The sequence below is a fragment of the Dama dama genome, chromosome 8, assembly GCF_033118175.1.
Source record: "Dama dama isolate Ldn47 chromosome 8, ASM3311817v1, whole genome shotgun sequence".
Taxonomy (NCBI): domain Eukaryota; kingdom Metazoa; phylum Chordata; class Mammalia; order Artiodactyla; family Cervidae; genus Dama; species Dama dama.
In genome coordinates this window covers 44590670-44832138 of record NC_083688.1, presented here as the reverse complement: position 1 = coordinate 44832138, position 241469 = coordinate 44590670, and the positions used below count along the sequence as shown (strand labels likewise).

The 241469-nt window shown below is 37.9% G+C and overlaps 7 protein-coding genes, 1 long non-coding RNA gene, 2 other non-coding genes and 1 pseudogene across 24 annotated transcripts; 5 read left to right on the top strand and 6 right to left on the bottom strand.

Annotated features, from left to right (window-relative positions):
• Positions 1-27279: 27279 nt before the first annotated feature.
• BZW1 (basic leucine zipper and W2 domains 1) lies at positions 27280-40454 on the top strand. Of its 2 annotated transcripts, XM_061149036.1 has the most exons (12): positions 27280-27433; positions 28610-28683; positions 30716-30892; positions 32508-32602; positions 33405-33470; positions 34060-34195; positions 34778-34887; positions 35034-35204; positions 35582-35728; positions 36274-36412; positions 38079-38201; positions 38794-40454. In XM_061149036.1, the coding sequence occupies exons 2-12, from the start codon at positions 28620-28622 to the stop codon at positions 38823-38825; spliced, it is 1260 nt and encodes a 419-aa protein (XP_061005019.1). In that variant the 5' UTR covers positions 27280-27433; positions 28610-28619; the 3' UTR covers positions 38826-40454. The 2 variants fall into 2 exon arrangements, with proteins under 2 accessions (XP_061005019.1, XP_061005020.1); XM_061149037.1 differs by lacking the exons at positions 27280-27433; positions 28610-28683; positions 32508-32602 and having other exon boundaries at positions 30815-30898.
• A 5369-nt stretch (positions 40455-45823) lies between these two features.
• LOC133061055 (small nucleolar RNA SNORD22) lies at positions 45824-45943 on the bottom strand. The gene has a single exon (XR_009693893.1). It is a non-coding gene; the product is annotated as a small nucleolar RNA SNORD22 (small nucleolar RNA).
• A 16625-nt stretch (positions 45944-62568) lies between these two features.
• CLK1 (CDC like kinase 1) lies at positions 62569-69896 on the bottom strand. Of its 2 annotated transcripts, XM_061149034.1 has the most exons (13): positions 69745-69896; positions 68641-68804; positions 68133-68361; positions 67041-67131; positions 66577-66643; positions 65367-65483; positions 65111-65277; positions 64561-64655; positions 64340-64469; positions 63711-63793; positions 63235-63314; positions 63041-63131; positions 62569-62931 (listed from the first exon to the last, which is right to left on the bottom strand). In XM_061149034.1, the coding sequence occupies exons 2-13, from the start codon at positions 68802-68804 to the stop codon at positions 62788-62790; spliced, it is 1458 nt and encodes a 485-aa protein (XP_061005017.1). In that variant the 5' UTR covers positions 69745-69896; the 3' UTR covers positions 62569-62787. The 2 variants fall into 2 exon arrangements, with proteins under 2 accessions (XP_061005017.1, XP_061005018.1); XM_061149035.1 differs by lacking the exons at positions 67041-67131; positions 68641-68804; positions 69745-69896 and having other exon boundaries at positions 68133-68271.
• An 8355-nt stretch (positions 69897-78251) lies between these two features.
• PPIL3 (peptidylprolyl isomerase like 3) lies at positions 78252-88558 on the bottom strand. Of its 4 annotated transcripts, none has more exons than XM_061149033.1 (8): positions 88425-88529; positions 87837-87935; positions 87401-87476; positions 86139-86213; positions 84538-84631; positions 84113-84180; positions 81492-81610; positions 78252-78615 (listed from the first exon to the last, which is right to left on the bottom strand). In XM_061149033.1, exons 3-8 carry the CDS (start codon positions 87401-87403, stop codon positions 78489-78491), a joined length of 486 nt encoding a protein of 161 aa, XP_061005016.1. In that variant the 5' UTR covers positions 87404-87476; positions 87837-87935; positions 88425-88529; the 3' UTR covers positions 78252-78488. The 4 variants fall into 4 exon arrangements, with proteins under 4 accessions (XP_061005016.1, XP_061005015.1, XP_061005014.1 ...); XM_061149032.1 differs by lacking the exon at positions 88425-88529 and adding an exon at positions 88196-88417; XM_061149031.1 differs by lacking the exon at positions 87837-87935 and having other exon boundaries at positions 88425-88558.
• Positions 88479-104704, top strand: NIF3L1 (NGG1 interacting factor 3 like 1). The gene is made up of 7 exons (XM_061149029.1): positions 88479-88617; positions 91447-91899; positions 92751-92913; positions 95355-95481; positions 97630-97768; positions 99586-99669; positions 104255-104704. Exons 2-7 carry the CDS (start codon positions 91464-91466, stop codon positions 104437-104439), a joined length of 1134 nt encoding a protein of 377 aa, XP_061005012.1. The 5' UTR covers positions 88479-88617; positions 91447-91463; the 3' UTR covers positions 104440-104704.
• Positions 104705-110220: 5516 nt separating this feature from the next.
• Positions 110221-147122, bottom strand: ORC2 (origin recognition complex subunit 2). Of its 2 annotated transcripts, XM_061149026.1 has the most exons (18): positions 146856-147122; positions 141048-141096; positions 140002-140105; positions 139223-139366; positions 137658-137747; positions 133539-133631; positions 132717-132748; positions 130449-130509; positions 127640-127833; positions 126542-126640; positions 124335-124444; positions 121874-122006; positions 120951-121047; positions 118744-118890; positions 117959-118130; positions 115508-115569; positions 114518-114636; positions 110223-112582 (listed from the first exon to the last, which is right to left on the bottom strand). In XM_061149026.1, exons 3-18 carry the CDS (start codon positions 140096-140098, stop codon positions 112496-112498), a joined length of 1737 nt encoding a protein of 578 aa, XP_061005009.1. In that variant the 5' UTR covers positions 140099-140105; positions 141048-141096; positions 146856-147122; the 3' UTR covers positions 110223-112495. The 2 variants fall into 2 exon arrangements, with proteins under 2 accessions (XP_061005010.1, XP_061005009.1); XM_061149027.1 differs by lacking the exon at positions 140002-140105 and having other exon boundaries at positions 110221-112582.
• A 155-nt stretch (positions 147123-147277) lies between these two features.
• LOC133060978 (uncharacterized) lies at positions 147278-185442 on the top strand. 3 transcript variants are annotated; one of them, XR_009693881.1, is made up of 5 exons: positions 147278-147448; positions 150771-150897; positions 153264-153404; positions 167197-167334; positions 184804-185442. It is a non-coding gene; the product is annotated as an uncharacterized LOC133060978 (long non-coding RNA). The 3 variants fall into 3 exon arrangements; XR_009693880.1 differs by lacking the exon at positions 184804-185442 and having other exon boundaries at positions 167197-167646; XR_009693879.1 differs by lacking the exons at positions 167197-167334; positions 184804-185442 and having other exon boundaries at positions 153264-154491.
• Positions 159582-216625, bottom strand: HYCC2 (hyccin PI4KA lipid kinase complex subunit 2). 3 transcript variants are annotated; one of them, XM_061149019.1, is made up of 14 exons: positions 216534-216625; positions 215692-215724; positions 202233-202332; positions 194225-194300; positions 193217-193318; positions 186176-186355; positions 182782-182862; positions 181283-181398; positions 177437-177532; positions 174407-174523; positions 169512-169599; positions 166870-167029; positions 165972-166139; positions 159582-161910 (listed from the first exon to the last, which is right to left on the bottom strand). In XM_061149019.1, exons 4-14 carry the CDS (start codon positions 194273-194275, stop codon positions 161309-161311), a joined length of 1761 nt encoding a protein of 586 aa, XP_061005002.1. In that variant the 5' UTR covers positions 194276-194300; positions 202233-202332; positions 215692-215724; positions 216534-216625; the 3' UTR covers positions 159582-161308. The 3 variants fall into 3 exon arrangements, with proteins under 3 accessions (XP_061005002.1, XP_061005001.1, XP_061005000.1); XM_061149018.1 differs by lacking the exon at positions 165972-166139 and adding an exon at positions 207160-207228 and having other exon boundaries at positions 216534-216588; XM_061149017.1 differs by lacking the exon at positions 165972-166139.
• LOC133061130 (U6 spliceosomal RNA) lies at positions 183204-183305 on the top strand. Its single transcript, XR_009693958.1, has one exon. It is a non-coding gene; the product is annotated as a U6 spliceosomal RNA (small nuclear RNA).
• Positions 216626-216726: 101 nt separating the features above from the next.
• Positions 216727-227206, top strand: NDUFB3 (NADH:ubiquinone oxidoreductase subunit B3). 5 transcript variants are annotated; one of them, XM_061149022.1, is made up of 4 exons: positions 216914-216988; positions 223046-223129; positions 223706-223847; positions 226912-227206. In XM_061149022.1, exons 3-4 carry the CDS (start codon positions 223708-223710, stop codon positions 227066-227068), a joined length of 297 nt encoding a protein of 98 aa, XP_061005005.1. In that variant the 5' UTR covers positions 216914-216988; positions 223046-223129; positions 223706-223707; the 3' UTR covers positions 227069-227206. The 5 variants fall into 5 exon arrangements, with proteins under 5 accessions (XP_061005004.1, XP_061005005.1, XP_061005007.1 ...); XM_061149021.1 differs by lacking the exons at positions 216914-216988; positions 223046-223129 and adding an exon at positions 216727-216897; XM_061149024.1 differs by lacking the exon at positions 223046-223129.
• Positions 227207-228396: 1190 nt separating this feature from the next.
• LOC133060518 (heterogeneous nuclear ribonucleoprotein A1-like) lies at positions 228397-229511 on the bottom strand (annotated as a pseudogene).
• Positions 229512-241469: the final 11958 nt, after the last annotated feature.

The following is a 241469-nucleotide window of genomic DNA, read 5'->3' as shown; positions in this document are numbered from 1 at the left end:
TCATCTAATGCAAACAGATGACTCCTTGGAAAAGTCCTTGATGCTGGGAAAGATTGAGGGCAGAAGGAGAGGAGGGTGACAGAGGATGAGATGACTGGATGGCATCACCGATGCAGTGGACATGATCTTGAGCAAACTTCCGGAGATGGGAGGGACAGGGAAGCCTGGTGTTCTGCACTCCACTGGGTTGCAAAGATTCAGACACGACTGGGTGACTGAACTACAACAACAACAATGTGGAGCAAAAGGATCCTGAATTGTAATCACCTTTATGCTGTAGTTAAAACATGCAGAATCCATCAAATTCCACTAGCCTGCATTTTAGGGGCCTTCAGAGAAGGAGAAACCAGCATATGAATTAGGCCTCATTTGACCAAAAAGTCAGGGGTGGAAAATGACGCTCTGTCAACCAGAAGTCATACCATCAGGCTCACCAGTCATCTGCAGTGACTCCTGGAGTGAATGAAGGAGGTGAGGCTGAACTGAGAGCGCTGGGTGACTGGGGAAAGAAGGCCAAGATTGGGCATGTAGTCTATTCTGAGGGTCATTGAAGGCCATGAGCACGTCTGATTGAAGGGACTGGGATGTGGCTGTCCACGGGCCTGTCCAGGGGTGGGAGGCTCCACCGGGCCACAGGAGCCCAAGGGAGGAAATGGGACAGGAGCAGAAGGGTCATGGGCAGGGCATAAATGATACAAGACTCTTGCACACTGGAGCAGGAGAGCTGGGAACTTAGTGGGAGTAGCCAGGGTGAAATAAGTTAAAAGTAATAAAGAAAAAATGTTTTGGCTCTTGAAAATAGAATCCTTAACTGTGTGATCTAATATGAATGTGAGAAATGCGTGTGTTTTTATCATTTGTGTCATTTTAAATGATGATAAACATAATTTTTTAAAATTTGGCCTATTAGGGCTAAGGATTTTTCATTTGTCATGGCTGAGAACTATAAAGCACTAAGAACAGAGGGATCTGAATAAAAGTTATTCATGTAGTTGACGCACTAAAATCTGGATGGTGTGGATATAAGTACTTTTTTTAAAAGACATATTTGAAGCCACATCCTAAAAACCAGTTCCTTGAGCTCTATAAGCCTTAGTAAAGTAAGTAAAGTTGCTCAGTCGTGTCCGACTCTTTGCGACCCATGGACTGTAGCCTACCAGGCTCCTCAGTCCATGGAATTTTCCAGGCAAGAGTACTGGAGTGGGTTGCCATTTCCTTCTCCAGGGGATCTTCCCAACCCAGGGGTTGAACCCGGGTCTCCCACATTCCAGGCAGATGCTTTACCATCTGAGCCACCAGGGAAGCCCCCTATAAGGCTTGGTAAGGGATAAAACTTAAAACTAGAATTTTTGGATAAGTAATACATGCACACAGTTAAAAAAATATATACAAAGGTGTGCAGAGCAAAGACTTATTCTAGTATCACCATCCCATCTAGACAGTTTTTACACAAGTTCAGAGTGTTAACCACTTTTGTTAGCTACTTTTTACGTTTTTGTCTCCATCAGAAATAGCTGGTCCCACAATGCCCAGTCACTCATGCCCATTATACCAGCTGGACCCACTGAGCGAGATGCTGTTCCCTTTCTCTGTCTAGGCAATTCCACCCCCTTTTCCATGTAAGAACCCTGGTGCCCATAACAGTGAGAAACTGCAATCCTTGACACTCATCTGGACTCTCTGAACCCTCCTAGTTCTTCCCCCGGGATCTTGGGTACACGGGAGGCATTTGTATATTTGCCTTCAGAGCCTGGGTTCTCTGGGTGGGTTTTCTCTCAAGTAAATGAAAAAATAGTCTGCTTCCAGCTGTATCCCTGGAACTGTGAAAAACACTTGATCAGTCTCACATAACTGGGTAGACAAGTAGCAAAAAGTATGCCTTCTGATTTTCAAGATACCAAAAAGTTTAAAAAAAAAAAAAAAGGCAGCAATAGTTGGAGACAGAAAAAAAAGGCGTCTTCTGTCTCCCTACTCACGTTGAATGAGTCAATATTAAGAAACCATGGATTGCAAAATGAGAGTGCTCTTTCCCTGGCAGAGTCACTGTAGCAGGACAGATGCCTCCACCCTCTCTTAACTCCACACTGGCTGACGTCACTGCTGATCTTGCTCCAAAGCATTTGGCACAGAGCTGCCAGGACAATCTTTCTCAAGATCTGTAACCATCCACCCTCCCTTGCTAAATGAGTAGCATGCAACTGGAAGGTTTCTTCTTCCAAAAAGGACTATCCAATGCCAATGACTACATTGGCAGAGTAGTCATCTGTCGTTTTTATCTGCTGGGGGTCTTTTCCTTTGGAAAGTCACCTGTCCTCCACCATGAGGGCTGCTGGGAAAGGCACAGGATAAGCTGGGTCGAGAGTCTCTCTGATGAAAGTCAGAATCTGGAGTGAGGTACAGAAGGGTAAAAGGATCTCATGGCCCTGGGCCATGTAGAGCACACGAGCTCCGCCACTGAGATCCTCAGATGTGCCCCTATTCCTGCATATCTGAAGGCTGGCTTCTTCAGCCCAGCATTCAACTCTGTGAGCTAGAGAGTACCCTTTCCAATTGCGTTACTTCCTTTAAAAAAAGAAAAAAGAAAAAAATGGCAGGGGGCAGGGGTGGAGTTCCCTGGCCGTCCAGTGGTTAGGATTCAGTGCTTTCACTACTATAGCCAGGGTTCAATCCCTGGTCAGGGAACTAAGATCCCGTAAAGCACACGGCAGGGCCAAAAAAAAAAAAAAAAATGTATTCTTTCCTAGGGCTGTTGTAACAAATAACCATAAACTGAATGTCTTAAATACTTATTTCCTCACAGTTCTGGAAGCTAGAATTTTGAAATCAAGGTGTTGGCAAAGCCATAGGTTCTAGGGATGAACCCCTCCTTGCCTCTTCTGGAGGCTCCTGGCATGCCTTGGCTTGTAGCTGCATCACTCTGATCTCTGCCTCCATCATCACACAGTCTTCTTCCCCGTTGGAGAAGGCAATGGGAACCCACTCCAGTATGCTTTCCTGGAAAGTCCCATGGGTGGAGGAGCCTGGTAGGCTGAAGTCCATGGGGTCTCGAAGAGTCGGACACGACTGAGCGACTTCACTTTCACTTTTCACTTTCATGCATTGGGGAAGGAAATGGCAACCCGCTCCAGTGTTCTTGCCTGGAGAATCCCAGGGACGGGGGAGCCTGGTGGGCTGCCATCTATGGGGTCGCACAGGGTCGGACACGACTGAAGCGACTTAGCAGCAGCAGCAGCAGCTGCTTCCCTCTGTGTCTGTGTCCACCTCTCTCTGTTCTCTTATTAAAACAGCAATCACTGATGTGGGACCACCCTAACCCAATATGACCTCATCTTAACTAATTACATTTGCAAAGACACTATTTCCAAGCAAAGTCACATTCTGAGGTTCCAGGTAGACATGAATTTGAGGTGACACTATTCAGCTCGCTCTGCCATGATCTGAGGCTAACAGATACAGTCTGGGATAGAACTGCACTTCCCTCCTTCACTCCCTATTGTACCTGGTTCTTCTTTCTCTCCCACTCTCTGTTTGTCTACATATACATCCTCCCCTTCTGGACAACAGACACACTTAGGTGGCAGGGACTGTATTCTACTCATCCTTCACCACAGGGTCTATCTTAAACTTATGCTTTACATGTTTGACTAAGGAAAAGCAAACAAATGTGCTCTATTCAAACAGAAAATATTTGTGAAACCTATACTGTGTGACTCAGATACTCATCTAAGGAAGGTAACAAGAAAAAAACTATAGTTCTTTGACAAAGAAGTCAGGTTACATTGTTATTGAATTTTAATCTCTTGAATGAATTATTTATATTACTTGTACATGTTAAGAAAAATGTCCCAAAACTTGGAAATAAGGGGAAAAAAAATACCGTGGGATGTTTTGAAGTCATACTCCAACACTAACAAACCCATTAATGAGTAACCTGATGCTCCAGGGATGCTCTGCCTTTATGGTTGCTATAAGCCACATGTGGCTATTTAGAGCTTGCCTACGTGCGTGCTAAGTCACTTCAGTTGTATCCAACTCTTTGCGACTCCATGGACTATAGCCCACCAGGTTCCTCTGTCCATGGGATTTTCTAGGCAAGAATACTGGAGTGGGTAGCCATTCTCTACTCCAGGGTATCTTCCCCACCCAGGAATGGAACCCACGTCTCTTATGTCTCCGGCATTGACAGGCGGGCTCTTTACCACTAGTGCCACCCGGGAAGCATTTAGCATTTAACTTTAATTGATTAAATTTAAAAATCAGTTCTCTAGCTGCCTTGGCCACCTATCAAGTACTCAATAGCCATGTGTGGCTGGTGGGTATAATACTGAACAGCACAGAAGAGACCATATTCATCATCCCAGAAAGTTACACTGGACAGAACTACTCTAAGGAAATGGAACTTTATGTATCTACTATGTATTAGGGTTTACACTCTGACCAAAGTTAGGTCTTGAGGTAGGCCGTCCCTAGAAACTGGAAGAGGTAATGAAATGGATTCACCCCCAGAGCTTCCAGAAGGAACGACTTCCAGAAGGAACACAGCCCTGCTAACACTTAGATGTTTAGCCCACTGTGACCCATGACCCCCCAACTGTAAGATAGTTAATCTGTGTTATTTTAAGCCACCATGTTTGTGGTGATCTGTTACAGCATCAAGAGGAAACTAACACAAGTGTTAACTAGTAGGACACTGACAAAGTGTTTTCAAAACTGATTTCTGTATCGCTGAAAAGATAATGCCAGTGGTCTCAGGAGGCGTTCTGCCCTGCAGGACATGCAACAGTTTCATTTTGGGAGTTGTTTGTTTTTCAGTCCAACTGTATACCTTTTATTCTGGCATTCTTTTTTTCCCATATCAGTTTCTCATGTCTTCCTTCCCAGATGTGTTATCTTCTTGGCTCCCTCATTGACTATATCTTTGACCTTGCTCACAACACATTGTGTGACCTGAGTCATGGTTTAACATTTTTAAAGTTAGACGCTGACATATAGCTAGCAGGGAAAAACAGACAGACACAGGACTCCGAAATTGTTCTATGTGTCAGGAGAGCCTACACAATTTATATAGTAACGGATCTGATGAACACAGCTCACTTACAATTTAAATGAATAAATTTCATATCCTACAACAAATATAATTTATTGACTAACTGTAACCAGTAGATGACTACATTCCAGGGAGAAGATACAAGGAACTCTGTGTTAACTTTGAACAAGCCCAATGTGATTAACATTAAATGTATAACAAAGGAAGAGCTTCTTCCACTTTAAACAAATATTACAAGAGCAGAGACTGTAATGTAAGTAAGATCTTTTTCCACCTGTTCAGTCTCTTGGTTCCTTGTGCTCAAGAAAGTGCTGTGCTGTGATCAGTCTCTTGAATTGTCTCTGACTCTTTGCTGCTCCATGAACCATAGCCCGCCAGGCTCCTTTGGCCATGAGATTTTCCTGGTAAGAATACTAGAGTGGGTTGCCATGCCCTCCTCCGGAATCTTCCTGACCCAGGGATCAAACCCTCATCTCCTGCATTTCCTGCATTACAAGCAGATTCTTTACTGCTGAGCCACCAGGGAAGCCTGGCTCAAGAAAGTGCTTGGAGTATAAATGTTCTCCAAGGCTTATCCAAATTAGTATATAGAAAATGCAATGTACTTGCTTTTTTCCTCCCCAGGCCTTTCAAACACCATTGTGACAATTATTTATTTAATTTATTTATTTATATTTTTACCCAAAGACAAGATGATCAAAGTTTGTTGTTGTTTAGTCGCTCAGTTGTGTCCAACTCTTTTTGACCCCATGGACTACAGCACACCAGGCTTCCCTGTCCTTCACTGTATCCGAGTTTGCCGAAATTCATGTCCATTGATTTGATGATGCCATCCAACCATCTCATCCTCTGTCGCCCCCTTCTCCTCCTGCCTTCAATCTTTCCCAGCATCAGGGTCTTTTCCAAGAGCTTATTATTTCAATATCCTATCCTCAAGGTGCTCACAATGCATAAACATTGATGAGATAAGATGTGTATACAAGCAAAACAACAACATCAAAATGCATAAACATTGGGGAGATAAGATGTGCATACAAGCAAAACAACAACATCAAAACCCTGTCCTCTCCCCTGTCCTGAGGCTGGCTCTTTTCTCCACTCCATCAAGCACCTGGAGAAAGCAGGTGTAGACATATCAGAACCATGTGAGGAGCTTTATTTATTTGGGTCTTAGCTGCACACGTGAGTTTAGTTGTAGCATCTTGGTTCTAGATCCCTGACCAGGAATTGAACCCAGGCCCTCTGCATTGGGAGAGGGGAGTCTTAGCCACTGGACCACCAGGGGAGTCCTGTAAAGAGCTTTTTCAAAATTCCCATATCTGGCTGCCCACAGCTACCCTATCCTGAAACAACACCCCAAAGGGGTATTGTCAGAATCTAGGTACTTTAAAAATTTACAGGACGAAGAAGAGGAGCAAGTATACAAAACACATTGTAAAAAGGATATATCAACTTAATTAAAATAGAACCCAATGCGGGGGTCTCACCTTCCAGCCTACCACGCCTTTTTCTTCCAGAGAGGTCTTTCTAAAATGCTCGTGGCTTACTTTCTTTAATAATCTCTGGTGATCTCCACTGCTAACCAGATTATCACAAACTTACCTAAAGTAATTAGGGAAATGACAAATATAGCACTCGACAGACTCTTTTAATAAGTATTGGTAGCCTCCAAAGTTGAGATAGGTTGAGCATGGCAGGTTCACTTTGAGTGGGGACAACACTCTGATGGCAGAATCATCTACCTTCCAGTCTGGCAAGTGACAGCATCCTCTAAGAAGGGTCCCAGAACCAGTAGTGCTCCCAGCACTGCCTGCTGAATCCCTCCACCTTCTTCAGATAAGGGTCATATGGCCAATGTTAGCTTTCTAGGCCACCACGTTGTCTTATTTCTAACATTCCCCTATGCCAATTAACAAAACCTTAAGATAGAGTTTTAAAAAATTATTTGAAACATTTAGGGAACTAATCTTTTCTTTTTTTTTCCGATTGCACCAGGTCTTAGTTGTGGCACATGAGATCTTCGATCTTCATTGTGACATGTAGCATTTTTAGTTGCAGCGTGTGGGATCTAGTTATCTGACCAGGGACCAAACCCAGGCTCCCTGCATTGGGAACTCAGAGTCTTAGCCACTGGACCCCAGAGAACGCCCAGGGAACTCATCTTGCAGTGCAAATTCATGATTTGGATTCTTCAAAGACAAATTTACTACACAAGTTGACTATATAAAATTTTGTATATATACCAAAAAAAATTATAGGTAAAAGTTAATTATATTTAAATATATCACATGGTTTATACTAAATCTCTAAAGCATATTAAAGCAAATTACTATACAGAAAATGGAACACAGATTAAGACCAAACTCCTTAGCACAGCCTCCTTCTCAATCCCCACCTCATCTCTGCCACCCCTCCCCCAACACCCACCCAGACACACACACACACACACACACACACACACTGTATACCAGACACACCATGCTGCTTCCTACTCTTAGAATCTGGCAGCTATGGTCACTTTTCAGGATTTTCCATGTGTTCTTGGCTCTATTTCTCCATCTATCCAACTTCTCTTCCTTCAAATACCTCCAATTCAGGATCCTTTGTGAATCCCTTCCTTCCCAACAGTGGATTTGGTCTCTCCCACCTCCGTATTCTGACAGCATCCAGTGCAAACACCTCCACACCTGCACATTCACAATGGTATTGTGCTTGTCCTCCCTATGTCCCTCATTGGACAACACACACCCTAACTGCCATGATTTACTGTCCTCAAATCCCCATTACACATCTCCACACATATGGCTGGTATTTATTGGATATTTATTGAATAAGGAAAATAAAAACGGAGGTCCTAGAGCATTTTGTTGTTACCTCTTACCTGCCTTCAAAAAGCAGAGACCTTCCTATGTGTGCTCAGCAAATACATTTCTCAAAGACAAATCTGTTACTTGTTTTTGCTTTCTTTCTAGAACAACTGATTCTCAAAATGTCATTAAATACCAAAGTTCCTTTTCTCTTCATTTTTACATGATTTTTTGGAAATTGAAGTATACTTGATTTACAATATTACATTAGTTTCAGATATACAACAGTGATTCCATATTTTTATAGGCTATACTCTATTTAAAGTTATCATAAAATAATGGCCAAATTTCCCTGCATTATACAATGCATCCTTATTGCTTGTTTATTTTATACATATTTAATTTGTATCTTCTAATCCCTGACCTGTTTTGCCCCTCCCCTGCCTTCACTCTCCCAACTGATAACCTCTAGTTTGTTCTCTGTACCCATGAGTCTGTTTTTATTATGTTAATTCATTTTATTTTTTAGATTCCACATATGAGTGATAACATACTCAGCCTTATTTCACCAAACATAATACCCTCTGTTTTCGTCTCCCTTATTTCACAAGCATAATACGCTCTAGATTCATCCATGTTGTAACAAATGGCAGATCTCTTTTTTATATGCTAACATTCCATTGTGTGTATGTGTAGACATACATATTTATTTCTCATTTCTTTTAAACAATAATTATTTATTTACTTTAGGCCATGCTGGGTCATTGTCACTGCTCGGCTACTCTCTAGCTGCGGTGCCCGGGCTTCTCGTTGCTGTGGCTTCCCTTGTCGCAGAGCATGAGCTCTCTCTTGGGCGCATGGGCTTCAGTGGCTGCGACTCGTGGGCTCAGCAGTTGCGGCTCCCGGGCTCGGGCTCGAGAGCACCGGCTCAGTAGTCTGAGTGCACAGGCTTAGTTACTCTGAGGCATGCGGAATCTTCCCAGATCAGGGGTCAAACCGATGTCTCCTGCCTTGGCAGATGGATTCTTTACCACTGAGCCAACCAGGGAAGCCCTCTCATATCTTCTTTATCCATCCATCTACTGATGGATGCTTAAGTTCCTTCTGTATCTTGGTGATTGTAAATACTGCTGCTGTGAACATTGAGACACGTGTGTCTTTTCAATTAGAAAATATCAGAGTTCTTACTGTTATTTAACCTTTTTACTTGGCTTGTAAAACTTCTTCATGACATTTCTGTACTTTAAAATGTGAGATGAAAAAATAAATAAAATGTGAGATGAATTCAAAGAAATACGTGTAGAGAACTGATGGAGAATTTCACTTTCACACTTCCTATAACAAGTTACCAAGTGCTAAGAATCTCTGCTGTGGGTGAGCCTTATTAAGTACTGTTCTCTGAGGCTACAGCCTTCTGCACTGGTCAGGTTCTGAAAAGGATACGTTTTAAAATAAAAAAATATTTTTGCCCCAGAAAGACCTGGGAAATCCTCTAAGACAGTTTTATACTGCATTTTAAGGTAGAAACTGAAATGCATCTTAAGAAAAAGTGTCTACTTTTTCTCACCAGATAAAATGATACTAAATTTATTTAATAGTAGTCCATGGCCTTCTTTTGGAAGAATTAATAATCATTGGTAGCTTATTTTGAAAATAAAGCGGTCCTTCTTGTGAACTGGATTTTTGTTTTGAAAATACATGTTTATAATTTAGGTAGTTTGCTACTTAAAGCACTAAGTCTCTAATAGCTGAAAAGTAAATGTAAATGAAAATGGTGAAATTAACATAGATATATATATAGTGGTGATTTTGTATACTAGTTTAAAAGTCCAGATGCTAAAAATTTAACTTGGAGGAAAAGCCAAGTTCTTGGACTAATTAAGGATTGCTTACTGACTTCAGAGAAATGGGAACATCTTTGTTGGGATGTGGAATTACTTTTAAGGATAAATGTTTATTAGGAAAATTGATGTATTCAGTTAATTATATTTTCAAAAATACAATATAAGCTGTATCTTTTGTTCAATTTGACATTATCCTGTACTTTGTTTTTCAGCTTTTTAAAAAAATTGAGGTATTGACTAATTTTCTCAAGTGTGGAATAAATAAGAAATGAAGCCTAACAACTTAGCAACAATAAATTGCCAGCAGGAAATAAGTTGGTAATCAAAAAAAAAAAAAAAATTTAAATAAATAAAAAAAAAAAAAGAAAGAAAATAAAGCGGTCCTTCTTACAGAGTTTCTGTGGAAAGTATAAAATGCATGTGAAGATATTCTGTAAACATTAACACCGTCTGTAAACGTAAGGTCTACTATGCCCAGTGTATTACTATCAACAGTCACAGAACAAGCCAGTAGCAGGAGTAGCAGTGACTACTCCTAGTAGGAGGAGGAGTATACTGCTGCAGTTCTTTTAGTTTAGTTGCTTTTTTATTTTTGGTAAATAACTTTACAACATGCAGAGAACTCTAAAAAGTGAAATTTGGTTTATAAAAAGACATCAAAGAAAGAGGGCCACGTAAATATGCCAAGCAACAGTTTAACATACATTTGAGATAATTTTCTAACACAGAAACATTTAAATCTGCGTCATCAGTAAGATTTCTTCTTCTTTTGAACAAGAAAGAGTTCCTTTGCATTTTAATATACCAAAGGATATGACTTAATGAGCAATAAAGAGTCATCCTTAAATAATTCTATAGCTAACAATTATACGCTGTCACAGTTAACCTTCTTCAGTTTTGTTTTTTAATGAATGCTTTGAAAGTTGCATAACTTAGAATGCAGATATTGTGGTCATCCAAAATATTACTTACCTAGCAAGTTACCTCAAACTACTTTCTGAATAAACACGTTACAAGAACAGAGAGCTTTCCCCTTCACCAGCATCATTCTTATGTGGAGAGATTGAATGCCAGGTTTCTTGGATCCCTAAGCCTCAAAAATCTAAATAATAGAGTGTGTTCGCTGATACTGAACAAATCCATTTTTGTTGGAGAAATAACTGTCAGTCTGTCTGTTTTAGGTCAATGTTTCTGTAGCCCACATGGGGGCCAGAGAAGATCCTCAACAGTTCTGGGGCTGGTGAGCCAACAGGTGCATTACCCACAATTATGCCCAGTGAGCTCACTGCTTTTCTTGCTGACCCTTTAGTTTGAAGGTATGACTTTTTCTTGGACTCAGGCTTCCAGCCTCTTTGCAATAGAAACTCTCCAGGACTTAACTCAGAATTAGTTTTAAGGTTTTGTCCTTCTTGGTTAAGGTCTTGTTCTGTATGTGAGTACTCATTTGGCACGTTATTCTGATTCTGAAGTCAAACTCTTTCAACTGAAGCTGGATGTGAAGTCTTCAGCCCATTACCTCTGCAACAGGAGCTGTTTCACTGAAACTGTCAATTAAGCCATCGGCATCAAAGAATTAATGCTTTCGAACTGTGGTGTTGGAGAAGACTCTTGAGAGTCTGTTAGATAGCAAGGAGATCAAACCAGTCAGTCCTAAAGGAAATCAACCCTGAATACTCATTGGAAGGATTGATGCTGAAGCTGAAGCTCCAATACTTGGCCACCTGATGTGAAGAGCCGACTCATTGGAAAAGACCCTGATGCTGGGAAAGATTGAAGGCAAAAGGAGAAGGAATGGCAGAGGATGAGATGATTAGATAGCATCACTGAATCAATGGACGTGAATTTGAGTGAACTCTTGGAGATACTGGAGGACAGAGGAGTCTGGTGTGCTGCAGTCCAGGGGTTTGCAGAGAGTTGTACAAGACTTAGTGACTGAACAACTATTCCATTGGAATAGGGGCTCTTCCATGGGAACGGGTTAAGAAGTCTTCAGTCTGGCCCCTCAGGAACCAACCTGTTTCCTTAGAACTGGCTAATATTAGGCCTGAAGGGTGTTTGAGCCATAAGTTGTTTGAGATATTTGAACTATTTAAGCTGTTTGAAATTAGTTGTTTGAGCTATAAGCTGTTGCAAATTACTCTTTTAGAAATGGAAAGATATCATATGCTCTTGGATTAAAAGAATTAATATAGTTGAATTAATATAGTTTAAATGGCCGTACTACCCAAAGCAATCCACAGATTTAATGTGATCCCTATCAAACTACCCATGACATTTCTCACAGAACTAGAAGAAATAATCCTAAAATTTCTATGGAACCATGAAAGACCCAAAAGCAATCCTGAGGAAAAAGAACAAAGCAGGAGGCATAACCCTCCCAGACTTCAGAGAACACTACAAAGCTACAGTAATCAACATAGCATGGTACCAGCATAACAATAGACATAAGGGTCAATGGACCAGAACAGTGAGGCCAGAAATAAACCCACATACCTATAATCAATTAATCTTTGACAAAGCAGGCAAGAAGATACAATGGAGAAAAGACAGTCTCTTTAGCAAGTAATATTGGGAAAGTTGGACAGCCACATGTAAATCAATGAAGTTAGAACACATCCTCACACAAAAAATAAACTCAAAGTGTCTTAAAGACATAACACCGTAAAACTCCTAGAAGAGGATGTAGACAAAACATTCTATGATATAATTCGTACCGATGTTTTCTGAGGTCAGTCTCCCAAGGCAATAGAAATAAAAACAAAAATAAACAAATGAGGAGTTTTCTGGTGGCCTAATGGTAGGATTCTGGATTCACGTCCATGGCCCAAGTTCAATCCCTGATATCAAGGAATTGAGATCCCACAAACCACTCAGTGAGGCCAAAAAAAAAAAAGGAAACAAAAAACAAATAGGACCTAACCCAACTTACAAACTTTTGCACAGTTACTGTATAGCACAGGGAACTATATACAGTACGCTGTGATAAATTAAAGTGGAAAAGAATATGAAAAAGCAAGCATGTGTGTGCATAACCAACTCACTTTGCTGTACAGTGGAAATTAACATATTGTAATCAACCATATTTTAATAAATACATATATAATAAAAAAATTTTTTAATTATTATTTTACTATGGAGAAAAACTTCTGAGAAATGGTACCCCAGTTATAAGTATTTTGAGGACACCCCACCCTAGAGAGGAACTCTGGCTGATTTCATGTTTAAAAACCATTGTCCTTCCTCATGCACATTTCTGACCGACCTGACCAAAGGCAATTTAAAATAATGGGGATTCCTTTGCAGTCCAGTGGTTAGTACTCTTATTGCATGACTAGATTAGATCTCTGGTCAGAAAATTGAGATCCTGCAAGGTGAGCAGTGAAGCCAAAAAATAAAAACTAGAATATCAATGGCCATTATGGGAAAGTTTTGAAATCCAAACTTAATTTTCTTTTTTGTTTTGTTTCATTTTTAATATTCATTTATTTGACTGAGCCAGGTCTTAGTTGCTGCACTCTGTATCCTTTAGTTGTGGCATGAAGGATCTTTAGTTGCAGCCTGTGGGTTCTAGGCGTGAAGGATCTTTAGTTGCAGCCTGTGGGTTCTAGGCGTGAAGGATCTTTAGTTGCAGCCTGTGGGTTCTAGTTCCTTGACCAGGGATTGAACCCTGGTCCCCGCATTGAGACCATAGAGTCTTACCCACTGGACCACCAGGGAAGTCTTAAAACCAAATAACATTACAATAGCTCTAAAATTTCCAGAACTGAGTGGAGTACTTATTTGTATTGTTATTTTGAGGTTTCTGAACCTAAAATTGCCTCTCTACAAAATAAAATTTCAACGTTAACTGAGAGGAATAAACAAATAATGAAGAAAAAAATGGCTCTAAAATCCTCAGGCTCTTCTTCGTCGTCGTCTTGGTCTCAGGCTCCACCTCCAGGGCCATCTCCCCCTTCCTGCTGCCCTTAGTTCCTCCAAACCAATGCTTTCTCTGAACTTCTCTTTTTCTCTGAAATTCTCTCCACTCTCTTTTCCTCTGAACTTATCAGAATTTATCCTTTTAAAATTAAGCCAGATGAGAATTCAGAGGCTACACCCTTAACTACTTACATACCCGGGACTAACGGTGAACCATGAGCCATAGTCAATGATTTTCCCAAAGTAACCAAAGACTCTCACAGATTTGCTGAGGATTTTACTATAGTTATTCACACTTACCAACCTGATTTCTCTGACTTGTATCAGCTGGTTCACATGCTTGTCAATGAAGGCCAGGCCACTAGTAGATGAAAACTGAAAGGTTTCTAGGATTACAAACAGGAAACCAGCCCACTACCTTGTCACATTATCAGGCATGGGCAATTGCTAAGGTACTTCACTGAGCAATTGCTAGCACATTTCCAAAGCCTGTTGATCGGAACAGAATTCAGACTTGCATATAAAAATCTGAAGAAACTGTTCATGACTGTTGTAATTGACTTCAGATTACTTTTAAAGAAAATTTTGTTTTTTCTTCAGATGTTGATTCCACCCAGGTGGCTTTTAACTCTATTAACGGGCTGAACCAGCACCTTTCAAAAGGCCAGCATGAAACGCAAAATTATGTCCACATTAACTAGATGTAATCAATCTAGCAAACTAACTCTCTTGATCTCTAGATGAGTCACCTCAAGGGAAGACTGCCAAAAGTCTTAATCTTCAACTCCAGCAACTGAAGGTCCCTAAACAAAACCGAAACCCTCCTAGTTTCTACTACTATTGCAAAGAGCTAGGCCACTGGAGAAGATAATTACAGTCAAGCACTTCTGGTGCCTTCAGCCCTCTAACTGGCCTTTCCAACATTCTTCCAATTCTCAGTGTTGGGCCTCCAAGGAACTACAGGGGCTCTTCTCAATTCTCCCTCAGAATTGGCCTGGAGAAACATTTCTCCAGGTTGGGAGTGAATCTCTTCCAGTCCTAACCGACATTGGAGTCACACTCTCAGTGCTCAACCCCACTACAATAAAGCAGCCCCTGCTTTGAGTTCTAACAGTGAGATCTCTTGAGTCACAAGAGAGTCTTATTTCTGAACTGATTTCCTTTCATTTAGGCCCTTTGAAACATACACATCCTTTTCTCCATAGTTCCTCCTCCTGTGTCCATTTTTTAGGCTGAAACTTAGAGAAGTATCATGGGCAGAATTTCTTGCTCCCAAAAGGGGGAAATAATTCTAGAATTTGAGTCATCAAAGCAGCCAACCAGATGAATTAAATGATTCTATGACATCTCCATCTCTCATGGCACTAGAAGTGATTCTGGAAACACTGATCATTTGTCCCTATTGAATTAGGAGCTACCATCCTCCTTATGGACAATATCTCCAGCTGAAATTGGCAAAATTCACTGCACACCTCCCATCAAGATTCAAATAGATTCATCAAAACCTCCTCACAGAATTAATTAATACTCTATAAGTAAAGAAGCCCTTCAATGTGCAGAGCCCATAAGAGAAAATTATAAGACTCAAGGCCTTCCTTTGTGCAAGTCTCTGTAATACTCCCATTTGTTTATTGTCTAGTCACTAAGCTGTGTCAGATTCTTTGCAATTCCATGGACTGTAGCTCACCAGGCTCCTCTGTCCATGGGATTTCCCAGGCAAGAATACTGGAGTGGGTTGCCATTTCCCTCTCCAGGAGATCTTCCTGACCCAGGATAGATCCCGTGTCTCCTGCATTGGCAGGTTGGTTCCTTACCACTGAGCTACCTAACACTCCCATTTACTGGTGAGAAAACCTAAGGGCTGAGGGTAGAAGTCTGTCCAGGACGTGCAAGCAACAAGCGACACCATTATCCCGTTACACCTGTTGCTCTTAACCTTTTGTTGTTGTCCGACTCTTTGCAATCCAATGGCCTGCAGCACACTGGGCTTCCCTGTCCTTCACCATCTCCCAGAGCTTGCTCAAACTCATGTCCATTCAGTCAGTGAAGCCATCCAACCATCTCATCCCATCATCCCCTTCTCCTCCTACCTTCAGTCTTTCCCAGCAGCAGGGTCTTTTCCAACGAGTCAGCTCTTCCATCAGGTGGCCAAAGTATTGGAACTTCAGGTTCAGCATCAGTCCTTCCAATGAATTTTCAGGACTGCTTTCCTTTAGGATTTACCAGTTTGATCTTGCAGTCCAAGAGACTCTCAAAAGCCTTCTCCAACACCACAGTTCACAAGCATCAATTCTTTGGCGCTCAGCCTTCTTCATAGTCCAACTCTTACATCCAAACATGACTACTGGAAAAACCATACGTTTGACTAGATGGACCTTTGTTGGCAAAATAATGTCTCTGTTTTTAATATGCTGTCTAGGTTGGTCATAGCTTTTCTTTCAAGGAGCAAGTGTCTTTTAATTTCATGACTGTAGTCACCATCTGCAGTGATTTTGGAGCCCAAGAAAATAAACTCTGTCACTGTTTCCACTATTTCCCAATCTACTTGCCATGAAGTGATGGGACCAGTTACCATGATCTTAGTTTTTTGAAAGTTCAGTTTTAAGCCAGCTTTTTCACTCTCCTCTTTCACTTTCATCAAGAGGCTCTTTAGTTCCTCTTGGCTTCCTGCCATAAGGGTGGTGCTATCTGCATATCTGACGTTATTGATATTTCTCCTGGCAATCTTGATCCCAGTTTGTGCTTCATCCAGCCTGGCATTTCGCATGATGTAGTCTGTATATAAGTTAAATAAGGAGGGTGACAATACACAGCCTTGACGTACTCCTTTTCCAATTTGGAACCAGTTCCATGTCCGGTTCTAACCATTGCTTCTTGATCTGTATACAGGTTTCTCAGGAGGAAGGTCAGGTGATCTGGTATTCCCATCTCGTGAATAATTTTCCACAGTTTGCTGTGATCCACACAAAGGCTTTAGCGTAGTCAATGAAGCAGAAATAGATGTTTTTCTGGAACTCTCTTGCTTTTTTGATGAGCCAACAGATGTTGACAATTTGATCTCTGGTTCCTCTGCCTTTTCTAAATTCAGCTTGAACATTTGGAAGTTCTCAGTTCACATACTGTTGAACCCTACCTTGAAGGATTTTGAGCATTATCTTGCCAGCGTGTGAAATGAGTGCAATCGTGCAGTAGTTTGAACATTCTTTGGTATTGCCTTTATTTGAGATCGGAATGAAAACTGACTTTTTCCAGTCCTGTGGCCACTGCTGAGTTTTCCAAACTTGCTGGCATATTGAGTGCAGCACTTTCACAGCATCATCTTTCAGGATTTGAAATAGCTCGACTGGAATTCCATCACTTCCATTAGATTTGTTTGTCATGATGCTTCCTAAGGCCCACTTAACTTCACCCACCAGGATGTCTGGTTCTAGGTGAATGATCACATCATCGTGATTATCCAAGTCATTAAGATCTTTTCTGTAAAGTTCTGTGTATTCTTGCCACCTCTCCTTAATATCTTCTGCTTCTGTTTGATCCATACCATTTCTGTCCTTTACTGTGCCCATCTTTGTATGAAATGTTCCTTTGTTATCTAATTTTCTTGAAGAGATCTCTAGACTTTCCCATTCTATTGTTTTCCTCTATTTCTTTGCATTGGTCACTGAGGAAGGCTTTATCTCCTTGCTATTCTTTGGAACTCTGCATTCAGATGGGTTAACCCTTACACATTACTAATACCCATTCCTACCAACTATAACTGATTTCTATAGTGAATTCTTGCAAATTCTTTATCAATGCTGATTGACTAAGCTAGTCACTACCCCTTTGTCTTCACCTGGGAAGAAAACCAAGTAGCCTGACACTAATGCCTCAGAGCTTTAACTGAGAGTCCTTATTTCTCAGAAATCCTGAAGGCCATTCTGGATGATATAATTTCCCTAGAGCTTCCTCTTTGTTGTGATATGTTAATGATTTGCTTGTTTGCCCTCCTTCTCAAGCCTCCTCACAGGAAGGCAGAATCCACTTGCTAAAGCTTTCAGCCTCAAAGGGACATAAGGTCACCAAGGAAAAACTGCAGTTTGCCCAAACCCAGGTTTGATATTTAAGGCATCAGATAACGGAATAAGGACTACACCTATACAGGTAGACTTCATGAAGTCCTAAGTTTCCCAGACTCCCAAACAAGCACCAATTGTGAGGTTTTTCCTCAGGTTAGCTGGTTACTGCTGAAACTGGATTCTAAATTTCTCTCTTACGGCCAAACTTCTGTATGTTTCACTAAAGCACATCAATCCTGATCTAATTTTATGGCAAGAATCGAACAACATAGCTTTTAAGTCTTCAAAGAAGAGTTCAGTTAACCCACCTGCCCTTTTGGCATCCCAATGATCAGATTTGCCTTTTCCCTTTTGTGTATAAAAAGGAAGGGAATGTCCTTGGGGTACTCACCCCAAAACACAGGGTTAACTCATAAGATATTCTAACCAGAAATTGAACCCTGTGCTATGGGAGTATCCCCCCTTGCCTTAGAGCCATTACAGCCTTTTGGCTAAGGTCACTGAGAAAATAATTGTGGGATCCTCTTTATCCACTTTCATACCCCATACGGTAGAAGTGCTCCTCAGTTCTCAAACATTCAACATTTTTCAGTCAACTGATTCACCTCCTTTGAAATCCATTTGTTAATTGCTCCTCACACGTCTTTTACTTTCTGCTAACTTTAACCCTGTTGTTCTTCTCTCCTCCACCACTGGCAAAGTCCTTCACCCTCACCATAACTTATTTCTGACAGGTCATCTCCACACTCCCCATGATGATCTGCAGGAAATACCTTTAGGTAGCATTGACATCTCATGGTTCAATGACAGTTCTTACTTAAAGGGCAACAATGGCCAGTTTTCTGTAAATGTTTTATGTATTTTTGAGAAGATTCTGGATTTCTGGTTCATTGACTATGAGAATACATATGTCCATTAAATTTAGATTGTTAATAGTGCTTTTCATATCTTCTCTATTTTTCTTAATTTTCTATATTTGGTTTATTAAACAGTATACAGTGAAAAAAGAAAGGTGACAGCAGCAAATGTGCTGGGTATGCAACTGTAGCTCCTTTTGATGTTGTTGAGGCAGCATCTTTATCCATGACCACTTTAGCCCAACAGGTTGAATTAAACACTCTTACACGGACTTGCACTTTAGCCAATGGCAAAAATGCCAATACTTACACTGATAGAACACATACTTTCAAAGCACTTTTATGATTTAGGAAAGTTGGGAAGCAACTTCTGTATTTCCAGCAAAAATGAAATTTAAAATGACCCCTAGTTTCAGGAATTATCGAATTCAATATTTTTACCTGCCACTTTACCTACTATTCAGCTTCTGAAGCATTCTAAACTTGACTTTCTGGAAGCTAAGGGAAATCATCTTGCTGACATTTCTACAAGGAATGGTGTTCTTAAAGGAACCAACAGCAACCAAACCTCTAACTTGGTTCAAAGGGCTATTTCCCCAAATGATAACAGAAAAAGTGACTAGAGAAGCCCAATGACTGGCCTCAAAAAAAAAGGAAAAACAAGATTTAAAATTCAACAAGCATTGGTTTAATAAGGAGAAAAACCTCTAGTTTTGACCAAGTAACAAAGTAATCCTACCGAAGACTCTAAAAATTTCCATGGCTAACAATCGTACATGCACTAAACCATTAGTCTGCTGACAAAATGCTGGTGTTTATCAGTCAGTATTGGTGGGGAAACACTAGCAAGGCCACAAAAAATGCCTATCTCACTTCTTTCACTTGTCCGAAAAAGAACACAGGGATTCTTGTCCATATTGTTCCTAGACATTTTAAATTGCTTAATGGGCCACTTAAGTTCTGGCTAATGGATTTCATATAATTTCCTTCATCTCATGGATATAAATATGTTTTTGTCATGGTCCATATGTTTTCAAGCTGAACTGGAGCATTCTCTTGAGATGGGCTATCGCCTCTTCTATGGCTAAAGTAGTTCTGAAAAAAGTACTCCAACATGGAGAACTTGTGTTAAACTTCACAATGATTGAGAAACCCATTTTGCTGGTCAAGTACTTCTTTTTTCTTTTTCCCCTTTGCTGTTCTGTGTGGCATGTGGGCTCTTAGTTCCCCAAGCAGGGGTGGAACCTGTGCCCCATGTAGTAGAAGCACAGTCTTAACCACTAGACCACCAGGGAAGTCCCACTGGTCAGGTACTTTGACAAGTCTGCACTATTTCACAACACTTTTACTGTACACTTTTACTGTATTAACCACCCTCCGTCCCCTTGTTTAGTCATATACACTAACAGCCCTATTAAGACTCAATTGACAAAATTTGTAGAGACCCTACAAATCCCTTGACCAAACGCACTGCAGTTGATCCTTCTAAATCTCACATCCATACCTTCTGGAACTAATAATCTTAGAGTCACCAGACACCCAATGCCTTTGGCTCTTGCCTCTTTCGATCCACAACTTATAAAAGGAGAGATACTCCAACATCACAAAGGCCTAACTGCTTCTACCAAAAATAACCATGCTTTTGTAGAACAATCTTTTCACAGCACTCTCTGGAGACAAAGACCTTAAGCATCACACCTTAAAACCTGGAGATTTTTCTTTTGAAAAAGACACCTCCAGAAGATCTTACCGCAGAAGGCCTTTTCAAGTACTATTGACCAACCTCTGTGCTACGAAATTCTAGGGAACAGACTCTTAGATTCAAATCTAACACAGTAAAGAAACAACTAAACTCTTGACTGAAACTGCTTATCATCTGGTGATCTGAAAGCAAAGATTTTTCAGAACTGAAGCAGATAACCCCTAATGAGAGAGTTTTCCCAAGATATACAGATCAGGCTTGTTGGAATTTTGTTGCCAAACCTTGGATGATGACATAACACTTCAAATAATCTCCAATATCTATATCTTGATAACATATGGACACTAGGTTAACATGTGCTTGAGCATTCTCCCTCAAATATGACCTCAATAGGTCTCCAATCTGTGTACTTTCCCCCAGTATGAGATACTACACCCAGGAAAGACCCTTCTTGGTACTGACAGTCAAAAAAACCATTGAAACTGGAAAACTTGACTTTTTTTTTTTGAGTGGCATATTTTCATTTCACTATTAATTTGACACATCTGAACCAAAGCATTCACAATACTTGATAAACTGAAGAGAATCATGTACCATATTGTCTTAGACAAAACGACAGAACAAACAGAACAATTAAAACTACAGAAGGCCTCGGGTGGTCCAGTGGCTAAGACTCCACATCCCAAAGCAGAGGGCCTGGATTCGATCCCTGCCCAGGGAACTAGATCCCATATGCCACAACTAAAGATTCCATAGGCTGCAACTAAGACCCAGTGCAGCCAAATAAATTAATTAATTAAAAAAAAACTACATAAGGCCTTAAAATATATCCATGTGCATGCGGGCGTGCTAAGTCGCTTCAGTCATGTCTGGCTCTTTGTGACCCTGTGGACTGTAGCCCGCCAGGCTCCTCTGTCCATGAGTTTCTCCAAGCAAGAATACTGGAATGGATTGACATGCCCTCCTCCAAAATACATCCACAGTGTGTATTATTTCAATATTCATTCATTTACAAATTAGACTACATACCATTAATTTTCTTTTTCTTTCATTGTTCTACTAAAGCAGGATTCCTCCAAGGAAAGGCAACTTGGTTTTGGGGTGAGCTTTATTATTTTACTATAATGGTTAATATAAAAGTTATGAATTAAACATTTTCTTATCTCCTGCATGCAGTAGTAAATCCATGAAATTCTTAGATACTAATTCAAAACAACAGGTCCTATTCTTAAAAATAGTTAAAGTGAAAAGGGATCAGAGTCTGTCTGTGGTCTTAAAGAACATCTAACGGACTTTCAGGGAAAACCTGACTCAATCCACCATGCTTTCAGAGAAAGATCTTGATGAAAAGGGGGAAGTGTAAAAAATTAGTGACAGAAACCCCAATTAAACAGAGTTGGGAAATCAGCAGGAGGAGCATTCATGGACTGGGACAATAGCAGGGTCCAAGAATAAGAACTCTTTTTCCTGACAACTCAGCCAGGAAAAAGTCATGGGCTTCCTCATGAAGAAAATCTGAACAGACCTATAATAAGTAAAGGAATTAAAATATTAATCTAAAATATTCCAATAAATGAAAGCCCTAGCCTGTTTTTATAGCTTCACCGATGAATTCTATCAAATATTTTGAAAAGACATTCAAAGTAGGGAAGACATTCTGGCCTATCAATAATAAAAGTTCCAAAATACTTTTATCATAAGATTCTGTCTTGAATGTTACTAATATTTTACCAAAACATTTATTATTAACAGGAGTTTGCAAATTTAGCCAGTTTAGAATTCTTAACTGAGCACTTAAAGTCTTAAAACTTAAACAGTTTTATATAGCTCTAACAAAACAAAAGCCAACTTGAAGTAGCCCTGAGCCTTGTCTTATGAGACATTTCCTCAAAGATCTGATTTATCCCTCCTCTACTTAAGGTCATCAGTTACATTAGTACAGCATTTATCAAGTAGGAGCAGAATATATTGCTAGGAATTTCAATCAGTTCAAGGATACCAATAACAACAATACAAACAGATCTGGAATCCCAATTATCAAGGGTTAAAAGAGTCTTGTAAGAGGGATTCCCAGATGACAAAGTAGTAAAGAATCTGCTTGCCAATGCAGAAGATGTGAGTCTGATGTGAGTTCAATCCCTCGGTCAGGAAGATCCCCTGCAGGAGGAAATGGCAACCCACTCCAGTATTCTTGCCAGGAAAATCCCATGGGTAGAGAAGCCTGGTGGGCTACAGTCTGTGGGGTCACAGTCAGATGCAAAAGAGCACACCCACAACTATTATGTAAGGCTTTGGTACTCACAGAGCTTTCTTTAAAACATAATTCCAGTGTTTTTGTTTGTTTGTTTGTTTTACAAATAAACAAAAGGCCACACACACACAAAAAAACATGCTTAGAAGAATGACCAACACATACTCGCTGTAGTAAAGGAGCTATTATTTTATTAGTGAAATGCTGTATCTTTAACACAACTTCAGAATGAGAAATGTGATTTTGGGAGAAAAGTAATCAGTAGTACCAAGGGTTTATTTTGGTATTCTTGTAAAGATACCAGATACGGTGGATTGGTGGCTTGGGGAAAAAGGATGGGGCTAGCCTTAAAAGACTGACTCTTGCCACTTCCCTCTGCTCCCCACATTCTCTCATCTCCAACCAGCTCGTCACAATAGCCTCTGTCAGTTCCTCCAGTGAGTCAAATTTTTTTCCTACCTCAGGATCTTTCCACTGCTGTTCCCTCAACCTCAAAGGGCACAGAGCCTGGACTCAACAAATATTTGTTCAATAGTTAAATTTGGAACTCTTTTAAATGAAGATAAAAGTTAAATCCCTGATAATGTATGATGCTGCCACATAAGAAAATCTGAGGAGAGATGATAAAAGTTGTGACCACAAAAAAAGATGAATGAGCAAATACAAAGGAGTATGCAGAGGTAACCAGGAGAGCTGGAGTGAAATTTTTATTTTTGCTTTTTAATTTTTAACAATATTCTATTGGTTTCTGCCATACAACAATACAAGTCAGTCATAATTGCAGTAAAGTTTTAAGAAGATAGGTAACATCTTAAATTCTCAAGATTGAAAGAATCACTGTATTTGGCAATAATTTAGAGAAAGAACCCTGAAAAAGTAATTTTCCATGAAGTTGGAAGGAGCATGGGGCAAAGGTCAGATTGTTTCAGAAAAATAAGTCAGCTAAAACAGATTAATTTACCAAAATTTACTCTGCTTGATAAGGGAAATAAGTAGGATCCAAGAAAGGTGATTTTAGGGACAAACTGTTTTCTTGCATGATCAAGAACAACTCCAAGAAAAAGAAATGCAAAAAGGCAAAATGGTTGTCTGAGGAGGCCTTACAAATAGCTGAGAAAAGAAGAGAAGATAAAGGCAAAGGAGAAAAAGAAAGATATACCCATCAGAATGTGGAGTTCCAAAGAATAGCAAGGAGAGATAAGAAAACCTTCCTAAGTGATCAGTGCAAAGATATAGAGGCAAACAACAGAATGGGAAAGACTAGAGATCTCTTCAAGAAAATCAGAGACACCAAGGGAACAGTTCATGCAAAGATGGGCTCAATAAAGGACAGAAATGGTGTGGCCCTAACAGAGGTGGCAAGAATACACAAAAGAACTACACAAAAAAGATCTTCATGACCCGGATAACCACAATGGTGTGATCACCCATCTACAGCCAGACATCCTGGAGTGCAAAGTCAAGTGGGCCTCAGGAAGCATCACTACAAAATTAGTGGATGGAATTCCAGTTGAGCTATTTCAAGTCCTAAAAGATGATGCTGTGAAAGTGCTGCATTCAATATGCCAGCAATTTGGAAAACACAGCAGTGGCCACAGGACTGGAAAAGGTCAGTTTTCATTCCAACCAGAGAAAGGCAATGCCAAAGAATGTTCAAACTACTACACAATTGCACTCATCTCACACGCTAGTAAAGTGATGCTCAAAATTCTTCAAGGTAGGCTTCAACAGTACATGAACCAAGAACTTCCAGATGTTCAAGCTGGATTTAGAAAAGGCAGAGGAACCAGAGATCAAACTGTCAACATTCATTGGATCATCGAAAAAGCAAGAGAGTTCCAGAAAAATATCTATTTCTGCTTCACTGACTACACCAAAGCCTTTGTCAGTGTGGATCACAACAAACCTGAAAATTCTTCACAAGATGGGAATACCAGACCACATGATCTGCCTCCTGAGAAATCTGTATGCACGCCAAGAAGCAATAGTTAGAACCGGACATGGAACAAAAGACTGGTTCCAAATTGGGAAAGGAGTACATCAAGGCTGTATATTGTCACCCTGCTTATTTAACTTATATGCAGAGTACATCATGTGAAATGCCAGACTGGATGAAGCACAAGCTGGAATCAAGACTGCCCGGAGAAATTTCAATAACCTCAGATATGAAGATGACACAACCCTTATGGCAGAACTCAAAGAGGAACTAAAGAGCCTCTTGATTAAAGTGAAAGGACAGTGAAAAACCTGGCTTAAAACTGAACATTCAAAAAACTAAGATCATCACTTCATGGCAAATAGATGGGAAACAATGGAAACAGTGATAGACTATTATCTTGGGCTCCAAAATCACTGCAGATGGAGACTGCAGCCATAAAATTAAAAGACACTTGGTCCTTGAAAGAAAAGCTATGACCAACCTAGAGAGCAGATTAAAAAGCAGAGACATTACTTTGTCAACGAAGGTCCGGCTGGTCAAAACTATGGTTTTCCCAGTAGTCATGTTCAGATGTGAGAGTTGGACCATAAACAAAGCTCACCCAGTCAGGATGGCTGCTATCCAAAAGTCTACAAGCAATAAATGCTGGAGAGGGTGTGGAGAAAAGGGAACCCTCTTACACTGTTGGTGGGAATGCAAACTAGTACAGCCACTATGGAGAACAGTGTGGAGATTTCTTAAAAAACTGGAATTAGGACTGCCATATGACCCAGCAATCCCACTTCTGGGCATACACACCGAGGAAACCAGATCTGAAAGAAACACATGCACCCCAATGTTCATCACAGCACTGTTTATAATAGCCAGGACATGGAAGCAACCTAGATGCCCATCAGCAGACAAATGGATAAGAAAGCTATGGTACATATACACTATGGAATATTACTCAGCCATTAAAAAGAATTCATTTGAATCAGTTCTAATGAGGTGGATGAAACTGGAGCCCATTATACAGAGTGAAGTAAGCCAGAAAGACAAAGACCAATACAGCATACTAACGCATATATATGGAATTTAGAAACATGGTAACGATAACCCTATATGCAAAACGGAAAGAGACAGAGATGTACAGAACAGACTTTTGGACTCTGTGGAAGACGGCGAGGGTGGGATGTTTTGAGAGAACAGCACTGAAACATGTATACTATCAAGGGTGAAACAGATCACCAGTCCAGGTTGGATGCATGAGACAAGTGCTCAGGGCTGGTGCACTGGGAAGACCCAAAGGAATGGGGTGGGGAGGGAGGTGGGAGAGGGGATCGGGATGGGGAACACATGTAAATCCATGGCTGATTCATGTCAATGTATGGCAAAAACCACTACAATATTGTAAAGTAATTAGCCTCCAACTAATAAAAATAAATGGGAAACAAACAAACAAACAAAAAAATAAAGCTCAGCGGTGAGGATCTGATGCTTTTGAACTGTGGTGTTGGAAAAGACTCTTGAGAGTCCCTTGGACTGCAAGGAGATCCAACCAGTGCATCCTAAAGGAAATCAGTCCTGCATATTCATTGACTGATACTGAAGCTGAAGCTCCAATACTTTGGCCAACTGATGCAAAGAACTGACTCAGTGGAAAAGGCTCTGATACTGGGAAAGATTGAACACAGGAGAAGGGGATGACAGAGGATGAGATGGTTGGATGGCATCACCGACTGGATGGACAGTAGTTTGAGCAAGCTCCTGGAGCTGGTGATGGACTGGAGCTGGGAGGCCTGGCAATGCTGCAGTCCATGGGGTCGCAGAGCCGGACAGGACTGAGCAACTGAACTGAACTGGTAGGAGACTAAGGAAGCAGACGAAGAGGCAAACAACTAATGTACAAACGGAGTAAAAATAAAAGCTACATCCTGAGGACATTGTGCGTCTCTATTTGTCCAGGTTTGTAACAGCCATGGTGCTTTTCGCACACATTATCTTACTGTTCCCCAGCTCTCTGATGACACATCCTCTAGTTCGATAGTGCGTGCGGAAAGCACTGTGGATGTTAGAAACCTGGACACAGTTCAAAAGCCATCAACTCTTCGGCACTGAGCTTTCTTTATGGTCCCTTGACTGGCATCATCAAGCATCAAAAGGAACTTGTTAGAAATGCACATTCTTGGATTCCACACCGATGGGATTTCAGATGAGTCTCAGCAGCGTGTTTTAACAAATCCTCCAGCGCATCTGATGATCTCCAAGTCCCCACAATCGTCATACTCAGGACGGAACTACGGAGACCACTGCAAGGATGGCGGCCGCCGTCAGAGGACCAAACTTCCTTCTGACCCCTACCTGGATTGTCCTCGCTCCTAGTAGGGGTAGTACACGACCCCACCCAGCCACCACCGCGGAGCAACGTTGCCCCGCTTCGGACTTAGCCCGTGCAGAGTCTTTCCAACTTCAGCCGGAGTACAGGCCAGAAAAGGACTCCTTACTAAACTCCGCTTCCACCCACGAATGTCCTGGGCGTCCCCAGCCTTCCGGCTTCAACTTCCGGCGCAGGGGGGAGGGTGTGGGAGGGGGAGTGGGTGCACGGGTCGGTGCGGAAGGGACTCGGAACGGACGTATCCAACTTCCTCGGCACCGGCGGGGGTGGTGGGGGATATTCGTTCTCCCAACCCTCTCCAGGTGCTAACTAAGAGGCCGGAGGAGACGGCGGTGGAAGAAAGATAGCCTAGTGTAGTCTAAGTGTCCGGGAAATCGGCAACCCAATAAAAGAATAATCTTTGAAAATCACGTTCGCTTTCTTTCCCACCCCAGGCCGCTGAGCCGCGATCCAGGAGGGGTGGAGAAGGGTGGGTAGGACACCGGAGGAAGAAATCTCGCGATATGAGACCGGCCGGGGCGGGGGTGGCACCTCTTCCCTCCTCCTCCTCGCGTTAGTTCCGGTAGCAGAGGAGACACCGCCGCAGTTGCTGCCACCTCCGGGGTTTCTGGCTCTTTTCTCATCGCCTTAAATTCGGTGAGTCCCGGGGCTTGCTCATCTTGGGCCGAGATTGCGGCCCCTAGTCGCTGGGTAGAGGGTGAGGGAGGCGGTGGGTCCTGTGCGGCCCGATCTGGATGGGCCCGGGCGGAGGCCGCCGCATGAAGCCGGCCCAGATCTCGGGCTCGGATTCGGGGGTCTGAGTGGCTGCTTCAGCGGGGAGATCGAGAGGCGGCTGCCCGGGCCAGAACGCGGGGCACAAATGTGCCCCGCGGCTCCACGGACGGAGGCAGTGGGCGAGGCAGGCCCTCGTCCAGCCCTGCCCGGCCTGGGTAACAAAGCCGCCGCGGCCTCTGTTGGGTGATGTACGCGTGGGGGGTTCCGGCGGGCGGGGCGGAGGGGCCGCCACCACCACTGCGGCCGCCTCCACCGCCGCTGCTTTCGCTGGAGGGCGGGCGGATGTACGGGGCGGCGGGGCCCCCGGCGCGAAGCGCCTCGGCGCCTTTGGTCCGCTCGTTGCGGCGGCCGCCACCGCCGACCACGGGGTCAGTGGAGAAGGGGCTGCGGGCGAGGAGCAGCCCTTGGGCGGGGGTGGGTTATTCGTCGCTGGGCTGGAGGCCCGGGAAGGGTTGAATGGGGAGACACGTGCCCGGGCAGGAGGCTTGCCTTGTAAGGCAAGGAGGAGGCTAGGCCCTCTCTCAGCCCCTTTTTGCCGGCTGGAGTGGTGCAAGCGACCGCTACGGTCCGGTCACGACTTGAGGGTAGGGTGGTTCTGCCCTCGGATGAAGGGATTAGCCTTCTGATAGCGTCTTTAAATTGACATACATGTTTTGGATACCTCCTGATTACGGTGGTCGTTTCTGTTAGCCCTCTGTGGTGCTCAGAGTAGTGGAAGATGCAGGCGAATTTAAGCAGGAACGAGGAGACCGTGCTTATGATGGGTGATTTGCCACTAGTCGCAGTGGCGCTGTGAAGTCATTTAAAAGTGGCCTTCACATTTCATCTTTAAAGAGTATTTTGTAGGGAGAAATGCAGGTTTTGAACTTACATTTAATCAAGCAAAGGTAATTCTTTGTGCCCGTCCCAGGTCTATTGCTAGGCTGAAAGTGTATGTTCTACGTAGTTTATCCGTGACTAGGCCAAGGTTTGATGCTTTGTTTTTAAAATGGATGTTTATGGCACTGATATTTTTAAGGCATTATTTTCCCCCTTTAGGGTGTCTTTTATGAATAATCAAAAGCAGCAAAAGCCAACGCTATCAGGCCAGCGTTTTAAAACCAGAAAAAGAGGTAAATATTTATATTCTAATAATATCTTCTTTTCAGACCTCCAGAATAACTTATATTTTGGTTCCTCTGGCAGGCTATTGCTTATTATTAAAACTTAAAGGGAAAGTACCAGAAAGGAGCTTGAATTTGTAGTTGACTGCCATTTCAGATATACCCTTACTGTTTCTACTGCCTTTAAGATTTGTGATATCAACATAGATACATCTAAGCAGGCTAGTGAATGGTCTTTATTGTGAACATACAGTGACTCTAAACAGAAAAAAAAAGTATGGACTTCAGGGCTTCATTTTCACTTGCCAAATTTCATTTAAGCAAGATTTTGCTTGCGAGAAAAGGTTAATTTATAAAAGGAGAACTCCTAATGTGATTACTAGTTTCATCCAAGCTATGTGAACATTTGTGAGAGAAAAATCAGACTTTAACCCATGGAAGTTAATTATGGAACAGAGTTCACATTGCACTGTGTTTTGAAACTATTTCCTCACGGACTTAGTTTAAAAAAAACAACAACACAAGAATTGCATTAACTACTTGTGTTTTATTAGATACTTTGGTGAGTATTAAATACTGTAGCAAGACACTGCACTCATGATACAAAGTTAAGTGAGATGTGGTCTCAGATGTATTTTGTATTAGCTTTAGTGTTTTACCCCTAAACTTTGCAATGTTATTGCTCAAAAGTACATATTGATGTTATCTTACAGGAAACTTTTAGGAAATAAAGAACTGGATCGGCTACTGGTTATAAATTATGTTTTTCAACCCTGAGTGGCAGACTCTTTGAGATGTACATTAGAGAATCTTTTTATAATCTCTCATTGTAGCCTGCCCCCTTACAGCAGGGAACAAGGAGTGTTTTGATTCTAGTCTTTGAAGATTCATTACAATTTAAGCCAGTAAATTTTCTCAAGAGGAATAGTTGGGAACCAGAACAATTCTATAATGGAAAAATCTATATATATTATCTGGTATAATACATTATCAAGTAGTTTTAATATTGTTGTTAGTATCAGGAAGATATGTCACTTCCCCAGATTGAGATTACTCATGGTCTCTTCGTTCTTGTTAATTGGATCCTGATTTGCCTGGGACTGAATAGAGTTCCCAGGACATAGACCTTTCGGTGTTGCAAACAAGAAGAGTCCTAGGCAAACAAAAGGGTTGGTCATCCTAGTGCTATGTAGAAATTAAGACATCATCTAACCTAGATAGGGAAATCAAACCCTGCCCTGGAGTGTATGACAGCCGCACAGTAAAGGCTAGGTATATACCCGAGGCACTGTTTAGAGTGCTTTTTATTTTAGTTATGTCATTTAATATTCAGAACAACTTCATGAGATGGATCCTACTCTTAATCATCATTTACCTCAGGAACATTCAGACATGAAGAATGCACTAAGTTGCTCAACTTCAGATAGTTAAGTGCAGATCTCGGTTTAAATCAGGCAGTTTAAATCCAGAGCCCCTACTCATAACTGCTCCATGTCCTGTATTGGATACTCAAAAAATGTACTTTCTAAAAATTACCTTAATAAGTATTAGAGTGATTTTTCTTTTTTTTTTTTTTTTTCCTTTTTAAGTAGAAAGTGTTACGGTCGTTTAAAGGAAATCAAGAGGTGTCCCGTACTTGGACAAAATTTCACTCAGGAATAAAGTTTACCTGAGGTACAGAAGATATCCTGAATTTCACACTTTTCCAGGTGGAAATTGTCTCCTAGCAGTAGAAACACCCCAGTTCATTTAGGTCACTTAGGAGACCTGCATGAAAAAATAAGAGAGAAGCCATACACTTCTTGTGATAGGCAGTCCTGCCTTGCACTCACAGAGGTGCAACTTGGAAAGGATGTGTTTAGTCTCCTGTCTGTTTGCTTGTGTTACAGGTCTTAGGCAATTAAGTAGCATTTGTTTTTCCCAGGTACTGAAATAAGTGAAATTGTAATGAAGGTGGTTAACTTACTCAGTAGTTACAGCTTCATAAGGCAGTGGTTTCACGCCCTTTTAAAACGTAAATGTTTTGGGGTTTTCCCTCCAGATGAAAAAGAGAGGTTTGACCCTACTCAGTTTCAAGACTGCATTATTCAAGGCTTAACTGAAACTGGTACTGATTTGGAAGCAGTAGCAAAGTTTCTTGATGCTTCTGGAGCAAAACTTGATTACCGACGATATGCAGAAACACTCTTTGACATTCTGGTGGCTGGCGGAATGCTGGGTAAGTGTCTGAGTCTTGTGGGAAGTGTGTTTTATGGGGATTATGTAAAACCCAGCATCTGAACTGTTTGACAGACCTATCAAATCAGGATAGCTTTGTTTCTGTTTGTTTTCTTTTTTCCCCCTTAGGATTTTCACTTTTTGCCTTCTCAAATTATAGTAAATTTGCAGCTCACATTGCTCTGTATAACTTTATATTTGAAATCCATGACAGAACCATAACATTTGGGGAAGACTTTTCAGTCTGATACATAAGTCCCAAAACATCTCTCACTGGTAATTTTTCCAACTTGTGTTTGCACACTCTCAGTTAATGAAGAAATCCATATCTCTTTTTCTGTCTTACCAAATACTTTATATAGACAACCCTCCATATCCAAGGTTCCACATCCATGGATTCAACCCAACTGTGGATCAAAAATTTTCCAGGGAGGGGAGGAGTAGAAACTTCCAAAAAGCAAAACTTGGATTTGCCGTATACAGCAACTATTTTTTAGCATTTATGTTGTATTTGATATTACATACAGTCTAGAGACCATTAAAATATACAGAAGGATAAATGCAGGTTGTATACAGATACTATGCCCCTGGTAACCCCAGTTCAATTCCTGGGTGGGGGAGATCCCTGGAGAAGGGATAGCTACCCACTCCGGTATTCATGGGCTTCCCTGGTGGCTCGGGTAGTAAGAATCTGCCTGCAATGCGGGAGACCTGGGTTTGATCCCTGAGTTGGGAAGGTCCCCTGGAGGAGGGCATGGCAACCCACTTCAGTATTCTGGCCTGGAGAGTCCCCAGGGACAGACAAGCCTGGCAGGTTATAGTCAGTTGGTTCACAGAGTCGGACACAACTGAGTGACTAAGCACACACGTTCTCTTTTATATAAGGGACTTGAGTATTGACAGATTTTCCACCAGAGCCCTGGAGCCAATTCAGGACAGTGCTATACCTGAGTCCATGGGGTGGCAGAGTTGGACACAACTTAGCAATTGAACAAGTAACTGAATACTAATTCTGCATTCTTCTGTGTATTAGCCACTAGCTAATTATCAATCACTTAGAATGTGCCTAGTACAAATTGAGAGGTTAAAAAACACTTTGGATTTTGAAGACAGTGTTAAATAGAATAAGACATCTCAATAATACTTTGAATACTAAAATGTTAATATTTTTGATGTGTTGAATTAAAGTATATCAAAATTAATTTCACTTCTTATTTTTAATGTGGCTGCTAGGAGATTTAGAATTAATTATGTGGCTCACATTATATTTCTACTCGTAGCCCTGCTAATTTACTCCTGCCTTCACTCTCAGCAGCTTAACAGAATGTGCTACTTAGTTACATATCCTCAATTGATGCTGGTAATTTCATTTCCATGGCTCCCTAAAGTATTCCACAATGTTTCCACAGTAACATTGTATTGAACCTCACACCAGGCTGCTGGATTGAGAACTCTTATTTGTGTACATGCAGAATGGAGGCTCAGAGAGTCTTCCATAGCTTGCATGTAGTCAAACAGTTGCTCAGTGGTGGAACTGTGAAATCAGAAAGAAAGATTGAAAGAATTATTAATTTTAAATGAATGTCATTGCAATTTTTTTGTAAAATATACTTTAGCCCCAGGTGGTACACTGGCAGATGACATGATGCGTACAGATGTCTGTGTGTTTGCAGCACAAGAAGACCTAGAGACCATGCAAGCATTTGCTCAGGTAAATTAAACTTTACACAATTCACTTAGCTGTTGTCCATCCAGCTCATGTTTAAGAAATAATCTGCCTTTGTGTTTTTTTTTTTTTTTTTTTTTTTGAATAGTCTGCTTTTAAGAGGTTGGTGGTAGAAGGTTGAAGGAATTTGAGCTGAAAGTTTAGAGGTGTTCTTGGTGTACAGTATGATTTGGAAACTTAAAAATGCATTGAAGAAAACAAAAATAGAAAAAAAATTGAATTACTTTTCCTTTGTTTGTCTAGAATTAATCCATTTTTTAAGGAAAAAAGTCAAGCTGAAAAAGGAAAATCAGTTCCCTGTCATGATTTTCATCATTAAATTATTCTACATATAGCTTTTTAAAGGTGAATGAGTTATAGGCAGATTAGCTTCTTTATCAGTCAGAATCTCATTTGAAAGTTCATACAAGTAAAAAAAAAAAAAGTTCATACAAGTGCATCTAACCTAGGGGTTGTTGTCTTTGTCATTCAGAAAGTAGAACTATATTTTATGATCTTTTGTTAATATCCTACAGGTAGGTAAATGACTTGTATTTGAGCAGTAATTAATTTGTACTTTGATACTTTGGCAATAAAAGTCTATCGGGGCTGGTGATTAAAGTGTTAACATTATTGGTATATTGTAGGATTTCGGAACAGACAGGATTTCTTAAGCTGATTAAATATAATGATTCCTTTGCTGTTCTAGAGATACTGTGGAGAGGTCTTAGTTTCCCTGATTTAGATCTTTTGGGTATCTGACATTTTTACACATGAAGTTATTCAGTTCCTTTATTAATTCTTATAGGTTTTTAACAAGTTAATCAGGCGCTACAAATACCTGGAGAAAGGTTTTGAAGATGAAGTTAAAAAGGTATGAGCAGCAATATCCTTTGTGGAAAACAAAAGGTTAGGGCCAAAGAAGGGAATGTTAAATCCTAATTCTGCCATGGATTTGAGATAATTTTAGATATTTAAGTGGGCTGTCTTTGAAATGAAGTTCCGAGCATATCATGTAGTTTAATTTGCTGTACACTGTTTCTTAGTTCTATGTTCAAGTGGCAAAGGAGTAAAAATCCAAGTGGAGTTTGTTCAAAAGTCAGAGTAACAGATCAGAGCTAAATACCTTGACAAAGAGAAATTTACCATGCTTGCTCTTAGAGTCAGATAGTGTACATATCAGTGCACGGAAAAGTTGGTAAAGTTAATATTAACTCATTCAATACTCTCAAAAGCCCTGTGAAGCAAGTTTTATTTTACACATTTACATGTGGACAAGAGGAGACTGTGCCAGAGGTTAAGTGTCTTGCCTAAGATTATTTAGCTAGTGAGTATTATAACTGAGATACAAACTTGAGTGGTTAGACCTCAGAGCCCATAGTTTTAACCAATATAATATGCTTTACTGCTTCTCTTTATATAATACAGTTGCTCTTTTAACCCTTGACTATTTGCTTTTATAGCTGCTGCTGTTCTTAAAGGGTTTTTCAGAGTCGGAAAGGAACAAGCTGGCTATGTTGACTGGTGTTCTTCTGGCTAATGGAACACTTAATGCATCCATTCTTAATAGCCTTTACAATGAGAATTTGGTTAAAGAAGGTAATCAACCTTTCATAAATGGGTAAAGATGAACTGATATAAAAGTTAGGATATAGTTTGTGTAGATTTGACCTGTGTGATACTGATAGAACTAGTGTCCTTGAATATAATTGGTTCATTTCAATTCAGTCATTTAATGTATAACTTTAGCATTTAGACACACACCAAATATCCAGGGTCTAGACAAAATGTGATTGATTGTAAAGTAAAAATAGAAATGCTGTGGAAACCCAGAGAGATCAATTCCAATTGAGAAACTTGGGAACATTTTAACTGCTTTGATTACTGAGTATTTAACATGCCTTAATGTAATTCTCAGAACAACCCTGTCAAGTGTAAGAATTGTCACTTTCATTTTACACATCAGAAAAATCTAACTTAACTAACAGTACACAACTAACACATGGTAGAATAGAGAAATTGGAATGGGTTGGTAAACAGTGGAAGAGGGAAGTTTAGGGGTAGGTTTGGGGATAAAGTGAATAATCCTCTGTGCTGGACCTTCAGAGGGAGGAAATGGGGAGATAAAGTCATTGAAATCCAAGAAGGTACTTCTGTTAAATAAGCTCTGTTTTTCTACAGGGGTTTCAGCAGCTTTTGCTGTAAAGCTCTTTAAATCATGGATAAATGAAAAAGATATCAATGCAGTAGCTGCAAGTCTTCGGAAAGTGAGCATGGATAACAGACTGATGGTTTGTGACTTTTCATTCTTCCTTTCTTGACAACACTTAAGGAAAATGTGACAGACAGCTTTCCCATTTTTAATCTGTGAGAAGAGGGAAAGTGTTTTTCTTGAATGATTTGAAGACCATTTAACAAGATTAAATTCTCATTTCAGGAACTTTTTCCTGCCAATAAACAAAGCGTTGAACACTTCACAAAGTATTTTACTGAGGCAGGCTTGAAAGAGCTTTCAGAATATGTTCGGAATCAGCAAACCATAGGAGCTCGTAAGGAACTCCAGAAAGAACTTCAAGAACAGATGTCCCGTGGTGATCCATTTAAGGATGTAAGTATTTCACCAGAGTGAGTTTTAATAATAGCTGAGAATGTTATGCTGGGGCTTTGCCTCAGTCTTTTTCATATTTGGTGCCTTACATGTGCCCTGAAATCCTAATAGTTGGGGATTTTGTAAGGTGCAGGCCAATAGACAGACCTTTCTGTTTTCATCGTGGGCTTTTCTTAGGTAGTTTGCCTGTGTGTAACATAAGGTTTAGAAGTAGAAGTCTTTACCTTCTAGTTTTAAAAGTTGTGTAGTTGTATGTGGTCTCCTGGTCATTGCTAGTTGCATGGAAAAGTCTTTATGCTTTTTGAGATATGTATAGTATCAAACTTAGTTCTGCACTAAATATCAAACTTCTGTACGATAATTGGATTCTTTTGCAGATAATTTTGTATGTCAAGGAAGAAATGAAAAAAAACAACATCCCAGAACCCGTTGTCATTGGAATAGTATGGTCCAGCGTAATGAGCACCGTGGAATGGAACAAAAAAGAGGAGCTTGTAGCAGAGCAAGCCATCAAGCACTTGAAGGTATTAGAATTGTGCCTGATAAAACCTTTTGTAAGTGGGGATAAGTGCACTGTCCGTGTACTTTTCCAAAAGGATTTCTCATATCCTATGGTTTCTGGGGTAAGCCACCAGTAAGTAGACAAATAACATTAAATATTGATGATAACCTTTTAAAAAGTCTTAACTTGGGCTTTCTATTACCTACAGGATAAAAACAAACTCATGTTAAAAGTAGCTTAAACCTGTAATTTGGTGTTTGCTTTTGAAAGAATATTGAAAAATAGGAGGATTCTTTCTTTTCCCTTTAAAATATTAAGATTGTAGTCACAGTTATCTGGAATCCTTGGTTTAATATTGCCTCTTTGATTTAAATGCTTAAGAGATTTTTCTGCCTTTTTTTTTTATTTGTTTTAAAAAAAAGACTTCCGCTAAATAGAATATGTAGTGATTGTAACAGATGAGTTGTGTTCTGTCTTAGAAGTTTGTACTGAATGTACAAATTCACTACATTCAGTATAAATTCATTGTACTGAATGACTAAATCTTTTCTCCTTTCCCTTTAAAAGCAATACAGCCCTCTACTTGCTGCCTTTACAACTCAAGGTCAGTCTGAGCTGACTCTGTTACTGAAGATTCAGGAGTACTGCTATGACAACATTCATTTCATGAAAGCCTTCCAGAAAATAGTGGTGCTTTTTTATAAAGGTAATTTAAATTTTGAATTTTGTTAATACATTTATTGCAAAACCTACAAAACTCAAAATAATTGAGTAGTTCTCTGAACATCAGCACCCTAAAGTATTTCACTCCAATCACAGGGCCAAGTTGTCTCTGATATAATTGGGTATGTTTTTAGTGCGTTATCATTGAAACATCTCTGAAGCTTTCTTGATGAGCCTCAGACTTCACCTGCTGTATTCTAACAGTCCTCTTCCCCAGACAGATGATTTTCTTGGTTCCTGTATTTTAAACCTAGAGGCCTACCTGCATCCCCAGATTTTTTTTAAGCACCCTGTGCTTTGGTGATTATCAACTTGTGGTTAGATTTCTTTAAAGTATCTATACCTCCACTTACTTCCTCCAGATTATTTAGAAGTAAGTCTTTAAAGTCCTCATTTAATTCTGGAAAAGTTGATAAATAACTTTTAATTTTATCAGTAAAACACTGGACTTTTTTTTTTTTTTCATTTATTTTTATTAGTTGGAGGCTAACTACCTCACAACATTGCAGTGGGTTTTGTCATACATTGACATGAATCAGCCATGAAGTTACATGTATTCCCCATCCCGATCCCCCTGCCCACCTCCCTCTCCACCCGATTCCTCTGGGTCTTCCCAGTGCACCAGGCCCGAGCACTTGTCTCATGCATCCCACCTGGGCTGGTGATCTGTTTCACCATAGATAGTATACATGCTCTCTCTCGAAACATCCCACCCTCGCCTTCTCCCACAGAGTTCAAAAGTCTGTTCTGTACATCTGTGTCTCTTTTTCTGTTTTGCATATAGGGTTATCGTTACCATCTTTCTCAATTCCATATATATGCGTTAGTATACTGTATTGGTCTTTATCTTTCTGGCTTACTTCACTCTGTATAATGGGCTCCAGTTTCATCCATCTCATTAGAACTGATTCAAATGAATTCTTTTTAATGGCTGAGTAATATTCCATGGTGTATATGTACCACAGCTTCCTTATCCATTCATCTACTGATGGGCACCAAGGTTGCTTCCATGTCCTGGCTATTATAAACAGTGCTGCGATGAACATTGGGGTGCACGTGTCTCTTTCAGATCTGGTTTCCTCAGAAAACACTGGACTTTTAAGTAACATCACAGTACCACATGTAAAATAATTTTTTAATTATCTATCAAATATCCCTAATCATTTATCACAAGATTTCTCAACCTTGACCCTACTGTTTTGGGCCAGAAAACTGTTTTGTAGATGACTGTCCCGTGCATTATAGTGTTTAACAGCATCCCTGGCATCAGCCAACAGGTACCAGCAGCACATCTCCCCAGTGTGACAACCAGCAATGTGTGTAAACATTGTCTGATGTCCCCAGGGGATCAGGTTGTCTTCTGTTGAGAGAAGCACTCTACAAGTTGATAAAAAGTTTCTTAGTATATGGTTCTCATTTCATCTTTTCTACTTTTCTTTAAAATATTAATTTGTTGAAGAAACTAGTTGAGTGTTGAATACAGATTTATTTTGTAAGCAACAAAAATAATTGGTTTTACTCCACATTTCAGTAAAAATAAAAACGCTATGAAGGCATATGCACCTCAGGGAGTGTCCTTAACTCTGCCTTAGTTACGGGAGTACTGTATGAGAACTCCACAGATGTAAAGGTTGCTCTCTTCTTTACAGCTGAAGTTCTGAGTGAAGAACCCATTCTAAAGTGGTATAAAGATGCACACGTTGCCAAGGGGAAGAGTGTCTTCCTTGAGCAAATGAAAAAGTTTGTAGAGTGGCTCAAAAATGCTGAGGAAGGTAAGTCTTTTCATTTGTGAAGCCTGAGAACTTACTTTAATGTGGACAAGAATATGTCCATACATGTCGTCTTTCATTCAGATACCATTTTCTAAAGTACAGATTTTTGTTCATTCATGACACACCTCCAAAAACTCATTTACTTTAAGGCAGGGGAGAAAAACTAAACTTCAGGTATTTTGATGCCTTGGCCATAATACTAACATTCTTAGGAAAATTGAAAATTCTGAGAATGTGTGTATTAGTCATTCACTCATGTCCGACTCTGGAACCTCATGGGCTGTAGCCTCCCAGACTCCTGTCCATGGAGTTCTCCAGACAAGGATACTGGAGTGGGTTGCTGTGCCCTCCAGGGGAATCTCCTCAACCCTGGGACTGAAACCAGGTCTCCTGCAGTGCAGATTTCTTTACCATCTGAGCCACCAGGGAAGTTCAAATACTTAAGAATTTTAAGATTTACAGATGCATACTTTTTGATATCCTCCTCATATGAGTAGATCATTATTAATAAAAATTTTTAAGTAAAGTTATAAATGGAACTTTTACTTTTTGATATCATGTAATGCTTGATTGCACTTTTCCCCTTTTCTAGAATCTGAGTCTGAAGCTGAAGAAGGTGACTGAATTTTGAAACTACACCATCAGTAAAGCAAACAGGAGTTGTAGATAAAATGTCATGTCTCATGTGTCCTGGTTCTTACATCTTCCTACCTCCCTATATCAAGCATGATATAAGGGCTTTCATGGCAAATTTTATTTTAACTGTTTCTATGGTTACTGGAAATGTTGAATTTAGTTTCTAAAACCATGTTTTAAGTAGCTACAGGAGCTATAGATTTGAATCTGATGTTGCATTAGTCTTTTCAGTTATCTTCTACCTCCTGTATTTTCTACTGTAATAATGTAATTTAAGGCCTTCCACAATGAACAGTTCACTTTATTCCCTGGGTTTTCTATATAAACAGTTTTCAAGATATGATTTGGTTAAAAATAATTTGTTATAAAAATTCTGTTTGCAAATTAAACTGTAAAAGTATCCAGTGTCTCAGAAGGCAATGATTTGTGTGATAATTTGATATGCCCAAAGCCCTGCTCATCAATGAAAACTCTCATATACAGTAATTGAATTCATTGACATGAATCTTGAGTATTTGGACCATTGCTTCCATGTTAACATTTTCTTGGCATTTTTAGCCCCAGATGTACTTGAGCTCAATTGTCTGCTCTCTGATTTTTATTCCCTAAAATGAAGCCATGGGGAACAAACTTGAAAGTGGGGTATTTGGGAAATTATATGTGACAACGGTAGTGGGAAGAAAAAAATGGAGCTTTTTCCCATTGAGAAACTTCTGCATTCAGTTTGTTTCTTTCCACAAAACCATTTTCAAATATACCTTGGAAAAAGCCTTGTCACTTAAAGTGTTTTACACTTATCCTGCACTTAGATTCGTGAGAAAGGACTAAAAATAGTGCGAGTAAAGCAAATGACTGTACTAAACCCAGAAAATTGTTGAAAGAAAAATGATCAGCATGTTCTAATTGGGACTGCAAATATAACTCAATATTGCCTGTTGGCTTCGCATATTTGTTGTAAAGAGTAAAGTGCAGTGATAATGATGTATTCCTACTTGGTCATAGTGGACCAGCTTCATTCTCTTCACAGGTTCATTTATGACTTAATTATCTGGCTATTAACTTAACCTAGTTGCCAGTTTTTTAAATTGCCATGAGCCAAATATCTCTTCTATACAGTTGATCCATTTATTTTAATGGCTGCCTTTTTAATTTCCATCTTTTCTTGCTGCTACCTGTCTTTATATGTAGTCATTAGAAAACAAAGTGTGGTCACGCTTTTTGCTGCAAAGATTTCATGTTGGAAGTGAACACTTCGAAAGTTTTTTGACTGGTGAAAGAAACGAGCTTGGAATAATGCCACGAGAGACTTGAGTGGGAATTGCCTTTTTCAAAGGTGCCATTCTTATGAGCCAAGAATTTGTGTTTAGAAGTTTATCTTGAGGGAATAACATGTAATATAGTTTGAAATAAAGGTATAACCTTATGAAGAAGAGCATTATAATTGATACCATTGTGAAGGGGGTGAAATTGTTAAATGAATGACTTTTGATAAAGCTTTCATGCACAGGCAAAATGTATTCACTAGGTTTCTACATAGTGATCTGCTTTTACTTTGTAATTTGTAGTCCTCAAAAGACTTTTTTTAAAAAATAAAGTCTATCCTTACACTTAGGTTTATATAGGTCAGTCTTCTTTTTTTTTTTTAATTTTTTTTTGTAAATTCCATGCTGATGCCTAGTGGTAACTATGTTATGTGTCAGATATATCTACTGTGTAAGCATTAAATAATCGCTCTTTTCATCCTTATGACTCCCAGCTTCACAGAATTCTGATGTAGCAGAAATTACATTAACATTTCTACAACCAAACCTTGCATGTTACTGCAGTACAGAGTGTACCTTGTTTTATTATATACTGTGTATAGTGAAAGTGTGTGTAGTTTTCCAGAAAACTACATTATGATCCTTGTCTGATCAGTTCTTTCCTTCATAATGACAAAGTAGTGTTTACTTACTACAGTATTAACAGTAAGTGGATGTCACCTATGACAGTATAGTGTAAAGAAAGGGAATGCTTTCTAAAAAGACTTAGCAGATTTTCATTCTGAATTTTAAGTGGCAATTTTGAGTCTCAGCTGCCAGTGCCAACCTCAGATATGTAAATATAGATGTTAAGATTGTACTTGTAATCATGAGCCGATACATGTTCATTGATTTTTCCTAACTTGGTGTCAGTTTCTAAAGATAAGTCTCCTCTTAGATACCATAATTAAATGTGTGCTTAGAGCTGATTAAATTTCTTAATTATTCTGGGAGTATTGTCCTAGAGACATTTATTATATTCTTAGGAAAATTCCAAATGCCACAGGATATTTTAACACAGCATGGTGATGGTGGGGAGAAGAAATGCTTGTGACTGAGATTTATTTCCAATTCAATGTTTTTAAGGCTTTTTTCTCATCAACCCTATCCCTAAAGCCTTTTAAACTTTTTTAACAGTGCACCAATGAATTTTTTTTTTGGCCACACTACATGGCTTCCAGGATCTTAGTTCCCCAACCAGGATTTGAACCTGTGCCCTCAGCATTGAAAACATGGAGTCCTAACCACTGGGCCACCAGGGAATTGCCCCAATGAATTTTAGTATCACAGATATGCTGTATATGTATTGTATCTGGTTTTTACATGAAAAGAGTAAGGGGGTTTGGGGGTCCTATTTGGGGGTGACACCAACCCCCATTTGAGAAATCATACCCTAATATATTTTTTAAGGGGAGGGCCACCTAATGGTAGACATTTGCATTGGCAGACATATCTTTATGTGTGTCCAAATCCTGGAGCCGTGTTATTTTCTGCCAGAGTCATAGAAAATAGCAGACCTTTGTTGTCTGCCAGTCACCATCATTGAACAGCTGTGCTTTACACCCTTCCTGCCACAGGCATGAGACAAATCATTTCCCCGTGGCTTTGGACATCTTGATAGATTCTTGCTTGATTTAGAAATGTATTCATAATTAGAATCATTCAGGTTCCTTCTTATCTATAAAAATCAGTTAAAATCCTAGGTGAATGATTTAATTAAAGTAGGTTATAACACTTTGATAAATGGCATTGAAATTTTACCAGTGAGTCTACAGTCATACCCAAGTAAGCTGCTTGCAGGAACTGATAGCACTATTATTGGCTGGTTGAAAATGTAACATGCCAAAGTTTTAGTGTACTTTATTAATTAATACCTAGACTACTGAATTACCTTTGTAAAAATTTCCTCCAATGCTATTTACAGGTGCCACGTAAAACAGGCTAGTGCATTTCTGTGACAATTCTAGTAAACTGCCTTGCTGTGATTTTTCATGTAAAATATTAGTGCTCTAGTATTGATAAAGAGTATGTCTATTCACCAGCCTACTGAGGCCTAATGGTTTCACATATAATTATTAAGAAATATGTTTTTAAGATGGCTTTATATAAGCGGGATCTAGAAAATAAGTACTTTTGACTTCAAAATAATGAGTTTATAATTGGCCTCTGTCTAAAAAACTTGAATTGTAGTGGATTTGTACTTAAACACAATCTTGCATAATTGTATGAAATTTGGTTTGGATCAGAAAGATTTCCAAACTCCTTTCCCTCTCTACTTTTTTTTCCTTCTATTTAACTATGGCTATTAGCCACCATACCAAATCCAGTCGTTTTAATTTTCCAATGCACTTATAATCCTTTTATCTTTATTCCAAGATTATAATTTCACCTCTTAATGAATTGAAAAAAGGGTGAGAATATTTTACAAATTCACTCAATTGCTGTCAAGTTATTTACTCAGTTAACCTTAAAGTAAAGGCTTCAACTGTTTGTGCCTGCTCTAGTACCCTAGAGGAGACAATGGCAACAAACCTGTTCAGTCCTTTGCTTTGTAGACTTTATCGAGAGGGACCAATATCTCATTAAACTGTGATACAATTAGAATGTTTATAGTTGTATTGGTGTAGGTCTGCGAACTATGCATTCAATATGTATAATGAATTTGGGGTGCTACAGAGTTATCAAATATAATTGAGTTGTTTCATTTCAGGGAATTTCCAGTCAGTGTAATAACCATTTTAAAATATCTTAGGATGAAAATAGTTTAAACCATTTTTTTTTAAAGCCAAACTCCTGAAGGCTGTGCTTCAAGTTGACTTAGAGGTAAACATTGGGGAAATACAGACTGAAGAATACTCTTTTCAGAAAGGTGTTCTACATTCTCTGCATCTTAAGAATAAAATATTATCTCTGTAAGTACACTTTATTTCCATTCTAGTTAGGACTAATGGATCCTGGCATGGCAAATAGCTGAAGAATGGAGAAAACGGGATAGCTGATAATCCAGATAGTTTTTGACAGTCTGAACAACCTCAAGTACAGCCGTTCAAGCCAGTAATTACATTGCTGCATTATTTCTGTGTTTAACTGTGAAATTTGCTTCTTGCCTGTACCCCTGAAATTGAATAAAATTTCATGAACTCCTTACTAATGTAAAAAGAAGAGCAATGACTTGCACTGGTTGTTGTCAGTAACCTTTGAGTGCTGGAGTTGGTTAAAACTCGGTCCTTTTCCTGGTCCTTTCTGTTTTGCCTTCGTGTTTAAAATACCATCAAAAGACCTGTGCCCTCAGAAGACAATTGTTTCCAGATAATGTTTGCTTTCGTTTGACTCACATGTACTTCAAACTCCCATCCAAACCTGTGCACGTTCAAAAATTGCCATCTACCCTCTCCAGAAAGCTTCAGGTCCCTTCTCTTCTCACATCTAACAGATCAAATCCTACCCATTCCAATTACAGAATCACTTCTTTCCAATGCCATCACCTGAATTGAAGCCATCAGCATCTCTTATGGAGAAGGCAATGGCACCCCACTCTAGTACTTTTGCCTGGAACATTCCATGGACGGAGGAGCCTGGTGGGCTGCAGTCTATGGGGTTGCTAAGAGTCGGACACGACTGAGCAACTTCACTTTCACTTTCACTTTTCACTTTCATGCACTGGAGAAGGAAACGGCAACCCACTCCAGTGTTCTTGCCTGGAGAATCCCGGGGATGGCAGAGCCTGGTCTATGGGGTCACACAGAATCGGACATGACTGAAGCGACTTAGCAGCAGCATCTCTTAACACCTAGTGAAAGTGAAAGAAGCTGCTCAGTCATGTCCGACTCTGTGCGACCCCATGGACAATAGTCTGCACCAGGCTCCTCCGTCCATGGGATTTTCTGGGCAAGAGTACTGGAGTGGGCTGCCACTCCAAGGAATCTTCCCGACCAAGGGATCGAACCCACGTCTCCTGCATTGTACACAGACGCTTTTCCGTCTGAGCCACCAGGGAAGTCCAACACCTAGGGTAGTGTTTAAATGCAAGTGTAGTTTTAAGACTTTTGCCTTTGCCTGGAGGGTGCTGTATAATCCTTTAACTCAATCTGCCTTCCCCTCATTCACCACTATATACTCTGTATTCGATAGTATTTGTCTGTTAGTAAGCATTAAATTTTAGTTGAATATGTGAAGGAAGAAGTCTGGTGTTTCCTGAATTAGAATACTGAAGTTGAGTATATAAAAAAATGAACTTCTGGGGATGTTTACATGTAGAATTAACTCTGTTACATGAATTTGACAAGATTAATCCAAGATTTCTCTTCAGTGCTTAGGGTTGCTGTGACTGTTGTGGCCAGAATTAGAGTCAGTCTGTCAGCAGAGAAGCTTTGCTGAGTTTAAGGCTATGGAGGTGAGCAGGACTGGCTGCCAAAATTCAGGCCTGTGGAACGGAGCAGGTAATCAAGAGTGAGGTGAGTGCAAAACAAAGACATTAGAGGTACCAGCAAGTCGGAGAGTTCACTTTCAAGGGCTTTCTATAATCTACCACTCATGCCACAAGAAACAAAAGAGGTTTGTAAGCCCTCAGCATCAAAACTGCACGCCTTCCCGAAACACAATCTTGGATGAAGATGTCACGCTGATCTATGAGCTGTGTGATTGGGTAAATAATCCAACCTCTAAGCCGCCTTTTCTGCATCTGTAAAAGAAGGAACTGTGATAATGATGCCGATTTCATGGAGTGGTTGAGAAGTTTACAATGAAATGATCTGTTTAAATAGAGATGCTTGATGCAGTACTTGTCACATAATCACTTGATTCAGCAGCTATTTTGTTTGGCAAGGAAGGATATGTTCATGGGAAACTGAGAGCTCTGAATTCAGGTCTCTTGATAGATTTGCATTGGTAGAAGGTAATGGAAGTTTCAACAACCATCATCACGCTGCCTGCTTTAGCAACACTATTGTGTGTGCCCATGCTCCACAACAGAAGAAGCCGCTGCAACGAGAAACCTGTGCGCTGCAAACTAGAGCGTAGCCCCCACTTGCCGCAAGTGGGGAAAGCCTGCGTACAGCAATAAAGACTCAGAACAGCCAGAAATAAATTTTTTTTTTTTAATATTTTTAAAAAGTCACAAAGAGTTAATGGTAGATGAAAAATACTCAATTGTTGGAAGAAGGGAAGCAGATGACCGACTGACTTGGTTTCAGCACTCTCTGTTCTAACCCCGTGTGGCACAGTAGAGAGCCAACAAGGAGAAACAGATCAACACTGCAGGGCCCAAGAAAGTCTCAGAAGTTTGGACTGCTCGTTTTAAGGATGCGGGTAAGGAATAAAGCTGAAAATAGATGAATTTATTGGGCTCTGTAAGAGCACCTCTATCCTTTCTCAATTTATGCCACCACTGACTGCCCTTACAGAAGTCAGCAGAAAATGGGTATACCATCTGTATAAATGGGGAGAAATGATGGGGGCTATGGACTAGTTGATGGCATACAGGATAAGAGCGCCATGTTAAACTCCCCCCTCCAAAAGCGTGGGCAGATCCCTAGCACAATACCCTTGTGTAGCAGAGCCACAGTAGTCCCCAAATAGTGATTCTTCCGATTTGTTCTTTTTTTTTTTTAAAAAAAAAAAATCTGCTTTTCAGATAAATAAACCAGTCATTTATTCCCCTCTTTTTCTTGTTTAGAAATTCTCATGATCCCTCAGACAGTTCCCTCTGGAACGAGCTTTCCTCTTCTCCCCCAGCCAGCCCCAGTGGGTTCACCTTTACAGGCTCTGGGCCGATTTGTTCTTAAGACTCCTCAACCTTTAGTAGGACACTTGTCTGCTCACAGAACATCTGTCAGCCTCCCTTGTAAGTAAGAGTGACCATATGATTCAGCTACAGACGATGCCTTTAGAGGAAGTGGCCATGTCTTTTCCCTTCCCTTTTTTTCTTCCTGCTACCTGGGAAATGGGCATGATGACTGGAGTTCAAACAGGATTCTTGGACAATAAAGATGAACTATTTGTGGAGAATTGCAGAGCAACAAAATAGGAAAATCCTGAGTTCATAACAGCATTATATCCCTGAACAACCTACATCTGAACTACTTTCAGATAATCTTATCTAGATCATTTTTATTTCAGGTATCCTATTCCATGCAGATGAATGTAATCCTGAATGGTTCTTTAGAAATATAAAGTGAAACAGCAAACAAAATAGCCATAATAGACTCAAGGAGAAAATCCAAATAAATCCATCATCATGGGGGGAAAAATTCAGGAGGTAATGTGCCAAGTATGAAGCTGTTGTCTCTTAGCTTCAACATACCCTTTCATCCTACATGATTTTAGGGCTGGAACTCTGCACACTGCATTTCTTGTATGCCATCTGGTTCTCAGTTGTGTCCTATTCTTTGCGACCCCATGGACTGTAGCCTGCCAGGCTCCTTTGTCCATGGGATTCTCCAGACAAGGACAATGGAGTGGGTTGCCATTTCCTTCTCCAGGGTATCTTCCCAGCGCAGGGATCGAACCCAGGTCTCCTGCATTGCAGGCGGATGCTTTACTGCCTTGAACTACTAGTTAGGCTCTGCCGATAGAGGGTCTTCGAGGGAAACTGGAGTGATAAAGCAGGAGGCTGACTTGCTGCTGCCTGTTCCTGTCAGTGTCAGCTCAGCAATGGCCCTTCACCCCCGCAAAGGCACTGGGCTCCATTCTGCAGTTTTCCACACTGACTACAGTCACTCTCAGAAATACCAGGACCAGCCAACTGGCATTTTTCTCTCAAAAATCTGCCTCAGCTCCACGGGGTTCATTCTCTGAGTTGAAGGCTGTAGCCAAGCATGCGCCCCTCCCCAAACTGAATCCTTGCACTTTGGGTTCTCTTCTAAACCTTTAAAGCCTTTTTCCCTTCAGCCACAGACAGGATTGCTGCTTCTTGCAGTTACTACCTCTGCCTTGTCAATTCCCTCATTCTTACTTTAAAATACTTTATATATATAAAATATATATATTATATTTTTATAATATATAAAAATTAAACAATTTTTATTGTTTAATAATTAAATTATTAAATCTAATTGTTAAAACAATTAGATTTTTTTTCTGGTCTCCTGGCTGGAAAGAATTGGCACCAGGAGTGGTCCTTGAAAACAAACTGTGAAAGAGAGAGGGTATTCGGGATCTGGTTTGTACTTGAATACACTCTGGAGCTTTTTTGGCAGAAACAGAATTCTAGGAATCTATGGCGTGAAATAGCATCACAGTTAATGAAATTATTGATGAAGCACTTCAAAAGTGAAGTGTTTGAGAGACCCAGTGCCTGCTGCACTGACCAGTATTGGCCATTACTGCATAATGACTACTACAAGGACGTGGCTTGGAATGCTGGCATCTGAATGCATGAGTCACCGCAGAGGCCAGAAAGCAATGAGATGACATATTCAAGGTGCTTTAAAAAAAAAAAAAAGAATGTCATTCAAGAATTCTGTAGGCAGCAAATCTATCCTTCAAAAATGAAGGGAAAATTGAGAAATTCACAGAAAAATAAAAACAGAAAATCTGTTGTAGAAGACCTGCCCTACAAGAAGTACTGAAGAGTCCTTCAGGCTGAAACGAAAGGGACACTAGACAGTAACTCAAACCCACATAAATAAAGAGTATCGGTAAATGTCGCTACATAGGTAAGTGTAAAAGTATAAATGTATTTTTTGTAATTCTTTTTTCTCCATCTGATTATAATACAAGTACATAATAATAAAACTGTTGAACTTATGATGTCGAATGATGTAGTCTGTGATGATCACAGCACAAGTAGGAGTAGAGACAGCACAGGTATATGGGAGATTTACCACACCATTGAGCTGGATTCCAAAACGTAGTCCCCCGAGAGGGAGCTGCCGAGAGCAGGTGTTCAACGAAAGCAAGAAGGAAGCCTCACGGGCTTTCATGACCTGGCATGACTGCTGCTATGTCTATTATTTGAAGCAGTTACCAGTTCCAAAGAATATGTGAAGTGGGAGAGATTGTTGTAGATATTTTTGGAAAAATTCTGCCACACCTATCTTACAGCGAGACTTTCACTATAAGAAAAAAAGCAAGAGGTACAACCTCATTTCTAAAGTTTAAAAATGAGTACATAAGAAATTCCCTGGAGGTCCCATGCCTCAGACTCTGCAGGAAGCCCAGGTGCAATCCCTGGTCAGGGATGTAGATCCCACATGCCACAACTAAGAGTCAGCATGCCACAGTGAAGATTGGAGTTCCCACAACGATGACTCGGTACAGCCAAATAGATAATAAATAAAATTTTTGTTTCAATGTGTACATAGGTACAGATGCAAATGCATCTCTGGGATGGGGATGAGGATGAGGAAGATGAGTGAAATGGGACTTTAATCTATTTTAATCTATATTATTTTATATTTTATATTGTTTGAATCTTCTATTAATGAGGAGTGTTCATGTATTATTTCAGTACTAAATTATAAAAGTTGAAAATAGCAGTTTCTAACAAATAATACAATCTATGGATGCCTTCAGTTTACCAAAGAAAAGACAAAGGCAACATGTATATATATATGACTTATCAGTCATACACTGATATACTGATAATGACATACTACTACCAATTAAGAATCGGATGTTAGAACACAGGGGTTTCAGAGGAATCTGAGCCCTGTGAGGGGAGATTTTCTAGAACCTACAGTTCAAAGTTCTTTGTGAAAGCAGACCAGTAAGAGTTATTCCACGTCTGGCTTACCAGCAATAGAGTAAATCTCACAGGATGCAGAAAAATGAAGCATTTATGGCGGGCAATATATCAATAGATTTACAAATGCTTCAGTGATACCTGAGAAGTGAAAATCCCAACTTTTGCTGTCTTGGATGAAGTATTTTGTTTGCTGCTTGGTTTCTGCTTCCGGCAATGGCAGGATAACATATTCCAAACAAACTCTCTTACTAAGAGCAACTAGAAAACCTGAATAAAATGTAAAATGCATAAGTTGGAAACACTGAGGAGTTACCACCAGTGATGTCTTGGGGACTAACATTCCTGAGAAGGGAAAAGGGAGGTCCAAAGAGGGAACACCTCAAAATATTAAGGCATTTACCAACGGTGGCTGAGAGGCTGAGGAGAGTTCTAGGTGGTTGCATGCGGGGGGTGGGGAGGGAGGCAGGGCGGGCAGAGGGTGTTGAAGGCCTGCCACGGAGGACCACAGAAGCATGCCTCCTCTGTGGCAGGAGGACCCCAGATGCTTCACTTAGGACCCTGCAGCATATACCACCAGTGGCCTGCCCACTTCCCTCGGACCTCCCGCCGTCATACTGAATGGAGGTGACCTTCCAGCTGTGGGCATCTCATTTGCATTGCTTTGTCTGTGAGCTGCTCTGTGTTTGGCAGGCTGAAAGGCTGAGTCTCCCTACCCCAGGAGTCCTCAACATTGCCCCTTGGGGAGAATACTCTGAGGCCCATTTTCTACATTGGCTCCCAGACGTCCACAGAGGAGTTATGTTCTAGGTATATCCACAACGGGAACTTCTTGATGATGCATCCTGTTTCGACTGCCTTCCCTTCCTTGTTGCACTTCACTCTCTTACTGGTGTTTTTTGGCGTCACCTCCCAAAGAACCTACTTGCATTTGAAATCATGTTTCAGAGTTTCTGCTTCTGGGGAAATCCCAAACTAAAGCAGCAGGGACAAGAGATGATCCTACAAGATGAGACACTCAAGACAGGATTCCTGATTAGATCATTCACGGACCAGATGGTAACAAGGAAGGCTGCAATGGTGAAGAGTCAGAGATATTATCCTTCCTGGATAATCTAGTGAGCCTGCCACACCACCACAGTTCTACACACACACACACACACACACACGGTGAGACCTCTGGACACACACACACACACACACACACACACACACGGTGAGACCTCTGGATACACACACACACACACACACGGTGAGACCTCTGGACTGGAGAACAGAACATTTACTCACAGAGCGTCTGTGCTGGCTCCCCACACTGCAGCTCCCTGCAGGTTGATGGGAAGAGAGCCAGATGTATCTGCCAGTGTGAACCCTGGAACCGTGACACTCAGAGCGGATACATGATGAAAGCACAGCTGTGCCCACTCTCCCTTTGATTGGGTAAAAGAAAGAAGGTTCTGAGGTTTTATTGCCCTTAAGTGACTGAGTGAAAGCCACTCAGTCATTTCCAATTCTTTGAGACCCTATAGACGATAGCCCACCAGGCTCCTCTGTCCATGGAATTCTCCAGGCAAGAATATTGGAGTGGGTTGCCATTTCCTTCTCCAGGGGATCTTCCTGACACAGGGATTGAACCCAGGTCTCCTACATTGCAGGCAGGCTCTTTATCATTTGAGCCAGCAGGGAAGTTGTTTTTGTTTTTTTTATTGCTCTTAGAACAGAAGCAAATGGCTCCAGGGAAGGTGAGTCTCTAAAACCCCATAGAGCAATTCATTGTCTCTAATTTCCAAGATATGTTTGTCATTCAGTCTTTTTAAAAATAATTTATTCATTTATTTTTTGCTGTGCCGGGTCTTCATTACTTTGCACGAGCATTCTCTAGTTGCAGTGAGCAAGGGCTTCTCTAGTCGCGGTGAGGAGGCTTCTCATTGTGGTGGCTTCTCTTGTGGTGTGGCACAGGCTCTAGGGTACGCAGTTTGCAGCAGTTGCACCTTGCGGGTTCTAGAGCTCAAGCTCAATAGTTGCAGTGCACAGGCTCAGTTGCTATATGGCATGTGGGATCTTCCTGGACCAGGGATGGAACCCATGTCTCCTACATTGGTGGGCAGATTCTATACCAACAAGCCACCAGGGAAGCCCTCATTCAGCCATTCTTTAACCCAGAGAGACAGTCGGGAAGCCCAGACTGTGCAGAAACTTGAACGTTCCCATGGAGCACTGTCTTCCAAAATAATCTATGGACAGGATCCATTACAAGCAGGTTCAGAGGGCACAGGTACGTCCCATCATATACCTACATTGCAACAGCTCTTCTCCCTTGGTTTTGGTGTTTTAGAGGGAGGGGTAAGTAGGTATTGCAGGCTGGTCATGGATGGGTTAGCTCACTAGTTGGTGTAGCTGAAAATGGACTCTTTTGTATTATAATCCCACTCAGAGGTGGCTCTGAAAGAGTAGTGAGGGAAAAAATTCCTCCAGTGGACAGAGCTCTTTGCACAGCCTAAAATATGTAATACCTGGTCATTAAATATTTTAGGGACAAAAGTGGCCTGATGTAGGATATATGAACTTTTGTAAGGATACATATGAACTCTTGAGCACCAGGGCAAATAAATCAGTGGGTAAGTCAGGGGCTGAATGCTGCCTGATTATTTGGAACTTTTTATGTTGGTTGACCATCAGCCAAATAAAGGTGTTAGTATATCACAGGGAAACGGGCCAGATTATGATGAAAGATAGGCTTGCCACTACAGAACAAGGCAGAATATGTCTGGAACTTTAAGGACTCACTCTTGGTAGGTGTATGACTTGATGATTACAAGTCCATAACTGCAGCAAACATGGCCTTACAAAGGCAAGGTAAGCAGGGACTCATTTGCCTCAGAAGGGATGAAGGAATGGGCCTCCCATCAGAAGCAAGCCTCAACTAGCATAGTGTGAATCTAGAATGTGTGGTAAAGCAGAGGGTGATAAATATTAATACTGGCCTCAGCACCGACTGGTAGGCTTTATAGCTTATTCTACTCAACCTCCTGTTACAGTCAGGGTTTTTGTTTGTTTGTTTTGTTTTGACTTGTGACCAGCCACCACCTGGAGGAATCGGTGTCAGGACAGGGTAAAAACAGACATCGCTGTTGTCCCCCCACCACACATCCTATCAGGCCATATCAGGTCCCCCTTCTCCTATCAACACCTCCATTTCTTTGCCTGAGGGCTTTGCCTGAGCCAGCACCCACTCCGTCTAAATGCAGAGTCCAGAAGTACCAAGAATTAAGCCCACCCACTGACCTCCATGTTTAGTCAGAGCAGCCTAAATCACAGTTGGTGTATACGTATTTCTATCTCTGGTAACTTAGGTAGAATAACTTTAAGACATGTTCTATCTATACTGGTTCCCAAAGTTCCTCAGTGGTATCAAACTTCAACTATCCAGTGACAAGTAGTTTTCTTGACAACTACTATCAAGAAAATAGCTTGATAATATACATTATATTAGCTGTTTTTTGTTCCCTGTCTCCACTTCCCATTCCACAATTGATAATTGATGGCATCATCTCTCAAATAAACTTTCTGTTATTTCTGTGGTCAAATTTTTGTCTTAGGCAAAAATTTTGTCAGGGGGAACCCAAACTAACAGAGATTCCCTGAGTACAAATCCTTAGAAGTAAGAGGAGACTGGGGACTTCCCTGGTGGTCCAGTAGTTAAGTTCCCTGCCTGTCAATGCAGGGTACACAGGTTCGAGCCCTGTTCCAGGAAGATCCCACATGCTGAGGGGCAACTAAGCCCATTCACCACCATTACTGAAGCCCACTCTAGAGCCCATTCTCTGCAACAAGAAGTCACTGCAATGAGAAGCCCATGCATCACAACTAGAGTAGCCCCTGCTCACTACAACTAGAGAAAGCCCTTGCATAGCAACAAAGACCCAACTCAGCCAACAATTTAAAAAAAAGTAATAATTAATTTTAGGTTTCCCTGGTGGCTCAGTGGTAAAGAACCTGCTTGCCAGAGAACAAGACGGCAGAGGAGTAGGTGGATGTGGAGTACATCTCTCTCCAGGGATACATGAGGAATACACCTTCAGACACAGAAGTGCATGTAGGAGTACCTGACCAGTGGAAAAGAATATATAGAACCATGCAAAGCTCGAGATCAAGCCCTGAGCCTTTGGAGTGGGAGCACTGACTCCAAGACCCTAGACTACCAGAGAACTAACCCTAGGGAGTATCAAATAGTGAGCACTCACACAAAGGAAACCACTGGAATACAAGACCCTGGCATCACGCAACCACCCTGTGCAGGACGCCTCGTCTAAACAACAAACACAACGAAAGTACACACCCAGTCGTCAGCAGACAGGATTACCACCTCACTCAGCCTTGGCCATCAGAGGGAAAACAAACAAACAGAAACTCAGCACTAAGCTCACCCTACAAGAAGCTCACACAAACCACTGGACCGACCTTAGGAGTGCAGAAACCAAAAGGAAGAATTCAACTTTCCTTGAAGCCTGGGGGAAGGAGACTTTAAATACAATAAGTTAAAAAAATGATGAAAAGGCAGAGAAATACTACACAGATGAAGGAACAAAACACAGAAGTCCAAATAAATGAAGAGGAAACAGGCAAACTACCAGAAAAACAATTCAGAATAATGAGAGTAAAGATGATCAAAAACCTTGAAAACAAAATGGAGAAAACACAAGAATCAATTAACAAAGACCTAGAAGAAATAAAGAATAAACACAGAGAGACAAACAATTACTGAAATTAAAAATACTCTAGAAGGAATCCATAGAATATCTGAAGCAGAAGAATGAATCAATGAGCTGGAAGATAAAATGGTAAAAATAATTTCTGAAGAGCAGAATGAAATAAAAAGAATTAAAAGAACTGAGGATAGTCTCAAAGACCTCTGGGACAATATCAAATGTACCAACATTCGAATCATAGGGGTCCCAGGAGAAGAAGAGAAAAAGAAAGTGTATGAGAAAATTTTTGAAGAGATTATAGTTGAAAATTTCCCCAATATGGAAAAGGAAATAATCAATCAAGTCCAAGAGGCACAAAAAGTCCCAAACAGGATAAACCCAAGGAGAAACACGCCAAGACACATTCTAATCAAACTAACAAAGACTAAACACAAAGAAAGAATATTAAAAGCAGCAAGGGAGAAGCAACAAGTAACATACCAGGGAAACCCCATATGCTTAACAGCTGATCTTTCAGCAGAAACTCTGCAGGCCAGAAGGGAATGGCAGGATATATTTAAAGTGCTGAAAGGGAAAAATCTACAACCAAGATTACTGTACCCAGCAAGGATCTCATTCAAAATTGATGGAGAAATAAAAAGCTTTTCAGACAAACAAAAGTTAACAGAATTCAGTACCACAAAACCAATTTTACAACAAATGTTAAAGGCACTTATATAGTCAAGAAATACAAGACAAGGAAAAAGATCTACAAAATCAACCCCAAACAATTAATAAAATGGCAATAGGAACATATACATCAATAATTACTTTAAATGTAAATGGATTAAATGCTCCAACCAAAAGACACAGACTGGCTGAATGGATACAAAAACAAGACCCATATATATGCTGTCTACAAGAAACCCACTTCAGACCTAAAGACACATACAGACTGAAAGTGAGAGGATGGAAAAATATATTCCATGCAAATGGAAAGCAAAAGAAAGCTGGAGAAGCAATCCTCATGAAGAACTCTACATAATGATCAAGGGATCAACCCGAGAGGAAGACATAACAATTGTATCTATGCACCCAACACAGAAGCACCTCAACACATAAAACAATCATTTACAGACATAAAGGGAGAAATTGATGTAACACAATAATAGCAGACTTTTAACACCCCACTCACACCAATGGACAGATCATCAAAACAAAATTAATAAGGAAACACAAGTCTTAAATGATACATTAGATGAGATGGATCTCATTGATATCTTCAGGACATTCCATCCAAATGCAGAAGAATACACGTTCTTCTCGAGTGCACAAGGAACATTCTCCAGGACAGATCACATTTTGGGTCACAAATCAAACCTCAGTAAATTTAAACTGCATCAAGCATCTTCACCAACCACAGTGCTATAAGACTAGATATCGTTTTCAAGGAAAAAACTGTAAGAAACACAAAACACATGGAGATTAAGCAGCACATTTCTAAATAACCAACAGGTTACTGAAGAAATCAAAAGGGAAATAAAAAAATTTTCTAGAAACAAATGACAATGAAAACACAATTCAAAACCTATCGGATACAGCAAAAGCAGTTCTAAGAGGGAAGTTTATAGCACTACAATCCTACCTCAAAGAAACAAGGAAGGAAAACATCAAATAGACAACCTAACTTTACATCTAAAACAACTTTGGAAAAAGAAGAACAAAAAACCCCAAAATTAGTAGAAGGAAAGAAATCATAAAGATTTGAGCATAAATAAATGAAAAAGAAATGAAAGAAACAATAGTAAAGTAAAACTAAAAGCTGGTTCTCTGAGAAGATAAACAAAACTGATACGCTTTTAGCCAGACTCATCAAGAAAAATAAAACAGAAGAGTCAAATCAACAAAATTAGAAATGAAAAAGGAGAGGTTATTACAGACAATGCAGAAATACAAAGGATTATAAGACTATTATGAACAACTATATGGCAATAAAATAGATAACCTAGAAGAAATGGACAGCTTCTTAGATAAGTTAATCTTCCAAGACTGAACCAGGAAGAAACAGAAATTATGAACAACCCAATTACAAGCACTGAAATTGAAGCTGTGATCAAAAATCTTGCAAAAAACAAAAGCCCAGGACCAGATGGCTTCACAGGAGAATTCTATCAAACATTTAGAGAAGAGCTAATGCCTATCCTTCTAAAACTTTCAAAAATTTGCAGAGGAAGGAACACGCCCAAACTCATTTTACAAGGCCACCATCACCCTAATACCAAAATCAGAAAAAAACAACACAAAAAAAGAAAACCACAGGCCACTATCACTGATGAACACAGATGCAAAAATCCTCAACAAAATCTTAACAAACAGAATTCAGCAACACATCCAAAAACTCAAACACCATGATCAAATTGGGTTCATTCCAGGGATGAGAGGATTTTTCAATATACACAAATCAATCAATGTGATACACCATATTAACAAATTGAAAGATAAAAACCATATGATAATCTCAATAGATGCAGAAAAAGCCTTTGACAAAATTCAGCACCCATTTATGATTAAAACTCTTCAAAAAATGGGCACAGAAGGAGCCTACCTCAACACAGTAAAGGCCATATACAATAAGCCTACAGCAACATTATTCTCAATGGTGAAAAATTGAAAGCATTCCCCCTAAGATCAGGAACAAGACAAGGGTGTCCACTTTCACCACTATTATTCAACATAGTTCTGGAAATCCTAGCTACAGCAATCAGAGAAGAAGAAGAAATAAAAGGAATCCAGACTGGAAAAGAAGAAAAGCTCTTACTGTAGATGACATGATACTGTACATAAGAAAACCCTAAAGACAGTATCAGAAAATTACTAGAGCTAATCAGTGAATTTAGAACTTCAAAGTTGCAGGATACAAAATACACAGAAATCACCCGCATTTCTATGTATTAACAATGAAAAATCAGAAAGAGAAATTAAGGAATCAATCCCTTTCACCATTGCAGCAAAAATAATTAAATATCTAGGAATAAACCTACCTAAGGAGACAAAAGAACTGTACAGAGAAAATTATAAGGCATTAATGAAAGAAATCAAAGATGACAAATAAATGGAGAGATACTCCATGTTCCTGGGTAGGAAGAGTCACTATTATAAAAATGACTATACTATCAAACACAATCTACAGATTCAATGCAATCCCAATCAAATTACCAATGACATTCTTCACAGAGCTAGAACAAAAAATTTCACAATTCATATGGAAACACGAAAGACCCCGAATAGCCAAAGCAGTCTTGAGAAAGAATAATGGAGCTGGAGGAATCAACCTGCCTGACTTCAGATTATGCTACAAAGCCAGAGTCATTAAGACAGTATGGTACTGGCACAAAAACAGAAATACAGACCAATGGAACAAGATAGAAAGCCCAGAAATAATACCATGCACCTATGGGACCTTATTTTTGACAAAGGAGGCAAGAATATACAATGGGACAAAGACAGCCTCTTCAATAAATGGTGCTGGGGAAACTAGACAGCTGCATGTAAAAGAAAGAAATTAGAACAATTCCTAATACTATACACAAAGATAAACTCAAAATGGATTAAAGACCTAAATGTAAGACCAGAAACTGTAAAACTCTTATAGAGGAAAACACAGGCAGAACACTCGATGACATAAATCAAAGCGATATCCTCTATGACCCACCTCCTAGAGTAATGGAAATAAAAACAAAAGTAAACAAGTGGGACCTGATTAAATTTAAAAGCTTTTGCACAGCAAATCAAGGTGAAAAGACAACCCTCAGAATGGGAGAAAATAATAGCAAATGAGACTGACAAAGGATTAATTTTCAAAACATACAAGCAGCTCATACAACTCAATACCAGAGAAACAAACAACCCAATCAGAAAGTGGGGAAAAGACCTAAACAGACATTTCTCCAAAGAAGACATACAGATGGCTAACAAACACATAAAAAGATGCTCAACATCACTCATTATTAGAGAAATGCAAACCAAAACTACAATGAAGTATCACCTCACACCGGTCAGAATGGCCATCATTCCCACCCGTACCATGCACTTTGAGAAGCACTGGAGATTACTGGAAAGTATGAAAGCGCAGTATGTTGCTGGGAATGGTTTTCGAAAGGTGTCCTGTGTGTTAAGCTCCAATCTCCGTCATGTGAGAGTATTTGAAATGGACATAGATGATGAATGGGAGCTTGATGAGTCTTCGGATGAAGAGGAGGAGGCTGGTAACAAGCCTGTAAAAGTCAAGGAAGAGGTGTTGTCTGAGTCGGAAGCAGAGACCCAGCAAGCTGGAGCTGCCGCTTCAGCTCCAGAAATGGTCGTTAAAGTCGAAAAACTAGACCCCGAGCTAGACTCATGATCTGGCTTGCCATTGTTTTATATGTTCTCATGTCAGGAAGGACACAGATGACGATCAAAAATGTTTTGGACACTTAATTTTCTTTACAAAATAAACAGTAAGTTTTGAGTTTTAAAAAAAAAAAAAGTCTACAAACAATAAGAGCTGGAGAGGATGTGGAGAAAAGGCAACACTCTTGCACTGTTGGTGGGAATGTAAATTGATACAGTCACTATGGAAGACGGTGTGGAGATTACTTTAAAAACTAGGAATAAAAACCACCATATGACCTGGCAATTCCACTTGTAGGCATATACCCTGAGGAAACGAAAACTGAAAAAGACACAAACGTGTATCCCAATGTTCACTGCTGCAGTATTTACAATAGCTAGAACATGGATGCAACCTAGATGTCCATCGACAGATGAATGGATAAAGAAATTGTGGTACATACACACAATAGAAGGTTACTCAGCCATAAAAAGGAATGTATTTGAGTCACTTTTAATGGGGGGGGATGAACCTAGAACCTTATACAGAGTGAAGTCAGTCAGAAAGAGAAAGATAAGTATTGTATTCTAACGCATATACACAGAATCTAGAAAAATGGTACTGAAGAATTTACTTACAGGGCAGCAATGGAGAAACAGACATAGAGAACAGACCTATGGACATGGGGAGAGGGGAGGAGAGGGTGAGATGTATGGAAAGAGTAACACAGAAACTTATATTACCATATGTAAAATAGATAGCCGATGGGAATTTGCTTTATGTCTCAGGAAACTCAAACAGGGGCTCTGTACCAACCTAGAGAGGTGGGATGGGCAGGGAGATGGGAGGGATGTTCTAAAGGGTGGGGATCTATGTATACCTATGGCTGATTCATGTTGAGGTTTGACAGAAAACAAAATTTTGTAAAGCAACTATCCTTCAATAAAAAATAATTTTTAAAAATCTGCTTGTCAACGTATTAGACAGGGGTCCGATCCGTGATCTGGGAAGTTCCCACAGGCTGTGGAGCAACTAAGTCCTTATGCCACAATTATGGAGCCTCTGCTCTAGAGCCCAGGAGCTGCCAACTACTGAAGCACACACCCTAGAGTCTGTGCTCCACAGGAAAAGCCACCGCAATGAGAAGCCCAAGCACCACAAAGAGAATAACCCCCACTCGCCGAAACTAGAGAAAGCCCATGTGCGGCAACAAAGTCCCCAAACAGCCAAAAATAATAGTTTAAAAAATAACAACTTTTAAAAAAGATATTGAAAAAAGAAGACAGTAGACTGGACATAGATTTGCCCTGAGAAAGACTGAAGCCTAGTTTCAAATCAGCTCAGTACCAGATTGGATCAAGACGATCTGTCTTTCCTCTATGGGGATACCTAGGAGATATTGCTGGTTTGAGTCTAAACAACTGCAATAAAGAGAGTATCATAATAAAGCAACACACACTAATCTTTTGGTTTCCCAACAGTGCATATACAAACGATAAATTACACCATAGTGTAGTCTATTTTTTTTCATACTGTAGTCTATTAAAGTGTTCATTATTATGTCTATATAAAGCAACATACATTTCTTAATTTTATAACTTTATTGCTAAAAATAAGGCTGTATATTGTCACCCTGCTTATTTAACTTATATGCAGAGTACATCATGAGAAACTCTGGGCTGGAAGAAGCACAAGCTGGAATCAAGATTTCCGGGAGAAATATCAATAACCTCAGATATGCAGATGACACCACCCTCATGGCAGAAAGTGAAGAACTAAAGAGCCTCTTGATGAAAGTGAAAGGGGAGAGTGAAAAAGTTGGCTTAAAGCTCAACATTCAGAAAACTGATTATGGCATCTGGTCCCATCACTTCATGGCAAATAGATGTGGAAACTGGCTGAATTTATTTTGGGGGGCTCCAAAATCACTGCAGATGGTGACTGCAGCCATGAAATTAAAAGATGCTTACTCCTTGGAAGGAAAGTTATGACCAACCTAGATAGCATATTAAAAAGCAGAGACATTACTTTGCCAACAAAGGTCCATCTAGTCAAAGCCATGGTTTTTCCAATGGTCATGTATGGATGTGAGAGTTGGGAGTATAAAGAAGGCTGAGTGCCGAAGAATTGATGCTTTTGAACTGTGGTGTTGGAGAAGACTGAGAGTCCCTTAGACTGCAAGGAGATCCAACCAGTCCATCCTCAAGATCAGTCCTGAGTGTTCATTGGAAGGACTGATGTTGAAGCTGGAACTGCAACTTTGGCCACCTGATACAAAGAACTGACTTATTTGAAAAGACTCTGACGCTAAGATTGAAGGCAGAAGGGGATGACATAGATGGTTGGATGGCATCACCAACTCAATGGACATGAGTTTGAGTAAACTCCAGGAGTCGGTGATGAACAGGAAGGCCTGGCGTGCTGTGGTTCACGGGGTCGCAAAGAGTCGGACAGAACCCAACGGCAACGTAACTGATGGTTAAAAAATGCTAACCAGTCAGTGAGTCCTAATCTTTTTGCTGGTCTTCCCTCAATGCTGAGGAACCAGGATTCCTGATCTTCCCTCAGTGCTAACTGATCAGGGTGTTGTTTGCTGAAGGTTGAGGTGGCTGTGCCAATTTCTTAAACCAAAGTTTACCACATCAATTCACCCTTCCTTTCATGAAGGATTTCTCTGTATCATGCAGTGCAGTTTGATAGTATCTTACCCACAGTATTACCAGAACTTCTTTCAAAATTGGAATTGATCCTCTTAAACTCTACTACTGCAACAACTAAATTTATGTAATTCATATGCTATTATAATTTATTAATTATATTAATAGTATAGTATCTCCACCAAGAGTAGGTTCCATCTCAAGAAACCAGTCTCTTTGCTCACTGAAAAGTAATACCTCCTCATTCATTCAAGTTGTATATGAGGTTGCAGAGACTCAACCACATCTTCAGGCTCCACTTCTAATTCCCTATTTTCACCACATCTGCAGTTATTTCCTCCACTGAAGTCTTGAGTCCCTCCAAGTCTTCCAGAATTAGAATACATGTCTAACTCTTGTTAATATTGATTTTGACCTCTTCCTATGAATCACAAATGTTAACAGTATCCAGAATTGTGAATCCTTTTCATTTTTTTTCCTTTCAATTGACTGTCCAGGATCCATTAGAGGAATCACTATCTATGACAGCTGTAGCTTATTACTTATATAATAAAAAGAATTGTCAAGTTGAAATCACTCCTTGATCCATGGGCTGCAAAATGGATGCTGTTAGCAGGCATAAAAACATTAAATTTCCTTGTCCATCTCCCCTCAGAGCTCTTAGGAATGTTGTCATTTCTGCTATTGTCCTAAGTCGCTTCAGTTGTCTTGGACCTTCGTGACCCTACAGACTACCAGGCTCCTCTGTCCATGGAATTCTCTAGGCAAGAATACTGGGGTGGGTTGCCATGCCCTCCTCCAGGGGATCTTCCCAGCCCAGGGATCAAACTTCTACTGCATTGGCAGGCGGATTCTTTACCACTAGCGCCACCTGGGAAGCACTGTCAATAAACAGTAGTATTTTGAAAGAAATCTTTTCTGAGCAGTCAGGTCTTAACAGTGGGCTTAAAATTTTCAGTAAACATTGTCAATAGATACACTGTCATCCAGGCTGTTGTTCCTTCCATTTACAGAGCACTAGCAGAGTAGACTTTAGCCTACTTAAGGACCTGAGGATTTCTGAAAAGTGAAAGAGTTAAGTACCCCCAAAACGACCACATAGAATGGCAGCTTTTACTATTTATACGGTACCACCCAGTGTAGGTACACTGCTACACAAACTCAAAAGATGGGAACTTGAAAACTCTCGCAGACTTAGCAGTATTACTATGTAATTTTTACCCCAGTTCTTTCTGAAACATATGTATTTAGTCTGTGTCTTTGTCCAGTTCATAGTTGTCTTTACCATAAATATCTTTTATAAAAACCCATTTGAAAAGATTATGTATGTGAGTCCAACTATTCCAAATTCTAGACAGAACAGTAAAAACAGCAGTGGTTGGGAGTTAAACCAGTAAAAATAGTGGTTGGGGGAGGTTAAGGAGGAATAGAGCAGATTTTTTAGAGCAATGAAAACACTTTGTATCCTATAATGCTTAACACATGAGGGATGTGGAAAATGGGGGGGCAGGGGAGAGGCTAACTATGGGTGAAGCAAGTGGTATACTCTGCACTTTCTTCTCTATTTTGCTATGAATCTGCAACTATAAAGCCAACCAGGTTCAATCCTAAATGGACCAAAGAGTTTAAAGCCATGGACAAAAACATGAGTTTACAGTCTATTTGATGATTCAGATTTGGCCACAAAGGATTTCTGGAAGTTTGTTATTAATCTTAAAGGGGTTCAGCACCTTAAGCCATTTGCAGAATCCCACTGGGAGAGATGAGAAAGCAGCAGTATTAACTTTGGGAGTGAAGGGAAAACAGAATTTGTTTGGCTAATCTCTAGTTCTTGGTATTCTATAACTTGGTTTCCTTACGTTTGGTTCAGAGAAGGAAGGTGTAAGTTCCAATGCAAAGTTCCAATTTAGGCAATTCCTAAAATGCAAACAAAGCCCAAAATTTCTAGACTTAATGAAAACTCCACAAAGAGATATACATCCATTCTTACAGTAACAGAATATGATGATAAAAATGAACTCTACAGTTTCATATAAATTTCATAAATAAGAAAGTTTATTCTGAATAATAATTTCATACAGTAATTACTGAAAAGGACATTCATTACTATTTACTTAAATCATCCAAACAAAATAAACATGGCAATACAAAATTGCAAGAAATTTACAAAAGCTGTACAAAATAACAATATTTAAAAATGGGACTGATACAGTCCATATGGTCTCTTATAATGGAACTATACAATTGCAGATTTACATAGCTTTTTTAAGGGGGTAAAAGAAAGGATGCTTTAAGGCTTCTTTAAGAGTGATCCTTTTAGCTGGTTCATACTCCAACATTTTCTGAATAAGGTCAAAGAGAAGCTCATGTTCAGCATCTTGAGAAAGCATAAATTCCTGAAAGAAGAAATACAGTCAACAGTCTTTTCTACTACCATTTAAGTTTATTTACCTACCATGAAAGAAACTCAAGGTTTTGATCATTTAAGCAAAGACCCAGGCTTACCTTCAGAGGTTTACAACGCCTTGAAACGTATCTGCCAGCAGAACTATGTTCATCCCAGTCTAATCGATCATGATGGAAATATTTACGTTTCCTAAGAATAAATTGATATCCATTCACGTTTATAATGTTGACAATGAAAACTTAAAAAACATCTAGTAAAGGTGACCAACTGATGACATTTTTCTTAAACATACCTGGTTTTCTGTATCATGTGTTTTGGTAAAGGCCCAAGAATCCTTTCCATCATTGCCAAATGTTCCTTACTATCATGCGTCTAAAATAATAAAGAAAAGTTATTAACTACCTCTACTTGCACATTGTGTTTTGCTCTTATTTAACAGAGCTGCTCAGTTTTTAGTCAATGGGTAGTTACAGTCACCAAAGAATGTGATCTCTAAATCAGGTACACTTATAGCAAGTTATAACTTACAAAAAAAAAAAAAAGGCCTACAGAGTAAATTCACCACAAATTTCTTAAAGATAATTACTTGTAATATACTTAGAAAAGTTTTAAATAAAATAAATTATGAAAGAAATAGTGTCAGAATTACACCTGAAAAGGTAAAAGCATTACCTAAAACGCATGTATACTTTGTGTTAAAAGTGTCCATTCATAAAAACAAACAATTTACTTTTGGCAAAGCTACTGAAACAGATCATTGTCACTTACTGGAAATACTGTAAACCCAAGGTAATATTCAATAAGAATACATCCTATACTCCAGACATCACATGGCTGGGACCATCCTAAAGCTGCAAAGCAAAGCAAACTGTTAATGAAAAAATTCTCAATATTTCTTATTGTCTTTGATATTTGAGCTGGAAAGATCCTAAAGGGATCACTTAATCCAAGCTTAAACATAACACAATAGCATAGTATGTTAAGAATCCTGGCTCTGGAAACATCTGGTTTCAAGCCCCAAATCAAGCTTACTTTTTTGGGACAACAGACTTAGGGAAAAAAATTTTAGTCCAAGTCGTCATTTATTAGCTTGTAAAATGGGAGCAAGCTACACCATGCAAACACCAACATAAAGTATATGGGAAGTAACAAGCACTAAATTATTATGTTTTAAAATACCATCATGTATTATAAATGTGAAAACTGAAATCTAGCAAGATTAAGCAATCTCTCAAAGTCTTAAAAGAGTTGACCATTTGGAGTAAGTTTAAAATCCTTAATGTGTTTTATTATACTAACCCCTAAAATAGAAAAAGATAGTCCCACAAATACTTAGAACAGTAAATTTTAAAGTTGGCTTCAAAACAGGTCTCAAAGCATAGTTAAGAAATTCTTACCTAATATAACTTCAGGTGCCCTATAATGTCTTGTAGATACCAATGTACTATGATGTTCATCATCATATGTTGCACTCCCAAAGTCTACAACTTTAATATCTGGATTTATTAAAGTACGTTCATCACGTTTCTGAAAATCATAAATGATGGTTAAGAAGGCATATTAAAAGAGGCATAAAATATTAATTTGAAAGTGTGAAGATAAAACACTAAAGACTTACCATTTTGGGATTATATGCCTCTGTGTAGTCAGACTGTACAAATAAGATGTTTTCAGGCTTTAAGTCTGTGTGAGTCAACTTATTACTGTGCAAAACTGAAAACAAAACAGAAAAAAGTTCCCGTATTATAAAAACTGTGCAACTGTACAAAGCTCTACAACAAAAATTCTGATTTTCATATGTCCAAAGAAGTGGTCAACATTCAACAGTCTGTTAGAAAACCATCAGGGACTAAAACCCACTACACCTTTCTAAAGTGAGTTCACTGAAAAGCAACTGTTTAAAAAGTGAAGTAGTATACTGTTGTCAGGATGGTGAGATTTGCCATTCCTTTATTTTTAAGGCAGTGGTTTGAGACTATTGTTACATGCTGGACAATATGCTTATTTATCAAATGATATGCAGTAAACTGACCAACAGCTTGTTATCAACTGTATCTTTCCCCTACCTACTCTTAGGGCAGGCTACCAAGTAGTGTATGTTAGATTTTTTCAAATATCCAAATTGGTCATTAAAATCAGTCTCACTCTGGAATATGTTAAGTGCTTACAGTTCACAGACTTGCATATCTGGTATGCCATCCTCCTGATATGATCCAGTCGAAAGGGCAGAAAACCATTTTCCTTAATAAAGTCGTAAGTACTAAGTCCCAATAGTTCAAACACAATGCAGACATGACCATGATGCTCAAACCACTCCAACATCTGGACACAGCGGCTATGAACATACAAAAAAACAACTGAGTACAGCCTCTCACAATTCAAATCTACCTGAGGCCATTTCCTAAGTTCTATTTTGATACTTACAATGTACTGCTAGGGTCTGTTGTATTTAAGTGTTCCAGAACTTGTATTTCTGAGCGAGCTGCTTCACAATATCTATCCACATTTTTAACTATTTTTACTGCTACATGTCTACCTCCCCTGTTAAGAAAATGAAGTCCACATTAAAAAAAAAAAATAGATATATCCATTTTTTTAAATCACTCTTCAAACTGTCCTTCTATTTTGAAGCTGTATTTGTTTTTCCAATTTATGGTCTGGCATTCAGTTGTCTCATTACATGTAATTATACACATATAGTTATGTCTAATTATATGTCCAACTTCAACTCAGTGTAACCAACTAGAATGACCTCTGGAAATATGGTAGGGTCGATACAAGTTGCATGACAGATTTTTTTCATCAGCCCATTTAACTCACTTGCCTTTTTTTTTTGGTCCTTTAACTATGCACCAACAGCTCTAATTTAACAATACTGTGACATTATCACCTCAATTTACATTCCAATTAAGACATAAAACAAACATACATGGAGTAGTTTTCTTCCTATAGTACCAGTCACTGGCTAATCTTCATTTGAACCAGGTTGCCAAAAAAGTTGGGAAATTGTGGCAGTAAAGTAAAAGAGTGCTAGTTCTTAGAACCTTACCAACCAATAGTAGGAAGCCTCCTCTAATAATTCATTTAGAAAGGCTTTGTCACCCCTAAGGAGAAAGAAATTCAAACAAGAGGCAAAAGAAATTTCCTATCCTATCTTATTTCAATCAGTTGTTTGAAGAACATGGATAAACTTATGACACCAATCTAGCAAGTTTTTAGCCCTAGCTTTTGTTACTAGTATCAGTTGTGTCACTTTCTAAAAATATAGGTTCCTGAAGACTGGTTCAATGTCTGCGGTAAGGAAGTCTCCAGACTCCTAACATGAAACCAAGGCTAAAAACTCATCTAGAAAAAAAAAAACACAGAACTGTACCCAGTGGGATAACCAAAAAATACCTTCTGACACAATAAAATCTGTTCTCAGCTTGTAGAAGCAGCTTACATGCACTATAAACAGCTACTGCCTCAACAAAAAGGGCTAGTAACTTTACTGTTTCCTGTATCTAAGATAAAAACCTAAGCTAAAAGGGTATAATGACAATAACTGATTCATGGTCAGATCATATTCTTAAAACCAAATGTATTTTCTGTACTGTTCACCTTCCCAAGTCCAATTTCAGACCAAGAAACTTACGCTTTATGATCAATACACTCCACAACTTTTCCAAAAGCTCCTTCACCTAAAGTATCAACAATTTCATCTAAAAGAGAGAAATAAAACTCAGTTACACCAAGAAGTTAAAAGAGTTTACTTACAATAAAGGCTATAATGCAGATTATTCTAGTTGATGCTACAAATTTCCTTATCACTAGACAGTTTATTGGTCAACACTGCCAAAAAACATATATAACTATTTTTAGGTCTAATTTCATTCTTAAACTACTTTCATTAACTTTGATTTACTGTTTTGGAAGTTCTATATAACATTAAATTTCTAGAGAAAGCAAAAACACAATCCCCGCCCACCAAAAGAAATGGAAAAAACAAAACAAACAAAAACAGAGAGAGAAAAAAAGATTTCCAAATCCCTGAAATCTTAATCTATAAATAGATTATGTTATCTGAAAAGTTAATAAGTGTTGAAAAATATTCTATACATCTTGCACTTAGTACGTCTCCACTCTGACAGATCAGGTGACCCTCCTCATCATCCTCTACACTCCTGGTTCTTTTCCTTCGGTGACTCTTCTGGAAACGTCAAGTGCGCGGCACCAAGATCATCCAGCCAATCAATATACCCGAGTGAATTCAGGGCAGAATACGAAATTCATTCAGCGGGGAGATATTCAGGCATTCAGATACACGCCAGGCCACAAACGGTTGGCAGGAGCAATTTCAAATTCAGTCCCCAGAAATTCACAGGGCACATAGTTTATGTTAACAGGAGAAAAACATGGCAAGGAACAGATTTTCAGATAAGATACTCAAAGTGGCAAGGTAACAAAACATAATACAATTGTTTCTCTTAAAAAAAAAAAAATGCTTAGTTGTAGCATTCACTGAATCATATAAGTTTCTAGTGTCCTAGTTTAATGTTGCAAAATTGTAGAATGTAATTATTTACTTGTCAAAAGTAGACTGTGGCCAAATTATAATTTCCTAGCTAATCTAAGAAAACAAATATTGAAACAGTAAATAAAATAAAAATTCTAATGCTGGGGAGGAAAAAAAATTGGCATACAAGAGTAACACTACAGTATTTAAAATGTCATCTGAGCTTGAGCTCCAAATTAACACATAACCAACCTATAATGAACTGTTCAAGGCTGTTTTTTAGTGATAAAAGGATTAGCCAGAACAAAGGCAAAGCATAATCCTTAATCATACAAATATAAAAATCCTACTTGTAGGTAAGACTTTCATTTATCAAAGCAAATCAAATTTCTCAAAGTACCAAAAAAATATTTTCAGAATATTTTGTAATCCCTGCTATAAACTAACAGACATTATCTCCACTATTTCACTGGAATGACAATCAGTTGCCAATGATTAATAAAATCTGTTACCATATAAAATTAAACATGTACTGTATTTCAGGAATTTCCTATCCAATGCACAAAGAATCCTGCAAGTTAAAACTAAGATGACTTCATCTTAAATAGAACTTTCTCAAATGATCAAACACAAATTCAAGTTTTCCTGTTCCACATGGGAAATAAAAGTCCCCAAAAATTTGAAAGAGCTCATACCCCATGTGAACGATGATATGAAGTGCTGTCGTGAATTCTGTGTTTGCTTTTATAACTACTTCTCCCACTTCTACAAGAGGACTTGCTACTATGGTTCTGATATCTGCTTTCATAATCTCTATGTCGATGTCCAGGTTCACATCCTTGACTGTAGTCATTTCTGTATTCATCAATGTAGCGTCGACTATGATAATCTTTCTCATTTAAGGATCTGCTTTCCAGGTAATAGCTAGAAAAAGAATTTTTTTCAATGCTTTTATGTTGGTATCAAATATCCTCAAATTTTCAGTAAATCTCTTAAAGTAGTACTCATTAAAAAAATTTTTTTCCCACCAAAAAACAGACTTCCAATTTTACAACCATAGCTGAAAACAGCAATGCATCAGTTAAGTCAGTTCTAGTTTTAATAATGAAAATGTATTCCCCACCAGTTTTACTGAAATCAAACTGACATGTTAATATTGTAATGGAAGTATTTTCCTACTGAGATGCTAAGAACCCTCCTTACCTATCAGATGTTTTAGAGTAATTGTATCTGCAGCGCTTGTTCTCCCGTGCACTGCTATGCGATCTCTTCTTTCTTTTATGACTGCCGCTGCTGCTCCTCCATTTTCCATAATCCCAATCTTTTTCATCCCAATCAGGACAGTAACTTCTTTTTGAGTGTCTCATCTACATAAAAGACAAGTTTTCCCGGTTAAGTTGTATCCCACATGTCAACATTTTAATAAAACTCGTCCTCTAAAATTCATTCCAGTTGTGACGTTTTAACTGTTCTTTTAAATCAAAGCTCAAAAGTCATCATTACCCAACTACGAGGGAAATCCTTTCCTGCCAAAACTACAAATTCTTAACTTGAAAAAGACATTATACAGAAACGACTTTTCATCAACTACCGTTCATACCAGTACTAACACCCGGGCTCCATCTCGACTCTATACAAACACAAGCGTCGAAGTCAAGACGCTCCAATTGTTCAGAGAAAGGGCGGCAGAAACATCCACGCCTAAAAGGCCCAATCACCCGACTTCTCACACGCCCCTTCAACTATACCATATTATTACTGTTTCCTTGAGTTCCTATACCTAACTTTTGCTTTCACCACTGAGGGCAAATTCACTCGCCATTTTTCTTTCGAGTCGCCTTACATCGAGTCAATGTGTTCTTTTCTTTGTTAAGAGCATAGTTCCTCAGAAGAGCGTGACTTAGGCACATTCCAGAACCCAAGTCATCGCCAACCTCCCCCACCTCGCCGCCATCTTAAGAGCTCGTCCGAGGCCTGCCGTCGCAGACAACATGGCGGCCGCGGACGCCAGGGCTCGGCCCTCCCCGCTTCCTCCGGGGAAGACAAACGTTCGAGAACCTCTGTCCGCCTAGCTAACTCCTCGTCGCGGATCACACAGAAATTCGCAGCAACGGCCTTGACAAAGCTTGGAATACGAACGGACCATCTTTCTACAGCTAGGGGAGGGGAGCGGGAGGCGGAGAAGAAAAGATCACCGCGCCAGAGACTGCGGGCGGCCAACAAGCCTGTGGGGGAGCTTCACGAAAGGGCGTTCTCGAGGCACAAAAGGGGGTCCCGACATCTAGCCCGCCTCTCCCTGCGTCTTACCGTCCTGGCCAGAGAGTCCAAGCCTAAGGAGGCAATGCTTGCAACACGACCACGGAGAAAACCCAGCTGGCTGCGACAAGCTCCTACGGCAGTATGGAGCTAACAACCGCAGCGTCTAAACGCCTGGAAAACAAGATGACTAGGCAAGCGCGTCTCCGCCTCCGGAGGGGGCGGGGCGGGGCGTGCACGCGCGTAGGGCTGAGCTGGTGAGCCTTATGCGCAGGCGCTGGGTGGGAGCTCAGAGACAATAGGTGGACCGAGGCAAGGCTCTGTCAGCGGCCATTTTGGCCTCGGTCACCGTTCTCAGAAAACATTGTGTTGGGTAGAAAAGACTCGTTCATCCTCACTAAAAATTGTGTTCGTGAACACTAGAAATGAAGAAAAGTGGGGGAAGCGGGTACAAAGTAGCGTGTGTCCTGATTGCAACCGCTTAAACTGAAAGATTACACCATCTGCATCAAGTAGCCCCAAATTAGGAATTGTCTGGATTTGGGCTTTTGTTCTGAGACATTTTAAAACTAGTTAAATCTTACGTGACTGAGACCCACACTCACTGAGGTTAGATTGTAAAGATTTTTACCGAGGTTTTAAACATCGAAATGTGAGAGCCAGAGCCTGGAGACAGGAAGTAGGACTCCACAGGAAAGCAACATTTCCGCGTTAAGTGAAGCCTTTAAGGTGTAAAGGTCAAGTAAACTGAAAAGGGAGAATTATCACGCATGAAGATGGAACATACTTGTGTTCTTTGCACAGGAGAGCAACGTAGATAACCTGCCCATTACAGATGGACTACTGTAGTGTAAAGTGATGAGGAGGAATACACATAGGAATTCCCCAAATTCCTATGGTGGTTTGCATTTCTTAAGCCTCGTTTCTGAAAATGCTTTAAAATCTTTAATACCTAGATTTTTATGGGATCAGGATCACTAAATTTAAGGTTAGTGTTTCACTTGTAAGGGAGAAATTTCTCACAGTAACTTATGAAATATGCTATTAAGTATGTGTTTCTCAGCACATTTAAATGTTAACCAAAACATCGGGAATCCCAGTCTTTGGAGTATAATAGTTAATCACATTGTGTTAACACTGAGCATAGGTTCTCACTTAATCTTAACAGCAATCTAAATGTGGGTATTAACCATATTCTGCTAACACAGGTCAAAGTTGCAGCAAATGACTATACAGAGAGCAAGTTCAGTTCAGTTCAGTCGCTCAGTCGTGTTAGGCTCTTTGTGACCCCATGAACCACAGCACGCCAGGCCTCCCTGTCCATCACCAACTCCTGGAGTCTACCCAAACTCATGTCCATTGAGTCGGTGATGCCATCCAACCATCTCATCCTCTGTCGTCCCCTTCTCCTCCTGACGTCATTCTTTCCCAACATCAGGGCCTTTTCAAATGAGTCAGCTATTCATATCAGGTGGCCAAAAGATTGGAGTTTCAGCTTAACATCCGTCCTTCCAATGAACACCCAGGACTGATTTCCTTTAGGATGGACTGGTTGGAGCCCCTTGCAGTCCAAGGGACTCTCAAGAGTCTTCTCCAACACCACAGTTCAAAAGCATCAATTCTTCGGCACTCAGCTTTCTTTATAGTCCAACTCTCACATCCATACATGACCACTGGAAAAACCATAGCCTTGACTAGACGAACCTTTGTTGGCAAAGTAGTGTCTCTGCTTTTTAATATTCTGTCTAGGTTGGTCATAACTTTCCTTCCAAGGAGTAAGCGTCTTTTAATTTCATGGCTGCAGTCACCATCTGCAGTGATTTTGGAGCCCAGAAAAATAAAGTCAGCCACTGTTTCTCCATCTATTTCCCATGAAGTGATGGGACCAGATGCCATGATCTTAGTTTTCTGAATGTTGAGCTTTAAGCCAACTTTTTCACTCTCCTCTTTCACTTTCATCAAGAGGCTCTTTAGTTCGTCCTCATTTTCTGCCATAAGGGTGGTGTCATCTGCATATCTGAGGTTATTGATCTTTCTCCCAGCAATCTTGATTCCAGCTTGTGCAAGTTGATATGTTTAATTTCTTTCGGAGAATTCCTCATTGTAAAATTGCTGGGTAAAAGGTGAAGAAATCTTGTATTTGTTTTCCAAAGTGATTTTAAATTTAACAAAGCCCATATCTAACCAATTAGTGATTTGGGATAGTGTTAATGCATATTATGGGCTGTTTGAAGGGCTGTGTCTCCACCTCCACACATATTCATAGTTTTAAGTCCTAGCTCCCACTATTTCAGAATATGACTGTAGTGTCTACTGGAAAAAATGCACAGTGTGAGAGTTGTGTTGTTCGGGTGCTATTTTGTGTCTGACTCTTTGTGACCCCCCATGAGCTGCAGCACACCAGGCTTCTCTGTCCATCACTGTCTCCCTGAGTTTGCTCAAACTCATGTCCATTGAATCAGTGATGTCATACAACCATCTCATTCTCTGTCACCCTCTTCTCCTCCTGCCTTCAATCTTTCCCAGCATCAGGGTCTTTTCCAATGAGTCATCTCTCCACATCTGGTGGCCAAAGTATTGGAGCTTCAGCATCAGGTGACCAGTGGCTCCTGGGTGGGTGACTGGCTCCACGGCTGACAGTGTCTCTGAGCAGCGGATCAGCCCCAGGGCAGTCAAAGGCAGCAGTGAGCCGGAGGTGCTGGACATCATCCAACATCACCTCCAGCCTTCCCCAGATCCCCTTCCCAGCCACTCTAGTAGGGCCTTTGTCTTGACTCCTGGCTGCACGTTGACCGACACCCAACAGCCAGTTAAGGTTTAAATAAGTTCAACAGACACCAACAGTGGGACAGCCAGGGCACCAGGCGTGTCATCTAGCTGTATTGAGTGGCAGAAGGGCGTGTCTGCTAATTAGGACCGGACAAAATATGTTCCACTGGAGAATGGAATGGCAAACCACTTCAGTATTCTTGCCTTGAGAGTCTCATGAACGGTATGAAAAGGCAAAAAGAGAGTTGTGAGTTAAGTGTTTTTTTGAGGCAAAATACCCAGAGACAGCCTCGCTAGTAGCTCTTAGGAACTGCTCCCAAGAGGTAGGGAGAGAAGTCAGTATTACATATGGTTTTACTGAAAGGAGTTAGTGCCAGAAAGCACATATCTTGGCAGAAAGTTGCTGCTGATGACAGAGGGGCAGATGTTTCCATTAATGATTTTAGTGCTTTTCTAGATATGAGAAGATGCAAGAAATTGAGCTCGAAAAATATTTTCCTGAAAATACCTATTTGAAGGTGTGTTCTGCCAGCTTCTCCCAAAGCAAACTCCTTTCAAGGTGTGTCAAAAGTCAGCGACTGCAGTGGCTAGTGACTTCATTCTTATACTGTAGAACCAGATGGAAAGCAGCATTTTTCAGTTGGCAGTAAATAGTGTCTTTACAGAGATAATTAGGATTAAATGAGGTCATTAGGGAGAGGCCTAATTCAATTTAGCTGGTGTCTTTCTAAAAAGAGACTAGGAAACACACCCAGAGGAATGATGAGGTTAAGACAGGAGATGGTCATCTACAAGCCAAGGAGAATGGCCTCAAGAGTAAACAACCCTGCCCACACCTTGACCTCCCAACTTTTAGTCTCTAGAACTGTACGAAAATTTTCTGTTGTTTAAGCCACCCAGTCTCTGATACAGTACTTTGTTTTGGCTGCTCTTAGTGCATAACATTAAAAAATGTTATTTTGGTGGATACTGAACTTGTAACTTTGGTTTCTAATTAGTGAGGTTCAACATTTTCTCTTTTCTCTTGTGACTTGCCCATTCATATCTATTCCTTTTTTGAATGTACAACTCTCTTTTGTCCTATTTGCATTCAGTTAAACCCATTTCATCTTTGCCTTTATCAAGTTTGTAAACTGAGAAATTCCTTTCCTCTTCAGAGGAATTCTTTGAAATGTTTTAGGTTTCTCATGTATATTCTTTAAATAGGCAACTCTTTTACCTATCTGGAATTTTGGTATATCATGTGAATTCTTTTGCTTTTCTCCGTGTCATTTACCAGTTACCCTAACACAAATTATAGAATAACCCTTCTCTTTTTTAAAAAAATGATTTTGGATCTTGCTTTTTAAAAAATTTTTAATGTTTATTTATTTTTGGCTGTGTTGGGTCTTTGTTTCTGTGTGTGGGCTTTCTTGAGTTGCAGTATGTGGGCTTCTCATTGCAGTGGCTTCTCTTGTTGCAGAGCATGGGCTCTAGGGTGCATGGATTTAGTGCTCTGAGGTGTGTGGGATCATCCCAGTTCAGGGATTGAACCTGTGTCTCCTGCATTAACAGGCAGATTCTTTACCACCGAGCCACCAGTGAAGCTCCTGGATACTGCTTTAAATAAACTATGTATACACTGTTAAGTTTCCCAACCAGGGATTGAACCTTGCTCCCTGCATTGGAAGCATGGAGTCTTAACCACTGAACCACCAGGGAAGTCCTACACTATTATTCTAGCCTCATTCCTCACATCATAACACTTTTAATATTTGCTGCTTTATAAAAATTGGGGGTTAATTCCTTTTCATTATATTTTTAAAATTTTCTTTTATCATTTTTCTTGTAAATTTACTTTAAAATTATTATATGGAGTTCCCATCACTTACCTGAACCACAGTTGGTACAAATTGAATTGAAAAAATGCATGTTTTCTTTTCAACCCATTGGTGAAATAGTAACTAATCTATCCATTTTACTAAATTGATTAAAAGTTGAGTTCTATGTATTAAAATTTATCTATTTACATGCCTGTTAGCTTCACAGACTGAGCTCCCATAGAGTAGGCAATGTCATATGCACCTTTGTCTCCAAACCTGGAAGAAGCTTAATAAATTACTAGTTTTAGTAATTAAACATATCTTCAGAAATACCCAACATAGAGAGTATAAATGTGTTACTAAATGGATCTGGAAATTTCCAAGTTCAACCAAGATATAAATTTTAACTACTCAATTTGCCATTAACCAAAACAAAAGGTCTGCAAGCCTTCTACTCAAAAGAGAACTCCAAACCAAAATCTAACAGGACTGAGGAATTCTAATGAATTCAGGTCCATTTCTACAGCAGGGAAGGTTTCAGGCATAGTTTGTTTATGCTGTCCTTGGACTCATCCTCCTCCCTCTGCTGTGAAACCATGATTATCTGGCAACTGCTGATAGTCTAGGTCAAGGGCTGGCAAACTGTTCCTGAAAGGGCCAGATAGTAAATATTCTAGGCTTGCAGGATATTTGGTCTCTGTCACAGCCAATCAACTCTGCTGCTGTAGAACAGACTCCCTGCATAAACACAGGAATGGCAGAGTTCTAAGAAAATGTTACTTGCAAAAACAGGTACCCAGCCTAAGGGCTGCAGTTTCCCAACCTCTAGTCTAGATGGGGAATCATATTAATTTCTTTTTAAAGAGAATTTGGGTTGATCAGCAACATTCTAGTCTTGTTAGTAGTTTATGGGCTTTCCTGGTGGCTCAGACAGTAAAGGGCCTGCCTGCAATGTAGAAGACCCAGGTTCGATCCCTGGGTTGGAAAGATCCCTTGCAGAAGGGAAAGGTTACCCACTCCAGTATTCTTGCCTAGACAGTTCCATGGACAGAGGAACCTGGTAGGCTATAATCCATGGGGTCGCTAAGAATTGGACACGACTGAGCAACTAACACTTTGACTTTCAATATATGGAACAGATATCAGTCACCCAACTGCTAATGTGATCAGTGAACCAGTCAATTCAGTGTGAGTGGACAGAAATCAATGTTCTGAGTTTTGATTCTCACTACCTACAAGAGGCCCATGGGTGCAGTCAATATACTTCCTTATCTGTGAGATCCTTATGGATACAGCTGAGCAGACCTAAGAATGAGTTCAAAGAACCCAAAAGTCTCCATATTGGCAACACTAAAAAAAACAATGGCACAGTTTGGAATAAAAATTGAGGCAATGTCAGTCAGTACAAAAACATCCTGACAATCAGTAAAATACTCTTAAGGGTGGTGACAAAATTCAATGATATGTTTGGAGAAGAAATATATCAAGGGTGAATGGATTTAGAGACTGTCATAGAGTAAAGTCAAGTCAGAAAGAGGAAAACAAATATTGTATATTAACACATATATGTGGGACAGTGAGTAAAAGCAGAGACCTGATTTTCCTAGTACATGCTTGTTTGAGGGATTATGTCCTTAAGCAGGGGGACAAAAAAAAAAAAGTCTTATCTGATCTACCAAAGACTTATTTTTCTGTATTCCATCAAGTATCTTATAAACAAAGATGTTCACATTAGGTTTACTCTGACAGATGAACTCTATGTGACATAACAGGGTAAAGAAAAAAAAATTGATAAAATAATATTTTAAAATCAGATTGTGATTGATAACTTATACTCTAGGATAACTAGACTGACTAAAATCAAATCACTGTCTAAACACCTTACGAAATTCTATCACAGAGTCAGAAGAATTCAAAGACTATTTCATCATTACATATAAACAAAAACAAATAAAGCTGCAGAAAAATGCCCAAAGACATTTTCTCATTGGATGAACAATGTGAGGTCTTATTGGTCATAGGTTAACTATTTGGTGTATTTTATATTTTGAAATTGCCAGAACATTCCCATGGGAAACAACATAGCTCTTATTTTTGTGGTTAAAAGAGAAAAAAAGATATCAAGTATAAGAAGTGGCAAACCAAATTCTGACCCAAAAAAGGCCTTAATACTAATTCTAGAAACTAATGATTAAATTAAAAAGGTGAAACAAAACCTGAGGGCACTGATATAACTGGCCACTCAATTTATTGGAAGGTATGGGAGACATCAATAGTAACAAGAGTGTAACTGCAAGCTAACTCCCAAACTGCACTCTAAGAATCAAGACATTAATTAGATCAGCTATCTGCAGAAATGATACAAAGAAATGTCTGTATAACTTTTAGGAATACCCAAAATCTAATCCAGGTGATCTAGACACTGAATAGGACATAGATCTTGATCAAATCAATGGTATAGTCTGATAAATGACCTGATTAAGTGAGAAGCCTGATATGGTTAAGAAGGCAGCCTCCATTTACTGGCTACAGAACACTTCTCCACACCAGCTTTAAACACACTGTGTCATTTAATCCTCACAAGAGTCATGGAAGATTATTTATGAGAAAATTAAAGCTTGGAGATGTTAACTTGCCTAGTTAATAGTAGGAGGCAGAGCTGTGATTCAGACTCAGACCAGGACTCTACAACTAATTGTATTTTCCAAATGGGTCATCTGTAAAACTCTTATCCTGCATTTATGTATTCCTGCATTTTTAAAAAAGATATGCTTTAAAAAGATATTCCATGGGCAAATCAGTTAGGGAATTTTGAGTGTTCACTGTACTCCAGGACTTCTCTGGGCCTTTACTATAAATTTAAACACCAGGGGAAATACCTAATGGATTGACTGGCCTCTCTAGGCTATCTCTTTATCTTTCCTCTAACTGTACAAAGTAAATAGTTAATTAATAGAAATATTTCTAGGATGTGGAATATGTTAAGGCTGTATATCGTCACCCTGTTTATTTAACTTAAATGCAGAGTACATCATGTGAAATGCTGGATTGGATGAAACACAAGCTGGAATCAAGATTGCTGAGAGAAATATCAATAACCTCAGATATGCAGATGACACCACCCTTATAGCAGAAAGTGAGGAAGAACTAAAGAGTCTCTTGATGTAAGTGAAAGAGGAGTGAAAAAGTTGGTTTAAAACTCAACATTCACAAAGCTAAGATCATGGCATCTGGTCCCATCACTTCATGGCAAATAGATGGGGAAACAATGACAGATTTTATTTTGGGGGGCTCCAAAATCATTGCAGATGGTGACTACAGCCATGGAATTAAAAAACACTTGCTTCTTGGAAGAAAAGTTATGACCAATCTAGACAGCTTATTAAAAAGCAGAGACATTACTTTGCCAACAAAGGTCTGTCTAGTCAAAGCTATGGTTTTTCCAGTAGTCATGTATGGATGTGAGAGTTGTACTATACAGAAAGCTGAGTGCCAAAGAACTGATGCTTTTGAACTGTGGTGTTGGAGAAGATGCTTAAGAGTCCCTTGGACAGCAAGGAGATCCAACCAGTCTACCCTAAAGGAAATCAGTCCTGAATATTCTTTGGAAGGACTGATGCTGAAGCTGAAACTCTAATACTTTGGCCACGTGATTCAAAGACCTGACTTATTTGAAAAGACCCTCGTGCTGGGAAAGATTGAAGGCGGGAGGAGAAGGGGACAACAGAGGATGAGATGGTTGGATGGCATCACCAACTCAATGGACATGAGTTTGAGTAAACTCCGGGAGTTGGTGATGGACAGGGAGGCCTGGCATGCTGCAGTCCATGGGGCTGCAAAGAGTCAGACATGACTGAGCAACTGAATTGAACTGAACAGGATGTGGACTAGATACGGTAGGAGTATGTAATTAGGTAATTACGTAGGAGTAAGTAAAAATGCCTGCATTTGACACTCAGCATTTAAAAATGAATGTTTACATGAAAATACAAAGTTAAACACAGGTTTTTTTTTTTTTTAATTGAAGAAATGCATTAGATAATAGTCATAGAATATGCTCTAAAAATAGGACTAAACACTGTTTGTCCCTTCTTGGTACCAGCACCTCACAGAAGATCTTAGTTGTAAACAAAGCTGCAATCTTTGACATAATTAAAACTGAGTGAACCATAATAGGTGTGTTCCCTGAAGAGTCTGCCAAGTATCTGTCCAGGTCTATTATAGTTACTGAGCAAATGGGTTGGCATGAATAGTTATGTCCTTAATGTGTACATCATTAAGAGGTCGATATGTCTTCTCATTTACAGGTAACTTCTCCAGTTCATCTAGAGTCTCCAGACCATCTATCACCCTGAAAGAGAAACAATATAATGTTTGACAATTTCCTACAATTGAAACATAATATCCAAATACCTACAACAATTACAGTCACTCTAAGAGAAAACGACCAAGTTGTACAGTTTTTTGAGTTCCCCTGTTGAGTATACAATAAGATATTGCTTTGATTTTCTGCCATAAGTAGGGCCCAAAATTCAGAAACAAAAATTCATGTTTATGCCTTTAGACAAAAGTAGCAATGGGCAGGAATATTCCCATCAAAGTATCTAAACGATGTATTCTACCTCATTCACATGGATTAGCTACAAATGGGGCCAATACAAGCAGTCAGAAGGTTTTCTTTGCTACAGGAAAAGCCTCAAGAAAGTATGTAAGGATGACAGTTATTATGAGAACTGTCCTACACTGAAGGTTCTGGCATGGGTAGCTTCTTTGTACTTTAGTGTTTAAACGTGGTGTTTTTTTTTTTTGCTTCTAAACAACAAGAAGAAATACTGAAGAGAAGATGGACAGCTAAGCCCACTTCCGGCAAGCCTACTTCATGTTTCTATCAGAGAAAAAAAAATACAGCTGTTTTTCTAATATGTTCTAGAAACTTAGTCTACTAAGACAAAGTGGCTTTTTAGATTATACCTCTTAGTGTAATTTGAATCAATTCCTAAGACTTAAGAGTAGGTACTTTTAAAATAACAGATTCCCATTTTATTTTACATTTCCATTAAAATGTTATTATAGCCACAGCCTTTTGATTTTACGCCCAAAGGTAGGCAGTGAAGGTCTTTAAATTGTAAATTTCAAAGGGTTTCCCACCTTCTGGGTCAGTAAGAGAAAAAAGAAGGTGCAGGAAAAAGACCCCAGGCAAAAAAGGGCATGTAGAGTTGAGGTAAGGTAAGTATTTGGGAATGGGTACCTTAGAGAACCAGCAAAAGCTATGAACCATTTTCTCAGAAAAATGTGTGTGCATATACAGAAAAGAGTTTCAAGGAGTTACTAGACTGAAGGTTAAGAATGCTACAAGAAGAATGCTATTAAGAAGGCTAATGCTACAGGGGTTTTTAACCAATTCAGTAAGATGAGTCCTACTAATTACTAATCAATAATTCTGAATGGTGGGTTGGGGACAAAATAAAAGAAAGGGAGTGTATCCATATACACACAAAAACTACTAAAGGCTATAATATTCCTTTTCATCAAGTATTAATCTAAAAACTAGAAATGCATATGGAATGAAAAAGAAAAGTTGTAGACTCTTGTATTTTTAATTAAACAAGCTTCACATCCAAACTATTAAATAAAACAAACTCTAGAACTGTGCCTTAGTTTACTGGACACAGTAAATAATTTGTTGACAAACTGACTTCATGTTGATTTATAAAAGCAATTCCCAGGGATAGTGCATCTAATGGATTTTCTTGCAGAGACTGCTAAAAGTCTCCTCAGGATTCCATTCCCCTTTCTTCTTATTTATAGAGGCCTGATTTTATTGAGATGGCAATATATCTAGCTGAAAAACATTTCCTACCCTCTCTTGTGCTGGAGGAAGCACAAGCTGGAATCAAGATTGCCGGGAGAAAGATCAATAAACTCAGATACGCAGATGACATCACCCTTATGGCAGAAAGTAAGGAAGAACTAAAGAGCCTCTTGATGAAAGTGAAAGAGGAGAGTGAAAAAGTTGGCTTAAAGCTCAACATTCAGAAAACTAAGATCATGGCATCTGGTCCCATCATTTCATGGGAAATAGATGGAGAAACAGTGGCTGACTTTATTTTTCTGGGCTCCAAAATCACTGCAGATGGTGACTGCAGCCATGAAATTAAAAGACGCTTACTCCTTGGAAGGAAAGTTATAACCAACCTAGACAGAATATTAAAAAGCAGAGACATTACTTTGCCAACAAAGGTCCGTCTAGTCAAGGCTATGGTTTTTCCAATGGTCATGTATGGATGTGAGAGTTGGACTATAAAGAAAGCTGAGTGCCGAAGAATTGATGCTTTTGAACTGTGGTGTTGGAGAAGACTCTTGAGAGTCCCTTGGACTCCAAGGGGCTCCAACCAGTCCATCCTAAAGGAGATCAGTCCTGGGTGTTCATCAGAAAGACTGATGTTGAAGCTGAAACTCCAATACTTTGGGCACCTGATAAGAAGAGCTGACTCATTTGAAAAGCCCCTGATGCTGAGAAAGATTGAGGGTGGGAGGAGAAGGGGACGACAGAGGATGAGATGGTTGGATGGCATCACCTACTCGATGCACATGGGTGTGGGTGGACTCCGGGAGTTGGTGATAGGCAGGGAGGCCTGGTGTGCTGTGGTTCATGGGGTCACAAAGAGCCTAACACGACTGAGTAACTGAACTGAACTGAACTTGTAAGTTAAGGCCTGGGTCTTCCAGGAAAGTTCTTTAAAAAGGGACTGATTCAGCTGGCAAGCACCTTTTGCCTTTCCTCCTTCTTTCTGCTTGGAACACAAATGTTCTGACTGGAGCATTGCTGCCCAAATTATAACCATGAGGTGAATTTCAGAATGAAAGCTAATGATGGCTGAGAAAAAAGAAAGGCACCTGGGACAACAGTGACATACTAGAACCACCATCCCAGTTCATCCTGTTTAAGCAACTGTTTTTCAGATGTGTTGATACAAAATGCTATTCTGAATGAAAACAATACATACTGTTAACTTGCATAAGATCCTGAAAAAAGTGCTGGTGTTTCTTTACAAAATAACTGAGGATGAGAGAGGTTGTAAATTATCCAAGGCCACATGGCTATTAAGTGGTGGATGTAAATTTCAGGTACATTTAGCTCTCATACTGCTCTTTGAATACTCGTTACGCCATGATCACAGCCACTCATGCATCCGTTGCAGTGAAATTTCAAACCAGAATACTCACTTGCCAAATACTGTGTATTTCATATCCAGATGTGGCTGCTTCCCATAGGTGATGAAAAACTGAGATCCATTAGTATTTGGGCCATTATTAGCCATAGATACAACACCTCTAACATTGTGCTAAAAAGGAGAGACCAAAGTATTAACTGTTTTTACATAAGCATTCCAAATATAGGACTGAAACAAGACATGCACTCCTCACCTTCCCAATATTTAAAAGATCAAGAAAACATGTAATCAGTTCCATCAGGGCTAGTCCAAATGTTCAGTTTCTGTATTATCTGTATCTCTCGAAACTTGTATGTAAATTATTTATATACCAAATCATATTCCTCAATTTCCTCTTTGGAGCAGTAGAGCCACAAACACTTTCAGCAACACCAATGTATAATAAAAATAATCCTTACATTTATATTAAGGGACAGTGTGCTGGCATGAAACCATCAGGCAGACAACAAAACCAAAATCCCCATAATCTCTTCACATATACACTGGACTCTGGCTAGTTTCTTTATCTGTAAAACAAGGGAGGTTGGACTAGTTCAGGGTTTTTTTCATAATTCAACTTCTCACAAGGGTTAGCAGATAATAAATGGATAATCGGGCAGAATGTAAACATTAGGGAATGATGGCATCTGGCAAAAGGAATAGTGTATCTCTTGCCTCATGACATTTACAATTTTTTTAAACCAAAGGCCATAGACAATGAATCTGTGGGTCTTCCACCTATGGGCAGTCAGTTCATAAACCCAGGACTGGATGATATAAGGAAGGCCTTGTCTATTATTCATTACCCTGTTATAACAGGGGATGTGTACTGGAGTTAAAAGAACTTCACCAATAAGATTGAAGACAGAACTGTCTTACAGGGAGATGCCTGAATATAAAATACACTGAAAGTAACTCCAATGATGACTCTGTCTGATGCTATCCATCAGCAGACAGTAGTGAGACAAACCACAGAGATGCAACGACATGGATATTAAAGCTTTACTGTCTCCCTAAAAGGTGACTACCAACGAAATGTATTTGATGCATCATAAGAATATATGTACCACTTACAGTATAATAAAATAAGCAACCATGAACCTGTTTCCAAGCTTTAAGAATTAAAATTTACCAAATTGTTGCATATGCCTATGTGCTCCTCTCAGCTATTACTTCAGCCTCTTGAAGTGGTAACTAGTATTCTAATATCTTTATAAATGCCTGAACAATATATTGTTTCCTTTTGCTGGTTTCTGAGTTCTTTAAAATAGTTCATACCATTTTTAGTCTTCTAGAAAATAATTTCTGCACTTAACATGTTTCTAAGATTCATACATGTATTATACATATTTCTTCCACTGTGTAATATCATTGTTTTTTGATTATTGTTATTATAAGTAGTACTCTAGGAACACACTTGTACATGTTGCCTAGTGCACATGTCCATGAATTTCTCTAGGGTAAACGTGTGGGGATGGAATTTCTGGGTTAGAGTATGTGACTATTCATGCATCCGCATTTCTGGTACGTTAGAAAATAGTTCTTAACCTTGTTTGTGTAGGAATCACCAGGGAACCTTAAAATGTATTCACAGTCCTAATCAGTTCTACTGTTTTTCTCTAGATTTTGGGAGGTAAGGCCCGATTCTTTTTTTTTTAATTTAAAACTGCTACAGGTCAATCTGTCACCAGCAAAGTTTGAAAATCACTGGTATAGGATGACAGATCAGTACCATCATTAATCAATGCCTAAAAAACTGTTTCATTTCCAATTCAGGAAAAGGATGACTTTTTAAATAATTTATCACCTCCTAATCCCAACTTTGTAACAATATTTATTTATTATAGAAAAGCAAAAAGATAAATTATTCCCAGTCACTGTCCAGAGATAAACACTGAAGTGAGTATTTTTAGAAGTTTTGCTTAGTACATTTTACTGTAACCACAAAACAATATACTAAATTACATATTCAGATTGAAAGACCACACAATAAATTGTTAACTGATGTCATTTCTGGAGAATGGAACTTTTTTTTAAATTAATATGTACTAGTTTTTTAACTTTTAGAAAAAAGAAAATTCTTTAGAAAGTTTGAAAAAATACAAAGGAAATATAAGTATCTAATTCTTCTATGCTGAAGATTTATTTATATGCACTTCTCTGAGACCTAGCTAAGATCTACCATAGACATTAAGTGAAGTGAATACAGAAACATTCAAATATCTAGGAGAAGAAGATAAAAAGCTGGCAATTGATAATAGGCAATATTGCAACCAGGAGGTCTGACAGTCTCTCCTCCCCACTCTCAAAGAAGACCAATGATTCATGTCATTCAACATGAATTTTATAGTGAGACATGAAGCCCCACAGGTATATTACTGATTAAACATTTCAGATTGGACCCAAAGATGAGCTCACTTAATGTCAAGATTCATGTGATGGTGAGATTCCATTATATATTAGGCTAGAACTGACATTTATATTTCTTCTCTGACATCACTTATCAAACGTGAAAAACTACAAAAAAAAAGTATATTTACTAATTATTTTAACCTGTATTATTACAACATATGTATGGGTTTCCAAGTGTAAACACAGCATGAAAAAATATATTCTGAAGTATTTTGGATATACCTTAAGATATTCACTATATTCGTCTTCAAACTTCTTGCCCCAGATACTGTTACCTCCCCTTCCAGTACCTATATTACAAGAGAAACAAATGAAGTATCTAATTAAAGGTGAAAGGGTTCATTTGCTAAATGTAAGGGCTAGTTTATACAGTGTAACCCTTTAAATACAAATAAAATCTGATATGTCCTTCCTTTCTTCCCCAAAATGAACTTTAAAGAACATAAAGTATCTCTACAAAACCTCCAAACCCTCCTTATCAATATTGCTCATATTTTAGGGCTTTGGTGCTAGTAGCTACTGCTTAAAAATTTCTTGCTAAGGCAAGTTATAAAAAAACCCCACATGCTTTTATTTTTCTATTCTTTAGCTAGTCTCTTCTTTACACTATATATTCAATTCCCTACGTATTAACTGGAATCACTTACCTGTTGGATCTCCCGTTTGAACCATGAAACCCTTGATATTTCTATGAAATATACAGCCATTGTAGTAATTACTGGCACAAAGAGCCAAGAAATTCTGGAGAGTAAAAATAATGATTGAGAAATGTAGCAGAAACATATTTTAGATAACAAATGAATTGTATTTACTGGAAATACTGCAACAACCTATTTAAACAATGTCCTTTAGGCATTACTTTGGATAAAGTCACTGACTAAAACTCTCCAATAGCTCCCTTCTGTTTCTGAAAGAAAATACAAAATCCTCAGCAGACCCTAGTAAGCCCTGCATGACCTAGCCTACTTCTGCATCTCATAATGATAATCACTCCTTCCCTGCTACTTAACTCTGTTAACCCCATCAGTCTTCTGAAAGTTTATTAAAAAAACTCAGGTTTTCACACCTTGAGGCCCTGTACCTATTTCTATACCTGGGACGTCCTTTTTTATAAGTCCTGCCATGGAGATGCCTTCATTACCTTTCACACTGAGTTCTTTTTTTTTTTTTTTTATTAGTTGGAGGCTAATTACTTCACATCACACTGAGTTCTTAAAGTGTGGTACCACTTTCTTGGCTAGCCTTGCCCTCACCTTCTTTTAAATAAATCCTTTCCCATTATTCTCCATCGCAACACTTTATTTCCGTCAAGACATTATTTCCCTCTAGAATTACATTTTTTTCTAGAATGAATCTCCCCTCTGCCTATCAGGTAAATATTAGCTTCACATGAGCAAGGAATGTCTCTTGTTCATCACTGAAGTTCCAGATGCTGGCAAGATAGCTTCTCATAAGCAAAATTGATGAATGAATGAATATATATAGCTGACTCTCTTTTTTTTCCCCTTGTATTTCTTTTTGGCCATGCCACGCGGCTTATGGGATATTAGTTTCCCAACCAGAGACTGAACCTAGGCCACAGGAGTGAAAGCACCAAGTCCTAACCACTGGGCCGCCAATGCACTCCCTGGTTCCTTCTATCCTTGTTATTTAAACAAGTGAAATGATGAACGGAACAGTTCCCCTATATTTCTTGAGAAAAATGAGCCAAGAGAAAAAGATACCAGCCACACTATGGTAAGAGAAAAATTGTCTATCCTTTCTTTAACTCACTTTTAACACCAGAAAAAGAAGTGTAGGACTTCCCTGGTGGTCCAGTGGTTAAGAATCTGCCTGTCAATGCTGGGGACACAGGTTCAATCCTTGGTCTGGGAAGATTCTACATGCCAAGGGGCAACTAAGCCTGTGTGCCACAACCACTGAGCCTGTCTGCACAACAAGAGAAACCACCACAAAGAGAAGCTGGTGCACTGCAGCCAGAGAGCAGCCCTCGTCCCTGCAGCTAGAGAAGCCCTGCATGCAGCCTCGAAGGTCCAGCACAGCTAAAAACTAAATAATTTATTTAAAAGAAAACGAAGTATAAATTAGATCAGAAATTATGATTGATGGTTTTTCTTGACAGTGGTTTTATAGAAAAGTTTTCTATTTTTGGGGGGGGGGGTAATGCCATTTAAGTTAGGTGACTCAATTTGAAAATGGTTACCCTATTGCGTTAACTCATCTTTTATGCATACACTATGGTACTCACTTCACATGTTTTGGGTGTCCTTTCACAGAAGACTTCTATTTTAATATCACCTACATCTGTATGCAATGTCACCGACTAAAAAGGAGAGAGAATGTGAGAAAAATGAGATTTCTTCAGGTGATTTTGTGCACTGTATCATTTCCCTAACTAGATATTAAAGATGACTATCTGAATAAAGACAGAAAGAAACACCATTTCAGAGATGATCTATCCACACAGTAGTTCTTCAGAGATAAGTTGCATTTCTTCAAAATTATTTCAGCAGTAGAAAAAAAAAAAAAAAATTCCAGAGGAGAAATGTAAATGTTTAGGTAAAATGGTATCTATGCTAAAAAATTTGGGAGCAAATACTATGATGGAAATAATTATCTTATTTGAACTTTTCATCAATAAAAACGATTTTTATGTTAGTGTGACTGACTTAAATAAGCAATTCACTAAGTCATTAATATTTATTGAAAACAGTATGAAAGACTTTTACAAACATATTTTTTTTTACCATTTCCCTCATGTAAGTTAATTGTGAGAATTGAAAAACAATTTCTTTCTCCACTAAAAATAACAGACATAAAAAGCATCTGTGTTTTCAGATCCTAAATGTGCAGAGGTAACCAGAGTACTCTTTCTTTCTTGCCTTTTTGCTTAATCTATTCATTGGTAGTCAAAATACTCCTTTTGTTACCCCATTCCAGAGAGGCTAGAAAGCTCCTGAGACTTCTTTTTAAATTTCTCTTCTTTTTACAATAGTACCTATCAGTCAGAGTATGACTAAGTTGAAGAAAGAGGGCAGGAATATGTGTGTGTGTGTGTGTGTGTGTGTGTGTGTGTGTGTGTGTGTGTGTGTGTGTGTGTGTGTGTGTGTTGGTGGGGCAGAAATGTGTGTTTTGGTGGGGTGTGTGTGTGTTGGTGGGGCACACTGCTTTCTATCTCTGGCTCCAGTTGTCCATCTTAGATCAAGAGCAAAACGATCCAATGAAAATGATCACACCTGCCTATGCTCTTCTGCAACAACCCCTTTCCATCTCTCTCTCTCGTATCAATCTTTTTCCATACAAAGGTAAATTCTGTGTTGTTTAAGTGAAAAACATAATTTAATTTTGCCTTTGCTGGTTTTGTTTAGAATCATTTTACACTGTATAGTTCTTCAGCTTATTATTTCTGTTTTGTCATTTAAATTTCCATGCAGTTTTAATTCCCTTGATTGAGTTTCTAAAAAAATTACTTATTATGAAAGACATTCATAAGAATTCCATAAAATTTACCATTTTCTTTCTTGATGGTTTCAGGAAACACTGTTACTTTCTCAGAGTTTATTGAGAGAAGTTCAAAAACGAGCCTCTATTTACAAAAGAAAAGAGAATTAAGTTCATTTCCCTCTCTTAACTCACACAAGTTCAGCTTTACGGCATATTTAAAAGAAAAAGTGTCAACGAGTACCCATTCTACCCAAGTAATAAAAATTCGGTTATGGAAGCGATTAGGTGAAACTAATCGACTCCAGACCCTCAAACTCCTCTTTCCCTGCTCACTTCTCAAGGGCCCAGTACATTCCCGCCTTGGGGTCCAGGCACTGGGTGCTCCCCTCGCCTGGAACATATACACACAGACATCTGTACGGCTAGTTTCCTCACCTCCAAATCTCTGCTCAAATGTCTGGGTAAACCTGCCTTAACGATTTCTTTTTCTCACAGCACTTACCACTAGTGCACTACACGGGCTTCCCTGGTGGCTCAAATGGTAAAGCATCTGCCTGCAACGCAGGAGACCTGAGTTCGATCCCTGGGTTGGGAAGATCCCCTGGAGAAAGAAATGGCAACCCACTCCAGTATTCTTGCCTGGAAAAATCCCATGGCCAGAGGACCCTGAAAGGTTATAATCCATGGGGTCGCAAAGTGTTGGACACGACTAAGCGACTTCACTTTGTCTTACTTTACTAGTCGTCACCCTCCCCGCACAGAACAAATACTCACTGTGAGCAGTCCAAGAACTAAAACACACAGCGCTCTTCAAGTACTTGAGTTAAGCTAATGAAACAACTGACGTTACCCCTTACTTACTTAACCACTTCGATTAGCACAGTTGTTGCTAAAACAGCAAAGATGCAATCGTAGGTGCCCCCACCGGTCTGTAGATTCGAAATGCCACCGGAAGTCGAGCAAGAGACCGATTAGAGAGAACGCCCCTTGCCTGTTCGCGTCCTCCCTTCCCCCATCCCTATCTGTAACCCAAACGAGAAGAACTAGGGAGAGAATGTATGATTTGTTCCCCACCAGGAACACTTCTGACCTTGAAAGGGGGCTGTTTCAATAACTACACTAGGACAAGAAGCGTTAATTCCGGACAATCTCTAGAATTGCCTTGGGCTCAGATGTAAAATGGAAAGGACCTCTTCCGCCCGGCTCCGGCGTCCCGCCCACTTTCACAACAGCAGGAAGTTCCGCGCAGGACCGGAAGTAGCGCTCGCGGAGTCCCGAGACTGGTGAGTCTATGGAGAATTGGATTCCGGCATGGGTAGCTGAGTCTTCGGTGGAGGGCTGTGGCAGCACCTGATAGCCACAGGGCAGAGATAGGCGCAGAAAACCGGGTTGCGTCGAGATAGGATAGGGCTCTAGAGGGGCCGGGGCCCTTATTCTCAGGTTCATGGCCTTGCCACCTGCTCTCTTCAATGTCCTGGAAAACGTCTGAAGTGGGACGGAAAAAGGGGGGGCGCAGTTTGCAGGTTGTGAAGTGGCCCTGCTAATGATACTTAGACAGCGCTGACTCTGGGCCAGGCACTTTTCCCCAGCTTTACGATTAAATCTTGGAACAACACTGTGAGCTGGAGACTATTATTTCCATCCTTCAGAGGTAGAAACCGCAAACAGCTGTCGCTCTGGGAGTCAGTCTGATTTTAGAGTCTGTGGTCTTCTACCGTGCTGGGCCGCCTCGCATTCTTGTTAATTGTGGCTTCAAGCTACGCAGCTTCGTTGTGGATGGGGAGTATTTTGTTACTTTTAAGTCCTACGAATTTAACAGTACATAAATCAACACCGGCGTGGTAGACCACTAGAGCTTCACTTTAGCCCTTGCCAGATTTAGAAGAATCTGTAGAGCGGAGTGATTAGTATCAGGACCTGGAATCTGGAGATTGGAAGGGGTGTGTGCTGCGGTGCCTAGTGCCTCAGTCGTGTCCGACTCTTTGTGACCCCGTGGCCTGTAGCCCACCCGTCTCCTCTGTCCGTTGGGATTCTCCAGGCAAGAATACTAAAGTGGGTTGCCATGACCTCCTCCAGGGGATGTACGCAACCAGGGGTCGAACCCAGGCCTCCTGCATTCTCCGGCATTGCAGGCGGATTCTTTACCAGCTGAGCTACCGGGGAAGCCCGCAAGTGGTATAAGGACGCTTAGAAGATCTTCCAAGACCCCATTTCAGGGGTTTGTGGAGGTTCCACATCACTCCAAACCATATTTTGAATAAGTGCATTAAATATTAAATATTTTTTGTGTACAAAGAAAAGTTTAAAAAGTTGTTTCCGAGGTTAACGAGTTACAAGTATTTAAATTAAAATTTACAGTTGACTGCTTTCTTTCTAATTTGCATACCATGAAATGCTTTTCTTCAAAGAATTTTCATAGATAACTCAGTTTAAGAATTGAGCTGACAGCGTTGTTTTTTGTATAGGATACAGACGTCTAGAAGGCTTTGACAGACTCTACGGACAGAGTACCCTGCCCCTCCACCCCTCCCGCCTCCTGATTCTGGCCTTTGGCACCAAGGTGTTTGTTCCGGGGCAGCATCTCCTGCCCCTTTGCTGCCTTGACCTTGCCGATTCATAGTGACCCGCCTCTGCATCCTGTGGTTCTGGCAACTGATAAACCACTTAATTTTTTATATATGGTATCATTATTTTTTCTTGATAAAGCACCTTTTTGTTGGCCATGCTCCACAGCTTGAGAGATTTCAGTTCTCCAACCAGAGATCGAACCCGAGCTGTAGCAATAGCAAAAGCCGGAATCCTAACCACCAGGCCACCAGGGAACTCTCTGATAAAGCACTTTTTAATGTCCGTATATACCACCCTAACTCCAAATTCTGCTATGATAGGGGAAGGGAAACTGTGTCTGTGTATAGTAAGCATTTAGTGCTGGCCCATATTGGAGATACTGAGATGCAGAAAAGATAGTTCCTGCTCTCTGGTAGCTTTAGGGGAGACAAACACGAATATAACATCAATTAAGAGAATGTCTGGAGCAACAGGGGAGACACTGAAAGAGAAAGTTTGTCCAGAAAAGCTTTATTTAGGAAGTCGAAGTGGTCTTGGGAGGAAGTGTAATATCTAGAGAAGTGGAGAAGGAAGGTTGAAGTAAGGGTGAGGAGAATAAGAACAGAGGGTGTGTGGGGGACAGGGAGGAGGGGGTGAATGTAACTGTGTGTTATGTACAGGGCTTGTGCTCTGGAGAAGGAAATGGTGCCCACTCAAGTATTCTTGCCTGGAGAATTCCATGGGAAGAAGAGTGTGGTGGGATACAGCCCAAAGGGTTGCAAAGAGTCAGACACGACTGAGCAACACATACACACACGCACATGCACACACATACACACACACACTCCAGGCTTGTGCAAGGTGACTTAAACATATTAATCCATTTACTCTTCCAGATGACCTATGAAGTAAGTTATAGTATTTCCGTTTTGTAGATGAGAAAACAATTTCAGAGCGCTTAAGTGACTCACCTGTGATACCATGTGCTGGTAAATGATAGAGCCAATCTTTGAACTTAGGTATGGCTTCCCTGGTGGCTCAGCAGTAAAGAATTTGCCTGCATCACAGGAGATGCAGGAGACGTGGGTTTGATCCCTGGGTCAGGAAGAAGCCCTGGAGGAGGGCATGGTAACCCACTCTAGTATTCCGGCCTGGAGAATCCCATGGACAGAGGAGCCTAGCCGGCTACAGTCCAGTGGGTTGCAAAGAGTTGGACATGGCTGAAGCAACTGAGTGGGCTTCCGTGATAGCTCAGTTGGTAAAGAATCTGCCTGCAATGCAGGAGACTCTGGTTCGATTCCTAGGGTGGGAAGATCTGCTGGAGAACGGATAGGCTACCCACTGCAGTATTCTTGGGCTTCCCTTGTGGCTCAGCTGGTAAAGAATCTGCCTGCAGTGCGGGAGGCCTGGGTTTGAAGCAACGGAGGACGCATGCCATCATGTCTGTCTGTCTTTTTTAGTGTGAGACTACAGCTCTTTAGCTCATGTACTTTGCTGTCTAAAAGGGTTTGAGTCTGTAAAGTGTACATGTGCTCCATAGTCTGTGTTTGACTTCACATCCTCAGTTTTACCTGGCTTCTGCATGTTGTCATCTCGTGTACGCCTGGTCGCCACGACAGCCCGCCTGGTCCCTGCCCTGATCTACAGTTCTTCCCGCTCCTTCATGGATCTGAAGGCTCTCCTTTCCTCCTTGAATGACTTTGCATCCCTCTCATTTGCTGAGAGTTGGGACAACGTTGGCTTGCTGGTGGAACCGAGCCCACCTCACACTGTAAACACGCTCTTCCTGACCAATGACTTGACGGAGGAAGTGATGGAGGAGGCGCTGCAGAAGAAGGCGGATCTCATCCTCTCCTACCATCCGCCTGTTTTCCGACCCATGAAGCGCATCACCTGGAAAACGTGGAAGGAGCGCCTGGTAATCCGGGCACTGGAGAACAGAGTTGGGATCTACTCTCCTCACACCGCCTATGACGCTGCTCCTCAGGGGGTCAACAGCTGGCTGGCTAAAGGGCTTGGTGAGAAGCCTCTTGTTCCTTCATATCTAGCTTTTTCCCTGTCAGTGCTTTGAAATTTTATAGAGTGTCTTTTCAATCGTGTTTTAACCTCTTTAGGGATGGGGACCATTATTCTGTTTTTATATATTTTAAAATAATCTTGCTGAAACCTGACAATTAAATTATATTTGAAAATGAAATTTTATTCTTATTGAATAAAGACCACATTGGAAATCTTCATTTTTGGCTGAGCTTTGTGATTCCTTACTCAAGTGGCACAGTGGCTAGCACTCAGGCGCTCCAGAAATGCCTGTTGAATTGAATTGAAAGCTCAGGCCTCTCCAGAATATACTTCATATATCAGTCAGATAGTTTCAATGGGTTAGTGCTTATGCCCAGCACAATGAGGGAATTCAGTGTACGTGTTTTTAGCTTTATTTTTGGTAAGCCTTTTTAGTTTCCTTGTGCTGGGCTGAAGCTTCTGTGATGATACAATCTGGATTAGTGTGGTCAAGTGGATTATGAGCTTTGTGTCTTGAATCATAGTTTATACAAGTAAATTTAGTAAGCAGTCACAATTCTATATGCCATAAGAAATTCTTGAGTCAGTCTTGTCCAACTTTCTGTGATATTTAACAGTCTTCTGGAAAATAGTTCTGAAAAGAAATATGATTCTGTATGATATTACGAAATCCTTAGGTTATGGGGACTGTTGGGTGCATGTGTAAGGACCATGTTGTGTGTGTTTATTATAGAAGCATCTAAGAATGAATCTTTTAAAGAATACTCATTTCTTACAGTAGTAGTTTTTCTTTTTAATTTTTTAAAAAACCCACAAAATCTCTTTTAACTCCTGACAATTTTTTTTCTAGGTGTTTGCACCTCCAGGCCCATCCATCCTTCCAAAGCTCCTGAATACCCCACAGAGGGAACTCACAGAGTAGAATTCAGTGTTACCCACACCCAAGACCTGGACAAAGTCGTTTCTGCACTGAAAGAAATTGCAGGTGTATCTGTCACTTCTTTTTCTGCTAGGTACAATATATTTTTCTCTTCTTGTGTATATGTTAGGAATCTTTCTTACAAATTCTATAACCCTGCTATTTAAGTTTACAACAAATTATTTTCCTTGGGTGAAATCATTTTCCTCCGGTAGGTTTACTAAAGAGTGTTCTTCTCATTTGCATATGGGTCCCTGAGAAGGAAAACTATGGGATCTTTTCAATACAATAAAAATGATAACACTTACTGACTATTTTCTGTTCAGGAAGGACTATACCACACATCTTACAGTATTTCTAATCCTCCTGACAGTGTTGAAAGCTATTTTTACTTTAGGGTATGTAGATAAACCCTAGTGATATACTGATAGTATAGGTTTACTTTTATCAGTTCCCAGCACGTGATGATTCCCAAACACTTGAAAGGAAAAAATACATTAAAATGCCTCTCAGAGAGGCCAATCATTTATTTAATTAGGTCTGAGATACCAAAAAGTGTTACCTCATTGGAGATTTTTGGGGGGACTAATTTACCTTAATGCCTATTAATTGCCATTTCCTTCTCCAGGGGATCTGCCCTACCCAGGGATCAAACCTGGGTCTCCTGCACTGCGGGTAGATATTTTACCATCTGGGCCACCAGGGAAGCCACTAAAGCATTGTACAAGACACGTTATACAGAGCTAGGACTTAATTATAAAAAAAAAAACAAAGATAAATATAGTGACCTTTTAATAAAATGGAAATCTGTTAGCAGTAATCATGCCTTGGGTAAATCTCACTGGCTGTGATACTGCCACTGTGCAAAGCTAGAATGGAAATCCATAGAGGCTACACCAAAAATGACTCTTTGATGAGTGGTTTTTATGTGTAGATACATTATACTAAAGCCATAGTAAATGTCCTATAGTAGTATTGGGGGATTTCAAGAACCTTAAGAAAAATTATTTATAAGATTTTGCATAGATTCCAGTCATAGATATCTTTTACCATTCTGAAATACTGTGTGAATACTGAAATTAAAATTATACAAATAGAGCATGAAAACTTCAAACAATACCAAAGTCCTCCTTGTCCCTTCTACTCAGTCCCAAGGTCTTCAACTCAAGTTGTCTTTTCTTTTGTTTTCAGAGAAGTGGGTATCTTTCCAAACATGTATAGGGACATGAAGGAATGTATAGTTTTGTTTTAGTCATTTTTTTTTTAATTAAATGGTATGCTGTATTTGCCTTTTCAACTTGTCATAGTAATCTTTCCATGTAGATTTCTTATTATGAATGTACTGTAATTTCTTGAAGCATTTTGCTTCCTAACTGGTGGACCTTTTAAAGAACTGATACACATTTAGTTTGGTTCCAGTTTTTCCATATTACAGGTAGTATCTGAGACTTAACAATTAGACTGGGACCAGGCATTGTTTTTGCTTTTTCTTTTCAAATCTCTGCAGATGGTTCCAGTGTTGAAACTACGCTTCCACATTATCTTGTAAGGAATCTTTGAGTTCTCAAATTCTGTGATTATATTTAGAGTTTATGGTTAAACACAAAACTTTCTTGATGCTAGTTTTTTTGGAGAGGCTCTCGGATATTCCTTTTTAAAATTTTTTTTGGCCATGCCTCGTGGCTTTTAGGATCTTAGTTGGCTGACCAAGGAGTGAACCCAGGCCCTGGCAATAAAAGCACCTACTCCTAACCACTGGATCAGCAGGGAATTCCCAAGCGTGTTGCTTTTTAAAGGGTGATTCAGGGACCCTCTGAGTCATAAGCATAATGGGTGCTTTTGAAAAATGCGTCATGTTGTTGTGTGGCAGAAACCAATGCAATATTATAGCAGAATTATCCTTCAATTAAAAATAAACAAAGAAAAGTGCAGATTTTTTGCTTTATCCTAAATCTGTGTAATTAGAATGGGATTTGCCTGAGAATCTGTCTGGGAGATCCTTGTATTCAATGATGTTTGAAAATTAACTTTTCTAGGACTTTAAAAACATTGTTTGCCCCAGCCCCATTCATAGATGTTCTGTTTCACTGAGTCTATAGAAGAGTCCAGCAGCTGTTATTTTAAGAAGCCAGCAGGAGATTTCTGATTGCATGACCAGGACTAAGAACAGTTCTAGAACAGGGGTTTCAAAGTGAGGTCCCTGGACCAGCACATCAATGTCACCTGGAACTTGTTAGATAAATTCTCAGCCCCCACTCAGATCTACTAAATCAGAAACTCTGAGGGTACGGCCCAGCAGTCTGTTTTAATAAGGCCATGAGATAATTTTGATGCTTGCTGAAGTTTGAGAAACACTATTCTAGAAAATGGTTTGGAATTAAATCCTAAATTCCATATAAATCGAATCTCCTATTATAGGAGGTTGTAAACTATGGATTATTTTAAATACATAAATTTATATATATATGTATATATTTATAAATTTATATTTATTTTGTTTATATTTATCCTAAACCAAGTGACTTTTTTTTCCAGGACTGATGATGAAGAACAAACACGGCTCAGTCTGAATTGTACTCAGCAAGCTTTGATGCAGGTGGTGGCTTTTCTTTCCCAGAATAGGCAGTTTTATCAGAAGACTGAAATTCTGTCACTAGAGAAGGTAATAAAAGATATCTTACGTTACAGTGCAGTTTTGTTTGACAAATTCATATGTAAAGTGTTAGTTCAACAAGTTATTAACTGTTGCCTAGAGTAGAAGCCCACAGTGGCGAGGAAAGCATGTTATGCTCTGGAAAGTTTATTGAAAAAGGGAGACGTTTCAGGAATACAAAAATGTAGATATCTTAGTCCATTCAGGCTGCCATAACATGTTTGGACTTCTCTAACAGAATACTGTAGACTGGATGGCTTATAAACAACAGACATTTATTTCTCACAGTTATGGAGGAAGCGAAGTCCAAAATCGTGGCACTGGCAGATTCTGAGTGTTGCCTGATGGGAGCTTACTACATGGTTCAAAGGTGGTGCTTCTGTCTGTGTCTTCACACAGTGAAGGGGACCTGGGATCTCTCTAGAGCCTCTTTTCTAAAGCACTGATGCCATTTGTGAGGGTTCCAACCTCATGACCCAAAAGTACCTCCCAAAGGCTGCACCTCCTAATCTATAGGTTAGGATTTCATCCTATGAATTTGAGGGGGACGGAAACATTCAGACCATGATGGTACTTCTTCACGATTAGAGACTCAGTTACAGATTCAGTCTCTTATTTTGTACCCTCTGCCTGGACCATTTTATTCATTCCTTTAACTTGACTTGTAATGATCCCCATGTCTTTACTTCCTGTCTCAGGATGCTTTCTTAAGGTAAAAGATAAAAATTTTTTAAAAATCTGCATTTCCAGCCACTTTCTGAACATTTTCCACTTACAGATCTCACAAGTATTTAAAATCCAATATATACAAATACTGACCTTATCCACATACCATGCTTTTAAATACAAGGTTTTTTTTTCTGTTTTACCGGTGACCCTAAGAGCTGTTTTATTTGCAGGTTGCACAATTCTCCCTTGCTCCCATACATCCAAGCCCTGCTGATTCTGTCCCTAAATCTATAAGGTGTTTCTCCTCTCTGCTTTGCCGCCACAGTAGTCGGAAATGCTCATGTTCCCTCCCTTGGGGTATAAGACACAGTGAACTCCTGAGCGGGCACCTCCAGGAGATAGTCCAGGCTTCTCGGCTTAGACTGTGTAGCCTTTCCTGACCAGCAAGGATCCCTGTCCCAGCTCCTCCCTCCCCGTCCCTCGCTCTGCACACCGGTTGTACTGTCTGCTTTTAGATCTGCCCGTGTGCTCCCTCACACCTTGGCACCTTTGTACATGTTCTCTCTGTTTAGAATGCCTCAATAAATAAGTAAATAAAAAGGAAAAAAGAAAAGTAGAATGCCTTACCACATCTCACCCTATCATCTTGCACTTGACATCACTCCTTTCCTAACGCCTCTCTGGTTTGTCTTCAAGACCCAAGTCCTTGTAGAAGCTTATTTTACTCCCCTTACTTCAAGTACCCACCTTCCTCCCATCTCAACTCATCTATTTTGTCACTCTTTTGTGATCCCATTAAAAAATAGTGCCTATCTTGGACTTCCCTGGTGGTCCACTGGTTAAGACTCCATGCTTACAATGCAAGGGGCAGAGGTTTGATCCCTGGACAGGGAACTAAGATCCCACATGCCACTCAGCCAAAAAAAATAGGAAAAGAGAAAACTACCTTCTCAGGAGACTGAGCTCCTAGAAGTCAGAAGATATTTTTGTCAGGTTGGCATTCCTAAATTTTAGCTTGGAGCTACTTTTCTTATTTAAATTTTTATCTATCCATTAATTTTTGGCTGTGCTGGGTCTTCATTGCTGCGTGGGCTTTTTCCTAGTTGCTGTGATTGGGGGCTGCTCTCTAGCTGCTCTGCATGGGCATCTCCTTGTGGTGGCTTCTCTCTTGCAGAGCACGGGCTCTAGGGTCCAAGGGCTTCAGTAGTTTCAACTCCCGGGTTCCAGAGCACAGGTTTAATAGTTGTGGTATATGGGCTTAGCTGCCTTGCAGCATGTGGGATCTTTCCAGATCAGGGATCGAACCTGTGTCTCCTGCATTAGCAGGCAGATTCTTTATCACCGAGCCACCAGAAAAGCCCTGGAGCTAGTTTTATAGCAAGCTCGTAGTACCCTTGTTTTATGGATCTCTGTGTTTGCTCTTTGCTCTATGCAATTGTTTTCTAGGACTGATGATGTCCAGTTTTCCTAATTTCTGTTTCTCTACAGCCTCTACTTCTCCATACTGGGATGGGACGGTTATGCACACTGGATGAGTCTGTCTCCTTGGCAACCATGATTGAGCGAATCAAAAGCCACCTAAAACTATCTCATGTCCGCCTTGCTCTTGGAATAGGGAAGACCTTAGGTAAGTATGTCTTTTATATTTGTCCAGCATACCTACTGATAATGTTGGGCAAAAATTGAAACTTTTGGCTCTATCAATATGATAGAAATGTGTTAGCAGCTCACTGAAGATGACTGATTTACTTTATCGGTCAGAGTGGACAAGGTTATGCTGTGGTATACATCTCCTCGGTCTAAACAAGATGTATTTCTCATTCACACTCCAGGTCCATCTCAGATCAGCAGGGGAGTCTGCTTATTGTAGACAGGTCTTGAAGAAGGAGGGTCTTAAACTGCAGTTAAACATTGTAGTCTAGAAATGATACATATTCTCTTCAACTCATTGTTCAGAGTCAGTCAGCCCAGGGAGAGCATGGAGTGCAGTCCCCCCACGTTCCAGGAAGAAAGCTAGAAGCCGTGATTGCTCCAGTTACAAGGCAGATCTTAAGTTTTACAATACTGGTGATAACTTATAGTGAGGTACTGCTATGCCCGGTGATGTAATTGACTGCGGTTGCTGAGTTTTGTAGCCACTGCCTTCTCTCTTGGCTTTCTCCTGTAATTGGGGAACAAAAGGAACGAGCAGAACATTTACTGGGCCCCTGCAGTGAGCCTGGGACTATTCAGAGTGCCCTCAGTGTGTGTGTTTCCACTGTGAAGGCAACAGGTGGAGTGCAGTTGTCACGAGTGTGGAGTCTGATGCTGTGGGTTCATGTAACAGTCGTGTCTGCTGCATGACTTTGATGAGAGTGGTGATACAGTTCATGTGGCTGGCACACATTAAGTGCAGTAAATGCTAGCTATTGTTAGATGTCTGGAAAGTATTATTATTCCTGTTGTATAGGTGAAAAAAATTGAGGTTTGCAGAGGTAACTGACTTAACCAAAATCCACAGTTGGATCAAACAACTCATGAGTGCTCATTTCCAAAGAAGGTGGGTGGCAGAGGTGGAGTAAGACTTCTGACCGGCCCCATTGCCCCTTTTTTGAAATACTACTAATGCAGTGTCCGTTCTAGAAACCTCAGTGCTCAACACTTGTTGGATTTTGGCTTGAAAGTTTCTGTATTTCACTCTCCAGAGGATGTCTTTTAGGAAAATACCATATTAAAAAAAAAATGTCAGTTAACAATGTTGTGCTAGTTTCAGGATTACAGCACAGTGATTCAGTTATACACACACCTATTCTTTTCCCGTTTAGGTTGTTACGTAATATTGAGCAGAGTCGCCTATGTGAAACAGTAGGTCCTGGTTGGTTATCCATTTTAAATACAACAGTATGTACATGTCATTCCCTAACTATCCCTTCTCCGTACTTCCCCACTGGTAACTATAAGTTCGTTTTGTATATATCAACTATCCTCCAATATAAAATCAAAAGTTAAAAAGATGTGTGTCAAATCCGTTGCATAGCATCCTCTCACTAGCCTGTTTAGTTCCTTAGCTTCCTTACCTGGGAACAGAGACAAATGTGCCTGCCTCTCACTGTCACCTGGAGACCAGGTGAGGTCGCTTAACTGGGCCGCTCCGGTGAAGCCTCAAACCTGGTGCTCATGGCGGTGGATGCTGTTCGGAGGCGCCTCGTGGGGGCTTGTGCCACAGCGAGTGTCCACAGGAGCAATAATCCTGCCTTAGGCTAGCTCTGTAATACCACGGAATAGTCTGTCTGCCTATACGAAGACATGTTCTATTATTTTTTAAAATCTTTTTCACAAAATTCACATACCGGTGATAAGACTGGGTAAGATAAGATATTACATATCAGATGCCTGGTACAGATTGTAATATGAATATGAAGGGGAATTGTAAAGTGTTGGTCTCTTGCTTTCTTTATCGTGAAGAGTCCCCAGTCAAAGTCGTGGCTCTGTGCGCTGGTTCTGGGAGCAGCGTCCTGCAGGGGACAGATGCCGACCTTTATCTCACAGGTAGGACAGCCGTTGGACCTTTCTTGTACCCTTTTCTTTCTTTTATTTTTCAGTTTTCTTTTCTTTCTTTTTTTTTTTTTTATTAGTTGGAGGCTAATTACTTCACAACATTTCAGTGGGTTTTGTCATACATTGATATGAATCAGCCATGGATTTACACGTATTCCCAATCCCGATCCCCCCGCCCACCTCCCTCTCCACCCGATTCCTCTGGGTCTTCCCAGTGCACCAGGCCCGAGCACTTGTCTCATGCATCCCACCTGGGCTGGTGATCTGTTTCACCATAGATGACATACATGCTGTTCTTTCGAAACATCCCACCCTCTCCTTCTCCCACAGAGTTCAAAAGTCTGTTCTGTACTTCTGTGTCTCTTTTTCTGTTTTGCATATAGGGTTATCGTTACCATCTTTCTAAATTCCATATATATGTGTTAGTATGCTGTAATGTTCTTTATCTTTCTGGCTTACTTCACTCTGTATAATGGGCTCCAGTTTCATCCATCTCATTAGAGCCGATTCAAATGAATTCTTTTTAACGGCCGAGTAATCTTCCATGGTGTATATGTACCACAGCTTCCTTATCCACTCATCTGCTGATGGGCATCTAGGTTGCTTCCATGTCTTGGCTATCTTGTACCCTTTTCTTATGTATCCCTTCCCTACCTTGGTTTGTTTTTTACAAGGTAAAAATTAGCAGATTTTAGGACAGCATCTAACATACAGATGGATCTAATAAATGTTTTTGAACCTGAACTAAATAAGAACTATGTCAAAATTGGGGACATACCACATACTTTGTGGAAGGAAAAAAAATCATCTAATAGATTATCTAAAAAGTGATGTTCAGCATTTATTTAACCTATTTTGTTCCTAAACATGATTTCTCTCAGATTTCACATAAGTTACTGGGACACTTTTTACCTGTTGCCTTAGGTAGAAACTTGTTCCTCTTACTTGGCCCTGAAGGCAATGATCACTTTCTCTCAGTTCTAGCTCCAAAATCTTTCTATTTTTCCCTTTATCTCCATCCAGGCATCCCCTACCTAAAGTACTTCATTAAGCCTCTAAGCTTAATCTTCCACACACTCCCCCAGAACTAACTTTGAGAAGTACAGATGTGATGGTGTATAACATTATCGTGGCTGAAAACCCTTCAGCGATTTCCTCCAAGTGCCCTGCTGAAGCCGGAACGTCCCTCCCTCTTTGGTGCAGTCTTGGCTCATGCTGTTTTCCCTGGCTGGGATGTCTTTTCTCTGCTCCTTTCTTATACTTCTGGTGATAAGCTCAAAGATAACCTCCCCTGAGAAGCATTTTCTTGACAGTGTCCAGCTCCTACCCCTGCTGATCATACCTTCCTCTCCCAATTCCTGTCACTTTGTTCTTAATCTACAATATGCGTTTCTTTTGGACAGAAATTGTTTGGCTCCCAGGCTCTATACTCTGGCCGTGTTGGTAATACCTAATTGGTAACATGGCCCATTGTTCCTCCAAGGGAGCTGGAGGCACTTTGAACACTGCTGCTCCCAGCTACGTTACTGCCTCTGGGCTGCTTGAGGGTTAGGAGACAGGGGCTTGAGATTACTTTACCCACTTCTAAAACCAGGCTCAAGGGTTGTAAGCCCCGGGTTCCTTTGGCCACCTCTGGGACTTGCCATTACTAGACCTCTCCTGCCACCATACACCCATGTCTTATTATCCAGCATACTCCCTTACGAAGGCTGCTGCACTTGAAATAATGTCATATCTCTGAGAATAGGTGCAGCATCTTAGCAAGCCTGATGTATTGCTTTGAACCAATTAAAAGTGTATGTGACCATTGTCTGTTTTCTTTTCTTTCCTTCTAAAGAAGCAAGGTTTTATTTGGGAGGGGGTTATTTATTTATTTAATTTTTATTGGAGTATAGTTGCTTTATAATGTTGTATTAGTTTCTAACGTACAGCAAAATGAATCAGTTATATGTATACATATATTCACTCTTTTTTAGATTTCCTTCTTGTCTAGGTCACCTAAATTGTAAGATTTTTATAAGTCCTCAAATTTATACCAAATTGAAATAAACTTTCAGTGTACAGACAGTTTAACATGATGTTTCTATTTTAAAATGTAACATTTTACTTTGAAGGAATTTTAGACCTATAAAAAAGTTGCAGTGATAATAGTATAATCAACTCTTATACACCCTTCACCTAGATTACTAACGGCTATTTTTTGCCACATTTGTACATTCTGTCTTTCTATAATATCATATATGTGTGTGTATATTTGTGTATGCATAAGTATTAGGTTGGTGCAAAAGTAATTGTGGTTGACTTTTACACCAACCTCAATTATTTTTGCACCAACTGCAGTTACTTTTGAACCTCAATTACTTTTTCATCAGCCTGAGTTACTATTACTTTTGCACCAACAATTACTTTTGAATCTCAATTACTTTTGTACCAACCACAATTACTTTTGCACCAACCTAATATGTATTTATGTTTTCTCCTAAACCATTTATAAATTAATTACAGATATGATGACCTTTTACCCTCAAATACCTCAGCATTTTATCTCCTAGGAGCGAGGACATTCTTTTATATGACCATGTTATAATGAACAAATTCAGGAATTTAATATCATTAATTGATCAAAATTTATAGTATTTCTTTTTCAGATTGATGCTCAATTCTTGATCACACACTGCATCTGTTCTAGTTCTCAACTTTGTCTCTAGAGCACCGGCATTTTTGAAGAGCATAGGCCATTTGCCTTTTTGTATGTCTTTCAGTTTGGAGTGTATGATTGTTTTCTCATAAATAATGACTTTTTAAAATTAGTTTTCGTATCACAAAGCAGTGTGTACATGAGATGAATTCACACAGTTCCAAAATGTTAAAATGTCCTTCTTACATGGTTAGTTGGGGAAACAGAAAACGTCTTATCTAGCTTACTTTCGATGTCTGTAATCTGTGAGGCGTCACTTTGAATATCACTTTAGGGATGGGAAACCCCAGCCAAAAACACCATTTTCATCACCCTTCCTTTGAGCTTTACATATTAGATCATAAAGGGTAGTATCCTAGGAAGACCAGCAGATGGCAAGCTTGCTCCTTGGAAATATAAATTGTATACTAGTCCAAACAGCCAGATTGTCTTTCCTAAAGCATGACTTCTAACTGGGCCACTTAGTGTCTTTTCCTCCTTTCACTTTTTCTCTACTATTACTTAAATTAAGATATTTTAAAAGGTGCTTGAGTAGAAACTAGTCCTTACAATGAGGGCTTCCCTGGTGGCTCAAATGTTAAAGTATCTGCCTGCAATGCAGGAGACCTGGGTTCGATCCCTGAGTTGGGAACATCTCCTGGAGAAGGGAATGGCTACCCACTTCAGTGTTCTTGCCTGGACAATTCCATGGACAGAGGAGCCTAGCAAGCTACAGTCCGTGCGGTCGCAAGGGTCAGACACGACTGAGTGACTAACACTTCATAATGAAATGATACGTATTTGGCTAGGGGAGAGTGTGGGGAATTGAAATGGAGGTGTTTTTTTTTCCTAAGACCTTTTTTTTTTAATACCTTTATGTCTTAAGTATATTTCAAAATTGTGCTTTTTATGAAAAAGCCAGATATTCTTGCTCTTACATCAGATTCACAAAGTGTGTTTTAAAAATTCAACGCATTTGAGTTTTCCCAAAATCTTTCCACAAAAGATGAGATCCTCTTCTACCAGTAACTTCAGAATTTCTAGGCGTTTTGCCTGCTGCTGCTGCAAAGTCGCTTCAGTTGTGTCTGACTCTGTGTGACCCCATAGACGGCAGCCGACCAGGCTCCTCCGTCCATGGGATTTTCCAGGCAAGAGTACTGGAGTGGGTTGCCAGTGCCTTCTCCGCATTTTGCCTGAGTCAAAGGAAAATACCTTGTTTTTAATTTAGAAATAACCTTAAGCTCATTTCATTCTTATGAATTAGACTACAGTTGATGCTGAGAATTTTGGTATTCGCAAAGTATAAGTGGCTTTCCTAGTGGTTCAGATGGTAAAGAATCTGCCTGGAATGTGGGAGATCTGGGTTCGATTCCTGGGTCGGGAAGACCCCGTGGAGAAGGAAATGGCAACCCACTCCAGTATTCTTGCCTGGAGAATGGACAGAGGAGCCTGGTGGGCTAGAGTCCATGGGGATACAAAGGGTCAGCCATGACTGAGCTACTAACACTTCACTTTATTTCACAAAGTATAAAGAAGTCTTTGGGAGGTAAGCAGTGGTCATTTATTTTATTTTATTGTGGAAACCTTTTGAATGGGTGTTCCTATAGGTCAGTTCTGGCGGTATCAGATATTGTAGGATGTGTGAATTTGGATACTTGCCTTGCATATGCCAAGGAGAAAGAATCTGGAATTCTCAGTGGGATGGTCTCTCTTTGTAAATTGAAGGACATATAAGAAACATGCATATAACTTTCTAGATTCATGTATAAAGTTCTGCTGTATTACATTTGCTTCATATAGGATGAAAACTTGGTATTTCTGCTGTTATGGTTCAGCACAGAACTATAGTCCACAGACTGTGTCTGATATTTAAATATCTGCTCTTTCCTTTGTTGGCAGGTGAGATGTCCCACCATGATGTTCTGGATGCTGCTTCCCAAGGAATAAGTGTCATCCTCTGTGAACATAGCAACACTGAACGAGGCTTTCTTTCTGATCTTCGAGATATGCTGGGTGCTCACTTGGAGAGTAAGATTGATATTATCCTGTCAGAAACAGACAGAGACCCTCTTCATGTGATATAAGGCCTGCAGGAACAGCCAGATAACACAATATAGAAAGCAGGTGGCTCCCAGTGTGAATCCATTACATGAATCAGTGGGGTTGGTATCCTTCCAAAAGAGTAGTAGAAGGTACATTAGCATTTCTGGTTTCTTAATCTGCTTCTCCAGATGTTCTGTAGCTCAGACGGTAAAAACTATAATGTAATTACCATTGAAGAATAAATATTATAAAGGACAAATTAAAGAATATACTGTGTAATATAAACTTATTATAAACTCTAGGAAATATGGAGTAAGCCTGTTTATTTAACATTCTTGGGAAATAGCTCAAGTAATCATCTCTTTAACTCAGTTATAGATGGGATGTGTCATTCTAGATCTCTCTGTCCTTAGTTATTTTAAAAATATACTTTTTCAGAAAAGTATGTCTATATATGTATACTTTAAAAACTTGATATTAGCTCACCTATATCTAAATCGTAACCTTTGGAGGGTGGTAAGGTCTGTCTTGATGTTCCTGTTCCTAGATCACTGATCTCCCACCTCAATTTCAGAATCAGGATGAGATTTTGTTTTTTGGCCTTGAGCCAACTGCTTAACCTTTGTCTCAGTTTCCTCATCCCACGTGGCATGGGGGATCTTAGTTCCTCGACCAGGGGTCACACTAGTGCGTCCTGCAGTGCACGTGTGAAGTCTTAACCACTGGACCTCCAGGGATGTCCCTCAGGGTGAGTGCTCTTTGTTGTAAATATACATGATCATTATTCGTGTTCAGTTCAGTTCAGTCGCTTAGTCCTATCCAACTCTTTGCGACCCCATGGACGCACGCCAGGCTTCTCTGTCCATCACCAACTCCTGGAGTTTACTCAAACTCATGTGCATTGAGTCAGTGATGCCATCCAACCATCTCATCCTCTGTGGTCCCCTTTTCCTCCCACCTTCAATCTTTCCCAGCATCAGGGTCTTTTCCAATGAGTCAGATCTTCGAATCAGGTGGCCCAAGTATTGGAATTTCAGCTTCAGCATCAGTCCTTCAGTGCATATTCAGGATTATTCATGTAAGTATTGCTTTTTAGGTAACTCACCATTTCATTAAAGATTTTTAACTTTAAAAATAATGCTGGTGATTACCTGTACAGTATTAATTTTGTGCCAGGCACTCTACTATGTGCTCTATAAACACTTTCAATTCCTTATATGCAAGTATATAGGTATTGTTACTCATTTTAACAGATGAGGAATCCGAGACAGAGGTTGTGTAGCTTGCTCAAGGCCATGTAGCTTGGAAGTGATGGAGTTAGGACATAAACTCAGACAGTCTGGCTTCAGAACCTATGTGCTTATTAATTGCAGTGGATCTTAATCAAATACATTGATGGCAGGACTGATATAAGAGGTATGGAAGAAATCCTGAAGGGAAAAAAAAAAATCCATCTTAACTGTGATCTTCTCTGGGTGGTATGATGAGAGGCTTTTCTTTTTAATGCTTTTATATTTATTTCCAATTTCTACACTGAGCATGTTACTGTGGTAATGACGAAAGCAATCTTTTAAAATACTATTGTCTAAAAATGAGAAAGCATAGAATTTAATATTTGTAGGATCCTTTTCCTACCCATCTTCTATCTCCTGCAGGATTTGGGATCCTAACTTAAAAATTATTCTTAATTTTTAAGAATACAGTGGTTCACCTGTAATACTGGTTCACTGCAGAAATAGCCAACAGGAGTGAGCCTTATGAAATGCCCCCGTGTATAGTTGGGGGAGCCACGAGGAAAGGTGAGAGGAGAACAGCTAAGCATCAGAAGCCAAGAACTAGAAAGCGTCTATGAGATGGTCAAGTCTGTCGAAGCAGCGAGAATGAGACAGCAGCTTTGAGACTGTCTTAATGGTATTTGCTTCATTCATTCACTCACTGGTTGCTTTCTGTGTGCTGGACCCATAGAGGTGTGGAGAGGCTATGACAGAATTTGGTTGAGGATGACAGTAAACTCTTAACTGTGAAAAAGGCAGGCATGGTATTTATAGGCAAGGTCTTCTGGGGGACAGCTGAAACACACGCCCTGAGTAGACAAACAGCAGCGCCCGCTGGCCAAGCCCGAGTAATCGGCTCAGTACTGTCAGCCTGGAGAGGAGGAAGGAAAGTATGTCCAAGGTGGTGATGAAGGAGTAGCCTGAGGCCAGTAGCTCTCGAACCCTGCTTTTTTTGTCACAGCGCACTTAAGGTGTGGTGTGATTTGACCTGTGACTCATGAAGGCAGACGGAATCTCGGAGTGGACAGTTGTGGATTAATCCCTTTGGGTAGAGTGTTAGGAGGGGTTAATGAATCAAAGAATTTGTTTATGATGGACACACTTATTGCCAAATAAAGAACGATATTATTACTGTAATACATTTTCAGCCTGCTTGCACTTCTGAATAACTGAAAAAAATACCCCCAGACACCTCCTATGTAGTTTATTTTTTTCTTCCTTCCTATGCAGTTTAAGAAAAAAATAATCACTCAAGATTCCTTACTTTCAGCTGTCAGATTTTCCAAACTGTTCAAGTAAACACGCTGAAGTATTCAGGTGAACCAAATACCTCAGAAGACTTGAGGCCCAAGTGATACATGCCAAAATAATGAAAACTTGGTAATAAGCTTTGTTATGCTTAAAGTTCTATTTTTTGTAGCATTAGTTATTTCAAATTGACTTTATTCAACACATTAAGGATACTGTAATTTTTAATGCTATTAAAACCTCAGCTAGGTATTTCATATCACATCTTGATTTTCTCTCAGCTGCCTACAACAGAGCTTTCTGCATGATAAGTTCTCAAAAAACATGAATTAACATGGCTTAACAACAATTTGAAAAATTAAAGTGTGGGAGAACCTCCCAAGGGAGAAATCAAATAATTACAAAAAGCCTGAGAAAGTTATGTACATGACTATCCCTTGGTTTACAGAAGACACCCATCTGTGATGAGGCAGACTCTCGTGACTTCATGTCATCTCTGAGAGCTACTCAGCTCAGTTCAGTCGCTCAGCCGTGTCCGACTCTTTGCGCGACCTCATGAACCACAGCATGCCAGGCCTCCCTGTCCATCACCAACTCCTGGAGTCCACCCAAACCCATGTCCATTGAGTCGGTGATGCCATCCAACCATCTCATCCTCTGTCATCCCCTTCTCCTCCTGCCCTCAATCTTTCCCAGCATCAGGGTCTTTTCAAATGAGTCAGCTCTTCGCATCAGGTGGCCAAAGTATTGGAGTTTCAGCTTCAACATCAGTCCTTCCAAAGAACACCCAGGACTGATTTCTTTTAGGATGGACTGGTTGGATCTCCTTGCAGTCCAAGGGACTCTCAAGAGTCTTCTCCAACACCACAGTTCAAAAGCAATTCTTCTGCGCTCAGCTTTCTTTATAGTCCACCTCTCACATCCATACATGACCACTGGAAAAACCATGGCTTGACTAGACAGACCTTTGTTGGCAAAGTAATGTCTCTGCTTTTTAATATGCTGTCTAGGTTGGTCATAACTTTCCTTCCAAGGAGTAAGCGTCTTTTAATTTCATGGCTGTAATCACCATCTGCAGTGATTTTGAGTCCAGAAAAATAAAGTCAGCCACTGTTTCAACATCTATTTGCCATGAAGTGATGGGACCAGATGCCATGATCTTAGTTTTCTGAATGTTGAGCTTTAAGCCAACTTTTTCACTCTCCTCTTTCACTTTCATCAAGAGGGTCTTTAGTTCTTCCTCACTTTCTGCCATAAGGGTGGTGTCATCTGAATATCTGAGGTTATTGATATTTCTCCCAGCAATCTTGATTCCAGCTTGTGCTTCCTCCAGCCCAGCATTTCTCATGATGTACTCTGCATATAAGTTAAGTAAGCAGGGTGACAATATACAGGCTTGACATACTCCTTTTCCTATTTGGAACCAGTCTGTTGTTCCATGTCCAGTTTTAACTGTTGCATCCTGACCTGCATACAGGTTTCTGAAGAGGCAGGTCAGGTGGTCTGGTATTCCCATGTCTCTCAGAATTTTCCAGTTTATTGTGATCCACACAGTCAAATGCTTTGGCATAGTCAATAAAGCAGAAATAGATGTTTTTCTGGAACTCTCTTGCTTTTTCGATGATCCAGCAGATGTTGGCAATGTGATCTCTGTTCCTCTGCCTTTTCTAAAACCAGCTTGAACATCTGGAAGTTCATGGTTCACATATTACTGAAGCCTGGCTTGGAGAATTTTAAGCATTACTTTGCTAGCGTGTGAGATGAGTGCAATTGTCTGGTAGTTTGAGCGTTCTTTGGCATTGCCTTTCTTTGGGATTAGAATGAAAACTGACCTTTTCCAGTCCTGTGGCCACTGCTGAGTTTTCCAAATTTGCTGGCATATTGAGTGCAGCAGTTTCACAGCATCATCTTACAGGGTTTGAAATAGCTCAATTGGAATTCCATCACCTCCACCAGCTTTGTTTGTAGTGATGCTTTCTAAGGCCCACTTGATTTCACATGCCAGGATGTCTGGCTCTAGGCAAGTGATCACACCATCGTGATCATCTGGGTTGTGAAGATCTTTTTTGTATAGGTCTTCTGTGTATTCTTGCCGCCTCTTCTTAATATCTTCTGCTTCTGTTAGGTCCCTACCATTTCCGTCCTTTATTGAGCCCATCTTTGCATAAAATGTTCCCTTGGTATCTCTAATGTTCTTGAAGAGATCTCTAGTCTTTCCCATTCTATTGTTTTCCTCTTTTTCTTTGCATTGATTGCTGAGGAAGGCTTTCTTATCTCTCCTGGCTATTCTTTGGAACTCTGCATTCAAATGGGTGTATCTTTCCTTTTCTCCTTTGCTTTTTGCTTCCCTTGTTTTCACAGCTATTTGTAAGGCATCCTCAGACAACCATTTTGCTTTTTTGCATTTCTTTTTCTTGGGGATGGTCTTGATTTCTGTCTCCTGTACAATGTCACGAACCTCCGTCCATAGTTCATCAGGCAACTCTATCAGATCTAGTCCCTTACATCTATTTCTCACTTCCACTGTATAGTCCTAAGGGATTTGACTTATGTCATACCTGAATGGTCTAGTGGTTTTCTCCACTTTCTTCAATTTCAGTCTGAATTTGGCAATAAGGAGTTCATGATCTGAGCCACAGTCAGCTCCTGGTCTTGTTTTTGCTGACTCTATAGAGCTTCTCCATCTTTGGCTGCAAAGAATATAATCAGTCTGATTTTGGTGTTGACCATCTAGTGATGTCCATGTGTAGAGTCTTCTCTTGTGTTGTTGGAAGAGGGTGTTTGCTGTGACCAGTGCGTTCTCTTGGCAGAACTCTGTTAGCCTTTGCCCTGCTTCATTCTGTACTCCAAGGTCAAATTTGCCTGTTACTCCACAGCTACTCAGGACTAAGCCAAAAACCTGGCATGTAGAAAAATACATTCTGAACATGCTACTGGCTCCAGGTTTCAATTGACTGGAGCTGAAGTACAGTTGAGCCTTGAAGGATCGTTGGGGTGCTGACCTTCTGCACAGTAAGAAATCCAGCTATAACCCACAGTTGGCTCTGTGTATGCTGTTTCCCTTTTTACATCCGTGGGTTCAACGGACCATGGATCATATAGTACTGTACTATTTAGTACTGGAAAAAATCTGCACATAACTGGACCCACACAATTCAAACCTGTGTTGTTCAGGATCAACTGTAGATGTTTAAAGTTTCATCAGTGATTTTTTTTAAGTTAAGCAAAATCTATAAACCACCCCTCAAATTGCCTGATCTTTTATAAGAATGAAATATTCATGTATTAAAATGACAAATATGATATACTAAGAAAGTTGTTTATATTAATGGAATATAACAGGAACTCATTTAGAACTCTCTGCATAAGGAATTCAGTATTATGCCAAGTTTGCATAGTGCAAATATCTGTCCTGCATCCCCTGTACCTTTTTAGCCCAGTTTTAGCCATTTTATTAAGAGAAGCCAGAAGAATCTTTCAAGGTTTCAGGTCTGTTTAATATTGCCAGAAGCAAGTAACAGCAGAAGTTTGGAGCCTTAGCAGTCAAACTGATAGAGCTTAAGCTACACTGATTTTGGAACAAGTTAGTGAAGAGCATATAATTCTGCCAAGATCACTATCAGAGCTGTAAGATGCACTCATAAAATTTTTGAAGCACTTCAAATTATTTTTAGTAAAAAAAATAGCACTTTATGGGACTTCCCTGGCAGTCTAGTGGTTGAGACTCTGTGCTGTTAATGTAAGGGGTGCAGGTTCTATCTCTGGTTGGGGAACTAAGACCCTACATGCTGTATTGCATTGCCAAAAGTTGGGGGGGAAAAAAAAGGTCCCAGAGAATCTGGGAGTTGTAAGTAAAACAACAGTACTATAAATGAAAAAAAAAAGTTCTATCCAAATTTCTTTATTAATAGTAGACTATTCACACATATTGCTTGCACAGTATAGACACAAAAAATATAAAAATAAACCAGTAGATAAATTTAAGGGCAAATGCAAAGTTTCACAGTAGGTCATTAAAGACTTTGTATACTTTTTTTATATATTGTAAGTTATTATAAACTAAATATATTAAGCAAAAAAAAAAAAAAGGTGCAAACCAGCAAGTATCATATGCCACCATTTGTGTTTTCAAAAGGAGAAATATAGACAAATACCCTTAGATGTGCATAGAATACCTCTGGAAGAATGCTTAAAATGCTGTCAATGGCTGCCTAAGGGACTGGATCGGGGAATGGTAAGGAAACTCACTTTTCACTGAATATCCTTTGGTACAATTAAAAAATTTTTGAATCCTATTCATGTACAAATTTGTTTAAATATTGATTAGTAATTATGGTTAAGACTAACCCCCCTTATACATGGATTTAATATAAAATTACTTCATTATATGACACAAAGAAATGATTTTTAAAATGCTGGGCATTTTGGGAAATATTTTCCTAAAAGGGGTTTACAGGATAAGAAATGAGTGAGAAATGCTGATGCAGTATATTACAGTGACAGAGAATTGAACTTCCAAGTATGAAACATTTCAGGGAGTATGTAAAGACTATCTGCTGACTCCAGTGGTCAAGGTTAGCCTTTTTTTCTTTCCTAAGAAAAAAGGGTTGTGTATTTAGGAGGCTTAAAATTGTCACTTTAAGAAAAAACTGAAATATCTTACAGTGAGTTTTAGGTGGGCCTACTTGATAGAGAAATAAAATTAACTTAAAGCCAGCCATTAATAAGCTATTCATCTGCATGTTATTCAAGAAAAGAAAAAAATACATTGATATACAAGAATAATTAAATTTTTCTGTTGCCTTGGAAAAAAACGACTAAAACGTAATTTCAGGATCGTGTTTCTCTAGCCTGACTTCTCACTCATATTGTGAATGTGATGGCACAAACATTAACTGTCTCGAGGAGCATATCTGTTGTTGTTCATGTGCTTTTTGGGATGGGTGAATACCCTATACAGTTGTTAGGTTTTTCCCACTTTCCCAACTGAATAGCATCATGCTCCTTCCTCCATCAGCATGTAGCCTAAATCCAAAAGGAGAAAGCTGAAAATCACCTACTTTCCCCCAGTCCTGTACCTTTTATTAAGCCATTTCAGAAACAGTAAAAGATGATCTGCCTACTCCATTATACTCTTCAGTTCTGACACGCGGAATAGCAAATAAGGCAGATTTACTTTATGCCACTGTCTTTATAACTTTTACACTCTGGAACAAGCACATTTGCAAATACAGTGATAAAAGGCCCTCAAAAAATTAGGAGCATCATCTCTGGTATAAAAGAATTCAAAAACATCCAGTTCCAAAGAGTCCCTGAGCACACTGTTCCTTCCAGCAAGAAGTCTCCAGAGAGGTAATGAATGAAAGGCACATTTTCTCCAATTTGAGGACCGCTGCACAGAACTAGGATGGTATACCAGCCAGGCTAATCACGGTTCTAGGTGATGACATTACCCCTCCCCACTTAAAATCTTGTACACTGAAGAGTCTAATGTTGGATGTAAACACAACAGTTTAGAGGAGTGGCAGCTAGGGTAATAATCTTCCACTGAAGGTTTCAAGAGTACAGGAGTGCTTTATAACTCCTCTTCTTCCTTTTCCAGGAAATCAGTCAGTATTCCATTGTCAACAGGAATTAATAAATATTCCACTCCATCAGTTCCCTAAAAGATGTGAGAATACCTGAATGTTAGTCATTCGTAAGAAATGTATTTGAAATGTTAAACAAAAAATGGACTTGATTTCCTTAATACTTTACATGAATAGAGAAGTATAAATAACAAGGGCAGCCAGGGGACACACAGGGATATATAGCTATTAAATACACTGAGTTTATAGTTAAACCACTTTATAGTGGAAAAGAAGACTAAAGAATGAGAAGGTGGGTATTTCCTGCTCTTTCTAAAATGCTACACTACTGATACCTCTGTTCTTTTATTTCCCTTTCAACTGGATCCTTCCCATTGGCTACAGGTTCAGGTATCTCCAATTTAAAAACAATCCTCACTAGACTCCTCATTTCTCTGCAACCATCATAAAACCATGGCACCTTTTTAGAAGAGTTGTCTATAAATGGTGGTCTCCATTTCCTCACTTTTCACTCAACCCAAGCCATCCTACCTACTGCCATCATTATCATGTCACACCAAAAGAGCTTTTGGTTAGGCCACCAAGGAATTCCATTTTCCTAAATTTATTGCGTATCTTCAGTCTCTGCCTTTTGGGCCTCTCGGCAGCACCTGACACTTCTGACCTAAAAGCATGCTTCTCTTCTTGGCTTCCATGACGTCTTGGCTCTCTGGCTATTCCACCCCTGCAGGCTTATCTTCTACTTGGCCATTGAATATCACAGTACTAGGCTTAGTTCCTGGCCCTCTAATCTCACTATATGTTCTCTCTCTAGACTGTCTCACCAAAGCCTGGTTTCCATTATAATCTAAATATGTAGGAATCATAACCTTTTATCTCTAGCTCAGATCTTTTCCCTGGTATCTTGTCCCAGGAATCCAAATGCCCAGCTGACATCTCCACTTGAAAATGTCAGGAGAACCTCAACAGGAGTAAGTCCAAATATACTAAGACCATGAACTCATGCCCTATCTCCCCAAAATGTTGCTCTTTCAGCTTCTCATCTAGTGATCCCACCATCTCTCTGGTTATGGAGGAAAAACACAGGCCAGAAACCAGGAATCACTCTTGACACTCTCTTTTCCTTTGGTTCCCATATCCAGTCTGTCATCAGTTCTTGTCCATTTTGAGTCCCAACCACTTTTCTCTTTTTAACCTAGTCCAGATTACCATCATCTCACCCAGGCTACCAACACCCTCCCAGCTGGTCTGTGTGCACCGAGTTTTGGCAGTGGCCACCTGACGCTGCCCCACCCCACTCCCCACACCACTGTCAGAACAGCTTTCTCAGTGACTTCTCATTATTTCAGAATGAAACAGGATTGTGTCACACTGGCTGCTGTCTTGTCCCAGAGCCTCTTTACAGGCTGCTCCTGCCTAGAATGCTCTTCCTTCCCCTGATGACTGTGATTCTCCTAGTCTTCCTTTAGGTCTCAGCTCAGTGCTCTCTTCTGATACACATAATTAGGTCAAATCCACCTACTGTAATATGTTCTTTCAGAACCATGTCCCTCCTGATCATAGGACTTAACCACAATTTAAATTTTACATGTATGTGATTATTTGACAAATGCCCATCTTCTCCATTAAGACTTTAAGCTTTATCAGACAAGAAATTAGGTTTTTGCTTAACTTCTGTATCCTAATGCTTTGTGCAATATACACAGTTAGTGCTCAATACACATAGACAGGATTAATGAATAGAGGAGAAGGGAACATGATTATCTGACTCATTTCTATGGCCTGTTTGTTACTCTGAACTAGAACTGTTTGTTACTCTGAACATAAGTCTTCTGCTCCATGCTGAAGTGGAGTACTTCTACCTTCTTTCTACAGAACTCAAATGGCACACTGCCTAAATGGATCCTTGTGACCCACCAAGGCAACCTCAGTTTCATAATAGGCATACTTGTCCTTAAGTAAACAAGAGACCTATTCCTGGCATACAATGTTATAGAGCAAAGTCTCACCTTCTTTGTTCTTATAAGCTTGTGGTCCCTAAATTCAATTAACTGGGCTCGAAGTGTCAGATCACTATTGACAAGGAATGCCTCCCGACACTGCTGGTAAAAGTCTTGAAAACAAAGTCCTGGAGAGTTCAAAAGAAGATGTGAACATAAGTCAGTATTTAAGACATGACCCCATGTATGCATACCCAATGCTGAAAAACACAGGAAAAAAGTGCTATCACCCGAGTATGTCAAAGCAGTCAGTAAATGCTGAGTAAATACCTCTCGAAGAAGCAAAACTAGAGAATATTTAGGTGTTATATACTGTGGCTTACATTTTTTTAATGAGAACTGATTGGTTGAAAGCAGTCAACTGTGGCCAAGTATAATATAATCTCATGGGCAGTTGTAAACAGTGCAAGTCAAGTTGACTTTTTTAAGAGGGAACTAGTAAGTCAAGTGAGAACTGAATGATTTTTTTTAAAATATTTTTTTCAAAGTCTTTATTGAATTTGTTACGATATTGTTTCTACTTTATGTTTTGGTTTTTTGGCCACAAGGCATGTGGGATCTTAGCTCCTCAATGAGGGATCGAACCTGAAACTCCCACATTGGGAGGTGACGTGTTAACCACTGGACCACCAGGGCAGTCCCCTGAATGATTATTAAAATGTGTGTTTAACAGATTATTTTCACTCAAATGAAAGAAAATCTAAGTTGCCCAGTATATGAAATATATGTAGTTGGTAGACATACATCCATAGCAGAGGAAATTTAAAAAGTAAACTGGATTTGCTTTTCAATTTGTATTGACAAATAATACAAATAGCCTGCTCAGCAGTGTATCTGTAGGGTTGCTTGAAAATTTTCATTATGGCAGACACAGTGATCATGGAGCAAACCATTTATTCACTGCTGTGAAACACTGTAATGCTATTATTAGATTCCAGGAAAAGGAATTTATGGGATGAAACAAAGGTCACACAATTTAATATCATAAATATTGGATACCAGTGTAAGAAGGGTTATCCTGGTTATCCAGCTGATACTTTATTAGTAACTGGAAAATTCCCCTAAGGAAAAAAACAAAAACAAATTGAAATCCAGAACGTTAACATCCACAGATAACAGTTAATATCAAGTACACAAAGACTGTGAAACACTTAGCCTGTTTATATTACCTTCCTTTCCTTACTTACATATGTATATTCTTCAACAGTAAACACTATAGTACTACATGGTCGCTAGTTAATTGACTCTGCAGATGCAGTGGAATATGGAGTGCTGACTATGAAAAGTTAAGACACAGATTAACCCTCATGTTGTTGAAGGGTCAACTTTTTTTTAGACTAGAGATTAGTTTATTATAGAAAACCTGGAATATATAATAAAAACTAAAGAAAAAACTAAAGAGAAAAATATTAATTCTATAACCCTAAAATTACAGCCACTAACATTTGATGTGGAGATCATATTTGCATATGCTGCTTTCTCAAGTCTCTGTGGAATGAAGCACTGTGAAAACATAAATTCAAGCATTTATATATGGTATACACCATTTTAAACCTCACTTTTTCACTTATTTATTTTCCCATGTCTTAAAATTCTTCCTAAACAGTTTTTAATGCCAGCTTATACCACAAACTTACCATTTTCCTACTGGTTTTGGATGTTCACATTACTTCCAATTTAATAAAAAATAACACCACATTAAATAAAATCATAATAAATATTCTTTCATGTTTTTGGAACTGTTTCTGTAGGAGAGTGTCCCACGTAGAACTACTAGTTGGAAGCAGTATTATACAAAACTAACCTTCCCAAAAGTCCCTGGATATGGCAAAAATTTTAAACCTTTGCATTTTCATTTTTATTACAGTCTAGAAGATAATTTCTATAAGTACATTTTGGGTCATCTCAATGACCACTTTACAACTTGGTACACAGCTGAATTTGGTGAAGATTTTTTGATCAATCACATTCATACCAAGTAAAGACTAAATGTGTATTGGAGTGTACAGGATGAACCAAAGCAGCACCAGAGGCTAGCATATAGACATTTAGGTATGCCAAACTAAAAATAATTGCTTTAGAGCAGTCAGTATCATGTTGAGAATATTTGCATTGCTGGATTCCCAAGTTTATATGTAGTAACTTGCAACAGTCCATTAGGAGTTAGCATAATAGTAAAATTGAACGAACATTTTTTCTATTCCCAATTCCATCAAAAATTTTGATTAGATACCCATTTAACATATGTGCTAAGCTGCTTTAGTCATGTCTGACTCTGCGACTCCATGGGCTGTACCTGCCAGGCTCCTCTGTCCATGGGATTCTCCAGGGAAGAATACTGGAGTGGGCTGCCATTTCCTTCTCCAGGGAGTCTTCCTGATCCAGAGATTGAACCCACGTCACCTGCATTGGCAGGTGGGTTCTTTACCACTGAGCCATCTGGGAGGTCATTTAATACATATTTCATTGTTAATGCAATGATAATCTTTAAGTGTACAGAAATAGCTTTAAGGAATAATAAAATTCATTAAAATTAGCATTTGATGGTTGACATCACAAGGGAGTCTTGTGATGATAAAGCTGCGTATCTTGACAAAGTTACACATGTGAGAAAATGGCACAGAGCTAACACATAGGTACAAATCAGTGCACGAATCAGAAGTGAAACCTGGATGAGTGCTATGATTGTGCCGGCGTCAGTCTCCTGGTTTTAACACGGTTCTGTGGTGTGAGCTACTGGCAGGGGGTGGATGGGAAAGGGATGCTCTGGACCTGCCTGTACGTTTCTCTGTGGCCTCCCTGTGAGGCTACTAAAAAGCCTTTTTCAACAGCTTAATTATGTAATTTATTTTTTGCTGGCTTATGCTACATACAACTTTTCTTAGCCTTTATTAACTAGCTGTTACTAATTCAGATATGCATCTTGGTTAGGCTGCTGAAGGGTTTCACTGGAGACACTATATACAAAGATTTTCAAGGTTTAACAGTATGAGCTTTGGAACCACATAGATAGGAATCAAAATCTCTGTGCCCTTTACCATCTACCTTAGAGTGCTTATGAGGATCAAAAAAGCTATTTTGTGTAAAGGGCCCTGTGTCTGAGTCATAATGTTCAATATGTAATTAAAAATAACTATCACATGTAAGTAAAATCCATCAAAATTCTGCTGTTTCCTCAACGATGACCACTGAGATGTTCTTACTCAGAAACATAAAAATCTATTAAAAATGCTGGTACCCCTGCTTTATTATCGGGCAATTTGAGACTACTATTGTGTAGTCTACCTAATGCATAACTCAGTACTAGCAACTATTATTATCATTGGTAATATTTCTCTTAATCCTGCAAACTTAGTAAGGACTTTAAGTACTGCCATTCAAACCTAACAAGGCATATCTTAAAATGTGTAAAGTTTTTTTTTAAAAAGAAACAACAGTTTTCATCCTTACCTTGCATTAGGGGTAAGGCTTCGTAAGACATGAATTAGGGAGCTGAGTGGCAATGATCCAGACTGTTTAACCAGAAGAGAATTCTCATAGGAGGTTTCTTCAGTGTAATGACTATATGTAGTAGTTTCATACCAGAGCCAGTTATAAAGACTCTGCTTTGCATGATCCCACACTAGAGTACATGATCAAAAAAAATAAGAATGACTAATTATTTTCATATTTTCCTGTTACTAGATTCCACTCTAGGAAAGAACAAGAAAGCATTAAATAAAAACTGAATCCTGAAAATTTTCATTTTTGCTATTTCCCCATCCAAATCAGTACCTCACAATCTAATTTCATTGTCAATCACCATTTGAATCTTTATGTGTATATTAAATTCAGGTTAAAATATATTAACACTACCAAGGCATTCTTTTAAAAAGTTTAATAATTTAGCATTTGTTTTACGGGATTATCACAAAGTCTCTGAACTAAAGGCATAAAATAAATATTGCAGTCTCACAAAGAAAAATTAGAAAGAAACCAAAGTAATAGTTGGGTCTCCTCTTCTTCAAGAAACTTTACCATAAAACACACCCTTTACTATCTGAATTTTTATTTCCAAGAATTATGTTCTAAATCAGATTGAGGACACCTATATTTTTGTCAACTGTGTTTTTAAAACATGGAACAAAGGAAATGTATATGTAAAAACAATACAAATGCCATGACTTACAACATTAAGAAAAGTAATTTTCAAAGACTGTTATCTCAAGAAGAAAAAACACTAACATTCAACTTACTGAGAGGAGCATTGAGGTGATCAATAGATGCTATAAGGTATATATTACGTAAAGATGATAACTGTCCAATAATTTGCTGGCTTTTGTCTCCTCTCAACATTTGGCTATCCAAGTTGTGAATAAGAAGAAAGAGTTCTAAAGAAGAATCTAAAAGGAAAGAGAATTCAATTATTATTTTCAATGAGTACTTGTAAAGTCCCCACCACACGCAAGGCTTATGTATTGAAGAACATATCAAGGTAATACAGGACAAAACAGCTATTCTCAGGGGTATGCAATTTATTTGAGAAGATATGTCAGTCACTCATAAAACAGGCAAGACACTATTATACTCTTAAAAAATGAAATTCATTGAAAATCAGTAGACTCTGAAGCAGTTAAAGACAACTGGAATGGTTAACACTTGAATCAGTCCATGAAGTAACCAGTTTTAATAAGGCATAGGAAATAAGGCAAGATACATATTAGATTGGCAGGTGAATCTGTGCATGTTGAACTGCAAGGTGGGATGGATCCCCATTCCTAAAAGAGAGTTCACACTAAGCATTAAGAGAGAATATAGAAAACCTCGGTTATCACAAAAGCCAAGAGACAAAAACAACAAGAGAAGGGGGGAGGCCTAGGATATTCCTCAAGGCACAAAGGAGGTCAGAGAAGTAAAATATAAAAGTCAGTGAAGGTAAAACTTGGATAACATGCATGTTACATAACTAAAATATTTATGATTTACATAATTATAAATATATTTAATAGAAATTATAGATAATATACATTTATTATAATATAGATTATATAATACAGACTATATACTACATATACATATTAAAAATGACTCAGGCACCTATTTTATTTTATTTTTTTTTCTCATTCACATGATGGTTTTGTTTTTATTTTTTAAATGGCTGAGTTATAAATCCAGCTAGTGTGCAGTAATTTCATAATTTTAATATGCATTATCTGCAATAACATTGTGACAGCTCCATACCGTGGATTGACACACAATACTTAGAACAGATTTATCATATTTGGTCTTTAGGTAAATAATAAATGTTTTAAAATTGCCTAAATATACCATTTTGAGCCGTTTCATTCCACCAGGAAAATACAGGTTTTTTTTTTTTTTCCCTCTCTTTAAAAAAAATTAAATACCAAAATAACTACATTTAAATAAATAACGTTATGATGATGACATTTAAAAATGCACAATAAGGCCAGAGCCCTCTTTCTGTTTGCATGCTGCTCAGCTCTGACCCCAGAAACCTCTGGAAAGGTGAGTGGCTTTCTTCCAGAGGAACGCGGGCTGAGGCCGAGTGGGCCTCCGAGTTTTCATTCTCTCACCTTTATTTCCTTTTCTCTCGCTTTTATTTTTTATAGGAGAGAAGTCAGTCAGGCACCTATTTTAATGAGCATACAAATAATATCAAAATCATCTATTAAATCATTAAGCATAACCAATTACTCCATTTAATTGTTAGTCGCTCAGTCATGTCTGACTCTTTGCCACCTCATGGACTGTAGTCTGCCAGGCTCTCTGTCCATGGAATTCTCCAGGCAAGAATACTGGAGTGGGTTATCATTTCCTTCTGCAGGGGGTCTTCCCGATCCAGGGATCAAACCCAGGTCTAGTTATTGCAGGCGTATTCTTTACCATCTGAGCCACCAGGGAAGCCCCCAATTAATTGTTAAGCAATGACTAAATGACAATTGTTAGGCCCTAAATAATTTTATTTTTATTTTTCTGAAATGTTCATATAACCAAAACACACATACCAAAAAAACAAATTTCCCCCCTATTTCTCTGATTTTAGTATATGAAATTATTCAAATGCATTGATATTTCCTCAGGATAAAGAAATAATACTTTATAAACATATTAAACAATATAAAACTATTAGACACAGATGTCCCAATTGGCTGGAAGCACTTTACACTAGCCAAACAAAACTGGAAAATTATTCTGAAGTAAAAGGTTTTGGAAAAAAAAAAAAAGGCTTTGGCTATATAAGTTCAAGGTAGCAGGAGCAATTCTTTCCTGTTAGTTAAGTGAGGTTCACAGAAAAGGAAAGGAGAAATTATTTTAAAGAAATCTTAATCAGCAATGAGAGAAATATCATTATTAAAACTGTCCACATTTTTGTGTACATTAGTACACAAACAAGTAGAAGTTAGCTTCACCCTATAACTACAGAACATCTTCTTCACATTACCTTCTTTAAATTTATTTGTTATCCACTCTAGCTGATCCAGCACACTGCGGAAAGTACCCATATGATCAAGGACTTCTTCTGTTATAGAATTCAGGATCTATGTCATAAAAGTGCAAGAGATACATCAGTTATAACTTATTCTGTCAGGTAGGATAAATACAACTAGCAAGTCAAGCCTTTTTTTAAAAAATAAATTAAAAATAAATTTGGATTTCCCACCAAGTTCGAAAAATCACTTCAAAAGTCCCACTTTTTAAGGTAAGTAGATTAAGTAGATCTAATTTACTTTTCTGCATAAGTTATTGCTAAAAGGAAATGGAGAAGCAAAGGTGTAAATAATATAAGCAGGGTAGTGAAAATACTAAACAAACCCAACAATATGAGAAATATTATAAAACTATAGATTTATCAAATGAAAGAGGGTCCAAACATTTAGGACATTTTTAAAAAGGAGTATTACATTGGTTAATATCCAGAGCCCAAAAGGCTTAAATTCATTTTCAAATGATGAAGAGAAATGAGCATCTGGTGTAAAAATGATCAAAGAACGATAAACTATTACTTAAATTTTTACTATTTTTAGAGTATCAAAGTGACATAAAAGCATAATAAAATTGAATTTTTCCATAATCCTATCCTTCAGAGAAGTCTTGTAGATAGTCAACAGAGTAAACAAAGCTAACATTTCTATAAGATTTAATACATGCTCAGTTACCAAACAGGAAATTCAAGGAGGGGGAGTCAAAGCTAGGACCCTCTGAGTCCAAACACGTGATCTTAAACACTAAGCAATCCTACTAGTGTAAAAACTAAAAACAAAAAACGAATGCTCCAGAATATGAAATAGCATCCTCTTTAACATGGAGGTATGGACTGGCAGGGGATATGATGTTAGCCCTTTTTTAAACATTTTTAAAACTTACTGATTTCACACTGATTCCAGGAAAGAAGCCATTGATGACAATATGTATGCAATCCTGTAGCATGGTGGTTCGAAATCTTTCTAGTAAATCTCTCTTAGAACCCAAACCATAAAGCACAATGTTGAACCCCAGGCTGTAAGAAAAACAGCACTCACGAAATTAAAATTCAGTACTTATTGCCAATTTTATAATCAACCAGTTTCCTTAATTTAAGCTTATCAAGAATACAGGAAGAACTGGCGTGGCTAAATAATGATTAATATAGTGATTCCCAACATACATAAAGAAAAAGCACAGTTTTGTTATCTGTACATCAAGCTTGCAGTTCCAACTCTCGGTAGCTTTCTCTCTAGCTCCTATTGTGGTTCAGCTGCCAAGTCATGTCTGACTCTTTGTGACCCCATGGACTGCAGCATGCCAGGCTTCCCTGTCTTTCACTATCTCCTAGAGTTTGCTCAAACTCATGTCCATTGAGTCAGTGGTGCATCCAACCATCTCATTCTCTGTCACTCCTCTCTCCTCCTGCCCTCAATGTTTCCCAGCATCAGGGTCTTTTTCCAATGAGGCTGTTCTTTGCATCAGGCGGCCAAAGTATCAGAGCTTCCTATAACCTTTCAAGTAATAGGAGGAAAGAGAGAACTAGGCACTAGGTACAAGAAACTAAAAAATTTTAACAGGCTGAAGCAGAGTTTTGATTGAGAGATTAAACTGGAAAAGGAAGCAGGGGCCAGGTCACAAAAGGTCTTGTTAAACCAACTAAGACATTAACTGGATTTTATTCTAAGGAATATGATCATTTAAAGTTAGTAGTCAGGTGTTAAGTGAAAGGTTTTAAGTAGGAAAGTAAAAGTAACATGATCTTTTTTGAAAGATTACACTGGCTGAGTTGGGGAATGGATAGGAAGGAGGGTAAAACTGAAGACTATGGACTTGAATTAGGTGTCATGGAGAAAAACATAAGGTGTCAAGAGCTTTATGGATCAAATCGGTTGGATTTGGAGAATGATTAGACATGGAAGATAAGTGAAAAGGACTATTAAGAATAACTCAGTTTTTTGGCAACTATATGATGAAGTGATATTCACTACCCTAGGTAGTTGGGGCAAGTGGAAATGATGGGTTTAAGATAAGTTAAATTTTATGTATAATGAATTAGTTATAGAACTTCTACATGGACACTTTCAATATAATTCAAGTCTGCTGCTGAAGTGAATTCTGGCTGGGCTAGAGATACAGTTATGGGAGTTATTCACATACAAAGAACAACTGAAGTCAAGAGAGTGGATGAGACAACCCAGAACACCAAGCATGAAGGGTCAAGCTAAAGTTCAACTCCATGATTGTTTATGGAGGTCAATCAGAAACAGTATTTATGAGATGCTCTGCAGCAATGCAGGATAGCCTAGAAATAGAAGAAAAGAAGAGATAAATCCCCAAAGGCAGAGATTAGCAAGGTAAAAGCAGCAGGAAAAACAAAGCAAGGGAATTCAGTGAACTAGCTATTCTACTGAGGTAGCTGACTATGAGGTCTAGGCTGGGAAGCAAAGCAAATCAAGTTATCAAAGTTGACATATGGGAAGAAAAGAATTGGTGGGCTGTGGGGTAGGATTAGAGTGAAGATCTGCTATATAGATTTATAATGAACAGATCCATAGATAGTTACTCAGAGAAGGTGAGGTCCTAACAGGGAAGAAAATAATTTTCTTACTAGCATAACCCTTTGATTTATTATTGGCAAAAGAAAACCTGGATCAACTGGGGAAAACTGTGGCAATTTCCATGTTCTTACTGCATTCACATTTTAGCATACGTTTTAAGCACTTCCTTATACTTAGTTTCTTTTAAATACAAATATAAAAATAATTATAGAAAAAATTTCTATATTTTAATTTTTATCATTCTAGGTATTTTAATGAAAGTTTAAAATTTTACCTTAAGTATTTGAGAAATTATAAAATTGGAAAAATATTCTAAGAAACAATTTAAAAATGGTAAAATAATATTTATAGAACAGATCTCATGAAATTTGAAGGTCTACAGTACATGTAAATAGAATGGGATTAAAAGAAAAATATATATTCTTTCATTTTAGGAACTTGGCTGTGAAAAATTGAAGTAAAATCTGATATATTTATCAATCTTGACAAATTACATTTTCAAATATTTTTATAAGTAATAATTTATAATTCTAAGAAAGGCTATTTAGTTTATAAAAGCTTTCAAATTTGATTAACTTTTTCTGAGAAGAGTCATATAATAACATTTCTACATTTGGGTCATAAAACTGGGAAAACACCTATTTTTTCAAATTTTTACACATAAGTAAAAATGCATATCAAGGTCATTGCAAAAAAAAATTAAAATGTCTAACTGCTTTGAGTTTTTAGCATAGACCTATGTACATATATTATTATGTAAATATATTTATTTTACAGAGGTTTGCAATGATAATAGTACTTACTGTAACTGCAACATCCATTTATGAAATAACTGTTCATGCTGTTGATTTAGTTGTTTAAGTTCAGCAGAAAAGGAAGGAGAAACCTTGCTCAATAAGTTATGCAAAGTTTGCTTTAAAAAAAAGAAAGAGGGCAGGAAGAAGATCATTCTCAAGTTACATACATCAAATCAATTCATAGTAAAAATATTCCCTTACAGGTCAAGGTTAGAAGAGGCTATTAGTGGAAATATTACTTTAATCAGGTTTGGTAATGAGTGCATCTACTGAATATACATAGTATTTCAATATTTGTTTTTGTAAAATGTGTTATATACTCTTACATACAAACATGTACAACAGTAATGAATTTGCTAAGTTTTGTCTAGAACCATTTACATGAGAATGAACTGCAAATGTAAGGTTTTAATTTCTAAAAAAAACTGTTACTATCATGAGATGATTAAATCCGCCTCCCAGTTTTGACAACAAATCCAGACGCTCTGGTGACTAAACACAGCTCACTTCTTGAAATGAAAACACTAGCAAAAAGCTGTATATTCCTTTTTAACCTTGGCACTACTGTGTTTTCATCATTTTATCCTTTGAGTAAAATACTGAAGACTAGTGCACTCTAGCCTATAGTTTGTATTCTTTGCCAACAGTTTTTATTTATTCATATACTTAAAGAGAAACAGGACAAATTCTAAGTGAAACTGTTAAGTAGGTAGCTTTAAAAAGTTTCTCTCTCCATCTGTGCAGAATTACATTACCAGCCCCAGCACTTGCCGCTCCCCCATTCCGTACCCTTTGCTGTGTGACTTTGCAATCCCTCCCACTAAACAAGTGAGTCTAGTCCCTGCGCTTTGACTTTTTGTTTTCAGCCACGTGATTTACTGTGGCTACCGAATGAGGCAGAAGTGACAGAGACAGTTTTGAGCCCAGGCTTTACCAGGTCTTCTGTTTTTTCACTTCGTCTCTGACATTGTCATGAAAAGAACATGCCTCTGGTAGCCTTCCAAGGAGGTCCAACAAGGAAGACAGGTATGTGGAGCAAATCCTAGACCAGCCAACTCCCAGCTAACTGGAAGACACGAGAAATCAATGCTTCTTGACATGGGCTACTAAGACTGCATCCACCAGCTATGTCCGCAATTAATGAAAGACCTTCCTTTCTTTATCAGTAACAGGTGTTTCTTTCCTTCTCTGAGAGATCTTTGTCTCTAGGTCCCGTGAAGGCCTACTTTGACCCTAGATCCACTTCCCCCTTCCCCCATGCTGCTTATATAAAAGCAGATGCACTAACAAGATGTTAGTGCCATCTCTTCCTTGGAACAATGTGGTTTCTTGACACATGTTTTCAGCTAGTCTCTGATCTGAGCTGCAAAACCAATGAGCCAGGTAGAAAGAAACGAAACACCCAAAAAAACTAACCACACAGCACCGTGTCATCCAGGTCACAGTGATTTACCCAATAATCTCCTCTCTTTCCTATAGCTTGAGAACTCTGTCAAAAGTCCCTCAGAAAATTGCACTGAACTCTACTTTCAGAAAATAATAAAATCTTGATTCTCTGAGTCAATAACAATCTCTTATTGACTTAAATTATCAAGCCCACTTTCTAATCAAACATTTTCTTATTCAGATGGTTCTGTGTCTTGCCTTAATGAGGTATGAATAAAGCCCCGAGTACACCTGTATGGTATTTTTTATATGACATGCTGGAATCATAGTATATAGTAACCCTGTTACCTTACTGTACTGGACAGGCTTTCCATAATATCAGAAAGCAGAATACCCACTGCATTTTGCAAGGTTTTTAACTCAGAATCAGGTCAGTCAGTGTTTTACGACCAATGTGAGGTTCAGTGAATATATGGGTTAAATTAACAATAGAGATTAACGGTACATGGATTTCAAAGAAACGATGACCCCGCGCAGGGAGCTATACTCAGTATGCTGTGATAAACCATACTGAAAAGAATGTGAAAATATATATACATGTGTAACTGAATCACTTTGTTGCACAGTAGAAATACAACATTGTAAGTCAAGTATATATATGTCAATAAAATAAAGAAACTATGACCCTGATGATTACTCTAGGTCCTGAAGAAATGATAAATAAGGGAAAAACATAATTATAGTACTCTTCAGATTTTGCTGCTTATGTAGTATATTTTTCAGCTCACAATAAGAAAAATTTAGAAGTAGCATTCATTGCAACATACCTGATCCAGTTTAGCCCTCTTTAGTTTCTGCAGTGTCCTATCAGAGGTTAAAACTTTAGAACTGCTGTGGGCTTCAAAATATTCTTCTACTAAGTGACTCTGAAAGTGGACAAAGCAAAGTCAGCTCTTAGTTTCAGATATTTGTTTTATATCAAAACTAGATAGTAACAGCAGTGTAAGACAAGATCAGTGAAATTCTTTATTTGGCAGTCAGTATTTTCTTTTTGAAGCAACAACGCCTTGATTAACGACCAAGCAAAATTAATTCCAGTGATAAAACTGAGTAACTCTTACTCATAATAGTTGATCATAAAAGTTGAAGAAAGTGACTAGTTTGAAGTAGTCTGTCCAAAAATGATTCCTAAATTCCAACATATTATTCCCATTCAGACTTACAGAAAAAAAAGGTTTTATATATCAGGACCTTTGTTTTGCCTCACACAGTCCTAGCAAATTCTTTAATTAGTATGGGTGAAGGACTGTGAAAATGAGAAAGATATCAACACCAACGTTAAAGAAAAAAAAGACTTGCTTACTATTCCAATAAGATGACTGACCATGTGTTCTGTTGATTTGGGGCATGACTGACCTCCATGAAAGTAAGGAAGGAATGGAAAGGCATCAAGCAGTAGGCTCTGCCCTGAGTCTTTACAGAGAACGAGAGGACAATTAGCCTTTTCTCAGGCCATGTGCAGTGTTCTCCAAACAACTCAACCTGGATCCAGAGTCACAGCATTTATATACTTAGGCTAACCTGAATACATCAATAGTGTTACAAAATAACACTACATAAAAAGGTACATACAGAGAAGTCTTGCCTTCAATTATCCAACTAACATTTATTGAAAAGCTCTTTTTCAGTCAACTGAATTGCCACCTTTAGCATATGCTATGGTATTGATATATGGATATGGAGAGAGAAGAGGCCAGGATACAAAGTTCAGAAATATATATGTGGGAATTTATGTGAAAGGCTGAGAAAATGTAGAAAAGTGAAGAAAAAAAATTGTGCTGACCCTCCCATTTGGATCTTTTAGGTAACTCATCTTTGAGATATTACTAATTTTTCTTTCAGGTTAAAGTTCTCTCTTCACTTACTGTTTTCTCTCTCTTCATCTTCTTAGAAGGGGTTTCTCTGCAAACAGGAGCTGAGACTACTCTATTCTGAGCTTGAATCTTTTGGTTCAATACGTCTTCATTAGTGTCCTCTTCATGTTCCTGTGTGACTCCTTCATCATCCTCTGAGTTGGAAGCTGAATATTCACTTTCACTGTCAGAATGAGACTGTGGAACTGTGGGGGAAGAAGTAATTGGGAAAATTGGACAGCTTGACAAGAGAGACACTGTAGGGTATTAGGAAGAGTGTGGGCATTGATGTAAGAGATTGTGACTTCTGGTTTTGTCATTACATGATGATAATCTCACCAGAGCTAGTTTTGTAAGTTTTCTGAGCACCAGGTTTCCTCATTTATCAAACGAGGCTACCAATGCCTAATTTAATAAAACACTGTTTTTAATAAAACATTGTGAAGATTACACTGAAATGCATATAAAGCAACTAACAATGCCTAACACATAGGAACTGAGGCAGAAATTGTCCATCATACCTACTACGTTCTTTCCTTCTTCCTTACTAATAGAATTGATTATAAAATGTGGTAATGTGCTAAGGAATAAATAATCACAGTAAATTTAACTGTCTTTTCCTTTGCCCAGTACATGCTCTCTCAGCCTCCTTTGCTACCAGAGTTGGCTACGTAAACATTTAACTGATGAAACTTGAAGGAAAATTTGCTGGGAGCTTTTGGGAAAGAGTCTCCTCAGTTGTGGAAGGAAAGCCCCTTGGCAGCTCGGCGGGATGCCAATGAAAGAGACACGGGTTTGATGCCTAGGTCAGCTTCCTCTGGAGGAGGAAATGGCAACCCACTCCAGTACTTTTGCCTGGAAAACTCCACGGGCAGAGGAGTCTGGTGGGCTGCAGTCCATGGGGTCCCAAAGACTTACACCCATAGCTTAAAGCTATGGAAGCCATTTTGCATATAAAATATCAAAACTAAAGATGAAAAATGCCAGCAATAAAGCAAAAAGACAGGAAGAACAGGAAGATCCTTCATGACACTGTTGAGTCACTACATCAACCATGAACTGTGTATCTCTAGACTTCTTATGATGTGAGATACCTCATTGTCCATGGCTTAAGCAATTGTTACAGAATTTTCCATTGCTGCCCCTTGAAAATGCCATCCTGGCTGACAGAGCACTCAATACATGACAGTCACTTTAAGTACTTCTTTTTTTTTTTTTTCACTTTAAGTACTTCTAATACCTAGGCACAATCCATCCCAGAGTTGATATAAAAGTTATATTTTTAAACAAACCATAATGACCCCAACCATTCTCTAGAAGTAGTAAGGCTAGTTTTATAATCATAAAGTAAGGATAAAACTAGTTTTTACACTCAATGAAATAAGTATAAAACTATCATAAAAAAAAACTATCATAAAAGGTTAACTTCCAAAATAAATAATTTTAAGCAAATCACTATTTATTTTGAAGAGTAGATATACTTCAGAATATACAATCAGCATGTAAGAAATATAGATACTGAAGAAGAAAAAAAAAAAAAGGCTTGATTTTGTGGGCATATGTAGCTTAGAAGATTCAGATTTTGGTGATTGCTGCCCACGGTAGATGCATGGGTGAGAAGTGGTAGGAGGCACCAGACAATGTCTTTATCCTATCTACACGAATACATCATACGTGTTGGTGTATTTATTTGATGGTTATTGAGAAAGAAAAGGACGTTCACCTTCTCTCTAAAAAAGATTCTTCTGTGGAGTAAGGAGGAAATTAAGATGTGGGATGTATTTGACATAAAATAATAACAACAATTGCACATATCATCTTTTACTACTTCAGATATCCCCTAATTTAGTATTATAAATTTTATGTTGATTAAAAATGTAGCATCAACTTTATACCTTGAAAAGAACAGCTACGGGGCATGGACTTAACAATGTCAGCTAATACTGTCAAGGAGTCAACCCCAAGAAAGGCGCTGATATCTTTAGGAAACCAACGTCAACAAGAAATTTGCCCCAAAGTTAAACATTTAAAAACCCCAAAACAGGGAGTTCCCTATAGTTCCAGTAGTTTGGGTTCCACATTTTCACTGCTGTGGCCTGGGTTCAATCCCTGGTCAGGGAACTAAGATCCTGCAAACCATACAGTGCTGCAAAAAAAAAAACCCAAAAAACCAAAAAAAACCCAAAACACTTTTAATTTCCCCAAAGGTGGGACTCATGTTTGTTTACTTGGCTTTGTATAGTATTCAGTATAACTGAATATTTTGAATTATTTCAATATAAAACTTTTAAATAAATCAATAGAACCATTTCTAAAACTGTCTTAGGCAAATAAACCAGAAAGCATGTTATTATATTGAAGAAGAATTTTAACTAACCTTAATATCCACTGATTGTGATGTCAAAGACATGGTGCTAAGTGTTAAGAGTTAAAATATAAGATATAGTCCTTGCCCTTAAGGAATTTACAGTTCAATTGATGACATGAACATATCCTTTCCGTCACGAAAAGAAACAGCAATAAGTAGTTATAATAATAAAAGATAATAATAGCTAACACCTGTTAAGCATATATCATGGTCAAGCACTACTAAGCACATCTGACATTCTTTATTTCAATTAATCTCAAAATAACTCTGAGGCTGGTACCACTGTTGTCCCTATTTCACAAATGAAAAAAATTGAGGCACAGAGAAGTCCCTGTAAGTGACAGGCCAAAGAAAAAGTAAGCATTCTAAGGCTAGAACCTGTATATTTAACCATTATTGCCTCTTGTTTAGATGCTTTTTAATAAAAAACTCAGTATTAAAAGAAATACACACCTATTAATCTCTTCCTTAGCCCACGAGGTGCTGTTGACAGAAATTCACTTTTATCATTGTTCTGTTCAAAAATAAAAAAGCAACATAGTTTAAATAGTCAAATAATAATGATGACATGGAAATTAACAATGGATCTGGGTGCAAGAAAGGCTGGAAAGAAAAATATTTTGTTTTCAATAGATATTAGAACTAGAGGAGCTACTTCCTGGAACTAGAAGACAATGACAAAGGACTTTGTTGGGGGGGGGGGGGGGGGAAGACTATAACAACAAAAATGATACAAACAAATTCCAAAGGATTCTTAGAGTGATTCTATAAGTTGTATTCCAGACATCTGTAAAGTATGGACTTCTATTATTATGTAAAGAAAAAGCATAAATTTATCAGTGTTTGAACCTATTCAAACCTATTCAACCATTCTTCACCTATCAGATTAGCAGAATATTTTTTTTTAAAAAGGTAACACTGTTCAGTGATGATGAATAAGCAAATGGGATTTGCTTAAATGGGATTCCTATACTTACAGCAATGGGCCTTTTAATGTACAAAAAATTGACTGGTGTTAAAGTAGTCTGCGAGGAGTCTTCCCTGGTAGTCCAGTAGTAAAGAAATCTGCCTTCCAAAATGCAGGAGACATGGGCTGCGCCCTCTGTGGGGGAACTAAGATCCCACATGCTGCAGGGCAACTAAGCCTGCATGCCCCAACTAGAGAAGTCCATACGCTGCAGCTAGAGAACCTGTGTTGAGAACTGAGACAACCTATGTTCACATAGCTTAATTATCAGGTCTGAGAACATCTGTGTCAAAATAATCATTTCAGAAAATTCTTGCTCAAAAAGGTAAGGCTAGAAACTAGTAAATAACTTCACTGTTTTCTACAGAAATTTCTGCAACTAATTTATCCTGACAGTTTGCTCATCTGGGCAATCTATTCTCCCATTAGGATAGCAGATTACTCACCAGGGCAAATAGCTTGCTTACTTATTTACTTATCAAATGCTTGTTTACTTATCAAAACTCAAATTTTGATAAGTAAATGTCAATTACTGTCTGCTACCCTGGACGAAACTCAGTTTAAAACCCTCTCCTCACTGTGTCCACTAATCCTAAAATACTATGCCATGAATTTTTGTCTAATACAGATCAGTTTCCCATCTTGACAGATGTGCCTTAAAACCCTGGAGGCCAGATCCCAAAGCCCTGTACATATTCTCTCCCGACTGACCCCTTCTAAGATAAAACACTAAGACTCTCTCAGGGTGATGGCCTCTTATTGTGGTGGGTATAATACCACTGATTAACAGGTTTTCTGGCCATGTCTTAGGGAATCAACAAGATCCACTAAGTTGTGATCCACAACTTGAAAAAGAATGTGCTAATTTATCTAAATCATTGACTGGATTATGAAAATGAGCTTTATTCTTTTATAGTGATACAAGATGTAATGTGGAGGAAAAAAGCATTATCAAAGGCACGGGAGGCTCTGACATGCCTAGTCTCACACCTACATTTGCCTAAAATAGGACATTCCTGCACAGGCTACAACCATGGCCCTGAATGTCTATACTCAAAATTTTATGAGGGGTTCCCAGAACTGAGCCTGTACACAAGTCCAGACATGTCTAAATCTACAGCCACCTAGACCTGGAACACTCACCACTCACATATTCATTATCCTGGATTCATCCATGCCTACCTGAGCTTGCCCACATCTAGGCAGGGCCATGTGACAAAGTATTATGAAAGAATGAAAACACAAAAACACAAAGGAAAGGATGAACTGTTCATTACTGTCTGCTACCCCGGAATGAATTTACCAAAGCCAACTTGGGTTTCAAACATAAATGATAGGGGGATAGATTAATGGATTTAGTGGATTTTAGGATTAACCCCCCCCCCCCCCCAAAAAAAAAACACATTACATATAAAAGCAACACCAAACCAAACTGTAAAATTTCCAAGCCAACTCTACTTGATGAAAATACCCAGGGATAGTTCTGACACAGAACAGGCAGGACAGTTGGGGCCAGAAAACCTGGCTCCACTTTCCAGCTTGTCCCGTTCCTAGTTTGTTGAGTTTAGACAAGGCACTTCACTTCTCTGAAACTCACATTCTTCATCTATAAGTTAGGTATTTAATTAGCATACTTGTAAATGATACTTGTAAATGATAAAGTACTATCTAAATTAAGAGGTGAAATGGTTATTTTTCATCATGTCTTACTTTGTAACACTAAGGTTTTTGCTTATTTTTAGTCAATTGCTTACCTTCAACTGAGATTTGTCTGAAGCAGAATGCCCTGAAGAATGAAACAAAAAGTCATTACTCACTACAAATACTTCATGTTCCATAAAAACCTAATTTCATTAAAAACAAAGTTGCCAGTTCTATCCAGAAGCCACTATATTACTGAATTCTCAATTAATTACATCTCCACTAGAGGCTGAACTGTTCTTATTAATTTTATGATTGCTCCCATTAGTGACATTTCTGTAGCATTCATGTAACAAGAAAAACTACATCTTTTCATTGTTTCTTTTTTTTTTTAATTTATTTATTTTAGCCATGTCATGTGTCTTGTGAGATCTTAATTCCCCAACCAGGGATCAAACCCAGGCCCCAGCAGTGAAAGTGTGGAGCCCTAACCACTGGACCATGAGGGAATACCCGGCTCATTACTTTAATAGTACACTATTTAATCTAGTTGGAATGGGTTATTCAAAAACAAGTGCTCCACAATTCTCCACAAACTATAAGACTTGCGAATCCCCAAAACCTTATTTCAAATAGTATTTGCCAAAGCAAATCTTCCACAAACATTTGGCTAACTTAGGCAAATGACAACAGTATTTATTGGCTCTGTCAATTTGTACAAGTTCAACCTGCACAGATCTTTGTGCCCTTTACTTTTTGTATTTTTGCTAAATACACTATAGCACATAGGTTGGGGTATTAACTGCATCTGCCGAATGCATTTTCAGAACAGAACAGAAAATATATAAACATGCACTTAGACCAAAAAAAAAGTAGTATATATAATTTGAAGCAACTCTGAAAACTCTCCTTAAACAACTGAGCTAAAATCTTACCCTTGCTACACTGAGGAATGTCTATTGTAATTTCAGAATCATTCTTTGTATTGAGCGAAACACTTTTTCCTGGTGTTTTTGCTAGTTCGGAAGCTGTAAATAGACAAAAGAAATACATAAAATAATTTTTTAATGTATAACAGATTAAGAGGGAAAGTATCTTACATAAATTTTAAAAAAAAGAAAACAAACTTGCTGCTACTATTATCAGAAAGATAAATAAACCGAGTCATGGTAAGAGTAGTACTGCTTCCACCTTTACTCACTGCTTTCCAAGCATCTTCAAGTCTTCCTTCAAGGTCTTGCCCAAAAAAAAAAAAACAAATAAAGAGCTAACTTTGACCTTGCTGGTTTCTCTAATCATCATATGCGCTCCTCCTCTCCACTGATAAGCTTACAGTTCTTCCATTTCTCTACCATATATACTTGAGGAACATCTTTGCAAGGGCATGGGAAAGAATGGCCAGAGAGTGGAGTCCAAAGTTAAAACTGTATAAATTAAAAATTATACTAATTTTAAAGCTCTTAAATCTCCCAAAAGCGTGGTTTACTTTTTTATGTCTAAAACTCTATAACACATATTAATAATGTATAAAATATGATATAGCATTAAACAGGGCATTTCTTCAACTGAGCATCAGATGAAATACCTGGCTTCTAAACAGCAGGGGCCATTTAAAATAAAAAATACAAATGTTAAAGATGCTCACATTCTCTCACTGTAATAGGCACATGGGAATTGAAGGAACAGATATACATTTCCCCAATAACACACACTGGAACATTGTTCACTGAGGAAAAAAGTATACACTATTTAAATTATCTTTTTTTTTTTTTAAAGACAAAATATAGTTGGATTTGTTAAGTTAAAACCATTTTACTGACTCAAACTCTTTTTAACCTAATTCACACAGCTCTATCCTCCAGTCTTGGAACTGACCCAAGATATTTATGCAGTCCCCACGAATGCACTGGCTACTTTTTTCTTAACCTCCTCGGTCCTCTGTATCATTCATTACAGTTCACAAAATGTTTCTTTGAAATTATTCCCCCATCTGGGTTCCATGGTATTATCCTGCTCCCTGGCTACTGTTGGTAGTTATTCCATCTTTTCTTCACTGTCCTCATCCTCCCAAGCAATCTATCTAAAGCTCAGGCCTTGCCTTCTCTTTACACTAGAAAAGTAGGTCAAGTTTGCATTAAAGGTTGCTGATCCACAATATAGGAAAAAAACCTTCACGTCAACAAAAAGCCACAAAAGTACAAAGTAACTTAGCTGAGATCATTTCGGTTTTAAAACACAGAATTTCTCTGCTTTTAAATAACTTTAAATTAAAAAAGGAGAAAGGAAGAAAAAGGAAGAATTAAAGAGGAAAAGGAACAAGAGAGTCACCCATGTATGGATGTTAATTTCCATGATAAAAAAATGGAGGATATATTTTATTTAATTTTCATTTTCCTTATTCATTTGTACTGTATATTTACACGAGTGGTCTGCAACATATTCAAAATTTTAAAGTAAAATTTCTCTTTGGGACTTCCCTGGTGGCGCAGCGGATAAGAATCCACCTGCCAATGCAGGGGACGTATGTTGAATCCCTGGTCTGAGAAGGTTCCACATGTCCCACAGCAATTAAGCCCATGTACCTCAACCACTGAGCCCTCACACTAGAGCCCTTGGGCCCCAACTACTGAGCCCACATGCTGCAACTACTGAAGTCTGCACGCTCTAGAAGACGCCGCAATGAGAGGCCCGTGCACTGCAACCAGAGAAAGCCCGAGCACAGCAATGAAGACCCAGTGCAGCCAAAAGTCAACCCATTAAAAAAAATTCCTCTCTGTCTAAAAATAACTTCTCATCAGATTTTATCTGATCCTATCTGACCAAATTAATTTCAATTTTGCAAGTGTTCTCTGTAGTTCACAAAGCCTTCTAAACTAACTCCTACTCAATTTCTAGCCCAACTATATCCTGGTTAGTGCAATTATATTTAATTATCTTTTATACTCAAGAGTAATATCGATTTTCTGACTGATCACTTATTTAAAAATATGAAGGCATTCTATTTTATCGATATGTTTAGATGTAAACCCAATTAGCAACAATACTTAACGAGTCAAAGAGCATCATAATTAAATAGAGATTTTTGCATAGTATGATCAGTCATATTATCCAAAAAACTACCTTTTCATAACTGCATATTTCTTTCAGATGTGGTGAGAGAAGTGCCCATCATAACAATACTTAAGTTCCTCAGAGGGCATACAGATAGAAGATGTATATGGAACTTCTGCTTGATGATCCCACTGAGGTTCCATTCTTCTCTTCAGTATTAGTTCTCCTCTTTCTCCAATGTCCTTAGGGTTTCATTTTGGCTTTGGGGTCTATCTGATCTTTCCTCTAATAATTATTTCAGGATTTTCCTCTGGTTTCGCAGAGATCCAACATAGAATTCAGTCATTTTTACAGATCAAAAAAATTTTAATTTCTTTTTTATTGAAGGACAGTTGATTTAAAATGGCGTGTCAGTTTCAGGTACACAGCAAAGTGATTTTGGTTTTATTTTTTTCAGATTCTTTTCACATACAGGTTATTACAAATTACTGAATATAGTTTCCTGTGCTATAAGTCCTTGCTGTTTATCTATTTTCTAAATATTAGTGTGTATCTGTTAATTCCAGACTCCTAATTTATCCTTCCCCCAACTTTTCCTTTTGGTAAACATAAGTTGGTTATTTATTTCTGTGACTCTATTTCTGTTCTGTAAGTAAGTTCATTTGGTCCTTTTATTTTTGACCATCTAGGGTCTCCTAGAACCTTAACTGTGTATTTAACTTACATCATAAACACTGTGGAAATAATTTTACATACTTATGGTCATAGTAAGTTTCCCTTTACTGCACCTGGCTTGCTGGCAAGGATGCGCCTGAGCATACTCAGTATTTCCTCTACTATAGGTTAGTACCTATTCTCATCTTTTTTTGGCCTAATGGTACAGCATGTGGGATCTTAGTTCCCAACTAGGGCTCGGAATCTGTGCCCCCTGCGCGGGGAGTGCAGAGTCCTAACCACTGGACCACCAGGGAAATAATAAGTTCATTTGTATAAAATTTTCTTTTTTAATTTCTTGATGTAGATAATAAACTCTAAGAAAAACATCAATCAGTGCAAATTATTGTATGTGCCATGTTAGGTTCAAAATTAATGATGCATACAGTATCTTTCAGAAAACTGAATTTTACAAATGTTTAAATTTTATTATGTTCAAAACACAGGTCTTACCAATATAATTACTTTTTATATGTCCCTCATCAGTTTTAACACTCAACACATGTGATTTTTTTAACCTTGACCATTTAAATGATCATTGCTTACAATGATTATATAAAAATAAGCCACCTAAGACATATATATATATATAGATGTTCTATAATTATAGATTATAAGTCCTTTTATATTAATACAAACAACTACATTTTGCCAGGCAGTTAATTATTATCCTTTGCTCTTAACTTTTTGGTATTCTCAAGCTTTCATATACTTATAGGCCGCCTTAATTTTAAAATGCTTTCACATGTTATTTCCTTTCCTCAAAATGGTCAAAACTGATGATCCCTCATGCCACAGGATCTAACTATAGTTCAGTTCTCTGAAACTCAGTAATTCACATGTAATTAGTATAACTGGTAAACTGGGTAAGAAAAATATTAAAACAGCTCATTCCTAAAAATTTTATATAAATAATTTTCTCTAGTACAAACAACATTTTTCTTCTACATATAGTGTAAAACTCTTATTTTCAATAAATTCAGAATATTTCTGTGCAACTTAAGTCACTCACTTAACAAAAGAAGTAAATGTTAAGAACCTGTGTTAGATGTTGTGGAAAGGAATCTAAGACAAGGTTTCTATAAGCTTAGAACCTAGCTGAGAACAGAAGACATCTGAGTATGAAAAAATACTAATGACTTTAAGTATGCTTGAATATGTAACATAAAATGACATCCCTCATCATTCTTTTAGTGAAAGCAATGGGGTGGTAACTGTGGGAAATGTGGTTAAACACACCTTCTTAGAAAAGATGAATAATGATTACAGAAATCAGAAAAGCAACATACCTAATTTAGCCATCTTTTCAGGGTGTTTTCTATTCTGAAAAGGATAAACTTTATTCCCACCATCTGTAGCAGAGCCATTTTTCAAGGATTCTGAAAGAAAAAAATGCAACATAAAAAAAGAATGCAAGAAAAATGGGTGAGGTTAATTAACAGAAAAAAATGGTAAAATTTTACCTAAAAACTTAGGATATGTGCCCCTCACTGTCTTGCATAAAGGTTCAACAATATGTATTTATAAATAAAATGTTTAAAATACACAATGGACAATGATACTGTTTAAATTTTAAAACAAAGAAAACATGCTATTCACAGATACATTCAAAAACAGTCATATGACAGAAGTTCTCTTTCTCTCAACAAAGACCCTGACTTAATTTCATTCTTTAATTTTCCCTTTAAAAATAACAACCGCTAAAAGTGTCAACTGTCTAGTTAGGGATACTTTCATGACAATCGACCCTGCCTGCTAAGCCTACAGAGGGGTAGTGGTCATTTTTTGCATCATGTCATTTAACACTAGGAAAAAATCCAAAAGCGGTATCACTCAAGAAGTGACAAAAAGGTCAGGAGTAGTCACAATGAGCACTTATAAGTCAAGTATGAGACGGTAAAAGGCACGCACATCAGGGAGGCGGGTGGCAGAGACAGAACAGAACTGACGCAGAGGCGACATGAGGGAGACCAGGAGACCCGAGAGAGCAGAGACTTTGCTCCTAGATCCAACGCCCCAGTGCCCAGCAGTACTGATTTTGTTCCTTGATCTTAATTTTCTTTTAAGTCAACTTAAGCAGGTCCATGCTCCTTGCACTGTAATATAAATCTGTGCTCTTTGAGTCCTAAGTTAAGTAAATTATAATTCAAGCCTAACATTTTTAAGTAAATTATAATTTACTTAAATTTTAAGTAAACATTTTAAAGTAAATTATAATTCAAGCCTAACATTTTTAAGCATAATCTGGCAGGAATCTGGCTTAGGTATAAAAAAACATAACATTAGTATGCCTAGTTGGAACACATTACTTCTTGGAATAATCCTTCTATCTATTTCTGTAAAGATGATCAAGGTAATAATAAAGTAACTTGCTTTATGAAATTATTTCAAATTAGTTAAAAATACAAATATCTTTTAAAAAATATCTTTAGAGTGCTAGGTCAGTAGACTCTTTCTTAAAGTAAGAACAAGACTACTTGTTTATTAAAAAGTCTATAGTAGAAACTCAGTGCTTCAATCTTTCCAACTGCAGAGAAAGAATCTAAAGGAATGCTTTTATGATGAGAAATAATATAGCAAGCCAGACAAAAAGAGTTTTGGAGGTGGACAATGGTGATGGTAGCACAATATTATGAATGTATTTAATATAACTAAATCGTATACTTAAATTGGTAAAGATGGTAAATGTTGTTATTAACATGTGTATTTTATAATTTAAAAAATTGGGAAAAAATTGTAGCAAAACGCTACCTAACCAACAGGACTACTTTTATGTAACCTGCAAAGCAATTTTAGCTACCTGCAGAAATTTGAGGGTACATTCCCAACTCTACCACCCCTACCCTGCAAATACCTTGAACATTTTGTCCTAAAACGTCAACATAGTTCTTATCTTTTAAAATTTCCTGGTCATCTTCCTCCAACTCATTTTCTGGCTTCTTCATTACTTTTTTTGTGTTGACCAAAAGCTGGACTCGATCCTTTTTTATTTTAGGTCCTATATAAACATCCAAAGAATTAGAACATGACAGGTAGTATAAATTCTTTTAAATGTAAACACTACATTTAAATAAATAAACTATACTATTACATTGTCATTATTTAAAAGCTGAAAAAAAATTCAGTGTTTTCTCTTTGATTCAAGAGAAATCACAGTTTGTGAAAGTTTGTATAAGTTAAAAAAAAAACCTAGAAATTATATATTTTGGGGGCTCAAAATAACTATACATTTTAATTACAGTGGATGGTTATCTTCTCTCTTACCACCACTGCTGAACATTTTATATGAGGTGAGGTTTTATTATTTTTAATTTGCTTATTTTATTTTTTTTTAATGTTTGTTTTAATTTTTTAAATTTGTTTTTTTTGGGATCTTAGTTCCCCAACCAGGGACTGAAGCTGGGCCCCCTGTATTGCATGGTAGACTCTCAACCACTGGACTATCAGCAGAGTCCTCCTATTTTTAATACATTTTTAATGGAATAAACTAAAAATTAAGGTAGTATTTATTTGCAGTCTTACTAGATCAAATACTTTGTGCTATATTTTCAAAATAGATGATTAGACTTTTAAAAGTGAAATAACACATAACCATTAAATAAACATCCCTTCGATTGTATAATCATTTAATACCTCCTTCTCTATCAAGAATGTGACTAAGAACATCATCATCTCCCACAAATTGAACTTTCAGCATCTTGTCTTCCTTTAATTCCAGCGTGCTCATCATTGCTAACCTAAACAAAAGCAATAAAGTACTCAAAAGTGATGAAAAATTCATATCAACAGTCAAACATTCACATAATGAATCCATATATTTGCATAATAATTTTAAAAGTCTTTAAGTATGAAGGACACATTATTCATTATTGTATCAAAATTATGTTTTTGATAATAAGTAACTCAATTCTTTATCTGAAAAATGGGAGAGATGACAAAGTGCCTGAGATTAGGAAAAAGCCAAGCCCAATCAAGGCAACTGAAATATGATGACAGGAAAACAATTCTGTGGGTAAAAAAGCTCTAACCAATTTATAGGATAACAACATTAATGAGAAGGGGGAGATTAATACATGAGCTTAGAAAAGGGGCAGCCCTCAAATTCTCACACAGGGAATGAGAGTTTGGTGGATTTTAATATCTGTTCACGAGAAAGATACAGGCTCTTGGGGGAAGCCTGTGTACATCACTGTGTCCAAACCTGGATCAAATAATCCTCAAGGACCTCCCTTTACTATTAAATTGCATGTTCCCCAAACAACTTTATAATTATGAATATGGCTTTCTAGGTATCTTGGTAACTAAGTAGTAAACATGAATCCTTCCAATACTTTATAGTCAGGTCTTCACTGAATAAATTTCAGAGTTTGGCAGGCAAAACTTTGATCAACTCTTAACTTTGCTGACTTCCTTAGTTTCAGAACTTAAATGCTACTTACTGCCTGAAACAAATTAATAACTCCACCTAACTATCAGATAATCAGCAGTTTACTCAAAAAAAGACTTTTTTCTCCCGTCTCTGACAAATCCTATTTATACGCTTTTCCCTGACAAGAGGATCACATGTCACTCATGTCCTCCATGAGTCAGTTCTTTGCATGCAGATGACTTCCTAAATATTGCCAAGTTTTCTTTTGTAACTAGCACACTTAAATGATTTTGTCTCAGTTTTCATTTACCTTTAAAGGTACTACATATTCTTCAGCTGGAAAATTCAAGAAGAGTCACCTGTTTTGGGAAAAAGACTTCAGTCAGGCCAGCAAACAGGAAAATGAGAGCAACCAAAGAAGTTCATGAGTTTTAACAAACAGGATGAGTAAAGGCAGATCTTACAAAGCCAAAGCTACTATGACGGCACAGGAAAGGGCAAAATGACCATTACCATTTTGGCCAGGAAGCCTCGGAGGCTGAGAAGATCTAAACCGCAGGGGCAGGTGGTGGAGGGAGGCCAAAATTTTGAGTACTATGTGCTAGACAAAATTTATAATGTTCTACATGTATTCTCATTTCATCCTCATAACAATTCTATTTGGATTATACTTTGTGTACAAAGATAATAAGGTAGGAGACAGATGGGGCCCCAGGATGGACAGCTGGTATTTGTCAAGTGGAGTAAAACTGAAGTTTTCTCCTAAGCCAAACAAGAACGATACCCGATTCTCTTTCTCCATTGGAATGGAGCAAATAAACCAGCAGTGGGGAATTTGTTTCAACAGAAATGGAAAATGGGATTTTTTAATGCTAACAAACAAGGGAAACGAAGTAAACGGCTATAAAAACCCGAAGAATAGGTCCATGAGAGTTAGCAATCCTGGTTTTACTTCAGCTGTTTCTAATCTATAGTGCCCATAACAAGGCTTGTCCTTCACAAAGTTAATTTCTTAGTTACTCTCTATGGGAATTATATCTTGCACCTGGCCTCCCCCCTCCCCCTGCCAACACCCTTGTAACACTTCCTTGTAGCATTCTTCATTTCAGAAACAAGGTCATAAGCTGATAACCTTGGAGACTACGAGATCCAGTGTTGAGGCCATTTGAAACTTTGCAGAAGAAAGAAGAATGCAAGACTGCCTTAATCCTTATCACATACCCCTGACCATGAGCCCTCTCCCTATTCCGCAGAGAAGGGGGTACAGTTGTTGAGGTGCTCCCTCTTTGCCTGGCAAAGAAATAAAGCTATACTCTTTTGTTCAAAATTCTGTCTTCATATTCTTATTTGACATTGGTGTACACAGAGCTAAGATTTTGGCAACAATAATATTTCACCTATAATTTGTATGACCATAGTAATGGTAGAGATCTAGTAAACATGGAAAAGATCAAGAAGAGATGGAAAGAGTACACAGAACTGTACAAAAAAAGCATCTTAATGACCTAGATAACTATGATGATGTGATCAGCCACCCAGAGCCAGACATTCTGGAGTGTGAAGTCAAGTGGGCCTTAAGAATCACTGCTGTCAATAAAGCTAATGGATGTGATAGAATTCCAGTAGAGCTATTCAAAACCCTAAAGAATGATGCTATCAAAGTGTTGTACTCAATATGTCAGCAAATCTGTAAGACCCAGCAGTGGCCACAGGTCTGGAAAAGGTCAATCCTCATCCCAATTCCCAAGAAGGGTAGTACTAAAGAATGTTCAAATCATCAGACAATTGCACTCATCTTCCAAGCTAGTAAAAACAAAACAACAAGTGTTCAGTCATATATGACTCTGCAACCCCATGGACTGTAGCCTACCAGGCTCCTCTGTCCATGGGATTTTTCCAGGCAAGAATACTGGAGTGGGTTGCCATTTCCTTCTCTAGAGGATCTTCTCAACCGAGGGATCAAACCATGGTCTCTTGCATCTGCTGCATTAGCAGGTGGATACCTTACCACTAGCCACCACCTGGGAAGCCCCCATGCTAGTGAGGTCATGCTTAAAATCTTGCATGTTAGGCTTCAGCATTACGTGAACCAAGAACTTCCAGATGTCCAAGCTGGGTTTAGAAAAGGCAGAGGAGCCAGAGATCAAACTGCCAACATCCGTTGGATCATAGAGAAAGCAAGAGAATTCCAGAAAAACATCTACCTCTGTTTCATTGACCATGCTAAAGCCTTTGACTGTGAATCATAACAAACTGTGGAAAGCTCTTGAAGACATGGAATACCAGACCATCTTACTTGTCTCCTGAGAAACCTGTAGCGGGTCAAGAAGCAACAGTTAGAACAGTATGGAACAACTGATTGGTTCAGGATTGAGAAAGGAATATGACAGGGCTGTCTGCTGTCACCCTGTTTATTTAACCCACATGCTGAGCACATGCTGGGCTGGATGAATAACAAGCTGGAATTAAGATAGGCAGGAGAAACATCAAGAACTTCAGATATGTGGATGATACCACTCTAATGGCAGCAAGCAAAGAGGAACTAAAGAGCCTCTTGATGAGAGTGAAGGAGGCGAGTGAAAGAGCTGGCTTAAAACTAAATATTGAAAAAACTAAGATCATGGCATCCAATCCCATTACTTCATGGCAAATAGAAGGGGAAAAGATAGAAGTAGTGACAGATTTCCTCTTCCTGGGCACTAAAATTACTGCACATGGTGACTGCAGCCATGAAATCAGAAGACAATTGCTTCTTGGAAGGAAAGCTATGACAAACCTAGACATTATGTTGAAAAGCAGAGACATTACTCTGTGACAAAGGTCCTCACAGTCAAGGCTATGGTCTTCCCAGTAGTCACCTATGGTTGTGAGAGCTGGACTGTAAAGAAGGCAGAGTGCCAAAGAATTGATGCCTTTGAACTGTGGTGCTGGAGACTTCTGAGAGTTCCTCAGACGGCAAGGAGATCAAACCAGTCAATCTTAAATACTCAGTGGAAGGACTGATGCTGAAGCTCCAGTATTTTGGTCACCTGATGCGAACAGATGACTCACTGGAAAAGTCCCTGATGCTGGAAAAGATTGAGCGCAGAAGGAGAAAAGGGCATCAGAGGATGAGTTGGCTGGATGGCCTCACAGATGCAATGGACATGAACTTGGACAAACTTCAAGAGATGGTGAGGGACAGGTAGGCCTGGCGAGCTGCAGTCCATGGGGTCACAAAGAGTTGGATATGACTGGGCAACTGAACAATAACAATACAGAGTTTGGCAGAAATAATATTTCACCCATAATTTATATGACCATTGCCAGTAGAACATTTCTTTTGTTCTTTGCCAACTTTCTAGTCATGATACTGCTTAATATGGGGAATTGGATGTATTAGAGAAAAAGTTAAATGCATCTATGTGACATTTATATAAAATTAAGAAATATTTTCTTTTTATCTGTACAAAATAGCTTTCTGAGGGGCTGTTTGTCAGGCACTATATGAGGCACTTTTATGTACACCAGATCAGTAAATCCTCAGACTCCCTGAGGTAGTTAAAATATATATAACTCCAATTTACAGATGAGATAACTGAGGTTAAATATTCCATTACTCACTAAAATTCACACAATTAGAAAGTGTATTAGGGCTGAAACCCAAGTTTGACTAATTCCAAAGACCCAGATCATTTTATCAAATGACACACTTCTCCTGCCATTAAATACAAACCTGTTATCCCAAATGCTTGTCTCGACCTCTGGAAACTATTCACAGCATGTGTAGTCATTTTTCCACACAGTGGTTCAAATATCCAAGGACTTCTACAGTCCCTCTAGGTTTCCAATTCACTAGGTTAAACATCAGTTCTATCAAGCATGCTTTTAAGAGCAAGCGGCATTTTGTTGTTTAGTAGCTAAGACATGTTCAACTCTTTGAGACCCCATGAACTGCAGCAAGCCAGGCTTGCCTGTCCTTCACTAGCTCCCTGAGTTTGCTCTAACTCATATCCATTGAGTCAGTGATGCCACTCAACCACCTCTTCCTCTGTCGCCCCTCCTCCTCTTGCTCTCAGTCTTTCCCAATGAGTCGGCTATGTTGTACAGAGGATTTGAAGCAATGACAATAAACAATGCAATAAAACAAATGATAAACTATAAATACTAACAGGGAATCTGGATCAGGGAAAATAAAAGAAAAAGAAAGCCAGAAAATAAAATCATACAAAGAATTTTTAGCTCTGAGCTTCCTCGCAATCAAAAGGATTAAAGGTCAGTTACATAAATCTTATTAGCAAAAGTTCAGTAGTTCCTTCAGGGGGGAAAAAAAAGATTTTCAATAAAAACTTAAAAGCAAATATTGTAGATAACTGAACACTATCCCAGGCAGTTTCCCTACGGTATTTTATGTAAGAACTGTCTGGGCAGAGGCAGTCTAACTCAGTCTTATCTGTAGCCAAATGCATTTATACATAATTCCCTTTTCTAGATTTTAAGGCATCTTATTATATAGGAAAAAATCACAAGATTTAAATTTCTACAGAAACCTTGAAATAAACCTTTCCTTCCTTCTCCACAATTTCTGAAAACAAAAACAAACAACCCCAGTACAACCAAATAACATGAAAATATCTGGTGACCATTTACTCTTCAAGACCCTGTCCTGATGCTTTACTTTAAGTGGATGTTTCTCAAAGAGTTAACACAAATGAGCATTAACAGCTTACACTCTCTATTGAGAGCAGATAAAGCGTTTGCTAAACTTTTTAAAAAACATAATCCTTTAAAAAAGAGTGCTTTAATTTAGTGTTATTCACCAATTTTAATATCAGATAAACCTAGGTTCTGATCTTAACTCCACACAACTGTCTAACTTAGGACAAAGTTGATGATTAAATGGGAGCATGTGGTTGACCTATGAAAATGCTAACCAAGTTCCTTATTACAGGCATTTTTACTTAAAATTTCAACTTAACCGTGCAGATCTCTTGTACAACTCCATATCCCAAATAACATCTGATGAAAGTTCATATTTTATGGCAAGACGATTTAAACATAATTTAAATATAAAATTTTTCTCTACCTACTTGGGCCTCCTCCGTCCACTTTCGTGTGTGTTGTGCATCTGCATTAACTAGACTTCTTTATAAGATAACCTTCCTTCTTAGTCTTGTAAGGGGCCACGATGACTCATGACCCACTTATATGCTTCATACGTGTAGATTTGGATAGTGTAAATTGTCAATAATATGTCATTTAATTGAATGTACAGCCCACAGTCTCAAAAACATATAACAACAACAACAACAAAAAACCCCACATAACTGTACTTTGACCTCTAACAGAACAGTTCTCGGAATTATAACCCTGTTTGGCTCTAATAAAATTTTCCACTTCTATCTTAGATCGACTACTGATTAATTTTCGTCAGCACATTAAAGAGAAACAGTGCTCAATAAGAGTTGAATGATGTCCATTTAACGTGCAGTGCCACCACACAAAGGTGTGGGGCCATGCTATTTTTCTTCAGATTGCAATTTAGCTAGAGGAAGGTGTAGTGGATTTCAGATGTAAAGCGAAAAGTAATGCCTCGGCATCCTTTTAACTTAAAAGCTCTACCAAAGGAGCCTGGTTTGGCAACCGCTTTACAACCCCTGGCCCAGGGTGACTGTGCTCAGTTAGGATTCATTTGGTGCTTGCAGGGTGGGATGACATCAAAGCGTTCCCGCTCGAGTGGCACTTCTGGGACAAGATTCCTTCCTCTTCAGCCCCCACTGTACCTGCTCCTGTCCCAGGACACCTTACTTCTTTTTTTTTTTTTTTACCTTACTACTTTCTTTACGGATTTTTGCAGTTCTCTCTGCAAGCAGAAGGCTCCTCATGCCAGGAAACACATATTCTGGTAACAGACATCCTCTGAACATTAGACCCATCACTGCTGGACAGAGGAACGGTCTTTGAAGAGGGTGCCTCTCACCCCAACAAGTATTTACTGACTTCGCTCTGGGCCTCGAGCAGCCGCGGGTTCTCAGGCCAGCGAGGCTGGAGGCAGCCTGGGGAGCGCAGAGAGGGAGGCGCAGCCACCCCGCCCAGGGTGCTCGGGCGAAGGCTGGGGACTGGGTGCACCTGGACTCACCTCAGAAGCCCCGAGCAAAGCAGGAGAGGAAGGCAGGCTGCCCGCCGCCCACCACGCAACCGCCAGGTCTCCACCCGGAGCGGCTGCGGCCGCCTCGTGCCAGCCGGACGCTACGCGGCTGAAAGGTCGCCTCTGGGAAGAAGGCTTCGGCCCTAGCAAGAATGCCAAATTCTTGTAGGCAGTGCAGGAGCAGAACCGCAGGGTCGCAGGGCCGACCAACGGCAGCCAGAGGGGGATGGGAAGCTTCCCTGAGGCACACCAAATCTCCCGCCCTGCTCAGGAGGCGGAGCCCCGTGTAGCCAATAGCACATGGAGTCGGCTGAGAGCGACGGTTCTGCTCACCAGTCAACGCCGGCCTGGTGGCCCCGCCCACAAGAAAACTGAGGAAAAGGAATCCCCAAGCTCTGCTTCTGCTCTTTCCGCTTCCGGGGAAGGGAGTAGGAAGCGTTGCTTAGATTCGAGGAAACTGGGTGTGCTCGGTGCAAACGCAGTCTTCAAAGTGTCATTGGTTTCTCTGGATACTTTGAGGGAAAAGATAATGGAATGAATTCGGGTTTATTTATTTTTAAACGTAACCTCATTTGGCGTGAAAGGTAGGACCCCGTGCATCTTAGGGATTTGGGGTAGGGAGGAGGGGAGCAGTGCTCTCTAGTATGGAGAGAATTAGGGCTGGGGCACTGAATGTGGAGATTGGAATCAGACTGCTGATAGGATGAAGAGAGGAGGAAAATGGAAGGAATGGATGCAGAGAGAACTAAAGGTAACGAAGAAGAAAAAGAAGTGAACCTGCTGGAATAACAGTATTACCCCCTAACTACGATTTCATTTGGATTCATTCATTCATTCAGAACAAAACCTGCATACCAGATAATAACGTTACACTATTGAGCTAGCGGAGCCTGCTCTCTGTGCTCACAGTAGCCCTTATAGAAGATACTGAATATATGGGGCGGGGGGGGGGTGGGGGGGGGGGAACGCTATGCTTTTGGAAAGCCCAGTGTTTATCGAACCACTGGCAGAGTTATCTAATGAAAGGACAGAAGGATTCAGAAAAAATTTTCTTTGGAGGAAGAGATATTTAAACTGAAACCTAAGAATTGAATAGATTTAAGCCAGACAAAAGGAGGGGTAAAGTTTTCCAGGTGGAAGGCCCAAATCAACATAGTGGGTGTATAAAGGGCCAAGAGGCAAGCCCCAAAGTTGAATCGGTTTTTTATGAAGGGCTAGTTTGGCCCTTAGGGCACTAGCCAAATTTGTATTGAAAGATCATTGTGGATAAAGGTGGTAAAGAATGGAGTGGAGGGAAGGAAGAGACAGTTACATCATTTTGGACGCTGTTCAGGAAATCTGATTGGGAAAGAGAAATAGTCATAGCCTGGATACCTACCTTAGTATTCCATTTTGGTTAGCAAAATTTAAGAAAAAAGAGAAATTAATTTTCTCTACATTGGAATCAAAAACAGAATTTGGGGGTTGAGTGGGGAGAAGGAACGTAGTCAACAGTTAACACTGAAGTGCTTGAAGAGTTCTTAAAAATGGAAGATCTGATAATAATACTCAACTAATAAGTTATGTTTCTATGATGGAAACTTTCTTCCATCTCCCTCTCAAATCTTCACTAGTCTTCTTCAGACTTGGTGTGAGTGGTGGGCTTTAATTGTTTTTAAGGTATATATGTGCGAAATGGGACTTCTCAGGTGGTGCGGTTGGTAAAGAATCAGCCTGCAAATGCAGGAGACGCAAGAGACTCGGATTCAATCCCTGGGTCAGGAAGATCTGGAGAAGGAAATAGCATCCCACTCCAGTATTCTTGCTTGGGAAAATCTCATGGACAGAAGAGCCTGGTGGGCTACAGTCTATGCATCACAGAGTCGGACATGACTGAGCACGCTTGCATGCATGTGTGGGAAAGAGACAGAAGGAGCTGAGTTTCCCTTCTAGATTGGTACTGGGATAGATAAAAACAAAGGGTCATACCATTCAGAATGGACATCTAGAATTCAGGAGTGGCAGGAAGTTGAAGATAGAGGTGATCATAAAATGGCAATTTCCCCATGTATTCCACACATAGTTTGGGGAGAACATTAGACTTTTCCAAGAGGAGGAGAAGACCAAGCCCAATTTTAAATACATCTTAAGTGGGTAGAGATGCCAGCAGCTAATTAGGTTATAGTTTGAAATTTATGGCCAGGTTTTAAAAGTCTCTGAATTTAAAAGTCTTTAGAATTTGACTAAAGAATCTGCCTGCAATGCAGGAGGCCCAAGTTCAACCCCTGGGTTGAGAAGATCCCCTGGAGAAGGAAATGGTAATCCACTCCAGTAATCTTCCCTGGAGAATTCCATGGACAGAGCAGCTTGGTGGGCTATAATCCACTGGGTCACAAAAAGTTGGATAGGACTGAGCAACTAACACTTTCACTTGTCAGAATTTGATTAACATGGTGAATTGAATACTGTCTTGAACTGCCACTAAAATAACAGAGTCAAAAGAAAGTTTTAAATATAAACATACAAATAAACAGGAAAAGAAGTGAGATAATTTAATAAAATTTTAGAAGATGTATAGTGATCAGGCAAAGCAGAGTAAGCTGAAATGCAGGCCAGGAAAGGATGATGACAGTGTCTGTTCCTCTCACAGAACTCCAGTTAGGCTCAGGAATTAGTCTATAGGAACCTCTGAAGTCAGAAGAGCAGGCTGGAACTGAGCACTGGAGGACTGGTCCAGGTCTGAAACAAGGACCAATTAGATCCCAGATCTCTTCTCATACTTGGCATAACAGCAGGAGTTTACAAGGTGAACCAGAGGATCTGGACTCAACAGAGTAGAAATGAGAAGTCATACTGAATTTGGCCAGTGTAACTGAACAGATTATGTGGGACAGTAGGAATCTCCTTGTTTGGCTCCCAGAACACTGGCAACTGTCATTTATTTAAACACTTCTTTTTCAGAAGACTAATCAGAAGAGGCGGCCCCAATTGAAAAAGTCAGTTCATCTATTGATCCACCTTGAAACCCATCAGCTGATAATCCCTGACCCTGCAGGCAGAGTTCCAGTCAATTCTGGCTTCACCAACTTTTGAATAAAGCCTCAACTCTGAGACAAAACAAATAGACCAGGAGCAAAAAGACTGTTTAGGAATCAGATTTATTCCAAACTGTAATTAAGAATACCTCAAAGATTTTATATCTGTAAAAGAAGGAATATAAAAAGGAATGTCGGCCATCAAATTTAGATTCTAGAGAAAAAATAAAGTTTTAATTAATGTTTAGACAGCAGATTGCAGCATCAAGATGTCAGCTGCACATTTTTCTTCACCAATGATCTCATTTGTCAGCACAGCAAATCAGAATGTCTATAAATTTCCTCAGTAAGATAGTGAGTGAATTTTTAAATGTGAAATTACTTTTTCAAGTTTTGTTTTCATATTGAAACAAAGGTTTTTATCCAAACCATATTTTAGAAGATCAAAATATGATATAAAATGACCTAGATACTATGCATTAAACACACACTTATCTGATAAGGGTACAATAGGTCTAGAATGTCAACAGAATAGGTCTAGAATGTCAATAGCAGATGCCTCAGCAAATAATTTCTACCCAGAGATTTTTAAAAATATCAGAATCCAGGAATAAAAGAGAATATAGTAACCAGAAGCTATTTTATCTCTAGTATTCTCTTGAACCTGGGATAATGAGGTCTTCATAAACCACACACAAATTAGCAGTGAAAGATTTGGCAGAGTAAGCTCTTCAAAATGTGTACATAGTAATTCATGTTCTGAGAAACTAGTTATAGAATATAACCTTCAATTCAGAATTTCACAGTGTAAAATCATTATTTATAGCACTTGATAATGTCTATAGATTTCTTAAAATCCTGTGATTAATCTCTTTGAATGTAACTTTTTAAGCTATAGGTATCTCAGAACGTTACGTCTGTATTAACATAGTGAAAGTGAAGCTGTTCAGTCGTGTCCGACTCTTTGCGACCCCATGGAATGTAGCCTACCAGGTTCCTCCATCCATGGGATTTTCCAGGTAAGAATACTGCAGTGGGTTACCATTTCCTTCTCCAGACTGATTAACATAACCTAGCCATAAAAAAATGTTTTCATTCCTAATGTGTATTAAACATTGTTCCCTAAGATAAAGTGCCAAAACTAATTGGCCCTTCATGTTTTAGAAGTCAGTACCATCCCTTTCTGATGTAACATTTGGAACAAAACTAGGGATATTACCACAGATTACATCCAACCTATTTAAAATTATGACCCAGGGCCACATTTAGATCTTTACAGGCCCTAAACACGAAAGACTTTATTTCTACCCTCTCCCATGCAGTTAAAAATAACATTAAATTACAAATAATTGCAAGTCCAACTTCCTAAGCTGCTTTTCCCAGGGTGGTTGGGAGGAACTAAAATTTTTTAAGTTTTGTATTTTGGGAGTCTCCTCTTCTTTATTAATGGTCTAAACCAGCTTTTCTCAACTGAGGTTCCTCATATGAACCATAGAAAGACTATTTTCTCATCTCTCCAGTCACGCATGCACTCTGGAGAAATAAGAATGGGATATAATTAAGGACAGTAGTCGATTAGAAACATTATATTGGGTTGACCAAGGAGTTTGTTCAGGATTTTCTGTAACATGGAAAAACCCAAAAAGACTTTTTGGCCATCCCAACGTATGTAGGATAAAAGTTAATTTATAACTACGGATATCTAGGGTATTAGGACTTGATTCTTGCAAGGGTTTAATTTGCCTTTTAGTAATCTAGCTCTACAGAGATCCAAACTCCCCTTCCTTCCCAACTTCCACAGGGGCCTTGGCCTCAGGCAAGTGAGAACAATAGCTGAGAACAATCAACATTATACAAAGCAGTGTCTAGATGGTTAAGTGCACAAGTCTGTGAGCCTGAATGTCTTGAGTGTGTCTGCTCTATCACTTACTAGCTTTGTGACCTTGTTGTTCAGTTGCTAAGTTGTGTCTGAGTCTTTGCGATCCCATGAACTGAAGCAAGCCAGGCTTCCCTGTCCTTCACCATCTCCCTGAGTTTGCTCAAACTCAAGTCCACTGAGCCAGTAATGCCATCCAACCATCTCATCCTCTGTCGTCCCCTTCTCCTCTTGCCCTCAATCTTACCCAGCACTAGGGTCTTTTCCAGTGAATCAGCTCTTCACAGCAGGTGGCCGAAGTATTAGATCTTCAGCTTCAGCATCAGTCTTTCCAGTGAATATTCAGGGTGGATTTCCTTTAGGATTAACTGGTTTGATCTCCTTGCTGTCCAAGGGACTCTCAAGTCTTCTCCAGCACCACAGTTTGAAAGTGTCAATTCTTCTTTATGTCCAACTTTCACATCCATACATGATTACTTGAAAAACCATAGTTTTGACTATAGAGAGCTTTGTCAGCAAAGTGACTTTTTTTTTTTTTTTTTTTTGGGCTTTTGCTTTTCAATATGCTGTCTTGGTTTGTCATAGCTTTTCTTCCAAGAAGCAAGTCTTTTAATTTCGTGGCTGCAGTCACCATCCACAGTGATTTTGGAGCCCAAGAAAATGAAATCTGACACTGTTCCCACTTTTTCCCGATCAACTTGCCATGAAGTGATGGGACCAGTTGCCATGATCTTTGTTTTTTGAATTAAAAAAAAAATTAATTTAATTGGAGGCTAATTACTTTACAATATTGTGGTGGTTTTTGCCATACATTGACATGAATCAGCCGTTTTAAGCCAGCTTTTTCACTTTCCTCTTTCACCTTCATCAAGAGGCTCTTTAGTTCCTCTTCACTTTCTGCCTTAAAGTGGCATCATCGGCATATCTGAGGTTGTTGATACTTCAGATGAAATTTCCTTTTCTTATAAAGGAAGAGTAATAGTACCTATTGGGGCCTCTCAGGTGGCTCAGTGGTTAAGAATCCACATGCTAGTGCAGGAGACATGGGTTCGATCTCTGTGTTGGGAAGATACCCTCGAGAAGGAAATGGCAATACACTCCAGTATTCTTGCCTGGGAGATTCCATGGACAAAGAAGCCTAGTGGACTACAGTCCATGGGGTTGCAGAGTTGGACACGACTAAGCAACTACACCACCACCACCACCACAAACAGTACCTATCAGACACTTGTATTAACTGAGAACTGAATAGCGGTATTTTCTTTAAAGTGTTTATAATGGTGCTTGGCACATCCTACCACTGAGCGAGTGTCGTTTTTAACTCATCCTTGGACCATAAGATGCTGTGACCTGGACCAGAGTTGTATTCGTGTGGAAGGATACTGCCCCCGCTACCTTATTAATATCCACTGTTTTATTACAGTACCTTAAAGTGACGTTCTCCTTTGTACTTTCTCTGTATTTTCTAAGGTTTTCAAACTTAACTAGTACTTTTTGTTTTTCTTTCAGGCCCTGCTGAGTGGTATGGAGGATCTTATTTTCCCAACCAGGGACTAAATCTGCACCTCCTGCAGCAGAAGTGCAGAATCTTAACCAATGGACCACCAAATAACACATTTTTAATGAAAGGAATACTGAAACTGTCAACTGGTAAAACTCATTCTTCCTAACTAATGCAGAACTAGAGTTGAGGGAAATAAGGTCTGGTGAGTTGCCTTAAACCACTCTTGAACTGCTAATCTATACCAGCAATTTTGCATTAAGGCATAACAAGATATAAAAGGGAAGAGAAAGCTTTGGCTCATAAGTAAGGAATACAAGGCATGAGGGAAAAAGGTACAAAAGAGATTTTTCTAGAAAGTGCATGTAAAAGGAAAAGAAAAGGCGGCCTGGGGCTCAGGCCTTTGTTAAATCCATGTTCTAAGAGGAGGTTAAAGTATCTCTAGAAAGAAAATGTAGGATTGATCAAGAAGTTTAATGCTAGAGAATGAACTGCTGGTAAGAGTATGAGAAAAGCACTTTCATACATTACTGAAGAATGTAAATGGCACTGTAATAATGATGGCTCCTCTTGTAAGACCCAGGAAAGAAAATTAGTTCTAATGTCTCAGTACTAGAAACAGTTGTGCTTCACCTGAGAAACTGATTTATCTTAAGGATATCTGAAAATCACATTGTTAATCTCTCTCTCTCTCTCTCTTTGGCTGCTTTAAAGTTCAGAGATAAGTTTGTACCTTAACATTAACATAAATGTATGGCACACATTTTATGTATTAATTTCACTCCTGCCTACATGTTATTTCTTATTTTGGGTGTTATATGTAATTTTATATATTACCTTAGTTTTATAAATTTCCTTAATAGGGTATCATATAAATTAAAAAGTTCAGACATACATGAATAAAATTGCATGCTTTGAAAAAATGCAACGAAGGACCATTTTAAGCTATGAAACTTAGGTATGATATAAATTAACTCAGGAAAATCCAGTCAAAAGCCAAATAAAGCTGTATTTTATACTGTACAAAAGAAAATTTACATCCTTAATGTAACTAGATACATCTAGGGAGAAATTACACATCTCTCAAGAAACACAATATTTAACATCTTAGATATGTTTCTGCATTGCAGACTGATAATGAATTTTATACATCTTTATTTATAACTTAAAATATTTTTTCATCTCTGGCAGATATTTACAAGGTCAACAGTGACTATATTTCACATTTCAACAATCAACAGCATTAACCAGTTCAGTAAGACAGTTAAGATAATGGCTTACATGCACCAATAAATATGATCTTAAATGTGCATTTTTTTTTTCTTCAGCTCTGAAAAAAAATGTTTTCACTAGTCCTAGTTTGAAAGGACATCAGTCAATAGAGATCATATTTTCTTCCTATCATATTTAAATTTTAACCAGCACTATTCTCTGAATACTTGGCAAGTTTACACCAAGCTACAGGTTGATGATGGTTAAGAAACAAAAACAGAAGAGCTGACCTATTCAACCTGTATCCTTTTATGAAGTAAACGTGAAAGTTGAATATTTCCTGTATACTTGTCCACTGTGACAGAGACCAGATACATGATGTTACAGTAGTAAAAAACTCTTCAGAAATTGTAGGTCAGGAGTGTCAAATTATGATGACAAAGTGGGAAAATTATCTTTGCACCATGAAAACCGTTTCACTTAACCAGTTAAAATGAATGTAAAGCCAGTGTAAGTTTTAGAATAAGAATCAAAAAGCCACCACTGTAAAGCAGTTAACGAACTTCTTACAAATATTTTAAAACAACACAAAGTACATCTAGCATACATCTCAATTCAGTTTGGATGATAAAACTAAAACCCACAAAAACCGACGTTCGTAACTGTTAGAAAGCCAATCTTTTCTAAGATAACAGATCAAGACATTCATTACTTTTTAACTTCTATCTGATATAAAAAAAATAATACATAGAGACTGTTTGGGACATCAGGTAATATACAAATTCATATCCCCCCAAATCATTATTTAATAGTTTAATTCTTTAGTGTTGAGTTGTTTTAAAAATGAGTGTTTTAACTTTTCTTAAAGTTAAAAATCATGTTTTTCTGCGAAGAAAAAAAATACCCAGAGTAATCGAGTACATAAATTAAGTAAACATAGTTTTAGCCAATGTCACACTTACTAGAAATAATTGACATTGCTCACTTAAAAATACACATTTCCATAATTTACCCTCAATTTTTTTAGAAAGTCACAATATTATATAGTATACTGATTATAGGAATTCTTCTCTCCCTCCTTTTATTTAATACTGATGAACAAAATCCTTAATTTGAATTAAGGAGACATGAAATTTGCCATAAGAAATAATATTTGGATTTATCCCTTAACTGGTACTTTTGCTGGAAGTATAAATGTTGACATTTTACAAACATGGTAAGAAAACCTCCAATGGAATCTTGTAGGTTCTGTGTATCTGTTCCACATGAAAGACTATTTCCCCCAGGGCTAGAAATCAATCCTCCATGTTAAAGGGGCCACATTCCTTAATGGGTACTTCAAATTTTATATTTGGTTGATTCATTTTCTTTGGTAACTTTTGTAGTTTATGAAGATGTGAAGAATTTCCTCTGGTATCATTAACACTACACTTTTGACACTCAAATACAGCAAACCAGATTGATATGAATTCTGTAGTTGGGGATGGACTGTCCAATTAAGTTCATTTTCTTTGAAAATAGAAGACTTTCTTTACTAAACCTACCTTCAGATACACAATTCGGAAGAAAAAAAAAAAAAGAGACTCATTTATACTTTAAGCTATGCCTAATTCTAATTTTGGGTGTAAAAATCTGTATTAAACAGAATAGCATAACAGCAGATATCTGAATATGACTTAATTTGTAAACATTTTCACAAAATCCAGGAACAAAACATAGAACTTACGTATCTGTACTATGCTGCCAGTTATTTCACATCATTGCCAGCTATCTGCTAACTTCTATCCTAAATTATTTGCTCTTCTATTTCTCATGTGATTAATGGCTAAGATTATAAACATACTGAAGAGACTGAAGTTAAATTTTGTGGTTATGTGGTCAGGTTCAGAAGCAATGTACCTACATAGGCAGGGGAAGGTTGGATGATTATGACTCCTCTAATTCTAATGGGTTGGGATCACCACACAAATTTCTGGCACCACCAAAAATCCAATAGTTTAAGTGCACATTGGTTGACTCTACAAATAGTATTTCCTATATATGTTCAGTGCCAATATGATATACCCATTAGGTATACAGTGTAGGTAATACTAAAATTTATGTCTTACATTGTCAACACGACCACCTTAGCAATGGAAAGTTGTATCAATCTGGTGACTCATGATTTTTTTTTAGCACTGTTAACAATTTGATACTGCATTCCATTTTATAATCTGGCAAATATCCTAACACTTAGACTTTAAGCTATCAATTATTTCTAGCTGATTTTCAAACAGCTTGTTTCTAAAAAGCACTTTTTAAAAAATTAAAGTATTTTTACAAATAAGTGTCTCAACCGACTTAGTGGTTTGAAACATGACAATAATCATTCAACTTGAAAGATAAAAAGTTCTCAGGTTCAGACTGTTTACATAGCCATAGTATAGAAAAAATTGCTCTAAAATTCTTGTAGATTTTCTGACCACTGTCATGACTTATTAAACATTTTTAAACTAAAAAACAAGTATGTAACTGAAATACTGATTTTAAAAAAACAAAACCATAAAACTTACTTTGTAATTCCAAGATCAGAAATGGAGATCTTCCTTGCTAGTGTCTGTATAAATAGTGTACTACCCACTAAAGACACGTACTATTATTTTTATCTACAGATGAACATGCAGAGAATTAAATGAGACTTATTGATTGTCAACAATTAAAAGTACTCAAAAATGGACCCATACTAACTTGTCCGAGTAGGGAAAAGCACCCCACTTCATTAAAATATTCACAAAAATAGTGCAAACAAAACAACTTAAAAGGAGTTATTCTAAGTTCTTCAGTAAAGCTACCAAGTGGAATTTGAGAATGTAGGTTGGAAATATTGAGCTTATATAGCTGGGACTACCGCATTTAAGACATTTTGTACCATATGTACACTTTAAATGACATGGGTCACCATTCTGTTACAGAACCATAAGCTTCACACTATAAATCTTTTTCAATCACAGAAGGAAATAACTGCTTGTTATCTATCTGCTCTGAGCACAAGGTTCAATCTCTTTACATTAGAAATTATGGAATAAAATTTATCTTTGCAATACTACGTTGTGCAGTACAGTTAACCTGCCACCTAGGTGACTGTGAAAGCTGGCCGATTCAAAAATTACTTAAGATACCTAGAAACACTGATTAAAGTCATTTTCACTGGGTTTATTTTTGCATTTAAATAAATTCGCAGAAACATAATCAACTATAAAATGGCAGCATACAACTGTTAAGTGGCAGAAAACAGTAAGGCATAAATTAGAGTAAGAAAAATTATCTATCCTTCCCCATCTATGTTTATTACCCTACATTTTTTTCTGGATTTAATACTTTTCTTAATGTGCTGTATTCACCACTACTAGACCCAAACTGTAAAGAAACTGCAGAAGTGGAGAGTGTCCCATACTATGATCACCATATGATGAGTGAAAGGAGGCAGTGGGGTGCTAATATGCATTTGATGGGAGACAGGAGTTTGACTCTGGCTCTGCTTCTAAGTTATGTGACTTTGACCACATTACCACCTTTTTGAGCCTCAGTTTCCTGAGGATGGATATGAAGGAGTGGGTGCTGGGAGACTCCTAGATTACCTCTATGGTCTCTTTAGCACAAAAAAATTTGACTTTATAATAAACAGGCACAGGAGACTCATTGGGAAGGTAAGACTAGTGGTAATGATCAGGATTTCAAATTACAATCATCACCCTCCCACGCAGCTTCTCAAAATATTTTTGTATTTAAAAATCTTACTTCTAAGCTAGCTTTCACTTTACACGTGATTTGTTCTAAAACATGTATGTGTTCTAGTAACATGATTTCAAATTAACATCATAGAGAAGAATTCCCAAAACCTGCAGATAATTTGTTTGTATTTCTTAATTGAACCTGACATAGATAACATCAATCAAATTATTTTATTATAGAAAACAAGTATTTTCTCCCTAACTAGCTTGTCCATAAATCAAAGAACTTTTTAAAATGGAAGTTAGGAAGTATAAAAACAAAAACTTGTTAAAGGATAAAGCGTGAATATTGCTGGCATATATTTCTAACAGTTGTATATCTGAAAATTATTTTACATTAAATGCAATAATGCAAATGAATATTTAAAAATCTCTTAGAAAATGTGACTATGGTTTATGACTGACTCATCCCATTTTAACTACATCTTGAACAGGAAATCTGTTCTAAGACACCGAATGCAAAACTTGAACTAAATGAAATGTTTCTTCTTTGGGGCTAAATTATACTACTTAAAAGAATGGAACACAAATGTTAGAGGGTCATGAAACATTAATGGGTATGTGTATGTACAAAATATATATGACTATACATAGAGATAAATGAAATCCTCTAAGTTGAAAGTTTTTCAAAACCAACTTTTCAAGTGTAACATAAGATTTCTAAGAAATCAGAGGGAGAGTTTATTATGTCTTTCACAGTTTTTGCTGTAATTTGGTATTATCTGGGGTTTTCTGTGCTATGACTAAAAGCATGCCAGATTTAGGTGCCAATAAATGTACAACTTGCTAAATTAAAAACAACCCTTCAGTCTCTTAAATCAACCTGGCAGTGTTACCATAAAGTGACTGATCTCGAGCCATGGCCAAGATCTCACCCCCTGTTAAGTATAATGCTTTTCTCTTTTCATACCCGAAACTTTGCTTTCCTTATTGTTATAGATCTTTACACCTCATATATTTGGCTGCTTTTAATTCATTTATCTGACATCCCTTAGTTAAATTAAAAGAAAAGATATCCAAAATATGTCTTTGTGATATATACATATACACACCATATATATACACACATACACACATACATATATATACACAAATCAATAAATCTCTATTTATCAACTTTTAGCTTTTCTTCAGACTTTGGCAATGTTATAGATAACAGTTCAGGTTCTAGTTTTCCATTTTCATATGAGCTGAAAAATATTACACACCACCAAATTCAAACAAGCATCTCACTGTTTTCATAAAGATTCTAACAGAAAGTACCTTACAAAACCCGCAAAAATAAAAACCTCTTACAATAAAAAGGAAGGGGCTGCATTTTTAGGTGTGGAAAAAAACGAGAAGCATTTTTCTGGTTATTTTATTTATCAAAATCTATTGGAATTTTAATCAGTAGAGGTAATATTTCAAACTTTGTTAATTAGGAGAATACTTGCTTTCTGTAAATTCAGTATGTTTTTCTTTTACAATAATAAAATGTCTAAATGTACAAAGCATTCATCGCTCTGAATATCATGTGGAAGAATGTATAGCAGTTCAAGTCATAATACACTGATTTTCAAAAACCAATATATTTTCTTCTATTTCAGTCAAGCATTAGAGCCTGGGACCCAGATGAGGTCATAATGAAATCTTATCCAACCAAATCATAACTAAAAAAAAAAAAAATTTCTAAAAAACCAATAATGCATTTTCGTAGCCTCTTAGCAATTACCAAATGCTACTTAATACATTCAACATCTAGCTTACTGGCATGATTTCAGAGATTTATAAAAATGAGAACTTTTGCAGATAGATGATTAGAAGGTACACAAATTGCATTACATTAAACACAAAGGCAGTGTGGTCCTTATAGGAGAAATCAAGTCAGTACCCCCTGGTAGAAATGTTCTATAAAAATGTGTCACATTGAAGCATCAGTGTTTTCAGCCAATTATCTGTCCCTGATGTATTTCCTTGGAGTATATGACCTATCAGGACTTCAGGTTTCTTAATCCAAAATATCTGACTGAATTTAGGTACATCTAGAAAGCAGCTGAAAGGGTTTCTCCAATAGTCTGACATCATAGAAAGTGGGTTGAGAAATCCCTCTCTTTACCTGAAGACGTACTTGTTCTACTTCAGTCATCATCAGCTCACAAAGGAAAAGAAAAAAAAAAACAATCAAAACTTCCCCTCACACAAACAATCCCACACAAGCTAAACAGAAACTGCCCCCTCCCCCCATAAAACCCCAGCACCGAAGTGGCAATCATTCCTGGGAAATAGAACAAGCCCCTTGGATTCTCTGATTTATTAGCTGTTCAAACTCAAAGGACAGAAATGACCTTATGTCCTGTGGGGAGGAGGGAAGACATGTTAATAATGACTATAGAGTCATTGAGAAAGTGCATTATCTATTACACAATCAACTTAGAGCCCTGTCCTCCAACAGAGGTGGCCACAACTTGATTCAAATGCCTCAGTAATTGAACATTGTATCCTCGAGATAAAGGAGATGGGGGAAAAAAAGAGCCACCCTCATTTTAATGAAAAGGTGCAGCAGTCTACCACCTTTCCCCATGCTTCTCAAGAAAATGATTGCACAGACTCAGAGAAGTCCAAAGTCATAGCAGAATCTCTGAGGCACTCCTGGTTAAGAGAGAAAAAATATGATCCAGTTATCTTCATAGTTCTACAGATAATGAGAACAAACCCGTTTTTTTTTTTTTTAAACAAAAGCCAAAGTATCATTCATAGGGATCATATACACCATTTCCTCTAACATAACCTCAGTCTCACAGTGTTGATTGCACATCACCCAAGGAGAAAGGAAGGTGTGGAAAACGCAAACATTTTCTACTGCTTCACAAACACGTTTACAAGGAACAGGTGAAGAGAAGATATAGGAAAGAGAGAAAAGAAAACCTTATTGCTGTTTCCATACAAAATACAGTATGAAGATACCTAAACTAAATCAGATCTGTTTATGATGACCAATGTTTTCACAATGTGGGATGAAGTGTCTCCTTGAAGCACAATGAAATGTTCGGTCTAGAAGATAAGCAGAAAGATGAGAGAGGATATCAAGACTACACCTGGGATATCAGCTGCATATTGAAGCTTGGGGATCGAGACTGCTTGGATAAGGGAGCTCCCGGGCTGAGCAGCTCTTTCCCTTCTCCAGCTTGACCTAGCCGGTCTTCCTGTAGACTGATAGTTGAGTAGCGATTAGCATTGTTAGCTGCTAAATTAGTAACACCCTCAGTGCCAACCCCAATGCTGGTACTTGCTTGACTGCCATTTACATAGTCAAATGATTTACTTGAGGAAGCACTGGCTGTCCGGATTAGATTAATGCTATTAGTTTTTGGCACCACCTGGCCAGCAGGCAGGCTCAGGTGTTTCTTCATCGGTGTCAGCTCAATTGAATCTACACTAAGATCAGTTGGTTGCTGTACATACTGCCTGCGAACTACTGAATCTCGAGGGCTCTCATTGGATTTGATGGCAGAAGTTGTTTCTTTATCCTTGGCTGAACGCCCAGTTGCTACTTTCCTTAAGCTTCCCCTCTGAGAAGAGGAGGATGGTTTGGTCCCAATTGGCTGGCTGCTGAGGGAAGCCCCTGATGAAAATCCTTCATCTGCATCATTCAGGTTTACCGACTCCTCTCCTCCATTTATACCCTCAGCACCTAAAAAACAAATCAGACAGACTCAGCAATAGCTAAATTAAATAAGCAGCAGCCGTGAATAACAACTCAACTGACCTTTTCTCCTAGGTAATGTTTGCTATAGGTCAGCCATGACCCTTGCTACCAACACTTTCCCTAAGTAATTTAGGGGAAGGAGCCTCAATCTATACAGAATTCTAACGTTATTCATTCTGTTCATTTAGCTTTAATTAGGCTAGCTTATGTAAAACTATTCACAAACAAGTCTAGCATACTATTAATATCAACAGACACACAACCTTTGGTAAAATACAATACTTAGTGATCGTAAATCTTTATGATACACCTTGTCAATTTGAGGTGAGTATATCTATCTAAAAAAACAAAACTTTTCCTATCTTCCTTAATCTATCATAAAATAGAATTTGGAAATGAGACCCTTCTAATTTCAGTCACCCAGAATAATGTCAAAAACTCATCCCCAAACCCCTTTTAACTACTGTGAAACTTTATATTTAACAGCTAATTGCTTCTAAATGGCTTTAAAATCTTTAACATGGAGCTCGTGCATTTCCTAACTCTAAACTAAAAACTCTACATTGCCTCTAGTAACTTCAGTCATATTCTGTCTTATGAACATGCCTACTCACTGGTTTCCATATTTTCTTGATCAGTTAATATGAAAATACTTGATTATCAGAGAACAAAGGTAAGAACCAACAAGGATACTGAGGAAGAATTTTTTACGATTTTATAATATAATAATAATATACAAAAATTTTATGTTATATAGTTATATAATATTTTAGATTTTAAATATTGAGATATATTATTTGGGGATCACAAAATACTTATAGTATTCCATTAAGTTTCATGCAGAAACTGCAGTTAACAAAAGAATTCTTATCTTGGGATTTTGTAAGAAAAGAAGCACGTATTCAGTTTGGGGTTTCCAGAAAGCCCGATTTCTTTACTGAAAGTATGATCAACACTCTCCTAGAAAATAGAACATTTGCTTCTTTCAAAAACTGACAGAAGTTTGCTACCTTTAAAATATTTTTACCAGATTGTAAGAAAGTTCAGTCTGAATCTACATACAGATATCAATATTTTAGCTAAGGTAAACTGTTAGGACAGAAATCCAAAAAAATATCACTTTGAAATACAAGTTACCTAAGTAAAATATACACAAAATAGTTAAACACAATCTTTATTTAACATAGTACTTGGAAAAATATAAATATTTTCTCATATGGATTAGTTCTTTCCTTCAAAAGAAGAATGAAATAGCCTATCCTTAGAGCAAAAGGCATCTTCTTGTTATATCCAGCAGTTTAGTAATCTTTATTCATCATGCAAAGCCACATGAAAACGCAGCTGACACCACTTCTCTCAACCCCTTCCTCAAGAACAGTGTATACTGTACATCAAAACAAAAACTTTAAATTATATTTATATGACATCTAAGCAATTTATTTATAATTACTATGAAGAACTCCACAATGCCCAAGAAAAGATAGCCACTGGTTCAGAATTAATATCAGTAATATAAAACTAGAAGTGAACAGAAATATGTCATTGGCTATACATATGATTAGGAAAAGAGACTGAGAGACTTAGTGCTAGCTTCTGAATTTTGCCACATGCAGATCTGATGCCCAAGCAATATGGCCATAAAAGAGATATGACAATGTAGAAACCAACATGCAAGAGAACCTACTGATAATTTATATACTAAGAAATGCTATTTCAGTATAGTGGAACACTGAATATACTTTAATCACAACATAGTCCTCAGTTTAGTAATAATTTTAAATACAGCTTTAAAAGTTATAAATGTTACTTAACAATCTGGATAAAGGTAGGTGATGAATTCTCCCTTCAATTCCAACACGTAATAAATGCAACTTTAACTGTAAAACTGTTTAAAACCATTAGAAAACATGTTTTCTTTTTTCTTTTGGTTGTACCACATAACTTGTGGGATTTTAGTTCTCTGACCAGGGATTGAACCTGGGTCCTCAGCAGCTGAGAGAGCAGAGTCCTAACCACTGCAGTGCCAGTGAAATTCCCTTCTTTTTCTTTTAGAAGGTCAATTATTGATGCTAATCCAAAAGCTCCAGCAGACTTCAGAATTACCAAAACTTTTCATTAGTTTTAATAATTTCCGTATTTCTGTCTAAAAAACCTCAAGGAATAAAAAGGCTATTGTGTCTAATAACATTTTCCTTTCTAATTTTCTCCTTGGGTGATAATACTATTCATGATCCAAAGATGAGACAACCAAACGGATTTTTAATGAACTTTCCTATTCATGTTTGCTTTTCCTTATAAATTAGCTTTTACTAATACTGATTTAAAGCTACAATTAAATTAGATTAAAAGGCGAAATAACTTGAGAAATTTCAAACACACCAATGGGACTCATTCCTTTTCCAAATGGCTATACCCCACCTTCACAAACTGAAATTTTACCAGTAATAGAGGAGATATTAAATGAGGATGTTTTAACATTTAATAGGACACTTTAAAGGAATTACTATTTTTTCCTTTTTCAAAGTGTATGACTTATGATTAATAGGAAGAAATGATTCTATCCAATCCCATACTTCTTAAAATTTCATCAATGTTAGTGAATATTGTACTATATTTAGCATGGATACTCTAATATTCTAACAATAGCAGTAGATACACTTCAAGTGGCTCATTTAGTCATCAAGAAAGTGGAGAAACAGATGTTGATCAATTTAGGCCAACTCTGAATTTGACATCTATTCATATACTTATTTTTATGCCTTATACAAGATACAACTGACTCCCAGGGATAACATAAAGAGATACAGAAAAAATGAAAACGAAAGGCTGTGTCTTTCACACGGTTCTCTTCATAGTACCAACTTCTTTGGGTCCCTAGATCATGCACATGCAACACTGTTAAATGAAGTCAGGTCACTCTGGGCAAATGGGCAAGGGAACAGAAGGTAGATTTAGATTCTTACTGAGCATGCTCAAATTTTTAATGCACCAAAGAGCAAGAGATTTTCCTAAAGTAGAATAAATAAAAATATGTAACCTATTTTAAAACTACTTGCTATATTTCATAAATTAGTGTACCAGTTCCACAGCAGCAATACATTAAATAATGAAAAAACTATTAGGCCACAGTTTCCTCTTTCATAAAACCAATTTCTATGGCATCACATGTTAAACAGTAAATAAATACTTTCCTATCAGAGAGAAGTGTTCTTTTATAGATAACAATCGTGGCTGTGGTGGTGGTGGAGGGGTAAAAAAAAATTCTCATTTGAGATACCCATACTGTATAAACAAGGATCTACTAGGATTTATGGCTTCTAAATAATACATTTCACTTCTGTTTGGGAGCTATATAAGATAATCATTATATACAATAAATGATAAAAATGTAGTGTGCACCAGGAGAGCACATTTATAGAGGAAAGATGTCAGTAGTTCAGACCCAGGCAACTTGATTTGAAGATTATAAGAAGCCAATCAATACTGGTTTATTCTGTCAAAGAGATACGAAGTTTTTGTTAATTGGCTACCCTGGGACTAGAGACAAATCGGCCAGCTCCATTTCAGTCCCATTTCTCAAAAATAATGTATTAAAGCTTTAAAACTCTCCTCACCTATTTTCCAAATAATACATTATCAAATAAATGAAATTGATACATACTGAATAATAAGGCTCAGGTTCATGGGGTGCATTTTTCCTTTCCTGATGTTAGAATAAACATGCTCAGTAATGAAGAAATCCCAAGCATTTGCAGACCTTTTGGAGACAGGCCTCTCCCTTGTTAGTAGCCATGCCAAGCTGCTCTTTAATTACACCGGGATGCAGACTCCAGGCCAGCACAAATGGTAACTACAGATTGTACCTGACCTGGCACTAGCAAATGGGGGTGGGGGTGGGGGGGTGCGCTTTGCAAGGAGAGTCTAATACACTCTGGGATAGTGGAAACACACACTAGAATGGAAAGATGCTCTGCTTGGGGACAGAGAGCCAGGATCCTCCTCCAGCAACTGCCTCACTGACTTCTGCCTCCTCATCTCTGTCCTACCCTCTGTTGTGGCTGCTGCTGAGTTGGGCTCCGGCGAGCCGTGCTCAGGAGTCCTGTGCACCAGCACCTCCCCCTCTTGCACACGTTTGATCCCTAGGTCAGTGGAGCCGTGTTGGATCGGGGAGCCAGGAATACTCGGGTCAGCCTCGTTTGAGAAGTCAAAGCCATCTGGGATTCAACATATAAAATTTTAGTGCTTTTTTGCTGCTCTATTCTTTTCTGAGCATTTTGACCCAGGCAGATAAGAGAATGTATATATGGATATGACATAAACACAAACATTATTTATATAGTTACATGTGTGTGCACAGCATGCACACACATAAGGCAGCAGATGAACAATGTGAGGTTTGCAAATGAATAGGAGAGAAAAATAGAGATCATTAAAATGGCAATTAATCTCTCTTAGGCAAGACAGCTTGACTGTTCAAGTAGCATGTGCTATGAAATACTGCTGGACTCAGCACTTACAGGACAAGGAAAAGATAGATAAACATCAGCTATTTTATGTATGGCTTGTATTATACCAGTAGTATGGCCAGTTACATAATTTTCTCCCACACTGCTCATACAGGTACCTTTTTTTGGAAACAGGCTTAAAGAAATTTCTTTTCTATTGTTATTACTAGTTAGAAAAAAAATTAACTTCATCTTATTTTCTGTTTTAACATTCAGAGAACAGTTTAAATAACATCTTTCTACTTTATAAAATATATATACATATTTATATTAAAATGAATTCAGGTATACAAACCACATTTCTAGTGCTATTTTTAACAACTAAACAATTTTACTTTAACTACATAGAGTACTATAACATCATGTGTAAATATACTCTGTAAAAACAGTGATAAATTTACTTTAATCCATGAGTGGGCTATAGGGATTTTATATTCACCTTCTCTCCTCCATCTATGGCGACGGATTGAAGCTGTTGTAATTGCAGTCCGAGAAATCCTCGGCACTGTTGGAGTGACTTCGACTTTAAGTACTTTCTGGCCTTCTTGTGAAGAATCAGGAGCATCAAATGGTAATGAGTTTTTCATGGCATTGGCAACCTAAAATGATAAGTCTATATGTACTTACATCCAATATACAACTTATGATTACTGTACATTTCATGTTTCCATACTATCTTGAATATATATTTAAAAGTTGTTCTACAAAATAGAAAAGTATAATGTGTCAGAAATGTTTATATTTCCACTGGTCTGTATTCTTTTAGGTAGACTTCTAAGATGAAAATTCATTTAAAAATATGAGTCACACACCCTCATGGACTCTCTGAAGTTGCTGGCTTTCAAAGAGAAAATACATTCCAAAGAGCTTTTAACATTTGAACCCTGATACAAGAAAATTTGGAGTAAGTTTCTTTCTGATTCTTCAGATGATAAAATAACATGCAAAATTTAATTTATAATAAAAAAATTAGCTTTGTTTTCATGAGGAGACATCTTCCCTAAACAAGTCTGGCACTTTGTTCCACCAAGTTCTGCCGTCTGTGGAGGAGAGTGAGGTAATCTGGCTGGAAAGCAACAGCCACTGGCTGCTCCATGATTCCTAACGGAGTAGTGCTGACCTAGCAAAGATCTTGAGCTAGAGGACCATCTTTCTCCCTCACTCTCCACTTGGACAGGACAAGTGAAATACAGCAAGCTGGATACCCCTGTCTGCTCTGCCAACTCAAACCTTCTCTCCAGTGGGCTGTTCCAACATCTAGACTAAAGGGTAGGGAGTGAAGTCTTTCAATCTAACCTTAATCAGCAATAAAGATGGTACTTGTTTTTCTATCTACCAACTATTTTATCTATTTATCATCTGGCTCTATTTTTGAATAGAGAAAAGGAACGTCATTTACTGGGTCCCTTGGAGACCCATAACAATAAAGGATTATTCTAGAACTATAGATTACGAATCTCTTTACCTATATTGCCTTGGAAATGCCGCTTCTACTTAATTTATAAGACAGGGATAAAATTATAAATTTAAAGAGTCTTGCAAATGCAAGGTGTTATTATCAAGATGTAACTTTTTTATCTTCTTGTCCACTTGTTTTCTGTTTTGGGTCACACTGTGCAGCTTGTGGGGGATCCTGGTTCCCCAACCAGGGATGGAACTCATGCCGTTGGCAAGGAGAGAGCAGAGCCCTAACTAATACTGTCAAGGAATTCCCTACGCAATCTCTTTTATTTTTTACAGTAACCTTTAGGGTAAAATTAGGGATGCTGACATGAGGAAAAAAGAAAATTCAAATATGAAAGAATATAAATGTTACTTCAATAAATTTATGTTTAGCTTAAACTATAAAAAAGATATGAAAAAATGACTCAAAAATTATACTCTTAAATTGTTGCAAGTAAAATTACATAACTAAAAAAATACAATTCTAAAAATACTAGAAAAAGTTTAGAAAATACAGAAAATTGCAAAGAAATAAAAACTATCCACAGCTGAATCACCTAGATGACTATTAATATTTGTTATTTTTCCTTTGTCCTATCTAGATTAAAAAAAATAGCTGTATACTACTTTACCATTAACACAGCTAGCATGTTCCCTTAATATTAATTTTCAAATATATAATGTCATCAAGTAAATAACATAACTTAATGAGTCTCTGTTGTAAAATAATGTTTAGAGTTCAGATTCCTTTGCATTTAAAACAAACCTTGATCTAGTGTTCACAATTCATTTAAAAAAGTTTTAAATAGTTTCTTGGGAAATGTTGGTAAAGATGGGATAGTAGCTCAAAGAAAACACATATACATTACCAAAAGGATGTGCAGAGTTATGTCATACTGTTACTGGTAACAGAAAATGCCTTCCTCATCCTACTACTGGACGTTCAAATTTATTTTTTGATTGATCATTTACCTTTTGGAGATATAGTTATTTTGTGGAAGAGTATGAAATTTTTATATAAAACTAAACATTAACTTGCTTTTTTTGTCATGCCCGTTGATAATTAGTTCATATTAATTTCGGTTTTAAAAAACTGATGGTTTACGGACTTCCCTATAGGTCTAGTGGTTAAGACTTTGTGCTTCCACAGCAGAGGGTACAGATTTGATACCTGGTCAAGGAACTAAGATCCCACATGCTGTACTGCATGGCCGAAAAATAAAACAACAACCCCCTCTCCCCTCCAAAACAAAACAAAAATCTGATGGTTTAGAATTTAGATGTTTATATAGTAAAAAAAAACGAAAACAAAAAACCTTTTTTGGTGATGTGTTCCATCACTTAAATATAGCCTTTCCTTCTCCAGAATTTGAGCAAATATTTATAGCCTCTCTTCTTTCTTTTCTTAAAGGATTTCAAGACACTTAATTCTTTAATTTATTTGAACTTTATTTTGCTATGTTGTAAAAGAAGAGGATCTAAAACAATTTTGTTTCCTTTCCAACTGTTGGTTTGGAATAAACCTGTTTTCCCCCTCAATGATTAGTACTGCCTCATACATTGCATACTGAATTTTATACCAGTAGTACCCTTTTTAGGTGCAGGAAAGTTTAACAAAAAGTAAATATAATAACTTACCAATAGTGGTTGAGAAAAGAGTTCTAGTTGAGCTCTATAGATGATGTCATCAAGGACTTCCTGGCCAAGGTCCCACTGTCCATTATACCTATGGAGAAGCAAATTACAGTCTCTAGCAAATATCTCTCATTTTCAATAACAATCTTTTTTATTGATCCAAGTCCTATTATTTTGGTTCTGTAACAAGATTTTCACATTAATTTTTGCATCATGCATTTCTAAACTATCCCACTTTTGGCTACAAGAACAAAAAGAAAAATTCAAATATTAACATTTAAAATACTTCACAGATATCTCTTCAAAATAATTGGATTTTATCATGTGTTGATATTTTGGGTTATCTATTTGAATTCATGAAAATCTGGGTTATGAACTATGTGACAGTATTTAGACTTCAGTTTAATGACTAGCTATATTTTAAAAGTACTGAAAGGGCTATGAATAATTACATGTCAACAAACTGGACAATCTAGAAAATGGATGAATTCCTAGAAACATACAACCTACCAAGACTAAGTCATTAAGAAATAAAAATCTGAACACACCCACCACTGTACCCAGAGGAAATTGACTCAGTAATCAAAAACCTCCCAATAAGTAAAAGATGGTCCCAATAAGGACCAGATGGCTTCATGAGTGAATTCTACCAAACATTTAAATAAATAATATCAATCCTTAAATTTTTCCAAGAGTGAACACTTCCACAGTCATATCACAAGGCCAGCATTCCCCTAATACAAAAACCAAACAAGGACACGATAAGAAAAGAAAATTACAAGCCAATATACCTCTGACAAACATAGCATAAATGCAAAAATCCACAGCAAAATATTAGCAAACTATATTCAACAACTGATCACAAACCATGATCAAGTGGGATTTATCTTGGGATGCAAGGATGGTTCAACATCTGCAATTTAATCAACTGTGATACACCATATTAACAAAATGAAGGATAAATCCTTCATCATAATAGCAGATGTAGAAGAAGCACTTGACAAAAATCCATTCATGATTTAAAAAAAAAACTCTCAGAAAAGTGGGTACAGAGTAGATGTACTACAATAAAGGCTGCATATGACAAGCTCATAGTCAACAACTACTCAACAGTGACAAATGATCAAGAAGAAGATCTCTCTAAGATCAAGACCAAGACAAGGATGCCCACTCTTGCCACTTTTATCCAACACAGCACTGAAGTTCAAGCAAATAAAAAATAAAAGAAGTAAAATTGTCTCTGTTCGCAGAAGACATGATATATAGACAGTTTACCAGTGAACAACATGGATTTGAACTGCATAAGATCACTTATATGTGAATTCTTATCAATAAGAACCAACTACTGTATTACACAATCTGTGCTTGATTGAAGCCTTGGATATGGAAGGCTGACTATAAAGTTATACTCCGATTTTCAACTCTGCAACTGGCACCCAAACCCATTCATTGTTTAACAATCAACCGTAGAAAACTCTAAAGAATACACCAAAAAAACTGTTAGGATAAACAAATTTAGTAAAGTTGTAGGTATAAAAACAATATACAAAAATCTACTGCATTTCTATACACTTAACAAACTATCAGAAAGGGAAATTAAGAAAACCATCCTATAAAGTCAAGTCGCTCAATCACATCCGACTGTTCGCAACCCCATGGACTATACAGTCCATGGAATTCTCCAGGCCAGAATACTGGAGTGGGTAGCCTATCCCTTCTCCAGCGGATCTTCCCAACCCAGGAATTGAACCAGGGTCTCCTGCATTGCAGGCGGATTCTTTACCAACTATCAGGGAAGCTACTAGTAACAAACTATCAGAAAGTGAAATTAAGAATACGATCCCATTAACAAATGCATAAAAAATACCTGGGGGAAAAAAAAATACCTGGGAATAAATTTAACTAAGGAGGTGAAAGACCTGAACACAGTACACTTAAAAGTTTTCATACAAGACTTCAATGAAAGAAACTGAAGAACACACAAATAAACAGAAGGATATGCCATGCTCAAGGACTGAAAGAATTAAAATTGTTAAAATGTCCACACTACCCAAAGAAATTTACAAATTCAATATAATGCCTATCAAAGTTCAGTGACATTCTTCATAGAAATAGAACAATCTTAGAATTTATATGGAATCACGAAAGACAATGAATAGCCAAAGCAATCTTGAAAAAGAACAACAAATCTGGAGACATGATATTTACTAACTGCAAACTGTATCAAAATGCTTTAGTAATCAAAACAGTATAGTACTGGCATAAAAACACATATAGATCAAAGGAACAGAATGGAGAGCTGAGAAATAAACATATATATATATATATATATATATATATGATCAATTAATTTAAATATGAGAATATAAAAAAGGTAAAAGGATATTATTTTCAATAAATGGTGCTGGGATAACTGAACAACAGCCACATGCAAAAAGAGGGAAAGTAGAAAACTGTCTCTTATCACACATCAACTAAAAATGGATTAAAGACTTCAATGTAAGATCTGAAAACAAGAAACTCCTAAAAGAAAACAAAAGCCCCTTATTGCTTATAAGATGAATGCTGGACATTGGTCCCATCAATTATTTTTTGGATTTGACATCAAAAGCAGAGGCAACAAAGGCAAAAATAAACAAGTGGGACCACACTAAACTAAAAGCTTCTGCACAGCAAAGAAAACCATCAACAAAATGAAAAGGCACTTTTGGAAAGGGAGAAAATATCTGCAAATCATATATATGACAAGGAGTTAATATAAAAAATATACAAACAACTCATACAGGTCAATACAAAAAACCAAGTAATCCAATTAAAAATAGGCAGAAAACTGAATAGACTTTTTCCCAAAGAAGACATACAAATGGCCAACAGGTACACAAAAAAAGCGCTCTATGTCACTAGTCACTAGGGAAATGCAAATTAGTATCATCTCACATCTGTCAAGAATGGTTAGTATCAAAAATACAAGAAATAACAAATGCTGACAAAGACATGCAGAAAAGGGAACCCTGTGCATTACTGGTAGAAATGTAAATTGGTGGAACAACTATGGAAAACAATATGGAGATTCCTAAAAAAATTGAAAATAGAACTACCATATGATCCAGCAATTCTACTTCTATTATGCATTGGAAGGAAACTTAATTACTCAAAAAGATATCTCGCACCCCCATGTTCATGGAAGCATTATGTACAACAGCCAAGACATGGACACAATCTAACTGTAAATTAACAGATAAAAGGATAAAAAGAATATGGCATATATGTACATGTAAGTATGTATAAAGATTGCCGGAAGAAATATCAACAACCTCAGATATGCAGATGGTATCACTTTAATGGCAGAAAGTGATGAGGAACTAAGTGCCTTTTGATGAAGGTGAAAGAGGAGAGTGAAAACGCTGGCTTACAACTCAACATTCAAAAACTAAGATCATGGTATCCGGTCCTATCACTTCATGGCAAACAGATAGAGAAAATGTGGAAACAGTGTCAGATTTCATTTTCTTAGGCTCCAAAATCACTGTGGATGGTGACTGCAGCCAAAAAATTAGAAGACGCTTTGCTCCTTGGAAAAATAGCTATGACAAATCTCGACAGTGTATTAAAAAGCAGAGACATCACTTTGCTAACAAAGGTCCATATAGTCAAAGCTATGGTTTTTCCAATAGTCATGTATGGATGTGAGAGTTGGACCATAAAGAAAATTGAACACTGAAGAATTGATACTTTTGAACTGTGGTGCCAGAGACAACTCTTCAGAGTCCCTTGGACAGCAAGAAGATAGAACCAGTCAATCCTAAAGGAAATCAACCTTGAATATTTATTGGAAGGACTGATGCTGAAGCTGAAGCTCCAATACTCTGGCCACGTGATGTGAAAAGTTGACTCACTGGCAAAGACCCTAAGGCTGGGAAAAATTGAGGGCAAGAGTAGAAGGGGGTGACAGAGGATGAGATGGTTGGATGGCATCACTGCCTCAGTGAACATGAGTTTGAACAAACTCAGGGAGATAGCTATCAACAGAGAAGCCTGACGTGCTGCAGTTCATGGAGTCGCAAAGAGTCAGACATGACTGAGCAATGGAACAACAAATATGTGTTAGATAAACACACAGATGAATGGGTAAAGAAAACATGGGCTATACATGTATATATGTGTATAAATATATTTATTATACACACACACGATGATGGATAAAGAAAATAAGGTGTGTGTACACATAAGTATATACTTATTATACACACACATATTATATAGACAATTACATACACACAATAGAATATTATTCATTTAAAAGGAGGAGGAAATCCTAGGACTTAAGACTCCACACTTCCAATGCAGGGGGCATGGATCTGATCCCTGGTTGGGGAACTCCAGCATGTCACATGGTCAAAAAAAAGGAAATCCTGCCATTTGTGACAACATGGATGGATCCTGAGGGTATCATGCTAAGTGAAATAAGTCAGACAAAGACAAATGCTGTATAATCTCATGTACATGTGGAATCTAAAAACAAAACAAAAAAAAAGAGTAACTGAACTCATAGATACAGAAAGATTGGTGGTTGTCAGAGGCAGGCAAAAAGGGTACAAAAGGGTTGGTCAAAAGGTACAAACTTCTAGTTATAAGATAAAATCCTAGGTATATGATGTACACCATGCTAACTAGAGTTAACAATACAGTATTGAATATTAGAAAGCTGTTGAGAGAGCAGATATAAAAAGTATAATTCATTTAAAACTACTAAAAGAAATTCATATTAGAAAAATAAGATAATGGATCCATCATGGAACAAAAAATTCAATGTTGTGAAACTAATAAGGAAAAAAGGGGAATATTAAGTTTTCAAAGACTAGAAAGAATCCACACAATTTCACAGTACACCTACTTACATGGCATAATAAACTCCTGTGAGAAGCTGCACCATAAATTCGGGATCCAACACTATTCGACCACAGAGTTCTTTCCACTGTTTTTCGTGTTGCCGTGGAAACCCACTCACACAAACCCTAGGAAAATACATTACTTAAGTGTGATTTGCTGATTCATTAAATAAAATATTTTTGTTTTTATAAGTTCACATATTCAACACTTACTGAAATATTTTTTAAGTACTTGTTATGTGTCAGTCACTATCATGGGCCTATGCATACAGTTGTAAATAGGTAAAAAGATAAAAAAAAAATCTATACTCTCACAAAACACACATTCTAGTGGACTATAGCAATAAAAGCAATGAAATGAAAAAGTGAAAGTTGCTCAGTCGTGTCCGACTCTTTGTGACCCCACAGACCCCACCAGGTTCCTCTGTCCATGGAATTCTCCAGGCAAGAATACTTGAGTGGGTAGCCATTCTCTTCACCAGGGGATCTTCCCAACCCAGGGATCAAACCTGGGTCTCCTGAATTATAGGCGGATTCTTTACTGTCTGAGCCACCAGACAAGCCCTCAAAGCAACACCTTTTCTCAAATAGGTATCTCTTTCATAATCCTCCTTCTCCCTCTTCACAAAAGAAATGCATAACTTTCACACGTCCCAAATTTTATCAAGATGGATTAGTGGATGATACAGAATTCTCAAAACAAATTTAAAGTGTCATAAACAATCCTCTATTTTCCATCTCATTAAAAGATGCTTCCAGAAAAGTTATGTTTAATAATTAGCAGAGATGTTACATACCTCTACTATTTTAATAAATTAATTTATTAGAATAACGGCAATGGTGAGTTCAAAAGAAATTTTTTAGTGTTTAGTGCATTTTGGTCTCTGGCAATATTTTTATATTTTAATTTACGTATTTTCTTTGTGGCAGAGGTTTATAATTAGTTGATCAATAAAAGATCTTTACATATAACAGAACTATATTAGGACAAAATTTATGTGGATAAAGTGCAATAGATACTCAATTTTAAGGAGAAAGACTACTAAAGAAAGACTATTTTTTTCATTTATTCCATATATGGATGATGGTATCAATTAGATCACTGTGTATTTACATGATATACATTTAAAATAGCAATTAACAATTATTTATTATGTTAATACCTACATACTGGAAATCATATAATTTACAACTATTTAAAAAAGAATAAAAAAGTTAAATGTTAACTTTAATGTTTAATTTAAATGTTAACTTTAAAATGTATAAAGGCTATAAAGTTTTTCAAAATTCATTAGGGGATATGTGAGTAAAAATTTGAGGACTACTAAACTCTATCATTTGTTATTAAGGAACTCTGTAAGATGCCATACTAAATGTTACCTATTAGAGATACAGCAAATTTGTTTAATTGAGCCAAAAATAGTCATCTATAAATAAATTTATCTGTAGCTATGCAGTAAGTGCTTAAACAACATACTCTCTTGATAAGAACATGTAGGTTAGAATAGATACATGTGTATGTATGGCTGAGCTCCTTCCCCTGTTCACCTGAAACTATTACATTGTTAATCAGCTATACCCCAATACAAAATAAAAAGTTTTAAAAAAACAAACAACATGTAGATAAGAGACAAGAATTCTGTTAGTCATTAATCTTGTTATTATACACAAGTGGAAATAATACACTTTAAAATAATCTACAAATCTATAAATCAAATTAGCAACTAATTTAGATGGGCCTACCTCCAATTAGCAGAAGTGAGTTTTGTTATAAATAGGACCACAGTTTCTTCTCAGTAATACACCAGTATGAACCTGTGCAAAGCATTTGTAGTAGTGGTTGGGGGTGGGGCATGCAGGGCTGATCCTCATGATACCTTCCTGGTATTGACACCCTTATGTCATCCCCTCCTCTTGAGCATGGGTGGAACCTCTGATTTGCTTGTAACATGGCAAAGGTGATATGATTTTCATGCATATATGTACATGATTATGTGATTATATTACATAAGACTGTAGTGCAACATCTCTTATTTCTCTGCTTTGAAGAAGTGAGCTGCCATGCTGTAGGCTGCCTAAGTTGGGAGGCTCACACGGCAAGGAACTGACACTGGCCTTCAGCAGACAGTCCATACGAAATTGAAGCCCTTAGTCCTACAACTATAGGAACTGAATTCTGCCAAGATAAGCATATAATTCCTCAAATGAACCTCAGATAAGATGGCAACTCCAGCGGACATCTTAACTGCAGCTTGTAATACCCAGCTAAGCCCAGCTACGTGACACTTAGATTCCTGACCCACAGAAAACTGAAATAATAAATGTATGCTATTTTAAGCAACTAAATTCATGGCAATTTGTTATGAGGCAATAGAAAAACTAATACAGCATTTAACTTTCAGGGGGTAGACGAGGCTCACCCTTTTTATTTGCATTTTCTCAAATAAAAATCAACCGGGCAGGATAAATTGAGTGTTCCTTCTGTAATTAAAATTCCCCTCCTCTGTCTCCAAACCCATTTATATTAATTTTTTTCAATGGTGGAAATAAAAATTTTAGTTCAGGTCTGTTCAAATTATTAGAAATTCTGGTTTGGTAAAGATTAGAATATACAAATATAAATGAGATATACACGTAATTCATGCTACTGCTAATCTTATCCAAAGAAGAGACAGTTATTTGTGAGATACAAAGAGGAAAAAGTTCACATTTCTTTACTTTCTCTATACAGAAGACTATTTATTCAAAACACTCAAAGTAATTTATAAAAACTGGCATCCAGGCAGTGATCCAGTGTAACAATAAACCACCTTGAACCTAAATCATCTTGGCTTAGCTTGATGTTGAGCCACAAAATATTTCTTTAATACTGAAGTATTTTCAAGAAGTCATGATGTATGAGGAATGATAAGGAATTCCTATAGGAATATAAGTTCCCTGAGTTTTGTTTACTGCTGTATCACCAGGGGTTAGAACAGCGCCTACCAGCGAGAATGTGCTCAATAAAAATGTATGAAATAATATAAGTATTCTGCTTACCTGGAGCCCATTCGGCAAAGAGACTGGTAAGATGAAGCAGGCATATACACAATAGCAGAATTATAACATAACATGAGAAAACTCAGGACTTCAAACCTAGAAAAAACAAAAACAAGGAGAAAAAGATCACAAATAATTATTTCTACTTACAGACTGTAGTAAATGATTTCTTCATTGGATGGTTATAACAACAATGCCTTAATATTGACTTTAATTATTTCTCAATCAGATGATTGTAATATCCTCCTCAATAATTCCCCTATTTCCACTTGCCTTATTAAAGGTCATAGCACTTGCTGCCATCTTTATTTTCTTCCTCAAAAATCCCCATCATGCTTGAATAGATGACTCCTCTATCTGCATTAATTCACTGTTACTATTGACTGCATCGTAAAGCCCAAACTCATCAAGGCATACAAAGTCCTTTAAAAATCCACCCTCAACCTACCTCTCCAACCTTATTTCCCTCCACTGTCTACCACATACACCACAGGATAACAGTTTTCCTATATCATTCCATGAATAATGCCACAATCTTTCATAATTCCTTGCTTTTACTGATGCTACCCTTTCTTACTACAACACTTTTCACTTGGAAAACCCCTACCAAGGTTTCAAATCCTAGCTCAAATTTTAATTTCAGACATAAAGACATTCTTAATTCTCCCAACTAAAACAAACAAAAACTGTTCATTTGTATAGCTCTAATACAGTATTTATCCCACTAAATCAGTTCTCTGTCTCTACCTCTGTTTTATCCATTCAGTAATAAGCAACTTTGGGACAGAGACCCTAATTTACTCATCTCTAACTCTAGTGTCAGACATGGTATTTAAAATATTATTATTGCTCAAATAATTTTTACTGAATGAATAAATGAATGCTTTCTTAATCTGTACAATCACTAAGAAAGTGGCTCCTAAGCCTGAATGCACACTATAGTTATTTCAGGACATTTTGGAATAATATATTCCTGTGTCTCAACACAGACTGACCCAATTAGAATCTCTGAGGGCAGGACCCAGGAACACAGTACTTCTAAAAAGCTTTCCATAGGCAGTGAAGAGTATATTGAAAGTCTTTGTGCTACTTCTGAAATATTTTAAGTCAGAAATTATTTCAAAATGAAAAGTTAAAAATTGAGTTCAAAGTATGACACAGAAGCAGTTCACATCTTCAGATCCTTTCTCCTTCTCTATGCTGCTAGGTTCATTGAAGATTTATTTTCTGAAACTGAAGACTTATTTTCTGAAAGGATAAAAGAGAAATTTCTACCAGGGAACCACGAAGCACAATTGTGGTTTGGGCTGGAGTGGGGAGGATGGGAAGATACTGAAAATAGAAAACTTAAGTAGAATAGGTCTTACTGGATACTGAGACCTCAAGTTTTCCTTCCCCACTTGACCATCAGAATGCTAGCAGCCCTCTGGTTAAGAAACTAGAAGAGTTTTCTTTAGAGAATTTGACCACCCTAAAAGGAAAGACTTAAAGATACGGACTTGGGAAGTTCCCCAGATGAATGGCCCAGTGAGAAGTTGTGAAGTTTATACTCAATCAGCCCCTGCCAACATGGTTTTGGCGTCTCATTTTTTTAAATTCCCTGCTCTTAAACATAAGCAGGGAAAAATGGATTATCAGACATCTGATGAACTTCATTAATAGAAAAATAAGGTCAAAATAAAGAAACAGGGGCAGGGGAACACAATTTGGAGCACACAATAAACATAAAAGAGAAAAAAATAACTTTAAATAAAGCAAATTATCATTAATATTCTAAAAAATGAGATGCTGTTTCAAAAATAAAAAAAAAAACAACAAAAAGAAATCCAAATAGGAACTATTTTAAAAGACCATTCAGAATATACAAAATATGATGTATTTTGTCCATATCTTTAAGTCTTTCCTCTTAGGGTGGTCAAATTCTCTTCCAGATATACAAAATATGATGACAGAAATTAAATACTCAGGAACAGAACTGGTGGATGAAGTTGAGGAAATACCATAAAAAGTGAAGCCAAAGGAAAAAGATATGGCAAATAGAAGAGGAAAGAGTACCACAACAGGAGCTCCAAATAATAAAAGCTCCACAAGCAAGATAAGAAAAGACCAAATAAATAAAGGACAAATAATAAAAGACTAGATAAGATGGAGAGGCTAAACTAATTAACAAAAAATAATTAAGCAAAGTTCCCAGTCTGAAGGACATGAGTGTCCAAATTGAAAAGGCCCATGTACTGCTCAGCACAAACAGGAAATAAACTCACACCAAGAAATACCACATGGAATTTCAGAATACTAGGAACAAAGAATGAGGATACAGGGTGCAAGAAACAGTGGCTCCATCCACACAGGAAGAAGACAAAGGGAGTTCCCAGGGTAACAGTGAGGGGAAATACCAAGATAACAAGTAAACGCCGGGTAAAGCGGGAAACACAGGCCAGATCGCAGTAAGTCGAGGCTCTGCGAGCTCCTTTTTCAGGAAAATAAAATTGAGAAAATAAGTGGTATAAACAAAGTTTTGGAAGGCTACGTAAAAAACTGATAGAAAATTTACAGGGTTAAATTACAAAGCACATAGTAAACAAAGAAAACAAAAGGTCAAAGATGAACTTCAAGGAAAACAAAAAGATAGCAGGAGAGGAAAAGTAACCACTCACAAAGCTCAGCTCTGAATAGTTCTGGTGAGCAATGTTCATTCAAGGGGTTTCCCTGGTGGCCCAGTGGTTAAAGACTCCACGGCCCCAATGCAGGGGGCATGGGTTCAATCCCTGGTTGGGGAACTAAGATCCTGCATGCTGTACAGCATGGCCAAAAAAAAAAAAAAATCATTCATAATAATGAGAAATTTAAATAACGGATTCTCCAGAATTACAAGATAACTATACTGAGAAGAAAGGACGAGAGGTAACAACCTAAATTTTTATCTTTCATAGAGATAAATTATTAGATAATGCCCCAAAGTGAAACATTTTAAGGCAGTAAATTACTACGAAGATGGTAAATATTAACAGCAAGATTTTTCAACCTCAGCACTATCGACATTTTGGCCTAGATTGTTGTGGGGGGCCGGCCCAGGCGTGGTAGGACGCTGAACAGCACTCCTGACTTCTACACTTGAGATGCTTATAGCAGTCTTCCCTCCCACTCAGCTGTGACAATCAAACAAGTCTCCAGACGACGACAAACGTTCACCGAAGGGGCAGAAGTGCCCTGGTTGAGAACCACTGGTTAAAAGCTGTTACATATAGGAAAGGAGAAGTGGAAGGCATGGGGAGCCAGAGACTGCAGTTTTTCTTAATAATCTCTAGAACTAATGCATGTTTAACTTTGAAAAAAAAAGTGTGTATTTCTGATATAGCTGACTGTACAAAAAAGTAAAACATATAGCAGAAACAACAGCACAATGATATACCATTTTCCATACCCACTAAGATAGATATAAACAAAAAGATTGGAAAAAAAAGAGTAGGTAAAGACGTTGAGAAACTGGAACTATCACACATTGCTGGTGGGACTACAAGTGAATGTGAAAGTGAAGTCACTTAGACGTTTCCGACTCTTTGCGACCCCATGGACCGTAGTCTACCAGGCTCTTTCGTCCATGGGATATTCCAGGCAAGAATACTGGAATGGGCTGCCATTTCCTTCTCCAGGAGATCTTCCCAACCCAGGAACTGAACCCGGGTCTCCCGCATAGTAGTCAGACGCTTTACCATCTGAGCCACCATGGTACACGATTCTGGAAAACAATTATGTCTCTTCTCATACCAAACGTGAACCAAAGTAATTACAGCTAGCTATTAAGTGTAAATTAACAATTTTAACATCTACAGTTTTGATTATTACCGGTTTTGTGCAGTGAATGTTTCCCTCTGAGGATGAAGATCACTGTAAACAACCCTGATGAGATCATGCTGACACAATGCCCCTTCTGTCAAGGCCATGGATCCAATTGTGGAGGGCTATAAAAACAAGGTTAAATATGAGATTGTGTCTTTAAAATAAAGTAAAAATCTGTAACATAAGGATATTTAATTCTGCTTCAACAAAAGGCAATTCAGACCATTTCTTCTTCTCTTTCAAAACCTCTTCAATTTTTCAATTATGTATGTTCTATAGCTCCTTTTAAAACATATATATGATATATAAAACTAAAAATACACTGTTTTGGTTTTTGAAATATTATGGAATGAATCTATATTTAGGACACAGAAAAAGAAAAGTTGCTTAAAAGAATAAAAGACTACAAATGCAATAACTTTAATTTGCTTCCAGAACTCAGAGCACTCTTGGGGACTATACATTCAAGCCCGGAGGTATGTCTAACTTCAGGGAGGCTGGTACTCTCATTAATCTTACATTAAGAAAGCAAGGTGTAGAGAGTTATAATCGCATACTACAAACAAGAATAAATATTATGATCAAAACTCTCTTTAATAGTGACGTAATTGATTTCATGTTTCTAAAGTTAGAACCATCAATTTGTAAATGTCTCACTACCCTCCATTTTATTTTATAACTTGATACACAGAACACAGTTAAAATCTAATATTCAGAAATGTTCTATGCTAAAATCAGCCTTGGTTAAGTAAGAGGCATTCTATTTCCAACGAAAAACAAAGTCCCAGGGGAATTAATTAAAAATAAATAGCTGCATTGAGCTATGAAGCAACTGGATACTGTTTGCTTTGAATCTAATTTTTAGACTACTAGTAAATTAGTTAATTTAAATGCTTTCCTCACAACTTTATGCACTAAAGGCCTGACAGACAAGAAGCTTGATTCATAACATATATCCTTAAAGAGAGCAGGCAGGAGTTCAGGTCAATAGGAGCCATCCACCTACATAATTATTAGTGTTCTCACAATCTTCAACCAAATAAATACTGGAAAAATCAGAAGTGTAAGGTTACTGAATATCTAGAATGCATCAATCAAACTACTTTAAATGGAAATGAAATAATTACTGTGTTAATATTCTTCTAAGTAGTTATTTTCCTAAAAAATAGTAAAAAATCAATCTAACATAGATCATTTCTAATTAATATGGATGATTTTAAAAATTTAAAGGAATATTTCTAAAAATTCATATAATAGAAAAGACCAGCGATGATACTGGTAGAAGAATAAAAAAGAAATAAACCAGAACTAGAGGAAAATTTTCCAATAATTAATTTCTATCTCTCCTGACAACAGCTCAGCTTTATATCACTAATAACAAACATCTACATTTAAAGAAACAAATCTGTAAAGATGTATTAGGAATAATTTATCTCTAGTAGAAACTGACTTTTGCTAAATATATTGATAATTTTAAAAAATTTTACCTCTCCAATCTTACTTACCTCATGGTATATTGATGGTTTGGATAAGGAAGGGATGGTAAAAGACAGAACTTTATTGTTTCCATCTTTATCAGCAATTTCCTACGGTTAAAAAAAAAAAAATCCAGAGATAATGAAATAGTCACACAAGTCTATTAAAATAATAATAATTGCTTTCTTAATTTAACAAATATATAATTGGCAATTGAGGAAGACTTTTAGAAATGGTAATAAAAATATTATTACCCTTGTGTATCTTTAACCAATTAGCAAATTTGAACACTTTGGTAGTTGACATGCTTTGGGAGACACTGAGAGATATAATAATACAATTAATCAAAAATACCATGAAAATAAAGACATGAAATAGGCACACATATAAATCCTCATGATAAATTTGCAGGCCAGCCAGGGAGATTACAAGTAATCACATCTTTTAGTAGAAACTAGCTGAATTTAAAAGATTAATGGAATGATAACAGAGACAATTAGCATAGCCCTGGCCCTAGGATGACATGCAAAACTGTGAAGTGTTCCACATTTTTAGAATAGGAGAAAATATTTGCAAATGTTACAGATAAAATATACAAAAGCTCATACAACTCAAGAACAAAAAAACAAACAACCGAACTGAAAAAAGGGAAGACCTTAATAGACATGTCTCCAGAGAAGACATACAGATGGCCAGTAGGCACATGAAAAGATGCTGAAAGTGCAAGTCGCTCAGTCGTACCTGACTTTTTGCGACTCCATGGACTATACAGTCCATGGAATTCTTCAGGCCAAAATACTGGAGTGGGTAGCCTTTCCCTTCTCCAGGGGATCTTCCCAACCCAGGGATCAAACCCAGGTCTCCTGCATTGCAGGCAGATTCTTTACCAGCTGAGCCACAAGGGAAGCCCAAGAATACTAGCCTATCCCTTCTCCAGGGGATCTTCACAACCCAGGAATCAAACCAGGGTCTCCTGCATTGCAGGTGGATTCTTTCCCAACTGAGCTATCAGGGAAGCCTCAACATCATTAATTTTAGAGAAACGCAAATCAAAACTACAACGAGGTACTCTCTCATACCAGTCAGGATGGCCATCATTAAAAACTCTACAAATAACAAATGCTGGAGAGGGTATGGAGAGAATGGAACCCTCCTACACTGTTGGTGGGAATATAAGTTAGTAAAGCCACTATGGAAAATAGTATGGAGGTTCTTCAGAAAACTAAAAATAGAATTCCCATATAAAAGATTAAAATTAAAGGTCTTAGCCAAGAGATCTACATTAAAAGAAAATCTTACAATTATTCAGTAATAAATTAATGACCTGAAATAAGCTACATATTAACATAATTATATGGTACTAGTCCAAGTGATTAATCATAAGTTCATACTTAATAGTTTTTACTGAACTACAGAAACATCCCTGTGATTTTTAAAAAGCATTTTATCTTTCACTGAAAAGGTCATGGCATTTATATCTACAGTCTTTGGCACCTCCAGTCTTCTACAGGTATCAGTAAAAACCTGCCTACAGACGCTAGCAATTAGAGGGGTGAAATGCCCCTCCTTCACCAATCCTTTTGTCTACTGTCTTATAATCTGTTTCTTTTAAAACCATATTAGTATACATGACTGGCATAAAATCCAGAGAGAGACTACCCTTAGTAGACCTAAAAAGGAAGGTGGTCAGAGAGATGAGTGGTTGTACAGCATAAAAGGAAGAAACAACAATAAAAGACAACTATCATCACCAAAACACAAACCCAAAAGAACTTTCCTTGAGAACCAGTTTCTGAGTTTAACGTGTCATAGGAGAGTATCAGTTGCCTGTGAACAATGGCCATACCTCTAATTTTGGCAGGAAATTGGTTTAAAAATCCCTAGAGAAATCATTTAACCACTCTGTAGTCAAACTAGTTACCACATCCGAGCCACTGTGTCTCAGAGAAAGTCTATACTAAGATGAATGGGCCTGATTTAAGTTATGGGATAAAATTTTAATTCTTTCCCTAAATTTCAAATTAAGTCAAATACTTTTGATTTTTATCCAGGTATATCTGTGAAGAAGGTGTTAGGCTACTGAAGCAAGGGAGAAGTGTTGGGGTGAGAAAAGAAGAAAAAAGAGAAATGAATACACCAAAGAAATCCAGGGTGGTAAGAAAAATTGAGAACCACAGACATGAGAGAACAAAGATATTAAGGGAATTAAAAGAAGATAGAAACCTGAGGTTATATTTATGATACATAATTGAGTGTTTTTAAAATAGTACACCATTTTTAAGGTACCAAAAGATAATTAAACCATAGCACCAACAAGTACTGTCAAGAACTTGTCAGGCATCCCAAAATTTTTTGCTTCATTTGTTCCACCACTGAAGTTTATTATACCAAACAATACAAATGAAAACTTACATCAATAAACATTTGCTAAGCACTAGAGACATGATGATAGATGAAACAAAATTCCCTATTTTCAAAGAAAAAAAATCAGGCAAGGTAGCAAAATAACTTTATACCTACACCAGCTTTTCATTAAAACTCACCTTTAATTATGATACCACTTCTATTACTGCTACTACTACTTATCATAACAGCGGTAAATATTCAATGAACACCTCAGGCGACACACTGAGCTCTTCTAACTGCTTTTAATACTACTATCAATGTTTACTTTCTGTTTCACAGATGAGGCAACTGACATCAAGACATTATGTAACTTGCTTAAATTTAAAACAGCCAGTAAGTGGCAGGGCCTATTTTTAAACAAAATACAAGTGACTTCAAAGGTGAGGTTTCTTCCTTCAGATTTCAGTGATGGAAATGTTCTTTAATATTTTTAAAGAGATAATGCTTAAGAGAAATGGTGCAGAAGAATATTTTTTGTAGACTAAAATGTTTTGTGAGGTACTTTGGTTGAGGTACCTCTCATCTACATAGTTTTATTATGCGGAGTGTTTGTTTACAGGGTATACACAGAATACAAGAATTCAAGGGGTTGGAATTTCAACACCAATGTTCTAAATAGGACACCATGAGAAAAAAAAACCCAGAATGTTTAAAGTACTTAAGAATTTCTTAAAAGAAAACAATTTCATGAACAATACAGTATCAGATACATAATGTTTTATCAAATGATTATTAAAAATAAACTTAAAAATTTTTAATGCAAGGCGTTTACAAATATTAGTCAATTTAGAAATCAGAAAAATAAGCCATAAATTAATAATTTCGTCAATTACAACAGCTTTACCTACTTTATAAAACGCATTACTAGCACACATTGAACACCTGTGTACTCAATTTAATTCAAATAAGTTAATCAATAGACATTTAAATTTCTTTTCCTCTAACTATTCTGTAAGTATTATTTCAGAGGACTTAAAAAAAAAATTGACATTTTCCAAACTATTATTTGCCACTTACCAAATTGTAAATTCCTAACAGAAGCGCTTCAATGCAACCATTACTCTGTCTGTCTCGGCTAACTGTAAGCCGTAAATAAACCCACATCAATTCTGGCAAGAACTGCAGTGTGAACCTCTTAAGTCGAACTTCAGAGCTACGATAGAGCTCAAACAGCTGGTGGCAGACAGGCTCCAGGAGCTAAAAAGAAAATAAAGTGCATTAGCTATTTCCATTCTTTTGGCTGTAACTGTGTTTTTTTAAAGGCACATATACTTGTATTTTAAAAATAAATTCTCAATATTAATTTTTGCTTATTCGAAATCAGTGCAACCAAAACCTCTCTATTTATACAGAAACTACACACTGAACTGACCAATTCTATAAGAAGTCGTTCATGTCCATTTAATATCAACATCTCTTTCAACACACTATACTATTTAACTTCTTAGATAATCAGTCCTTTAACTAATATACTAGTTTATAGTTAGTGAGTTTCTTTTTCTGTTCCTACCAACCTTACAATCTTCCATTTTTAAAAATTTCTATTGGAAGAAAAGAATGTCAAATGTCATTTTGGAAATAAACTTTAAATTTCAACTTTTTCAGTTCAGTCACTCAGTCATGTCCGACTGTTAGCGATCCCTTGGACTGCAGCATACCAGGCTTCCCTGTCCATCACCAACTCCCAGAGCTTGCTCAAATTCATGTTCATCAGTTGGTGATGCCATCCAACCATCTCATCCTCTGTCGTCCCCTTCTCCCCCTGTCTTCAATCTTTCCCATCATCAGGGTCTCTTCAAATGAGTCAGTTTTTCGCATGAGGTGGCCAAAGTATTGGAACTTCAGCTTCATCATCAGTCCTTTCAAAGAATATTCAGGACTGATTTCTTTTAGGATTTACTGGTTGGATCTCCTTGCAGTCCAAGGGACTCTGAGAGTCTTCTCCAAACCACAGTTCAAAAGCATCAATTCTTCTGCGCTCAGCTTTCTTTATAGTCCAACTCTCATATCCATACATGACTACTGGAAAAACCACAGCCTTGACTAGATGGACCTTTATTGGCAAAGTAACGTCTCTGCTTTTTAATATGCTGTCTAGGTTGGTCATAACTTTCCTTCCAAGGAGTAAGCATCTTTTAATTTCATGGCTGCAATCACCATCTGTAGTGACTTTGGAGCCCCCAAAAATTGTCAGCCATTGTTTCTACTGTTTCCCCATCTATTTCCCATGAAGTGATGGGACCGGATGCCATGATGTTAGTTTTCTGAATGTTGAGCTTTAAGCCAACTTTTTTACTCTCCTCTTTCACTTTCATCAAGAGGCTCTTTAGTTCTTCTTCACTGTCGGCCATAAGGGTGATATCATCTGCATAGCTGAGGTTATTGATATTTCTCTTGATTCCAGCTTGTGCTTCCTCCAGCCCAGCGTTTCTCATGATGTACTCTGCATGTAAGTTAAATAAGCAGGGTGACAATATACAGCCTTGACGTACTCCTTTTCCTATTTGGAACCAGTCTGTTGTTCCATGTCCAGTTCTAACTGTTGCTTCCTGACCTGCATACAGGTTTCTCAAGAGGCAGGTCAGGTGGTCTGGAATGCCCATCTCTTTCAGAATTTTCAACAGTTTATTGTGATCCACACAGTCAAAGGCTTTGGCACAGTCAATAAAGCAGAAATATAGATGTTTTTCCGGAACTCTCTTGCTTTTTCAATGATCCAGCAGATGTTGGCAATTTGATCTCTGGTTCCTCTGCCTTTTCTAAAACCAGCTTGAACATCTGGAAGTTTACAGTTCACATATTACTGAAGCCTGGCTTGGAGAATTTTGAGCATTACTTTACTGGCATGTGAGATGAGTGCAACTGTGTGGTAATTTAAGCATTCTTTGGCATTGCCTTTCTTTGGGATTGGAATGAAAACTGACCTTTTCATTTAAAGACATATAAATAAAATAGATTACTTTTATATTTTAAGACTGACTTAAATCTTGCTAATTGTATTTACTGGAAAGACTTTGAAAAGGAGGAAGTATACAGAAATAGCCCTTCCAATGTTTAACTTGATAATTTTTCATATAATATCACAAAATATAACATAAGGAACTTCATAATCTTAAGAAGAAAATGAGCAGTTTTAATAAACCGCTTCCTTCCTCCTAAACTTATACTGCTAATTTAGAATGGTGTTGCTAGAATAACTTCACAAAACTGCTAGACTACACAAAACTGCCTATGATCTTAAAATGCAGATAAAACACTGAAAGGAAACTATAAAATAATGTAAATTAAAATTTAACACCAGCTTTTTGTTTTTAAAAAAATTTTTATTGGTGTATATTGATTTACAAGGTTGTGTTAGTTTCAGGTATACAGCACAATGAATCAGTTACACATACACATATACCCACTCTTTATTTTGCTGAATCCTTTTCTTGTATTTATTAACCATCTAAAATTTAGAGAGGGCCTGACATCATTCAAACTGTGAGATTCAGGAAGTAGGTTCGTATTTTTTTTTTAAGAAGGATGAAACATACCATCTTGGCCCTCGGCAGTGCTCACAGAATTGTATTTGAATAAATTTGTTAAAGTTTGACAGACCTAAGGGATGAGCTTCGGCTTCCTTGGTGGCTCAGAAGGTAAAGAATCTGCCTGCAGTGTAGGAGACCTGGGTTCAACCCCTGGGTTGGGAAGATCCCCTGGAGAAGGGAATGGCTACCCACTCCAGTATTCTGGAGTTTCGTAAGACAGAGGAGACAGGTGGGCTATAGTCCATGGGGTCACAAAGAGTCAGACATGACTGACATGATTGAGTGACTGACTAAAGCATGAGCTTAGGTATAACAGGGGGAAAAAATTACTGGACTAGGTCAAAGTTATCATTTGACATACTAAAGGAGGAGTATTCACTGTTAATGGTTGCCATGAGAGAGATTCTTCAAATTAGACATTTTAACAAAATATCCACTCTTTTTTAGACTCTTTTCTCATATTGGTCATTACAGAATTATTGAGTAGGGTTCCCTGTGTTATATATTAAGTCCATATTAGTTATCTATTTTACATATAATAATGTAACAGTAGCTTTAAAAAAAGGAATAATTCAGGGACTTCTCTGATGGTCCTGTGGCTAAAGCACCATGCTCCTAGTGGTGGGGGCCCAGGTTTGATCCCTGGTCAGGGAACTAGATCCCACATGCAGCAGCAAAGATCAAAGATCCTGCATACCTCAATTAAGACCCCGTGCAGCCAAATAAATAAAATAAAATAAATTTTAAAAAAAGGAATAATTCAGTAATTTATACACTTCTATTCTAATTGATAATATATATACACACTTGTAAAACTGCTTGAATGTAGATATATGTTTCTAATAATGTAACACTTCAGAACAGAGTCATTACTTTCACAATAGTAAATTAAAGTCAACAAATCCTACACTGCTTGTACAGTTAATATTATTTAGATGACTTAAGCTTAACTCTTAAGAACTCTAAAGCTAAAAAAATTTACATACTTTCTAGTCTACTAACCACCAAATGCTTTATATGAAATCACTATCATAGAATTTAAAATCTTAAAAATCATGCCAACTCTCCCCTTACACTGAAGTCTAGACCAGTAAGACAATTTGCCCAAGGTCACAGAAATTAGTGGTGGAGAAAGACACCAGAATTCAGATCTTTTGATGTTTTCACTATACGACTCTTCTTATACCAGAAAGGAGGTGGAGGAAGAGGTGAGGATTGCTTAATTTCAAGCAGTATAGTCTATGTAGTGCCAATAATGAAGTAATGAACTCTTGAAAATGGCCAACTGCTGGTAGCTTTTTAAAGTACTGACAACAACATTCAGCTCTTTAGAGGAATTAAACATTGTTCCCTTCATAAATTTAAGAATTGAAAATATATGTCTATGTTTTAAATCTAGTTCCTCTTCAGTAAGATGCTAAAATTGCCTTCTCTAAATTTCACTGGCTGTGGTACTATTATGATTTGTCTATGTTATAAAGACCTTATTTCCTGTCCTTAGTAGCAAGTACGTTAGCATGTAGAGACCGTATTTTAATAAGCACTGCAAAGAAATATAGATTAACCAAAATTAATACTTTTTTTGTTTAAAAGGAGGGCAGAGGAGTGACTGGCAATCCAGTAAATTTTCATCAGATACCACTGCAAAATAAGACTATTAAAAACTTGCCAATATACTGTTAAAATCTTTAATTCCAAGCGTATGTATCATGCATCATGTTCTCAGTTTCTCAGTATCAGAAATGACCTCCCCACAGAGTTTGAAAAAGAGCAAGGTACTTCCCTGGCAGTCCCCCTGGTTAGGACTCTGTCCTTTCACTGCCAAGGGCCTGGGTTTAATCCGTGGTTGGGGAACTAAGATCCCACATGCCATGTGGCACAGCATATAAATAAGTAAACAGACAGAAATATAGGTAGATATGGCTTCCCTGGTGGCTCAGATGGTAAAGAATCCTCTTGCCAATATAGGAGAGGTTCAATCCATGGGTTAGGAAGATCCCCTGGAGAAGGGGATGACAACCCACTCCAGTATTCTTTTCTGGAGAATTCCATGAACAGAGGAGCCTGGTAGGCTACAGTCCATGGGGTTGCAAAGAGTCAGACATAACTGAGCAACTAACACTTATACTTAAATGGTGCTATCACCTACAGCAAAAGATGTTAAGAATAACTTACACTTTTCTCAAACTTAGCAAATAGTTTTGACATGATAATTACTAAGAGGCATGCCATATGATGAATGCATTGAGAGCAGTCTGGGTGGAATAATGGAGACTGAATCCAAATATGAGTGGGTAATGAAAAAATATGAGGAGAGGAAATGAGCACAAGTAGGCAGAGGCTGAACAGCAATACTATAAAGTTCACTGGGAAGGGGGACAGGAAAATGTTGTAGATAAAATAGGAGGCAAATCAAAGAAGGTTTTTAAAAAACAGAATATTGTTGTTTATCATATTCCTTTCATCAAGAAAGGAAAAAAAAATCAATAGAAGAAAAATAGCAGGCAATTGCAGGAGCAATCTTTGAGGTGGTTAGAGAAGATGAGATCCAGGCCTAAGTGCAAAAGATAGTTTTTGATACAATCTGAGACACTTCATCCACTGAACAGCAGAAATAGCACGAGAGTTTGACTAGAGATGCTGGCAGAGTGGCAGATTTGAGTAGGAAAATAGTTTCCAACTATTTCCTTCTTTTATAATGACACAGAAAGCAAACTGAAAATGAGGAAGAATGGTAAGTGTGAGGAAAAAATGGTAACAGTGGGAAAGTGTACAATGAACTATTATATGCTCATTTTTAATTCTCAGTCCTGCATTTAAGCGGAGAAAGTCAACAAAACTGTTTTCTCCAGGTACGATGAGCTGCTCAGGTACAAGCATGAAGCAGATGGATAGGCGGGTTTCATCCAGTGCTGAGATTCTGCCCGAAGAATGTGAATGAAGGGGCTGAGAAGGTGTGCGAGGGAACGACTGTAATGAGGGACCGAGGAATGTGGCTAAGAGAAGAGGGAAGTTAGCAATTAAAGCATACAGAAGCAGCAGGGTCAATGGTTTTCTGGAAGTCGAAGAAGAAGAACTGCTGCAGTGACTAAGGGATCGGGAAGGAGGGAAAGGAGAAAAAGAAACATGTTGGTCTAGAGATTAAACGAGTTATATAGTATAGATTGGTCATGATATGGAATATTAAACTTCTACAGGAATTTCCTGGCAGTCCAGTGGTTAGAACTCGGCCAGGGAATTCCCTTCATGTATTTCACTATTCTTCTAATCAATATTTACTAGTGATAAAATACTACATTCTAGGGAATTAACATACATATATCTATATATATATAAACAGATATAAAAATATATAACCGCTGCCCATGAAGAACTTACAATTTAAAAAGAAAGCATAAAACAAATATATTTTAATAAGCAAAGCTTAATGTTAAGACAAAACAAGGGAATACATACATTCAGTATTCACACAGAATTCTGAAAACTCCTGACCAAGAAGGATAAACATATGTGTCCATTACCATACCTAAAGTTACAAAACATTCAAAAATACATAGCAAGAGAAAAAGAAGCAAATGAGTCCTGCGGTTGCTGCTACAAATAGCAACAGATGCAAGCTCAACTGAGAGCCAATCCAAGTTTAGGAGATAGGAAAGAAAGAGGTCAATAAGCAAGCTTTTAGTGATAGGACAAAAATGAAGATGCACTTTAAGTTAAGCTGCTGGTTAGGAGATGATTACCTGAACTTCTTCAAACTCACTCCAGTACACAGCAGAGGCACTCTTGGAGGCTGTATCTGGGAAGATAAGAAGCTACTTTCCTGTGTGTTCCTTTCATTTAATTTTAAAGCATACATGAATCCAGTGGTGATAAAACTGTATGTCATACTATTGTGTTAATGGAAAGATAATGTGTGTATTTTGCATAAGTTAACATATAGAGTCAATAGCTGCACTATATTTCCCCTTCTAGCACAAGGCTAAACAATAGCAAACTCTTACTCTAAGTTTATTGATCGTGACTATTTAGGCTTTCTCTGGTCATTTTCAAGCTAAATTTACTAGCAGCAACATTTCACGTTACCAGTTTCACTGAATTCTCTGATTACAGTGATTACACAGAGTTCTATACTGTCAATAGAAGGACTGCAAACAATACTTAAATAAATCTCAAACAGTGTATGGCTAAAATTTAGATTCCAGGAAGGAAACGTTCCAAAACATGAAACAAGGAAAGTTTCAAATTAAATAAATACTCTCCTAAGATGGAGGTCACTCAAACCAAGAATTAAAATATGCCGTCCTCAACTGGAACAAATTTAATCAAAACATTAAAAAATATGGAGAGGGAGGTCATGGGGAAAGCCAAAGCAACTATGAGAATGAAAAAAAGCAGAAAGAAAGTTTTCCAGTCCCATTGGAAGGATTAAACAAAAAAAAGGAAAACTACAAAACTTACATATATGTGTTTTAGTACACGTATTTCTTATGTAGTACAATGAAATCATTTTTCTTATAAACTGTCCTACCTCATTATTTGAGTCTTGAATAACTTTATAGAGGGCTGGTACCAGTGTTTTTTTCCGGTGTAAAGTTGCTGCATAATTGGTGATCTGGGTGTCAGGTAATGCCTAAAAGAAACATCAAAGGAAACTTAAAGTGAACTTAATATTTGAGAAGTCAAAGACTTAAATTTATATGAGTCCCTCTCAAAAAAATTTATAACAGAGTCAATTAAGAAAAGTAAGAAATAATTAATACATGAAATAACCATGAGCTAATAAAACAAATAAATTAGGATGTTATACAATTCTTCTAACTAGTCAACCATGAGAAATGATTAGAAATCACATATTACACAAGCTTTGCTGAAATGAGTCACTTTAGTAAAAAAAACCAGCGAGGGATATATTTCAATTCCTGTATTTTATTTTCACAAAACACTTATTTCTATACTGTTAATAAATTATACAGTTTTTAGGCAAATTAATGAGTGATTTTTAATCACAGGAAATAAAAACATAAGGCACAAATTTGATATCCATGCTTTATTAAAGCTTGGAGGCTTCCTTTCTTTTATTGAATATATCTTAAAATTTATATATTACCTGATCAATCCTAACAACTAGATTCATTTTTACGTAGTATCTTCTGGCCATAATTCACATTATTTGTTGTTGTTGAGTCACTAAGTCATGTCTGACTCTTTGTGACCCCATGTACTGCAGCAGAGCAGGCTTCCCTGTCCTTCACTATCTCCCAGACTTGTTCAAACTCATGTCCACTGAGTCGTTAAAGTCATCGAACCATCTCTGTTGCTCCCTTCTCCTCTTGCCCTCAATCTTTCCCAGCATCAGGGTCTTTTGCAATTATTCACATTAGTGTCTTTTTAAAGAGGTGCAATTATAGAAACAAGTTATTTCATATTTTGCCATTCCCATTTTATAACTTTTGTGTCAGTTTCTCCATGAACACATATACACTGAATTACGACATACAGAATCATATGACACATTCTCATTCTCAATGCAATTTACCTTGAATTCTGATAACCATTCTTCCACAACACCACGTTCAGTTCCCAGCATCTCTTCTACCTTCTATTCCTCTTTTCTGGAAGAAAAAAAAGGGGAAAAAAAAAAAAGGCACTGAATTTGAGGACAGGAAATCATGTGTGCCTTTCATTGAAGGAGAAACTCATCTAGTGCATATTTTAGATAAGGAGGCTTACTTTTAGACTGCCTTCCTGAAAGTAGCTTCAGTAGTGTCTGACTCTTTGCAATCCATGGACTGAAGCCTGCCAGACTCCTCTGTCCTTGGAATTCTCCAGGCAAGAATACTAGAGTGGGTTGCCATGCCCCGCTCCGGGGACCTACCCGACCCAGGAATCGAACCTGTGTCTCCTGAATCGCAGGCGGATTCTTTATTGCTGAGCCACCAGGCAAGCCCCAGTTTCAGACTAGTGTTCAATTAAAACAAAATTGTTTATAAAGAAATAAGTTCTATCTTTAATGATATGTTTGAAACCTAATTTCCTAATGCTTTTATATTTTCCCCAACAACTATATTCCAAAGTAACAAAATCTAGTTTACTAAGTAAAATCAAATTGCACATTACCCAAGACAAACGTACAGTCCATGCCTAGTGTGTATGCTTAGTCGCTCAGTTGTGTCCGGCTCTTGTGACCCCACAGACTGTAACCTTCCAGTCTCCTGCGTTCATGGGATTTTCCAGGCAAGAATACTGGAGTGGGTTGCCATTTCCTTCTCCAGGGGATCTTCCCGACCCAGGAATCGAACCCAGGTCTCCTGCATTGCAGGTAGATTCTTTACCAACTGAGCTACAAGGGAAGCCCTGCTTTTACCAAATATACAACTGGAATAAGTTATACATAATAGAATAAACAATGTGACAGATTTTTACAAAGGTAAAAAAGTTAGAAATCAAGGGTCATGTATGTATAGCAAAATGATGATAAACATATACATACATACACACTATACAAAATAAGGCCATTGAAGAAGGTAGATTTATGTTTTCTAAAATGGAAAAATGTCCAGGTAGAAAAAGCAAGTTGTATAATAGTATATAAGTTATAATTCCATTAAAAATTATGTAAATGTGAAAAGCTGGGAGGAAAAATACATACATTATTCAGTGACTTTATTTTTCTGGGCTCCAAAATCACTGCAGGTGGTGACTGCAGCCATGAAATTAAAAGATGCTTACTCCTTGAAAGGAAAGTTTTGACCAACCTAGACAGCATATTAAAAAGCAGAGACATTACTTTGCCAACAAAGGTCCGTCTAGTCAAGGCTAAGGTTTTTCCATTGGTCGTGTATGGATGTGAGAGTTGGACCATAAAGAAAGTTGAGTGTCAAAAAATTGATGCTTTTGAACTGTGTTGTTGGAGAAGACTCTTGAGAATCCCTTGGACTGCAAGGAGCTCCAACCAGTCCATCCTAAAGGAGATCAGTCCTGGGTGTTCATTGGAAGGACTGATGCTGAAGCAGAAACTCCAATACTTTGGCCACCTGATGTGAAGAGCTGACTCATTTGAAAAGACCCTGATGCTGGGAAAGATTGAGGGCAGGAGGAGAAGGGGGCAACAGAGGATGAGATGGTTGGATGGCATCACTGACTCAATGGACATGAGTTTGAGCAAGCTCTGGGAGTTGGTGATGGACAGGGAGGCCTGGCGTGCTGTAGTCTCTGGGGTCACAAAGAGTCGGACACGACTCAGTGACTGAACAACAACAAAAAGTCCCACATATATTTGGAACTATTTATGAGCTATTATTCCCAATTTTGTACCAGGACTGTAATATTTTCATTACTGTGGCTTTATAATGCACTTTGTAAATATACAGTCTATGGGGTCACAAAGAGTTGGACACGACTGAATGACTTAACACTTTATAATAGTACAAGTCCCATATTAATTTTTTCCTAAAAATGTATTTCATTATTATTGCCTGCTTTATTCTTCTAGTTAAATATTAGACTTCTACTGATAACTTTCTTTTCTATACTCCATCCTCATAGGAATTAAATTTACAAATTAATTTCAAATGACATCCTCACATCATTGAGTCATCCAATACAGAAGCACAGCATTGCTCTTTATTAAAAATCTTCTTTTTTATGGCTGTATAAATTCCGTGTTTTCTTCACACAGATCAACACATTCAAATTAAGTTGATTCCTACGTAAAATCTTCTCTGTTGGTTGGTTCCAGATCCACTGTGGATACCAAAAGCCAAGGATACTCAATTCCCACAGCCGGCCCTCCCTATCAGCAGATTCAACCAACCATGTACTGTGCAGCACTGCATGTATTTACTGAAAAAATCTGAGTATAAGTGGCTTTGCTCAGTTCAAACCAGTGTTGTTCAAGGGTCAACAGTTTATAGTTTCTTGTTGCAACTGTGATTCTTTTTCATCATTTCAAACTAGCTATTGTTACACACACAAAAATAAATACTTTAAAAAAAAATCAAAGTGAACAAGTTTTTAGATAAATATTTAAAATACTGAAGATGACTTAAGATTTATTTCTATGTTTTAGGAAATATCTATACTTTGACTACAACTGACTTCTTTATAGAAAAGGACAACAAAAAGCAAGTACAATTAATCAAAAAATTTTCAAATTCTTTACAAAGAACATCAACAGTTTTTAAAATTAAAAAGAAAATCAAACATTATTTTTTGAAAGAAGCACAAAACTTTTTAATCTGATATTTACTTTAATGGAATCCCCGATACAGAGCCCAGAATATACATTTTGAAAAAGTTCCCCCAAGTAATCCTGATGACTACCTTCAGTTAAAAAAAAAAAAGTATTACATCGAAGTTAAATTTCTCATTGTTTTTTTAAATTTCTCATTTTAAATTTCTATATGGTATCTCCCATAAAAACAAATTTGCCATGTCAAATCACTTTAGTTTCTATCAATACTGTTTTTTTATGTGACTGCAAGTTAATTAACTTTAGACAGGAGAATATAGTGGTGATAATAATAATTATAACCCAAACACCATACTTCCCTGATTTTATGATACTAATTTTAAGATAGCAGTTTATTAACAAATTAAGAAATAATTCTTTATTAAAATGAAACAAAATGCTTAATTAAAGGATAAGAGCACAAGCTTATCCATATAATCCCATAAGACTTTTAAAAATTATCCCTTACATTTCTGGCCACCTTTAGTCTCTTTACACTTGCCACACTCTCCTAGTTCTCTGTATATGGCTGTTCAATGTTAACCTCTTCACAGAAGTCCCCTGTGTCTACTCTATTTATATTGGCTGCCTCCACATGCTCTTCCCTCCAACCCTTAACACTCTGTCCTTTCCTTCATATCATTTTAGCAAAATCTGTAAATAATCTTTTTTTTAAAATGAGGCATAGCTCATGTACAATGTTCTAATTATTTACTTATTGTTGGCCTTCCCACTAGAATTTGTACTTCACAAGGATAGGCAGTGTCCCAAGTGCCAGGCACATAGAAGGTACTCAAACATCTGATTTAATTATTTGTGCTCATGAACTCAATTTATTTAGCACCTTCGCAATGACACTTATTTTTGGTCACAACAAAACCTGAAATATCTTCTGCATTTTCTGTTTAATTAAGCTTAATAATTTTATTTTTTCCAAATTAAATACAGATGGAAACTAAGAGCCTCTTTCAAAATCATCCAGAAACTTCTGACAGGCAGATATTCTCCCAGATACATGAGTCATTCATACTAACCTTGCTCAGGTCTGAAATTAGAGACAGAGATCTGGCAATTTTGCCGTCTTTGAATTAACTGCCATGTGTAAGGCAATCTTCTGCTGAGAAAATTATTACTGCAAAACTGTATTATACTGTGATATTTTGTAGACATTTTTTTTTTTTTGGTAGACATTTTAAGTAACAATTAGGGGCAAAAATTCAGTTAACAATTCAACCCTATGTGGTTTTACTAAAATCAACTGAAATGATAACTGACTAAATGAATACACAAAGCTAAATTCCCAAAACACCAAATATGAATGATTACTGCTATTTCAAAATTTACTTGCCTGGCTGCTGAAAAGCATATTTGGGCAATATACATCTTGATTTCAAAAATGTGAAAAAACGTGTCTTGAAAGTGAGAAAAAAGAGAGTTATCAGTGAGCCTTTTAAGTATAAACACTGTATCAGCTGCTTTTGGACTTTATCTGATTTAATGACAGGAAATAGAATGTAGTGGTTTAGCCTCAATTTTTGTCTCAGTAGACACTGTTTCACCCCTACATTTTACAAGTTTATTAATTCATTAAATTCAAATTTATTACATAAACCCATTAAATTCAAGTTTCTTATATAAGCCCATTTCATGTTAACAAATAACATTTTAAAAAGAAACTTTCTTTTTTCAAAACAAAAACAACTATAGTGACAAGAATAGTGCTGTTTTACAATTTCTGCAAATCTTATACTTGCCTCTGCATCCAATCTGTTGCTGGAAATCTTCAAGGTATATTCACCAAAGAATGACAGTGAAGAAGAAGTCAAATACTATCTTAGTATTAGTATGAAAATCAGGTTTAACTCCACAGATCCACTTAAAGGATTCCCAGAACACATACTGAGCACAGACTCTGGAGCCAGATTAAGCTTCAGGTCACTAACTCTAGCTATGTTTATTTTTTTAATTGAGTTATAATTAACATACAATATTATATTTGATATTTTTGATATGTATAAAAATTTGGTATTTTTATACATTATGAAAAGATCACTGCAATAAGACGAGTTACCAACCTTCACCACACAAATTTGTTACGATATTATTGACTACATTCCCTATGTGTGCATTACATACCTATGACCTATTTATCTTGGAACTGGAAGTGTGCACATCATTCTAACTATGTTTAAATCATCGTACCCCCTTTCTGCTGCTACTGCTGCTGCTAAGGTGCTTCAGTCGTGTCCGACTCTGTGCGACCCCATAGACGGCAGCCCACCAGGCTCCCCCGTCCCTGGGGTTCTCTAGGCAAGAACACTGGAGTGGGTTGCCACTTCTGTCTCCTTACTAGCTATACTTAAACCCTGTGTTTCATTTCTTTCATTTCAAAAAGACAGGTAATAGAGTTCCTAAGGTAAAGGAGATCAGTCCTGGCTGTTCACTGGAAGGACTGATGCTGAAGCTGAAGCTACAATACTTTGGCCACCTCACGTGAAGAGTTGACTCATTGGAAGAGACTCTGATGCCGGGAAACATTTGGGGGCAGGAGGAGAAGGGGACGGCAGAGGATGAGATGGCTGGATGGCATCACCGACTCAATGGACATGAGTTTGAGTAAACTCCAGGAGTTGGTGATGGACAGGGAGGCCTGGCGTGCTGCAATTCACGGGGTCGCAAAGAGTTGGACACGACTGAGCGACTGAACTGAACTGAACTGAAGGTAAACACTGTACAAACACGGTAAACACTGAGCAGTACATAATTAATCTTCAGGATACTATGTACTATAAAACACCTGTTATCCCCATCTAACAGATAAGAAAACTAAAGTGTAAAGTTTGAGTGATCCACACACGGCAACACAATTTAAGTGGCAGAGCTGGAATTTGAATTTAATACCTACTAAAATCTATGGTTGAAAGATGTAATTGTTCCTTTCTCACAGCTCATACTTCACCCCCCAGAGCTGTCTATGTTCTGACCATATTTACTTCTCAGGGTCTCTATCACTTCATGCACACCTTCACACCAGGGATTCTGTTCCAGCCTGTAGTGCTGTCCTACAATAATTATGCCAATCCTGTCAGTCTCAGCAGGCCTTTCTTGACCACTTTATCTAGACAGAAGTCCTTTTCCCCTTTTCCAACAAAAACAGTTCATTTTCTTCCTATGGACATGGATTTTATACCTTGCTTATAAAACCTTATTACTTATTGTCTATCTTTCCTAACAGATTACAAATTCCATGAGAATAGAAAGGTCCTTTTCTGTTTTGCTCGCAACTGAGTGCTCACTATGAACTCAAAGCTAACAAGTATTTTATGGTATCCAGACATATCACAGGTACTTAATGTCTATTTGCTGAATCAATGAACCGCAAAGCTTATATGATCTTGGACAAATAACTTAAACCCTTTGGGCTTCAGGTCGCTACAATGATAAGTTACTTTCTAAATCTAAAATCCTAAAAATATATTTTAGTGCCCTCTTTTGTAACCAGTAGACTACAAAGAAAAAATTTAAATATATGTATTTAACTAGAATCAGCATCTTTTAGCATTTAGAGGTGGCTATGAACATAGTTATTAACATACTGCAAGTCCTCTTTTTATTTAAATAGACAATACAGAATTCTGAAAATCATTTCTTCTGCTGCATATTACACTCATCCCATGACTTGGTATATAAAAGCTATATTTAAAAGCAAAAATCAAGCTGATGTTCTAGCATGCAGATTGACTCAGGCCCATACTGCCTCACTTCCAGAGTATGAAACAAAAAAGGCTATCACAGAAAATGACTATCTTTTCAGTGACCACGGAAATGGCAACCTTTATTAGTAAGATCTGAATAAAACATAATAAAAGAAATAAAGTGCTAAAATATGATCTTAAAGAGATCAATAACTACTTGTCAGAAAGCAAATTCACAAACTTGTACAAGTACAGTTAAGTTCTCCACTACCTACACAGATATATATTGTATCTTATCTGATCATCAGGATATATATTCTTCTTTAGAAATGGACAATTTAGAGAGAACTAGGCTTCCCTGGTAGCTCAGATGATAAAGAATCCACCTGCAATGCAGGAGACCGGGGTTCATATCCCTGAGTCAGGAAGATTGGGAGAAGGGAATGACTACCCACTCCAGTATTCTTGCCTGGAGAACTCCATGGACAGAGGCCCCTGGTGGACTACAGTTTACAGGGTCACTGTAAGAGTTGGGCACAACTGAGCAACTAACAGGATATAACAGGCAATAGGGCCTACTAGTTATAAGGAGTACAGGCTTTTGCTCTAGACTGCCTGAGTTTGAATTCCAGCTCCATGACCTACAACTTATATTAACTTGAGAAAGTTACTTAACTAATCTGTGGTCTCAAATCCCTCATTTATAAAATGGAGATTACCTATGTCAAAGAATTTATTTTAAAGGTTAAATAAGTTAACAGACAGCAGTGAGCTAAACGATGATAACTGCTCTCAAGGACTTCTAAAGGCTCTCAAGGATTTCTAATGGACCAAAATTATTGGATAAAAAAAGCTATACAATTATCAGGGTGACATATGACAGTAAAAAATGGTTTTGTTACTGCAAATTTTCAAACAAGGTCATTATCTATCTACATATTTCAAGGTATAAGTATGAAACAAAGCACTTAATACATGCTATTATTGTAAATACCAAACTCTAAGTAAAACATTAGAGCTGCACTGTCCAGTTTTAAAATAAAATTTAAAAATCAATTCCTGGGAATTTCCTGGCTGTCCAGTGGTTAAGACTCAGAGCTTTCACAGAAGAGGGTCTCAGTTTGATCCTTGGTCACAGAACTAAGATCCTATAAGCCACATGGCATGGCCAAAAAATTTAGAAAAAAAACTGTACTATTAAAAAAAAACCCACCAATTCTTTACTTGCACTAGCCATATTTCAAGCACTTAGTAGCTGCATGTAGCTAGTGTCTCCCATATTAGAAGCACAGACGTAGAACACAGACATTATCAAAGAAATTCTATAAACAGCACTGATCTAGATGTAGTTAGACAACACAATTATGCTGAGTAAACTCAATAATTTAAGAGCTACAAAGTTTAGGAAACAAAAAGTTTTAAAGACAACAATTAAAAAGGAAACACTTTCAAAAGTAAAATTAAAAGGCAATAATTAAGATGTGATTATTTCAAGTCTCCTAGGTAAAAACTGCTTAGTAAATAGAAGCTACCCACCAAAAATTACCAAAAATTCCAACCTGTCTAACTATGGGAACTTCATTCTTTATCCTTTAAAAAGTTAAATTCTATAATTTTACCTCTGTTGTAAGATCAGTGTTCTAATGGAGGAGGTGGCACAGGAATGCAGCAGAGTTCAAGTGTGGAATTCATTTGTTGAGACTTAAATATTTTCCAACTCTACAAAAAGTGAAAATGAAAAACTGTGAAATACCGAGAGAGAATATTATCAAGAATGTAAAGTAAAGGAGAAAGAATAATTTTGAAAATACATTTATAATACAGTTTACCTAATTTAAAAAATTATTAGGATTATTTTTAAGTTTTCTATTATGACCAGGAGATACTCAAATACCACTATCAAACTTATTTTTAAAACATCAGATTTGGAGAAAAGTCTGAGTTTTATTTCAAATTTACTATTAAATATCTATAAAGACTTCGAGTAAGCTATTTAAAATTTCTGGAGGTTAACCTGAATAATCTACAAAAATAAGTTACTTCCTAGTCAAAAAGCCTATAAATCCAATTTTTGAAACATTACAGTGATCTTACACACACACACAGACGTAACAATCAATAAAATTTTAATGTGTAGCATAAAATAGAACTTAAATAATAAATATAAATAGCCACATTACAATTTTGCATGAATTTCACAGACTGAAAAGTTTATCATTTTGAGAAAGAACACAGAAAATGCTACTACTTGAAGTTCAAAAACATTAAAAATTATTTTCAAACTGCTTAAAGTATACTTTAAAAAATGAAAGAAAAGAAAAATACTTTTCTCATAAAGTCATAACTACTATCATGCAGTTGCTGACCACATTATACTCTACTTCTTTGATTCAAAATTCATCACAACTTCAGAATCCAAAACATCAAGAGTAAATTAACATTTTGAAATAGTTCATCACAAAATACTTTTTTAATACAAGGAATACTGCAATAAAATTCTCTTGGAGTTAAATGACGTTATCACTCTAAATTCTCCAAAATTGTACTCGCTTCGGCAGCACATATACTAAATTCTCCAAAGTTTTTCAAACTGAAGGTGCATCGGGAAACCTCCTACTCCAAGACTGGCAGCTGACTTTTCATCTCTTACACACTGGGCTATCCCATGAAATTTTTTATTTCATGAGAAGTTTTGCCATGGGGAAAAAACTTGAAAAGGACTGACAGAATGTCTCTGGAAAGATATACAAGAAATTGGTAACACTTTGGGAAGAGACATTTGATGTTAAGGAGACTGTCTTTTTGAACTTTGGGAATTTGGAACCACCGAGACAATTGCCAGATTTTGAAGCAGTGCAGGCAGGCAGACTTGAGAGCTATGCTGGGAAGCTCTGTAGAGATAGGTCTCTGACAGACTTTCAAAGTTAAGGATACAGATACTAGGCTTTCAATTGAGGAAAACAAAACCAAACAAGAAAACCCAACAGGGCAAACAATAAGAAAACTGAGTCATTCAGAGTATGTTCTTTAACTACAAAAATAAATAAATAATAACAATAATCACTCAGTCATGTCTGACTCTTTGTGACCCCACAGACTGTAGGCTGTCAGGCTCCTCTGTCCCAGAATTCTTCAGGCTAGAATACTGGAATGGGTAGCCATTCCTCTCTCCAGGGGATCTTCCCAACCCAGGGACTGAACCCAGGTCTCCTCATTGCAAGCGAATTCTTTACCAACTGAGCCACAAGGGAAGCCCATAATTAACAATAACTAATAACAAATAAAATAACAATAATAAATAAAAGGGCTCCCCTTGTGGCTCAGCTGGTAAAGAATCTGCCTGCAATGCGGGAGACCTGGGTTTGACCCCTGGGTTGGGAAGATCTGCTGGAGATACCAAGGAAACATTTTATGCAAAAATGGGCTCAATAAAGGACAGAAATGGTATGGACCTAACAGAAGCAGAAGATATTAAGAAGAGGTGGTAAGGATACACAGAAGAACTATATAAAAAAGATCTTCATGACCCAGTTAACCACGGTGGTGTGATCACTCACCTAGAACCAGACATCCTGGAATGAAAGTCAAGTGGGCCTTAGGAAGCTTCACTACAAACAAAGCTAGTGGAGGTGATGGAATTCCAGTTGAGCTATTTCAAATCCTAAAAGATGATGCTGTGAGAGTGCTGCACTCAATATGCCAGCAAATCTGGAAAACTCAGCAGTGGCCACAGGACTGGAAAAAGTCAGCTTTCATTCCAATCCCAGAGAAAGGCAATGCCAAAGAATGTTCAAACGACCGCACAATTGCACTCATCTCACACGCTAGTAAAGAAATGCTCAAAATTCTCCAAGCCAGGCTTCAACAGTACACAAATCATGAACTTCCAGATGTTCAAGCTGGATTTAGAAAAGGCAGAGATCAATTTGAACCAGAGATCAAATTGCTAACATCCGCTGGATCATCGAAAAAGCAAGAGAGTTCCAGAAAAACATCTATTTCCGCTTTATTGACTATGCCAAAGCCTTTGACTGTGTGGATCACAATAAACTGTGGAAAATTCTGAAAGAGATGGGAATACCAAACCACCTAACCTGCCTCTTGAGAAATCTGTCTGCAGGTCAAGAAGCAACAGTTAGGACTGGATATGAACAACAGACTGGTTCCAAATTGGAAAAGGAGTACGTCAAGGCTGTATACTGTCACCCTGCTTATTTAACTTATATGCGGAGTACATCATGCGAAATGCTGGGCTGGATGAAGCACAAGCTGGAATCAAGACTGCTGCGAGAAATACTGTAGCTTAGTTGGTAAAGAATCTGCCTGCAATGCAGGAGACCTGGGTTCGATTCCTGGGTCGGGAATATCCCCTGGAGAAGGAAATGGCAACCCACTCCAATATTCTTGCCTGGAGACTTCCATGGACAGAGGATCCTGGCAGGCCATAGTCCACGGGGTCGCAAGAATTGGGCATGACTTAGCAACTAAATGACGATGATGATGCAGATGACACCACCCTTATGGCAGAAATCAAAGAAGAACTAAAGAACCTCTTGATGAAAGTCAAAGAGAGCAAAAAAGTTGGCTTAAAACTCAACATTCAGAAAACAAAGATCATGGCATCCAGTTCCATCACTTCATAGAAAATAGATGGGGAAACAATGGAAACAGTGAGAGACTTTATTTTTTTGGGCTCCAAAATCACTGCAGATGGTGTCTGCAGTCATGAAATTAAAAGATGCTTGCTCCTTGGAAGAAAAGCTATGACCAACCTAGACAGCATATTAAAAAGCAGAGACATTACTTTGCCAACAAAGGTCCATCTAGTAAAATTATGGTTTTTCCAGTAGTCAAGTATGGATGTGAGAGTTGGACCATAAGAAAGCTGAACACTGAAGAATTGATGCTTTTGAACTGTGGTGTTGGAGAAGGCTCTTGAGAGTCCCTTGGACTGCAAGATCAATCCAGTCCATTCTAAAGGAAATCAGTCCTAAATATTCATTGGAAGGACTGATGCTGAAGCTGAAACTCCAATACTTTGGCCACCTGATGCACCTGACTCATTTGAAAAGACCCTGATGCTGGGGAAGATTGAAGGCGGGAGGAGAAGGGGACAACAGAGGATGAGATGGTTGGATGGCATCACCAGCTCAATGGACATGAGTTTTGAGTAAGCTCTGGGAGTTGGTGACGGACAGGGAAGCCTGGCGTGCTGCAGTCCATGGGGTTACAAAGAGTCGGACACGACTGAGCGACTGACCTGAACTGGATAAATAAAAACCTAAAGAAACCTCAGCTACCTGGAAGTTTTAAATTATACTTCTAAACATCTATGGGTCAAAGAAGATATTAAAGCCAAAATCAGGGACTTCTTTGTTGGTCCAGTGGTCAAGACTCCATGCTCTAAATGCAGGGGACACAGGTTTGAACCCTGGTTGGGAAACAAAGATCCCATACACCATACAACATGGCCAAAAAACTTAAAAAGAAAAAAAAGAAACTAAACAAATAAAAACGCAACTTCCAATAGCACTAAAAAAGAGAGAGAAAAAAATCTAACAGAAGATATGCAAGACCACTATACTGAAAACAAGAAAACATTTTTGAGAGATAAACTGAAGGCCACATCACATTCACAGCCTGGCAGCTCAGAGTAAAAATGTCAATTCTCCCCTAACTGATTTCTAGTTTTGAAGCAATCTTAATCAAAATCCCACTGCTCTCCTTTAAAAGACAGACTGACAAGCTGATTCTGAAATCCCTATGGAAATACAAGGAGCCAAGAATAACCAAGGCAACCTTTAAAAACAACAAAAATTGGAGGACTATACTCCAAAATGTTAAAACCTATTATAAAGCCACAGTAATTAACTGTACAAGTACAGTAACTAAAACTTACCAATGAAAAAGTAAAGCCTAGAAAGTCACATACAAGTAGGATTGTCTGATTTATCACAAAGGCAAATTGTAGTGCATTTGGGAAAAGAGTCTTTTAAATAAAAGATGCAGGGTCAACTGGATATCCCTATAGAAAATATTGTATCATGATCTCTAACCTTACACAACTCACAAAAATAAATTCCAAATAGAATGTAGATCTAAAAATGAAAGTAAACAAACCAAAAAAAAAAAAAAAAAAAAAAAAAAAACAAAAAAAAAACCATAGCAAAATATCTTTGTGTCTTTGAAGCAGGCATTTTTTTCTTTTTTTACAATGTTGTGATAGTTGAAGGTGAACAGCAAAGGGACCCAACCATACATATATGTGTATCCATTCTCCCTCAAATTTCAATTCCATCCACACAGCAGGCAAATATTTTTTAAGCAAACAAAAAGGCACTAACCACTACCACAGCAACAATAAATTCGACTGCATCACACCTGTCATTAAAAGCAGACTAAGAGGGTGAAAAGGCAAGTCAAAGACTAGAACAGGGTATCAGTAACACCCTAAGGAGAGATCTGTGATTGCTTGGGGTTGGGGTCGGGGCAGGAAAGCTAAAAGATTTATAACTTCTCCACACCGGGAGTATGTCTTAGATGTACCTGTATTCGCAGTTCCCGACAGGGCTCAGCACACAGTCAGCACTTCGTTCATGACGACTGAATGAAGGGCTGAACAGCAACAAGCGGTCAGTTAGCAGCAGACTCAGGAGAGGAGTGAAAGTGAAAAGTGAAAGTGTTAGTCACTCAGTCATGTCTGACTCTTTGTGATCCCATGGACTGTAGCCCGCCAGGCTCCTTTGTCCATGGGATTCTCCAGTAAGAAAACTGGAATGGGCTGCCATTCCCTTCTCCAAGGGATCTTCCCGACTCAGGGTTCAAACCCAGGTCTCCTGCATTGCAAGTAGATACTTTACCATCAGAGCCACCTGGGAAGCCCTTCAGGAGAGGAGACAGGAGAGGAGACAGGAAGCCCTTCAGGAGAGGAGACAAGTATGGCAAAGATTACTAGTTCCCATCTGATATAGATCCACACTCCATCTGCAATAATCTAGTCTACACTGTCAGCTAAAGCCATTTCTGAATCTTATTTACAGCTAAGTATGGCCAAGTGACTAAGTTTTGGTCATCAAGATCAGAGTTATAGAAAGGTTTCTCTCCTTCCTTTTCCCTGCCTTGGCCACGCGACATGATTTGCAGGATCTTAGTTCTCCAATCAGGGATTTAACTCAGGTCCATGGCAGGGAAAGCACTGAGTCCTAACTACTGGCCTACCAGGGAAATCCCTAGAAAGGTTTCTTAAAAGATGAAAGGTATGCCCCTTTTATCTTTTCTTCCTCCTTTCTTCTGTCTAGATCATGGATATGACAACTGGATATACAGCAACCATTCTGTGATCATGAAAATAGAAGCCACATGCTAAAGATGGCAAAGGAAAAACAGAATGTGACTGGTCCTTGACAAGCCTATGGCGCTGCTGTATAAGTCTTGTATTGTTATTTTTGAATTTGTTTTTACAAGATAAAGAAATTACTATCTTATTTAAGCAATGGTTATTTCTTATCTTTCTAGCAGCCCAAACAATTCCTAACTAGTAAGGTAAGAAAGAGACTCCAGCAACAAATCTATGGTCTAAGATATCAACAAGCCATCTCAGTTATGCTTCAATGCTAATAAAGCGTTCATCTCCACTGAAACCGGGGGGGCGGGGGGGGGGGGGCGGGGTGGGAAGTTGGGGGGTAGCATAGGAAGCAAAACTGACTAAAGAATCTACTCTGAAAGTACACCACCATTATAGCTCAGATGGAGGGGTGTTTATAATAGTTTAGTACACTGAAAAGATTGCATAATACAGTATTATAATTTCTTGCCAACATTTAGGGGTTATATTCTAGAAAAGTAATGTGACTTATTGTGACTGGCCAAAACCAAACTATATGAAAATAAGAGGTTAAGAAAAATAAACATTTTAATAGAAAATGTTAAATCAGCTATTTAAAACCTGTTCAAATAAAAACCAGTGAATTTTCTACATATTAACTCCTTCAAATTTCCAAGAAATACTACTGTAGCACAACAGTTTGATAAGGCTGATTCTCTCATATTATGATCAATATTCTACTTCATAAAGATTTTGAACATGTTCTTGGCTTGCCATTTTATGTCTTTGGTAACTGTGTTTTGATTTTTGTTAAATCAACAAAAAATTTCACATTTTTATAGTGACTGTATAATTTTGGGGGTTGTTTTTCATCCATACACTAAGAAAATAGAAAATAACCTGATTTCTCTGTGGACTATTATGGACTGAATTTTTGTGTCTCCCTAAAATTCATATACTGAAATACTAACCCCCAATGTGATTAGGAGGTGGGGCCTTTGGTGGGGGGTGATTAGCTCATGGGGTAGCATCTCATGAATGGGATTAGTGCCCTTATAAGAAAGATCCCCAGTGAGCTCTCTCACATGTTAAAACACAATGAGAATGCAGCCATCTCAGACATAGGAAATGAGTCACCAGGTGACATTAAATTTGCTGGCACCTTGATCTTGGAGTCCCTAAGTTCAAGAACTAAAGAAATAAATGTTTGTTGTTTAAACCACCCAGTCTATGGTACTTTATTATAGCAGCCTAAATTGATGGAGAGAAAGGTCCTTTTCTATTTCTCCACTCCCTTGAATTTGGGCTAGCTTAGTGAATTGCTTTGACCAATAGAATTTGGTGGAAGGGATGTTATATAAGTTCCAAAGCCTAATCCTCAAAGAGGCCTTGCAGCCTTACAGATTCCACCTTCACCTTTTTAGAAGGCTACCTTAAGAATGCCCTGTAAGGATGCCAAACGAGCCTACCAGAGGATGAGAAGCCACACCGAGAAGCACTGAAGCCCTTTAATGAACAGCCAGCACCATGGGCAAACATGCGAGTGTGAACATCTGCAGGCTGGCTACACAGTCCCTTGCTGGTTTCACCTGGCTCTCTCACGCAGCTGAATCCACCTGGAGGGCTGACTGAGTCAGAAGGTCCAAGATGTTCGCACACGCACGTTTGCACATGGTGCTGGCTGTTCATTAAAGGGCTTCAGTTCTTCTCAGTGTGGCTTCTCATCCTCTGGTAGGCTAGTCTTCCTACAGAATCAGGAAACATAAAAACATCTTTTAGTCCTGAGTCATTAAATCTTGGGGTACTGGTTTAGGCAGCAGCAACAAACTTTAAGATAATACTTAAAACAATAGCTTCTTGAAGGTGAGAACAACTGCTTCAGATTTTTCTGTTTTTATCTTTAGTTCACCTATTATAGTATCTTGTAAGCCATGCTGACCCCAACACTTCATTCTACTACAACTAAAAACAAAAAAAGAAATTAATGTATGAAAACACAGTAGAGAGCCATTAAAGGATTTTGTATGAAGTGAGTAATATGTAATAGGCACTTTTTAAAAGAGAACCCTGGTTACAATGTAGCATGGACTAGAGGGAGGAAAGACCTACAAAGGCAGGTGACCAATAAGAATACTTAGGAAGGGTCCTAGTGAGAAATTAGAAAGGGTCTAGTAGGAAATTAGGTGCCTAGACTATAATTACTGCTACTGCTGCTGCTACTATTACATGCATTATGTATTTATTTTATAGAATGTCACTTGGTGACTTTCTTTTAAAAACTTTTATCTTTATTTAAGTATAGTTGATTTATGATGTTATGTTAGTTTCAGGTATACAGCAAAGTGATTCAGTTACATATATGAAGATGTGTATATACAGAATATATATTCTTTTTCAGACTCTTTTCCATTATACATTATTACAAGATACTGAACACAGTTCCCTGTGCTAAACAGTAAGTCTCTGTTATTTTATATATACTAGTGGTATAACACATTTATGATGCACCAAGTACTGTAGTTAGAAATTTGTTATGTATTTGCTCATTTAATCCTTAATACAACCCTTTTAAAGAACTTTTTATTTTTAAAACAATTACAGACTCACATTCCCAAACTATGTGCCAGAAGGCCCCACGTATCCTCTTCCCAATGGTAACAACTTGCATAACTATAGTAAAATACCAAGACCAGGAAACCAACATTGGTATAGTCCGCAGATACCATCACTCAGGTTACTCAGATATTACCAGTTTTACAAGCATTCATTTGCCTGTGCATGTGTGCGTGTAGTTCTATACAACTGTATAAAAGATGTAGACATGTGTAACTACCACCACAATCAAGACACAGAACTATTCTGTCACCAAGAGGATCCTTTACAGTCACTCACTCCCGTTTCCCTGATCTCTAACCCCTGACAAACACCACTCTGCTCTTCATCTCTGTAATTTTGGAATCTCAAGAACACTACATAAAGGGAATCATACAGAATGTACCCTTTCGAGAGTGGCGTTTTTCACTTCAGACTCATCCTAGTTGTTGCACGCATCAATAGCTCATTCTTTTTACTGCTGTATATTATGAATGTACCACCACTTGTTTAACCATTCACCTGTTGAAAAACATTTGGGTTGTTTCCAATTTTTGGAAATTAGGAATAAAATTGCTATCAACATTCAGGTACAGGTTTTTATATGAGTTTAAGTTTCAATCTCCCTGGAATAAAGGTTCAATAGTGCAGTTTCTGGGCTGTACAACTCTGTTTTTTCAAAGAAACTGAAGCTATAAATGGTGAAGCTGGGATTCTAATCTAGATAATCTGCCTCTAGGTCCTAACTTTTCACACTGTTTCCAGTGGTTGTAGAAACTGACAGAAATAAATGGAATCAAAGAAACAGTAAGGAGGTAGAGTCAACAGAACCTAGCATTGCTTAGATGAGGGGTATATGAATAAAGTGTCAAGACTAACACTAGGTTCCAGCTTCAGCACATTAGATAGATGATAAAATATGAACTGAAGTTTAGATATGCTGTATTTATGGGATATGCAGGGTTTCTCAGGTGCCACAGTGGTAAAGAATCCACCTGCCAGTGTAGGAGATATAGGTTTGATCCCTGGGTCGGGAAGATTCCCTGGAGGAGGAAATAGCAACCTACTCCAGTATTCTTGCCTGGAGAATCCTGTGGACAGAGGAGCCTGGCGGGCTACAGTCCATGGGGTCTCAAACAGTCGGACATGACTGAGTACGCATACACAGGTGATTTGCAGATCATTCCCATCTTGCAGGCAATTAGATTACAAAACAGAACTAGGTATCAAGAAAAACTCTGGTTAGAGACAGAGATTTGAGAATCATCACATTTAGATGCTGAGTAACAAGAGACAGACAGGGTACAAAATGACAAGAGATCTGACAACAGAACCCTGAAGAACAGAAATAATCGTTCCCTTTAGTTTTTCTCCCCACTAACAATAAAACAGTAGGTACTATGACAGACTGCAAATTTATATTAACTTTAGATCTTACAGCACTTCATGTCCACTTTATCAGTTTTACAATGCTATTATAAAGTATGAGGTATAAAAAAAAAAAAGAAAAAAAAATAAAGTATGAGGTATAAAGAGTAATATACTTTCCCCTCCCCCACTCTTTCTCATTTAAAAAGAAATATAAAAGGAATACAAGCTGATTAAAAAGTCTTAATATGTCAGTATACATTTGTCCAAACCCATACAGTGCACAATACCCAAACTGAACCCTAGTGTAAACCATGGACTTTGGGTGATATCAATGTGGGCTCATCAACTGTGACAAATGCACCACTCTTTGGGGTGTATTGGAAGCCATGCATGTGTGAAAGGGTGTATAGGAAATCTCTGTACTACCCAATTTTGCTATGAACCTAAAACTACTCTAAAAAGTCAATTAAAAAATAAAATTAAGCCTCAGTACAAAAGAATATGTAAAAAGCATAAATTTCACTCCTCTCTCAGCATCCAACTCCCTCCACCCATTTTTCAAAAAAAGATACGTAGAAAGGAATTTAAAGAGGTAAACTGACAAATCTTAGGAGCTAAATAAGAATCAAGCAATATCAAAAGTCAATGAATAATGTCAATTATACCTCAATAAAAAAAAGCCAAGGATTCATAAAGATAAAAGTGATAGGTAAGTTTGACTGTAACCATTTCGGAAGTTCAGTATTTTGCAACAGAATAAAGTAACTATTATGGAATCCATGCTTTGCCATTTAACAATTTAAGTGCCACGTACCATTATTTTATGACTACATTTTTTGCAGTTGTATCTCAAACTGAGAAAGAATTATAATTTTATAAACAAAGTCACACCTTTTAATATATTACATAATTGAGTTTTTTATTCCTTTCTCCAAAAATGAAGTCTACACATCTATTTTTTCTCATACCTTTCTCCATGGAAGACAAACACCTACATAGAACATCTAGGTTTTATAAGGATGAACCATGAATTTCTAAACATATCCTGTGTCAAAGTGAACACATTCACAATTTCAAGTTTTAATATGTATTATTATTTTTTTTTTTACCAAAAGATAAGTCTGTATCTTCATCATACCATACCAATATTGCAAGAAAAACCCTTTCATCAAGAAAACTTCCAGGCTTCTCTGGTGGCTCGGCAGTAAGGAATCCACCTGCCAATGCAGGAGACAAGGGTTCGATCCCTGATCTGGGAGGATCCCACATGCCGCAGAGCAACTAAGTCCATGTGCCACAGCTACTGAGCCTATGCGCTACAGCCTGAGAGCCACAACTACTGAAGCCCTAGAGCCCACACTCCAAAACAAGAGAAGCCACCGTAATAAGAAGCCCTCGCACCGAAATTAAAGAGTAGCTTCTGATCTCCACAACTAGAAAGCCTGTGCAGCAACAAAACCCCAGCACAACCAAAAAGAAGAAACTTCAAATTCTTATTTCCCAATTCTAGTTTTAGAACTAGATAGCTTTCAGAGACATTAAGAGAACAGGTTTGAATAATGAAAGAAATTAGCGTGGTTTATGTAAAGGAGCTAAGTGCCAAGTAAAAACTAATTCCAACCAAAACATTGAGCACAATTTTTATTTCTGGCAACTTTAGCTGCTGGCTAGAAAACCCATCCGAGTTATGACAATAAATGGAAAAAATTTATTGAGCTATAACATATTGATATTTTAGAAGATTTTAGATTTAGAAGCCCTTTGTCTCAAGCTAAAAGTACTGTTCTGGTTCACACCATATTGGGAGAGCCTAAAATGAGATCAATGATTCTCAAGTCGAAGCCTGCGGTAAACCGTATCATCTAGGGGATTTACTTTTCCTTCAAAATAGATCTACCTCCTTCATATTCTCCCTACCACTAAGATTCTTCAGCAAAGTGGAGATGATATAATAGATATGCATGTGGACCTTTTTTTAACTCTTTAGATTATTCTGACATATATGTAACTCCTCACTTTCATGGAGAATTCCTGAAATTAGGTCCAACTCTGCTTTTCAAAAATTTTAAAATATTTTCCAATCCTATTTTTAAGCATTGTATCAACAGCAAACAAAAGCAGCAGAACTACAAAGTGGCCAGAGCACAGCAGAAAGCATAGCAGGTACGGGGCTGTACTAACAGCAGCCCTAAGCAGCCTGAGTTTTCTGTGCCAGTTCCCTCCAGAACACAATGTATTACATGTCACATGAACGTTCAGCTCATCATCCTGAGGAAAACACACAGTCTACTAGTCAGATAAAATGTAAAAAGAAGCTATTTTGAACATCAAAAAAACTAAGCCATAGATAAACAAAGACAAAAATTCCTCTGTTCCTGCATTAAAAGAACAATAACAAAGTATTATTTTGTGCAGCTGATAACTTGTTTGGAGACTTTCTGCCCATATTTTATTATTTTAGTTTTTCATTATGTAGCATTATTTTTCTATTATAAAACCTAGTCAAGCTAAAAACCTTAACCGTTCTAAAACCTAATAAACTACTACAGAATGCCAAAACTGTATGAATAAAAAATCAAACAATCCTAATCTATATTGCTTGTCAAGACAGTTTAAGAACTGGATTAGAAAAACAGGCTTTCAAGGTCCATTTTCGAGCCAACAATTATACTTCTTCACGGCCTTTGTTTCAAATCCCTTATAAACAGCTTCAATACTGAAATGTACTAGAAAAGAGAATTTCTAATCACGTATAAATAATCAGCCAATTATTATTATATTCTAATTTGGATTAGTGTTCCTTAAATCACTTGCTTATTTCCTACTCAGTGTTCAACATTATTGCATTCAACAATGACACCTACTGGCCATTTAGAATCAGCCATTCTCTAAGACATCTCTAGTAGGCTGGTTACATAATAAGGAGAAACACATACATATACACACAAGATACACATAACCTGCATGAAAGCAGAGATTTGTTCATAAGTACTCACACTACAGAACTGCACCTAAAATAGAAGCAGACCTGTTCTTTGTGACTGAGAATTATTCTTGCCAAAAGATAAAAAAGAGTGAAATACCAAGTATCAAAATTTTATCTGAAACACTGATAAATATCTCAGTACTCTAAAGATTTCAGAACAAACTCTTAATGATCCAACACTCTTTACCAAGTGACATTTAGAGAAAAAAACTTTCTAATTTAGTTTCAGGGATATATAATATAAATCATCAATAATAGGAAAAAAAGAATTTTGGGAAGTTCTTCTGACATGCAGTATTAAAATAAGCTCAGGAAAATTAGATACTTGCTAATAAATACTATTAGTCTTTATAGTCTAAGCTAAAGGCAACATTTCAATCAGCTTACATTTTAGAAATGTACAATGCCTCTTTTAAAACTGCTTTCCAGTGAGCTATAAAAAATCAAGTTTTTAATGTAGTATGTCATTCCATAACACACAGTGAATGGAATTCCATTTTAATTCTACATTTCAAAGTTCAAATGAGTGACAGAAACTTAGAATTATATCTGTAAATACAGTTTACCTCTATCGGAGAGAGTCAAAGGACATACTTTTTAAACCTAAGAAATAAATAATTCATACCTAGTTTCCCAGACTTACAGAGCAAATTACTTAAAAGATAACTTCCCCTTCCCCCCCACCCCCCCCAAAAAAAATTAGACCACCATCTCATTTTCAGTCTCTAACGTCCACAATATTTAGGAAGTAAAAGAAAAAAAATTTACCAACTAATTTTCTAGTCATTTTCTAAGTTGCACTTACCTTCTGCTATAGATTTTTCAGCGTCTCCACTTCCTTTAAGATTTGAAAAAAAAAAAATTGTAGTCAGTCATGACCCTTAAAACAAATAAATTCACGAACTACAAAACGTGAACCTGGCCACGCTCATCTCAAACTAACACATCTCTCAACCCAAGTCCATATTTGGGATAAGCTCTTCGTGACTACTCTATTCTTCAGGGTTCTTCGCCCACAGAGCCTGCCGGGATAGAAAACAGTCAAACCAACGAAAAAAAAAAAAAAACTACTCAGACACATTAATAGGTTGCAAGACCTCCTCTTTCCTCTTCCCAGGAGGGACAACCTAGTTGTTTGGGTAAATAACAGCCAAGGGTTACATAATGTATAGCTATGAAGAGTCTCAAGAATCTCCCCGCCAATATATATCTTTCTTCTCCGCTACCCCCGTTCCCACTCTGCGAAACGGCCCTAGGAAGAAGCAAGCCCTAGGATTTCTCTCAGGTGTCTGCAATGCCGCGTCCTCCTCTCTCTCTGAGCTCCATACAAGGAATTGCTCCAGCCTTCACAACACCGTCTTGCTCCCGCCTCTCTCCGGTCTCCGCCAGCGCCACCGCAGCCCCCACGCCCGAGGCTCCCACGTCGCCCCGCAGGGCTCAGCCTCCACCCGTCTCGGCTGCTTCTCCTCCTCGCGACCCCTCCAAGCGGCTACCTGTCTCCTAGTGGTTCCGGAACCACCAAAACTCGAGCTAACGCCTTCCCAGACCACCGTCGGCAGAGCCCGTCTATAGCTCCTGCAGCCGGAGAAGAAGAAAATCCTTCCTATCTGGCACTCCGCGTCCCCCAAAGACAGCGCCGCCGCCTACCTGTCACCCCGCTGCCTCCGGCTTCTTACCGCCACCGCCTCCCGCAGCAGCCTGCCAACTGCAGCGCAACAACCCGCCCTCTCATTGGGTGATTCCACGCTCCAACAACGGTGCCGCTGATTGGTAGCAGAATGCCTGAGGCCCTCCCACTGTGCAGTGTCTAAAGATTCCGGCCTCCTAGCAAGGACGACGTCGCGTCTTCCCCACCCTCTGTCCTCCACAGTTTCCCTTACCTCGGTCAAACTACAGATGCACAGATATGCGGGGAAAATGTCCACTTCAAGCCTACTTCATGTCACTTCCACTGGCCCAGGAATCTGTGACCGAGGGCAAGAATGTTTAATTTCTCCTCTGGTTTCCTGCCGTAAGTAACTCTAGGTGACAACTTCCGTTTCCGTTTACCTCTGGCTGGAGGGGTGAATCTTGAGTGTCCTGAGAGGTCAGATTGCTGTCAGGTAAATTGGGGTGCTGTTGGGAGAGCTCTCGCTCGGGAATAAGGATGAGACTCTATTCTGAGGATTGTCAAAAGGGAGAGACTAAATGGAGGATGATGAGAATGCTCAAGAGGGAAAGAATCGAAGAACTAGCAGGAGAAAAACGATGAAGTCCTGGAGTAGTGAGGGGTGGCTGTAGAAGGATGCAGTGAGAATCACTCTAGTTAAGTCCAGACCCTTTTTTCCCTCCTCTGCCACCCTCAACAGCCCCCACACCGTGTTTTTTTGGTTTACCTTTGAGTCGAATGATGGCGTAACCATCCTCGAATGGAAAGTTTGTAAATTTACAATGCCTGCCTCACGAGCCTGTGTTTGTTGTTGTTCTTTAGTCGCTAACTCGTGTCCGGCTCTCTTGCGACTCCATGGACAGATGCCCACCAGGCTTCTCTGTCCATGGGATTTCCCAGACAAGAATACTGGAGTGAGTAGCCATTTCCTTCTCCAGAGAATCTTCCCGACCCAGGACCCGCATCTCCTGCATTGCAGGCGGATTCTTTACCGCTGAGCCACCTGGGAGTTGCTCAGTTGTCTCTAGCTTTTTTGCGACCACATGAACTGTAGCCCACCAGGCTTCTCTATCCGTGGGATTTTTCCTGGCAAGATTACTGGAGTGGGTTGCCATTTCCTCCTCCAAGGGGTCTTCCTGACTCAGGGCTCCAACACGCATCTCCTGCATTGCAGGCGGAGTGTTTACCGCTGAGCCACCTGAGATGTGTAGTATACTTTTATTTGTTTGGGTTTTTTTTTTTTTTTTTGAAGATTTAATATTTATTTATCTGGCTGCAGTCGGGCCTTAGTTGCAGCACATGGGATCTTTGTTGTGTCATGCATGACCTTTCATTGCAGTGTTTGGGATCAGTGTTGTGGCAGTTAGCACTTGTGGCACACCAGGCTTAGTTGCTCTGCATTGCAAGGCAGATTCTAAACCACTGGACCACCAGGGAAGTCCCTGTAGTAACTTTTAAATAAGATTTTTCTGGCATGAATGTTTATGACACAGAGGAGATACAAAGTCATCACATTAATGTTTAGTGTGATTTCTCTTTTTAAATTGCCTATCAGAGATGCAGGGACTGGAAGGGACACTAAAGGTGAAACCAGTTCGTTTGTGTTTGATTTTCTAATTTCCCTATGGTAATCACAATTTTTTAAATGAGGAGAAATGGAAACATATACTTCAAAGTCTTTGGTAAACTGTGAAATTATGTGTAAGTGGCATTACCCATTTATTTCCTTCTTAGGGATAGTATGCCTGCACTCTTCCTGTACTAGAGCCGGCTCCCTTCAGTAGAGGTTGATCTTCACCAAACGTATAGGTTCACTTCAGACATAGATAGAATGAGGTGGGGGAGAAAAATTAGTGATTACATGTTCTTTCCTTGTTGAACTAATTTCCTTGCTGTTCTTATTTGAGCAGCTCTGAAATGGAAATTAATCACCTCTTACTGAATCCTTGAGACAGTTTAAGTCACTTTATCTAATTTTAATATTTATTGTGACATATACATAGCAGATGGAGAAGGAAATGGCAACCCACTCCAGTGTTCTTGCCTGGAAAATCCCATGGACACAGGGGCCTAATACATATAAGAAGGCTATATAAAACATAAGTACATTTAAACAAATTATAATCAAGCAAACAATTGATCCTGTTCAGTTCAGTCGCTCGGTTGTGTCCAACTCTTTGTGACCCCATGGACTGCAGCACACCAGGCTTCCCTGTCTGTCACCAACTCCCGGAGCTTGCTCAAACTCATGTCCATTGAATCGGTGATGCCATCCAACCATCTCATCCTCTGTCATCCCCTTTTCCTCCTGCCTTCAATCTTTCCCAGCATTAGGGTCTTTTCCAAGGAGTCAGTTCTTTGCATCAGGTGGCCAAAGTATTGGAGTTTCAGCTTCAGCATCAGTTCTACCAGTGAATGTTCAGGACTGATTTTCTTTAGGATGGACTGGTTGGATTCCTTGCTGTCCAAGGGACTCTCAAGAGTCTTCTCCAGTACCACAGTTCAGAAGCATCAGTTCTTTGGCGCTCAGCTTTCTTTATGGTCCAACTCTCATATCCATACAAGACTACTGTAAAAACCATAGCTTTGACTAGACGGACCTTTGTTGGCAAAGTAATGTTTCTGCTTTTTAATATGCTGTCTATATTTGTCATAGCTTTTCTTCTAAGGAGCAAGCATCTTTTAATTTCATGGCTGCAGTCACCATCTGCAGTGATTTTGTAGCCCAAGAAAATAAAGTCTGTTTCCATTGTTTTCCTATCTATTTGCCAACCTTCAGGTTAGGAAATAAAGCATTGCCAAAAGTTTAAAATATGCATTCTCAACAGAGATGATTGTCTTTAAGTCAGTAAAAATTGGTTCTTGTTGGATGGGGTTGAGAGGGCAAAAAAAAAAAAACCTTAGATATTAACAATACAATTGTTTGTGGCCCTCCAAAAAGCCATAGTACATAAACGGGGGTATTAAAATTTCATGTGGAGGGGTAAAGTGAGAACATAATTAACAGGGGCAAAAAGGTCTAAAAAAGCTCTTTTGGGGTACAGTAATTACAATACTTTGAAAAACACTGCCTTAGAAGTTCTGTGAATGAGTTTCTGTGATGCCATCTCTACCAGGAGGTAACCACTCTCCTAACTTGTAATAATCATGTACTTGTTTCACTTAAATTTTTTCCACGATGCATTCCTAAAAAATGAATTGTTAGGTGTTTTTTCCTTTATGTAAATGGCATTAAAAGTTATATATATTTTTTCTGACTTACCCCTTGCTCATTGTTTGTGAAATTCATTCATACTCTTTCATGCTTGTGAATTTGAGTTGTGTACAGTTTGGGGCAAGCATAAATAATATGATTAGAAAGATTCTTATAATATAAAATTGTTATCCAAATGCAAGAGCTTCTCTAGAGCAGTGCTGTCTAATGCAGACATAATTACAAACCATGTACTTAAAATTTTCTAACAGCCATATTAAAAAAGTATAAAGAAACAAAATTAATTTTTAAAATTTATTTGCTTTTAATTGGAGGATACCTGCTTTACAATGTTGTGTTGGTTAAGAAACATAAAATTATTTTTAAGAGTATATTTTATGTAGCCCAGTATATATATTCAAAATATTATCATTGTGAGATGTACTTAGTATTAAAAGCTACTAATGAAATGCATTTTCTTCATGCTGTCTTCAAAATTGATGTATTTTATTTTACCCTTACAGCATATGCTGTTTATATATATAAAAACACAGTGCCTGTGACTGGAATTGCTAGGCCATAAAATATTCAAGGGACTTCCCATGGGGCTCAGTTGTTAAAAAAACAAAATGAAACAAAAATCTACCTGCCAATGCAGGACATGCAGATTCTATCTCTAGGTGGGGAAGATCCCCTGGGGGAGGAAATGGCAACCCCCAGTATTCTTGCCTGGAGAATTCCATGGACAGAGAAGCCTGGCAGGCTTCAGTCCATGGGGTCGCACAGGGTCGACACAACTGAGCGTGCACACGTGCAAGATAAACATGCACACATGTTTAACTTTCCTGGGTCACACCAGAGTTTTTACAGTGGCTGCATTCTCAGCACCTGGGTGTGAAAGTGGAAGTCTATCATCACAGTGTGTTTTTACAGTCTTGAAGGGTTGGTTCTAACTTCGTGTTGTATGAAGAAACTGAAGTTCAGCAAGATTAAAATGATTTGACCAGGATTTTACAGCTGTTAATGGTGCACTCAGGGTTTAATACCAGATCTGTACAGCACCAAAGTCTGCATTTCAGTAGAATTCCAAGATTAGGATATCATTTGATTTATGGCTATTCTGAAGTAGAAATAATTTTTAAGAGTAAATGAAACTTCCCTAAAAATATTGTTCAACTTTTTGTTCTTTTTGAAAATTTGTTGAAATATTTAGTAATTCCCTATGAAGGGACTCTTTCTGAAGTATTTTAATTAGACAGAAGAGAAAATACATTGAATTTATTAGAGGAAATTAGGAGAAATGAGTGTTCATGTATACTTACTTTTTTTCCAAAGATTTATCTTCCAAATTAATATTTTGAGCATAGTAGTATTGTAGCTTTGAGATAGCCTTCATACCATAGTAATATTTCAATTTTCATTTTAAAAATCAAGTTTTTTAATAAAAAATTGACCTTTGGTTTTGTATTTTCTTCTAAAGTACATTGATACTTTAGTAGGTTTAATGTTCTATAATTGATGTTTCCAAAAAAAGAGTTTGCCTTGTAATCCAAAGATTTTTGGAATGAAACATTATTAAAAAAATTTTTTTTTTTTAACTCAGGGAACTCGGAACAGGGCTCTTTGACAATCTAGAGTGGTGGGATGAGGTGGGAGGTGGGAGGGAGGCTCATATCTATATGTAAAAGGGAGGGGAGATAAATATCCCCATGGCTGATTCATGTCGATATGTGGCGGAAACCATCACAATATTGTAATTATCCTATCCTTCAATTAAAAATAAATTTTAAAAATTTTTTGAAAACATAATCTGAAGATGCCAACATTTTATCATTATAATTAAATGCTTCTAAAAGTATTTCTTTTGTGATAATGTATTGAATCTCAAAAGTCAGACTGAAATCTGAAACCATAATTTGTTTATATTATTGAATCCACCAAACAGTGATGAAATAGTGGATTAAATGTTTTATTCAAAGCTGTGAATGTTGTAGTTTTAACTTGTGTTTGTTGGGTATTGGTTTTTATTCTCCTTTAAATGTGAAATCATCAGCATAATGTTTTAAATAAATTTAAATAAATGTTTTAAACCAGTTTAATGTCTATAAATAAAAATATTAAGTGTTGGCTGATTTGTCGAAATTACTTTGTACAATTTTGTCCCCCATATTCTGGGAACTATTATTTAATGAAATGAGTGCTTCACATAGTATGTCTCTAGTATACACTATCTAATAATTACCTCTGTCTTCTGAAATGCAGTGTAGGAATCCTGCCTTATTGGATTTGTTTATAGTTATAAATGCAGACAAAATGGTAATAATTGTTTAGTTTTATTTCTGGAAAGCAGTGATTATAGAATTGCTACTGCTAATCTTACACAAATTACAGTATAGCATTATTAATTTATACCTTCGTTATTTGAAATTCATAACAATATAGCTGGGGACTGAGCTCAAGTTTATTTCTGTATTATTTTTAAAAATAACACTGGAAAACTGAAATTTTATATACCCATTGGGGGCAATTTATTGAAGCAAACTTATCAATTAAGAGGGGGTCCTCAGGAGTCTGTTAATGGAAGAGAATATAAAAAAGAATACTCATATTTATGGATGTTTATGTCTGAATCACTTTGCCGCACACGTGAAACTAACACAACATTGTGTGTGTGTGTGTATGTGTGTGTGTGTGTAGTTGCTAAGTCATGTCTGACTCTTTGCGACCCCATGGACTATAGCCTGCCAGATTCCTCTGTTCTTGAGATTTCCCAGGCAAAAAGACTGGAGTGGGTTGCCATTTCCTTCTCCAGGGGATCTCACCAACCCAGGGATCGAACCCACATCTTCTGCATTGCAGGTGGATTCTTTACCACTGAGCCACTGGGGAAACTCAACACATGTAGGTCAACTATATTTCAATAAAAATTGTTTTTAAAAGTCTCTGTTGATCTATTACAGGAGTCAGCAAACTACAGCCTGCTGGCCAAACTCAGCCTATTGCCTGTTTTTATGTGGCCAGTGAGCTAAGAACAATTTTTATAGATGAACATTTACAATCAATTTGATACTAAGGAACACTAAACTTTGAGCCCCAGTTAAGCAAAATGTTACCCACTGAAAGGGGATTGCATTTTTTTTTTTCCATCGGAAGACTAGTATTACAAAAATTATACTCAGCTGTTATATTTTGAATTATATCAGTAAGATATTTATGGAAATTTGTTTTCTCTCCTGTTGTATAAATATCTACATACTATCCTTGATTTTACCTCGTGACCAACAAAGCCTAAAATATTTACTGTGTGGCTCTTCACAGAAAAAGTTCATGTGATCCATATATATTAACCACAGTAATACTGCAGTTTTAAAGAATTGTCTGAAGAAAGCAAGTAATGAAACAGTATGTACAATATTTTATTATATATATTCATGCACTGTGAAAGACTAAAAAAAAAGTAGACAGTATTGCTTAAAAGTTAGGAGTGAGGGCTCTGAAATGAAGCTTTACCTTTCAAAACCCAGTCGTACCATTGACTATTTTTGTTACCTTCAGAAAGGTACTTAGCTTCTTGGAGCCTCTTTGGCTTCATCTATAAAATGAAGATAATAATAGTAATCTAAGTTCAAAAAGTTGTTTTAGGAAGACTGTAACAGAGTCGACACTTAAATTGCTTTAACATAGTGCAGCTGGCACATAGAGCATGATAAATGTTTGCTATTATTATAAGTAAGAAAGAAACCAAATAGTAAATGTACTCTATTAGTGATGGGCTCTTTGTATATCTTGTGTATGTATATTTCCAAACCATGAACATGTGCTAGTTATGTAGTAAGACACTTTAATAAAATTTCTTAAAGAGTTTTCAAATGCTCTCTTTTTAAAACTCACTTTAAATGTTTTGCCTTAAAAAAAATAGTAAACTTGGTACTTATCTGTAATGTATGTATTTCTCCCTTAAATTAATATTTTCTGTAGACATGGCCCATGGACATGGACATGAACATGGTCCTAGTAAAATGGAACTTCCAGATTATAAACAATGGAAGATAGAAGGGACACCATTGGAAACTGTCCAGGAGAAACTGGCTGCACGAGGACTAAGGGATCCATGGGGCCGGTAAGAACAATCAAATAATTTTGATAGAATTTATCCTAGAGAAACAGTATCTATGTTCCTTTTCAATATATTCTTTAAAAAAAAAATGAGTGAAAATGGCTTTTTACATTTAAGATCAGCTTTATTAAAATATCACTTACAGTAAAATTCACGCTATTTTAAATGTATCTTTCTGTGAGTGTTGACAGATATGTACAGTTACGTGACCACCACCACAGTATGATACAGAACACTTCCAGCATACGCAAAAGCCCCCTCGTGATCCTCTGTATTCAGTGCTGTCCTCCTCTGGATCCTGGCAACCCTGGATCTGCTTTTTCTAGAATTTCATGAAACTGGAATTACACAATCTATAACCTTTTGTTCTGGCCACTTTTACTTAGCATAATGCCTTTGAGACTTAGGTATGTTGTGAACTTACAGCATAGGTTCTTCCTTTTTTATTGCTGAGTACGACTTCACTGTATGCATGTGCGTCATTTTGTTTACTGTTCACCAGTTCTGTCTGGGTTTCCAGTTTAGGGCTATTATGAGTAAAGTTGCTTTAAACATTCAAGTACAACTCTGTGTGAGCATATGCTTTTATTTCTCTTGGATAAATACCTAACAGTGGGATTTCTGAATCTTTTGAAAAGTGGTTTGTTTTTTTTTTTTTTTGGTTTTGTTTTATTTTTTAATGAAAAACTGCCAAACTGTTTTACAACATGGTTGTACCATTTTGCATTCTCAACCATCAACGTATGAGAATTTCAATTGTTCAGTGTCCTCATTAATACTTGGTGTTGGGTCTTTCCTGGCAGTCCAGTGGCTAAGACTCCATTCTTCTGCCTCCGTGCCTCCATCGTAGGGGGTGTGGGTTCAGTCCCTGGCTGGGGAACTGAGATCCACCGTGCCCTGTGGTGTGGCAAAAAAAAAAAAAAAAATACTTGGTATTATCAGCCTTTTAATTTTAGCCATTCTAGTGAATGTGATAGTAACATCTCTTTGGTTTTAATTTGCATTTCCATGAAGAATGAAGATCATGAGAATCTTTTCATATGCTTATTTTCCATTTGTATATTTCCTTTGGTGCAATGTCTATTCAGATCTTTTGCCCATTTTATTTATCAGAATGTTTTTCTTTTATTGAATTATAAGAGTATATATATGTTGTTTTAAATGGTTTTATTTGTTTATTTTTGGTCCCACTGAAGAATGTGGGAATCTTAGTTCCCCAACCAGGGATCAGACCGAGGCCTTCTGTGTTAAAGCACAGAGTCTTAACCACTGGGCCACCAGGGAAGTCCCCAAGTCCTTTATCAGATACAAGTTTTGCAGATTTTTTCCCAGAGTATGACTTATCTTTTCATTTTCTTAATGATGTCTTTAAGACAGTTTTAAATATTAATGAAGCCCCAATTTAGCATTTTTTTCTTTTATAGTTTGTGCTTTTTGCATCCTAAGATTTTCCTAATCTTTTTTCTGGAAGCTTTTATAGTATTCTTTCTTCCATTTAGGTATATGATCCATTTTGAGTTAATTTTTAATGTCATATGAGGTAAGGATGAAGGTTAAAGTTTTTACACATAAACATCCAGTTCTAGCACTGTATATTAAAAGACTGTCTTTCCCCATTAGTTGACCTTGACACCATTGTCAAAAATCTATTGACAATATCTGTGTGGACTATTTCTGGATTCTTTTTGTTACCTTGATCAATATGTCTATCTTTTGTCAATACAACACTATCTTCGGATCAGATAGTATAAAACGAGATGTCTGATTTTTAAAAAAATATTGTGTTAGTTATTCTAGGTTCATTGTATTTATATTTAAATTTTAGAATGAGGTTTCCAGTTTCTGCAGAAAGCCTGCTTGGATTTTAATTGGGATCACCTTGCATCTTTAGCTCGATTGAGGATGATTTATGTCTTAACAATATTGAATCTTCTAGTCCATGGACAATTTAGATCCCCTTTAATTTTCTTAGCAGTTTTTATGCAGTCTTGTACATATTTTGTTAAGTTTATCCTGAATTATTCCATATTTTTTGCTATTATAAATAGTATTTTTAAACTTCTGTTTCCAAGTGTTCATTGCTGGTATATAAAAATATAATTGCTTTTTATATATTGACTTTATCTTGTTAACTTGCTAAATTGAATTTTTAGTTCTAGCAGATGTTTCTCAGAGATTTCTTAGAATTTACTTCATAGAAGATGATTTCATCTACAAAGACCGCACTTTTCTTTCAATTTTTTTTCTTGAGTTATTGCACTGGCTAACATTGCTAATATAATACTGAATAAAAGTGGTGTATTGTGGACATCCTAGTTTTGTTCCTAACTGGGGAAAGCATGCATGCAGTCTTTCATCATTAAGTAGGATGATTTATACTTACCTGTGATAGAACCCTTTTTCTCACGTTATATATAACTCTCTGATTTGTTTCTTTCTGTGTTCTGGATACTCAAAAGAACTGTTGCCAGAGCAAGAAATTAATCTTCTAAAGTCAGACTTATATGACAGGGAATAGCAGTGATTCCATTGAATAGTAACAGTAGTATCTAGTGCCGAAATACATCATATCTTACTCTGTTTAATCTTTATAATAACACTGTAAGGTTGATAGTAATAGTTACTGAGTAGAGAAACAGGCCCTGACAGATTAAGTAATTTATTGAGCCTAAAAGGTGTGTATCTCGTAAAGTGGCAGGGCTAAGATTAATACCTAAGTCTCTTAACTTCCTCTTTCCATGAAGCTATAATGACTAGCATGGGCAAAGCTACACAACTGACCTGTGATGGATAGGCCAAGGTGAGTCTCGCATTTGAGAATTCTGTAACATTCTGAGTATTAAGACTGTGAAATATGAAACCATCAAGTGCTTTTTCTTGTATTTCATATATGAAATGTGAGCATATAGAGCTACTTATCTTATACCACAGACAATTCCTATTGTGATCTACTTAAATTATCTTACGTAAGGTAGCATTTAAGTCTGTTAGAAAAGTGAAAATCAAATTCATTTTACTTAATAAGTCATATGTGATTATAATTTCCCCCCTTTTTTTTCCCCTCTAGCAATGAAGCTTGGAGATACATGGGTGGCTTTGCAAATAATGTTTCCTTTGTTGGAGCATTATTAAAAGGATTCAAGTGGGGATTTGCTGCATTTGTGGTAGCTGTAGGGGCTGAATATTACCTGGAGTCCCAGAAAAAAGATAAGAAACATCACTGAAGATAATACCTGGAAATATCTTTTAATGTCTTAACTTTCTTATAAGAAGATTTCTTCACTGTAGCCTACTCACCTGTGTGTTTATTCCTTAAGGAATACTAGTAAGATTTAATAGATTTAATAAAATAAGAAAACATGTACCAGTCTGCTTTTTCATTCTTAAAAAAAGTGTCTCGAGCCGTATCAGATTTGGCTTGGAATACATGAGAGGTTGAATACTGGCAGCAGGACATTCTGCAAATAGCTGACAGCCAGCGTATATTTGAACAAATGGATGTGTTCTAATAGGTTTCTTTTTTTTAATTTTTAAAAATTGTGATAAAATTTGCCATCTTGTTTTTAAGTGAACAGTCAGTGACATTAAATACATTCATAATATTGTACTACCATTACCACCATCCATCTCTATAACTCTTTTCATCTTTTAAAATGGAAAATCTAATGGTGATTAATTAATAACACCCATCCTCCCCTCAGCCTCTGGCAACCATCATTCTACTTTCTTTCTCTGTGGTTTTTTACTACTCTATGTAGAATCATGCGGAATTTGTCTTTTATGACTGGCTTATTTTATTTTGCATAATGTCCTCAAAGTTCATCTGTGTTACATATGTCAGAATTTCCTTTTTAAGGCTGAATAAAAATTCTGTTTTATGTATATACCACATTTTGTCTATCCATTCATTCATTGATGAACACTTGGGTTGCTGATGGACACTTGAGTTGCTGCCACATTTTAGCTATTATGAATAATACTGCTATGAACATAGGTGTACTCTTTTTTTTTTTTTTTTTTTTAATGTGGGATCTTAGTTTCCCGACCAGGGATTGAACCCATGTCCCTTGCCATGAAAGCATGGAGTCTTAACCACTTGACCACCAAGGAAGTCCCCAGATTTTTTTTTTTTTTTTTAAGGAAAGACATTTATTCAGCATCATAATCAGACTATTACATTTAGCAATCAACAGCATGGGTGCAAAAAAAGAAAAATCTACATTAAAATCCTTTGTTGGAATGCTTTACACTTTCCACAGAACAGAAACTAAAATAACCTGTTACACAATTAGTCACAAGTACAGTGCAAGTTTTTTGCCCATACACATGAGTATTGTCTAAGATGTGTCTTCTTTGTAACAGCTAGGCCCTGCCACCACGGTGCTTGGTTGAATTCACAAATCTTTTGTAACCTGTAGCTTCCCTGTTACTTCTCTGGCTCTCCTTTCTCGATAAGCTTTGTTTTCTTTTATTTATTTATTTATTTTATTATTATTATTATTATTTTTATTAGTTGGAGGCTAATTACTTCACATTTGTTTCCTGTCAGTAATTAAAACTTGCCACCGCCATAGCTACTGCCACTGCTGGGACCACCATAGCCACCTTGGTTTCATGGTTTGGCAAAGTATTGGCCTCCACCGCCTTAGGGGCCAGAACTTCTGCTCCCAAGCTTCCTCCTTTCATGGGTCCAAAATTTGAAGATTGATCGTTGTAATCGCCAAAATCATTGTAGCTTCCACCACCTCCAAAATTGCTTCCACTACCACCAGCAAAGCCACCTCCACCTCCACAATTGTTACCGCTATCATAGCTTCCACTCCCACCACAGCCACTGCCCTGGTTTCCGTAACCCTGTCCACCACTTCCATAGCCTCTGTGCTTCCTCCAGAGTATCAGGGCTGCCTCCTCCATAACCACCATCATTACCAAATCCATTGTAACCATCCCCCCTGCCACCATATCCGCCACCACTACGGCAGTCACAAAAGCCACCTCGACCACTGACGTTTCCTCCAGAACCAAAGTTGTTATTCCCCGGGAAATCACCTCCACGACCACCAGCAAGGTTTCCAGAACCACTTCAACCTCTCTGGCTGGATGCAGCACTAGCCAGCTCTTGCTTAGACAGGGTTTTTCTCACTTCACAGTTGTGACCGTTCACAGTGTGGTATTTCTGAATGACAATCTTGTCTACGGAGTCATGGTCATCAAATGTTATAAAAGCAAAGCCTCTCTTTTCGTCACTGTCTCGGTCAGTCATGATATCAATCACTTCAATTTTCCCATACTGTTCAAAATCATTTCTCAGGTGATGTTCTTCAGTGTCTTTAATGCCACCAACAAAAATCTTTTTCACAGTTAGGTGGGCATGAGGTCTTTGAGAATCTTCTCTTGAGACGTCCCTCTGTGGTTCCACAGCTCTTCCGTCCAGTTTGTGTGGCCTTGCATTCATGGCCGCATCCACCTCCTCCACCGTGGTGTATGCGACAAACCCGACGCCTCTGGAGCGCTTGGAGTTTGGATCCCTCGTTACCACAAGTCTGTGAGCTTTCCCCAATGCTCAAAATGGCTCCTCAGACTCTCATCGGTTGTCTCAAAGCTCAATCCTCTGATGAAGAGCTTCTGCAGCTGTTCGGGCTCTCTGGAAGACTCTGACTTAGACATGACGGCAGTGGTGGAGTGGGGGAGCGGAGACTTCAACAATGTTTTCTCGGTGGCATCCACAGGCAGAAAGAAGTCCCCAGATTTTTAAGAGTTGACTTTGCTGCTTTTACCATCATCTGTAGGGAGTTTAGAGAGACATAGTTCATACTATAAAATACTTGACTGCCTTGTTTATGATAATACAACATGTGCATCTGTCATGTTAGTTTTTCTTATGATACTTTCTACTCTTTGTTTACTCCTAATTGTTCCCACATAGTAAGAAGTTTGACATTTTTTCCTGTATTTTCTAACAATAGACATTCTCCCCATATCATTGAATTTCTAAATTTTAATTAAATCTCTAATTAAAGTTGAGACTTAAAACTCAGCTTGCTGAAGATGGGTAATAATTCTGCTTGAAAAATAAAACTAATATAAAACTCTGGGTGATTTTTTTTCTTTGTAAATTTCTTGCTTATAAATACAAACTTGGGAAATCACTAAATAAAGGAAACAGATGAACTCCTAATAAGGTGTTAATGGTAAGTGGAATGTGCTAAAATGGAGTCATAAAAAAGACTGCAAAAGAGGATAAGGAATGCATTTAACAGGGAACAAAGCAATGGGACAAATAGAAATAGCAGAATGTTAGATTTAAGCTTAATCATATTAGTAATTACACCAAATATAAATGGTCTGAAAATAAACAAAAATATTCCAATTACAAGATAGATTGGCATCTTGGGAAAGAAGCAAGACCCAACTATAAGCTGTGTATGTGGAAACCTCTTTAAAGGCATAGGGTAAAAGTAAAAGAATGGAAAAAGATACTCTGTACAAACGCTAATGAATTCAGTTGTATTGGAAAGACCATTGAAGTGGCTATCTAATATCAGAAAACAGATATTATTAAGAGGGGTGTTTTATGATACTAGAAGTCAGTTCTTTAAGATGACATAAAAATTTAAATATGTACAGAACTTCATCAAGGAAAATTGGAAGTGGTCAAACAGGAGATGACAAGAGTGAGCATCAACTTTCTAGGAATCAGCGAACTAAGATGGACTGGAATGGATGAATTTAACTCAGATGACCATTATATCTACTGCTTTGGGCAGGAATCCCTTAGAAGAAATGGAGTAGCCACCATAGTCAACAAAGGAGTCCGAAATGCAGTACTTGGATGCAATCTCAAAAACGACAGAATGATCTCTGTACATTTCCAAGGCAAATCATTCAATATCACAGTAATCCAAGTCTATGCCCGGACCAGTAATGCTGAAGAAGCTGAAGTTGAACAGATCTATGAAGACCTACAAGACCTTTTAGAACTACTACCCAAAAAAGATATCCTTTTCATTATAGGGGACTGGAATGCAAAAGTAGGAAGTCAAGAAACACCTGGAGTAACAGGCAAATTTGGCCTTGGAGTATGGAATGAAGCAGGGCAAAGGCTAATAGAGTTATGCCAGGAGAACGCACTGGTCATAGCAAACACCCTCTTCCAACAACATAAGAGAAGACTCTACACATAGACATCACCAGATGGTCAACACTGAAATCAGATCGATTATATTCTTTGCAGCCAAAGATGGAGAAGCTCTATACAGTCAGTAAAAACAAGACCAGGAGCTGACTGTGGCTCAGATCATGAACTCCTTATTGCCAAATTCAGACTCAAATTGAAGAAAGTGGAGAAAACCACTAGACCATTCAGGTGTGAGCTAAATCAAATCCCTTATGAATATACAGTGGAAGTGAGAAATAGATTTAAGTGATTAGATCTGATAGAGTGCCTGATGAACTATGGACAGAGGGTCTGATATTGTACAGGAGACAGGAATCAAGACCATCCCCAAGAAAAAGAAATGCAAAAAAGCAAAATGGCTGTCTGAGGAGGCCTTCCAAATAGCTGTGAAAAGAAAGGAGGCGAAAAGCAAAGGAGAAAAGGAAAGATTCACCCATTTGAATGCAGTGTTCCAAGGAATAGCAAGGAGAGATAAGAAAGCCTTCCTCAGCGATCAATGCAAAGAAATAGAGGAAAACAACAGAATGGGAAAGACTAGCGATCTCTTCAAGAAAATGAGAGATACCAAGGGAACATTTCATGCAAAGATGGGCTCAATAAAGGACAGAAATAGTAGGGACCTAACAGAAGCAGAAGATATTAAGAAGAGGTGGCAAGAATACACAGAAGAACTGTACAAAAAAGATCTTCATGGCCCAGATAATCACGATGGTATGATCACTCACCTAGAGCCAGACATCCTGGCATGTGAAGTCAAGTGGGCCTTAGGAAGCATCACTATGAACAAAGCTAGTGGAGGTGATGGAATTCCAGTTGAGCTATTTCAAATCCTGAAAGATGATGCTGTGAAATTGCTGCACTCAATATGCCATCAAATTTGGAAAACTCAGCAGTGGCCACAGGACTGGAAAAGGTCCGTTTTCATTCCAATCCCAAAGAAAGGCAATCCCAAAGAATGCTCAAACTACCGCACAATTGCACTTATCTTACTCACTAGTAAAGTAATGCTTAAAATTCTCCAAGCCAGGCTTCAGCAAATACATGAACCGTGAACTTCCAGATGTTCAAGTTGGTTTTAGAAAAGGCAGAGGAACCAGAGATCAAATTGCCAACATCTGCTGGATCATGGAAAAAGCAAGAGAGTTCCAGAAAAACATCTATTTCTGCTTTATTGACTATGCCAAAGCCTTTGACTGTGTGAATCACAACAAACTGTGGAAAATTTTGAAAGAGATGGAAATACCAGACCATCTGACCTGCCTCTTGAGAAACCTTTATGCAGGTCAGGAAGCAACAGTTAGAACTGGACAGGGAACAACAGACTGGTTCCAAATAGGAAAAGGAGTACATCAAGGCTGTATATTGTCACCCTGCTTATTTAACTTCTATGCAGAGTACATCATGAGAAACGCTGGGCTGTAGGAAGCATGAGCTGGAATCAAGATTGCCGGGAGAAATATCAATAACCTCAGATATACAAATGACACCACCCTTATGGCAGAAAGTGAAGAGGAACTAAAGACCCTCTTGATGAAAGTGAAAGAGGAGAGTGAAAAAGTTGGCTTAAAGCTCAACATTCAGAAAACTAAGACCATGGCATCCGATCCCATCACTTCATGGTAAATAGATAGGGAAACAGTGGCTGACTTTATTTTTCTGGGTTCCAAAATCACTGCAGATGTGATTGCAGCCATGAAATTAAAAGACACTTACTGCTTGGAAGGAAAGTTATGACCAACCTAGACAGCATATTAAAAAGCAGAGACATTACTTTGTCAACAATGTTCCATCTAGTCAAAGCTATGGTTTTTCCAGTAGTCATGTATGGATGTGAGAGTTGGACTATAAAGAAAGCTGAGTGCCAAAGAATTGATGCTTTCGAACTGTGGTATTGGTGAAGACTCTTGAGAGTCTCTTGGACTGCAAGGAGATCCAACCAGTCCATCCTAAAGGAGATCAGTCCTGGGTGTTAATTGGTAGGACTGATGCTGAAGCTGAAACTCCAATACTTTGGCCACCTGAAGTGCTGACTCATTTGAAAAGACCCTGATGCTGGGAAAGATTGAGGGCAGGAGGAGAAGGGGATGATAGAAGATGAGATGGTTGGATGACATCACTGACTCAATGGACATGGGTTTGGGTGAACTCCGGGAGTTGGTGATTGATAAGAAGGCCTGGCGTGCTGCAGTTCATGGGGTCGCAAAGAGTCGGACACGACTGAGCGACTGAACTGAAGTGAACAGGACTCCAAAGTGTATAAAGCAAAAACAGAACTGACAGAAATAGACAAGTCTGTAGTTAGAAATTTCAACAGTGCTTTCTTAGTAACTGAACTTCTTAAGTAGATAGAAAGTTAGTAAGGTTCTAAAAAACTTGAACAACACTAACATCTGTTTTTAAAATATATTTGTTTGGCTGCAACAGCTCTTGATTGCAGCACATAGTATAGTGTTCATGCCAGCTCTTTTAGTTGCAGCATGTGGAATCTTTACTTGGAAAGTTCCATGGACAGAGGAGCCTGGCAGTCTATAGTACATCGGGTCGCAAAGAGTTTGACACAACTTGAATGACTAACTTGTGTGTGTGTGTGTGTGTTTGTGTGTTTGTAATCTTTAGTTACAGCTTGTAGAATCTAGTTCCCTGACCAGGGATCAAACCTGGGCCCTCTGTATTTAGGAGCTTAGAGTCTTAGCCACTGGACCACCAGGGAAATCCCTTAAATATCTTGATACAATATTTACAGACCACACCACCCAGTGGCAACCCACTTTCAGTATTGTTGTATAGAGGATTCCATGGACAGAGCCCAGCAGGCTATAGTCCATGGGGTCCCAAGAGTTGGACAGCACTTAGCAACTAAACACCACCACCCAAAACCAGTAGAGCATTCTTTTAAAATACTCATGAAACATTTACCACAGTAGACTATATTCTGGGACATAAGATAATATATTTAAGAGGATTGAAACCAAACAAAATATATTCTTAGGCTATGAAGAAATTAGCATAAAAATAGCATCTGAAAAATCTACAAGTATATGGAAATTGGACGGCACACCTATAAATATCCCCTGCTCAAAAAAGTCTAGGGAAATTGGAAAATATCTTTAATTGAATGAAATGAAAACACAAATAGCAAAGTTCGTGGCATACAGCTGAAAAGATTGATCTCTAGCTTGGCAGGGTTGGAAAGAATCAGACATAATTGAGCCACTGAGCATGCATGCACTAGTTAGAATGATAAGGGAAAAGAAAGACACAGATCAGGAATGTTAGTAAAGAAAGAAGAGACACCACTACAGATCCCATAGGGACATTAGAACAACAATAATATTCATTGGCAACTTTATGCCAATAAATTTTTATGAAATTGACTATGTCCTGAAGAGACAAACTGCCAAAGCTCACTTAAGAAGCAGATAACTTGAATATCCGTATCTGTATTAAAGAAACTGAATTTCTTGTTAATTATAAATTCATTTTCTCTGTTAGGTAGAGAAAAAAATGAAAAATTCAGTGCTTGATACATTTATAATAGAGAATAACAGTTTTGTTCTCCAGTCTTAAAATTGATTTTCCTTGTCCATCAAAATTTTTGCTGGAAGCAAGAAGTAAAGTTTTCTTTATACTTTAATTTTAAAATTATTGCCTGAATTTCTAAGGAGTTGCAAATCTTACAAGCCACTGTCATCTTAGCTGTTGCCATTACTTGAACTAGAGCCAATTAAATGTGATTCTTGTTCTTAAAATGAAAGTACGTTTGAGAACAATGCTAATTATATGTTTACTAGCCTCACAAGTAAGCACTGCTGTTATTGTTCAGTCCCTCAGTCGTGTCTGACTCTTTGTAACCCCATGAACTGCAGCACTCCAGGCTTCTCTGTCCTTCAGTATCTCCCTGAGTTTGCTCAAACTCATGTCCATTGAGTCAGTGATGCCATCCCACCATCTCATCCTCTGTTGCCCCCTTCTTCTCTTGCCCTCAATCTTTCCCAGAATCAGGGTCTTTTCCAATGAATCAGCATCAGGTGGCCAAAGTATTGGAGCTTCAGCTTTAGCATCAGTCCTTCCAGTGAATATTCAGAGTTGATTTCCTTTAGGATTCACTGGTTTGATCTTGCTGTCCAAAGGACTCTCAAGAATCTTCTCCAGCACCACAGTTTGAAAGCATCAATTCTTCCGTGCTCAGCATTCTTTATGATCCAACTCTCACATCCATACATGACTACTGTAGATGATCATTAAAATATTATTATCTGTTTTTGTATGTTGGCCAAGTCCATAGTAAAGTAACAAAACACAAGATGACATAGCTAGTAAGTTCTAGGGTTAGATTTTGAATCCAGGTTGGACTCTATAATCCATAGTTACCACTAAATTATGTTACCTATCATGTATCTGATAAGCACTATAAAATGCCATTAAAGTATCCTTTTGGATCTCTTCTCAGAGCTACTTTCTAATTATGCTTGAAGTAAACAGTAGGGGTTTTTAAAAATCCAAAGTATGGAGTGTAATATTTTATTGAAAAAGGAAATAATGAATATAGTCATTTTACCATATACTTGTACTTTGAATGGAACTATGCTTTTATACACCTAATGAAACAGATTCAGACATTTTTTTAAAGTAACATGAAGATGCTGGGGGACAAGTTGGCATAGAAAATCTATACAAAGACAAAAACATGAAAAGAATAAGAGTTTATCCAAGTGGACAGTTACTATGATGGAAGAAACAGGAGAAAATAAAAAAAGGAAAAAAAGGGATTGCAGAATATGGGCAAGATGGAACAGCAGAAATGAGCAGTACTTGCCTAATAGGATGTATTTACAATTATCAACTTGCTACTTCAATCAAATATAGACCTTAATGATATTTGGAAAAAGAAGGTGCTTTATATATATATATGTTTAATTGTACTATTTGCTTTATTGCAGTGATCTTGAACCAAATCTGTAAAATATCTGAGGTATGTTGAGTTTTCAACACGTCAGCCTACATCTTAATATAAATTTGTTTAACTTCTGAAGGATAGGACATTGGCAAGGCTTGCTTGACTAGAGACTAAATAAAACTATTCCAGTAGAAATAGTTCCTTTATCTTTCCTATTACTGGTCATATTTGTCATTTTTCTTTTTAAAAATTTACATATCAGAGAATAGACTCAGTTTCTAACATGATGGTCCCTGAAATGGGATACAGATAATTCAGGGAATGTGCAAGACTATGCATTGATGTGAGAAGAGGAGAAATCTAAACATATTTATTTTCATATTTAATAAAAATGAATTAATTTTGCTAATGTTTAATGTACAGATAGACAGTGGGGTTTCCCCATTTTTGGTGGATACCAAATGATCCAACAGAAATGTTGGTAACTAAGATATCCTGAGGGGAAAGTGGGACTTCAGCCCTCTGAAGTGGAGGACAAAGGGACTTTTTTTTTTTTTCTGTTTAATTTGGAGATTTTTTTTTCCATTTATTTTTATTCATTGGAAGCTAATTACTTTACAATATTGTAATGGTTTTTGCCATACATTGACATGAATCAGCCATGGATATACATGTGTTCCCCATCCCGATCCCCCCTCCCACCTCCCTCTCCATCCCATCCCTCTGGGTCTTCCCAGTGCACCAGCCTTGAGCACCCATCTCATGCATCCAACCTGAGCTGGTGATCTGTTTTATCCTTGATAGTATACTTGTTTCAGTGCTGTTCTCTCTGAACATCCCACCCTCGCCTTCTCCCACAGAGTCTAGAAGTCTGTTCTGTACATCGGCCAGAAAATTACTAGAGCTAATCAATGAATATAGTAAAGTTGCAGGATATAAAATTAACACACAGAAATCCCTTGCATTCCTATACACTAACAATGAGAAAACAGAAAGAGAAATTAAGGAAACAATACCATTCACCATTGCAACAAAAAGAATAAAATACTTAGAAGTATATATACCTAAAGAAACAAAAGACCTATACATAGAAAACTATAAAACACTGATGAAAGAAATCAAAGAGGACACAAATAGATGGAGAAATAGTGTTCATGGATTGGAAGAATCAGTATTATGAAAATGAGTATACTACCCAAAGCAATCTATAGATTAAATGCAATCCCTATCAAGCTACCAACAGTAGTCTTCACAGAACTAGAACAAATAATTTCACAATTTGTATGGAAATACAAAAAACCTCGAATAGCCAAAGCTATCTTGGGAAAGAAGAATGGAACTGGAGGAATCAACCTGCCTGACTTCAGGCTCTACTACAAAGCCACAGTCATCAAGACAGTATGGTACTGGCACAAAAACAGACATATAGATCAATGGAACAAAATAGAAAGCCCAGAGATAAATCCACGTACCTACAGACACCTTATCTTCGACAAAGGAGGCAAGAATATACAATGGAGAAAAGACAACCTCTTTAACAAGTGGTGCTGGAAAAACTGGTCAACCACTTGTAAAAGAATGAAACTAGAACACTTTCTAACACCATACACAAAAATAAACTTAAAATGGATTAAAGATCTAAATGTAAGACCAGAAACTATAAAACTCCTAGAAGAGAACATAGGTAAAACACTCTCTGACAAAGGGAATTTTTAAAGTGAATTGTTACAGATGATACTTTTTATAGGTTTCCCTGATGGTTCAGATGCTAAAGAATTCACCTTAATGCAGAAGTACATACAATACTTGATGTGTACTTGGTTCATGGAATTTATTATCTACTAGCTTTACCAAACGAAACTTTGTGAAGGATAAATGCCTTAAAAAGATGTTTTACAAAGAAATTGCTAATAACGATATGCAAGAATAAGCAAACAAGAAGAAAATAAGTTGTGAACTCTGTTAGCATTATTACCAGGTAAATATAATGATCTAACCGTGAAAAAGAAAGTCAACCAAAAACAACAACAACAACAAAAAAGGAAAGACCAAAATTTGGATTGGACCCACTGTTAGTGCAATGAACCTTGCCCTAAGAGTATATAGATCTGATATATTAACTAATGATGGCATGTAGTCAATCATGATTAGAAAAACAATTAAAATTATGTTTTATAAAAATTACTAAAATTGACTGTGGTGATGGTACAAATATCTGTGAGTATAATAAAAATCACTGAATTAAACACTTAAAAATATATTTAATTTTTGTATTACCCTTAATTTCTACATTCCTAAGGCAGATGATATTTACATACTACATATAAAATGTTAAGACAAAGATGGGGGAATTTACTGTACTTTCTCCTCAGAGTATTCAACTATCACTAGAAAATAGCTTTCAGAGGACTCATCAGATTAAGCTTTTTTTTTTTAATATATAGTTTATTATATAAAAGCTTGGTAGTTCAGCAACAAAAATTAAACGTTATTTCATGATGACCTCTTACTTGGTAACATGAGTTTCAAATTTTGATATAATCCTCATGGGTCCTCAGAATTTCTAGAATTTCAAGATATTTAAATTAAACAGCTGTACTATTGAGATTACAATCCTCCATGTGAATCCTGACTTACCTCAATATCAGTTACCAACAAGGAAATGGTTTGTTTGTTTGTTTTGCTTCTGTTTTTATTTTTCTTTTGGTCAGAAAATCAGCTTTAGGAATTTAGAAACTAGATAACACAATGGAAATTGCATTACCTGCCAATAGTTCTATTAGAAAGGATCTACTGTAAAGAGTTTTATTTTAACATGTTATGTTATATATAAAATATGTAATATATTTTATTTTTATATAGTATTACATTTATCATATATTACAAATATAATTATTCAAAATGCTAACTCATTAAATTATTAAATGTCACTTACTAGATTGAGTTACCTTTGATAGGTATAAACAATTTAAAACATGGCTTTAGCTATTAAAAAAAACAAGCAAAATCTTGTCTCAAGGTCTGTATATTTTTCTGGTGAATATCACATAGAGAATTTTTAAAAAGTAACTCCTTTGAAATGTGGCCCCAAAACTGACTAAAAGGGATTTTGGTTGTTGCTAAAGACAGGTTTCTGGAAATCCCATTGTGAAATAAGAACATTAAGTACACTTAAGATGTAAATCTGAAGATTTTGTGTCATTTAGAAGTCTTATATTTTCAATTTTTTGTTTTAAAACTGAAAGAGTAATTCTTAATCATGTTTCAAACAGTGCTCTGCAATGCAAATTATGGCTTGAAAGAAATATTTTTGCATTTGGATTCTTACCAATTATCGTATCTGTAATTTGTTATTTAATCTCATTATAAATAAAACATTTAATACCCTCTGCAAATCTTTCACCTACTTTAATTACTCAGTTCCCAAACCGAATTTGGAAATAACAGCATTTAACTTGCATTTTCCTGCTGATTTGATAATTACTCAAATATTTGTGTAAATGTACTTATTTTAAATACGTTGGTCAGACTTTTTTATGTTATTGTAGAAGAGCAAAGAGATTTTAAAAAAATCTTTGCATTATATATTTAGATGATGACAATTAAGTGCATGTTTTGTGATTATAGCTTTTCTGGTGGTAAATGTATGATATATTTTATTTCTTTCTCTTGCTACAAAATTTCTGTGGGAAATACTAGCTGTTCAGAGACATAGCACTGAAGGCCAAGTGGTTCACAGTAACCATAGCAATAACTGTCCTAAAAATAAAGAATCCCTATATCAGCACAGATGGAATCATCTTACTGAGGAAGAATCAGGTTCACAGGCAGTGGTATCACCTGGACCCAGGAATCCCATGTGATAGTAACATAATCCAAGAGCATGAGGGTTTAATACAGATACAAAAGCTTAAAATTAGATTTTATATTTAGACCACACTTTATAGTGAAACATAGTTTAAAACTAAAACTGTATCTGTAGATGCTAAATAAGTTCCAACAAGAAAACATCACAATTCATATTTTTAGCCACACAAGGATTAAACTCAAGGTATTAATTCCTTCATTCATGGCTTGTAAATGTTTCCTTATATTTGGAACTGATTCTGCAGTTTGAGTCGGTGAGATTGATTCCTGACAGTGATCTTTCACTCCTGAAAATTGCACAGAACTTTGTACTCTCCTAGTAAAAGTATATCTTGCCTTATCTTGTAACTCAGGTATTTTTATACTTGCTTTATTCTCTAGCAGGTTATAAATCCTTGAAAAACTTGACTTATTTATTCTTTTATCTCCTACACAGTGCCTTACACATGATAAAAGTTCAGCAAATGTTTGATTTGGACTTAATTTGAGTTTTTTTTTAATTGAAGCATAATTAACATATTACATTAGTTTCAGGTGTGTAACACAATGATTTGATATTTGTATTTAATGTGAAATGATCCACAATCTTTAGTTCACACCCATCATCATACATAGACACAATTTTATTTCTTATGATGAGAAAGAATGTTTAAGACTTACTCCCTGGTAAACTTTCAAATATACAATACAGTATTAGCAGCTATAGTCACCATGCTGTACATTACATCCCTATGACTTATCTGTTTCATAACTGGAAGTTTGTCCTTTTGACTCCCATCACCCATTTCAACCCATCCCCCACCCTATACCTTGGCACCCACTGATCTGTTCTCTGTTATCTATGAGGTTGGCTGCCTTTTTTTTTTTTTTTTGGTCTTTTTGAATTGCACATATAATTGGGATTGCACATATGATATTTTTGTTTCTCTGACTTGTTTCACTTAGCATAAAACTCTCTCTCTCAAGGTCCATTTCTGTTGTCACAAATGACAAGATTTTTCTTTTTTGTAACTGAATAATGTTCCATTTTATATATACATACCACACTTTATTCATTCATCTGTCAATCTTTTCATGTATCTGTTGGCCATTTGTATGTCTTCTTTTTTAAAAAAATCCATTCATTAATTCTGTTTTTTAACAGACTTTATCACAATTCTTATAATGAGTATAAATCCTCATTTAAACTATTTATACACAACTACACTTGTTCTCTCACAGTACTTTGTGAAAAGGAAACCCTCAATATTTGCTGAATTGAACTGAGCATATTTAAAGTAGTTTTACTTAAATTTTTTTAAAATCAGTTTTTATGAGGACTGTAAATTTCTCTTTTTGCCTAACCACCTAAAATATATCGTTTAAAGGGGGAAGAAATAAAAGTAAGTGAGGGGACTTCCCTCGTGGTCCAGTGACTGACTCCATGTTCCCAATGTAGGGGACCCAGGTTTCACCCCTGGTCAGGGAACTAGATCCCATATGCTGCAACTAAGTGTTCGCATGTCACAAGTACAGATCCTGCATGCTGCAAGTAAGACTTGGCACAGGCAAAAAAAAAAAAAAAGAGTACATGAAGAAATAAAAACATAGCCATCAGATTTTGAGAGTTTCATAATATGTCAGAAATCTTCATCTTGATCAAACTAGAGAATTTCACCCAATTTATATATTGATCTCTTCTCTT

What these genes read in the sequence shown, in the direction of transcription:
- CLK1 (XM_061149034.1), bottom strand. Translation starts at nt 68,804, where the DNA reads ATGAGACACTCAAAAAGAAGTTACTGTCCTGATTGGGATGAAAAAGAT. An exon ending in CATATCATCGTTCACATGGG is followed by an intron (nt 67,132 to 68,132) that starts GTATGAGCTCTT and finishes TGACGTTTCCAG; the next exon opens with AAGAGTCACCGAAGGAAAAG. An exon ending in GGCGTTGTAAACCTCTGAAG is followed by an intron (nt 62,932 to 63,040) that starts GTAAGCCTGGGT and finishes TTCTTCTTTCAG; the next exon opens with GAATTTATGCTTTCTCAAGA.
- NIF3L1 (XM_061149029.1), top strand. Translation starts at nt 91,464, where the DNA reads ATGTTGTCATCTCGTGTACGCCTGGTCGCCACGACAGCCCGCCTGGTC. An exon ending in CTGGCTGGCTAAAGGGCTTG is followed by an intron (nt 91,900 to 92,750) that starts GTGAGAAGCCTC and finishes TTTTTTTTCTAG; the next exon opens with GTGTTTGCACCTCCAGGCCC. An exon ending in AAATTCTGTCACTAGAGAAG is followed by an intron (nt 95,482 to 97,629) that starts GTAATAAAAGAT and finishes GTTTCTCTACAG; the next exon opens with CCTCTACTTCTCCATACTGG.
- ORC2 (XM_061149026.1), bottom strand. Translation starts at nt 140,098, where the DNA reads ATGATGAGCACGCTGGAATTAAAGGAAGACAAGATGCTGAAAGTTCAA. An exon ending in TTTAGGACAAAATGTTCAAG is followed by an intron (nt 137,748 to 139,222) that starts GTATTTGCAGGG and finishes TTTTTCTTTCAG; the next exon opens with AATCCTTGAAAAATGGCTCT. An exon ending in CATTCCTCAGTGTAGCAAGG is followed by an intron (nt 132,749 to 133,538) that starts GTAAGATTTTAG and finishes TTCATTCTTCAG; the next exon opens with GGCATTCTGCTTCAGACAAA.
- BZW1 (XM_061149036.1), top strand. Translation starts at nt 28,620, where the DNA reads ATGAATAATCAAAAGCAGCAAAAGCCAACGCTATCAGGCCAGCGTTTT. An exon ending in TTGAAGATGAAGTTAAAAAG is followed by an intron (nt 33,471 to 34,059) that starts GTATGAGCAGCA and finishes TTGCTTTTATAG; the next exon opens with CTGCTGCTGTTCTTAAAGGG. An exon ending in AGTGGTGCTTTTTTATAAAG is followed by an intron (nt 36,413 to 38,078) that starts GTAATTTAAATT and finishes TCTTCTTTACAG; the next exon opens with CTGAAGTTCTGAGTGAAGAA.
- NDUFB3 (XM_061149021.1), top strand. Translation starts at nt 216,783, where the DNA reads ATGCACAGATATGCGGGGAAAATGTCCACTTCAAGCCTACTTCATGTC. An exon ending in TTCTCCTCTGGTTTCCTGCC is followed by an intron (nt 216,898 to 223,705) that starts GTAAGTAACTCT and finishes TATTTTCTGTAG; the next exon opens with ACATGGCCCATGGACATGGA. An exon ending in CTAAGGGATCCATGGGGCCG is followed by an intron (nt 223,848 to 226,911) that starts GTAAGAACAATC and finishes TTTCCCCTCTAG; the next exon opens with CAATGAAGCTTGGAGATACA.
- HYCC2 (XM_061149019.1), bottom strand. Translation starts at nt 194,275, where the DNA reads ATGCTGGGAACTGAACGTGGTGTTGTGGAAGAATGGTTATCAGAATTC. An exon ending in TTCAAGACTCAAATAATGAG is followed by an intron (nt 186,356 to 193,216) that starts GTAGGACAGTTT and finishes TTTTCTTTTTAG; the next exon opens with CTCCTGGAGCCTGTCTGCCA. An exon ending in ACAGGAGTTTATTATGCCAT is followed by an intron (nt 169,600 to 174,406) that starts GTAAGTAGGTGT and finishes GCTTCTCCATAG; the next exon opens with GTATAATGGACAGTGGGACC.
- PPIL3 (XM_061149031.1), bottom strand. An exon ending in GGACACCCAAAACATGTGAA is followed by an intron (nt 84,632 to 86,138) that starts GTGAGTACCATA and finishes TTTACTCTCCAG; the next exon opens with AATTTCTTGGCTCTTTGTGC. An exon ending in AAATACACAGTATTTGGCAA is followed by an intron (nt 78,616 to 81,491) that starts GTGAGTATTCTG and finishes TTTCTCTTTCAG; the next exon opens with GGTGATAGATGGTCTGGAGA.